Source organism: Lissotriton helveticus, chromosome 3_1, assembly GCF_964261635.1.
Source record: "Lissotriton helveticus chromosome 3_1, aLisHel1.1, whole genome shotgun sequence".
In the NCBI taxonomy this organism is placed as follows: Eukaryota; Metazoa; Chordata; class Amphibia; order Caudata; family Salamandridae; genus Lissotriton; species Lissotriton helveticus.
In genome coordinates, this window is record NC_136061.1 from 235724193 (window position 1) to 236012550 (window position 288358).

At 46.0% G+C, this 288358-nt stretch overlaps 2 protein-coding genes across 2 annotated transcripts; one reads left to right on the forward strand and one right to left on the reverse strand.

Moving 5' to 3' along the window:
- Window positions 1–120698: 120698 nt before the first annotated feature.
- MIS12 (MIS12 kinetochore complex component) lies at window positions 120699–164166 on the reverse strand. The gene is made up of 2 exons (XM_078679693.1): window positions 164038–164166; window positions 120699–121546 (listed from the first exon to the last, which is right to left on the reverse strand). The coding sequence occupies exon 2, from the start codon at window positions 121514–121516 to the stop codon at window positions 120839–120841; it is 678 nt and encodes a 225-aa protein (XP_078535819.1). The 5' UTR covers window positions 121517–121546; window positions 164038–164166; the 3' UTR covers window positions 120699–120838.
- A 541-nt stretch (window positions 164167–164707) lies between these two features.
- DERL2 (derlin 2) lies at window positions 164708–217458 on the forward strand. Its single transcript, XM_078679695.1, has 7 exons — window positions 164708–164894; window positions 168642–168707; window positions 186876–186949; window positions 195280–195373; window positions 198700–198895; window positions 205840–205930; window positions 216971–217458. Exons 1-7 carry the CDS (start codon window positions 164802–164804, stop codon window positions 217074–217076), a joined length of 720 nt encoding a protein of 239 aa, XP_078535821.1. The 5' UTR covers window positions 164708–164801; the 3' UTR covers window positions 217077–217458.
- Window positions 217459–288358: the final 70900 nt, after the last annotated feature.

The window sequence follows — 288358 nt, forward strand, 5'->3', positions numbered from 1 at the left end:
AATTTCAAGATTCGTGTAATCACAACTGTTTACAGGACAATACTTCAAACCTTTTTTCAATACAGATTCCTCATATTCATTCAACTGTCTATTGGACAAATTAATCACTTCTAGTTCTCCCCCAATAGTCTGAGCCTGATCTAATTTTTGTTTCTGTTCTGACTCCTGGTGCCCATCCTGATATTTGTTGGATTTCCTCCTCCCCCTTCTGATCCTCCTGTAAGCTTTTTCCGACCTTTTTTGATCATTTTTAGTTCCTCGCAAAAAGACGAACTGCTTTTGGGGGCACCTCCTACAGCCGCAGCTGCGGTCTCATCAATTGATGAAATACTAGAACTACTATAGTTCGTGGATGTGCTTAAATCACCTGCTTGAACTGTCCCAGATGTTTGGTTATTCTTAGTTTTGGGTCTGGCTACCTCGTCATAACCACGGGCAAACGTGAAAATCCTTCCTGCATTGTAATCCCGCTCATCTCTTTTTAATTTACTGAGCTTTTTATCCTTAATTTGCAGTTGATGTCTGTTAATGACATCCTTCAAAATTACATAGTTTTTATCAGTTAACTCTGGTAAATTCATATCTTTTATTTCTTTTTCTAGATCACTTATCTGTTGCCTCAATTTTTCTAATTTTCGGTCCGAATTCTTTATAAGGATGTTCATCATTGTGAAAGATGAGGAGTATAAATTTTCTTCCCATTCCTGTAAGTGGTCTTCTTCCAAGTCATCAAATGTTGGGAATATAAGTATGCGTAATCCCCGAGGTACCCTCTTTTGGTCCATGTAATTTTTTAGGGTTATGCCGTCCCACCATTTACTCAATTCTGACTTACGTAATCTCGCTAACTTTAAGAATTTATCCCTGAGACTTATTTTAGTCCCACCTTTGTTGTCAGTGGTACCATTAGGTTGTCTAATCTGAAAGACTTCTGCTGCTAATTCATCTCTGTTATCATCCATAATTAACCTACCCTACGCACGAGGGTAGGTTAATTATGGATGATAACAGAGATGAATTAGCAGCAGAAGTCTTTCAGAATAGACAACCTAATGGTACCACTGGCAACAAAGGTGGGACTAAAATAAGTCTCAGGGATAAATTCTTAAAGTTAGAGAGATTACGTAAGTCAGAATTGAGTAAATGGTGGGACGGAGTAACCCTAAAAAATTACATGGACCAAAAGAGGGTACCTCGGGGATTACGCATACTTATATTCCCAACATTTGATGACTTGGAAGAAGACCACTTAAAGGAATGGGAAGAAAATTTATACTCGTCATCTTTCACAATGATGAACATCCTTATAAAGAATTCGGACAGAAAAGTAGAAAAATTGAGGCAACAGATAAGTGATCTAGAAAAAGAAATAAAATATATGAATTTACCAGAGTTAACTGATAAAAACTATGTAATTTTGAAGGATGTCATTAACAGACATCAACTGCAAATTAAGGATAAAAAACTCAGTAAATCAAAAAGAGATTAGCGGGATTACAATGCAGGAAGGATTTTCACGTTTGCCCGTGGTTATGACGAGGTAGCCAGACCCAAAACTAAGAATAACCAAACATCTGGGACAGTTCAAGCAGGTGATTTAAGCACATCCACGAACTATAGTAGTTCTAGTATTTCATCAATTGATGAGACCGCAGCTGCGGCTGTAGGAGGTGCCCCCAAAAGCAGTTCGTCTTTTTGCGAGGAACTAAAAATGATCAAAAAAGGTGGGAAAAAGCTTACAGGAGGATCAGAAGGGGGAGGAGGAAATCCAACAAATATCAGGTTGGGCACCAGGAGTCAGAACAGAAACAAAAATTAGATCAGGCTCAGACTATTGGGGGAGAATTAGAAGTGATTAATTTGTCCAATAGACAGTTGAATGAATATGAGGAATCTGTATTGAAAAAAGGTTTGAAGTATTGTCCTGTAAACAGTTGTGATTACACGAATCTTGAAATTGATCTGTTTAAATTTTGTAGAAGTTTAAAATTGAAGAGCTTTTTTTCACTTTTGGATGTTAATGTGCAGAGAAAAATACTCAATAAAACCTCTGAAATGACAACAGCAGAGCTACAGAATATTCATTTACTGATCACTTTATCAGGGGAGTTAGAATTAAATTTGGATGATATCGCTAGTCTTTGTGACATAGAAACAGACTATAATTGCACTAGTGGGTTACGTTGTAAATCTAAGTTCATCCCTCATGGCAGCCAGTTCGCAGCTATAGATTTATTCATGGAAAGAACTCTAGAGGAGTTTCATAGATTACAAGACAAACCATTCAGGACAAATAACAAGAAAGACAATCTGTCCCAGTTGGAAAGAATAGCACTATCAGACCTCAGAAAGGACACATCTATAGTAATAAGGGAAGCCGACAAAGGGGGAAATATTGTGGTCATGAATAAATCAAACTATGTATCTGAAATACAGGAGCAATTGAGTGACCCTTATTGTTCTGAGAAAATAAGAGGAAACCCGATGAAAGAAGTTACTAAGAACATATCAGAACATCTTTATGTATGGAAAGAAGAGGGGCTGATAGATGCATCAGAGTATAAATATCTCAACGTGGTTCATCCAACTTTTCCATTTTTATATACACTGCCCAAAATTCACAAGTGTAGGGAGAACCCCCCGGGGAGACCAATAGTCTCTAGTATAGGTAGTGCTACTGAGCAACCTCAGAATTTGTAGACGGTTTCTTAAAACCTTTGGTGGTAAATTTACCTTCCTATGTGAGAGATACAACAGACATTCTAAACAAGCTACAGCATTTTAAGTGGGAAGAAGGCATGATTTTAGCAACGCTAGACGTAGTGGGCCTATACACTTGTATCCATACTGACAAAGGAGTAGAGGCATTGGAACATTTTCTTGGTAGCAGAAGTGCAAGTCTTAGACACCATTCAAAAATGTTGGTGGACATGAGTCGACCAATCTTGAATAATAACTATTTTCTTTTTGAAGATGAATGGTTCCACCAGATCAGGGGGACGGCGATGGGTTCCAGGTTTGCTCCCTCTTATGCCAACCTATTTATGAGTTGGTATGAGAGGGAGCATGCCTGGAGCCGCAAAGCAAGCGAGTGGATGGATCTGGTGGTATTTTGGGCCAGATTTATCGATGACATTTTGTTGATATGGAGAGGTACTACAGATGAACTAATAAATTATCTGGGATACTTAAACACAAATGATTTTAATGTAAGATTGACGATGAACTACAGTTCATCAAGTATACAATATCTAGATGTAACATTAATGGTGGAAGGAGATAATATAAAAAGTAAGTTGTTCAGAAAAGAAACGGCCACCAATTCTATCCTAAGGGCAGACAGCTTTCACCCTGGTGCCTTCATCTCAGGAATACCATATGGAGAAATGGTCCGGGTGAGAAGGAATTGTAGTCGCGAGGAAGATTACACTAATGAGCTCAACAAATTACAAGAAAGATTGGGCAGGAGAGGCTATGCTAGAAAAGAACTAATACGGGCAAGAAATAAGGTGTCAAAAATCAAGAGAGAAATAACACTTATTCAAAAGAAAAGACAGGTAACCAAAAGGGGGCCCTCTTTTGTTACTACATATTGTTTAGAGAAAGACAAAATCAGGCAAGCCCTAGGCAGAAACTGGGACTTATTAAAGGGTGTGCCAGGTTTGGCATCCGAATTGGATGAGAAACCGCGATTCATTTTTAAGAAATGCCCAACTATCAGAGACAAAATCACAAGCAATTATATTCGTACAGTGACTGTTAGGACAAAGGATTGGCTTCCGCCACAGCCAAAAGGCTTTTTTGTGTGTGGCTCATGTATAATATGCGCACACGTCATAAATAAAATCAAAAATTTTAAATACAATAGTAATAGACTATTTTGGATCAATGAATTCATAAATTGTAATAGTGTGGGAGTTATATATGCCATTATATGTAGTTGTACCAAAGTATTCATAGGCAGTACCAAGAGGCCCCTGAAAAGCAGAATACAGGAACACAGGCGGGCAATTATTAATGGAGATGTTAAATCACCTCTATATGCACACATAGAGAAAGAACACAATCACAATAGAAATTTTCAGTTTCATGGAATTCAAAAGGTACCACAGCATGTTAGAGGTGGTGATTGGGAGTTACGAATCAGACAGGAAGAGGCACGCTGGATCATTTTTTTTTTTTTTTAAAACCTTTATTCGGAGAAATAAGGAGATACATGCGCAGGCCCACAACCATCATGGCCGGCCGCAAAGACAGTCAATTAAAAACAGGAGAAATGCAAACCAATCGGCAAATAGGATATGTTAAAGTACATCAGACGCGGTAGTGGGGACTGTAACAAAGGATACGAGGTTTTCATTTTTAAATTTTGAAGAAGAGTAGGGGCTGCAGCAACAAGGACATAGCACCTCACAGAAAGACCAGAAGAGACAAGGGGGACATACCCCATTGGCAAGCGGAGGCAGGCAATGACTGTCGCAAATAAATAATCAAGGCAACCATGGAGGTAATACTAAACAACAGGCCATAATACAATAAACAACATCCCTAAATAAAACCCCAGAAATCCCACCCCAAAGAAGTGAGAAACAGGGGCTTGTGGAGACGCCCGAAAAGGAAATAAGGTGCAAGACCAAGAGACAGCCAACCCCACTAAAGAGGGAGAACCCTCCCAAAGCTAGAAAAGAGCGATAGGGACCACAGAACAAAACAAACTAAAATAACAAACCCCCCCCACACCCGCCACCCTGCACCCCTGTAATGGCTACGGCCTAACCCATTAACAGCGTGCCTGTCGCCCCGGAACTGCCCCAAAGAAGGGAAAAAGTACAAAAAGTACAAGAAGTGGAGGAGGAGAGAAATAAACAACAAAGGTGGTAAGGATCAGCAGAGGAGGAGGACAATCAACAGATATATTCCCGGCCGCCCGCTCCCGGACCCCGCAACCGATATGATACCAACGGTCGATTCAGTCAATGTCCCGCTCATCCCACACAGTCACAGCAATGCAAGGAATAGTGATCCAAAAAACGGCCTCAACCTTGCCCCCTGCGATCAAGTTGGTCGATGGAGTCCAACAGTCCGGCCGGCGCCGTGGATGAGAGAGGCGCCCGGGACGGCCAACACAGAATGGGGGGTCGTCCACAAAAGTCCACGAAAACCACTGTTGCGAGTCCGAGAGTGATACAAAAAGGATCAAGGCAGCGCAACAATCCATCGGAAGCAGCAGGCCAGAGCGACAACAACAGTTCCAGGAAGGGACGAAAAGTCACGCAACCAGAACACAAAGGAGATGGCAAACATGGCGCCCGGGGACGATACACCAACCAATGCATGAAACCACGAACTCCAGACCTCTTCCGAACCACTGCAATCAGCACCTCAGCAGAATCAGAACCGGGAGCCGCCAACACCTCCATAGGCACCTCGGCAAGGAGTTCACTGCGATCTGGTGTAGAGTGTGGCGCAGCGTGCAGCACTTGGGGGCAACTACGGCCCACAGGAGAAATAGCATCAAGCCGGCTCTCCAGATCTCGGGCGTTGACATGAAGAGCAACTCTTACAGCCCCCAGAGCGAACAAGACTGCACAGATCCCCAGCGGTGTCTCAGGAAGAGAGGATGCAGCAGTGTCCTCTACTCCAGGCTCACGGACGTGTGGCCGCTCCGGAAGCCGGTCGCCATTGTCACTCACCACCCACAGACCACTCCGCCGACGTTCCGCCAAGTACAACTGGGCCAGAGACAAGGGGGCAACTGATGGCATCGCAGTACCGGCTGATGCGCTTTCAACAAGCGTCTGGACCCACAAGTCAAACCGAGTAGAATACGGTCGACGGACCGCATTGGAAACTTGGTCAGACCTAATGTGGAATAGCAGATAGATATGGGCGGAGCGTTGATGTTGTTACGGAAATGACAAGTCGAATACCGGATTTAATACCTATGCGTTCAAAACGGAAATGGTAGGCTGAATACCGGATATAATACACAGGTCGGACCATATTGGAAGCAGGTTTAACAACACAGGTGTTGTATATTATAGGTTTACCCGGGAACGTTTTGAACTGTGATTGGATACTCAGTTCTTTAAAAGAAGGGAGGCTCATGAAGGAGTTTGCTGACGGGATTTATCGAGCCCGAGCCGAGGTGAGATGAGGAAACTGAGCTCCCAGTAGAACGGTGAGTGCTTAGGTGTTGAGGAGATCATTAAGAGATGGTCATAAGTGAAGAGTTAGTGTTATTAACAGTGGGGTGGTTTATTTTTATGTTTTAAATTAGATTTTGATTTGGACAGTGAAAAACGAAATGGTGGTGAATGCGGACAGTGGGAATTGAGTCAATCACTCTGTATACTTTTTAGGTGAGTTATGTATTTGGAATACATTATTAGTAAATGGTGCTAGGATTTACAGCCCCGAGACTTTAGGGAAGAAAGAGCCTTAAGGAAGTCTTTGTCTGTTTGAATTAGGTAGGACCCTTGGATAAATTTCCCCGCAGGACTGAAACATTAAGTAGAGAAGCACAGGGTGCTGATGAATCGGTTGATATACTGACAGGTATACCCTCATATTGATTAGAACTGAGTACTAATTAACAAAAAATAACTTTGCTTTTTAGAGGGGAGACACTGCCTCTAAATAATAATAATAATAATAAAATAAAGGAGCAAGTACTAATGACTAGTTAGCAGGGAGTAATAAATGGAGTACTAATGGATACAATATTATACTTTTAGATTAAAGACTGTTATTGATTGCCATTTGGAGCCGACCAAACTCATGAGAATTGAATAATCATAGATGTTGAAAGATTGAATTAATATTCTCGTAAGGTGAGCAAATCGAGAAGTTCTATCCACATAACAGTACTCGAAACATGGCATAACTTTATTAATGCAATTTAATGTAGTCCGAATACCCCAGTATGTCAATTTATAAATTTGATTGCACAAAATTGTACTGGTAAATTATCACATGAGAAATCTCGCTGATTCTCTAAATGTGGACTTGACAGAATTATAAATCAAGAATCTGTTGGTCAGATGGTACCAAATTGAGTTGCAATGTATTTTTACAGGAAATTAGTATTTTTCACAGGAAATCTGTGTTTCTTTAAAACTAACTTTTTTGAATTTGGTTAATATAGGGAATTGTAGAAATTGTGACTCATGTATATATACATTTTGTTCTTACATTTTACAGCCCTGATGACGTCCTATCTCCAGGACGAAACGCGTTGGCTGTGGGCAGTATAAAGAAATACATCAAGAACACAAGAATAACATTGTTTGGAGAAGTGTCTATGTGTTTATTTACGATTGTTGGCTTTAATACAGATTTGTTGTACCAAATGCCATTAAATAATTGTGCATTATAAAAAATATAGCACTCCCAGCTTATCTTTTGAGTATCTAGTTAGTTCAGTTTAGGGTTGGACGGGGCCCTAGTAGTTGGTAGAAGTGCGAAACAAGGGAAGTCATTAGAATAACCCTCACGAGTGCACCAATCCGTAGACCCTACGTCGTCCTCTGTTCTCCTTCTAAAAAACATTTGTAAAGCGCACTACATAGCCGTGAGGGTCTCAAGGTGCTGGGGGCAGGGGGGGGGAGAATGCTACTGTTCGAAGAGCCAGGTCTTGAGAAGTTTTCTGAAGGTCTGAAGGTCATCGGTCTGCCGTAGGCGGCTGGGGAGGGTGTTCCATGTCTTGGCGGCGAGGTGGGAGAATGATCTGCCGCCGCCGGTCACTCTTCGGATGTGGGGGACGGTGGCAAGGGCGTGGTCTGTGGAGCGGAGCTGGCGGGTGGGCATGTAGAGTCAGTTGTTGAGGTACACTGGTCCGGTGTTGTGGAGTGCCTTGTGTGCGTGGGTGAGGAGTTTAAAGGTTATCCTCTTGTTGACAGGGAGCCAGTGCAGGTCTCTCAGGTGGGGTGTGATGTGGCTGCGGCAAGGGATGTCATGGATCAGGCGTGTGGAGGTGTTCTGGATGCGTTGGAGCCGTCTCAGGAGTTTGGCCGAGGCTCCTGCGTAGAGGGCGTTCCCGTAGTCCAGTCTACTGCTGGCGAGGGCCTGGGTGACCGTCCTTCTTGTTTCGGTGGGTATCCACTTGAAGATTCTACGGAGCATACAGAGGGTGTTGAAGCAGGAGGAGCAGACTGCATTGACCTGCTTCATCATGGAGACGGTAGAGTTGAGGATGACCCCTAGGTTGCATGCATGGTTGGTAGGTGTTGGGGGTGTTCCTAGTGCAGTCGGTCATCCCAGGTAGAGAGGGTGGATCCGAGGATGAGGACCTCCGTCTTGTCCGAGTTCAGCTTCAGTCAGCTGCTCCTCATCCAGTCAGCGACGGCCTTCATTCCTTCGTGGAGGTTGGTTTTGGCAGTGTGGGGGTCCTTGGTGAGGGAGAGGATCAGCTGGGTGTTGTCGGCGTAGGAGATGATCATTACAATACTAAAATGCTACCCCCATACAGAAATCCAGGGTTGCTATTACCACTTTAACCAATGTCTCTGGAGACGTCTACTAAAAAGTCTATTAGGATGGCCAGCAGAGGCACCACCGCGGTGCTAGCGGTGCGATAAAATGCAATTTTCTGCCCGTGAGTAGCAGACCTTACATCCGCCACATTAGAATGGCCAAACATAGCCCATTTCCCGTCCGCCGCGGTGCAACGCGAACAGCCATCAAAGTGCGCCAGCAACCGCGGCGGTGTGAGCCAATGGAGACTCACGGATGTGCGGACTGACATCCGCTCCGCTCCACAAATTAGGATGCCCCAAACAACCACTCGCACCGCAGCAGAGAAACCGCCCAATCAGAGACGGCGGAAGCTCGACAGCGGACCGCGAAACCAGAGACCCGGTCCCTTCCACGCGGTCACGACCGCAATGGACCCAGCCCTACATGTCTTTCCGGTGCTGTACCTGATACATCACCAGCAACTCATGGACCGTCGCAGACGCCGCCGCAGGTACGCAATAACACAACCCTGCACACAACCACAACACACAACTCATGGGCTGATACAGGGTCCCTAACCACATCAGACATCCTGGTGGGGACAGGAACACATCCACAAGTCTACCTACAAGTCTACCTACACATGACCTACCTGCCACCAAGTCACCCCTCCGCATCAAGGTCACACATTTTCCTCGATCTTGCAGCAATGTCCCGGTCACATCACCGCAGCGGTGAAAACAAGGGAATACATGCGTACAATGCAGTAGTAAGGGCCAGCGCCAGGCATGGGCAGGGCACAAAGACCCCAGGGCCACCCTTCCACCCTCCACACACTAGCCCCCCTAAAGGGACATGCCATGTGCCTCTCCTGTGCACCCCATGCACAACAACAAGCCAGTTGAATCCACACCCTGGTTAGTGTTGTGTCTATTCATGTGTCATTGTTTGTGGTATATGTACACATTGGGTAGTGTATAACTCATTAGTAGCCCTGAGTAGGTAGGGGTTCAATGAGTTGGCTTATGTGGTTTCCTTTTGGGATTAATGAAGTATAATGGTATGAATTTTGTAATACTTGAATGTCAAAGCAATGGTAATCAGTAAAATGTGTGTGGTCCAAGCATTGCATAAAACATTGTAACTTATATATCTTCCTTGTGTGGGCCAGTTGTTCTTATTGTCTTTATACTTTTTTAGGTTGTGCCTTTCCCCTGGGTTGAGCAGCTCTTTTTAAGGCTCCATATCTGGCAGGTCCTGAGGAAGGTGGCCTGCCATCTTCTCTGTAGCCCCCGAAAAGCATCGACCATAGCCTGTTTAAGATCGTTTTATATGCAGTTGTTGGACTTGGTCATTGAAACTACGATGTTATTCTGTAGCTGAGCTAAGCTTCCCAGATATATGTGATGTGTGTGAAGGTTGGTCTGGATTGGTGAGAGTGTGGTATGAATGGTTGCGTGTGAATTTGGTTGTGTCTCTCTACCTGGGGATAATATTATTTATTTTTGTATATAATGCTTTATTATTCTTTCTATTGAAATAGGTGTATCTTTATTTGGAATAGTTTGTGCGGTGTTGTCTAATGTATGTTCTAAAAAATCTTTGCCAAAAAACATTTTTTGAAAAGAAAAAAGAAATGAAATAAAATAATATATTTTTGTTAATTGATTATTTGAAATTTTCTTGGTGCTCACACTTTGTAATTGAAGTAATGTAGGTAAAAGAAGATTTTAGGTCGTGAGGGAGAATTCTCTTGTTAGTTGTTTGTATTTCTTCTCTTCTCCATGACCATGTATGCTTTTTTCAGAGGGTGTCCCCTACATATTGCGTAGAATCCACAACCTGCACAACACAACAAACAATTAGGGAGACAGCCAAAGCAGGAGTGGCTGCAGAGGAACACACAGCACTGAGGCACATGGCCAGGGCAACACACACACCACAACAACACCTCATGGCAAGAAAACTGAGTACAAGCACTAAATGAACACACACACATACAAGGAACAAACATCCTACTGGACACACAGCCTGCCAAGTCACACAGATATACCCCACACTGACACACAGACACATACACAGACCACAAGCCACCAGTAATAGAGCACAGCAAATAGGAAAGCCAAAGTGAGGTGCACCCAAATGGAAGGCCAAGGAGACAACCACCAAGCATGTGTACATCACATGCAAGACAAGGATGATAGAAAAACACCCTCAGCCCATCAAAGCACACATGGCTGGCACAGTGAGTGAAGTCAAACCACAGTCAGCTCAGTGCAAGAACCCAGCGAGACAGCAAGGCAACCCATGTATAGGCACAAGGATGAAAGGAAGGCCCTGAAGTCAAACTGTGAACAGCCACACATACAACTACTTCACAGGAAGACGTCAGCAGCACAACACAGGGCCCTTTGACACACTCCATGACTGTCAAACACTAGTAGGAATCTACACACATACCCCCCTCACACCTGTAACACACAACACCAGTGTCAAACACCCAGAAGGGTGTCAATAATTTGCAGTCAATACACAGACAAACAATCACACACCCTGGAGGTAGCCACAAACATCACACACGGGGATGCCTGAACAAATGTCTGCACAAAAACAACAGGCAAACATATAACCCAACAGAAACACACAGAACCACAACAAGAACAGACATTCCCTGTGCAGCAAAACTGTGGAAAGGCAATTGGAGCACACACACAACAGGAGTAGACAACCTTATCAGTCAGGAACAATGCACACTGCAACATAGACAAGAAGTGCACCATCACAGATAAACACAGCCACATCAAATAAACAACAGATGCACAGGCAACAAAATCAAATAGCAAACACAGCAGGACATCAGTGGATGCACACCAGACAATGACAAGGCAACATACACCCACAGCACTGCATGCACAACAAGCAGTGTGTGCACACCAAGCATACCAGCCCCACACAGATATGAGTGACACAACGTGAACCCACACAACACTAATCAGCACAGAACAAAGACAACATCACACCCAGGAAATGAAGCAGAACCACAGCAAATACACATACACCAAACACAACACCAACAGATGCACAAGTCTGAGACAGAAAGGTGGAAACAACTTGACCAGAGGACTGGGCAGCACACACAGTTTAAGTGCATATAAGCAACCATGACTGCTAAACAGCACAAGACCATCACAAATAACCAATTGGGGAAATCTCCTGAGTGTCACATTGCTCCTGGAAAAAGAGCTGCACCACAAAGCACAGTGTCACAAATGAAGTAATGGGGAGGCACAGACACATGTAAACCAAGGGGAGAGCTGACATTAAAGTGAAGTGTTTTGCACATTAGTAGTGGACATGGCAGGAGTGTTCCATACACAAATAGAGGGAGTGCAGACTCACAATGGGTAGGCAACTGAAGCACAAATAGGGGATGGTATGACACCACACACAACATGCTATTCTGGAGGCAAAAAAGCACCAGGTGACAGCAATGCATGAGAAAACATAACCACAATGGCAGTGTGGATCAGCATGTCTGCACAGTCTCCACAAACAGTATTAAGACACATTGGTGATCAACAAAACACAACACTGACTTGCCAGTTACACACTCTGCATACTCACAATTGACAAACACAACAAGTACGAGTCAGCCAGAACTGCATGGACACACTGCATGGAGTAAATGAGACGCTGCACAGGCAAGGGGCACACAGCAGTGAATGACAAGGCCAGTGGGCAGGACAAAGTGCACAACATACAACTCACACATGTGCATACAACCACATCCACGGGGCTGAACAACCCAAACAACAGGCACTCTACTCCTGGGTGAAACATGTGTGTAGTTGACAATGCAGAGGCACACACACATCAACACTCCTGACAATGTCACCCCTTTCACACTGCACACTTCTTGACAACCCAAAAGCACACATTGAAAGTATGCAATGGGACTATGATGACTGGCCATCACAAGATGACTGCACACATACACTACTGGGCACACATAAAGGAAGAACACACATATATGATGACCCTGACCGGCCTGTATGCCATCCTGTGAATATAGAATCCCACTCTGTGCTGGCAGAGCCCCCCAAACTGACATGTGTACAATATATAGCCAGCATGAACAAATTATGAAAATGACAACTGCATACCATATAAAAATGACATCATTGCCCCCACAAGTATCAGGGTCAGCCTTGTAAAAAATAGAATAAGTGAGCCAAGACATTGGCAATGTTGAAGTGGCACACAGAGCATGTGGCACAGTACCATATGCACACAGCAAAACACTTTATTCAGTAAGCACACTGACAAAATAGACAACAGGAGCAACTGCCTTTATTCACATATTGCACAGGTAAGCACCAAGAGTCGAGAAGAGCAAGGCACAACATGCAGAGCATGTCCATGAGAAGATGCACAGGCAAGGTCAAAACAGCAAGGCCAGTAGCCAGTCCAAGGTGTAGAGTATGTACACGAGAAGCTGCACAGGGAATAGGTGAACACAGCAAAGAGCAACCAGGCCAGTGGCAAAAACGAAGTGCAGAGCATGTCCATGAGAAGCTGCACAGGCAAGGGCAAAACAGCAAGGCCAGTGATCAGTATAAGGTGCAGAGTATGTCCATGAGAAGCTGTACAGGCAAGGGCAAAACAGCAAGGCCTGCGGCCAGTCCAAGGTGCAGAGTATGTTCATGAGAAGCTGCACAGGGAATAGGTGAACACAGCAAAGAGCAACAAAGCCAGTGGCCAAAACGAAGTGCAGAGCATGTCTATGAGAAGGTGCACAAAGTGCAGAGTGAGTAAATGAGACTCTGCACAGGCAAGGGGCACACAGCAGTGAATGACAAGGCCAGTGGGCAGGACAAAGTGCAAAGTGAGTACATGAGAAGCTGCACGGGGAAGGGGCACACAGCAGTAAATGACAAGGCCAGTGGGCAGGACAAAGTGCAGAGTAAGTCCATGAGAAGCTGCACAGGGAATGTGTGTGACTGTACCCTTCCATGGTCAGCAACACAGTCAGGGGGTAACAATGGGCAGTACAGGCCCCCCTGTGTGAGAAACAGGTGTGTGAGGGTGACTACCACTCAGACTTGGCTGTCAGTCGGACTGGGAGCTGGCTGTGTGTCGGGGACAGTTGAAGCACTTGACCGAGGAGCGAGCGGCCCAGCTGAGGTAGAGCTATCCGTGGCTTGGCAAGCCAGAGGGCTGCTTGGACCAGGTGGTGGTGGAGGTGGAGTCATGCTGATGTGAGACACAGTGTGGCTGGGAGATTGTGGAGGTGTGCCTTTCCACTTCTTGGGGATTCTAAATGGCTTCCCTGACTTGGAATCAATTAGAAGTGGCGTGGACACAACAGTCACACTCACCACCAAAGCTGCATCAGGTGGAGACGCTGGCACTTCTTCTGGGGACATGCTGGATCTAGCCTGGCCTCGCCTTTGCCCCTCTATCCCCTGTTTACTAGGAGTTACCCCTACAGTGCCCTCCTTCCCCTGCTTCACTGGGCTTGGAATGGGAGTTGAGGTGGTGGGCGAATCTGCCTTGTAGCCCTTCTTATGTGTACCCTTGGCATGCACCACCTTCTCAGTGGGCACAGAAACGATATGCTTCTCTTTGCGAGATGCTTTTAAAACAGGAGAGTCCTTGGCTGGGGATGCCTCTGAGGCATGTGATCCTGAGGTCTGCTTCTTTGCTTTGTGGCCCCTCATGTTGCCTGACGGGCTTTTGTCTTTGTGCTCTGGGGTGGCTTTAGTCTTCTGTGGGGATGTTGTCTGCGCCCTGGACCTCTTGGGCTGCTGCTGCTGCTGTGTGCTTCGTGTGCTGTATCGTGACTTTGAGGTCTGTGGAGCGTGGCCACTATCATCAGACATGGCCACTGCCAGGGGGGTGGACAAAGGGACCAGAGCTGGACTCTGAGTTTGTGTCAGTTGAAGGGCTGTTGTCACTTTGGAGGACAAAGACTGGACAGTCCAGAGCAGCCCGCCGACGTCTGAATGTATGCCCTCCATGAAAGCAACCACCTGTGCCAATTTATTGTCGTAGTCTATGAATGCATTGAGAACTGTCTGGGCTACACACAGCTGGCGCAAAAGGTCCACAGACTCACCACTTACGGCAGCAGGGGGGACAGGGGCAGCAGTCCCAGGGTGAAGGACACTCTTCCCCTCTTACTGGGATGAACACGGGCAGCACCAGAGGAAGTGGCTGGGAGGGTGAGCACTGTTCGCTGTGTGGTGGAAGATGATGCAGAGTCCCCGTTCCCTGTGCCCGCCAACATGGATGCATCACCGGTGGCATCAGATGACGTTAAACTTTGCGTCTCCGGCTGTGATTCCACCAGCAGACTCCTGTCCCCCTCCAAGGCGCTGGTCACATCTGTATCACTGGGTTCCTGCGCAGCTGTTGTGCTTGTTTCCCCACCACTGGTGTCCGTCCCCTGTCCCTCCGTGACCCCAGGAGATGCTGCATGACAGAGAGAGATGTAGGGTTAGTTCAGTGGCAGCAACATTACAAACATATGCAAGCAAAGCATCACAGAGGACGACAAAATCTACATGTTGCACACCACCCTGTGCAATGACATTGTGCTAACTCACTTTATTGACTCAAACAGTGTGAGTAAACAGGAAAATCAGGCATAAGTGAGCCATGTGATGACTACACAGCACAACACCCTGCTGGTGTCTCAGTTCAACCAGGCACACAAATAGCTCTGAGCACACCTAGGGCCATGATGGGGGCACACAACTTGTTGCTACTGACAGATCTGGATGGAGCAGGAGGGGAAAACACAGACACAGACTACAACATGACATTCCACAATGGCCATGAACCCATGCCACCCACCATGTTGTACTTTGGGGCACAACTACTGGTGCACATTGGTGTCAGATGTCTTAGCCTCCCACATCTGAGGTCAGGCAATGGACGCATTGATGAAATCACACTCAGATTGGGCACACTGCCGCTCCCTTCCATGGGATTTCCCAGACTACCCCAATGCTGACTATACCTGAAGACCATGACTCAGAATGCAATGGGAATGCACAGTACTCAAATGACCTTAGTAAGTACAGGTAGGGCAAATGCATAACAGCTGCACCCAGCCCAGCGACCACTTACAAACCGCTGCATCACACTACCAACATAACATAGGCCAGCGCTGGCACAGGCTCTGTACACATGCAGTGACTCCCAGCCAAAGTCGCCCTTCCCATAATACTCACCCCTAGCTTGCTGCTGATGCTCCTTAAAACGTGCATCCAGCTCAGGCTGTGTCATGGCCAAGATGCGGCCCATAAGTGGTGTCATGCTTCGCCGTGTCAACCGCCCAGTGCGAGGAAGCAGCCTCAAGGTCATCTCTGCCACATTCTTTGCCAGCCGGCTGATGTTGTCCCACCTCTTGTGGCAGTGGGTGCACCATCGGTTTGAGACACCCAGAGCCCGCACCTTGGCCGCAATGGCCCTCCACACGGGAGACAAGAGGGGGAAAACATCAGTGACACAGTGTTATGTACATACATCTCTCAGTACAGTAGCATGATACAAACTCATCCCAAATCCACAGATATGTCTAACATTGACACGAATGTATCGCACATGGAACATCTGCATGGGTACAGCTGATGTAAATGCATGCAGGTATGAGGGGGAGCACAGTCCCTGCACATCTCTCACACATGCAGGATGCTAGCACTGAAAGCCCTGTGTAGCCTGCCCACATCTCCTGTCCATTTTTAGGTTGAGCAAGACATACATCACATATCAACATGTGTTTGGGGGTAGACTCACTGTGTCCAAGACTGTGCAGCCCTCAATGTCCTTGCCCTGTGAATAGATAGCTATTTTGTGGATGTCACATTGAGGGACATGATCTCACAAATAAAAAATCCTTTTCACAAGGCCGGTCGTGTGCAATCAACAGGGCTGAGATGGCTCATAGCTGGAGTGCAATGAGAAAAGACAGATGTCATACTCTGTAAGTTAAGTGATGTGTCCTTGTCTTTTTTGGGCGGTGACTGTGCAGGCCAGGTGGGCTCACACTGAGATGGACAACAGGGGCACACATAGCCATTCAGCCAAGCAATCACTGTCCTGACTCCTGCATTAACAATTTGCTGCGTCACTGTATGGCTGACAAGACAGCACAGGTCACTCAAATATTCATGTGCAGGCAGGGAAATGTGTGGAATAGGGTACACCCACCTTCCCCCTGGAGACAGCATGTTAGGCAGTGCATGATACAACACAGAAGCCATTTATCACATCGCCCGACGAGGGGGGCCGAATTCACTGCTGGAGAAGAGGAGAAGGGATGCTAATAGCTATATCTGAAGCACCTCCAGGGCAATAGCAGTTGTTACTTACCCTGCCCTCACCTGTGGCTCAGGCACATAAATGTGGGAAGGGCAATTAACAGCCGCTATTGCCAGCAGGTTCCGAGCAAAAACACCAAAACAGATTCCCTATACTTATCTTTGTTTCTACAGTACATTATGCATCTCAATTGTTTTATTGTATGTTTTGTTTAACGCTGTTAATATTTGTCATCGTTTATACTGTTTATATTTGTTATTTCTTTGTACTGCCAAGCCTCAAAGATGCCCTTTCTCAAAATTTACACAATTTTATCGCAAGGGCTTCAACATTGGCTGGGACTAGAACATTCTGCACAGCAGCACTCACACAGACACCTCTCATACAGAAAAATAAAAAGGAAGCAAACCCTAAAAGTTGCAACTCTCAATATGTAAGCAAACCAGTTTTGCTATAAAAACTGTTCATACTAAATAACACTGAGACACCATTGGATGTGCCAGCATTACCCCTACTATGGGAGTTATGCTTAAGCAAGCATCAGAATTTTCATCGACAGGTGCTAGATATGGTTGATATTTTGGTTGCCCAGATTTTGGTCTGGAGGTTGCATGAGGTTAGAAATTTAAAATAGGTCTAGATTTTCGTAACAATTTATTTGTCTTTTGGTCAATATTTTGTAGTCTTTCTTTTTCAGCCTCTTTTCACCTACAACCCGTGAATCCACTGAGTTTAAAATGAGTTTTGTATTGTTCACTGAGATACTTCTCCAACTTAATATTCGAATAAACTGAGGGTTCACGCCTACCTCCCATGTGTATATCTGGCACATTTTGTGCTTTGTATCATTTTGTCCACCTCCACCAATCTAAGCACTTGAACAGCATGGCCTCCCATACGGTCCAGATTAACAAATTTTGCAGAGCAGAATTCCTCTGAGCAGTTCCGCTCTGCTCAATTATAAGTGTCCCGATGTTCGGGCACCCTGATTTTGTGGGTGGGTGCCGCAACACCTGACACGATTTTACCAGATGGAAATTCCAACCAATAAGATCGCTTTGCGAAAGGACAACATTGCAGCCCTGACTTCGCCCATCCCTCTGACAACAAACAGGAGCATATATAATGTTCACCCGCAAACATCAGAATATTGTCTAACATAAATATTGTGTTCTAAATATTTTTGAAAAAATATTGCTCAATTTAAGTTAATATTAGAAAAGTTGCACAGAATTGGGCTGTATTTTGTAAACAATATTTTGGACATGACATTTGTTGTAGACAATATTTCTGTAGGTGATGATCAGACATACAACTCACGGCAGCGACCCACCACCTGAAGGCTACAGAAGTCTCAAACCTATCCTTCGTGATGGTTCTACTCTTCCTCTTGTAATGATATCAATGACTAACTTTTTCATTAAAATCCTGCTAGATCTTGTGAGGAGTCTGAAAAATGTTGCCATTATTACCAGTGCTCTACATTTACCTCTGTTCGCTGTTGAAATTTGCTCTTCTTCAGATGCTTCTAAACTTTTCTTATACTTATTTTTTGCATCTATTAGTAGTTTGAGTCTGGTATGCACAGAAAGAGAAAAAGTGAAGGAACCCCTGGTGAATCTATAAAAACAAAAAGTGACACAAATTACAGTTTTGCAAACACATATGGTGAGAAATTACATAGCAGATAATGAATATTCAAACACTCAGCCAGGCACACAAAATACAAGTTTAGACAACGTACGAATTTTCAGCAAATGCAAAATCTACATATTTGCACATTCTGTAACAAGTCATGTGTGTCTCTATACTTACTTGGCCTCACAAGTCAATATATAAATTAAATCTTGTGAGTTATTAGGCTGAATGGAGTAAAGGTAGGTTTATATATAGATATATTTTTTAATGTCTCTAAGGTTGGAAATGCAGGGATCATGAGGTGAATTGAGTTCCATTTGTTAAGGACAGCAGGTCCTAGAAGCTCGTCCGCTAATAATATAGTTGGCAAGGAACATCTTAAAGAACAATGGATTGTAAAATAAACTGGTAATGCACAGTGCTAACACAACTTACATATACCTTCATCTATGTACTTTTTTAAAAACTTTTTTTATTGATTATCGAATTAAAAGCATATGTTGTGATCGTTATTTCTCACTGCAAAAAATAGACATTGATAACATGGAAGCATCAGAGTGGCATACTAAACATAATTGTAACAATATCCAATCTCGTAATGATTACTAAGAAAATACACGTATTTGTAAGTAGTGGTGCGTTCAGTGCATTTCTGAATAATTCCGCCAGGGAAGGTAACAAAACAGTCCGTGGCTGTGGAGCCAGTGGTGTCCCCAACCTAAAAGCATAGTGTGAGTAAGTGGTGCAAATGTGCTGGCATTGAACCCTGTGATGTAGGACGTCACCTGCAATGACTTGTGTGGATGTGCGACAATGGGTACGATACCCGGGTTCGACTTAGAAGTGGTGCAGTTGCGGAGGGTGCCGATGTATACTTTGTATGGGCCCAAAATGTCCTTGGGGCATGCGGTACTGGGCAGCATGCTGGAGTAGATCTCACTAGTTGTGTTGCAATAGGCTAAACTGTTCAAACAGCCTTGTGATGGGAGAGAAACCTTGCTGCCCCAGGGTAGCGTGATTACTCGTTTCGCCAACAGTAGGCCAAGGGATGCAAGTTTCCGGACTGGCTTAGGGAAGTTCACTGTGTAGCCCAGAAGTGCCACTTCCGGGATAGGAACAAGAGTGAGTCCAAGAATGCCACCTACGGTTGAATGCTTCTAGTTCCCAATAGGAACGTATATAGGGGCTGGTTCAGGTCAAATGAGCAAAATCGGCATGCAGGGCACCGCATTTTTGCCATGTATGTGGTCTACTGGGGTCAATTTTATATATCTTGGCCGGAGTCATGTAAATTCTACGCAGGAACTTGTAGTGTAATAATTTATGTCGGCTATTCGAGGAGACCTCTTTTTTTTGTTTTACAGCAAATGGCCCATTGGTCTTCTGTAATCGGGTGACCCAAATCAGTCTCCTATCCCTCAAGAAGCTTGTCATCTGAGATAGGGATTGGCGCGGAGCAGGCTTTTTGAAATTTGGATACGATGTGCACTCCGTTCTCATCTTTGATGATGAGGGACAGAGGTGCAAACTAATCAGATTCTAAAGGAAAGCCATTGATCGTGGCCCGCAGTGCTAAATACAAACGATTAAGAACAAACTTGTCCATGAACGTGGCCTCCTGGAAGCGGGCTTCCTCTGTGGCCGAAACGATATGGCCGTCCGCGTACAAGTCGCCTATCGTTAAAACGTTAAATTTAGTCAATGTGCGTTGTACGAGTCTCTCGCCCGTAATGGGGAGCTAACGGGCATTGGGGAGAGGGAGGGCCGATGAATATAAAACTGAAATGCCAGTGTAGTGCTGTAGTTCGCTACATGCCCAACTAGTGGTCAAAACTGTTTGTATGTCGACAGGGTCCCTTGGTTCGCCTTTGGGCAAGCCGGCGGCAAGCCGGTCAGGGAGGACACAATCCGCCTCAGGGCGCAGAAATGGAATCCTAGCATCTGGGTGGTACCAAGCATAGGCAAAACTACATTGCGCCACTAGATAGTGCAAGTAAAAATCCGGTACCCCAAAGCCACCCCTATCATACGGTAAAGTAAGTGTCTTCCAGCTGACACGTGGCTGCTTTCTGCCCCAAACCAGCCTGACGAGAAGGGAGCACAATGAGAAGAAGAAACTATTTGTGAGGGGAATAGGTATATTATTAAAAAGATATAACATTTGGGCAAGACCACCATCTTAATTATGGCAATTCTGCCTGCAATGGACAATGGGAGATGCAGCCATTTCTCCACTTCAGTCTCTAATGACTCCACCGCTTGTCCAAAATTAATATGAATAATCTGGACCGGGTCCAGGTGCACGTAGACACCCAGGTATTTGATGGAATCAGAGCACCACGCCAAAGGGAATTCACAAGCCCAAGCGGTCGTGCAGGTGGTTAAAGGAAAAATAATGGATTTATGCCAATTAATGCATAGGCCAGAGTGCTGACCAAAACGAATGATCTCTCGGAGGAGCGGGTCTAGATTGAGGTGGGGCTCCCTGACATAGATGATCGTATCATCCCCGTAAAGTGAAACCAAAAGGGGGCCCGTTTTAAATTGTAACCCCCGTGCAGATGTCGTTCTTGGAAATGTGGTATTAATGGATCCATGTCGAGAATGAACAAAAGTGGCGACAGAGGGCACCCCTGGCGCGCGCCGCGGGATAGTGAGAATGAGCTAAAGAGTGTGCCGTTTATGCGAAGCCACACCGTTGGAAGACTATATAGTAAGGCTGTAGTAGCTACGATGCCAGCTGGCATGCCCATGCGACGCATGATGGACACAAAGAAGGACCACTCGATTGTATCAAAGGCTTTTTCCGTTTCTAGGAGTATTGCTGCCACAGTAACCTCAGGACTGATCTTATGAAGTATCGCAAACAATGTTTGCAAATTCAAGGAGGTCAAACGTTGCGGGACAAAGCCAGATTGTGCCGCGGAGATGATGAATTCCATTATTTGCGAAAGTCTATTGCCAATAATTCTTGCAAGTATTTTATAGTCTACAATAAGTAGGGAAAGCAGCCTGTATGATCCACAGGTCTTTACCTGGCTTAGGGAGGAGAATAATAACCGCTTCACTTAATGTGGGTGGCAGAATTTGTTTTTCCAGGGCTTCAGCATATACTTCAATCAGTTGTGGGGCCAACAGGTCAGAGAAGGCCTTGTAAAACTCCCCAGTAAAGCCATTGAGGCCAGGGGCGGATGAACCACAGAGCACTTTAGTGGCTCCACATACCTCATTCTCGGTGATAGGTTCCGTCAGGAAATCTTGCATATCTTTTTCTAAGTAGACCAGGACAATCTCTGAGAGATAAGCCTCCTGTGCAGAAGGGTCACGGCTCAGTCTAGAGGCACATAATGTGGTGTAGTATGATCGGAATTCGTCCCGGATGTCAGAGGGGGATGTGAGTAGAGCCCCATTGGATGAGCAGATCTCAGTGATGACTGCTTTGCTGTAGGGTGGCCTGAGTATTTGAGCCAGTGTACAACTTGGGCGGTAACCCTCTCCATAAAGTCGGGCAGTTTGATATTTGCCCAAGTATAGTATCTTGCGATCCGCTGTGTCTCTATATTCTGAGAGGAGGGCCATTCTCTTCCCCTGCAAGGAAGACATAGGGGCAAGTTGAGACTCGTTGTCCAGAGCCGTGAGTTCACGCTCCAGTCTTCTCAACGTTGTACGTAGGGTTTTGAGTACCCCAGCATGCTTAGAAATGTATAAACCGCGTATGAACAACTTGAACCCCTCCCATAGCACAGCCCAGGTGTCCACCGAGCGGGAGCAAGAGTGAAATATTCTTCTATGGCTTCCCTGACTTCATCACAGAAAAGATCGTCGAGGAGAGCGCAACTAGGAAAGCGCCACTGTCTTTCAAACCCTTCTGGTCGAGGGACATGGAGACAAAGCTGGACCGGGGAGTGGTCAGAGTACGTTCTAGGAAACGTATTCAGCGCCTGATACCAGGAGGCCACTCAGGGGAGGGGAACAAGAGATCAATTATGGTCCATTGGTGTGTTGTCCTGAATAGTGCATGAAATTGATAAATGTGGGGTTGCGGCTGCGCCATATGTCTATTAGCGAAAATTGGTCGCACAAGTCTAGGAGAGCGCGCCGTGCATGAGGTCTTGTGTCCGGTGACGTGGATGTGCTATCCAGATCAGTATTGTGGAGGAGATTTAAATCCCCACCTACCAGAATCAGGCTGGGTTCTAATTTGGAGAGCTGCGCCTGCAGTGCATGAAAAAAGTTGGGTGAATCAATTAGGGGCATAGACACACATTAATGTAACCTTGTGTCCCATCAAGGGCCTTCACCTATGTACTTACCATTTCATCCCATCAGAGGACTGCCCAATGGCAATGGAAAGTTCTATTATCTCCTTCATTGACTAAGGTAACTCGTTCTAGGTATGCCACCACCTGGAATAGCTAAACAGGAGATTATTTTTAAAACAGGGAACTTAGTTTTCGGATTAATTTACACTGGAGTAGAAGTGATTTTAAAATCTGGTTCTGGTGGGTTAGTGGACTCATGTGTCCACTGTAGGGGCATGTGTTCCACCGCATGGTCACAGGTTCAAAATCTGGCAGGTCCACTCAGCCTTTTACCCTTCTGAAGTCGATAAAATGAGTACTATTTAGTTGGGGTAACAATAAAGATCTGTTACTCAGCACCTTGGATGAACATGCGCTTTACAAAAACACATCTTGTTTGTAAAGTAACCATTTTTGGCTTAAACATAGGGTTTTTGCTACCAGAATTGTGAGTGTTGGTGTGTGTGTCATTCTTCCTTGACCTTACAAAACATGACATTTCAGTCTGCTGGCAGTCCAAGATACTGCAGCAGGACTGTTGGTAGCTTTTGCTCAGAATTCAAGTGGGGGACTTTAGATGTTTTAAGCAGAAAATGCAGTGATTAGCTTTCTCTTGCTTAGAAGTTTTTCTTATCTTATTCGAATTATCAGGCAAAATTTGTCTCCCAATTTTTTTCACAACAAATCTTCCACCTAGTTTTTCATATATTTTGCCATGTATGCATCTTTTAAAACCAGAATTCACTGTAGGGGATTAACGTTGACTTCCTTTTCACCATCTTTGCCCCACCTACCAGTGCATCAACTGGAAAATGGGGACATATCTCAGCAACCTACTATAGTGCTCGACCTGAATCCTAAGGGTGGTCCTATGGGAAACTGAACTGCCAAACACGCTGAAGAAGGAAAGGATGGCAATCCTCTCTGACCAATGGTCAGCAATGGAACAGATTCAGGGACTTTTTATCCGAGTTTGGCAGTCTTTTTCTGGGACCGCCCCCAAGGCCGTCTCAAGAAGACCGCCAAGCCCGTGGTAAACCGGCCTGCCAGATTTCAAGTTGAATCCAGGACGGGCAGGCAGTGCTACGGTGGTGTCACGACAATGGGTATATTAGGCTAATAGGAGAGCATAAACAGCATACTGCCTCTGTGACAACGCCTACAGCACAATCGTGCACAGTGTGGCATGTACCATGTTGTGCATGCCAAACAGTGCACGAACGGAGGTGCTATTCTGGGGGCCCCGTATGCACCCCCATGGGCATAATTGCTCGAGGGCCCTGTTAGGGCACCCTTACCAGCATTTCCACCACCCTTTTCTTGGGGGAATCTCCGCCATGAAATGGGCGGTGAAAATGCAGGTCGTAATATGCTCGGTGGTGCCGGCATCAACACTGCCAGCAAATACAGCCCCTCTCCACACCACCATGGGATCCTGAAATCCTGCAGAGGCAGCGGTCTTGTGGCTGTCCCACCACCAATATCGCAATAAGGCAGTCAGACCGCCGGCATGAGTACGGATGTCCAAGGACCACCGTACTGGCAAGACCCTCAGTGTAATCATCCACACAAAAGGCAACCACTTCACCTTAAAAAATCTCAATTTTTACAGAGGTCAATGTGCACCCTCCACTCTTAACCAGGAAAGCACCTTCAGGTGACCCGATGTGCAGAGCCAAGCTACACAATTAGTTTATCCATTCATTAATTGGGTTTTCTTCTTCACAATGTATCACCTTTAGGCTTAGGTCTGGGCTGCCTGTTGGAAGCCTATGATTGCCAATTCATAAAATATAAATAGAATAAGCTTTGAATCAGCCCCTTGGTCATCATTGGTTTTCTTTGGTGTCAATCTTGGGCATCTGCTCTTGATTTGGTGGCTTCCCTCACCTTTCTTGGGTTTGTCCCCCACAATGTGCATTTCAGTGCACGGTGGTTTTAAATGGATGTGTCCCTCTACTACACGATTAAGAGGGCAATGTTTCGCTTTCATGCAAACAAGCATTAGCAAAGCCAGCAGCTTTGCCTTTTATAGCCCAGACCTATTGGCTTTACCACTGTTTAGTGCCCAATTGACTGACCTCAGTAAAATTAAATATCATTTAGTTTTATTTCGCACATACCTCTCAAAAGGACATTCAAGTACGCTACGGCAACATAGCCGTTTTTTTTCATCTGGGCAGTTATTTAGTTCCTTGAACAAGAGCAATCAAACAACTCCAGAAATTGGTTCTAAATACCTTGAATAAAATAACGCGCTTCTGCTGAGAAAACCATAGGTGGCGGTTTAACGTCATCAGCATTCTTCACTGCCCAACCCTCGACCTGTGGCTCTGTCTGGCTAATGGAGCTGCCTCGTCAGTAATGAACGTCACAGCGCGCGAGCGCTGCCGCCCCTCGACCCCAAGCTTTCCCAGGCCTCATCATTTCAGAGCTCGAGCGCATGTAAAAATTGTGCCGTGCTCCAGTAATTTTCTGCCACTCCACACGAAAGGTCTAAAATCCTATTATGCTTTCCCTCCAGGCCATTCACAGTGAAAACAATGTTTGAATTACAGTCTGCACTTCCAGTGATCAAACGTTGCATTTTCCTGCTCCCTATTCTTTGTGAGAATGCAAAGTGGAAATATATGGCCTTCTCTATTGTGAATATTTCTCTGCTTATTTTGGAACATTGTATGCCAACATTAATACACAGATAAGAGAAAAATTTAGGAAAAAATAAGAGTAATTTAATTTCCCTATTAGCTTGCAGTGACGATTAAGCATGAAAATGTTTTTTTAAGCCATTATTTAACCACCTAATCTAGAATGGTGATATTCCTGTTGAGGAAATAATGTTTAAGTAAAATCCTGATTAATCCATTGTGGAAGATTTCTATGTCTACCTCCTCCCTTAGCTGAGAAAGGCGACAGGGTAGGTATTCCTTAGGAGTTGGTACAATGTGGACATCGGTAATTAGAGGAGTCATACCTCAAAGGGCAATACAAAGTTTCACAGGGTTGTGTGATAGTAATCTGCTATTAGTTTTTGGGGTATTCAGTGATTAGGCATTATATCAAAATATGTTTACTACCGTTGTGAAGCTCAACAGTTAACAGGTACCCAAGGTCTGTGTCTGAGGTGTGATCCATCCATCCATCCATCCATCCATCTATCTATCTATCTATCTATTTATTTATTTGGGAGTTTTATAATACTCCACACATCTCTGTTTTGCAACTTCAGAGCTTAAGAACATATTATCCCAGAGTGGCACTCACTCACCGACCTTGTGGTTAAACTATGAAACTGCAGATAAATCATGTGCTTATCTTGTTCTTCTCTACATGAGTTGTGAGCTGAGGTTACATTTATGATTTCAAACCCAGACCTCCCTTTTGATGGTACATCAAATTCTTAATCAGCTAAAGGTTACAGCACCTAGAGGTGATTCAGTTTTCCAAGTATGCTACACCATAAAATTAAATTGTGGTCAATTGTCAAAAGCAACTCCCCTTAATATGAAGCCTCATCTGCGCCCAGATTTTCACAAATCCAAGCACTTGTATTAAATTATATTCAATATTAGGTTTCCGAAAATTATGAAAGATATCTCGTAATAATACATGCTAATGCTTTTCTGAAATTTAAGATTCCTCAATCATAATTCAAATATTTTAACTGCAAACATTGCTTTAGGTTTGATTGTCCCTCATGCAAAACCTTTTTATAAGTTCTATCTGGGTGCCAACACCACTCTCCGACACTCAATGTGGTACCAAAATGTTGTAATTAGAAGATAGTCTTAGATAAGTGTTGTGTGTTCAATATCGTTTTTTGCCTATTTGGTGATAATAATAGAAAATCTACACCCAACTGTACGATAGGTTTGTAAAAGATGTTTAGGACACAATATTTGTGGCAGGGGATATCCATGAATGCAATATTATAACATGAAAAGTGCACCCAGCAACCACATTCAGTAGGTCACCCCAACCTGCACATGGAGCCCAAAAGTGTTACCACACTCCACTAAAAAGAGACCAAATTTAAGACAGCTCCCTGCGTAAGAGCTTCAAATAAGCATAGCAACATTCTACAAATTCTGACTCAAAAGATGTTTTTGTTTGCGTTTTTCAGCTCAGCTACTTCCTTATGAGTATTAGAGCTGATATGGTAGTTCATGCGTTTGCATACATCTGAGAAGTGTAGTTCCTATATTTGAAATACAAATTGAAGTGTGATGCGTCCCACAAACGTAGACGCTTATATTAGACACTTTTGATGCCACAAAATGATATCGCAGAGGATGTGGTTCGCACCCTCACATATTGCACCAACCCTACTTTTATTGTTTATGGTAATGTCGTTTAGTTTTCTCACACACCAGTTATTTTTGCCCTTGAACTTCAATTTCCAATATTTTATGACTCACATACTTGCCCAATGAGTACTGCAAATCTCCCAACATGTGCTCATGTTTATTGCCATTCATTAGAGTATTCCTTACATTTGGGGTGCTTACATGCTGTTTATATAGCCGTGCCTTGAAATACCAAATTGAAGGTATGGCTATGCAGGGGCGTGGCTTCGCCGAAAAGCAGGACGGCCGCTCTCTAAGAGGGTTCTGCCGCCTAGCAGTAATCCTGCAGAAATCCGTTTTATGTAGCACAATCAGGGTAATCTACCCGCTGGCTGTGCGCTCCTGATAGTCTGCAGACTTGAATGATGGGGGCCCCATTTTCCATGACCACCTGTGAGCATACAGCCCGCTCACGGCAAACAGGGCCTGCTGCACTCCAGTAGACTGCGAGCGCTGTGGCCATAATGCCAGAATTGAGCCCCCCCAGGCCAGAACCCACATTGGATCGCTAAACACACTGCCGGGAGCACCCCAAGATCCAGAGGTGGATGCCCCAGCTAAGCTTCCTGCGACCTACCTGACGAGACGAGTGCAGCTGTGCTGGACTGTGGAGATCCTATGCACAGCAGCGGGAGCTGGGCAAGGATGGCGCAAAGTTCGATCAAATGGTGAACATGTGAGTAGCCCCTCGGTGTTGTGCAGGGGGGGCGCCTTGGGCAGGCCTGCTGGCCAGCCCCTTGGCCGTAGCAGGGGCTGCCTTCGTCAGGGGTGGGCCCAGGGGCTTGAGCGGGTGCAGCCGGGCGGAGAGATCGGGCGGGTGCCACAATTGGCTGATCGCTACTGTCACGAATTGTGTGCCTCGGCGGGGCCTCAGTGGGACAGGACTGGGCAGGCCAGTGAGCAACGAGTCTGCTGTGCTTGCTGGGGCTGCTCTCTAGGACCCGCAGAAAGCTAGACACTGGGTGTGGCACAAAGGCTACTGTGGGCAAAGCGCAACACCAATTGTGTAGCCAGAGATCCTCGACCAGATCCCATCCTTGTTTCAGCGTGATAACCATGGCACTATTACTTTTGAGTCCCTGCCAAAGCTTTTCTCTTCAGTCTGGGTGTCACAGGGCAGGAAAAACTCGAATTCCAGTAGCAGTATAACTCTAAGCTCGATAACTCATCAGCATTAAAGGGCCTGGTGGTCACTGGAGACAGCGGAGGCAGATTGAACTCTGTTGCTCCTCAGTCTAAAGGCAACCAGCAAACCTCCTGGACACTGACAACACAACAAAATGGGGAAAAACACCCCAAATAATCGAGGCTGCCATTTGAAAACAAAAGAATCACTTGCCTGATGGAGGCAGGGTCAAACCAGAACATGATTCTAGTACAAGGGAAAATGGGGAGAGACAGAAGGACGACCTTTGCGCAATCCTACTGGAGGTCAGGACGATCCTTAAAAACTTTGACTCTAAACTAGATGTTCTGACCTCCAGCCTAGACCAGGTGAAAAAACAGGTAGACACTCACAAAACCCGTCTGGACTAGCTAGAAAATCGAGCATCTGACGAACACGACTATTAGTTGGAATCTAAGGAACATCTCCTTCAAATAGAAAAGGTCCTAAATGTAATCAAAGCCAAGAATGAAGACCTGGAGGCTCGCTCAAGACGGAACAACCTTTGAGTCACAGGCATTCCAGAAACAACTGCTATTTCCAAGCTGGAGCTCTATGTGGAGACACTGTTGCGTGACCTGTTTGGCCCAGAACCTTCGCCTGTGTTTATAGTGGAACTAGCAAACCGCTCACTAGGCCCCAGACCACCCGTGGGCGCCACACCGAGACCCATCATAGCACGCTTACTTGACTATTGGGACCGAAACAAAATCCTGCGCCGCGTCAGAGACCGCTGAGTCATTACTCATCAAGACAATACCATCTCGTTCTATCCGGACTTTACCCCTCTGTTAGAGGCAGCCCACCGAGACTTCATATCTGCAAAGCATATTCTCCCCCAGGCAGATATCCCCTATGCCCTTCTTTACCCAGCTAAACTGAAAGTATCTTTTGATGGTCAATCTCACTTCTTCACATATATTAAATCTGCCCTTAAATTTGCAAAACACATCAGAGAGCGAATACAAACCCATGTCTCATCCACGCGCACTGGAGCTGAACCTGGCATGAGCGACAATGATTCAAGATACTCCACCGCATTACTTACCCATCCTACTAGAGCTCCAAATGTCCGAACTGTTGGAAATATGAAACACCCAGTGGACTCTATTATATTGCTATCATTATTATAAGCCATTAGCTCATCCTCCAGCAAATGTTTTGAAACTACCTATACTCTGTATTGCCTTCTACGCATACATTGCTCGGCCACCCCGCCTTCCAGGCAGGGAAGTATGCCGGCACTGCAGTCCCCCCAGGGAGAACTCCCACTTTCATATGAGATTGGGGAAACATGTTGTTTGGCAGGTCAGCGGGAGGGGAAGAAGCCACAGCCTAGTTGGGGAGTTGGTGTGGGTAGAGGGAGGGATCAGATAGTTACTTTACTTTGTTTGGGGATGGGGATGGGGAGGGGATACACCTGGGCATTGGAGACAGATCGAACACTTTGGCACACACTCACCTTACACCCTGAGACATACAGGCAACCACTTTCCCTACTGTATCATGACTGCACATCCCAGCATAATAACACAGCATGGAACATCAAACCTGACCTCATCCAAGATCCACTCGTTCTGCAACGGCCCAAATAACTTTGATCACACTCTTAACCTGGAACATCAGAGGGCTTAACGACCACAGGAATACATGACTCACTCATTTGTATCTACTCAGGAACAAGATTGACATTTGTTTCTAGCAAAAACACATCTCAAGAATACATCTAACTCCAAATCTAATAATAATAGTCGTTGGGGGGAATAGTACTCATCCGCGTACGCTAATTATGCCCAAGGCTTGGCTATATTGATACGCCGCAGACTCAGTTGGGCCACATCTCGATCTTTCATTGACCCCGAAAGCAGATATGTCATTGTGGGCGGCACATTGGGAATGACTCGAATTGCCCTGGTGGCGATATAAGGGCTGTTGGACTTGGCCTTTTCCCCCCAAATTTTTCGCTTTTGCACCCCCAATTTGAAATGTCTCCCCCATGGGATTAAACCTGTATAGGCCATGAGTGGTGTGAGACACCTTGTTAAAAATGTAATGTCATGTAATGGTGTGAGCACTTGTAAATTTCCCCATTTTAAAAATGCACCTGACTAAAATGTACTGTGTTTAAAATGGATGCCATGGGTTTTGCCACTGTACTGCCATAGGTCAGCAGTCTAGCTATTATTACCCAGCTACCCCTAGCATTTGGAGGGAAATCCTGGCACCCAGGGTGCTCACCCCCTCCCCTTGAGCCAGTTTAGGCTAGTTATGCCAACATTCTAGAAGATTCTGGCACTGCCTGGGAGGAGGGTATAAGTAATGGGGATGTGCCACCAGAGAGTCAGTCAGCGCTGGGACAAGAAAGAGAGGGGACCACATGGGCCTGTGAGCTGGGCCCTGCACCCCTAAAACCCCCTACTCTACTGTCCCCTGGGCCCCTGACAAGGGAGGCCCCTACCCAGGTCCCGGGACTGTGGGGGACCGGGAAATACGCCAGCGCTGCGCTGAAAGAGCGCCAGGAAGGGAAGGAGCCGAGTGGATTTCCCCCCCAGGAGGTGAGGAGTGTGCCCCTGGGACCGGCTGTGGGATTGTCCGCCCCCTTGGGAAGCTGTGGCCCCCTTTGGATGCACGGGGCTGTGAGGAGCCTACTTAGAAGCCCTAGACTGCCTACCTAAGCGCTGTGAAATTCAAGACTGTGGCTGCCCAAGCCCTGTATTCTGAGCGCCTGCTGTGCTCCCCCCTCAGAAGCACTGACCTAAACTGTACTGCCTAGGAAGAGCTATAACTTGGAAGCGCTAGAGAAGGGCTGGAGTTGTGCCCCCGCTGCGTGGCCCGAGTAAGGAGCTGGGGGAGTGTAGCCTGAGGGAACTGAGGTGATTACCAAGCGCCCCGGGAGCCTGCCCCGCGTTTTGGCGCGCTTCTGTGGTGAAATAAATAATTAAATACAAGGGAGCCTACCCCTTATTGCAGCCGTAAATCACCGCCGCAGCCTGGCGCCGCCTTGAAGGGACTCCCTTCGTCGTGAATATCGTCACGGCGGCCCCCGGTGCCAGGAGAGGGCCGCCGAAGTGCAGAGAGGGCCGCGATAGGCCCTGAGGCCGTCAGGTTCCCCCATCACATGACGGGGGCCTGGCCGCGTCATCGGCCCGCCCCCTCGCCGCGCACCCATTGGCCTGCGCGACCGTGACCCAGAAAGGCCGCGCAGGGATTGGCCGCCGGCCGGACAGCCAGCGGAAGAAACAGAGCCTAAGCCCCGGGTCCCTGTGAGGTAGGAGGGGGACCCAGGTGAAGCGACGCCGCTGCGGGGCCCCCGTGGTCGAGAGGGAGCCCTGGGAGAAGCGACCGGAGCGGGAGGCCACCCCGCCGGTCTGTGCCCTGAGAGAGGGGCCGGTGAGGTAGGCGGGGCCGGGGCACACTGTCGGTGCCAGCCCCGCCGCCAAAGAAGAAGCGACCTGACGGTGCTGCGGGGCTCCCGTGAGGTCGAGGGAGCCCCGATTGAGCTGCCCAGGCTCCCGTGAGGAGGAGAGCTCTGTTTGCAAGTGCTGCGCGGCGGGGGCCCCGAGGCACATTGCCGGTGCCTGCCCCCACCGCCAAGGAGGCCCTGGACAGCCCGGTGAGTGCGGGCAACAGTATACGGTGTGGGGGGGTGGAGAGGGCAACGGGACACAGGGTCGGTGTCCGCCCCCCCCTCCTACCTCTGTTGACTAAGTGGGGCCCAAGTGCCCAGAAACCAAGTAAAGGTTGCTGGTGACTGCTGCCTCAAAGTCCCAGGATACCAGGGAGGCCTACTGAACTGCTTATAGAAGCCCCTGCTCACCCTAAGAGTCACAGGGGGGGAGGTAGAGTGTTGTCGTGGCCCCCAGGGAAAGGTTTGTCATGCATAGCCAAGTGAGAGGCTCATTGAAATGCATCTTTTTGCCTGTTGCCTAATTTTCCCTGAAGTGTTGAGGCCTGACATCCCACCTATATATGTATGCCCCGAGGAGGGTTTCCCCTAGGTTGATGGTAGAGGGAGTCTACCTGTTTTCTTACAGGTGTTCCTGGTTCAGAAGTAGGGCCCCTACCTGATGTTAGTACTGGGGGTTCTACCTAATGTTGGTCTACAGGTTGGCCTGACGTGTAATACCAGGCCACGGAGGGGCCGTGTTGGAGTTATGAGGTTACTGATGCCAATGCATATTAATGCTTTCGCCTAAATGTTTGATACCCCTATGCTGATTTATTGCAGGTGTTCCTGTATGTTACGATTTACTATGAGGCCCTGATGTTTTCTTTTACAGGGGTTGGGTTGGTGTTATTGTGCATGATGTATATCTATGCTAATGTGGTATTTTGCAATTACAGCCCTCCCCTAAGGATGAGAGTCTGAGTTGGCCCCACCAGATTGGCCCCAGATCTAATGTCATTTTGATCCCATCCTTTTTCCTTTCAGCATGGACTTATAGACTCAGCCCTTACTTCCCATATAAATAATCCCCCCTTTATACACTTGGCTCTGGCGCCAATTGGCGCTCTGTTGTGACACTACTGTTTTGCATTTTATTTTGCCTTGCAGGTTGGAAACACTACTAAACTACTTATCTTTTTCCAACTCAAACTGGTGTCCTGCCTCTTTTGTGATGTGCCTGGTGTGTCGTCTGTGGGTACTGCGTGAGTGCTTCACATGTCCTCGAAGTTTGGCGGTCCTGGATGACTTGAGAATGCGGGCCGACAGTGGTCAGGCAGCCTTTTTAGTGCTGCTTGACATGTCGGCCGCGTTCGACACAGTTAATCACCAGATCTTGATCGGGAGGCTGGAGGAATTGGGTATTGTGGGCAAGGCCCGAGATTGGATCAATTTTTACCTCTTGGATAGGCAGCAGGCAGTATTTCTGCCGCCTTTCTACTCGGAATATAGCAATGTTGAACAAGGGGTCCCTCAGGGCTCGGCTATCAGCCTGATCTTGTTTAATCTATACCTTCGCCCCCTCATTGCTCTGATAAAATTGTTTGGAATTAATGTCATCAATTATGCAGATGACACTCAGCTTATCTTCTCTTTTGAGGGCAACAATGCAGTGTCCATAGAAAAGTTTCATGACTGTTTACTCCAAAGGGCAGGTTGGTTAAAACTGAATTCTCTACAATTTAATGAGAATAAAACGGACGTTCTGTGCTGCACGACTGGCCGTATTCAGCGTCCTCTTCCTACAGATTTCTGGCCTGGCTCGACTTATAATTCTTTACTGCCTACCAAAACGGTGCGCAAACTGGGGGTCATGATGGATAGTAATCTCCAGCTAGACTCCCAGGTGAATAAAACGGTATGCACTTGTATGGCTCTACTTCGAGCTTTGCGTAAGATCCTTCCGTTTTTGCCGGTCGCCACTAGGCCCCAAGTGGTCCGTAGCATTGTGTTAAGCAGAATTGATTACTGCAATGCATTGCTCTTGGGCGCTCTAGTCTCTCTGCTCAAGAAGTTGCAGAGAGTGCAGTCAATGGCAGCAAAACTTGCATTAAACTGGCCATGGGATGCGTCATCTTCTCTAGCCCTTAGGGACCTTCATTGGCTGCCAGTTGTACAAAGGATACATTTTAAGGCATTATGCATTGTCTTTAGGGCAGTACATAAAATTGGGCCTAGGGTACTTCAGAGGAAATTCGCTTGGTATGCGCCGGTTAGATGCTTACGTTCTTCCTCTGCACATCTTATTTGTGTTCCCCATGTCTGAAAGTGCGAACAGGCGGTAGATCCTTTAGCTTCACTGCCTCCAGACTTTGGAACGCTCTTCCCCTGAGGCTTAGATAGTTGAACACCTTGTCTGGCTTCAGGAAGGAATTGAAAACCAGCTTGTTCCCTAGAGAGTAGATCTGCCTTCTCTGCTGCTCCCGCTGCTTTGTAATCTAAGCGCCAGGATCTCCTTTGGGTGATAGTTGCGCTATATAAGTGAACCGTACATTACATTACATTACATCCAGAGGATTGATCTCACTTTATGCAGACGATCTTACTCTCTACATACACAGGCCTGAGGAGAACCTAAACCCTGTGTTGAGAGAGATAATCCAGTTTGGGGGATTGTCCGGAATAAACTTTAATTGTTCCAAATCAGTTTTGTTTCCCCTAACTGATGCCACACTCCCCTTTGCACTGGACTATCCCTTAACCTGGGCAACAGACCTGGTCAAATACTTGGGAATTTGGCTCAGTCGCGACACACAGGAAATCTCGAGCATGAACTATGGCTGCGCTGTGGACTGGCTTGAGGGGACGGTCTTGGCCAGGTCCAGATTGTCATGGTCACTGGCCGGCAGAATCGCCATAGCAAAAATGGTGGTGCTCCCAAAATTCATATATTTATTTGTAAACCTACCTCTGCCGCTTAACCTCACATTCTTCAAACAGCTTTGCTCCCTGATGGTATCCTTAGCATGGGCAGGCAAACAACCTTGTATATCATGGGAATTACTGACACTGACACTTAAACAGGGAGGCCTGGGTACGCTGGACCTCACATTATATGCTTACTGTGCACAAGCCCAGTTTCTACATCATTGACTGTACCCGACTCCATTCCAACCTCATGTTGCCGTGGAAAAAGACAGGGCTGCACCCACCCCACTAGAGGTTGCTATTTATCAAGCTTACAAATGCACCAGAGGAAAAATAAACACTGTTGAAACTCTGAGATGGGCATGGGAGGGATTGTGTAGACGGGCCAATCCCCCGATACTTTATGCCCCAACTATTCCTTTGTCATATAACTCTCAGCTCCCCCCCTTGCAAGACAGTGGAACCACGGCTTCACCACCTTTGCAGATCTCTACCCTGACAACTCTTTCACTACCCCACCGGGGGCACTGGGGGAATCCTCCCGCCATGTCAGACCTGCTCTTATATCACCAAATTTGGGCAACTTGCCGGCAGTACATACTTCCTTCCCTATCGCTCCCCCCGCTCCCGAAAATCTGTTAACTGAACCCTCTCCTAGGAAACGTATTACTCGCCTCTATAACACTACTCAACATACAGCTCCCACGACAGTGGCTGGGGTACAAGCCAACTGGCACGCAGAACTAAACCCATCCCTCACTGACGAGCAGTGGACCTTTTGCTGTACCCAGCTTGAGCTCCTCTTCCAAACTACAAATTGAGATTAATCCTTTTTAAATTCCTCCATGGCATCCACCGTACCGCACTACAGATGTTTAGAATGGATCTCCGGCCAGATGCGAACTGCTGGAGATGCAAACAACTGCAGATCAAATTTCTGCACTTAGCATGGTTATGCCTCTCCATTGCCGAGTTCTTGGTCAAGGTTTACAAGATACTACATGAGGTCACACAGACTGACTTGGAATGCACATCACTGGTGGCCCTGCTAGATTATATTAAAAATGCTTCACCTGCATTGCGCTGCTTACTAGCCATGATGCTACTATTGGGCAAACGCAGAATCGCCAAGCATTGGGGCAAAATCCCGGCTCCTTTAATAGACAGATGGATACATGATATCACGTATTATCAAGAGCAACTGTTTTGGGAGTAAATGCCCCTAGCGTCCAGACCCAAACACATTTGGGCTCTCTTCATTCAATGGATGAGTGTAAGAAACACAGATACACCTGACTAACCTGACATATTCCTAACAACCTGCGCATTAGTCGTTCCCACCTTTTTAGAGGTTCAGGCAACTTTTTTAAGATTGATGGCTCATGCCAGAAACCTATCAGAGAAGGGGTGGATCAAAGTATACTATGTATGTGCATGTAAATCACACCTCGCCTGCCTGCCTTGTAATGTGCTGTTTCTTTTGCAATATGTAATGTGCAGCAGACTATTCTGTGGAAATGCCTTGTCTTCCTGCCCCCTTCCCCTAATGTTTATCGAAGTTCGACTTATTGACATATAAGCCATGTACCTATCCAACACTACCATTTCCTGGAACACTGTACGGCTAAAAAAGTGAATAAATAAATAAAAAAATTTAAAGGTACGGCTATGCACACACACCCATGGCATCACTGCACACAAAGATAGTTTATTTTATTTTTTTACACTTTTGCATAGCACAGATTCGACTCGAGGTTGTTGGAGTGCTTTGCATAAGCATTGGTTGCATTGTACAAGGACACATCAGTTTTTGTAGGCACAGGGAGATGGAGTGCTTTGCCTGAAGTCGCCGGATGTTGGGTCGGTGCCCATCCTCGAGTCTTGTTCCCTACTCCGGATTCGGCAGCTCTGACCTTTGTGTCAGACCCTCTCTATGTGTGAATGAAAGAGGGCATTACACGGTGTATTGATTTTATTTGTACAATTTTATATAACGCTAATTGGTTCAGGGGCACTGGAGCGATTTAAATCCGTATCACATTTTTTTGCAATATCTAGGGCTCTTAATAGTTAAATGAGGTCTACGATTGGAATCACTTGTCTGCCATGGATACGGAACACTATGTATAAAGTTACTCTCTACAGCTTACAATCTCTGACTACTTGTTAACTTAGAAAGCCTTCTCCCACTATGGTCCTAAACACTGCATGAAAAAATGACATTGATTTACTCTCTCTTGATTCCTCTCCTTTCTTTCTTCAGGGTGACCCTTTTCTTACCTCAGTCCCAGGGCAGCCTGCCTCAATCCTTCTTACTGTAATTCTGCAATTGGTGGGTACCTTGTTTCATAGATCACAACCTCTCCTTTTTAAATCCCTATTCCTGTAATCTAACATCAACTAATCTCCACCAGCCTATCTAGCCCACCCATTCAAGTGAAACCACAAGGCCCCCACTAATGATCACATCTAACTGGTATTAATCTATCACAAAGTAACTGGAGTACATGGATGTCATTTTTCTTGAGCGTACATTACTAATCACAATAACCACTGGACTAACCACTAAACTTGGGTTCCAGAGTAGCGTGCTACTTGCCGTAAAGCGCTTCGACAACTTATCAGGGATAGTAAGAGCTATATAAATCAATTATAAATCAATTATAATACAATACAATACAATTAGCAGTTCTCAGATCTTTCCTAATACTGGAGGGCATGCAGTGAACTCTCCTGCATAGGGACTTTCTCAAACCTCTTTGGATGAGGGCGTGGTCTGGCCACGCAGGAAGATTGCCGCTTGACAGAAGAGCTCCGCCGAGGGACGGACCCCTGACGAGCTTCCCTGGCTCACCTGGTCGTTTGGATCATCCCTTTTGTGTCCTGCAGCCGCCGAAGACTATGTGGGACACATCGGTAGTCTTCTTTCGTGGCTAGCGGCATCCACTCCTATCCCCCGGCATGACGGTGAGGTAGTCGGCTCTCGTGGTGCACGCCTCAGAATTCGCGCGCTGCCGAAGCCGCGCCTCCTCACAGCACAGGTGGCGCCCCTCGCTAATACAGGGCCGTGCTTCTCCAGGCTTTAGGCCGCACCCCCTCAGACGACGAGGTCGCGCTTCATTGCGACTGCAGAAAGCTTTTGCCTGACATTATGTGTATCCTTAGTACACGGCACCCTCTCTTGGCCCATTCAGGAGAGGTTTTTCCTCAGCGTTAGTGATGAAGTCCTTTGAAGAAATACTTCACACATGGACTTTTACTGCCTTAACAACGCATTAAGTTTCACATGCAGGAATATATGTTTTGATCTTTTTTTACTTTTTGGCTTTCTTCAATTGGATTTTGTGCATTTATTTTTGCTGCTTTACGTGACATTTGGTGCAGAATTAATTAACTCCATCATATCTATCACTTTTCCTTCACTTCTATTATCTCAGGCTGTTCTCTCATTATGACTTTATGCTACATATAATTTTAGAGAATGTCTGCAATTCATTCACCGTCACTGTTTTCTATACCAGTGCTATATGCTCATGTTGTATTCTAACTGCTTTTCTTAAGCAATTTTCTATGCAGTTGTGAGTGGACTGTGATTCTGCTCTCTCATGTACCACCCTCATATTTAGGGACGCACTTTCTCAATGTGTACAGACCTTAGTACCCTTTTTTAAAAATGTGTTCTCATGATACTGGCGGTCTGGTGCCGCTCTCATTAACTTCACTCACATGCTTTTGTTTATGAGGTATTTTTGGCGCGCAAAGTCTAATGCTCTTGTATTGCACCTGTTTTATGAAACAATGCTTGCTGTTTTGTGGCCATAATATAGTGGGTTTTTCACTTTGATGCATTGCTTGTGTGCTGCATGTATTGGTCACTAATTTGTTGCTTATGTTTCATTAATTTTTAATCTGGAACCTATTTCCTTCCTTTGTTTTGTTATTTGATGCGCCATTGGTTTAATCATTGCCTCATATTCCAATATTTCATCAGTTCGCTTTTGTAGACCACCACTACAACGGTGCGCTACAATGTCTAACAATAGAAATGGTGGTCGTGGACCTAAGCAGCCACTTTTTACTGACGTGATAAAGCAAGCTTCTAATTCGACACTGAAAGGTAACGGCTCCACACTGCCTCCTTCGTCGCAAGCTGCATCACTTTAGAGCGACAAGTCCTTGTCTGATACTATGCAACGCATTTTGCAGGGACTCTCTGGGGTTAACCGTCGACTGGAGGGCCTAGACATTACTATGACATCATTGGCTGCAGAAACTAAGTCTATTAGGGCAGAACTCACTACTTTTCATACAAGGATTGACGCTATTGATTCTAAAATATCGGATATGGAGAGTCGACTGGATACTGTTCAGGGTTCAGATCAAGACCTACTCTTTTTGCACAGTAAAATCATCGATTTGGAGGATCGCAGTCGTAGAGACAATATCCGTTTTTTTTTATTTCCGGAAAATATTGAAAAGCAAGACATGAAGCTTTTTCTCTATGAGACCCTTCCCATTCTCACTGGTATTTCTTTTGTTCCGCCTCTTGAGATCCAACGTGCTCATAGACTGGGTCCTCCACGTTCTGGTGCTTCTGCACGGCCCAGACAAATTATTGCTTGTTTTCTTCAGCATGAACAAACTCGACAGATCTTGTCAATGGCTCGTTCACATGGCTCCTTCCTATTTTAAGGTCATACTATCCATATGGTTGCAGACTTCTCTAAAGAAAAGAATGAACGACGGAAGGCGGTTCTTTCCCTGCGACCTCAGTTGCGTCAAATGGACATCAAATATGGATTATTTGAGCCTGCACGTTTTCGTATTACCAGGAATGGAGAATCCAAAGACTTCTAAGATCCTGCACTTCTCCAGCAATTTTTGAATAACATCAAGTCCAATGATATGGAAACTCAACCATCTTCCTGTGCTCAGCCTCCTCAATTCAAGACTTCGTCTACAAACCTACCAACGTCTCACTTAAACGCCTCTAATGATTCCAGGCAAAGTGATAGGGATCTCACCCGTCTGCCTCGCTCTCAGGATGATAAGGCTTCAGCTCTGCATTCCGTCTCCTCCCTCACTAACACACCGCAAAGGGACAAGTCTAGATCACCTCTTAAAAAGTCTTTGGATGCTGACTGAATCCTTTTTTCTGTTCTAATGTTTTCTTTTTGTTATTTTATAGACTATAAGAAATCCTTGTTGTTGGTGATGCTTTTGCTGTTCGCTTAGCTACCTGAGGATTTATTGCATTAGATGATATGGTCACTTCTGATTCATGTTTCATATTGTGATCTATGTCTTACTGTTGTTTTGTATTTTCAAATTTTGCACTATTTTTAGCTTTCGAAGAGTATTTATCCATTTTCAGGTCTTGCTCATCATATGCTAAATAGATATCACCTCTTACATGGTGCTTTTTCCTGTTCATTCCCCTTCCTATGGTGATGTTAATGTTGTTAAGCTTAACACTGTACATTTAATTCACTAGACATTCCGCTCTTGCATAATGTATTTTTATTTCATTGTTTCATATATTTCAAACTAAGCTTTGTTATTTTCTTCTATTTCTCTTCCCATGCATTATTATATGTGTTTACCCCACCCTCTTCTTCTACTTTCTATTTCTCTCCCTCCTTTTATATGGCATTATAGGATTTGTTCCTTCCTATATTTTATCTTTCAAATTTCTTTAACTCTATTTTTCACACTTCTTCTGTTATGTACAATGTTTTTCTTTTATTTCACCTCCCTTGGTTGTTATTTCTTGTCATCATATTATTCTCTTATCGTATGGTTATCATATCATGTTGTTTAATGTTTTCTCTATTTCCTGACTGTGTTTCACGATATTCTCTTATGGTTTCTTACGATTTTGATAATGTCATTTTATTCTATTGCGTTTCATATATTCCATATTATCCTTTGTTCCCTAGATCCCCATTCTTCTTTCCTCAGAGGGGGTCCTGCCCCCCTTGGCGCTGCTTTCAGTGCGCCCAGACCCGTAGTTAACAGTCTAGGTTCCTTTTCTCTTTTCCTATTTTCTCCTGTCTCCATCTCTAATACTTGTTTCCTTCTATTTCTACCTACTTTGTCTATTTCAGATCTTCACTCTGCTTTTCTAAACTACTTTTGTATTTTCTTTTTCTTCTCTCTTTCCTTTTCCCCTCTTATTTCTTTTTATTTCTTTTTTAGTTTATCCAACTTCTACACACTTTGTCTTCTGTTTCCCAGAGTAACATCTTTCTTCTTTTCTTTCTGTCTACTTATTTCTTTTCTTCCTTTTTATACTATTGTTGAATCCTATTATCATGTCTTCTACTCATCCGCTATCAGTGATCTCCTGGAATGTTCATGGTCTCACCCATTATATAAAACGCAAGAAAGTCCTTTCATATTTGCACTCTAAACATGTAGACGTTGCTTTATTGCAGGAAACACATTTGGATGATGTTGAATCTAGTAAACTCAGTAGAGATTGGGTTGGTAAAGTTATTCATAGTAGTGTTTCTCAGCCTGATCCCACCAACCCTAACCCTGTTCGTAAGTGTGGGGTAGCCATCCTTTTTCGGAAGTCACTCCCCTTCACAATTTCCAAGACATGGTCTGATCCGGAAGGTCGGTATGTGTTTGTTAAGCTGAAAATTGGGACCTCTTTCATTTGTCTTGGTTCTGTATATGCTCTACTAGGTCCCAAAAAACAATTTTTCCTTCGAATGAATCTCCTTTTCACAGAAATAAATGCTTCTCAATTTCTCATTGGAGGAGACTGGAATTTGGCTCCAGACCCTGCCCTTGACAGAACAGGTTGTCTTGATACCATCAATGCTTCAGATAGAGCTATTCTTGCTGACACTGGTCTTGTTGATCATTGGAGGCTCAGTCACCCACAGGATAAAGAATATACATTCTTTTCTTCTACCCACGGCACATTTTCATGTCTCGATTATTTTCTTCTCTCGCAATAAGCAGTCCAGTTGGTTACAGAGTCAAAGATCTTAGAGGCAGCCATATCTGATCATTCTCCTGTTTTCTTATCTCTCGATTTGTGTCTCTCCAGTCCGAAACACAAGCCATGGCGATTGAACATAAACAAATATAAAACACCAGCAGGTAAACTTCTTTTACAGTCGCACCTCCGAGATTACCGTATTATTAATAAGGACTCAATCTCCTCTAAGAGATGGTCTGGGCAGCTGCTAAGGCGACCATTAGAGGTCAACTCATGCGGGATGCTGCTCTTCATAATAAGAAAAACGCTGCCAAACAAGTTGATCTTGGGAAAGACATTCGCCGACTTTCTCAATCATATATTTCAAAACCAACCCTCCAGAATCGTAAATTATTGGAGCAGGCACGAATGTCTCTTAATAGTCTTTTTACTTCTAAGGCTGAATATGCCTTGCAAAGGATGAAAGGACGTCACTACGAACAGGGGGAAAAGGCTGGTCGGGTATTGGTTGCGCAACTGCGCCAGAAGGAGGCCGCTATGGCAATTCCAGCTATCAAATCAAGTTGCGGTGATGTACTTACTCGGCCACAAGAAATTGTTGAAGAATTTGCCTCATTTTACAGATCTCTTTACTCTCCAAGCACGCATATAGATACACTCGAAATGTCAAAATTTTTAGATGCGGTACACCTTCCACAACTTTCTGATGATGGTAGAGCCCTACTTGATGGTGTAATTACGAAAGATGAAATTTCTTTAGCTATAACTGCCTTGCCGTATCATAAAGCTCCGGGTGATGATGGTTTTCCTCCTGAATTTTTTTAATGGACTGGTCAGAGTATGATTGATACTTTACATGCCGCATTTGGGGAAGCAGCGGAGGAATCTTCTCTCGGATCTCTTTCCAACAAGGCCATTATAGCTGTTTTACCAAAACCCGGTAAAGATCCTTTGTTGTGCGGTAGTTATCGGCCCATGTCTCTCTTAAATTCTGTTGTTAAGATACTTGCTAGCATTCTTGCATCAAGTCTTCGTAAAGTTTTACCTTCTTTAATTCACAATTCACAAGTAGGTTTTGTTCCCGGTTGGTCGTCTCGGAATCATTTACGTACTCTATCTCATGCTTTATGGTCAGCTAAACATCTTGCTGATGATGCCCTACTTCTTTCTCTGGATGCTGAAAAAGCATTTGATCGCATTGAATGGGAGTACCTTTTTACTATTATGCAAAGGTTTGGATTAAGCGATCAATTTATAGATAAAGTACGACTGCTTTATGATAACCCATCAGCTCAAGTCAACTGCGGTGGTTTCCTATCTACTCCACTTCCAATTAGACGAGGTACTCGTCAAGGCTGTCCACTTTCCCCTCTTCTTTTCCTCCTGGCAATGGAACCACTGGCTGCTGCAATACGTCAATCTGCTGCAGTGGTAGGCGTCCCTCTTCCAATTGGTCATTCTAAAATGTATTTATATGCAGATGATATTCTTCTCACACTTACTGATCTTCCCCGTTCTCTTCCTGCTCTCCTTCACATCATTAATGATTTCTCTTCCTTCTCCGGTTACAAGATAAACTGGGATAAAAGTGAAGCATTACCCATGTCCATTGGTACTACAAAAGCAGCAATCTCTGGCTTTCCTTTTCATTGCCAATCATCCCGGCTTAAATATTTAGGAATATTAATTAATAGAGGATTGGATAATATAGTCACGGACAATTTGACTCCTTTAATTGCGCAAATGCAAAGAGACTTTGATAAATGGAAGGCTTTGGGTTTATCTCTATGGGGACGGGTTCAGGCGGTTAAGATGGTTACCCTACCACAATTTCTTTTTATGTTCTAGGTATGCTTCCTCTTCACATTCCCCTAACTACTCTTCGGTCCATTGACTCCAAAATAAAACTTTTTGTCTGGGGTACGGCTAAACCACGTCTTACTTTGGCCAAATTAAAATCTCACCAATTACAGGGGGGTTTGGGTCTTCCCTCTATCGAGCATTACTCACTTGCTCTTCATATTTCACAACTTACTTTTTTTCTGCCTAAGTCTAAGGACATACCTCAATGGGTCCCACTTGAACGTCACCTATTGGCTCCTGGTCTCGGTCTCTCCCTTCTATATGGCAAGGGTTCCAGTACTTCCGTTCCTAAAAACACTATCTTATCTGCAATGTATAAATCTTGGCAGAGAAGTCATCGTATACTTAAATCTAATTCGCCTATTGGCTCCTGGTTTCGGTCTCTACCTTCTATATGGCAAGGGTTCCAGTACTTCCGTTCCTAAAAACCCTATCTTATCTGCAATGTATAAATCTTGGCAGAGAAGTCATCGTATACTTAAATCTAATTCGCTAATTCATGTCAAAGCTCCTTAATGGCTCAATTCAGCTATTCGTGTTGGTGGTCGCACTTTGTCCTGGCCTTTGTGGCAGGAAGCTGGTGTCCATTCTATAGATCAACTGTTTCATGGTGACACTTTTAAATCCTTTTCCCAACTTAGTGAGGAATTCCATTTACCATTCACACAATCCTGTAAATATATTCAGCTTCAACAAGCTATCACGAAACATTTAGGTCCTCCACCTGGCTTGCTATCCGTATCTCCTATTTTGTCTTATCTGCAGTTGTGGGGGAATTTTAAAGGTGTGACTTCTGGTCTTTATAAGACTTTCTTGCATCCTCTATTTTCACTGCCTCTCTCACAAGCTCTCCAGTTGAAATGGCAATCTTGTTTATCAGTTGTATATTCCAATACTCAATGGGATCCAATCTTAGAAGGATTACATAAGGGAGTCCAGGAAGCCCGTCTCAAATTCTGCATTTTTAAAATTATCCATGAATGGCACTGGTCTCCAGTTAAATTGCATTATGCTAAGTTGTTATCACATACTTCTTGTTGGAGATGTTCTGCTTCCAGTTGTGCTATTAACACATATCATTTGTGAATGTCCCCGTACTAGATCCTTTTGGCTTTTTGTAAGAAAGACATTGGCTAATACGATGTCACTACCTCTACCCTTTACTTCTGCAAACATTATCTTACATGATTTTCGTGGCCTCCCGAAGCTTTCTAAACCGCAAACTCGTCTTCTTCATACTGCTTTGGCTACGGCCAAAATGTGTATACTTCGTCACTGGAAATCTCCCTTGTCTCCTTCCCAGGAAGAGTGGTTGGTGGCGATGATGCAAACAGCTTTGCATGAACGTACAATTTATAATTTGCAGGATCAGGCTTCCATTTTTCTCCAAATATGGTCCCCTTTCCTGGAAACCACTGTGGATAGTGACTCTGTCTCCACTCCTTCTTCTCCTCCAAATACTATTCCTTCTTAATTGTATTCTTTTTATGGTCCTTTTTCCTGTTACTTTGCTATTGAAATCTTTTTCCCTTCCTTGGTATCATCTCTTTTAATATCTGTTTCTGTTGCTCTGGGATTCTTTCTTTTTCTTTCTTTCTCTCTTTTTTCCTTTCCTTCATTTCTATCTTTCTTCTTTTCTTTTCTTTATTTTCTTCTCTTATACTATAATTCTCCTGTTCTCTCCCTATTATCATTACATTCAGGATTATAGAATATTTGTTATTTTTGCTTCCTCATATTTGCTATATCTTATGTAAATGTTCTTCTCACTTGTACTATTTTTCATTTACCAATATTTTATTCTTCTTTATTATTGCATTTGTATTTGTATTTTCATTTGAAAACTTTTAATAAAAAAATTCAACACAAACCTCTTTGGATCATGACCAGAACGTTGGAGAGCATAGACCATTTTCCGGTTACATGGACAGACTCGTCACTAGCGTCTTCACTAGGGAGAAAGTACTCAGAGTGCATGGTGCTGGCAGCCGCCACAGCCTGCCTGCCAGCCCGATGACATGGGTATAACAACAGTCTGGTCCTCACCTCAAGGAGAAACGCAATAAACATTTGTCTCCGCAACAGGGAAATGCCACACAGCTCCAACACTGCCACAACCTCCAGGCCTCCGTAAACTTAGTTGGCTGCCTATTGGTTCCCAATTTGAACTTACAGTCCTTACTATGGCTTTAAACCCCATTCATTAATGCCACATTTCCCAGGTCCATGAGTGATGTGCTGCTCTAGTCCACATTTTTTTTGCTTGCATCCTAGGACTTGTAGTCCTGTTTTATAATGTGATAAACAAGACTACAGATCCCAGAATTCAAAGGAAACCCCTGGACAGGAGCAGCACATCAGCATGGACCTGGGAAACTTGACAGGGCTGAAAACCTTACTCCATGGTTGTCTGGTGCATTGGGATCGACTCTTCCACTTGTACCTTTCTCCCATACCTTAATGCTAGTGTCCTGAGATCAAGGACTCACGTATGTCGATTCCACATGAAATCCCTGGGGGAGACGTCTGCTGCTGTTCGGAGCAGCGCTTTGGTATCAGCTCCCCTGTGACCTTTAACCATCTCAGAAATGGCTCTTTCAAGAAAAAACTGAAGGCCCAATTCTTCAGCGTGGCCTCAACTCATCGACGAAGAAGACCCCAAGAGCACCTGCATCCCTTTTCTTTTTGGGGCTTTATAACTGGACTGCCAGTATCTTTATGATGCCCTTTTGTCCTCTTGGAAGGACCCAGCGACCCCGCAGGAGCATCTTTAATGTGGTAGCTGAAGTCACCCGTGATGCTGCGGTGCTCTCAGCCGTATGCAGTGACTGACGTTTGGGTACCACAATGCCCGTCTTTGAGGAGACTTATCTACATAACATTAAAAACACGTTGTGAATCTTCTTTTCCGAGTAATAATCTATTTAAATTGAAAAAAGCTTCATAAAAGTCCGCTACAAATTGTTTTTTTAAATTTGTTATTATTGGTTTCCAAATAGAAAAACTATACGGTTTTAACATTCGGCAAGTCAAACTTATGAGCTAAATTCAAAAAGACTAAATTGTACATGAAAAGTGACGCATAGCCATCCACAGTGTTAATTTATTTTAACAGTACATTTCGTTTTATGATGAGAACAATGACTGATAAAAAAAAAAAAAAAAGAAAGCAAGCCAGAATAATTCAGGAGTTACATTGCCATCTAGTGGCAAGAGCCGCACTCGAGAATCTTTGTTTTTTCGTGAATATTTTGCAAAACAAGGGAGATTATTGATGTTGTTTATTGAAGCAGAAACAAATGCTTTGCCACAAGAAATGCTGAACGTAACCACTGCATGGCACAGACGCGGATCCAGCGTTTTTAAGTGCCCAAACTTTATGGTCTTTCATTTTATCTATTGCATCCACTTTGTCCTCCGATGGACCTTTCTTATTGCACTGAGGGGTGAGGGAAGTTAGAGGGACACACTTCATTCAATCAATAAACAGTGCAACCAATTTGGCTACACAATGATGAGCAGGAATCGGTAGCCAAGTTCAAGGGTGTTTATTACAGATTTGTAATTAAATTCAAGTAGATCAGTCTCAAGACCACGCAATAGAGATGCCGAATTACAACAGGGAGACTTGGGGCCAGATGTAGGTCACGAAATACCGGTCGGTAACGGCCGAATTCGGCCGTTACCGACCGGTATTTAGGATTTGGCATGTAGGGGCCAACATTTTACAGAATCGGTAAATTTACCGATTCGGTAAATTTACCGATTCTGTAAAATACAGAATCTGTATTTTTACCGATTCAGTAAATCCCAGATGTAGGTGACACTCCTAGGAGTGCCACAGGCCCTTAAGAGTCGGTATTTTACCACCCAATCCTATTGGGTGGTAAAATACCGAATTCAGGTGTGCATGCACATCTGTGCATGCACACCTGTGCCATGTGACACACAGACATGCCCTGCCACATGTCACACATGCCTGTATTTGGGGTGCTAGAGGGTGTCAAAGTGACACCCCCTGCACCCTGGCAGGATTCGGTATTTACAGATTCGGTAATTACCGAATCGGTATTTACCATTGATTCCTATGGGCTTCACAGCCCATAGGAATCAATAGGAAATACCGATTCGGTATTTACCGAATCGGTAAATACCGAATGTTACCGAATCGGTAATTGGAAATTTATTTTTACCTACATCTCCCACCTTCTATTTTACCGATTCATAAATACCGAATCGGTAAAATTCGGTATTTATGAATCGGTAAAATAGAATTACCTACATCTGGCCCTAAATCTCCTAAAGAAATGTAGGCGGACCGGTATAAAGCAAACAAGAAATTCAGATAGGGCAATACATGACAGCAGCACTAATTTCTGATGCTCAGAAAATGATCTTAAATTCTCCCTTTTAAAATTAGCATCTAAATATCCCAAGCACGGTCCAAGGGGAGAGAATGGTTCAGTTAGTTCAGAGAGTCTCAAAAATCAAAGAGTTTCATTTTAGAACCAGGTATAAGGCAAAGCAAGTACTAGCAACTCAGCTATTCTTCAATAGCGGTAGCTGCTGCTACTAGACCCTGGTGGGGAGGTGGCAGACTAAAAAAGAAAAAGAAATCCCACACTTACCGTTTACATCCAGCTGCCGTCCTCATCATCTTCCTTCTTCCATTAGCCCCGACGGGAAGCAGGAAGCACCCAGGCTCACCTGAGCCAATCACAACACTGCAATACAGCGTTGTGATTGGTCTGAGTGCCATGGTTCGGTGCTCAGATGGGGACTGGGAAGCTTTGCATGTTCCTCACCAGGCTGCATAAAGCAAACCTGGTGTAGAAGATGAAAAGTGAGCAGGGCTGTTTGGCCGGCCTAAGAGAGCCGGCAAAGCAGTAATGCGTACTTAAAGAGTGAAAACTCCTCCGCCCCCTGCTCTGGCCAGTCACCCTGAGAGCCGCTGACTGCAATTGGAAAAGTAAAATTATAATAACGATATGCTATTATCATTTTATTTTTCCTTTTGTTCAATGGGGCGACACTCCTCCGCCTTAGCCGAGGAGCCACCATGTTAAATAGGTGGAAAATAAGTGCTAGCCTAAGCCACACTAAAGACAAATTTCAAAAGGATCATTGAGGTCTAAACCTTAAAACGTCCATTCAAGGGGTAGTAAGGAATCGTGGAAGGGGTCTGCAAAAGGGTTTAAAGGGAATTCTGCACAGGGTCTGCAGAAAAGGCTCAGAAAAGCACTCCTCAAAGTTCCAGGAGAGATTTTGGAGAAAGGTTCAAGGGCGAACCTTGCTGGGAGGTTGAGCGGTGTGCTCCCACCCCTGTTCCTGTTTAAAAGTACTCCGGTGAGTCTTTGACCTGACAAGCTTGTGGTGAAGCACCCCAGTGCCAGTGAGAGGTACCGGACCTGATGTGATGTTTGGCAGCCTACTCAGCAAACCCCAAATTTGAAGCCTGTAATCTCTACTGATGACGGTTAAAGAACCAGAAACACGTGTCTAGAGATCAGCACCATCTGCACCAACTCTGGCGAAACACTTGTAAATATTTAGCAAAGCAAGTCACATTAGACTGCATTTAACATAATGCCAGGGGCGAACCTTGCTGGGAGGTTAAGCGGTGTGCTCCCACCCCTGTTCCCGTTTAAAAGGTTCTAGGGTAGTTCTGGGAAAACGTCTGAAGTCAAACAGGATTGTTGGTATGTTATAATCCATAAAGTTCATTTGTGACAGCCACTTGGTCACCTTGTCATCAAATGTCCATCGTACATTCTAAGCAAGCAATGCATGAGAATACCTGCAAGAATGTTAAGTTAGCAAAAGTGGAATTAAGTCATTTTATGAAATGCAGCATGGTGAAATATAGGCCTTTAATATAAATGTCAACTTAAGGTATTAAATCAATAGTGAACATGTAATGCATGTGCATATTTAAACATATACGCATGGAAATACTTTAGAACATCTAGTTAGCTGCAAATGACATTCAATGAATCACTTAAATAATGATAAGCATGGTTGAGAACTACATTTGAAAGTACATACGTGTAACATATATGCATACACTACAAAAGATTTATCGTTTAACTTTCAATCACTTTCAACATATGTGATGATAGTTGTAACCTAGCTTCAACTCCTTAAATGTTACTTAGACGATTTAGCACACATTTGTAAACCTTACGTTCTTTTAGTTTCAATAAAGCCTAATAGCACAATGCAATTAATAAAATTCTTATTCATTTTGTTATTACATGTCAGTCACTTTATTAATCATACACCAAATGATTATTTCTAGGTCATTTATATTAAATGCATGCCAATTAAATGAAAATGGTTCCTAATTAAAACATCAGAAACATTTCATTTAACATTAGTAAACACCCTATGAGAGTAAATAATCAAGCTGTACAATAAAGACACTCTGAAATAGTGTTGTCAGACGAAATGTTTGCGCAAGTCTTTGTGCCAGGTAAGAATCATGTGCACAGTGCATATCTGCCACATTCATTATATGTAGCAAATATCATTCTCTTTAGAGCTACTGGTGATGTGCAAAGAGCGGCCAGTTTTGCGCTGTACCACGCTATACCCAGGAAGAGAACATATAGAGTAGGTTATCGTACTGAAAAGCAGTGCAGATATGACAATGCAAACAATTCACCAATTTATAGCCACTAACAGTGATAGATTCAGCGAGAAAGAGAAGTTGCTGTGTGTATGATAATTACAGTTCACTTAACACGAGTTGATGTTTGGGCGCTCACTTGAAGGAGGGTAACTGTCACGCGAGAGTTGCTTTGCGAGGGTTCATGTAAATAGAAGGACATAAACCTGGAAGCTGAACATAGACTTTTTGGGGTGACCCGAGGATTAAATATTGGCTTAGCGTAGGTTACGAGCGGGGGCTTATCTGTGTATGACTGAAGAAAGGAAGAAGAGCTATTTAAGTCTCGGAGGACCACAAGCAGTAATTTGTAGACAATTGTGTACTTGGCAGAAGGACAGTTAGCTTGGTGAAGGTAGCAGGAGGTAGAAGTGTGACCGTATGGATATTGTATTGTATTTTATTGGTGTTTATTGAGCGCACAGTTACCCTAAGTCAGGGGACTCCAACCTTTTCTGTAGTATGAGCTACTTCTGTGCAATGAAAATCATTACAAGCTACTAATACTATTAGAGGTTTAATACTGATGATCACATCAGACAAGATTACATTAGTGGCCACCATATGCAAGATTACCAGTTGTGATTACTCCAGCGCATCAGGCACAGTTCTCAGTTGTAATGTGAATAAAATGTTTCCAATATGAAATACCTCTATATAAGTGTAATACATAGCAGCCATAGCTGCAATGTCCCTGGCACCAAGTTAATATTACGTCTCCCTAAACATCACCTAATGCATTCGGAAAATACACACATTTTCATCGGGAATATACACTTTTCAATTCTGGTATACATGAATTAATTCAGCTAAGCAAAAGCTTCTAATTTATTAGGTTGTGTTGTACACGGAAGAGCGACTTGTGAGTAGTGGGAGAGTAACGAATAGGCCATGAACTACTCGTTGGAGAAGGCTGGCGGCTGCCACAAGGTCAGTAGCAGCTGCCACCAGGGGGCGGCCAGGACATCATCCCACTGCCTCCCTCTGTCACTACTGCTGGCAGGTTACAGTTTTTACATGCAAACAAACGATCCATAAGATGGTTTGTTTTTGCTGGCATATAACCTTGCCAGCAGAAGAGGGTGCCACTAGCTGTAGTCGCATCTATCAGGCAGGGCTGTCACACATACCCTTTACATACCTGATATGCTGCATTAGCATCCCACAGTGCAACGTGTCAGATAATGGAGCTGCAGGGCTTGTCAATCACACATCCTCTTGCTGTATTAGAAGCTGAAATAGAGAATAAAGGTCTACCTGAGTACCTTCGACCCTGTTTCAGCTTCTGATTGGGTGGAAGCTTGTGGGTCTGCCTCTGGTAAGCTGCAGACGGAAGAGTGTGTCAGAAATCGTGGGATTGTGCCTCAGGTAAGTTTGTGTGATGTGTTGAAAAGCCTGAGTGTTCCTGGGAGTGCATGGTTCATACATGCCAACATTATAGAAGATGAAAGTGGGAGATTTAAATAAACATAATCGGGGGAATGTGTTTCTCCCATTAAGTTACACTGAAGCAGAGGCAACTTCAGGCGAGGGACAGACAAAATAAAGCCATTTTTTACCTCAGAAATAGGGAGTCTTCTGCCTAAATTGGGTCGACAGACATGCTCACTGAGCATGTCTGTGTCTGTCTTTGTTTTTGTGTCTGAAACTGTGTGTATGTCTACTTGTGAGCCTGAGCACATATTTAAGTGTATGTGTGCGATCTGAAAGTCTGGCTCAATGGGTGGAAAGGCCCGTGGCCGAGTGCTGGATAGTGCTTTTGGGCTTCTACGGGTGCCCCAACTTCAATAATCCACCAGCCACCACTGACTAAGGTGTCTTGGCGCTATAGAGGCAGTGGGAGTTGATGGAATTGATGGGAGTGTTGATAGGTTTTCGGCACTTTTCTGAATGGGAGCATCGGTGATATCCTGCCAAGGTAGTTTAGAAAACAATTCCAAAGTCTGAAAACCAGGACAAAACATAAGCGACCTCCTATGGCAGTTAATTTGAGCGTTTGTAGCGTGCAGCATGAGTGGGTGGGGCTGCAGTGGACTATCTAGAGATGGTGATACTCCTTGTTTATAGTTGGCCCGCTGGAGCAGGCAGAATACCTTAAAAATGACTTTTTTGTTACTGGACAGCTATTGGAGAGATTGCTGAACCTTAGATGCAGATACCATGGAGGGGAGCTGGAGAGCCAGCTTTGCTGCCATGTTTTGAACGTGCTGTATTCTATACGGCATACCTGTAGGTACACCCAGGAGTAAAGTCCTGCAGTATTCCAGATGGCTGAGAATAGTGGTCTGTATTACTGGTGCATGTTTATCTTGGGGCAGCAGAGGTAGAATCTTTCTAAGGATTCTTAATAACTTCAGACAGGTCCTAGCCAGATTACTTACATGAACATCCAAAGAAAGCTTGGAGTCCAAATTGACAGCCACATTTCGAACAGGTTCCATAGTGTAAGACTGCGGGCCAAAAACAGCTGACCACGTCAGATGGAAACGTTATACTGGGGCTCAGGCTGCATGCTATCATTACCTCTGTTTCTCTGTGTTCACTTTGATGGAATTGTTGGCTAGCTAATCAGCCACGACTTCCATACAGATGTTGCACTTTACTGCTAAGTCACTTTTTCTATCATCATAGGGGACGATAACCTGGGTGTCGTAAGCATAACACATAAACCTGAAATTAAAATATCTAATTACCAATGCAAGGGGTGAACATAAACAATAACATCTGGCTTGGAGAAGCGCCCTGTGGTACCCCCTGCCCAACAGATTGCATGTAAGACCAAAAAGGTGGAAGATGCACCACCTCTGATCTGGCTTCTAGATACGCTTTTAGCAAATTAATGACTGTTCCTCAGATCCCAAAATCATTTTATCGCTATAGCAGCCGTGAAATACGAGACTGTATCAAAGGCAGCAGACAGATCTAATAAAACCAAGGCTACAGAAGTGCCTTGGTCCACTAGCCTTCGTAAGTCATCCAGAATTGAAACCAAGGCCGTTTCTGTTCCGTGAGCAGAATGAAATCCCGATTGAGCTACATTTATATTTACATTCTTTCAAGGAATCGTTACAAATCTATGGAAATATACTTTTGCATATCAAGCATATATCCGTTCAACAAAACTGCTTCTGGGGAAAATAGAGGGAACTTCTTCCAGCCCATGACAGGCTTGGGTTATGGGATGCCATCTGAGATTGTCTTTTCTCTATATATATGAGTATCATAAGAGAATCAAAGAAGAAAACAGTTTCTAAACTTAAACTATACACTATCCGAGACTCACCACAGTAAGGATGGGGGTAGTGGCGATTTCCACTTCATCGCTACAGCCCGTTTTGCTAGGAGTAGGGCAAGGTCCACAATGCAAGTGATTGATCTTTTAGTGCTGGGGAATGGAAACAGACTGTGGAGGCATTGCTGTGTCATGTCAATCCTGCCCTGTCGCCTGGGATATATCTGGCAATACTGTGTCAAAGTAATTCCCCAGCTCTCTACACTCTAAACGTGTACCGCATCTGCTGAGCTTGTTTTACAGCGGGAGCATTCATCTGGGACTATGGGGTAGATTTGGTGCAAGCGCTGCGAGTCAAATAGGCTCTGTGCAGGATACAGACGCTTCGGACTGCGGAGCAGGGACGAGAAGGACTACCTGTCCCAGAATCAAGTGGGACCGATGAGTGTGTGCCGCAGCCCCTCCCTCCAGCCCTACATCAACGCCTCACTCCTCCCACTTCGTGGGAGGCGCTTCGGACTGCGGAGGAGGGACAAGAAGGACTACCTGTCACAGAATCAAGTGGGACCGACGAGTGTGTGCCACAGCCCCTCTTTCCAGCCCTACATCAACGCCTCGCGCCTCCCGCTTCGCGGGAGATGCTTTGGACTGCGGAGCAGGGACGAGAAGGACTACCTGTCCCAGAATCAAGTGGGACCGACGAGTGTGTGCCACAGCCCCTCCCTCCAGCCCTACATCAACGCCTCGCGCCTCCCGCTTTGCGGGAGACGCTTCGGCTGCGGAGCAGGGACGAGAAGGACTACCTGTCCCAGAATCAAGTGGGACTGACGAGTGTGTGCCACAGCCCCTCCCTCCAGCCCTACATCAACGCCTCGCGCCTCCCACTTCAAGAGACGCGCGCGGGCGAGCGCCGGGCGAAGCCCGGGCAAAGGGCGGGCCATCTGTGGCCGTCAGGGGCAGGGACAGGCCAAGGCCTGGTCCCTTGGCGCTTTCCTACGAGCTGAATTATCAAGAGGCCTGGTAAGAACTATCGTTAAACTGACCCAACGATGGTTGTTTACTCCCAATTTGATGAAGAAAGTGGCCTAGGACCTATCTGGTAAATTTGTTGTCTAAGTGAACAATTACAACTTGATTTGTAAGTCCGAGCATATAGTGTTTAATAACTATTGTGACCTTTGTGAAGATTTAACATCGATGGAGAAACGTAAAAGTACTGTGGGTACCTTGGATGCTTTCCTGATAAGAGCAGAATCTCTTCTCATCCACGAGATTCAATTAACCGAGCGCAGACTTTCACTCGACCCTTCACAATTTCCTCTGACCAGGGAGGAGGAACAGAGTAGTCCCTTACAAGCGAACTAAACCACTCCCCTAATATCTTCATCCCCTTCTGTAGATCCCCAACCACAATCTCCTAATTTACGGGATAGGGTGACTGATATCCCTACCCCAAGAGGGAAAGGCCCCCAAACTCGGGAACAAAGGAAACAAAAGAAAGGTCGAGCCATGGGAATAAAACAGAAGGGAGGCAAGCAAGGTAAAGAGGGAAAGGAAACAGCTGGCGCCGGCTCTAGTTTACGGGGCGCAGCCTCCCTACAAACAGATGAAAGCCTGAGCAATGCTGAAGTAAAGACAGGTCCCCCCATTACTAACTCCAACTTAATTTTACAAGATCTAGGGAATCAAATGGAAGGCCTTATAAAAAATATTCTTGAAGTAAAACTCGGTGAAATGACATCACACTTGACTTCCCTCTTTGATGAAAGATTTGCTTGTATTGAGAATAAGCTGGCACAATTGAAAGAGGACGCTGATTCAATCCGAACTTGACTGGAAACTCCCAAGACGACCCCTATTATTACGAACATCCCATCTTCACAAAAGAATACCTATAATTCCAATCAATCCAGTCAAGAGTTCCAGTCTGGCCTATCTAAGGCGTTGCGTTTAGAGCATAAAAAACACATAACTGAGGGCACGAAATCAAAGGTTACTGCTAGGATGGAAAAAAATACCAACATTCAGGGCTAGAAAAATATGAACCTTAATTCCACCAACTGTACGACTCAATCCAACACAGATAATTTAAACCTGCCACCTTGGTCCTAACAGGGGTTCCACCTTTAAAATAAGGAACAACAGAATCCTGGTTTTCCCTCCGTCATAAAGTGGTGGATTGGCTGGTAAAACACAATCATTTTAACCCTCTGAACATAAATCAAATACTGATGGTTAGAAGAGTAGGATGGGTGGGTTCCTCTGAAAAATCCATTCAGGGTGATTGTATTGTTATAAACTTTAAGACGCCCAAAATTGTCCGCTTTCTCCTAGCGGCCAAGGAGGAATCGCCTATAATTCCTACAGCAATCCTGTCTCTCCCACTTGGTTTTTTCAACGAGCCGCTTATCAAGTCCACTCCTAAAACAAACGGCTCTATCCTAACGCAGAATAGGTTCGAGCTTCTGTCATTATTAGAGGAGGTGGACTGACAACCAACCTCTTCTCTGGGATCTGCTCCTTTTATATCTGAGAGAGAAAGTAGTAACGGACAACTGACCTTAGTCTGTAATCCATCTCAGCAAACAGTACAACTGGAAAATCCTTTGATCCCGCTACTCAACCCTATCTCGCTCTCTTTTGAACAGAATCAAGTACTCACTGTAACTAATCAAGGCCTCAAGTTATATCAACCAAGCCCCCAAGTAGCAAATGATTTAGATTTAGTTGCGGTTTCTTTAGCAAGTAGCAGCCCAATAAAAGAACGAAGTTGCTTAAACATAACCTCCAAGAACGATGTTAACGCATTAAGAGGGGCCTCTATTAGTGTTACATTTTGGAATATTGCCGGTCTTCGATCAAAGTTCAACCAAGAAGGGTGGATAACATTTGTGCGGTCTCATGATATCCTGTGTTTTCAGGAGACATGGGCAGTACAACCAATCCATCTAAATGGCTATAAGACATTCTTCTCCCCTGCACTTAACTCAGCGTGAGGGTGCGCGAAAGGCGGGCTAGTGGCGTATATATCAAACTTAATTCAAATGAGAGAAACAAGCTCATTAAAAAACGTGGAGAATTATCAGATAATTTTAATAGCCTTAAACAAGTTAACCTACATTGTGGTAGTTAATTTCTATAATAACTTGCAGCAAACAAAACTATTGGAGATATTGAAGGAAATACTTCATCTCCTTCTAGACTTTACTAATAACCATCACGCAAAAAATTCCTTCATTATCTGGGGTGGTGATTTTAATTTATCTCTGTGTGAAAAGAATAATAACATAACATGTGGCCTTTTGGACGTCCAAGAAAGTAATATCACCCATTTTCCCCACTCTCTTGTAGGGGCGTGCATGAATGAGACGATCTCACTCCTTCAACTGGCCTTTGCTAACGAAATGTTAACACTTCTGTTTCCCTAAGTCCAACTTTTAACAGTAGAGGAGCTTCTAGCTGCATCGATTTCATTCTCATGGCCACCTTATAACTAATTTTACAACGCATGACTGCGCATTTAGCAGCCATTTTCCCATCTCCATTTCTATACAACTGGCACAAGGTAGTATAAAGCCAACGACCTTGTACCAGAATGAAAGTCTTACCATGAACAGACTAAATGGTTACGCAATAAAATGGACCCGTTCAGACCCTGAATTAATAACAGAAAAGGCTGTCAGAACCTCCATTCCAGCAATTACCTTATGTTTGGCGGAGAGTTCAACCCCCTAGGAGATCATAGACAACTTTAAAGCAGTAACTAAATCTGTAAATGACGCCCTAACTATTATACCTAAAGGGAAAAGAAAAACAAAGACTAGTTAGTTTAATTCACCCTGCACCAAAGCGTACTCCGACCTTAAAGCAGCTCTTAAAAAATCTAATACAGACAGGATTGAGGTCAGCCAACTAAGGAAAGCCTATAATAACACTCTACGGCAGAGAAAGAAGGAATTAAAAGAGGAACTATGGGTCGCCTTACATAACATTTGTAAAAATAACGACAGCACAGTGTTCTGGGAAGTTATAAACACACCTTTTCTCTCAGGTTCAAGGGAGAGTAGTAATATAGAAGTTACCATTACTGAATCTGATTGGATAAATCATTTCTCGCAGATATTTGGCCTAACAGAGGATTCCACTCAAACCCACAGTAATCCGGGGATAAGGTCCAGCAGTCCAAGCGCTTCTTCTGGTTCACTGGCCTTAGATTTTACCCTGGCCGAAGTTGAGCAAGCTTTGAATGCCAGCAGAGGAGGAAAGGCCCCGGGCCCGGACGTGGTTCCCGTGGATTTATATAAATTTAAAATGGTCTTGTGGGCCCCACTGTTACTCAGGGTCCTAGAAGCCACGGGAAAAGTTGGGTCTTTTGCCCTCCTAGTCAGAGTCTATCCTGGTCCCGGTTTTTAAAAAGGGCGACCGCAATAGTCCAATGTGCTATCGCCCTATCTCCTTACTGGACTCGTTGGGAAAGGTGGTGGGCCGTATCCTATTAGAACGCCTACAGTACTGGACGGAAGATAAGAACATCATATCTGACCTCCAGTACGGTGTTAGGGAAGGCCTTGATACCATTGAGCAGGTTCTAAACTTGTCGTTACTTATGAGTAAATATGTAGATGCGAAGGGTGGAAGACTGCACATGGCCTATGTAGACCTCACCGCAGCGTTTGACTGCGTGGGTCATGCAAAACTCTGGGACATCTTGACAGCAATGGGGGTCGATAGTCTGTTGGTTAACTATCTGCGAGAAATCTATTCAAATGCTACTGCAATAGTGAGATATGGTTTGGGGGCAGTTATCCGCACCTTTTAGGGTGGAGCGGGGAGTAAGACAGGGCTGCGTCCTGGCCCCCTTCCTTTTTACACTTTATACAAACGGCCTGGAATTAGCCAAGTTGGACGGGAGTCAGGACCTTCCCCTTGTCCAGAACAACCCAATCCCCGCTCTCCTATACGCAGATGACGCGGTTATCATTGCTCGCACTCCTCTTGAACTGCAGCGCTCTGTAAATCGATACAATCTATTTATGTCGAATTTAGATTTAAAAATCAATATAAAAAAGACCTTCATTCTGACTTCTGGCCAAAAATTAAGAAAAGGAAATGATATTTATATAAGTAATTCCAGGGTAGACCACACTCTCACTTATCCTTACCTAGGAGTTGTTATAGATGAAGAGGGTACGTGGAAAAGAGCAATTGAGGTTAGAAAACTGCAGTTTCTAAAAGCTACAATGGCCTTAGTAGCATTTACCCAGAGGCTTGGAAAACGTCCCCCGGAAGAGATGCTACTCATCTATCAGGCCAAATGCGTTAGCACAGTCATCTACGGGGCAGGGGTCTGGGGGTATGTGCAGGTTGAATCTATACAAAAAGTAGAAAACAGTTTTTTAAGATTCCTACTTGCAATACCACAAAGCACGTCCACATTCACCTGCCATTTAGAACTGGGCGTGTCATATATATCTGACATCATAGGGATCCAACCAGTTCTATTATGGCATCGTCTCTGGATGTCTAACAAGCTAAAGCTTACTCAAGCAATCGTGATTGTGTTAAGCTAGAACATGTGAAGAAGATACGGTGGTTACAATATGTTAGGAAGTTCTTATCTGACTTGGGTATGGAGAATTATTTTCACAACCCCCTTGAAATGGCCCGGATATCAGGAAAAATGTTAAAGAATCAATGTTTAACGCATTTAGCTGGTCTCCGCCTGACAACTGAAGCAAATAAAATCTCTGTTCAGCATTCACTGTCAATCCAAACAACTGTGATGATCCAGCCTTATTTAACTTGGAAACTATATAGTTTTGATAGATTCTTATTGATTCGATTCAGATTAAACATCTTTCATCGCTTTGTCACTTTTCCATCGAAAAATGATTGGTCTAACCAGTTAACCCATTGTCCATGTGATGGTATATCCCCACAATCGCTTTTTTATGTAACCCTTTTTTGCAAATTTTATATTGAACCCAGAAAACAATGGCTGATTCCGATTTTAAAAAGCATGGGTCTTCGCCAATGCCGACCTGCATTTATGATTCTTCAATTCCTGGAACCAGACCTCTTAGCTATAAATATAACAAGGTTCTTAAAATTTTGTATTCGACATAGGACTAACTTGTAACTTGAGCTTTGACGTACTTTAAAGCACCGATATATGATGTTTTTAATTTGTAAAACTTCGAACAAAATTTTTTATATGTGTAAATTATTTACTGTGATGATTTTTAACAATAATTTAATTTAATTTCTTACTATTGGAAAATGTCATGTATTTTAAGATGTGTGATACTTTTATGGTTTTTCCTGATGAAACCGAATAAAGTAAATAATGAATGAATTAATATATTTAAAAAAGGAATTTTGGTATATTTTACTGGGGTATTCTAGTATTTTAAGCCATTCTGAATAATGGAGTGCTTGTCCCAGTGAGTATAACGAGGCAGATCGTAAGTTGGTTAATTGTATTGTGCTATGCTTGGAGCGATGCATGGAATGCATGTTGGGTTCCAGTCCAGGGCATCAGTTACTACGGATGTCTTGGAGTGGAAGCCGTGCTGCCTGGCTCTCACCTGTTTCACCTTCCAGCTAATAAAGCTTAATTGGCTAATACTTCAGCGTGCCTCCATCATTACAATTGGCGACGATTTGGATCGAACTAATGCACATAGCGGCCTGAAAAGAAGATCTTTTAAAAAAAAAAATGTTTTAACTTAGAAGAGGATTTAAGCTTATTTAATTACCCTCCACTGGGTCAAATTTTCATTATATTGGATATCTACAATCTGTTACGGAAGGAATTTCTTGACCTTAACTACCAGTGGCTGGAAGTTTTGGGGTAAGAAAAGCTTACTTTGTGTTGAGGCCGTTGGGGGGAACTGCCACCGACCGCATCTTTTGAGCGGCGGCACTGGTCTCTTCTTGCGTGTCCGTTCTGGCTCTGCCGATTCTACTTGTGATAACGTCAGGGTGGGGTGGAGCGACCTTGCACAGAGCCAATTTTGGATTCTATCATCATCGGAGCTGCCTCTAAACGGTGTTGGAGCAGTTCCCGTCATTTCTTATCTTCATCTGAGGCAAATTGTGGACGATTTAAGTTGGTAAAGACTTACAAAACAGGTGGGATAGTCGGGAGATGGCTATTCATACTATTTATTCATGTATTTATTTGTGTTGCTTTATTCACAAGTAAGGTCTCCGTTTTAAATTGACATAGACTGTAATGATAACTGACTTCGACGTGTTAAGCATTTATTCCCTGGAGAGTGTTAAAAACATGTGCGTATTTTATCTTTCAAGCCTGTGCATGGAACAAGGTGATCAGATGGTTGAGAGAGTCATGGCACAGCAAAGTTTTACTATCAGCCCTTCTCATGCGTTTTGAGCAATAGGATCAAAACCGACGATGAAATGGTTAGAATGGAAAGATTATTTTGTAAATTATATTAAGGCTGTGGATGAAGCTGGTAAAATGAAGCCAGATCAGATCAAGACTTTTGTTACATTCTCTAGGGCCAGTGGATTAAAGACATATACTTGCATGGCTAAGATCACCACTAGTGAAGATGTAAATGTGTTTGAAGCAGCTCTGAAAGACCTAGACAAATACTTTGCTCCTAAAGTATGTATTGGTGTGGTATGTGACACATTTTTACAAAGGAAACAGAACAAAGGAGAACTCGTGGATGATCTTAAAAAGTTAGCTATTGATTGTAAGTTTGGAGATGTACATGATGACTTTGTACGTGATCAATTAGTCATGCACAATAATAATTCAGTTATCCAAGACCATTTATGGGTCAATGAGAATGCACCATTGGAAGATGTGTTAGCCATTGTGAGGTAAGCAGAGATGTCTGGGAGATGCGCCAATGAACTAAAAGAATCTCAAGGTGCAAAACATGAACAGAAGTCAATATCAACAAAGTATGGCCCGGGGTCAAAATCAACTACAGGGAAACATCTGGAAAGAGAAGAAACCAGAGGAAAGAAGATGTTACCGTTGTGATAGCAAGGAACATTTTTGGCTTTTAGCAAATATTGCCCGGCGGCAAAAAAAGAAATACAGCATTTGTGGTTTAATTGGTCAATTCAGTAAAATGTGTAGGAGAAGGAAAAACAATTATAAATATGTGTGGGATGAAGAGAACTGTACTGATGGGCATACCATCAAGTCATACTTAGGCCCGAGTCAAGAAAACTCAAAGCTTTTATAACGCTGTTTGGGTGTTACCAATTCAGGCGGATGCTTTTCGGCCTTGCTTCTGCGGCCACTGTATTTCAGCGGTTGATGGATAGGCTGTTTGGTAAAATGAGTAGTGTAAGTTTCTTTCAGGATGACATTTTAGACTCAGCCAGGTGCAAGGAAGAACATGATCGCATTTTGAATGATGTTTTGGATGTGTTGCAAGAGGTTGGTTTGACTGTGGAACTTAGCAAGTGTTAGTTTGCACAGAGGAATGTGTCTTATTTGGGACATGTAATAAGCCAAGAAGGTATAAAACCCAAACCTTCATTAGTCAACTCCATAGTAGGTCGGCCGGCTCCAATTACTAAAGATGAAGTGAGGTCATTTTTGGGTATGGCCGAGTATTATGCAAAGTTCATTCCAAATTTTGTCATCAAAGTTTACAACATAAGTTTACTTTTGAAGAAGAATGCAACATTTGAATGGACTGCAGAATGTGAGGCAGGCGTTTTGTCAAGTTAAATCTGATCTAGAAAAAGTGAGTGCGTTGTGTAGTTTTGACCCGAATTCAGAATGTTATTTGACGATTGATGCTAGTGACAAAGGATTGGGGGCAGTGTTATCGCAAAAAAGATATGATGGTTGTGAGAAAATTATTTTGTTTGAGTCTAGATCGTTATCGCCTACTGAGAGTACATATCTAATTATAGAGAGAGACGCGTTAGCTTGTGCTTTAGAGCACTTTCGTGCTTTTGTCTGGGGCAAACTTGTCACTATTCGCACCGATCAACGACATTTGGTGAACATTTTTACTACAGAGGGGAGTGTTGGAGCATCAGCCAGGTTGGCTAGAATTTCTATGAGAATGAAAGAGTATGTGTGCAAACTAGTTTATGTGCTGGAGAATGTTGTGGCCTATTGCTTGTCGAGGTTGCCAGTTCCTATGGAAGGATGTATGGAGGATCCTTGGGGAAATTTTAGTATTGCATTTGTTCACGATTTAGGAGTACCAGCTATTACATAAGCTGAGTGGATGGAGGAACAAATTAAAGACAATAATTTACAGGCGGTGTCAGAGCACATATGCAAGCGTTGGCCCAGAAAGGATAGTATACCTGAAGATTTAAGACCTTTTTTGGAGATTAGGATGGAGCTACCCATGGACAAAGAATTGATCATGAGAGGAGACAGGGTTATTCCACCAAAGAGTTTGAGAAATAATGTTTTGCAATTGTGTCATGAAGGACATTTAGGAGTTGTGAGGACCAAGATTGTTGTCAAAGGTATTTTTTGGTGGCCAGGAGTGGACAAGGAGGTGGAGAGATTTGTTAGAGATTGTAATGTATATTGTTCAGCAGACAAGTGTTTGAAGACTTTAAGACCTCCTATGAGCGAGGGTTTAATTCCTAATTTACCTTGGGAAGGTGTGGCGGTGGATATTTTTGGACCAGTTGTCGAAATTAAAGAATATAGTTTAGTTGCAATTGATTTATTTTCTAAATGGTCTGTTGTGGAAATTGTGGAAAAAATAGACACTAATACAGTTCATGAATTTCTTGACAGACTGTTTGTGATGGAGTGTTTACCAGTTAGCCTTTTAAGTGATAATGGGCGGCAATTTACTTCCAGAAGTGCTAAGAGCTATTTTGAGAAAATTGGTGTTAAACACAAGACTACAGCTCTTTACAATCCCAGTGGCAATGGCACTGTGGAACGGTTCAACCGTGTGTTGAAGGGTGTTATTCAAGCGGCCATGTGTAAGCAAATGGATTGGAAGTTGGAAATACAAAAAGCTGATAGTGCCACTGGTTTATCTCCTTTTGTTATGATGAGTGGTAGAAAACCTAGGTGTAAATTTAGTCTCAGTTGGCTTACTGCGGGTACGGTGGAGCAGTGGTCTGCTACTGCTGTCAAAAACAATTTGGAGGTGGTACACAATACAAATAAAGTGTATTATGATAAGAATCATGACCACCAACGCCAACAACGCAGCCCGCAACCTCGCACAGTGGATCACCAACTGCGCCGATGACCTCACACCACTGAAGAACCACCCAGGCCTGACCGGCAACAGGAAAACCCCATGGTTCACAGATGTACTCAAAGGATCCAAGAAATCCTGTCGAACCCTTGAAAAAACCTGACTCTCCAACACTGGGATCCAAGGTAAGGCCCTGGACTGGATCACCTCGTTCCTCTCCGACAGAACCCAGAGAGTCCGCCTCCCTCCCTTCCGATCAGAGGCCACCAAGATCATCTGCGGCGTTCCCCAGGGCTCCTCGCTCAGCCCAACCCTCTTCAACATCTACATGAGCCCCCTCGCCGCCATCGCACGCAAACACAACATCAACATCATCTCCTACGCCGACGACACCCAGCTGATACTCTCCCTCACCAGAGACCCAACGACCACCAAAACCAACCTCCAGGAAGGAATGAAAGACGTCGCAGAATGGATGAGACTCAGCCGCCTGATGTTGAACTCAGACAAAACGAAGGTCCTCATCCACGGACAATCCCCCTCCGCCTGGGACGAATCCTGGTGGCCCACAGCACTGGGCTCTGCCCCAGCACCAGCGGACCACGCACGCAACCTGGGATTCATCCTGGACACATCCCTCACGATGACCAAGCAAGTCAACGCCGTCTCGTCCTCCTGCTTCAACACCCTGCGCATGCTCCGAAAAATCTTCAGATGGATCCCCACCAAAACCAGAAAGACCGTCAACCAGGCCCTCGTCACCAGCCGACTGGGCTACGGAAACGCCCTATACGGAGGAACCACCGCCAACTTCAGAATCAACTACAACGCATACAAAACGCCTCCGCACGACTCATCCTCGACATCCCTCGCCACATCCACATATCAGCCCACCTGAGAAACCTGCACTGGCTCCCCGTCAACAAAAGGATCACGTTCAGGCTCCTCACCCACGCACACAAAGCACTCCACGACATAGGACCCGAATACCTCAACAACCGCTTCTCGTTCTACACTCCCACTCGCCAACTCCGCTCCTCCAGCCTCGCCCTCGCCACCATCCCACGGATTCGTAGAACCACCACCGGAGGAAGATCATTCTCCTTCCTAGCAGCCAAAACATGGAACTCCCTCCCCACACACCTACGAATGACCCAGGACCATCTCACCTTCAGGAAACACCTCAAGACCTGGCTCTTCGAGCAGTAGCAGCAGCAAGACCTGGCCCTCGATCAGTAGCACCCCCCTCCTTCAGCACCTTGAGACCCTCACGGGTGAGTAGCGCGCTCTATAAATGCTTTGATTGATTGATTGATGATGCAAAGGAAGTGCTGGTGAAGGTTGGTGATTGGGTTCGTATTAAGAGACTTGGTAAAATTCCCAAAGGCGAGAATCAGTTTGAAGCGCCACAAGAAGTGGAGAAAGTTCTGCGCAATGCAGTGAGGCTGAAAGATGGTAGGGTCTGGAATCTTAAAAGCATTGCTTTAGATTTTGGACAAAATGTTGGTGTTATGCGTTGTGACACTTCACATGGAAAAGATACGTTGGACTTTGAGTGGGTGGAAGATTACTTTGATCGGAGTGCCATTCAATCCAGGTTGGCTTCTGAAGGTGTTTATGGTAATGGATTAATTGAGGGAAGTGTGGTGGAGAGCCAGGAAACTTTGCAAACTATGCTGAAACTGTTGATGGCACGTTTGCCCCAGAGGGGGGGTGGGGGAGTGTTTTGGAAAGAGTGAGGAAGTGCATTCTGGTATAGTTGAACCTGTTGGGGGAAATGCGGATGTTAGTGACTGTGGTAAAAGGAAAAGAGTTCTTCCCGGATGGCTGAAGGAATATGTAATTTGATTTTTAATTTTTCTCATGTTTTTTTATATGCAAAATTATTAATTGACATTATATTTCTTTTATTATTGTTGTTTATTTATTGCGTTGTATGGGGGTTGTGTTTTATTGTGCTATGCTTGGAGCGTGGAGTAGAGCGAGGCATGGAATGCTTGTTGTGTTCCACTGTGGGTACCAGTCCAGGGGATCAGTTACTACGGATGACTTGGAGTGGAAGCCGTGCTGCCTGGCTCTCGCCTGTTTCACCTACCAGCTTATAAAGCATAATTGGATAATACTTCAGCGTGCCTCCATCATTACATTATTGCAGCCAAAGGGTCTCTCGCAAAGGCCCAGTATAACCACTTCACCTGGCGCCTGCCATGTCCCACTGAGCGTAGGGCATGTAACTACAAGTCTTGGGCGTCTTGTAGTCCCTGGATCTCCCAATGCCGTTGTAATGTAGCAGTAAGCACTCTGTCAGGAAGGTCACCACCAGGGAGGTAGCAAAAGGATATTAATGTCTCATTGGCGACGAGGTCGCCAAGAATGTGAATGACAGCCATCTCCAAGACCTCAAGAGTCTGGCCAGTAAAAAACTCGACCGCCTATTAATAGTCCTCTCAGCTCTACAAGCAGGGAATAAGGTCAGACAGAAGTGGTCCATGGGAAATCCCATTTTAAACATTCCAGAGCAGTCCGCAAAAAGAGTAGATGCTGGTCCCTCGGAGTGACCATGGAGTAATAAGTGATTTAGGTGACCCAAGCAGACAGTTGCATGGGGGAGGCCCGCCTTGTCTATGAGGTGGCCCATCAGCCAGAGGGCCACCCATTGAAGTTGGACAGCCAGGTACTATTGTGTGAAATCTGAGGCCCCTATTCCGCCTTGAGATGGGGGAGTTGCATAATGCATAGTACCACCCTTTTCTGTCCTGTTCTCCAGTTTACTGTAAGCAATAGTGAATCCCAAAAAGTGCTAGTGTGAATTATAAGCAGGAGGTTGGAAAAGAGGTAGATATGTTGGGGCAGCACCACCAATTTCGACAGAGCGAAGGTGCCTGCCAAGGATAGCAGTAGAGTTGTCCAGAAAGCCACTTGGGGCCTTTGGAAATGTATCATCCCACCATGGTTTCCTTCCAGGAGACCCACTTCCTTGTGGTAGATCTGTACCCCCAGGAATTTTAACGTCTGTGGGGCGCATGCCACAGCCTCGCTGCCCAGCTTCACACACCTCTTGGGGAAAGCTTCTCTAAATGGAAAGACAATGAATTTATTATAGTTAATTCAGAGGCCAGAGATATCTTCAAAGCTGTTCAGGGTAGAGTAGAGGTAAGCAAGCTCCGGTCCCCATAGATATTGCAGAGATAAATGATCATATTATCCGCAAACAATCTGGGGTCTCACTGACATACCCCAGTCTTGTCCACTGGTGCGGAGAGCGGCGCCAGTCACTTCATGGTCAAAACAAAGAGCAAAGGGGAGAGGGGGCATCCCTGTGTGGTGCCTCAAGCCACTAAGCAGGGGTCTGAAATTTAACAGCCCATCCGGACCCTGGAACTGGGGTATGGATTGAGTAATCAAATTCAGCCAAGCATTTCGGGCACAAAGCCAAACCTGCAGAGTGCCAAGACATGTATTCCCAACTTAAAGAGTCAAAAGTCTGTTCCAGGTACAAGGAAATACAGGCAGCATTGGGCCAGTCTCAAGATGCTAGTTCCTTAACTGTGTAAAGCGTTGGTTGTTCAGTGAAGTATTATGCCATGGAATAAAACGGTTTTGGACCGGGTGGACCAGTGTCAGGAGACAAGGCTGGATACGGACAGCGGTCATTTTGCTGAGGATTTTGTAATCAGTGGATAGAAGAGAGATCGGCAAGAAGACGGTTGCAACCAGGTTTTGGAATGGGCACAAGGGCCTCTCTTAGAGCGGCCAGGAGGAAGTCACATTCCTTTGCGTCATGTTAAACCAGTAGGGGGCATAGTATTAAGGATAATTGATATGTAGTATAGAATTCATAGAGTAGCCCATTCCATCCTGGGAAGCAGCCCCTCAGGAGCATTCTAATCACTTCCTTAATATTTTGCTCCGTGATCGATCATTCTAAGGTTTGTTTCTAATCACGTGGTATCTGAGGTTAGATCACAGCCTCCGGCGATCAGTATCAGGAGTTGGTTGCGCCGTGAGACCCTTTCCGGTACAGCCCTGCGTAATGTGTGTGTAAAGTGCCGCTTATTTCACTTTGAAAATTGTGTGGTTCCCCATCTGCGTCCCTGGTGATGGGAGTTAGGGTGCCCAGGCCATGTGGCTAACCAGCCTGGGTAGGAGCCTGCCTGGCTTGTCAGCTTCGGCATGTGTCCATGCCTGGTACACCATCCAGTCTAAGCATCTAAGGGGCTCTAACAGAACAGTATGTGCCTCCCTTTCTCTCTCCAAATCCTGTTTTATGGTGGGGTTTGCCATAGTCCTAGTCTCCCAACTCTGTAATGATTTTTCATCTCGGAGTAGATTGTCCATGTCCCCCATATACCGACTTTGAAGGCTTCAGGCTCCACCAAAGAGGACACGGAGCCTGCATTGTCAGTGAAGAGTGTCATGATTGCTTCTGCTAATATGGATGTAAACGCTGCATCTTTCAATCCCAGGGGTTAGAGTTTCCAAGTGGGGACCGGTGTAAGGACTGTCACCCAGTGTACATCCCCATAAAGCAGGTTGTAATCAAAAAGGTTCTTGCCCAAGATGTGGTGCATCTGGTCTGTGTGATGAGGTCAGTGGAACTTACTATGTGATCAAAGCGGACATGCAGTCCATGCAGCGGAGAGAAAGAGGAGTACTCTGTCGTGAGGGTATTGAGCTCTCCATATGTCCACTAGAGACCAGTGCTACAACCAGTCTGTGAGAGCTTTCACATTGCCAGGGAGGAAGGATGTCACCTGTCCAGTATTGGGTCTAGGACACAGTTAAAGTCGCCTCCAAATAGCCTGCAGATGCCCACTCAGTAGGCAACAAGAGTCTGTCTTAATTGGAGACATACAAGCTCCCCATCACTATTGGTTGCCCATTTTGTCCCCCCTTAAGAGAACGTATCGCCCATCCTTTTTGGAAAGGGACTCATCAGCAAAGAAGGAAATCCATGGGAGCACCAAATCACTGCTCCCAAAAAAAGAAGAGTAAAAGGGAGGAAAGAGTTGACCTTAACAGTTTCAGTGCAGGCGGAAGCCCTCCGTCTGGTTGGCATGGGTTTCCTGTACGAGAACCACATAGGTGCCAGTATGTCTAAGTTGTGAGTGGATTTTGTAAAGGTTTGCAACGGTCATCAGTCCCCTGAAGTTCCGTGGTATGAATCTAAAGGTCACCCAATGTATGTCGGATAGGTTTCAGGAGCGGCCGACATGGCTCTCGGGTGTGGGGTTCACGGGGGTCGCGGGGAGTGTCATGGGGGTCACAGGAGTGTCACACGGGGAAGGGGTTTAGAATTTTCTTTTTAAAGCTTACTTCGAGGCCGGGTCTGGAGTCTTCTTTGCTCCTGCTCTCCAGAGTCCGCATTCCAGGAACAGGAAGCAGGCAGCCAGGCTCCCACCCCATAGCCAATCACAAAGCTCCAATGGAGCCTTGTGATTGGTCTGAGCGCCGTAACACGGCAACCACCCAGGGGCTGTAGGGGTGGGCATGTTCTCCATGCAGGCTGCGCATGACTGCTTGGTGCGGCCTGAGATTAGAGCAGCCCCGCCCACCCTCCCGCCTGCAATGTTTCCTAGCACTGCTTGAAAGTAGTAAGGCGATGCGCTTCCACAATAGCAGAGGAGCCATCACTGACAGGTTTCACAACTGGATACTGGGGGAAGATAGTTCCCAAAGTTGCTGAAAAGGTGAGACGGTAGAAATCTTTGGCGCCCTGCGTCGAGTGGAAGCAGGGGTGACCCGGTTTCCCCAGGGGCGACCCGGTTTCCCCCGGGGCTCAGTCGACCCTGCCATTATTCCAAAAAAAAAAACATGCTTTTGCAGGGTCTTCGAAGAAATGAGTGCGGCTGGGCAGCGGTGAAGGGAAAAGGAGGTGTACTTGAGGCCCAGGGTACAAAGCTCCTATTTGACAATGATGATCATTTGTTTGCTTTCCAATATTTTTATAGGAAAGGCAAGCATTGAGAATTCGCTGAAATTGCTTTGATATTTAGGTTTGGCTTTAATCTTTTTGTTTTTTAACAAGGGGATTACCCTGGTGGATTTCCACTCGATTGTGGCACTACACTAGTTAATTGAGTCATTGTAGGTTTTTTGCAGAGGTTCATCTAGTGCAGATGAAGCCACTTGCCAGAATGCAACCGGTAAGGGGTCACCCTGCAAGCCAAAAAAAATAGAATTGGCTACCAATGAAAACTGCTCTAAGGAAAGAGTCCCAAAAGAGGATAAAACTGAGATATCATTGCTAAGAGAGCGTATGGGATAGTCAGTATTAGCCTGACCCATTCTCTCCCTTTCGTGAGCCCTGGTGTAATTTTTAGCACCTTACATCTGAAGAAGGTGCCTAGTTTATCACATACTTCTTGGGAGTGCTCAGTTGGTTGTGAAATGCAAGTAGGTGTGATTAGAGATTTAAGTATCACAAAAGCCTCCCTCATGAGATTCCGGACGTGAATATACATTCTGCAAAATAGTTGCATCTGGCTGCAGAAATTTTCGGCTTGTAGGCTCCTGTCTTCATTTACGCTTTTCATTTAAATCATAGTGAAGTCTCCATATGCGTTCTAGCTGTTTGCACCAAAGTTTTGCTTCCTTTAGAGTAGCGTTATACGAGGGCATGCATGTTACGTTCGGTTTTGCAATGTGAGGTAATCATGAAAGGGAACTGTACAAGCAGTGTTTTGCCCATATCCTTTGCTGGTGGGTAAATCGCCCAGGGCCCTGTTTGGGGCCCCTTCTCTCCCTTTCCGCCAACCTTTTCATGGCGGGGTGACCGCCAAAAAAAGGCTGGCAAACAGGCAGACTGCAATCTGCATGGCAGTGCCTGTCTTGGCATCGCCGTCATTCACCTTAACTCTCTTCACCAGCACACTGTCGCGATCCAGGATCCTGACGGTGTCGGCGTTCTTCTGTCGTGCTGCTGCGGTCCAACCGCTGGAAATTTAATCCGGCGGTTCGACCAAAGGGCTTGGTGGTCGGACGCAATGGACAGGATGGCGGTGGTCCGACCGCAGCAGTCGAAATCGGGCACTTATCCTGGTGTAACTCGCAGTGTGGGTAGAGCCAAGCCCTAATTGCCCGAAAGTTAAAATATCATTATCGAGGAATGTTTTACTAGAGAATGGAGCAGAAATTCAGAAAATTGTCTGCGAAGTTTCTACAAGCCCCCAGGGATGGTCTATAACAAACTACACCCAAAACGAACTATTTGGGAGTATGGGAATTATAAAGCCTAACAATTTTGCCTCACTGATATCCTTCAATTTGATTTTTGCTAAGGTCCACCATTTCCTCATATGTGATGGCAAAACCTCAACCCGATCTGAACATTCTGACAAGAGGTATAGCTTTAAAACTAGGGGGACATGCCAAACAAAGCTCTGGCCTAGGAGTTATTTGTCCAAGATTCAGTGCTGAGTAGTATTTTTATTTGATACGCTATGATCAATATTGAGAACTTCTACATCACGTTTTACCAAGAAGCGTGCATTAATCAGACCATATTTTAGAGAACCACCCTTTTGCCCTTGTGTGGGGGTAACTTTGGATCAGAGGGCCCTCCCAAATATGACTTGTCCATGTAAAATCTAATTTCCCTGAGTTCGGCAACTGAATAGTTTATGGGTTGTGTTTTCCTTAATACTTTGTAATTGTAGGAAAGTAGGATCTGCTTTCGTGCAACCGCCACTTTTTGCTGGTGTCATATTATTTTACTGACTAGTCTGACTGGGATCCTGCTAATCAGGACCCTAGTCACTGTGCTTCTTCCCTAAATTGGACATGGTGAGTATTTAGGAACACTCCAGATTGACTACTGATGTAATCTGATAAGTCCCTAGTATATGATACAAAGGTACCCAGGGCATAGGTACACTAGGGGTCTCCCATAGGCTCAAGCATGTATTATGCCACCCATGAGAGACTACTCAAATTGTGACTACAGGCCTTCCATTGCAGCCTGTGTAAGCTGGTGCTAGCACGACTTACGACAGATGTTTCCTTATATCTGAGGTCACTGCACTTAAAACCTATAAGTTACCCCGAAAACAGGCCTTTCAATCCTGAAGGCAGTTTGCTCGGGTGCCCCTGCATGAGCAGGACACCCCTGCAACCTTCGGAGTCCATTCTCCCGGGTTGTGAGTGCATCAGCCATTAAGATACATAGAGTGACCATGCATCATTATGTGATGACCATCTCTAAACTTGCTGTACCGAACCCTGTTGTGTTTGGTATCAAACATGTTGGAATCATACCCCCACAGGGTAAACGGTGTGGGAGGTATGATTCCATGCATGGCAAAGCTCCTCTGGGAGGCCCTCAGTGCTCCCGGTACCAGTTTTCTAGATCTAGATAGCAAATTATGGCTTCTGCCAACCAGACACACGATTCTGTCCTCCTGCTGAGCCAAGCTTGAGCCGAGGATGGCAAGACAATATGTATCCAGTCAGGGGAGGAGTGACCACTTCCCAGACAGGACTTAGTGTATTGGGACAGGGTGGGGGTGCTTGCCAGCACCACTCAGTTTGCTTGAAGGGCACATTTGGTGAACTCCTTGCATAATCCAGTCCAAACCAGTTCAGGGAGCCGATGGCTCCCGCTCTGGCGTGAAACTGGACAAAGGACATGGGAGTATCCTCCCCACTGTTTTAAATTGCAACTGCAACTTACCTATTGACTAACATTTAGCACGCGTTTGTGTTCCCACTCTGCACATGACCTCCGGGGGGTTCCTAGGTACTCACCTTAGGTGGTTCCTTTGATCCCCGGCCTCTAAGTCTATTCTCGACTTAGGTGATGGTTCTTGTTCCACTATTTTAGTATATGGTTTGGTCTCCCCCTGGTGACCACTGTGATGACTTGCCTCTACACGTCATCTCTGACGCTTCCTGGTTCCATATCAAATCTGTGTCCAACTCTCCGTCGTGAGCTGTGAGTTACTGATGTCTGGCGGCAATCTTTACTCACAACATAACAGCGGTTTCAATGGTAATGGTATTTCCCTTAACGTTGCCGATCTTGTGGGTTCCTCTTTTGGGATTTTTATGAAGGTGCAGCATGTATTTATTTACGGTGTGCTACACCGGTGACATGCATACCTTGCTTCAAGTGATTTCGGTCTTCACATCGTGCTACAACGGTGACACGCACACCTTGCTGCAGATTATTTCTATTTTCAAGGCGTGTTACAACGATGACACACACATCTCTTTGCAAGCAATTTTCAGGAGATTTTGTGTCGGTCTTTATAGCGTGTCAACGGTGACATGCACACCTCACTGCGCTTTCACAGCTGTTACTGTCTAGCTGTGTCTCCTCATAACGCACTGTGACAGTGACACACACATATCTAGGGCTTACCATTTTGTGTTTAAAAAAGTGTGTCCCTTCTTAGTGTATTGTCACGGTGACACGCACACCTTCACAGCTTTCAACTCTTATTTTTTTTTATTATTACAACGGTGACATACACACCTCGGGTACTCTACTTTGCACTAGATTGCTTACTTATTTTAATGTGCCAGTTTTGTAACAGATTTACTGCAACATTGACCTAGAACAGTATTAACTCTTTGTCTTTTAATGTAACAACATGCAGTTTGACCCTCCTAGTAAGTTTTTCCAGAACAAAGGTGAGCCACCTATTCCACAGACTAGGTGGAAAGAAGAGTTTATTACGTACCTTAAAGCTATTGATGGAGAAAGAATGTCAGCGGAAAGGAAAAAAACATTTTTCCCCATTGTTTGGGTTTGGAAGGGCAAGTTGTATATAGGACTTTGCCTCCTGTCAGATCTGGTGGAGATTACAATGCCTATGATGAAGATTTGTTGCGCATTGAGAATCGTTTCAAGCCAACCACCAGTGTTGCCCTTAATAGATTTAAATGTTATACTAGAGCTCAAGAAGAGGGGGAGAGCTTTGATGAGTTTCTTACTGCGTTGTCCATTAATTGTAATTTTGGTATGATCACTGATGAGATGATAAGAGACCAGATTATTGTACATGCCAAAAGCAAGAAAGTACAAGAGCAGTTATGGATAACGGGTGAGCCTAATTTGGAAGCTGCCATTAGTACTGCCAAAGCTCTTGAGCAATCAGAAAAGTGGATGAAGTCTCTTAACAAGGATGTTAAAACTCCTGTATCAGGAGATGTAAACAGTGTTACCCCAGGTACTTCTAGAAATGTTTTTGACAACAAGAATATTTCCAAGGCTTTCCATTGTTTTAGGTGTGGCAATCCAGGTCATGTTGCTTCATTGGCGATTGGCAAGGAGTGTAGTACGTGTGGACGTCTAGTACACGAATACAAAATGTGCAAGGATCCGAAAAATAATTTTTCTGGTAATTCCTCCAAAGGTAAGGTGTCATGTGTGTCTGGTGAGACTCCGGTTGAGAATGTTACACACTCGGATCCTGAAAGTGGAATAGTTTCCATTCGCAAGGTTCCTGTTGACTCACTCACATCCAAAATTGGTCCTCCCAGGTGTTTGGTGCACATTTTGGGCAAGGAATTGGAGCTCATGGCAGATGCCTTTACCGCACCGCCTCTAACCACGCTCGTATCGGAGCGCGGGGATACGCTGTTGTGCGTCACCATGCGCTTTACAAGACCCCCTATTATTATTATTATTATTATTATGCTGGATCGCCTTGGGCCATCATCACTAAAGAATATTGCATTCAACGCTTTGGTGATCTAATTGATTTAGATTCTCTCACGGAGCTCGATATTGTTGCGGAGAGTTTTGGGTCTACAATTGACATGGTTGAGTTTCAAGAGCTTGATATTAAATGTAAGGAACGGTCAGCACGCATCAAATTGTAGGTAGCTGTTAAAGGTGTCAATGTGTTGGGATGGCGAGATCAAGCCAAACTGAGTATCATTTTGAACCCCAGGAGTAAAGAGCCTGTGTCTGTTGTTACAGATTGTTTTCTCAATGTTGATTTTCCCAAGCTTTATCCTAACATTTTTTTCAGAAAAGCTTGGAAAGTTGGTTGGTTTCAGCTATAAAATTAAAGCCAAAGAAGGTTGTGTGCCGGTCAAACAAAAGATTAGAGGGGTACCCATTATCACACAAGAAGAAATTAAGAACATGTTAGATGAGATGATTCAAGTGGGTATCATTGAAGAGGTTGAGTCCTCAGAGTGGGTTGTCCCAATTGTTTTACCCCGGAAACCTGACAAAAGCTTGTGTGGACTTTAGAGCACTTAATGCAAACTTAGTCATTGATTGTCATCCTATTCCTAACATCAATGAGATGGTATGCATGTTAGAAAGGCTCGTATTTTCTCATTGCTGGATCTCCTTTCAGCGTATCATCAAATTAAACTTACAGAAGATTTCAGAAAGTTCACGGCCTTCATAACACCACATGGTCTGTTCCAGTTAAACGGATGCCGTTTAGTTTGGCTTCTGCGGCCTCAGTGTTTCAGACAGCAATGTGCCATATATTTAAAGGTCTGTGTGTTTTTGTTAAATGCTTTCAAGATGATTCTTATTTTTTCTAAGAACAATGAAGAGTATTTAATTCATGTCAAAATTGTGATAGTGTAATCTTCCCAAGTTCTCGGGATCGGGGAGACACAAATGACCACACAACAACAGTGTTTAGGTGTGCTTCCCTGCAACCTTTAATAAGGAAAGTATAGCGGACAAAGGAAAATAGCGATAAGTAGTCTCGCGGTGTGTGGAAACCCCACTATCTGTAGTCAACCAAGACTACCAACAATATGCATAACGATACCCATTAGCCGCCCTGTTCCTTCAGCAGGGCTTCGATCCAACCGTCCTCCGCATGAATACCGGTCCCGGTATTCCCCAGCAGAGGGCACTGTGCAGAACAACGGCCGACAATACCGTTCGAAATAGGCTAATGGGGTTGACTCGTTCCGCTGAACAGCAGCGCTGGTTATATCTGTCTTGTGCACGTTGCTGGAACACCCCCTCGGGAATGCCCAGCCGGGCACTCGACCGTAGGGTACTGAAAGCAAGGAAGAGAACAGCCGCTCCACCTTCAATCACTACTCACTGTGGGCTAGCGTGCACTTGTCTTTCCGGTGGGGAGTACCTCTCGGATGTACACCGGAATCCGAAAACCCCAGCAGAGACGCGGCAAACACCTCCGTGGTGTGCGTCTCTGCTCAATCCTGTCATGGGAGCGTAGAAACCAACACTCTACCAAGACTCCTCTCGAATGTCGGGAAGACGTGCAGCCGCGCAGTCTTACCTCCGTCGCGGAACTGTTGCCTCGGAAAATCAGGTTCTTTGGTATCACAAACAGTGCCGGTCCGGCGTCCACAAACAGCAAGGTCTAAACAGGAAACAAGGAGGCCGGCAAGGATCTCAATATCCGGCACCTTCCCTTGCTCCTGTGCGCATTATGTAGGCGTTTCTGGTTCGCGCGCTGATCGCGCTAAGCATGCTGGTACTGGTGGTTCTGGATCCGCTAGCTACCTCCGGACTTCTCTGCCACTCTGTGTGGCAGTACCACATTGCGCCACCGGAGACCGGGAGTTCCTTGACAGATAGACTAGAAAATGTTGGTTTAACACTCATGGCTGGAAAGTGCAAATTCTTCTGTGAATCTGTTGAGTATCTTGGTCATACTCTGTCAGGTAATGGAGTTGTGCCCAATAAATCACTGGTTGATGCTATTGTCAAGGTACCATCACCGGACAATAAAGAAAAGCATTTGTCTTTTACAGGCCTGTGCGAATACTACAGCAAATGTATACCTAATTTTGCAACAAAAATGGAGCCTCTCAGGGAGTTGACGAGGATAGGTTATGGTTTTTGCTGGACTGAAAGACAAGAATCATCTTTTCAGATGATTAAAGGGGGGGATCGTGGAGGCCCCCACTCTAAAAAATGTTTGTCTTAACAAGTTGTGTGTGATTATGGTTGATGCGAGTTTATACGGTTTGGGTGCTGTGTTGAGTCAAAGGTGTGCTAAAGATGAGTGGTGTGTACCATTTGCTTCCAGAACTCTGCCAAAAACTGAAAGAAGGTATGCCGTTACTGAGAGAGAATGTTTGGCGTGCATTTGGGCTATCAAACACTTCAGAAATTATGTTGGGGTTAGCAGGTTCTTACTTAGAACTTATCACAAACCTCTTGTTGGGATTTTGTCCCCTGGGGTAGGCTGGAATTCCACTGCACGTATTGCTTGTCGTACTTCTAGGCTTCAGGAATACAACTTTGAGGTTGAGTTTGTTCCTGTTAAGAGTAATGTTACAGCTGATTGCTTGTCGAGGTTGCCCTGCTCCGATAGCCCCATCGTTCACACTGAACATGATTTTGATATGATTGCTTCTGTCAAGGATTTTGTATCCTCTGAGTTTTCAGGCGTATCTGAAGTTGAATAGAGAAAATAAATGGATAATGATCCTGTTTGCCGATCCATTTTGCAATATTTGAGATTGGGTTGGCCCAAGCCCGGATGTGCCTCACCGGACTTGAGTCTTTTCTGTCAGGTTGCTGAGGAAACTGAGGAAGAGGGTGGTTTACTGTTTAAGGGAGGTAAGATTATTCCCCCCATAGTCCTGCAGAATAAGATTTTACAGCTTGCCCATGATGGGCATTTTGGCATGGCTTCTATGAAGCACTTCATCAGGGCCTATTTTTGGTGGCCTGGTCTTGATAAGATGGTGGATATAACTGCCGGAGAGTGTTCTGTGTGTATTAACAATGACAAGATGCTTAGGGTTTTTCTGCTCCTCTCAAACCTGTAACTTGGCCTGAAACCCCTTGGCAAAAAGTAGCTTTTGATATTTCTGGTCCCTTCAAATGTTTACCTTTCTGATGCTCGTTTTGCTCCTGTTATGGTGGATTACCACTCTAAGTGGCCTGAGGTCAAGTTTGTTGCCAATGTCACATCCTTAGTAGTCATTTCCTTTTTCAAAGAGGTTTTTGCCAGGGAAGGATGTCCGGAAATTTTTGTTTCTGACAATGGAGTGCAACTTGTTGCTCAAGATATGGAGGAATTTTTCACCAAATGTGGGATCAGACATATCACCACTTCTCTTTATGAACCTAGGGAAAATGGTCAAGTTGAAAGATTTAATCAGGTTCTTAAAGAAGAGATTGAGTCGGTCAGTAAATCCAGTGAGCCTCGGAGAGATATTTTGAGGAGGAGATTATGGATGTGACGTATTATTCCTCACTCGGTGACGGGTGCGAGTCCTTTTAGGCTTCTGAAAGGGAGAGATCCTGTCTCTGATATTTGTCCCAGGATAAAGAAATCCAGCAAGCAGGTTGATGATATTGATTTGCATATCATTGTTGGTAGTGAGAGAGAAGCAGAATAAAATGAAGGAGGTTTTTGATGGGAAATAGAAGTCAAGAGTTCCTGATTTTGTTGATGGAGATTTTGTTAGGATCAAGAAACCCGGTTTCTTGGTCAAAGGTAGTTCTAGATTTGGCCATCCCGTTTAGGTATCGAAGGTTTGCAAGAACAGTATGGTTACCCAGAATGGTAAAGTGTGGAATGTAAGAGTTGTCAAATGCAGGTCCTGTGAAGATTCCAAGTTTACTGTACAGATCTTAGGTGGGGCATTTTTGTTTTGTTCTTTTATTGTATTGTTAATTTTGTTTTATTTTGTATTATGGGGTGAGATGTGTAACATCCTTATCTCACCCGAGTTTTGCCTTCCTATGTCACACATGCAATTTATGGAGTGTGCTTGTTTTTCCTGCCGTTCTTTGTTCTGTGTTCACTGAACTGCAGTTATCCGTTAGCGGTTTCCTTGGTTGGACGTTCTGTGCTCCACCACAATAAATCTTTACATCAAACTACTTACCAGCTTCGCTTCGTCTTTACATGTGTCTTGACATGATAATGTTCTCCAACATAAGGGGTGGGATAGAGGAAAAGAACGGAGGCAGTAATGTCCAATTACTTCAGGTAATGCACGATTTTCGGTTGTGCGTTCTAGGCCTTGCTCCTTCCCACCCTACCTACTTTGAACAGCTTTGTCCTTAGGCATAGGCAGTTGTCCCAGGATGTGGAATAGAATATGGGCCTTTAAGTAGGGCAGTGTATAAGAGGGATTATAGATGTTTTCTTTAGGTGGTACTGCTTTAAAGGTGTCTGGAGACAGGCGAGCCTTCTTTACAAGGAAATTGCAAAAAACACAGTTGATGGACAGAATGTAGAACAATGTCATACATTCACCCCAGTACAAGGATCTGGGCCTAAATCCATCGTTTTTTTGCACTCCACACCACCCTGGGTTAGACACTGGCTATATGCAAATCAGCTCTGACCCTGTGCCTCATGGGAACAGTCCAGTCCGAACTACCAAGCCATGTCTTTCCCAGACCGGTATCAAGCATCCAAGGACCGGTTTCTGGCTATCAGCCTTCATCAGCCTGGATAGCTTGACTCCAGTGGTGTGGAGAGCCTGGGACTCACGTCCGACCATACCCAGCCCACTCGGCGTGAAAATTGCAAAAAACACAGTAGATGGACAGAATGTAGAACAATGTCATACATTCACCCCATTACAAGGATCTGGGCCTAAATCCATCGTTTTTTTGCACTCCACACCACCCTGGGTTAGACACTGGCTATATGCAAATCAGCTCTGACCCTGTGCCTCATGGGAACAGTCCAGTCCGAACTACCAAGCCATGTCTTTCCCAGACCGGAATCAAGCATCCAAGGACCGGTTTCTGGCTGTCAGCCTTCATCAGCCTGGATAGCTTGACTCCAGTGGTGTGGAGAGCCGGGGACTCACGTCTGAGCATACCCAGCCCACTCGGGGTGAAAATTGCAAAAAACAAAGTTGATGGACAGCATGTAGAAAGAACAATGTAATACATTCACCCCAGTGGATCTGGCCTAAAACCATCGTTTTTTTGCACTCCACACCACCCTGGGTTAGACACTGGCTATATGCAAATCAGCTCTGACCCTGTGCCTCATGGGAATAGTCCAGTCCGAACTACCAAGCCATGTCTTTCCCAGACCGGAATCAAGCATCCAATGACCGGTTTCTGGCTATCAGCCTTCACCAGCCTGGTTAGCTTGACTCCAGTGGTGTGGAGAGCCTGGGACTCACGTCTGAGCATACCCAGCCCACTCGGGGTGAAAATTGCAACAAACACAGTTGATGGACAGAATGTAGAAAGAACAATGTCATACATTCACCCCAGTACAAGGATCTGGCCTAAAACCATCGTTTTTTTGCACTCCACACCACCCTGGGTTAGACACTGGCTATATGCAAATCAGCTCTGACCCTGTGCCTCATGGGAACAGTCCAGTCCGAACTACCAAGCCATGTCTATCCCAGACCGGAATCAAGCATCCAAGGACCGGTTTATGGCTATCAGCCTTCATCAGCCTGGATAGCTTGACTCCAGTGGTGTGGAGAGCCTGGGACTCACGTCTGAGCATACCCAGCCCACTCGGGGTGAAAATTGCAAAAAACACAGTTGATGGACAGAATGTAGAACAATGTCATACATTCACCCCAGTACAAGGATCTGGCCTAAAACCATCGTTTTTTTGCACTCCACACCACCCTGGGTTAGACACTGGCTATATGCAAATCAGCTCTGACCCTGTGCCTCATGGGAACAGTCCAGTCCGAACTACCAAACCATGTCTTTCCCAGACCGGAATCAAGCATCCAAGGACCGGTTTCTGGCTATCAGCCTTCATCAGCCTGGATAGCTTGACTCCAGTGGTGTGGAGAGCCTGGGACTCACGTCTGAGCATACCCAGCCCACTCGGGGTGAAAATTGCAACAAACACAGTTGATGGACAGAATGTCATACATTCACCCCAGTACAAGGATCTGGCCTAAAACCATCGTTTTTTTTGCACTCCACACCACCCTGGGTTAGACACTGGCTATATGCAAATCAGCTCTGACCCTGTGCCTCATGGGAACAGTCCAGTCCGAACTACCAAGCCATGTCTTTCCCAGACCGGAATCAAGCATCCAAGGACCGGTTTATGGCTATCAGCCTTCATCAGCCTGGATAGCTTGACTCCAGTGGTGTGGAGAGCCTGGGACTCACGTCTGAGCATACCCAGCCCACTCGGGGTGAAAATTGCAAAAAACACAGTTGATGGACAGAATGTAGAACAATGTCATACATTCACCCCAGTACAAGGATCTGGGCCTAAATCCATCGTTTTTTTGCACTCCACACCACCCAGGGTTAGACACTGGCTATATGCAAATCAGCTCTGACCCTGTGCCTCATGGGAACAGTCCAGTCCGAACTACCAAGCCATGTCTTTCCCAGACCGGAATAAAGTATCCAAGGACCGGTTTCTGGCTATCAGCCTTCATCAGCCTGGATAGCTTGACTCCAGTGGTGTGGAGAGCCTGGGACTCACGTCTGAGCATACCCAGCCCACTCGGGGTGAAAATTGCAAAAAACACAGTTGATGGACAGAATGTAGAACAATGTCATACATTCACCCCAGTACAAGGATCTGGGCCTAAATCCATCGTTTTTTTGCACTCCACACCACCCTGGGTTAGACACTGGCTATATGCAAATCAACCTGACGTCGCAGCCCCCACCCACAACACTTCTAACATAGCTCAGCGTCGGATCCACACGCACCTCACCTCTACCCCCAGCACCCTAGTCAATAGCCCACCTGCTGTTACCGCCCCACACTCCCCAAGCGCAGTCACCAATCTCTCCCCCTCATACACTAGCCGCCCCTCTAACAATACCCCTTTGACCCCCACTCATACCTCCCCCATCCCTCTCTCCCCTGACACAACAACCCCCACCCACAACACCTCCTACCTAGATCAGCACCAGAACAGCACGCGCAATGACAAATCCCACCCTTTGTTCCCCCCCACTCTCAGTCCCCACGTAAGTACACCCTCCCCCATACATCCTCGATACACCCACATCCTCGATACCCCCACGCCCCCTTCCCACCACGCTACACCCCTCATGAACGCTTCTGAACACACCACCGTCCGGAGTATATCTCCCCCCCTTTCCCTCCCCCCCTCGGCAGATCCATCTCCTTCCCCAGCTCCCTCCCCACGCTCACTCACGACACCCCCACCCTCCCAACCAGTCCCACAGAACATACCGCCTCCCTTACCTTAGCATCCCCCCTCTCTCCCCTCCCATTCTCAGCCCCCACTACCTTCCTGCCACCCCCACTGTCTTCAGCCTTCACTCACTCTTCAACTCACCGGCACCGTCTCCCACTGACGACACTACCTATGCCTCCCACCCTCCCCCTACTTCACCCACACCCCTCGCCCACAAACTTGCCCCTACTTCACCCACACCCCTCGCCCACAATCCCGCCCACACTCCGAATGCCATCCCACTCATTATCACCGTAGAACCTTCCAACAACGCTAGTATATCCCCCCCCCTCGATACCCTGCCCGCTTTCCAGCTCACTACTCAACCATTCACCAATGGCTCTCGCCACCAACGCCATCTCCAACCCTCCTCCTGACCTGACTTTATCCACCCTCCAACAAGTCAAAGGGGATCTCCTACAAGTCAAAAAAGATCCCAGCGCAATCAAAGACCTTCTCTTCTCACAGCCCAGTCTACCTCCCACCATCCCACTACCCTACAAACGACGCACCCTCCCTACATACCCTCGCCTCCAACGACCCCCACGCTGGCCGACTATCCCCGTTCGCAATAACTCCCACCGCCCCTGCCGTGTCCTCAACTCACTGTCTGACTGCGACCTATGCTCTCTCCTACGCTCTTATGGCCCAGGTCCGGAAAAACACATATCCAACCCGCACATCCCCATACCCACAATTCTCTCAAACCCTCTGAGGCTCCAAACCCATAGCAACAGAGGTTCCATCCCTAACAACCTCAGAAAAGTCCCCCTCTCTTTAGAAGGCTCGACCACCCTTTTCACTCCCAAACTCAAATGCATCCTACTCAATTGCAGATCGGCCCAGAAACACTCCTCCGACATCGCTGATCTCGTCTCAGCAATGGATCTGGACATTGCCATCCTGACTGAAACGTGGCTTACTGAAGCCTCTACCCCGATAATGGACATATTAGTCCCCCCCCAATTATCACATCATTAGACTGGACAGGCCTGGCAAGACGGGCGGGGGAATTGCATGCATTTTTAGGAGCAACCTCTCCGTTACTAAAGTCACCTCCCCCTCCCCTACTTCCTGTGAACTCCTCTGCCTCGATATCACCAGCGAGGGCAAACAAGTTTGTGCTTTACATCTCATCTATCACCCGCCTGGTGACAACCTCATATTCACCCAACAACTCATGGACACGATCACATCCAATTCCGGTCGGCAGATCACCCAAGTCTACCTGGGTGACTTTAACCTCCACTGGAATGATCAGAAAGACACAGCGGTGAATAGTCTCAAAACTTTCCTTGATGCGCTTGACCTCACCCAAATATGCGATAGACCAACACACGACAAAGGCTCGATACTCGATCTCATCATCGCCAAAGAGGACTCTACCCAACTGGAGGCAATCCAACCCTGCGACTGGTCAGATCACCACATTATCACCTTCTTTATCAATGAAAAAGTTAAACCTAACCCGGCTCAACCCACCAAATCCAAAACCTGGAAAAGGGACATGAAGAATCTTAACCCCACTACCCTGCCTCCCCACATCGGCAGTCTCCTCCTTCCCCCTTCAGGTGCCTCGGATGTTCAATCACTGACCAACCACTACCTTGACTCTATGAATTCAATAGTCAATGAAGTCGCTCCATTGCAACTGAAGAGAGTCTCCACCAAAATTTCTAACCCCTGGTATGACGGCAGACTCAATGACGATAGGCGTACTATGCGAATGGCAGAACGTACCTGGAGATCTGACCCCTCACCACTGCATCTAAAAACGCTTAAAAACAAGAGAAATGCCTACTTTAGGAAAATAAAGCGCACAAAGTCGGACTTCTTTAGCCGCCAGCTGGACCAAGCAAAAAACAGGCCAAGAAAACTGTTCGAACTAATCAAGACTCAAACAAAGACACAACCCTTACAATCAAACAGCGCAACAAGAGACACTCCACACTGTGAAGCCTGCTCTGCCTTCTTTAAGCTTAAGACCGACAACATAAGAAATGACCTCATCATGGATGTAAACCGATTCCCCAACCACACTAGAATGTCTAACATTCAACCTAAAAACAAGGCATCCTGGATGTACTTCGACACCTACTCGGAAGAAGCAATACACAAACTGCTCTGCACCTTGAAGCCCTCTAATCATCTCACAGACCCCCTACCTGCTAATGCAGTAAAAGACTTCATCCCCTTGCTCCTCCCTCTTTGGACCAAAATCATCAACAGCTCCCTTCAACAAGGTCTCATTCCAGACTCCCTCAAGGTGGGGCAAGTCACGCCTATACTCAAGAAACCCACAGCTGACCCGTCTGACCTGAATAATTACCGGCCTATCACCAATATCCCCACCCTGGCCAAACTGCTGGAGAAATGTGTCCAACTCCAACTAACAAAACACATTGACCAATTTGACCTCCTCAACCCTCACCAATCAGGCTTCCGAGCGAAACATAGCACGGAAACAGCTATGACACACATAATTGATGCCGCCCTCCAAATCCTTGATCGCAATGAGTCCTGCCTCCTCATCCTTCTTGACCTCTCTTCAGCATTTGACACGGTCAAACATGAGAACTTACTGGAGCTGCTAAGCACTAGAATGGGTCTATCGGGAAATGTTCTCAAATGGTTTTCTTCCTTCCTCCATAACCGGTCTCAGAAGTTCAAGATCGACAATGTGCTATCTACATCGGTGCCTGCAGATCTTGGTGTTCCACAAGGATCCTCCCTCTCCCCCACACTGTTCAACCTCGTCATGGAACCGCTCTCGCCTCCTTGCTCCAAGCATCCAATGTTCAATTCCATATGTACGCCGATGACACACAACTTTACCTAAAGCTACAATCCCCGGAAGACATCAAACTTCTGAATTCCACACTTAGTAACACTCAATCTTGGTTGGCTGATAATCACCTCAAACTAAATGCGCTGAAAACTGAGTTCCTACTCATCTCACCCCCGGCGAAAATTTCCACCACCCAAACATGGCTCAATTACCTAACAGCATTCAATGTCCAACCTACCATCGTGGACTCGGCGAAATCCCTAGGCATCACACTCGATGCCAAGCTCAACATGCAACAGCACATTAGCAAAGCCACAAAAGGAGCTAATTTCCAAATCAACACACTGAGGAAACTTAAGCCCTTCCTCCCTGCCAAAGACTTCCAAACTGCTGTACAAGCTTTAGTCATCCCTCGCATAGACTACGGAATTGTGGCCCTCAGCGGACTCCCGCTATCCACAACAGCACCCCTAAGGGCCTCCCTGAACGCTGCCGCAAGACTCATTACTGGCTCAAGAAAACATTCGCATATATCCCCAGACTTAAAATCTCTAAAATGGCTGCCTTTTGAAGCCAGAATACAGCTAAAAATTGCAGTTATGACACCCTCGGCCGTGCACCACAATGCACCCAACTACATCGCTCAAAAGTTGACTATATCAGGAGGGTCGAGATCCAATAGAAGTACAAAAAACCTACTCCTGAAACCTCGTAGATTCCGGAAAGAGAAATCATACAAGCGCTCCTTCTCAGGAATGGCACCCAGGATCTGGAATGCGCTCCCTCCGGAAATCAGGCTTATCTCCTCTACTGCACTCTTCAAGAAAGAGGTGAAAACAATCCTTCTGGCCAAGATCTCCTGAACTTTATAGGTACTGGATCTGAGATTCTGCATCGCTTTGTATCGCTGATCACCTTGCTCTTTGGCACTATACTTCTACTTGATGGTACACTACCCAATATATGATACACTCTGGTTCATTGAATCACCCTCCCGTTGCCCCCACCCAGTGCTTTCTTATCCTAAGAAATTGGTATAAGCCATCCACACATCCAAGGTTTTACCTGAACCCTTCTGTAGTGGGATCAATGACTTGTGCCGTCTTATATTACTTGTTTACCTGTTTGTAAATTGATATGTTTCTGTATATTATTGTTATCCTAGTATGTTATTGATTACTATACTGCTCCCATTATCTTGTTCATTCCTGTTGCCCCTACCCCTGTCTCTGTGAAGCGCTCTGATATCTGTAAGGATCTTGTTCGCGCTATATAAAACTTTGAATAAATAAATATAAGCTCTGACCCTGTGCCTCATGGGAACAGTCCAGTCCGAACTACCAAGCCATTTCTTTCCTAGACCGGTATCAAGCATCCAAGGACCGGTTTCTGGCTATCAGCCTTCATCAGCCTGGATAGCTTGACTCCAGTGGTGTGGAGAGCCTGGGACTCACGTCCGAGCATACCCAGCCCACTCGGGGTGAAAATTGCAAAAAACACAGTTGATGGACAGAATGTAGAACAATGTCATACATTCACCCCAGTACAAGGATCTGGGCCTAAATCCATCGTTTTTTGCACTCCACACCACCCTGGGTTAGACACTGGCTATATGCAAATCAGCTCTGACCCTGTGCCTCATGGGAACAGTCCAGTCCGAACTACCAAGCCATGTCTTTCCCAGACCGGAATCAAGCATCCAAGGACCGGTTTCTGGCTGTCAGCCTTCATCAGCCTGGACAGCTTGACTCCAGTGGTGTGGAGAGCCGGGGACTCACGTCTGAGCATACCCAGCCCACTCGGGGTGAAAATTGCAAAAAACACAGTTGATGGACAGAATGTAGAACAATGTCATACATTCACCCCAGTACAAGGATCTGGGCGTAAATCCATCGTTTTTTTGCACTCCACACCACCCTGGGTTAGATACTGGCTATATGCAAATCAGCTCTGACCCTGTGCCTCATGGGAACAGTCCAGTCCGAACTACCAAGCCATGTCTTTCCCAGACCGGAATCAAGCATCCAAGGACCGGTTTCTGGCTATCAGCCTTCATCAGCCTGGATAGCTTGACTCCAGTGGTGTGGAGAGCCTGGGACTCACGTCTGAGCATACCCAGCCCACTCGGGGTGAAAATTGCAAAAAACACAGTTGATGGACAGAATGTAGAACAATGTCATACATTCACCCCAGTACAAGGATCTGGGCCTAAATCCATCGTTTTTTTGCACTCCACACCACCCTGGGTTAGACACTGGCTATATGCAAATCAGCTCTGACCCTGTGCCTCATGGGAACAGTCCAGTCCGAACTACCAAGCCATGTCTTTCCCAGACCGGAATCAAGCATCCAAGGACCGGTTTATGGCTATCAACCTTCATCAGCCTGGATAGCTTGACTCCAGTGGTGTGGAGAGCCTGGGACTCACGTCCAAGCATACCCAGCCCACTCGGGGTGAAAATTGCAAAAAACACAGTAGATGGACAGAATGTAGAACAATGTCATACATTCACCCCAGTACAAGGATCTGGGCCTAAATCCATCGTTTTTTTGCACTCCACACCACCCTGGGTTAGACACTGGCTATATGCAAATCAGCTCTGACCCTGTGCCTCATGGGAACAGTCCAGTCCGAACTACCAAGCCATGTCTTTCCCAGACCGGAATCAAGCATCCAAGGACCGGTTTCTGGCTGTCAGCCTTCATCAGCCTGGATAGCTTGACTCCAGTGGTGTGGAGAGCCGGGGACTCACGTCTGAACATACCCAGCCCACTCAGGGTGAAAATTGCAAAAAACACAGTTGATGGACAGAATGTAGAACAATGTCATACATTCACCCCAGTACAAGGATCTGGGCCTAAATCCATCGTTTTTGTGCACTCCACACCACCCTGGGTTAGACACTGGCTATATGCAAATCAGCTCTGACCCTGAGCCTCATGGGAACAGTCCAGTCCGAACTACCAAGCCATGTCTTTCCCAGACCGGAATCAAGTATCCAAGGACCGATTTCTGGCTATCAGCCTTCATCAGCCTGGATAGCTTGACTCCAGTGGTGTGGAGAGCCTGGGACTCACGTCTGAGCATACCCAGCCCACTCGGGGTGAAAATTGCAAAAAACACAGTTGATGGACAGAATGTAGAACAATGTCATACATTCACCCCAGTACAAGGATCTGGGCCTAAATCCATTGTTTTTTTGCACTCCACACCACCCTGGGTTAGACACTGGCTATATGCAAATCAGCTCTGACCCTGTGCCTCATGGGAACAGTCCAGTCCGAACTACCAAGCCATGTCTTTCCCAGACCGGAATCAAGCATCCAAGGACCGGTTTCTGGCTGTCAGCCTTCATCAGCCTGGATAGCTTGACTCCAGTGGTGTGGAGAGCCGGGGACTCACGTCTGAGCATACCCAGCCCACTCGGGGTGAAAATTGCAAAAAACACAGTTGATGGACAGCATGTAGAAAGAACAATGTAATACATTCACCCCAGTACAAGGATCTGGCCTAAAACCATCGTTTTTTTGCACTCCACACCACCCTGGGTTAGACACTGGCTATATGCAAATCAGCTCTGACCCTGTGCCTCATGGTAACAGTCCAGTCCGAACTACCAAGCCATGTCTTTCCCAGACCGGAATCAAGCATCCAAGGACCGGTTTCTGGCTATCAGCCTTCATCAGCCTGGATAGCTTGACTCCAGTGGTGTGGAGAGCCTGGGACTCACGTCTGAGCATACCCAGCCCACTCGGGGTGAAAATTGCAAAAAACACAGTTGATGGACAGAATGTAGAACAATGTCATACATTCACCCCAGTACAAGGATCTGGGCCTAAATCCATCGTTTTTTTGCACTCCACACCACCCTGGGTTAGACACTGGCTATATGCAAATCAGCTCTGACCCTGAGCCTCATGGGAACAGTCCAGTCCGAACTACCAAGCCATGTCTTTCCCAGACCGGAATCAAGTATCCAAGGACCGATTTCTGGCTATCAGCCTTCATCAGCCTGGATAGCTTGACTCCAGTGGTGTGGAGAGCCTGGGACTCACGTCTGAGCATACCCAGCCCACTCGGGGTGAAAATTGCAAAAAACACAGTTGATGGACAGAATGTAGAACAATGTCATACATTCACCCCAGTACAAGGATCTGGGCCTAAATCCATTGTTTTTTTGCACTCCACACCACCCTGGGTTAGACACTGGCTATATGCAAATCAGCTCTGACCCTGTGCCTCATGGGAACAGTCCAGTCCGAACTACCAAGCCATGTCTTTCCCAGACCGGAATCAAGCATCCAAGGACCGGTTTCTGGCTGTCAGCCTTCATCAGCCTGGATAGCTTGAATCCAGTGGTGTGGAGAGCCGGGGACTCACGTCTGAGCATACCCAGCCCACTCGGGGTGAAAATTGCAAAAAACACAGTTGATGGACAGCATGTAGAAAGAACAATGTAATACATTCACCCCAGTACAAGGATCTGGCCTAAAACCATCGTTTTTTTGCACTCCACACCACCCTGGGTTAGACACTGGCTATATGCAAATCAGCTCTGACCCTGTGCCTCATGGGAACAGTCCAGTCCGAACTACCAAGCCATGTCTTTCCCAGACCGGAATCAAGCATCCAAGGACCGATTTCTGGCTATCAGCCTTCATCAGCCTGGATAGCTTGACTCCAGTGGTGTGGAGAGCCTGGGACTCACGTCTGAGCATACCCAGCCCACTCGGGGTGAAAATTGCAAAAAACACAGTTGATGGACAGAATGTAGAACAATGTCATACATTCACCCCAGTACAAGGATCTGGGCCTAAATCCATCGTTTTTTTGCACTCCACACCACCCTGGGTTAGACACTGGCTATATGCAAATCAGCTCTGACCCTGTGCCTCATGGGAACAGTCCAGTCCGAACTACCAAGCCATGTCTTTCCCAGACCGGAATCAAGCATCCAAGGACCGGTTTATGGCTATCAACCTTCATCAGCCTGGATAGCTTGACTCCAGTGGTGTGGAGAGCCTGGGACTCACGTCCAAGCATACCCAGCCCACTCGGGGTGAAAATTGCAAAAAACACAGTAGATGGACAGAATGTAGAACAATGTCATACATTCACCCCAGTACAAGGATCTGGGCCTAAATCCATTGTTTTTTTGCACTCCACACCACCCTGGGTTAGACACTGGCTATATGCAAATCAGCTCTGACCCTGTGCCTCATGGGAACAGTCCAGTCCGAACTACCAAGCCATGTCTTTCCCAGACCGGAATCAAGCATCCAAGGACCGGTTTCTGGCTGTCAGCCTTCATCAGCCTGGATAGCTTGAATCCAGTGGTGTGGAGAGCCGGGGACTCACGTCTGAGCATACCCAGCCCACTCGGGGTGAAAATTGCAAAAAACACAGTTGATGGACAGCATGTAGAAAGAACAATGTAATACATTCACCCCAGTACAAGGATCTGGCCTAAAACCATCGTTTTTTTGCACTCCACACCACCCTGGGTTAGACACTGGCTATATGCAAATCAGCTCTGACCCTGTGCCTCATGGGAACAGTCCAGTCCGAACTACCAAGCCATGTCTTTCCCAGACCGGAATCAAGCATCCAAGGACCGATTTCTGGCTATCAGCCTTCATCAGCCTGGATAGCTTGACTCCAGTGGTGTGGAGAGCCTGGGACTCACGTCTGAGCATACCCAGCCCACTCGGGGTGAAAATTGCAAAAAACACAGTTGATGGACAGAATGTAGAACAATGTCATACATTCACCCCAGTACAAGGATCTGGGCCTAAATCCATCGTTTTTTTGCACTCCACACCACCCTGGGTTAGACACTGGCTATATGCAAATCAGCTCTGACCCTGTGCCTCATGGGAACAGTCCAGTCCGAACTACCAAGCCATGTCTTTCCCAGACCGGAATCAAGCATCCAAGGACCGGTTTATGGCTATCAACCTTCATCAGCCTGGATAGCTTGACTCCAGTGGTGTGGAGAGCCTGGGACTCACGTCCAAGCATACCCAGCCCACTCGGGGTGAAAATTGCAAAAAACACAGTAGATGGACAGAATGTAGAACAATGTCATACATTCACCCCAGTACAAGGATCTGGGCCTAAATCCATCGTTTTTTTGCACTCCACACCACCCTGGGTTAGACACTGGCTATATGCAAATCAGCTCTGACCCTGTGCCTCATGGGAACAGTCCAGTCCGAACTACCAAGCCATGTCTTTCCCAGACCGGAATCAAGCATCCAAGGACCGGTTTCTGGCTGTCAGCCTTCATCAGCCTGGATAGCTTGACTCCAGTGGTGTGGAGAGCCGGGGACTCACGTCTGAACATACCCAGCCCACTCAGGGTGAAAATTGCAAAAAACACAGTTGATTGACAGAATGTAGAACAATGTCATACATTCACCCCAGTACAAGGATCTGGGCCTAAATCCATCGTTTTTGTGCACTCCACACCACCCTGGGTTATACACTGGCTATATGCAAATCAGCTCTGACCCTGAGCCTCATGGGAACAGTCCAGTCCGAACTACCAAGCCATGTCTTTCCCAGACCGGAATCAAGTATCCAAGGACCGATTTCTGGCTATCAGCCTTCATCAGCCTGGATAGCTTGACTCCAGTGGTGTGGAGAGCCTGGGACTCACGTCTGAGCATACCCAGCCCACTCGGGGTGAAAATTGCAAAAAACACAGTTGATGGACAGAATGTAGAACAATGTCATACATTCACCCCAGTACAAGGATCTGGGCCTAAATCCATCGTTTTTGTGCACTCCACACCACCCTGGGTTATACACTGGCTATATGCAAATCAGCTCTGACCCTGTGCCTCATGGGAACAGTCCAGTCCGAACTACCAAGCCATGTCTTTCCCAGACCGGAATCAAGCATCCAAGGACCGGTTTCTGGCTGTCAGCCTTCATCAGCCTGGATAGCTTGACTCCAGTGGTGTGGAGAGCCGGGGACTCACGTCTGAGCATACCCAGCCCACTCGGGGTGAAAATTGCAAAAAACACAGTTGATGGACAGAATGTAGAACAATGTCATACATTCACCCCAGTACAAGGATCTGGGCCTAAATCCATCGTTTTTTTGCACTCCACACCACCCTGGGTTAGACACTGGCTATATGCAAATCAGCTCTGACCCTGTGCCTCATGGGAACAGTCCAGTCCGAACTACCAAGCCATGTCTTTCCCAGACCGGAATCAAGCATCCAAGGACCGGTTTCTGGCTATCAGCCTTCATCAGCCTGGATAGCTTGACTCCAGTGGTGTGGAGAGCCTGGGACTCACGTCTCGGCATACCCAGCCCACTCGGAGTGAAAATTGCAACAAACACAGTTGATGGACAGAATGTAGAAAGAACAATGTAATACATTCACCCCAGTACAAGGATCTGGCCTAAAACCATCGTTTTTTTGCACTCCACACCACCCTGGGTTAGACACTGGCTATATGCAAATCAGCTCTGACCCTGTGCCTCATGGGAACAGTCCAGTCCGAACTACCAAGCCATGTCTTTCCCAGACCGGAATCAAGCATCCAAGGACCGGTTTCTGGCTATCAGCCTTCATCAGCCTGGATAGCTTGACTCCAGTGGTGTGGAGAGCCTGGGACTCACGTCTGAGCATACCCAGCCCACTCGGGGTGAAAATTGCAACAAACACAGTTGATGGACAGAATGTAGAAAGAACAATGTCATACATTCACCCCAGTACAAGGATCTGGCCTAAAACCATCGTTTTTTTGCACTCCACACCACCCTGGGTTAGACACTGGCTATATGCATATCAGCTCTGACCCTGTGCCTCATGGGAACAGTCCAGTCCGAACTACCAAGCCATGTCTTTCCCAGACCGGAATCAAGCATCCAAGGACCGGTTTATGGCTATCAGCCTTCATCAGCCTGGATAGCTTGACTCCAGTGGTGTGGAGAGCCTGGGACTCACGTCTGAGCATACCCAGCCCACTCAGGGTGAAAATTGCAAAAAACACAGTTGATGGACAGAATGTAGAACAATGTCATACATTCACCCCAGTACAAGGATCTGGGCCTAAATCCATCGTTTTTCCGCACTCCACACCACCCTGGGTTAGACACTGGCTATATGCAAATCAGCTCTGACCCTGTGCCTCATGGGAACAGTCCAGTCCGAACTACCAAGCCATGTCTTTCCCAGACCGGAATAAAGTATCCAAGGACCGGTTTCTGGCTATCAGCCTTCATCAGCCTGGATAGCTTGACTCCAGTGGTGTGGAGAGCCTGGGACTCACGTCTGAGCATACCCAGCCCACTCGGGGTGAAAATTGCAAAAAACACAGTTGATGGACAGAATGTAGACCAATGTCATACATTCACCCCAGTACAAGGATCTGGGCCTAAATCCATCGTTTTTTTGCACTCCACACCACCCTGGGTTAGACACTGGCTATATGCAAATCAGCTCTGACCCTGTGCCTCATGGGAACAGTCCAGTCCGAACTACCAAGCCATGTCTTTCCCAGACCGGAATCAAGCATCCAAGGACCGGTTTCTGGCTATCAGCCTTCATCAGCCTGGATAGCTTGACTCCAGTGGTGTGGAGAGCCTGGGACTCACGTCTGAGCATACCCAGCCCACTCGGGGTGAAAATTGCAACAAACACAGTTGATGGACAGAATGTAGAAAGAACAATGTAATACATTCACCCCAGTACAAGGATCTGGCCTAAAACCATCGTTTTTTTGCACTCCACACCACCCTGGGTTAGACACTGGCTATATGCAAATCAGCTCTGACCCTGTGCCTCATGGGAACAGTCCAGTCCGAACTACCAAGCCATGTCTTTCCCAGACCGGAATCAAGCATCCAAGGACCGGTTTATGGCTATCAGCCTTCATCAGCCTGGATAGCTTGACTCCAGTGGTGTGGAGAGCCTGGGACTCACGTCTGAGCATACCCAGCCCACTCGGGGTGAAAATTGCAAAAAACACAGTTGATGGACAGAATGTAGAACAATGTCATACATTCACCCCAGTACAAGGATCTGGGCCTAAATCCATCGTTTTTTTGCACTCCACACCACCCTGGGTTAGACACTGGCTATATGCAAATCAGCTCTGACCCTGTGCCTCATGGGAACAGTCCAGTCCGAACTACCAAGCCATGTCTTTCCCAGACCGGAATAAAGTATCCAAGGACCGGTTTCTGGCTATCAGCCTTCATCAGCCTGGATAGCTTGACTCCAGTGGTGTGGAGAGCCTGGGACTCACGTCTGAGCATACCCAGCCCACTCGGGGTGAAAATTGCAAAAAACACAGTTGATGGACAGAATGTAGAACAATGTCATACATTCACCCCAGTACAAGGATCTGGGCCTAAATCCATCGTTTTTTTGCACTCCACACCACCCTGGGTTAGACACTGGCTATATGCAAATCAGCTCTGACCCTGTGCCTCATGGGAACAGTCCAGTCCGAACTACCAAGCCATGTCTTTCCCAGACCGGAATCAAGCATCCAAGGACCGGTTTCTGGCTATCAGCCTTCATCAGCCTGGATAGCTTGACTCCAGTGGTGTGGAGAGCCTGGGACTCACGTCTCGGCATACCCAGCCCACTCGGAGTGAAAATTGCAACAAACACAGTTGATGGACAGAATGTAGAAAGAACAATGTAATACATTCACCCCAGTACAAGGATCTGGCCTAAAACCATCGTTTTTTTGCACTCCACACCACCCTGGGTTAGACACTGGCTATATGCAAATCAGCTCTGACCCTGTGCCTCATGGGAACAGTCCAGTCCGAACTACCAAGCCATGTCTTTCCCAGACCGGAATCAAGCATCCAAGGACCGGTTTCTGGCTATCAGCCTTCATCAGCCTGGATAGCTTGACTCCAGTGGTGTGGAGAGCCTGGGACTCACGTCTGAGCATACCCAGCCCACTCGGGGTGAAAATTGCAACAAACACAGTTGATGGACAGAATGTAGAAAGAACAATGTCATACATTCACCCCAGTACAAGGATCTGGCCTAAAACCATCGTTTTTTTGCACTCCACACCACCCTGGGTTAGACACTGGCTATATGCAAATCAGCTCTGACCCTGTGCCTCATGTGAACAGTCCAGTCCGAACTACCAAGCCATGTCTTTCCCAGACCGGAATCAAGCATCCAAGGACCGGTTTCTGGCTATCAGCCTTCATCAGCCTGGATAGCTTGACTCCAGTGGTGTGGAGAGCCTGGGACTCACGTCTGAGCATACCCAGCCCACTCGGGGTGAAAATTGCAACAAACACAGTTGATGGACAGAATGTAGAAAGAACAATGTCATACATTCACCCCAGTACAAGGATCTGGCCTAAAACCATCGTTTTTTTGCACTCCACACCACCCTGGGTTAGACACTGGCTATATGCATATCAGCTCTGACCCTGTGCCTCATGGGAACAGTCCAGTCCGAACTACCAAGCCATGTCTTTCCCAGACCGGAATCAAGCATCCAAGGACCGGTTTATGGCTATCAGCCTTCATCAGCCTGGATAGCTTGACTCCAGTGGTGTGGAGAGCCTGGGACTCACGTCTGAGCATACCCAGCCCACTCGGGGTGAAAATTGCAAAAAACACAGTTGATGGACAGAATGTAGAACAATGTCATACATTCACCCCAGTACAAGGATCTGGGCCTAAATCCATCGTTTTTCCGCACTCCACACCACCCTGGGTTAGACACTGGCTATATGCAAATCAGCTCTGACCCTGTGCCTCATGGGAACAGTCCAGTCCGAACTACCAAGCCATGTCTTTCCCAGACCGGAATAAAGTATCCAAGGACCGGTTTCTGGCTATCAGCCTTCATCAGCCTGGATAGCTTGACTCCAGTGGTGTGGAGAGCCTGGGACTCACGTCTGAGCATACCCAGCCCACTCGGGGTGAAAATTGCAAAAAACACAGTTGATGGACAGAATGTAGAACAATGTCATACATTCACCCCAGTACAAGGATCTGGCCTAAAACCATCATTTTTTTGCACTCCACACCACCCTGGGTTAGACACTGGCTATATGCAAATCAGCTCTGACCCTGTGCCTCATGGGAACAGTCCAGTCCGAACTACCAAGCCATGTCTTTCCCAGACCGGAATCAAGCATCCAAGGACCGGTTTCTGGCTGTCAGCCTTCATCAGCCTGGATAGCTTGAATCCAGTGGTGTGGAGAGCCGGGGACTCACGTCTGAGCATACCCAGCCCACTCGGGGTGAAAATTGCAAAAAACACAGTTGATGGACAGCATGTAGAAAGAACAATGTAATACATTCACCCCAGTACAAGGATCTGGCCTAAAACCATCGTTTTTTTGCACTCCACACCACCCTGGGTTAGACACTGGCTATATGCAAATCAGCTCTGACCCTGTGCCTCATGGGAACAGTCCAGTCCGAACTACCAAGCCATGTCTTTCCCAGACCGGAATCAAGCATCCAAGGACCGATTTCTGGCTATCAGCCTTCATCAGCCTGGATAGCTTGACTCCAGTGGTGTGGAGAGCCTGGGACTCACGTCTGAGCATACCCAGCCCACTCGGGGTGAAAATTGCAAAAAACACAGTTGATGGACAGAATGTAGAACAATGTCATACATTCACCCCAGTACAAGGATCTGGGCCTAAATCCATCGTTTTTTTGCACTCCACACCACCCTGGGTTAGACACTGGCTATATGCAAATCAGCTCTGACCCTGTGCCTCATGGGAACAGTCCAGTCCGAACTACCAAGCCATGTCTTTCCCAGACCGGAATCAAGCATCCAAGGACCGGTTTATGGCTATCAACCTTCATCAGCCTGGATAGCTTGACTCCAGTGGTGTGGAGAGCCTGGGACTCACGTCCAAGCATACCCAGCCCACTCGGGGTGAAAATTGCAAAAAACACAGTAGATGGACAGAATGTAGAACAATGTCATACATTCACCCCAGTACAAGGATCTGGGCCTAAATCCATTGTTTTTTTGCACTCCACACCACCCTGGGTTAGACACTGGCTATATGCAAATCAGCTCTGACCCTGTGCCTCATGGGAACAGTCCAGTCCGAACTACCAAGCCATGTCTTTCCCAGACCGGAATCAAGCATCCAAGGACCGGTTTCTGGCTGTCAGCCTTCATCAGCCTGGATAGCTTGAATCCAGTGGTGTGGAGAGCCGGGGACTCACGTCTGAGCATACCCAGCCCACTCGGGGTGAAAATTGCAAAAAACACAGTTGATGGACAGCATGTAGAAAGAACAATGTAATACATTCACCCCAGTACAAGGATCTGGCCTAAAACCATCGTTTTTTTGCACTCCACACCACCCTGGGTTAGACACTGGCTATATGCAAATCAGCTCTGACCCTGTGCCTCATGGGAACAGTCCAGTCCGAACTACCAAGCCATGTCTTTCCCAGACCGGAATCAAGCATCCAAGGACCGATTTCTGGCTATCAGCCTTCATCAGCCTGGATAGCTTGACTCCAGTGGTGTGGAGAGCCTGGGACTCACGTCTGAGCATACCCAGCCCACTCGGGGTGAAAATTGCAAAAAACACAGTTGATGGACAGAATGTAGAACAATGTCATACATTCACCCCAGTACAAGGATCTGGGCCTAAATCCATCGTTTTTTTGCACTCCACACCACCCTGGGTTAGACACTGGCTATATGCAAATCAGCTCTGACCCTGTGCCTCATGGGAACAGTCCAGTCCGAACTACCAAGCCATGTCTTTCCCAGACCGGAATCAAGCATCCAAGGACCGGTTTATGGCTATCAACCTTCATCAGCCTGGATAGCTTGACTCCAGTGGTGTGGAGAGCCTGGGACTCACGTCCAAGCATACCCAGCCCACTCGGGGTGAAAATTGCAAAAAACACAGTAGATGGACAGAATGTAGAACAATGTCATACATTCACCCCAGTACAAGGATCTGGGCCTAAATCCATCGTTTTTTTGCACTCCACACCACCCTGGGTTAGACACTGGCTATATGCAAATCAGCTCTGACCCTGTGCCTCATGGGAACAGTCCAGTCCGAACTACCAAGCCATGTCTTTCCCAGACCGGAATCAAGCATCCAAGGACCGGTTTCTGGCTGTCAGCCTTCATCAGCCTGGATAGCTTGACTCCAGTGGTGTGGAGAGCCGGGGACTCACGTCTGAACATACCCAGCCCACTCAGGGTGAAAATTGCAAAAAACACAGTTGATTGACAGAATGTAGAACAATGTCATACATTCACCCCAGTACAAGGATCTGGGCCTAAATCCATCGTTTTTGTGCACTCCACACCACCCTGGGTTATACACTGGCTATATGCAAATCAGCTCTGACCCTGAGCCTCATGGGAACAGTCCAGTCCGAACTACCAAGCCATGTCTTTCCCAGACCGGAATCAAGTATCCAAGGACCGATTTCTGGCTATCAGCCTTCATCAGCCTGGATAGCTTGACTCCAGTGGTGTGGAGAGCCTGGGACTCACGTCTGAGCATACCCAGCCCACTCGGGGTGAAAATTGCAAAAAACACAGTTGATGGACAGAATGTAGAACAATGTCATACATTCACCCCAGTACAAGGATCTGGGCCTAAATCCATCGTTTTTGTGCACTCCACACCACCCTGGGTTATACACTGGCTATATGCAAATCAGCTCTGACCCTGTGCCTCATGGGAACAGTCCAGTCCGAACTACCAAGCCATGTCTTTCCCAGACCGGAATCAAGCATCCAAGGACCGGTTTCTGGCTGTCAGCCTTCATCAGCCTGGATAGCTTGACTCCAGTGGTGTGGAGAGCCGGGGACTCACGTCTGAGCATACCCAGCCCACTCGGGGTGAAAATTGCAAAAAACACAGTTGATGGACAGAATGTAGAACAATGTCATACATTCACCCCAGTACAAGGATCTGGGCCTAAATCCATCGTTTTTTTGCACTCCACACCACCCTGGGTTAGACACTGGCTATATGCAAATCAGCTCTGACCCTGTGCCTCATGGGAACAGTCCAGTCCGAACTACCAAGCCATGTCTTTCCCAGACCGGAATCAAGCATCCAAGGACCGGTTTCTGGCTATCAGCCTTCATCAGCCTGGATAGCTTGACTCCAGTGGTGTGGAGAGCCTGGGACTCACGTCTCGGCATACCCAGCCCACTCGGAGTGAAAATTGCAACAAACACAGTTGATGGACAGAATGTAGAAAGAACAATGTAATACATTCACCCCAGTACAAGGATCTGGCCTAAAACCATCGTTTTTTTGCACTCCACACCACCCTGGGTTAGACACTGGCTATATGCAAATCAGCTCTGACCCTGTGCCTCATGGGAACAGTCCAGTCCGAACTACCAAGCCATGTCTTTCCCAGACCGGAATCAAGCATCCAAGGACCGGTTTCTGGCTATCAGCCTTCATCAGCCTGGATAGCTTGACTCCAGTGGTGTGGAGAGCCTGGGACTCACGTCTGAGCATACCCAGCCCACTCGGGGTGAAAATTGCAACAAACACAGTTGATGGACAGAATGTAGAAAGAACAATGTCATACATTCACCCCAGTACAAGGATCTGGCCTAAAACCATCGTTTTTTTGCACTCCACACCACCCTGGGTTAGACACTGGCTATATGCATATCAGCTCTGACCCTGTGCCTCATGGGAACAGTCCAGTCCGAACTACCAAGCCATGTCTTTCCCAGACCGGAATCAAGCATCCAAGGACCGGTTTATGGCTATCAGCCTTCATCAGCCTGGATAGCTTGACTCCAGTGGTGTGGAGAGCCTGGGACTCACGTCTGAGCATACCCAGCCCACTCGGGGTGAAAATTGCAAAAAACACAGTTGATGGACAGAATGTAGAACAATGTCATACATTCACCCCAGTACAAGGATCTGGGCCTAAATCCATCGTTTTTCCGCACTCCACACCACCCTGGGTTAGACACTGGCTATATGCAAATCAGCTCTGACCCTGTGCCTCATGGGAACAGTCCAGTCCGAACTACCAAGCCATGTCTTTCCCAGACCGGAATAAAGTATCCAAGGACCGGTTTCTGGCTATCAGCCTTCATCAGCCTGGATAGCTTGACTCCAGTGGTGTGGAGAGCCTGGGACTCACGTCTGAGCATACCCAGCCCACTCGGGGTGAAAATTGCAAAAAACACAGTTGATGGACAGAATGTAGAACAATGTCATACATTCACCCCAGTACAAGGATCTGGGCCTAAATCCATCGTTTTTTTGCACTCCACACCACCCTGGGTTAGACACTGGCTATATGCAAATCAGCTCTGACCCTGTGCCTCATGGGAACAGTCCAGTCCGAACTACCAAGCCATGTCTTTCCCAGACCGGAATCAAGCATCCAAGGACCGGTTTCTGGCTATCAGCCTTCATCAGCCTGGATAGCTTGACTCCAGTGGTGTGGAGAGCCTGGGACTCACGTCTCGGCATACCCAGCCCACTCGGAGTGAAAATTGCAACAAACACAGTTGATGGACAGAATGTAGAAAGAACAATGTAATACATTCACCCCAGTACAAGGATCTGGCCTAAAACCATCGTTTTTTTGCACTCCACACCACCCTGGGTTAGACACTGGCTATATGCAAATCAGCTCTGACCCTGTGCCTCATGGGAACAGTCCAGTCCGAACTACCAAGCCATGTCTTTCCCAGACCGGAATCAAGCATCCAAGGACCGGTTTCTGGCTATCAGCCTTCATCAGCCTGGATAGCTTGACTCCAGTGGTGTGGAGAGCCTGGAACTCACGTCTGAGCATACCCAGCCCACTCGGGGTGAAAATTGCAACAAACACAGATGATGGACAGAATGTAGAAAGAACAATGTCATACATTCACCCCAGTACAAGGATCTGGCCTAAAACCATCGTTTTTTTGCACTCCACACCACCCTGGGTTAGACACTGGCTATATGCAAATCAGCTCTGACCCTGTGCCTCATGGGAACAGTCCAGTCCGAACTACCAAGCCATGTCTTTCCCAGACCGGAATCAAGCATCCAAGGACCGGTTTCTGGCTATCAGCCTTCATCAGCCTGGATAGCTTGACTCCAGTGGTGTGGAGAGCCTGGGACTCACGTCTGAGCATACCCAGCCCACTCGGGGTGAAAATTGCAACAAACACAGTTGATGGACAGAATGTAGAAAGAACAATGTCATACATTCACCCCAGTACAAGGATCTGGCCTAAAACCATCGTTTTTTTGCACTCCACACCACCCTGGGTTAGACACTGGCTATATGCATATCAGCTCTGACCCTGTGCCTCATGGGAACAGTCCAGTCCGAACTACCAAGCCATGTCTTTCCCAGACCGGAATCAAGCATCCAAGGACCGGTTTATGGCTATCAGCCTTCATCAGCCTGGATAGCTTGACTCCAGTGGTGTGGAGAGCCTGGGACTCACGTCTGAGCATACCCAGCCCACTCGGGGTGAAAATTGCAAAAAACACAGTTGATGGACAGAATGTAGAACAATGTCATACATTCACCCCAGTACAAGGATCTGGGCCTAAATCCATCGTTTTTCCGCACTCCACACCACCCTGGGTTAGACACTGGCTATATGCAAATCAGCTCTGACCCTGTGCCTCATGGGAACAGTCCAGTCCGAACTACCAAGCCATGTCTTTCCCAGACCGGAATAAAGTATCCAAGGACCGGTTTCTGGCTATCAGCCTTCATCAGCCTTGATAGCTTGACTCCAGTGGTGTGGAGAGCCTGGGACTCACGTCTGAGCATACCCAGCCCACTCGGGGTGAAAATTGCAAAAAACACAGTTGATGGACAGAATGTAGAACAATGTCATACATTCACCCCAGTACAAGGATCTGGCCTAAAACCATCATTTTTTTGCACTCCACACCACCCTGGGTTAGACACTGGCTATATGCAAATCAGCTCTGACCCTGTGCCTCATGGGAACAGTCCAGTCCGAACTACCAAGCCATGTCTTTCCCAGACCGGAATCAAGCATCCAAGGACCGGTTTATGGCTATCAGCCTTCATCAGCCTGGATAGCTTGACTCCAGTGGTGTGGAGAGCCTGGGACTCACGTCTGAGCATACCCAGCCCACTCGGGGTGAAAATTGCAAAAAACACAGTTGATGGACAGAATGTAGAACAATGTCATACATTCACCCCAGTACAAGGATCTGGGCCTAAATCCATCGTTTTTTTGCACTCCACACCACCCAGGGTTAGACACTGGCTATATGCAAATCAGCTCTGACCCTGTGCCTCATGGGAACAGTCCAGTCCGAACTACCAAGCCATGTCTTTCCCAGACCGGAATAAAGTATCCAAGGACCGGTTTCTGGCTATCAGCCTTCATCAGCCTGGATAGCTTGACTCCAGTGGTGTGGAGAGCCTGGGACTCACGTCTGAGCATACCCAGCCCACTCGGGGTGAAAATTGCAAAAAACACAGTTGATGGACAGAATGTAGAACAATGTCATACATTCACCCCAGTACAAGGATCTGGGCCTAAATCCATCGTTTTTTTGCACTCCACACCACCCAGGGTTAGACACTGGCTATATGCAAATCAGCTCTGACCCTGTGCCTCATGGGAACAGTCCAGTCCGAACTACCAAGCCATGTCTTTCCCAGACCGGAATAAAGTATCCAAGGACCGGTTTCTGGCTATCAGCCTTCATCAGCCTGGATAGCTTGACTCCAGTGGTGTGGAGAGCCTGGGACTCACGTCTGAGCATACCCAGCCCACTCGGGGTGAAAATTGCAAAAAACACAGTTGATGGACAGAATGTAGAACAATGTCATACATTCACCCCAGTACAAGGATCTGGGCCTAAATCCATCGTTTTTTTGCACTCCACACCACCCTGGGTTAGACACTGGCTATATGCAAATCAACCTGACGTCGCAGCCCCCACCCACAACACTTCTAACATAGCTCAGCGTCGGATCCACACGCACCTCACCTCTACCCCCAGCACCCTAGTCAATAGCCCACCTGCTGTTACCGCCCCACACTCCCCAAGCGCAGTCACCAATCTCTCCCCCTCATACACTAGCCGCCCCTCTAACAATACCCCTTTGACCCCCACTCATACCTCCCCCATCCCTCTCTCCCCTGACACAACAACCCCCACCCACAACACCTCCTACCTAGATCAGCACCAGAACAGCACGCGCAATGACAAATCCCACCCTTTGTTCCCCCCACTCTCAGTCCCCACGTAAGTACACCCTCCCCCATAAATCCTCGATACACTCACACCCTCGATACCCCCACGCCCCCTTCCCACCACGCTACACCCCTCATGAACGCTTCTGAACACACCACCGTCCGGAGTATATCTCCCCCCCGTCCCTCCCCCCCTCGGCAGATCCATCTCCCTCCCCAGCTCCCTCCCCACGCTCACTCACGACACCCCCACCCTCCCAACCAGTCCCACAGAACATACCGCCTCCCTTACCTTAGCATCCCCCCTCTGTCCCCTCCCATTCTCAGCCCTCACTACCTTCCTGCCACCCCCACGGTCTTCAGCCTTCACTCACTCTTCAACTCACCGGCACCGTCTCCCACTGACGACACTACCTATGCCTCCCACCCTCCCCCTACTTCACCCACACCCCTCGCCCACAAACTTGCCCCTACTTCACCCACACCCCTTGCCCACAATCCCGCCCACACTCCGAATGCCATCCCACTCATTATCACCGTAGAACCTTCCAACAACGCTAGTATATCCCCCCCCTCAATACCCTGCCCGCTTTCCAGCTCACTACTCAACCATTCACCAATGGCTCTCGCCACCAACGCCATCTCCAACCCTCCTCCTGACCTGACTTTATCCACCCTCCAACAAGTCAAAGGGGATCTCCTACAAGTCAAAAAAGATCCCCGCGCAATCAAAGACCTTCTCTTCTCACAGCCCAGTCTACCTCCCACCATCCCACTACCCTACAAACGACGCACCCTCCCTATATACCCTCGCCTCCAACGACCCCCACGCTGGCCGACTATCCCCGTTCGCAATAACTCCCACCGCCCCCGCCGTGTCCTCAACTCACTGTCTGACTGCGACCTATGCTCTCTCCTACGCTCTTATGGCCCAGGTCCGGAAAAACACATATCCAACCCGCACATCCCCATACCCACAATTCTCTCAAACCCTCTGAGGCTCCCAACCCATAGCAACAGAGGTTCCATCCCTAACAACCTCAGAAAAGTCCCCCTCTCTTTAAAAGGCTCGACCACCCTTTTCACTCCCAAACTCAAATGCATCCTACTCAATTGCAGATCGGCCCAGAAACACTCCTCCGACATCGCTGATCTCGTCTCAGCAATGGATCTGGACCTTGCCATCCTGACTGAAACGTGGCTTACTGAAGCCTCTACCCCGATAATGGACATATTAGTCCCCCCCAATTATCACATCATTAGACTGGACAGGCCTGGCAAGACGGGCGGGGGAATTGCATGCATTTTTAGGAGCAACCTCTCCGTTACTAAAGTCACCTCCCCCTCCCCTACTTCCTGTGAACTCCTCTGCCTCGATATCACCAGCGAGGGCAAACAAGTTTGTGCTTTACATCTCATCTATCACCCGCCTGGTGACAACCTCATATTCACCCAACAACTCATGGACACGATCACATCCAATGCCGGTCGGCAGATCACCCAAGTCTACCTGGGTGACTTTAACCTCCACTGGAATGATCAGAAAGACACAGCGGTGAATAGTCTCAAAACTTTCCTTGATGCGCTTGACCTCACCCAAATATGCGATAGACCAACACACGACAAAGGCTCGATACTCGATCTCATCATCGCCAAAGAGGACTCTACCCAACTGGAGGCAATCCAACCCTGCGACTGGTCAGATCACCACATTATCACCTTCTTTATCAATGAAAAAGTTAAACCTAACCCGGCTCAACCCACCAAATCCAAAACCTGGAAAAGGGACATGAAGAATCTTAACCCCACTACCCTGCCTCCCCACATCGGCAGTCTCCTCCTTCCCCCTTCAGGTGCCTCGGATGTTCAATCACTGACCGACCACTACCTTGACTCTATGAATTCAATAGTCAATGAAGTCGCTCCATTGCAACTGAAGAGAGTCTCCACCAAAATTTCTAACCCCTGGTATGACGGCAGACTCAATGACGATAGGCGTACTATGCGAATGGCAGAACGTACCTGGAGATCTGACCCCTCACCACTGCATCTAAAAACGCTTAAAAACAAGAGAAATGCCTACTTTAGGAAAATAAAGCGCACAAAGTCGGACTTCTTTAGCCGCCAGCTGGACCAAGCAAAAAACAGGCCAAGAAAACTGTTCGAACTAATCAAGACTCAAACAAAGACACAACCCTTACAATCAAACAGCGCAACAAGCGACACTCCACACTGTGAAGCCTGCTCTGCCTTCTTTAAGCTTAAGACCGACAACATAAGAAATGACCTCATCATGGATGTAAACCGATTCCCCAACCACACTAGAATGTCTAACATTCAACCTAAAAACAAGGCATCCTGGCTGTACTTTGACACCTACTCGGAAGAAGCAATACACAAACTGCTCTGCACCTTGAAGCCCTCTAATCATCTCACAGACCCCCTACCTGCTAATGCAGTAAAAGACTTCATCCCCTTGCTCCTCCCTCTTTGGACCAAAATCATCAACAGCTCCCTTCAACAAGGTCTCCTTCCAGACTCCCTCAAGGTGGGGCAAGTCACGCCTATACTCAAGAAACCCACAGCTGACCCGTCTGACCTGAATAATTACCGGCCTATCACCAATATCCCCACCCTGGCCAAACTGCTGGAGAAATATGTCCAACTCCAACTAACAAAACACATTGACCAATTTGACCTCCTCAACCCTCACCAATCAGGCTTCCGAGCGAAACATAGCACGGAAACAGCTATGACACACATAATTGATGCTGCCCTCCAAATCCTTGATCGCAATGAGTCCTGCCTCCTCATCCTTCTTGACCTCTCTTCAGCATTTGACACGGTCAAACATGAGAACTTACTGGAGCTGCTAAGCACTAGAATGGGTCTATCGGGAACTGTTCTCAAATGGTTTTCTTCCTTCCTCCATAACCGGTCTCAGAAGTTCAAGATCGACAATGTGCTATCTACATCGGTGCCTGCAGATCTTGGTGTTCCACAAGGATCCTCCCTCTCCCCCACACTGTTCAACCTCGTCATGGAACCGCTCTCGCCTCCTTGCTCCAAGCATCCAATGTTCAATTCCATATGTACGCCGATGACACACAACTTTACCTAAAGCTACAATCCCCGGAAGACATCAAACTTCTGAATTCCACACTTAGTAACACTCAATCTTGGTTGGCTGATAATCACCTCAAACTAAATGCGCTGAAAACTGAGTTCCTACTCATCTCACCCCCGGCGAAAATTTCCACCACCCAAACTTGGCTCAATTACCTAACAGCATTCAATGTCCAACCTACCATCGTGGACTCGGCGAAATCCCTAGGCATCACACTCGACGCCAGCTCAACATGCAACAGCACATTAGCAAAGCCACAAAAGGAGCTAATTTCCAAATCAACACACTGAGGAAACTTAAGCCCTTCCTCCCTGCCAAAGACTTCCAAACTGCTGTACAAGTTTTAGTCATCCCTCGCATAGACTACGGAATTGTGGCCCTCAGCGGACTCCCGCTATCCACAACAGCACCCCTAAGGGCCTCCCTGAACGCTGCCGCGAGACTCATTACTGGCTCAAGAAAACATTCGCATATATCCCCAGACTTAAAATCTCTAAAATGGCTGCCTTTTGAAGCCAGAATACAGCTAAAAATTGCAGTTATGACACACTCGGCCGTGCACCACAATGCACCCAACTACATCGCTCAAAAGTTGACTATATCAGGAGGGTCGAGATCCAATAGAAGTACAAAAAACCCTACTCCTGAAACCTCGTAGATTCCGGAAAGAGAAATCATACAAGCGCTCCTTCTCAGGAATGGCACCCAGGATCTGGAATGCGCTCCCTCCGGAAATCAGGCTTATCTCCTCTACTGCACTCTTCAAGAAAGAGGGGAAAACAATCCTTCTGGCCAAGATCTCCTGAACTTTATAGGTACTGGATCTGAGATTCTGCATCGCTTTGTATCACTGATCACCTTGCTCTTTGGCACTATACTTCTACTTGATGGTACACTACCCAATATATGATACACTCTGGTTCATTGAATCACCCTCCCGTTGCCCCCACCCAGTGCTTTCTTATCCTAAGAAATTGGTATAAGCCATCCACACATCCAAGGTTTTACCTGAACCCTTCTGTAGTGGGATCAATGACTTGTGCCGTCTTATATTACTTGTTTACCTGTTTGTAAATTGATATGTTTCTGTATATTATTGTTATCCTAGTATGTTATTGATTACTATACTGCTCCCATTATCTTGTTCATTCCTGTTGCCCCTACCCCTGTCTCTGTGAAGCGCTCTGATATCTGTAAGGATCTTGTTCGCGATATATAAAACTTTGAATAAATAAATAAATAAATATAAGCTCTGACCCTGTGCCTCATGGGAACAGTCCAGTCCGAACTACCAAGCCATTTCTTTCCTAGACCGGTATCAAGCATCCAAGGACCGGTTTCTGGCTATCAGCCTTCATCAGCCTGGATAGCTTGACTCCAGTGGTGTGGAGAGCCTGGGACTCACGTCCGAGCATACCCAGCCCACTCGGGGTGAAAATTGCAAAAAACACAGTTGATGGACAGAATGTAGAACAATGTCATACATTCACCCCAGTACAAGGATCTGGGCCTAAATCCATCGTTTTTTTGCACTCCACACCACCCTGGGTTAGACACTGGCTATATGCAAATCAGCTCTGACCCTGTGCCTCATGGGAACAGTCCAGTCCGAACTACCAAGCCATGTCTTTCCCAGACCGGAATCAAGCATCCAAGGACCGGTTTCTGGCTGTCAGCCTTCATCAGCCTGGACAGCTTGACTCCAGTGGTGTGGAGAGCCGGGGACTCACGTCTGAGCATACCCAGCCCACTCGGGGTGAAAATTGCAAAAAACACAGTTGATGGACAGAATGTAGAACAATGTCATACATTCACCCCAGTACAAGGATCTGGGCGTAAATCCATCGTTTTTTTGCACTCCACACCACCCTGGGTTAGATACTGGCTATATGCAAATCAGCTCTGACCCTGTGCCTCATGGGAACAGTCCAGTCCGAACTACCAAGCCATGTCTTTCCCAGACCGGAATCAAGCATCCAAGGACCGGTTTCTGGCTATCAGCCTTCATCAGCCTGGATAGCTTGACTCCAGTGGTGTGGAGAGCCTGGGACTCACGTCTGAGCATACCCAGCCCACTCGGGGTGAAAATTGCAAAAAACACAGTTGATGGACAGAATGTAGAACAATGTCATACATTCACCCCAGTACAAGGATCTGGGCCTAAATCCATCGTTTTTTTGCACTCCACACCACCCTGGGTTAGACACTGGCTATATGCAAATCAGCTCTGACCCTGTGCCTCATGGGAACAGTCCAGTCCGAACTACCAAGCCATGTCTTTCCCAGACCGGAATCAAGCATCCAAGGACCGGTTTATGGCTATCAACCTTCATCAGCCTGGATAGCTTGACTCCAGTGGTGTGGAGAGCCTGGGACTCACGTCCGAGCATACCCAGCCCACTCGGGGTGAAAATTGCAAAAAACACAGTAGATGGACAGAATGTAGAACAATGTCATACATTCACCCCAGTACAAGGATCTGGGCCTAAATCCATCGTTTTTTTGCACTCCACACCACCCTGGGTTAGACACTGGCTATATGCAAATCAGCTCTGACCCTGTGCCTCATGGGAACAGTCCAGTCCAAACTACCAAGCCATGTCTTTCCCAGACCGGAATCAAGCATCCAAGGACCGGTTTCTGGCTGTCAGCCTTCATCAGCCTGGATAGCTTGACTCCAGTGGTGTGGAGAGCCGGGGACTCACGTCTGAACATACCCAGCCCACTCAGGGTGAAAATTGCAAAAAACACAGTTGATGGACAGAATGTAGAACAATGTCATACATTCACCCCAGTACAAGGATCTGGGCCTAAATCCATCGTTTTTTTGCACTCCACACCACCCTGGGTTAGACACTGGCTATATGCAAATCAGCTCTGACCCTGAGCCTCATGGGAACAGTCCAGTCCGAACTACCAAGCCATGTCTTTCCCAGACCGGAATCAAGTATCCAAGGACCGGTTTCTGGCTATCAGCCTTCATCAGCCTGGATAGCTTGACTCCAGTGGTGTGGAGAGCCTGGGACTCACGTCTGAGCATACCCAGCCCACTCGGGGTGAAAATTGCAAAAAACACAGTTGATGGACAGAATGTAGAACAATGTCATACATTCACCCCAGTACAAGGATCTGGGCTTAAATCCATTGTTTTTTTGCACTCCACACCACCCTGGGTTAGACACTGGCTATATGCAAATCAGCTCTGACCCTGTGCCTCATGGGAACAGTCCAGTCCGAACTACCAAGCCATGTCTTTCCCAGACCGGAATCAAGCATCCAAGGACCGGTTTCTGGCTATCAGCCTTCATCAGCCTGGATAGCTTGACTCCAGTGGTGTGGAGAGCCTGGGACTCACGTCTCGGCATACCCAGCCCACTCGGAGTGAAAATTGCAACAAACACAGTTGATGGACAGAATGTAGAAAGAACAATGTAATACATTCACCCCAGTACAAGGATCTGGCCTAAAACCATCGTTTTTTTGCACTCCACACCACCCTGGGTTAGACACTGGCTATATGCAAATCAGCTCTGACCCTGTGCCTCATGGGAACAGTCCAGTCCGAACTACCAAGCCATGTCTTTCCCAGACCGGAATCAAGCATCCAAGGACCGGTTTCTGGCTATCAGCCTTCATCAGCCTGGATAGCTTGACTCCAGTGGTGTGGAGAGCCTGGGACTCACGTCTGAGCATACCCAGCCCACTCGGGGTGAAAATTGCAAAAAACACAGTTGATGGACAGAATGTAGAACAATGTCATACATTCACCCCAGTACAAGGATCTGGGCCTAAATCCATCGTTTTTTTGCACTCCACACCACCCTGGGTTAGACACTGGCTATATGCAAATCAGCTCTGACCCTGTGCCTCATGGGAACAGTCCAGTCCGAACTACCAAGCCATGTCTTTCCCAGACCGGAATCAAGCATCCAAGGACCGGTTTCTGGCTATCAGCCTTCATCAGCCTGGATAGCTTGACTCCAGTGGTGTGGAGAGCCTGGGACTCACGTCTCGGCATACCCAGCCCACTCGGAGTGAAAATTGCAACAAACACAGTTGATGGACAGAATGTAGAAAGAACAATGTAATACATTCACCCCAGTACAAGGATCTGGCCTAAAACCATCGTTTTTTTGCACTCCACACCACCCTGGGTTAGACACTGGCTATATGCAAATCAGCTCTGACCCTGTGCCTCATGGGAACAGTCCAGTCCGAACTACCAAGCCATGTCTTTCCCAGACCGGAATCAAGCATCCAAGGACCGGTTTCTGGCTATCAGCCTTCATCAGCCTGGATAGCTTGACTCCAGTGGTGTGGAGAGCCTGGGACTCACGTCTGAGCATACCCAGCCCACTCGGGGTGAAAATTGCAACAAACACAGTTGATGGACAGAATGTAGAAAGAACAATGTCATACATTCACCCCAGTACAAGGATCTGGCCTAAAACCATCGTTTTTTTGCACTCCACACCACCCTGGGTTAGACACTGGCTATATGCAAATCAGCTCTGACCCTGTGCCTCATGGGAACAGTCCAGTCCGAACTACCAAGCCATGTCTTTCCCAGACCGGAATCAAGCATCCAAGGACCGGTTTCTGGCTATCAGCCTTCATCAGCCTGGATAGCTTGACTCCAGTGGTGTGGAGAGCCTGGGACTCACGTCTGAGCATACCCAGCCCACTCGGGGTGAAAATTGCAACAAACACAGTTGATGGACAGAATGTAGAAAGAACAATGTCATACATTCACCCCAGTACAAGGATCTGGCCTAAAACCATCGTTTTTTTGCACTCCACACCACCCTGGGTTAGACACTGGCTATATGCATATCAGCTCTGACCCTGTGCCTCATGGGAACAGTCCAGTCCGAACTACCAAGCCATGTCTTTCCCAGACCGGAATCAAGCATCCAAGGACCGGTTTATGGCTATCAGCCTTCATCAGCCTGGATAGCTTGACTCCAGTGGTGTGGAGAGCCTGGGACTCACGTCTGAGCATACCCAGCCCACTCGGGGTGAAAATTGCAAAAAACACAGTTGATGGACAGAATGTAGAACAATGTCATACATTCACCCCAGTACAAGGATCTGGGCCTAAATCCATCGTTTTTCCGCACTCCACACCACCCTGGGTTAGACACTGGCTATATGCAAATCAGCTCTGACCCTGTGCCTCATGGGAACAGTCCAGTCCGAACTACCAAGCCATGTCTTTCCCAGACCGGAATAAAGTATCCAAGGACCGGTTTCTGGCTATCAGCCTTCATCAGCCTGGATAGCTTGACTCCAGTGGTGTGGAGAGCCTGGGACTCACGTCTGAGCATACCCAGCCCACTCGGGGTGAAAATTGCAAAAAACACAGTTGATGGACAGAATGTAGAACAATGTCATACATTCACCCCAGTACAAGGATCTGGCCTAAAACCATCATTTTTTTGCACTCCACACCACCCTGGGTTAGACACTGGCTATATGCAAATCAGCTCTGACCCTGTGCCTCATGGGAACAGTCCAGTCCGAACTACCAAGCCATGTCTTTCCCAGACCGGAATCAAGCATCCAAGGACCGCTTTATGGCTATCAGCCTTCATCAGCCTGGATAGCTTGACTCCAGTGGTGTGGAGAGCCTGGGACTCACGTCTGAGCATACCCAGCCCACTCGGGGTGAAAATTGCAAAAAACACAGTTGATGGACAGAATGTAGAACAATGTCATACATTCACCCCAGTACAAGGATCTGGGCCTAAATCCATCGTTTTTTTGCACTCCACACCACCCAGGGTTAGACACTGGCTATATGCAAATCAGCTCTGACCCTGTGCCTCATGGGAACAGTCCAGTCCGAACTACCAAGCCATGTCTTTCCCAGACCGGAATAAAGTATCCAAGGACCGGTTTCTGGCTATCAGCCTTCATCAGCCTGGATAGCTTGACTCCAGTGGTGTGGAGAGCCTGGGACTCACGTCTGAGCATACCCAGCCCACTCGGGGTGAAAATTGCAAAAAACACAGTTGATGGACAGAATGTAGAACAATGTCATACATTCACCCCAGTACAAGGATCTGGGCCTAAATCCATCGTTTTTTTGCACTCCACACCACCCAGGGTTAGACACTGGCTATATGCAAATCAGCTCTGACCCTGTGCCTCATGGGAACAGTCCAGTCCGAACTACCAAGCCATGTCTTTCCCAGACCGGAATAAAGTATCCAAGGACCGGTTTCTGGCTATCAGCCTTCATCAGCCTGGATAGCTTGACTCCAGTGGTGTGGAGAGCCTGGGACTCACGTCTGAGCATACCCAGCCCACTCGGGGTGAAAATTGCAAAAAACACAGTTGATGGACAGAATGTAGAACAATGTCATACATTCACCCCAGTACAAGGATCTGGGCCTAAATCCATCGTTTTTTTGCACTCCACACCACCCTGGGTTAGACACTGGCTATATGCAAATCAACCTGACGTCGCAGCCCCCACCCACAACACTTCTAACATAGCTCAGCGTCGGATCCACACGCACCTCACCTCTACCCCCAGCACCCTAGTCAATAGCCCACCTGCTGTTACCGCCCCACACTCCCCAAGCGCAGTCACCAATCTCTCCCCCTCATACACTAGCCGCCCCTCTAACAATACCCCTTTGACCCCCACTCATACCTCCCCCATCCCTCTCTCCCCTGACACAACAACCCCCACCCACAACACCTCCTACCTAGATCAGCACCAGAACAGCACGCGCAATGACAAATCCCACCCTTTGTTCCCCCCACTCTCAGTCCCCACGTAAGTACACCCTCCCCCATAAATCCTCGATACACTCACACCCTCGATACCCCCACGCCCCCTTCCCACCACGCTACACCCCTCATGAACGCTTCTGAACACACCACCGTCCGGAGTATATCTCCCCCCCTCGGCAGATCCATCTCCCTCCCCAGCTCCCTCCCCACGCTCACTCACGACACCCCCACCCTCCCAACCAGTCCCACAGAACATACCGCCTCCCTTACCTTAGCATCCCCCCTCTGTCCCCTCCCATTCTCAGCCCTCACTACCTTCCTGCCACCCCCACGGTCTTCAGCCTTCACTCACTCTTCAACTCACCGGCACCGTCTCCCACTGACGACACTACCTATGCCTCCCACCCTCCCCCTACTTCACCCACACCCCTCGCCCACAAACGTGCCCCTACTTCACCCACACCCCTTGCCCACAATCCCGCCCACACTCCGAATGCCATCCCACTCATTATCACCGTAGAACCTTCCAACAACGCTAGTATATCCCCCCCCTCAATACCCTGCCCGCTTTCCAGCTCACTACTCAACCATTCACCAATGGCTCTCGCCACCAACGCCATCTCCAACCCTCCTCCTGACCTGACTTTATCCACCCTCCAACAAGTCAAAGGGGATCTCCTACAAGTCAAAAAAGATCCCCGCGCAATCAAAGACCTTCTCTTCTCACAGCCCAGTCTACCTCCCACCATCCCACTACCCTACAAACGACGCACCCTCCCTATATACCCTCGCCTCCAACGACCCCCACGCTGGCCGACTATCCCCGTTCGCAATAACTCCCACCGCCCCCGCCGTGTCCTCAACTCACTGTCTGACTGCGACCTATGCTCTCTCCTACGCTCTTATGGCCCAGGTCCGGAAAAACACATATCCAACCCGCACATCCCCATACCCACAATTCTCTCAAACCCTCTGAGGCTCCCAACCCATAGCAACAGAGGTTCCATCCCTAACAACCTCAGAAAAGTCCCCCTCTCTTTAAAAGGCTCGACCACCCTTTTCACTCCCAAACTCAAATGCATCCTACTCAATTGCAGATCGGCCCAGAAACACTCCTCCGACATCGCTGATCTCGTCTCAGCAATGGATCTGGACCTTGCCATCCTGACTGAAACGTGGCTTACTGAAGCCTCTACCCCGATAATGGACATATTAGTCCCCCCCAATTATCACATCATTAGACTGGACAGGCCTGGCAAGACGGGCGGGGGAATTGCATGCATTTTTAGGAGCAACCTCTCCGTTACTAAAGTCACCTCCCCCTCCCCTACTTCCTGTGAACTCCTCTGCCTCGATATCACCAGCGAGGGCAAACAAGTTTGTGCTTTACATCTCATCTATCACCCGCCTGGTGACAACCTCATATTCACCCAACAACTCATGGACACGATCACATCCAATGCCGGTCGGCAGATCACCCAAGTCTACCTGGGTGACTTTAACCTCCACTGGAATGATCAGAAAGACACAGCGGTGAATAGTCTCAAAACTTTCCTTGATGCGCTTGACCTCACCCAAATATGCGATAGACCAACACACGACAAAGGCTCGATACTCGATCTCATCATCGCCAAAGAGGACTCTACCCAACTGGAGGCAATCCAACCCTGCGACTGGTCAGATCACCACATTATCACCTTCTTTATCAATGAAAAAGTTAAACCTAACCCGGCTCAACCCACCAAATCCAAAACCTGGAAAAGGGACATGAAGAATCTTAACCCCACTACCCTGCCTCCCCACATCGGCAGTCTCCTCCTTCCCCCTTCAGGTGCCTCGGATGTTCAATCACTGACCGACCACTACCTTGACTCTATGAATTCAATAGTCAATGAAGTCGCTCCATTGCAACTGAAGAGAGTCTCCACCAAAATTTCTAACCCCTGGTATGACGGCAGACTCAATGACGATAGGCGTACTATGCGAATGGCAGAACGTACCTGGAGATCTGACCCCTCACCACTGCATCTAAAAACGCTTAAAAACAAGAGAAATGCCTACTTTAGGAAAATAAAGCGCACAAAGTCGGACTTCTTTAGCCGCCAGCTGGACCAAGCAAAAAACAGGCCAAGAAAACTGTTCGAACTAATCAAGACTCAAACAAAGACACAACCCTTACAATCAAACAGCGCAACAAGCGACACTCCACACTGTGAAGCCTGCTCTGCCTTCTTTAAGCTTAAGACCGACAACATAAGAAATGACCTCATCATGGATGTAAACCGATTCCCCAACCACACTAGAATGTCTAACATTCAACCTAAAAACAAGGCATCCTGGCTGTACTTTGACACCTACTCGGAAGAAGCAATACACAAACTGCTCTGCACCTTGAAGCCCTCTAATCATCTCACAGACCCCCTACCTGCTAATGCAGTAAAAGACTTCATCCCCTTGCTCCTCCCTCTTTGGACCAAAATCATCAACAGCTCCCTTCAACAAGGTCTCATTCCAGACTCCCTCAAGGTGGGGCAAGTCACGCCTATACTCAAGAAACCCACAGCTGACCCGTCTGACCTGAATAATTACCGGCCTATCACCAATATCCCCACCCTGGCCAAACTGCTGGAGAAATATGTCCAACTCCAACTAACAAAACACATTGACCAATTTGACCTCCTCAACCCTCACCAATCAGGCTTCCGAGCGAAACATAGCACGGAAACAGCTATGACACACATAATTGATGCTGCCCTCCAAATCCTTGATCGCAATGAGTCCTGCCTCCTCATCCTTCTTGACCTCTCTTCAGCATTTGACACGGTCAAACATGAGAACTTACTGGAGCTGCTAAGCACTAGAATGGGTCTATCGGGAACTGTTCTCAAATGGTTTTCTTCCTTCCTCCATAACCGGTCTCAGAAGTTCAAGATCGACAATGTGCTATCTACATCGGTGCCTGCAGATCTTGGTGTTCCACAAGGATCCTCCCTCTCCCCCACACTGTTCAACCTCGTCATGGAACCGCTCTCGCCTCCTTGCTCCAAGCATCCAATGTTCAATTCCATATGTACGCCGATGACACACAACTTTACCTAAAGCTACAATCCCCGGAAGACATCAAACTTCTGAATTCCACACTTAGTAACACTCAATCTTGGTTGGCTGATAATCACCTCAAACTAAATGCGCTGAAAACTGAGTTCCTACTCATCTCACCCCCGGCGAAAATTTCCACCACCCAAACTTGGCTCAATTACCTAACAGCATTCAATGTCCAACCTACCATCGTGGACTCGGCGAAATCCCTAGGCATCACACTCGACGCCAGCTCAACATGCAACAGCACATTAGCAAAGCCACAAAAGGAGCTAATTTCCAAATCAACACACTGAGGAAACTTAAGCCCTTCCTCCCTGCCAAAGACTTCCAAACTGCTGTACAAGTTTTAGTCATCCCTCGCATAGACTACGGAATTGTGGCCCTCAGCGGACTCCCGCTATCCACAACAGCACCCCTAAGGGCCTCCCTGAACGCTGCCGCGAGACTCATTACTGGCTCAAGAAAACATTCGCATATATCCCCAGACTTAAAATCTCTAAAATGGCTGCCTTTTGAAGCCAGAATACAGCTAAAAATTGCAGTTATGACACACTCGGCCGTGCACCACAATGCACCCAACTACATCGCTCAAAAGTTGACTATATCAGGAGGGTCGAGATCCAATAGAAGTACAAAAAACCTACTCCTGAAACCTCGTAGATTCCGGAAAGAGAAATCATACAAGCGCTCCTTCTCAGGAATGGCACCCAGGATCTGGAATGCGCTCCCTCCGGAAATCAGGCTTATCTCCTCTACTGCACTCTTCAAGAAAGAGGGGAAAACAATCCTTCTGGCCAAGATCTCCTGAACTTTATAGGTACTGGATCTGAGATTCTGCATCGCTTTGTATCACTGATCACCTTGCTCTTTGGCACTATACTTCTACTTGATGGTACACTACCCAATATATGATACACTCTGGTTCATTGAATCACCCTCCCGTTGCCCCCACCCAGTGCTTTCTTATCCTAAGAAATTGGTATAAGCCATCCACACATCCAAGGTTTTACCTGAACCCTTCTGTAGTGGGATCAATGACTTGTGCCGTCTTATATTACTTGTTTACCTGTTTGTAAATTGATATGTTTCTGTATATTATTGTTATCCTAGTATGTTATTGATTACTATACTGCTCCCATTATCTTGTTCATTCCTGTTGCCCCTACCCCTGTCTCTGTGAAGCGCTCTGATATCTGTAAGGATCTTGTTCGCGATATATAAAACTTTGAATAAATAAATAAATAAATATAAGCTCTGACCCTGTGCCTCATGGGAACAGTCCAGTCCGAACTACCAAGCCATTTCTTTCCTAGACCGGTATCAAGCATCCAAGGACCGGTTTCTGGCTATCAGCCTTCATCAGCCTGGATAGCTTGACTCCAGTGGTGTGGAGAGCCTGGGACTCACGTCCGAGCATACCCAGCCCACTCGGGGTGAAAATTGCAAAAAACACAGTTGATGGACAGAATGTAGAACAATGTCATACATTCACCCCAGTACAAGGATCTGGGCCTAAATCCATCGTTTTTTTGCACTCCACACCACCCTGGGTTAGACACTGGCTATATGCAAATCAGCTCTGACCCTGTGCCTCATGGGAACAGTCCAGTCCGAACTACCAAGCCATGTCTTTCCCAGACCGGAATCAAGCATCCAAGGACCGGTTTCTGGCTGTCAGCCTTCATCAGCCTGGACAGCTTGACTCCAGTGGTGTGGAGAGCCGGGGACTCACGTCTGAGCATACCCAGCCCACTCGGGGTGAAAATTGCAAAAAACACAGTTGATGGACAGAATGTAGAACAATGTCATACATTCACCCCAGTACAAGGATCTGGGCGTAAATCCATCGTTTTTTTGCACTCCACACCACCCTGGGTTAGATACTGGCTATATGCAAATCAGCTCTGACCCTGTGCCTCATGGGAACAGTCCAGTCCGAACTACCAAGCCATGTCTTTCCCAGACCGGAATCAAGCATCCAAGGACCGGTTTCTGGCTATCAGCCTTCATCAGCCTGGATAGCTTGACTCCAGTGGTGTGGAGAGCCTGGGACTCACGTCTGAGCATACCCAGCCCACTCGGGGTGAAAATTGCAAAAAACACAGTTGATGGACAGAATGTAGAACAATGTCATACATTCACCCCAGTACAAGGATCTGGGCTTAAATCCATTGTTTTTTTGCACTCCACACCACCCTGGGTTAGACACTGGCTATATGCAAATCAGCTCTGACCCTGTGCCTCATGGGAACAGTCCAGTCCGAACTACCAAGCCATGTCTTTCCCAGACCGGAATCAAGCATCCAAGGACCGGTTTCTGGCTATCAGCCTTCATCAGCTTGGATAGCTTGACTCCAGTGGTGTGGAGAGCCTGGGACTCACGTCTGAGCATACCCAGCCCACTCGGGGTGAAAATTGCAAAAAACACAGTTGATGGACAGAATGTAGAACAATGTCATACATTCACCCCAGTACAAGGATCTGGGCCTAAATCCATCGTTTTTTTGCACTCCACACCACCCTGGGTTAGACACTGGCTATATGCAAAACAGCTCTGACCCTGTGCCTCATGGGAACAGTCCAGTCCGAACTACCAAGCCATGTCTTTCCCAGACCGGAATCAAGCATCCAAGGTCCGGTTTCTGGCTATCAGCCTTCATCAGCCTGGATAGCTTGACTCCAGTGGTGTGGAGAGCCTGGGACTCATGTCTGAGCATACCCAGCCCACTCGGGGTGAAAATTGTAAAAAACACAGTTGATGGGCAGAATGTAGAACAATGTCATACATTCACCCCAGTACAAGGATCTGGGCCTAAATCCATCGTTTTTTTGCACTCCACACCACCCTGGGTTAGACACTGGCTATATGCAAAATACAGATGCTCTGTCCATCACCACCCCCTTTTGTACCACTTCTTTACAAGGAGGCCTGGGATATGGAAGAAAAAATAGTAGTAGTGACTTTACCTCAAGTGAACTGGACAATACAAATTGGTACAAGGCCAACTTGGAAAATTGCAAATATTCACTTGCAGTAATCTGTGCCTTCTTAAGGGTTTATGGTATTAGTGAATGTCCATGTGCAATTTCTTAGCAGAAAATAAAGTGAAAGTTGTCCTCATCATTGGGTTAAATAAAAAACACAGATACAAAAGCGCGGAATGCATTAGGATGCACAATGAGTACATAGTAAATTGTTATGACAATGTAAAGTCAATAATCAATAACTGGGCAACGATGTGTACTATGACTACAAAAGAAGAAGAATAAATGTTACTGTGTTTCAAAACAGCCTCTTAAGAACTACACTCCTACACTACAGAAAATATAAGCATGTGAGCACTTATGTGTACGTACTGTAATCCTGATGCAAAGTCTATATTTTAAAAGTAAACTGCAAACATCTCAATAAGCTGCCTGCATGTGTGCCCAAGCTAAGGAATTTGTGAACACAGAAAGGAAACTATAGGTGTCCTTTAATTCAGCAGGCGATATGAGGCTTAGTGGAAAGACTCACTCTGCAAGTCTAGCCTACATTGCACAAAGGCTTTAGTTAATAAAACATTCAAAATCACTTGAACAAAGTTCATTACATTTATTAACATAAATACTGTATGCAGCTTTGCATTGTTAAGCATTATAAAGGCAGTCTATATGACAGACATATATATGGAAGTCCTATTTTATATCCACTAACATTAATAACGTTCTTGAGATGCCACAAATAACTCAAGTTTCACTAAAGTGGTTAAAAATGAGCATAACTCACCTTAAAAAGAAAAGAGAGGAGGCAAATAAAAAGTGTACTTGTTGCTCCTGTAAATTAATTCTGGGATAAATGAACTTGATAAAATAGGTAGTAGCATTAATCATCATCACTGTGCTTTGAAACAACTGCTCAAGTGAATGTTGCTTTGGAAGAAAGTATTGGTTGTACAGCCATGGGCAAGGAAATAGTGCCTGGCTGCATAAGTGGTACCATAACACTGTTCTGAAGCAGGAGAAAATACATGTTGGGAGAGCAGTATGCGGCACATGAGGTACGATGCTTGTCTTGAACAGCAAAACTCCACATACATGCAATGAAAAAAGATGGCTCCATGGGTAGAGATCTGCTGCACAGACGTGCATGTACCCTAAAGCTCATAAGTGCAATGCCACCAGAGGTGACTGAGCCACCTCACCAACATCAGAAAACGTGTTGAAATTGTGTGGAGTACTAATAAAACCTATTATTTAAGCAGCAAGAGAAATCATTTTATGGAGCGCCTAAGATGTCATTATGATTTACAATTTTAAAAAAGGTTGTTTTGAAATGCTTTACCTTTCCTACAATGTTTACCAACTATCATTTTTTATCAAAACTCGAGTTAAACATATGAAAACTTTAAAAAATGCTGAAAATGTATTTGGGTAATCGACATTAAATTTTGTAATTATTACTTAAAGGTCACTACCAATGTAACCAGTTACGTACTACCTGTGGTCACATTATGAATGGAATTGATGTATGCCTGTCTTTCTAACATAAATAATCACTGTTCATGATAGCAAACATTGCTCCTACATTCGACAATCCAAAACCTAAAAACAAGAACGAGAGAAAAATATGTACAGCCCAACTGATATAGCAGTGTTTTCTATGAACCGGGTGTACACTCAGGATAACACAATTCCATCATTTATTTTCTTTTGGACATTTGAAAAAATTCCTGTATCCGTACATTCAGGATACTAATCATAAAATATACAAAAAGTGTCCATCAAAATGTGTACAAATTGTTTTTTAAAAAAGAGCTTTTATAACAATGTAGTTAAACATTTTCTGGATCGTACAACCAAATATAAATGTGAAAACATTTTTGTATTGGATTCTTACAAAAAACGCCTTTCTTGAAACAAATTTCACATTAACTAAAACTTTGTTTTTTGGACGTCCATCATCGTACAATGAGGCACTGTGGCTGAAAATGATTTTCAATGCATGTTATTTTCATGACTTTGTTCCACTGTAAAGAGTGATTCTCTCTCATCACATGCCAGCGCACATATGTATTACATCTTGAAAATGTTATTAATCAACAGTAGTCTCCAGGTCCCAAACACTAAAATTCACTGTGCAGGAGGGAACAATACAAATGTTCTTCTCATGATCTTTATTTGTTGTGTGGTCTGTAAGTCAAGAAAGCACTAGGTCATCAGTGCATCACTCAAACTGTACGCAGAAGCAAGACGACTGACAAGCAATGGTTTACTCCATTTCTTTTCCGCTCTTGCCAGGGCCTGGCTGGTGATGTACCACCTTCAAAATAAAAAGGATACATTTATTGTAACTCAAACACCAAAGTTCACTTTTTGCAATCGTGTCTCATATGCCTTGTTTGTATGCTCATTTGGCTGGAGGACGATTCATTACTTTTTTGTCTCTTGTTTTTAATGTCAACCTCTTCTCGTTTTTGTTTAAGGCTCTTAGAGGTTTCAGCCATTAGGAGTAAGCTTTCTTTCAAACTGCTCACGCCATGCTCCCTGCAAACAGTGCCGAGTCCATCCATCCATTGCACCATCTTTTCTAGTTCTGCCTGGACCACCCTCTGCTCTTCCAATTCAGCCAGAAGGGCCTGTTTTGCCAGCATTTCGTTCCTGCATTGCTGCTGCAGTTCCTCGGTCTCCTTTTGGAGAACCTCTACCTGCTTCTTGGTATAAGGATAGCGCTCATGAACCTTGTCACCAGGAAGGAGAGCATTTGAAGGGAAGCTAAGCAGGTTCAACAGCGCATTTTCCAACTTCCCAAATAAGTGATTAAAACAGTCGTTCATGAAGCAAAGATACTTCTCTGTGCTTTCTCGAACCTGGAAAGGGCTAATTTTGCAGCTCGGTAAACCTTCCAATTTCTTTAGGATCACTTTTTCAACCACCAACATTGTTTCAAAAAGGTAGCCCTCCAAGGCAATGTAGATTCGATAAACACATGTTTGAGGTGTGAATCCAAAAAACTGAGCCTCATAACACATCGGATTCACAGACATTGTGCTCGAAAATGAAATCAAATACGAGACCTGTAAAGAAACAAGGAATATTCGCAGTAAGCAAACAATTTCACAGTGTACAAGTTTTAGTCTATTCGACAGTTTATAAAAAGCTTAACATGGAAACAGAAATAGCTCATTACTACTCAGGAATAGAGACGCAATAGTACTACAGAAGGACTCCAGGCCAGTGGTCAAAATTTAAAAGTGAAAGTTTAGAGAGAAGCATCAGCATCTATGTTTTCTTCAATGGCTCTGGTCAGATTGAGTAACAGCAGTAGGGCAATTTACACTTACTGGATAAGCTGTAACAAGGAAGCTCTAAGGAGGAGATGCCTCCGGACACTGCTTGACATGCAACTTATTCCAATGCCTATAAAGTGGTGGTTGCCAATAAAGTGTATTGCAAAGGGAGCGCCTTTTGAATGCATGTGAACATATCCCGTAGAATCATAAATTATTGCAAACTTTTGCTATTGGTCCTTAAACAAGCTGTAATCAAAACTTTAGCATGTAGCGTTCTTACATTCTAGAACCATGGTCAGTCTTGGCATCCTAACAAAACTGAGGATGTTAGTGGTGCCAACACACTGCTTGGTCTTCTTTGATGAAAATACTTTTGGCGTACAGATTCAACTCTCTTAAATGTGTTTCACCTCACATGTGTATGCCACTCATCCAAAACCTGGATGTTTTTTTTCTATTTGGAGGCGTGACACTCAATGTGGGTTCTCTGGGTGTTCAGCTGGGTAGAGCTCAAAATAAAGTAAAATCGATTTTTGAAGGAAAGATCCAAACAGTCAGCAAAAGTGACTTCAGCAGTGACAAAGTCATGGTTTATGATACAATTTAAGGGAGGAAACCCAGCATGGCTGTCTCCGTATTTTTTTTAATTTAAAGTTAATAAACAGGCTTTGGAAAGGCCAATAGGTCTGGGATTGACTTTTGTCAATGCTTGTTGGCTGCTGCTTTAGCAAACCGTGCTGGCCCTCACCAATACTAAAAAAGTTCAAAGGACAAAATATCCTTTTGGTCTCAAAAAGCACACATTTCCCTAGCACTCCTAGTATTACGGGTAGTAGTTTGTGTGTGGATGTGTTCCTTGTGAAACTGAACTGGGCAGACCAAGAGCCCCAACAACAGACCAACGGATTGAAGTGAATGATTAGCTCACAATAAAAAACAAAATTAATACACGCATCATGGTGCATCATTAAGGCCAGCTCAATTAAGTACCGTAGAACACTAACATCACATGTAAAACAGATAAAGGCAAGCATGCAGATGTGTTAATACCATAATAATTTGTGTAATCAAACTTGAAACAATCAAACCACTCAAAATGATTCAACGCTTCTGACCCTCTAAAGTCGTCGACTTTTCAGCTCGCCCAGTCAAAGAACAAAGGAGAAAAAAACAGCTAAATAACACAAGGGTTATAGGTTTCTTCTCTCCTTGGACTCAATGGACATTTGCTGTGCAGTTTTTAATTTTAGAGGAGTGTTTGCCATAATAATGAAATAAAGCTAACAGGATGATTGTTGCATCCTGTATAAGTCTGGGTGGTGAACTCCACTCCATTCGCTGAGTTTCTGCACTCAGCGGAGCACGCAGAGTTCCCAAAATCTCAGCTCTGCATAGCCGGGTGGAGATTTTTCCTCACTTGCGCTCCCCAACGTCAAGTTGGCGAGCGCAAGTGAGGAAAATCCACCTCCCAGCAAGATTTCTCAACACGGGCGGTCGGATTTCTCAATGCGAGTGGTCGCAACCGCTCACGTAGAGAAACCTTCCGTTCTGGTTGAGAAAGTTGCCGCTCAAGTGGAAAATCTACTTGAGCGGCAGAAAAGAAGCAGTGCCCTCTTGCACTGCTCAAACATCCGGCACTTGAAATCAACGCAAACAGGCGAGACCAAGATCACTCTGTTTTTTGGTCACTTCACGGAGTTCCGCCCAGGATTAATTGTTTATAGGTTCGTTCAAAATCTTTAACATTTTTTATTTGATTTATTACAGAAATTTAAAGTTGTATTAAACAAACTGGGAGGCTACTATTTTTTTCTATTTTCATTGTGACGAATTCTGTTCTCTTTTTATAGGCATTTAAAATATATTTTACGATAAATTTTTGTATCATGTGCTTTTATGATTTCTTTTAAATCGAATAAAGATTGTTAAACTAACTTACATGAAAACCATGAAAAAATAATCATATGTGTTCAAAACATAGGCCCTCATTATGATATCGGTGGGACCGCCACCGACAGGCCATCGGTGACGATCCCACCGACAGCTAGGGCCGCGGTCCGACAGCCAGATTACACTACCGGAGGTCAGAGCGCATTGGTTGGGGGGGAAAGACTGCCATCTTTGACCGACTCAAGGAGCCCGTTGGGGCGGTGGTGGGACAATAATCCTTACAAATGAGGCGGTGCCTGCACAGGCACCGCCGTAGGAATTAGGATGTTACTTTCCGACCGCCATGAAAAGGCACCCGGAAAAGGACTTTGGGGCCCCAAGCAGGGCCAACTGATAAATGGCCACAAGAGTACATGTGGTGCTCCCCCAAACATCCACGCACTGGGTGCCAGGCCCCACATGGTGCCTGGACCAAGGTGCATGGATTTTTAAAAAGTGCCTTTTTCTATTGCCGCCCTTTTCCGGGTCGCAGCATTTGCCGCAGTAGAAAAAGGCATTTTACGACTGCCTGCATGAGAGTCAATCAATCAATCAATCAATACATTTGTAGAGGGCGCTCAAGGCGCTGAAGGGAGGGGGGGCGCTACTGCTCGAATAACCAGGTCTTGAGGTGTGTCCTGAAGGTGAGATGGTCCTGGGTCAGTCGTAGGTGTGCGGGGAGGGAGTTCCATGTCTTGGCTGCCAGGTAGGAGAACGATCTCCCTCCCGCGGTGGCTCTGCGAATCCGTGGGATGGTGGCGAGGGCGAGACTGGCAGAGCGGGGCTGGCGGGAGGGGGTGTAGAACGAGAGGCGGTTGCTGAGTGCTTTGTGTGCATGGGTGAGCAGTCTGGACGTGATCCTCTTGCTGACGGGGAGCCAGTGCAGGTTTCTCAGGTGGGCGGATATGTGGTTGTGGCGAGGGAGGTTGAGGATGAGTCGTGCGGAGGCGTTCTGTATGCGCTGAAGCCGTTTCTGAAGTTTGGCTGTGGTTCCTGCGTATAGGGCGTTCCCGTAGTCCAGTCGGCTGGTGACGAGGGCCTGGGTGACCGTCTTTCTAGTTTCAGTGGGCCGTGCTCGAAAAATCAAAAAAATGGTACTAGTCCTGCAGGACTAGTACCTTAAAAAATGTCCTCGACCTAACTGCAACCCACTTGACCTCTGTCTGTGAAAGCGGAGGAAATGTGACAAGATAACAAGATTTAAAGGCATCTTTATTGCTCATTAACTTTGTGAGCAATAAAATGCCTTTAAATCTTGTTATCTTGCCACATTTTCTCCGTTTTCACAGACAGAGGACAAAAGTTGGTTTGTTTTCCTACTCGCCAGACAGGGCGAGTAGGACCTAAAAATAGCTCGCCCTTGTTAAATTTAGCCCGACTATGCGAGCGGTCGAGTGGAATTTTCGAGCCCTGCTGGGGATCCACCGGAAGATCTTTCAGAGCATGCGCAGGGTGTTGAAGCATGAGGACGAGACTGCGTTGACTTGCTTGTTCATCGTGAGGGAGGAGTCCAGGATGAATCCCAGGTTGCGTGCGTGGTCCGTGGGTGTCGGTGCGGTGCCCAGCGTCGTGGGCCACCAGGAGTTGTCCCAGGCGGATGGGGATTGTCCTAGGATGAGAACCTCCGTCTTGTCCGAGTTGAGCTTCAGACGGCTGTGCTTCATCCATTCTGCGACATCTTTCATTCCGTCCTGGAAGTTGGCTTTGGCGGTGAGAGGATCTTTGGTGAGGGAGAGTATCTGTTGGGTGTCGTCGGCATAGGAGATGATGTTGATGTGTTTGCGTGCGATGGTGGCAAGGGGGCTCATGTAGATATTGAAGAGAGTTGGGCTGAGTGAGGAGCCCTGGGGTACGCTGCAGATGATCTTGGTGGCCTCGGAGCGGAAGGGAGGGAGGCGGACTTTCTGGGTTCTGTCGGAGAGGAACGATGTGATCCATTCCAGGGCCTTTCCTTGGATCCCAGTGTTGTAGAGGCAGGTTATTAGGGTGCAGTGGCAGACGGTATCAAAGGCTGCCGAGAGGTCCAGGAAGATGAGGGCAGCTGTCTCTCCGTTGTCCATCAGAGTCCTGATGTCATCGGTGGCTGCGATGAGGGCGGTCTCGGTGCTGAGGTTGGTTCGGAAGCCGGACTGGGATGGGTCGAGCGAGTTGTTGGCTTCGAGGAATGCAGTCAGCTGTTTATTGACGGTCTTCTCGATGACTTTAGCCGGAAAGGGGAGAACAGAGATGGGGCGAATGTTCTTGAGGTCTTTGGGGTCCGCTGTTGGTTTCTTCAGAAGGGCGTTGATTTCCGCGTGTTTCCAGCTTCCAGGGAAGGTGGATGACGTGAAGGAGCTGTTAATGATGTTCCGGAGGTGGGGTGCGATGATGGTGTCGGCTTTGTTGAAGATATGATGAGGGCATGGGTCGGAGGGGGAGCCGGAGTGGATGGTGTTCATGACGCAAGTGGTGTCTTCAGTGCTGATGGGCGTCCATGTGCTGAGGCTGGGGGTGGGGGTTGTTGGTTTGGTGGCTGGAGGCAGAGTCTGGGGTCCGAAGCTGTCATGTATATCTGTGATCTTGCGGTGGAAGAATGCGGCGAGGGAGTTGCAGAGGTCTTGCGATGGTGTGATGCCGTTGTTGCTGGCGCTGGGGTTGAAGAGCTCTTTGACGATGCTGAAGAGTTCCTTGCTGTTGTGGGAGTTGTTGTCCAGCTGCTCTTTGAACGAAGTCCTTTTGGTGGTGCGGATCATCTGGTGTATTCGCGGGTGGCGCTCTTGAGGCTGTCATGTTTTCTGATGTCCGTTTGTGGCACCAGGCTTTTTCGAGGGTTCGGCATGATTTCTTTGCGGTTTTGAGGGTGTCTGTGAACCATGAGGTTTTTCTGTTGCTAGTCTTGCCTGGGGGTTTCTTCAGTGGAGCGAGGTCGTCGGCGCAGTTGGTGATCCACTGTGCGAGATTGTCTGCTGCTGCTTTGGTGTCAGGGGTGTCGACAGGTGGGTTCTGGCTCAGCGATGTGGTCAGCTGGTCTGTGGTGATTTTGTTACAGCATCTGTGGGGGATCTGTAGCATATGGTGGTGGGATGTGGTCTTCTTGAAGGTGAAGTGAATGCAGCTGTGGTCAGTCCAGTGTAGACTGGTGGAGTGGCTGAAGGAGACGTGGTTGCTGGCGGAGAAGACGGGGTAGAGCGTGTGGCCAGCGAGGTGGGAGGGCGTGTCCACCAGTTACTTGAGTCCGAGGTTGGCGAGGTTGTCAAGCAGGGTGGTGGTGTTGTTGTCGTTGTTTTTCTCCAGGTGGAAGTTCAGGTCCCCTAGGAGGATGTCCTCTGGTGAAGCTAGGGCGTGCGGGCTGATGAAGTCGGCGATGGTTTCGCTGAATTGTGTCCGTGGGCCCGGGGGTCTGTAGATGAGCGTTCCTCTGAGGGTGGTCTGGGGGTCGGTGTGGATCTGGAAGTGTAGGTGTTCGGCGGCAGTGAGTGTGTCTTCGGTGTTGGTCGTGACTATGATGGTGTTCCTGTATATGATGGCGATTCCTCGGTTTGGTTGGCGCGGTCCTTCCGCGTGATTTTGTAGCCGTCCGCGATGGCTATGGCGATGTCGGGGGCCGGGGAGGCGTTCATCCAGGTTTCCGTTAGGAAGGCGACGTCTGGTGCTGTTCTATCAAGGAGTTCCCAGAGTTCGATGGCGTGTTTGTGGACGGAGCGGGTGTTGAGGAGGATGCACTTGAGGTGGTTGTTGTTGTCATTGCTGTGTTCGGTGGGCGGGGTGCAGGTTCGGAGGCAGGTGAATTTGCATGCTTGGCAGGTGAAGGGTCCGTGGGTGCGCCTCGGGGTGGCTTGGTGGCAGGCGGTCCTGTGTTGAGTGCGATGAGGGTGGCGGTGTTGTATCTTAGTCGGGAGCCCTGGCAGTGGCTGGAGCCAGGGGTTCTTGCGCTGGGCGCAGTCCAGGCGCGGACGGGCGCAGACGGGCTTGCCTTTGACGCGCCAGCGGCGCGGCCGCCGCGCTGCCTCCATAAGAGGCAAAGTGGGAGGGAGGAGCAGCTGGGAGGCGGGAGCGGGCGGCCAATGGGCGAGGGCAGGAGGTACAAAAGGAAAAAGGGGGCGGGGCTGTGGGCGAGCAGCTGCAGGAAGCGGGGGGTGGGGGGGCCACAGAGGGCTGGGGCGCAAAAAGAGCGCCTCCAAAAACAGTACAGCCACAAAGGAAAACAGTGGCGTATACAGCAGACAGAGGGGGAAAAAGAAAACAGTTAGCAAAAACAGTTAGCAGCCACCAGGGGCGAACCCTCGACAGCGGCGGAGCAGAGGGGCAGAGACTCGGCGATCAGCTGGAGCCGTGCGGCGTGGGGAGTAACCTGGGGTCAGGTCACACTCACGTGCGCCGCGCTGCCTCCATAAGAGGCCAAGTGGGAGGGAGGAGCAGCTGGGAGGCGGGAGCGGGCGGCAAATGGGCGAGGGCAGGGGGTACAAAAGGAAAAAGGGGGCGGGGCCGCGGGGGAGCAGCGGCGGGGTCACAGAGGGCTGGGGCGCAAAAGGAGCGCCTCCAAAAACAGTACAGCCACAAAGGAAAACAGTGGACTATACAGCAGCCAAAATGTTTCTATGTCTCAGGATATGTTAGGAGGAGTACACTTTGACATGGCCACGGGTCCCAGGACCTCTTAGAACAGCACTTGAGGGTCAAGACTCACGCCAGCAGTAGCCACCAACAGGGTCCAGAGAAGGTCCAGTGGAACTGGTCAGCTGGACAGTTGCAGGAAAGACTTCTTGTAGATTGTGTGTTCCAGTAGCTTGAAAAGGAGGTAAGTGTAATGACCCCTGGAGTCCACTTCTAGTTTTGGATGCAGCTTCTCTTCCATTGGGATTGGTGCTTGCCTGACTAGGGGAACAAAGAATGGCCCTGCACAGGTTTCAACCTACATTAGCATGTGACAGGGTAGGCTTCATTGAAGTAAATCAAGTTCCTAGTTGCCACTAAACAAAGAACCACATTTCAGTGTTTGACTGATTAAGTATAGGAACCCAAAACTGAAGTTGGTTGCACTTCTAGAGATGCGGCGGAATACCTAGAAGACATAAATGAGTTCCTGCATAGATAAAATTAGATCCTGCACATGCAGGTAGAATGGGGCTCTGTCATAAACAGACCCCATCTGCCTGTAGAGTAGAGCTCATTCACAGATCGAGTTAAAACAAATATTTCTCAAAGTTTTATGTAGCACAAACTTGACCTGGAGGTAATTGGGTGCCTTAAATGGGCACCAGTTACATTCACATGGTCACATTACTTTTTTAGGCATGGGGAGATTATGAGGCATATTTATCATGGTTTTACATCTCCCATGCATCATGCAAGGGGGCACAAGGGCGATGCAAAATCTAGAATTACAATTACCAAGCCACGCAAGACTACTTTACCTGGCCTTGCATGGCTCGGTAAATGTGGAGCAACGCAAGTAGCTCAAGTCACTGCATTGTGTTACTCTGTTCTAGGGGAAGTGTTCCATGGATGGAGAGTGGGTACTCTCACTTCATTTTCTCCTCAGTAAAAATTCTGCGTCTCTCAGACACAATGTCTCTTGCCACGGTGACACGCACGCCATTATAAATAACCTGTTCGTGGATTTCTTAAATTATCCATACGTTACAACTTATACATATGGTCAGAGGTTTTTCTGGGAATTATATTTGGTCTTCAGTCATCTTAGGTGTTATTTTTGAGGTTTAACAAGGGCAGCAAGGAAGGCTCAACGGCACCTTTTCTGAATGAGTTAGGGGAACCTAACATTCCATGGAAGGATTGGGTAAAATGTTTTTGAATCCTATCTGATAGCCATTGGATGAGAAAAGTTCAGTCCCATAAGGAAACAACGTATATTATTACATAACGTGGGCACACATGACAGGAACATTTTTGATACGCTACCTGATCCCTATCAGGGTCAAAATGTAGATGGCGAGGAAGGTGATCTATACGAAGTTTCCCTACCTACTTTAAAAAAACTTTGCTGATAAAATTAACATAGTCCTGGAACGCTATAGATTTTTCAGTCGGTCCCAAGGAAAACAAGAAAGTATTGCTAGTAATGTAGCAATCCTAAGAGTCTTAAGTGAGTTGTGTAAATTCGGAGAACTCAACAATTCTCTCAAAAGAGTACAATTGGTCCGATGCATGAACAATTCCAAGATACAAGAAAAGCTATTACAAAAACAGCCTGACCTTCGCGATACTACAGAAATAGCAAGATCCATTGAGCATACCACCATGTGTATCAAAGAAATGCAAGCCCCCTCCAATACTGAGCACATTTCGGAGATTACTAACCAATCAGCTGACAACACCATATGTAAAATAAAATCTGACAACTATGCCGTCAAACCCATGATCCGAAAAGCAATAGCCTCAAATGTTACAGCTGTGGTAGCAGTAACCACTTAGATAACCATCCTAGTTACCAAGCCAAATCAAGTATGTGCAGGAAATGCAACAAGAAAGGAAATCTAACGAGGATATGCCGGAGCCTCTCCAAGAAGCCCAGTGGTGAAGATAATTCTTCCAATGAAAAAACACTAACTATTTCAAATACCAAAGCATAACGCCAATAACCAATTAAAACACCCTAAATGCGAAGTGTGTTTAGATAGGAAGCAGATTAAAATGTTTGCTGATTCTTGCTCCCCATTCACCTTAATTAATGCTAGTGATTTTACTTCCATCAATATCTGTAAAGAGAAAAAATTAATGACAGCAGATATTGCACCAAGCGGATATACAAGGGACCCAATTTTCCTTAGAGGCATTGTTAGAAATTGGATTTTTGGTAGGTAAGGGCATGTGCCAAAACCAGGCAGAAACCACCACTCTGGTCAGGATAAGGGAGTTACACTCCTAAAATAACCCATGCTCACCCCCTTGGTAGCTTGGCACGAGAAGTCAGGTTTTTTTTAGAGGCAGTGTGTAAAGCTTTTGCACATAACCAACAGTAATACAGGGTAAGCACTAAAAAAAGACACCACATCAGTTTAGAAAAAAATCCAATATTTTTATATACTTAAGACCAAGACCAAAAACAATACAAAATCCACAATACAGTACTTAAAAGTCTTCAGTTATCCTAATATGCTTGAAAAACAGATCCTTGATATCGGTGCAGGAAGGGGGCGGTGCTTCATGTAACTTCATGAGCGGTGCCCTCGAACCACGGTGCGAGCAGCGGCGTCGATTTCAGCGTGGAACGTCGTCGTCAGGGATACCAAGGCGTTGTCGTGAAGCAAGGCGGTGCAGAGTCCGGTGCCCACAGGTCGCGGTGCGAGCAGCGGCTCTGTGGTGGCGTCAGCAGGCGTCGCCGATGAGACCAGGGTCGCAGTGCGGCGTTGCAGCAGTGCCCTCAGCAGCGGTGCCGTAGACTGCATTGGGTTGCTTTTTCTTCTGTTGCAGCACAAAACACACAGTCCACAGTGCTGAGGGCAGAAGAGCTTGAAGTCTTTGCTGTTCCTGAGCGCTACCTCAAGCCCTTGGAGAAACTCACAAAAGTAGATTGCAGAAAGTTCAGTCCTGTCCTTTCACTGCCCAAGACAGAAGCAACCACTGCAGGCCAACACAGCAAAGCCCACATCAAAGTGGTAGTTCCTCCTCACAGCTTCTCCAGCTCTTCTTCTTGGCAGTCTTCTTGATCCAAAAGAGTTCTAAAAGTCAGGGGTCTGGGCCCCAATATTTATATGCCAAAATCCTTTGATCTATTAGGCAGAGAGTGTCTGTGCCCAGAGCCTTCTGTCATCCAAAACCCAGACAGGCAATCCACATTCCAGCAGAGGCACACGGGATGACTGAGCAAGAAAATACGCACTTTCTAAAAGTGGTATTTTCAAACATAGAATGTAACAAGCATTTACAATGCAACGGTCTCGCCTTTGCAAAAGTTAGTAAGAGCTATTGGCATTGTAAATGACAAAATGTTTATTTGTGTTGGTGTTGAAAACAGATAAATAAATGGCATTGTCATTTACAATCCCAATTGCTTAATCTCTCGCAAATGCGAGACCTATTGAATTTGCAATGCAAGAGGTCGCTTATTTACGCGAGTTTGAGCTATTCAAATTGTGAATAACAATGCGCACACACAGAGAGCCACACACACATACACACATAGCCACACACACAGAGCCACACATACACACACGCACTGAAAATGCAATGGGTCTCGTCTTTAGTAAATTTAAGCAATTCTGTTTGTAATTAGGTGGGTTTTTAGTTTTGCTTTTATTAGTGTTTTTTAAGGTTCCATGGACATAACATGCATATGTGTGCATCTATGTATATGTAAGCATGCATTAATATTGTTATTCATATAGATATGCAGATATTTATATGTGTATATATATATATATATATATATATACACACACACACATACATATCTACGCATATATAGGCATGTTATGTCCATGAACGTTTGGAAAACAGTAATAAAGCTAAAGCTAAAAAGCCACCTGATTACAAACAGAATTGCTTTATGTGTAATAGAGATGAGACCTATGGCATTTTGTTCACTAGTGCCTTTAAGAAAAAAGTAAAGGGTTGGAGTAAGGTCAGGCTTTTTTTGCAGAATGAGTAGTAGAGAGTGATTAGAGAGTGAGTCGTACAGAGTGAGTAGAGAGTAGCAGAGAGTGAGTACTAGGGAGTTAGTAGTGTGATTAGTACAGTGAGTAGTAGAGAGTGAGCAGTAGTAGTAGTGAGTAGTAGCTAGTAGAGAGTGAGTAGTGGACTAATAGAGAGTAGAGTAGTAGTGAGTTGTAGGCAGTAATGAGTAGTATAAAGTAGCAGAGAGTATTATAGAGTGAGTAGGAGATAGTGTGTAAGAGATAGCGAGTAGTGGAGAGTGAGTAGTAGATTAATGAAGAGTACTAGATAGTAGCAGAGGGCAGTAGAGAGTGAGTATTAGATAGTAGAGTGAGTAGTAGATATTAGATTTAGTAGAGCGAGCAGTAGGGAATGAGTAGTATAGATTGAGTAGAGATTAGAGAGCAGTAGTTAGTGAGTACTAGAGAGTACCTGAGTGTAGTAGATAGTAGTAGAGTGAGTAGGACTTCTTTTCTAGCGAACTTTGATAAAACCTACCTGCATTCCTGGGGGCTGCTATTGAGGCGGGACCTGCTGCCCTACACTGCCGTGCCCGCTCAACCCCCGCCGCCACATCTTCACATCGTAGTGCGGCCGCTGACTGGGGGAGAGCCAGAGGGGCTGCAAACTACGATGGCCGGAAGCCGCATACCGGGGTTTCGCGCGAGGAGGCGCTTAAATATCTGCGGCACCCCCCGCGTCGCGGGAGCGCGCGGGAGCGCGCGGGCAGCGCCGGGCTAAGCCCGGGACAAGACCGGGACAAGGGCGGGACCGTTTGCGACCGTACGGGACTAGACTGGGCTACATTATTAACGTCTCCCAGAGCGTATGTGACACTTATTATATTTATTATTATATTTATTATTGTTGTATTGTTCTTTAAGGTTATGACTGCATGGTAATGATATAGTAAGAAAGGGTGGGGTAGGAGACAGCGTTCTGGGAACACTAGACAACTTTATTATCAGAGCTGCTAGTGTCATTGTAACCATTGTATCACAGGCGCTCATCTAAGGGGCAATAGCAAATTCCAGTACACCGTACCAAGTAAGACCACAAGCGGGGGGAAATAACTTGGCAATTAATAACGAGGGATTCCAAACCCATATTCCCATGCCTACCATATCATTAACACAGAGCTGTGGCTCTGTTGAAGAGCCGGCTGTGATGATGTCAGCGTAGTTAGTAATAATACTTCACTCCCCAGGACTAGGTCCAAAACCAAAAATACCTCGAAGAAGGGAGGGAGTACTAATACTAATATAAGTAAAGAAACCCCAAGCAGCAATAAGCATAAAATATATAGGAAACGCAGGGTGGACAGGGCGAAACCTGTCAGCGAAAGAGGGGGAAATAAGATTAAAGCATCCAGGAGCGCCCGTACAGGAGCGCACACCACAGTAACTACAACCACAGATCTTACCCTGCCAATAACTACCCAGGGAACTATAGTGCCCGATACTATCACGATAGAACATGCATGCCAGGTATCAGAAAATACAGAATGTGTAGAGGGTTTGTTGCAAAAAATGGAACAATTGGTTAAGTCGCTAATATTACCCCTCCTTGAAAGGGTGAAGGGAATAGGGGAGAAATGAATGAAAATAGAAGAAGTTACCCTGTTAAATAACGAGTTGCTGGAAAAATATGTAGGTCCAACAATGACCACAAATCCCATTACACAAGCAAATCCCCCCGAAAATATTGATAACTCAAAAATGGCATGGCGTATTAATAAGCCCGTAAAAGATATGTAATTACCTATAATACCTGCCAATGGACATATTAATTCAATAAATGAGCCACCAGTAACTTCAGGGGATAAGAGAATGGAGATAGTTAATGATGTCCAGATAGGGGGAACCGAAATTAGCACTACCCTTGGGAATATTGGGGGCAAGCGGGCAGATGAAGGTACGGGTGGGAACAAAATGGACAGAGTAAGTTCAATGAACAAATGCACACGCATCGACCTGCCGCCTGAATCATTCCCTTACACAGTGGTCTTAATAGGGGTACCGGTCTTACAAGAGTGCAAGATAGAAAGCTACTCTGATTTAAAAAACAAAGTTAGTTATTGGCTAAATAGGTATAGGCCAATCCCTCCGTCTCTCTGTGGTGAAATTCTACATGTCCGTAGACTAAGTTGGCTGGGACATAGGCAAAAAGATCTAGAAGGGGATTGCATTGCAGTAGATTTCAGAGACAGGCGCGTGGTTAAACACATTTGTGGCTGGAGGGCGGGAAATATTGAGAGTATGATTGAAACAGCAGATCTGAGGTACTTTTACCCACCACCAACCTTGGAACAACGTAATTTGAATTTAGAGAGGGCACAGGGAATGTGGCACGGGGATTACTATAACAATCATTTCAAAGTCCCCATCCATAACCGCTTCGATGCTCTGTACGTACAAGAAGGTCTGGAGGGAGTAGACTGACGGTGTGAGGGTAGATTTATTCCTACCACCCAGAATCCCATTAACTCATATAAGGGTGTAGTGACTACGGGAAAGGGCGGCGAAGAACTACCCGCAATAACAGCAATAACCGATTTAGAAGATAATTCAGAACTCTCCATGTCAAATAAAGATTTGGACAATTGGGAGACCATGAATCCCCTAGGGCAATCTGAGGCAGATATCGGGATAAATAACCAAAGTAGTGTAGTTGGGCTAGCTGTAGAACCAAATTCAATAACTCATGCATCAAAAGGAAATAATCCAAATCGGCGCAGCTATGGTTACCATCTCAAAATACTTAGCTGGAATATTGCCGGCCTTGAGGCTAGATTAGCGGATAAAGACTGGCTACATCTAATTTCTAGGTACGATATTATAATGCTCCAAGAAAAATGGGCACCATATGAATTACATATAGACGGGTTCCACTGCGTTAGCATATTAGCCTCTAAGTCACATTTTGGTCGGGCAGTAGGAGGCTTGTTTATTGGGATTAATATAAAAGCTGGAGGGAGGTTTAAGAATATTAATACTAACAATCCCAACATACAAGCCATAGAATATAACCGTCAAGTCCCCTTGTTTCTAATACATTTTTATAATAACGATTTTATTACTACCCCAAACAAGAATTTTGTAGCACTTTTTTAATTTATTTCCGTATTAGAGGACACCCGGGATAAAGGCGAAGGCCTAGGAATCATATTGGGCGGGGATTTCCATGCTAAACTCCCAAAGGATATCAGGGACAAGGGAACGAGACAGGGGGACCCAGCTGGGAGGAGGGGATTTGAATTTAGGGCCCTGCTCAATGAACACATTCTGAGCAACATAATGGATCATGGCCCCCAAACGACCACTCAGCAGCCCCAAACCCATAGAGGAAGAGTCAGTAACTCAACCATTGACTTTATTTTTGTTTCCCCTTGTTTGGAAGACCGTATATTGGCAACTGAGGTTGTGGCTACCGATTTTGGTGACCACAACCCAGTGACAGTTGCCCTGCGATTAGCTCAACGGCATGCATATGCTATTATGCAGGGGGCAAGGGACATAAGTGTGTCCACGGATAGGCTGAGGCTGAAATGGAGAGGAATAGATAAAGATGAGATCACTAAATCTCTATTAAAGCTGGACCAGACGCCAATTAATTCATGCTTAAGTACAACAATTACAGCATATGAAGTGATTACCTATTTTACTAAAATATGCTCTACGGTCAGAACGCTATTATCTGTGCCAGTCACTCAGGGCCTAAAAGATCCGAAGTGGTTTGACTACAATTGCTCTGAGGCGAATAGGAAATTGCGCAGGGCCCTCACAGAGATCCCCCGTAATAGGGCAAACGTTATTATGGCAAGGAAAATTTACAAACTAGCATTAGATAAGCGCAGAAGCGCACTTCTTGGAGAACGCTGGGACGCATTAGCAGAAACTGCAGTGGAGAAATGCGGTAATTTATTTTGGTCTGCGGTAAAAGATCTCCGTAATATGGGGTTACAACTAACACCGGCTAGTTGTACCATTGCCAGTAGTGCATGGGAATCACATTTCTCCAAAATCTATGCTGCACCCCCACGCAGTTGTTACTATCTTGCACCAGAACAGATGGGCAAACAACAGATAACCCTCGGGGAAGGGGAAGAGGCATTTTCTCAGAGTTTTGGTAACAAGGCACCCGGACCTGACGGGCTACCCATAGACCTTATTAAATGGAAACCTGATCTATGGGCCCCAATCCTTACGAATGTTTTTAATAATTTACCTGAAGCACCGATGCCAGAAACTTGGGGAACTAGTATAATTGTCCCCATATATAAGAAGGGAGACAGGTCTGATCCCGTGAATTACAGACCGATCTCTCTATTGGACAACACCCTAAAGATTTTAGGCCGTGTAATTTATAATAGGATAATTGTCTGGGCAGAGGAAAGTGCCATTCTATCTTATTGACAATTAGGATTCAGAAGCAGAGTTGGCACGATTGAACAATGTCTAAATCTTAAACTAATCATTGACAAATATAACATTGCCCGCTCTGCCCCAATTTATTTAGCATTTATGGACCTGTCATCCGCTTTTGATTTAGTTAACAGGTCCAGGCCTTGGTCTATTTTAATGAGTTATTGATTGGACCACATATTAGTCCATTTTTTAGCGTTTTTACATACAGACCTGAAATCGAGAGTCAGGATTGGAACGGGAGGGAAATTATCCGGGCCAATCAATATAGGAAGGGGAGTCAGGCAGGGGTGTGTTTTAGCACCTCTGCTTTTTATCATTTATATAAATGGTTTGAGTACATATCTTGATAATACTACCCCAGACGTGCCAATCATAAATGGTAAACCCCTACCCGCACTCCTTTACGCGGTTGATGCGGTCCTAATGGGCCGCACTCCCAACTTCCAGAGTATTTTAGTAAAAGGTTTTACAAATTTTATGACTGATTTAGAACTGCGAGTCAATTTTAAAAAATCTTTCATAATGTCATGTGGCCGAGGGGAACGACAGCTGAACTCCATACAGGTTGGGGATGAAAGTCTTATTGCTACACATATCTTCCCCTATTTGGGTATGGCCTTTGCTGCGAATGGCTCGTGGACTGGGCATTTGGCGCAGGCCACGAGCAAATTCTCAAAGGCCATTAACTCAATCTTAAGCATCCCCAGACCGAGGAAATTGGGTGCAATTAAAGCTATTGTTAACATTTTTTGTCTCCAATGTGTTCCCGTAGCTACCTACGGGGCCGAAGTATGGGGTATTGGAAATAACCAGTATATACAGCAGGAAGAAAACCGGTTTTGTTGAAAGTTGTTAAGTGTACCAATTTCTACTTCTAATTTTATTCTACACAAAGAACTGAATCTACGCTTTGTAGCGGACTATATCAGTGTACGGCCAGTGCTATTTTGGCACTCGATTTGGAGAAATAATTTTGCCACACTGACACAAAAAATTATATCTGACTGTTTAAAATGCGAAAGAGGAATGGAGATACCATGGTTGCTGTTTGTCTATAAAAGCTTGTGTAAGATAGGCAAAGATAGTCTTTTTAGCTGCCCAAGCAAAAATACCACGGTGAATAAAATTGATATGAAAAAAGCACTCCACGCACTTTACGCAACGGACAGATTCAGTAAAGAAATAGAGAAACCTACAGTCGTCAGGTGTATGGATACGGATCTATAAGATATCCCCTAGCACTATATTTAATCTTACCGATGACACACTGGGAAAGAAGCTTGCTGTTTCGATTTAGGGCTGGGTCTATTAGATTTTTGTTAAACTTTCCTCTGGGCTATCATTCACGAATAGGTAAAATAAGTTGCCCCTGTGATGGGCAAAGTAACCAAAATGATTTACATTTTATATTTTCATGTAAATTTTATCTGACTTACATAAAATGGTTTTTAATCCCACTTTTTAAAAAATTTAGACCAATTACTTTAGAAGAATCCTATCAATTGCTGCTTGATCTGGGTAATGAGGAGATAATTTGTCGAACTTGTACTTTTTAGGTCTCGCCTGTCGATGCGCATGCGCATCGAGCAAGCGAGACTATAGGGGCTCATCCAGACTTTATCTAACTTGCAAGGAATCGTGGCGATTCCTTGCAGTGCCCGTGACTTTTAAGCTCAATGCGCATGTGCATTGAGCTTAAAAGCGCGTGCACATGCCCCCAGCCGCCTGCCTTGCCTACTCTCTCTCACAGCCTCCCCCAGCTCCGCCCCCTCACTACTTGATTGCACGGCCGCTAGGCCGTGCCTCCCCTACTCTCCTCCCCCCTCCTCCTCTCCTCCCCTGCCTGCCTGCCGCTAGGCCGTGCCTCCCCTACTCTCCTCCCCCCTCCTCCTCCTACTGCCGTGTCGCACCTCTCCCCTCTCCGCCCCCTCCCCTGCCAGCCGTGTTTGTTTATTTTACCCGCCGTGTCTCTGCTGCTTCCCCCTGTCCTGTCTCTCCTCCTCTCCCTCTCTATACCCTCCCCCTCCCCCCCACCACTCCCATCAAGTCCCTCTGGCCCTTCCCTCCTCCCCGGACCCCTCCTCCCCTGCCCCCTCCACCCTTTTTGTTTTGTGCATGAAGACGCACACAGATTTATCATCGCCTCCTGTGGAGGAGAAGTTGCTGAACCTTTATTACTCCGCGGCTCTCCCGCCTCCTTTACAGTGCATGATGGGCTTCATGGGACACTAAACAGTGTGGCTGTAATCTCTCTCTGACACAGGTAACCTTTCCTTATCACTTGTAATTGTTTTTTTCCGCCTATGTCTTTCTGCCCGTGTTTTTAAATGTCGGGTTCACCCTACGGGAGTTCGTTAGTGCGGTTAATTATCTAAATTCCATCGGCACATCCACCCCGTCTGCACTCACTTTTATCAGCACGTCCTCCACTTCTGCACTCGACCCTTCAGGTAGGAGCCTCTTTAAACGTGTGCACGACATTGTTGTCATTTTATTAAATAAAAAATAAATGCCTGCATTGCATGTTTACTTTTTCAGAAACTGACTGGGGTCACCTACTGATATGGCAGGGATCTTACATTCCAACCCTCCAGAATTGGGTGGGAGGTTCAGGGCGCTTGCTTTTATTTCCTCCAACTTCGTCGTTTTACCCTGCTGCACCGAAAGAGGCATTCCTGGCCTTGTTATACCGGCCATCAATCACAGTGAGCCCCCACAATGCATTTCTTGCATTCAATGTGCTTTATAAACACAGCGCGTTCACCTGACGGTTTTTAAAATAAACTAACAGTTTAGATTTCTGTTTTGCTTTTCTTTTTTTCCCAACATGGAATGCATTTTTAGGACGCATTTTCCTTGGTACTTAAAAACCGAAACATAAATCATTCCTGTTAGTTTATATACAAAAATAAACTCCCATCAAGTGACAGCATTCTGTTCAAATGCATCTGTAACAACATTAGCTATAAAGTGCCCGTCCTATATCTCGCCTCCTTATACCGGCCATCAATCACAGTGAGCCCCTGCAAATGCATTCCATGAGTTTTCTAAACACAATTTGGAATGCAACAGGTATCGCATTTGTGAGTGTTTAGCTATTGGCATTCTAAATGACAATGCCTTTTATTTATGTTTTAAAAACCAAAACATAAATAAAAAGGCATTATCATTTACAAAGCCAACAGCTCAAACTCTGGTAAATGCGAGACCTATTGCATTGCAAATGCTTGTTTAAAAATTGCTGTTCGTGCTCGTAAAATGATGGACTATGCTTAAGTGCTATTTAAATCCCGCCTGATGTTTATTAATTATGGATTTTAATGACAAATGTGTATTGCATATGTGCTTTTATGAATTCTTGGTAATTCGAATAAAGATTTTGAACTTGAGTAGTAGATAGTGGAGAGAGTAATAGAGTTGTGAGTAGAGTGAGTAGTAGATAGTAGATAGTAGTTAGGGTGTGTAGTAGAGAGTGAACAGAGAGTACAAGAGAGTAGTAGAGAGTGAGTAGAGAGGAGTAGAAGAGAGCAGTAGTAGTAAGAAGTAAAGAGTTAGTAAAGTGTACTATATAGTAGTAAAGAATGAGTAATAGAGAGTATTAGAGTGAGTAGAGAGTAGTATAGAGTGAGTAGTAAAGAGTTGTAGTAGAGTTAGTAGATAGAGAGTGAGTAGTATAGTGATTTGAGAGTAGAGTGAGTAGTAGTGAGCAGAGTAGTAGAGAGTAGTAGCGCGGGTATTATAGAGTTATTAGATTTGTAAAGAGTGAGTAGTAGATAGTAGAGAGTGATTAGTAGAGTGTTATTAGAGTGGAGAGTAGTAGAAAGTGAGTAGTAGAGAGAAAGTAGTCGAGAGTGAGTAGTAGAGTGAGTAATAGTGAGTAGTAGAGTGATTAATAGAGAGTGAGTAGTAGAGAGTACTAGAGTGAGTAGTAGTGAGTATAGTGAGTAGTACAGAGTAGTAGATTGAGTAGTAGAGCGTAGTAGAGAGTGAGTAGGGAGTATTAGAGAGGTGTAGAGTAAGTAGTAGAGTGAGTAGTAGAGTGAGTAGTGAGAGTATTATAGAGTGAGTAGTAAAGAGTGAGTAGTAAAGCGTGAGTAGTGGAGTAGTAGAGTGTTAGTTGAGTGTGAGTAGTAGAGTGAGTTGTACAGTGAGTAGTAGTGAGTTGTAGAGAGTACTAGCGAGAGTAGTAGTGAGTATAGTGAGTAGTAGAGAATCAAACCCTCATGCCGCTCTGGCGCCTCGGTCCTCGCTTCTCCTCCAAGCCACTGTACAAAATGCCACTACACTCTATTCTGCTGCATGACACTCTAGTCTATCCCACGCCACTCTGTTGTGCAACATGCACAAAAGACATTGTTACAGATGGAGTTCGAGAATCAAATCTTCATAATTAATGATTTGTAAGTTATTAATGAGAACGTGTAAACCGGTGTTACCATCTCTTAAATGACAATCTATGCCGGGAATCACTGTTCCCACTAAGCTGCGCACGTGGCCGCGCGCCCACGATGGTCACCCGGAGCGCGCAGTGTCGGGGATTTAGCTCGCACACCCCTACCAGACCGTTCGCGCCGCCGCTTTTAAAACGCGAGTGACGCAAAATTCAGGTGGAAGGCAGAGGAAGAACCTATTAAATTTAAGGCGCTCTGTCTGACATTCAAGATCCTGAAATTCTCGTCACCTCCTGCCTTGACGGGTCTTGTTTCCCCGTATGTCCCCAGGCGGTCTCTCAGGTCGGAATCTCTCTATTTAGCGAACACGCCTAGATTCAGACTGAGTAGAATGGGCGGCCGTTCATTTCGAGTTATGGCGGCCGGATTATGGAATTCCCTTCCTGTCCATATCCGTGCCCTTGATAGCCTGACTCTCTTCAGACGTGCGATCAAAACCTATCTGTTCACCTCTACTGACTGATCCTCCTTCTTTTCAGCGGTGCTTTGTTGTGTTGTGATACTGGATCAGGCGCCAGGACGCCCCTTCGCTGGGGCAGCTGTGCGCTGAATAAAAGTTATTAACATAACGTAACATAACATTGTGCTCAAAGTGCTTCAGACTTCTGCTTCGGCCCCCCCCCAAGCCCCTCTCCTCCCCTTCCCCTCCCCTCAAGTGTGGACCCCTAGGCTGAGACAGCTGCCCGGCACCCTACAGTCGCACCCAAGTACTTCGCGGGTCTTTAAACACATTAATGAGGTTTGTCGTTTTTTTCACACCTTCTTAGCCCCTGCATCTGCAAGACCGTATTCATGTTAAGTGCGGCGCCCGTTTGCGCTGCAATTAACGAGAATACTACCTCAAAGGGTTCACAATCAGCCCCGCAGCTTGCACTGTTAAGAAAGGAAAAACAGTGTCTCCAACACAGCGTGTGCTTTAGCACACGCTGTGTTGTAGACTCTGCTTTTCTTTTCTTAATTGTACAGCTACGGGGCCGATTGTGACCCTTTGTGTTAGTATTCATGTTAATTTAGGCGCCCCTGTGCGCTGCAATTAACAAGGATTCTACCTCAAAGGGTTCACAATCAGCCCCGCAGCTTGCTCTGTTAAGACAAGGATGCCAAAATTCTTTCTGACACTAATCTCAGAAGGCGATCATCAGTAGACACAAGAAATAGCCCCAAGCGGATGTAAATAAGCAAATCTGTGCCAGCGCTCCCTCTGACTCACTGGGACTGTGTGTAAATGAAATACCTTTCACAACAAACAAGCATTGGCACAGAAAATAGGTGTTGCCTTGTTTGTCAACTGACTTTTTCCAAAGCTTTTTGCCGAAGGTGAGGAGCATTTAAAAAAAAAATATGAAACATGAAAGATGCGATAATATAGCGACATCATTCCAAACCCACCCACATCTTTGATGACGTTCCTACAGAATGAAACGCCATTTTATTATTTTTATTTAGTAACCTAAAATAGTAAACACTACTTGGACTGGTAACTACCGTAATACATTTAATTAGGGTTAAAGTGCTTTTTGGAATACAGCGTGGCACAACAGTATATTGCAGTTGCTGCCCCCCGACCTCTCCCCAACCCCCCAAAAGAAAAATGAGAAAATTGTTGGGCAGGTTCTCAGGGAAGAAGCAACAATGTGTGGGCGAGAAATAACAGAGGTGCATAAAAACGCCTTTTGGAACGCAAAGTCGCCCCCCAGCAAAGAGTAGCTGCACAACTCTAAAAAAAAACAATGAAAGTTAAACAATTTTATTTAAAGTGCCATCAGCGGTAGGAGAGCAATTGAGGAACAGATGGGGTCATTCTAAAGGGAAGCATCAAAAGGGTAGGAATATGAAAGGGGGAATCAGCACATGAGACAAAGCAAGAAAGAAAATACAAGCACCCTCATAGAGTGCTTAATGAAAAAGAAGACCCATTATTTTGAGCAGTGGAAGGATATAAGTCATCCAGTCAAAATAATGAAAAAGAGGCTATACACCAAGAAAGGTACAAACACAAGAAGAGGAAAGCAAATAATATCCAGGATAAGTAACAGACAGTTTGTTAAGGAGTTGAAGTACCCAAAGTTCTAAGTTACATTTCAAAATCATCGCTTTTCATTCGTGAATAGGCTTAGTAGTCCCTCCTTGGTACCGCCTTGTCTGCATTTGTATCCTCCCATAATGACTGAACTTTTTACTTGTGTTGTTACATGGTCTGCTTTATCTAGTGGGTGAGCACTGTTTTCTTTAATGATCTTCCCTATTCCACCCACGATGTCGCAGCGCGCCGCCACCTTTTATATCATGTCATTTACTCATGTATTTTTTTATTTCCAGTGCAGCCCGTTTTAACTATAGCAGCTGCGCTTATTTATTTAATTTACGGCGTGGTCCGCTTTCACCTTAGCAGCTGTGCTTATTTATTTATTTAATTTACAACGTAGGCCAATTTCACTTTTAGTTGCTGCACTTATTTATTTATTTAATTCACAGCATAAACACTTTTACTTCAGCGGGCGCACTACAAAAGTTTTCTTTCTTTCTTTATTTTTATTACACTTTGTGTAAAAGCGCCCCATAGGCATTTAAGGTTGGCCATGCCCATTTCTTTAGATGCTTCACCCACACACGAGGACTGGTTCCGGGCACATATCCTTGGCTGCAGTGCACAAAGACCTTACAGTGCCGCACACAGAGGAAAAAAATTAGAGGGAAAATTGCCTGGAATGCAAATAAATGTTACTCAATTTGAACTGCAGTATAGTTCGCCGAGTGCCCGAAGAGATTGTGTTTAGCACTCATTACAGGGCAAAGAACAGTGTGGGCATATCAAGTGCTGAGTGAGCTTGTATCACCGAAACCCTGCTGCTGAGGAATGCGTGAGATGTGACCGTCTGCAGCCAAAGGGGAGGGGGGAAGGGAGTGAAACCGGAGCAGCCACTGCAGGAGTGCACTAACGCCCACCGTGCATCCCTTTCAAGGAGCACAAGAGCCCATGATTTCACATAAATAACTATCTACATACCAATTCAACCAATGTTTTGTGTAATTTTATAGAGCTCGAACATGACCCGAAGGTACTGGAGCGTTTTCCATGAGCAATGGTTACATCAAATAAGGTCACTTTCTTTTCTACTTTTGGGAGTGGGGGTATAGTTGGGGGATGCACAGTTTTAAGTGATTTGCCCAAAACCAGAGGACGCCAATACTCTAACCTGGTTAGCCAGTTCCAAAGTTAGTGGGGGGAGGGGATGATATGTTCCTTCATAGGGGACGGGATGGATGAGAGCATGGAAGAGGCAAAGAAGGGGAGGAAGAGATCGCGCCGGAGCTTGTTCTGTAGGTTGCCTCTGCCTCGTTCTTCCCATGTCCCTGAGATGCGGCTGCCGAGATGGTCGGCGGCGTGGTACGGTGGACAGAAGACCGTGGATGGGGATGAAAAGAAGAGGCTAGCGCTGAGGCAACATGAGTCTGCAGCCTTATATGTGCACGTGAGTGAGTCAAACAGAGATAACTTTGTGACTGCGGGAGGGGCATGCGAAGAAGCGGCGGAGAAAGGGGGCAGGGGCATGGGCAAAGCGCAGGTGCAAATATGTGTGGAGGGAGTTGTAAATACGGCCTTTTATGAGCTAGGGTTGTGTGGTGCGCGGAGAGAGGGTACTAACAGCATAACTAGTGCAGAGTCGCATCAGGGGCAAGTAAGTAAGTTTAAGGAAGTGAACCTCGTTGTGCCACGAAGGAAGGTATCTTCTACATAGTGTTTACCTGCACACATGGGAGTAGGAAATACAAGCTCAACTTGCACAGTCGTACAATTGTCCCCTAACAACGAATTGATGGCTCAACTTTGACTTCTATTTGAATGCAATGCATGAATATTTTGCGCGTTTGATGCGGAAACAGACTGTTTTGAGCGAACATGAGTTTAAATCAGTACTTTAAATAGCATGAAAAAGGTGGGGTGGGCTCTAAACGAGGGGGGAGGCTGTGGGGGGAGAGGGGACGTGATGGAGGTGCGAGTAGAAGAGGCAAAGAATGGGAGCGAGTGATCGCGCCGGAGCTTGTCTTTATGAGGCCATGTGTTTAAAACACATGGCCTCATAAAGATAAGGATGTGTCTGACGTAGACTTTTCTCTTCGTCGGACTTCCTTCTGCTGTAAAAGGTTTCTAATCTTTATGGGGCAGGCCCCATAAAGATAACAAATCTTTTACAGGAGAAGGAAGTCAAGGAACCCAGTCTGAAAAGGACGGGGCTAAAAGAGAAAGAAGTACGTCACTAACACCTCTTTTCCAATGGCTGGCCACTGTTAAGCATGAACGGTGACGCCAGCCAATGGAAAAGAGGGACGGGGCTTAACCTCGCTAGTGAAACTCACTCTAAGTCATTAAGTCTCGCCAGCAAGACTACGCATGTCTGCGCAGCCATCGCAGGCCGAGACCTAAAAATCACCTTCACTAAAAGATGCATCTTTAGATTCTGAGTTCAGGCATACTAAACATTATTTTCCTAACTAACTCCCCGGGTCAGTTATATTTATAAGATAGTATAACAAACGCCTCATTCTGTCCTACGGGGAACAGGTAGCCCTGCAATAGCGAAAAACGAAATTGGCCGTAATTCACTATCAGGACATGCCACACACACACCAGTGCATGTCCTCCCTTTCACATACACTGCATCGGACCCACAAGGGTCCCTTTGAGCCTACCTTAGTGGTGGCTGACATGTAAGAAAAGGTGAGGGACTGGCACGTGTGTGTGCTGGCCAAGTCGACATGGCAGTTACAAACTGCACGCAGACTCTGCAATGGCGGGTCTGTGTTACCTTTTCAGGGCTACTCACGTGGGTGGCACAATCAGTGCTGTAGGCCCGCTAGTAGCATTTGATTCACAGGCCCTGGCACACTCAGTGCACTATATTAGGGAATAACAAGTAAATCAAATATTCAATCATGGAAACACCAATCCATAACACAATTAACCACAGGGGCACTTGTACGAGTCAAACCCGGGAGGTCAGACAGCAAAAACTCAGGGGAAACACGCCAAAAGATGCCAAGTCTAACAGGCATGATCAGTAGCTGCATCACATTTAAAGGCCGTTCTACCCTTGGTAAGGTGTATGTAGTAGGGGAAGATTCGAACCTTCTAGGGTGGCAACATCAAAGAGTAGAAATTAAACTAGGTCCTAATAACCCTGAACTGGTACTAACCATAGACTGCTCTATAACAGGTAAATCCGTATGTAATCAGTTCCCTGAAGTTTTCACAAACAAACTGGAACTCCTTAAAAAACTCAATACAAAATAAAACTTAGACCAAATGTCTAGCCAGTAGTTCACAAAGCATGGCCCATACCTCATCTCATGTGGGAACCGCTTAAAAAAAACTTGCTATAGGACATGGGTGTCATCCATCCTATAGATTGCTCTGATTGAGTTGCTCCAGTGGTTATCGGTAAAAAAAGCCCATGGGGATGACATTAGATTATTCATTGGCCTTAGGAACCTCAACAATAATATTTTAGTTGAAAAGCACCCATTAACTGGCATTCATGAGATTCTACGCACGATGGGGAGAGGCGACCTGCTTTAGTGTCCTAGACCTTTCCATAGTGTATCAAATGGAACTACACCAGGATTCCAGTGCAGGGAATTAACTGCACTTACTACTCCTATGGGTTCATTCCTGTCCCGCAGGATGCCGATCGGGGTAGCGTCAGCAGCTGCAGTTTTCCACAAAATAATGCAACAAATATTAGAGGGAACACCTAAAACATTATGTTTCCAAGATGACGTAATAATATATGGTGCCACAACTGAGCAGCACAACATATTATTAATGCGGCTACTCGCCAAATTCAAAGAGGCTGGTCTAACATTAAAAGAAGATAAATGTCAGATAGGAGTTGGAGCTGGAGAATACACCATCTCCAAGGATGGCTTTAAACCTAAAATGTTTTTATTTGAAGCAGTCAAGAAAGCACATGAGTACATGGCAAAATACGTAAAGAATTATGTGGACTTAACAAGTAGCCTTAGAGAACTTACCAAAAGTCATACACTATACGAGAGACAAAAGGATCACAAATCCTCATTCGAAAAGACAAAGGATGCTATGGTCTCTGCTCCACATCTATATAATTTTGATCCCTGCAGGAGAACAGTTCTTACTACTGATGCCAGCAACAAGGGACTTGGGGCCACGTTATCTCAAAGTATTAATAGTAAAGAATGCTTCATGGCTTTCGCCTGTCACACGCTCAATACATCTGAAAAAAAACTACTCGGTGGTGGAGAAAGAAGCCCTGGCATGTTTTTGGGCCATCAAACACTTTAAAAAAAATGTTTTTATGGGGTGATCCAATTTACTGTTTGCACAGACCACAAACCACTTACATACATGTTCAGTCCCAAGGGAACTCCTAACAGCAAACCACATATTGCCAGATGGGTACTAGGGTTGGAGAGTTTTTGCTTTAAGTTAGAATCCGACACAGGTAACCACAATACATCAGCGGACTTCCTATCCAGATTACCTTTAAACAAAGAGGAAGGTGGGTTGTTTCTCTGTTACCTGTTTTGCTGGAGCGGACACTGGTGAGTCTGGGGGCAATCCACCTCAGCTGAGGAACGCTGAAGTAATTTCGTGGACTCCTGCTGCGGTTCCCCATAGCGGCCACACTCTGGTGGGACTCGGAGTCCCAGAGTGCAACACCGCCAATGCTGCCAATTACCAAACCACCCGCAACTGCTGAGGGCGGAGGCATCCCCATTGCGCTAAAAAGCGCTGCCTCGCAGAGCGGGGGTTGTTTCTCTGTTACGTATTTTGCTGATAAGTCTGGGGGCAATGAGCCTCCGTTGAGGAACCCTGAAGTAATTTGTGGACTCCTGCTGCTGTTCCCCATAGCGGCCACACTCTGGTGGGACTCGGAGTCCCAGAGTGCAACACCGCCAACGCTGCCAATTGCCAATCCACCCGCAGCTGCTGAGGTGTCCCCATTGCGCTATAAAGCGCGGCCTCGCAGCCCGCTGAGCAGGAGGCACACGGGCCGGGCCGTGCGAAGCCCGGGCCAAGGGTGGGTCCGTCTGAGCCCGTCCGAGTTCGATCGAGGCTGGGCCCACCACTCTTTATTTAGTTACATGTGAGCCTTAATTATTGTGTACTTGCTCCCACAGAGCACTGTTGTATTAGGGACAGCATTTGGGGGCTAGATTCTTAACTATTTGTGGAGTGAATGCTTGTCCTACTCAATTGATTGACAATAGTTAGTCTTGTTGTGGATTGGGGAGGCCTAGATAGCAAACAACTATGGGGAAAAGCACCCCCCCGCTCAGAAGGCCAACTACTAGGCAGAAAGCTCCTATGCGAACCCCCATTGCCCAACCAACTGCTATCGACAAAATGTTGCAACAGCCAATAGGAGCTGCCTCCAGTGAAATAGAACGAACTGAGAGACGACTCTCTCTAACACCAATGTTTCCAAACACCTCACCAACTATGGAGCCAGAAGCACTTTACTCTCCCCAGCCACAAGCTTTCCCCACCACTCTAGAATTGTCATCTGTACAAGAAACCATAGTTTTGGAAAATATTAGTAAGACCGACATGGGTGGGGGGGGGGGCGAAAGGAAAGGAGCATCTCGAAAGCAAAAAGATCACAAGGGAGGGAAATATGTGAAACATACTCCCGGGGTGGTGTCAAACCAACTGCCAGGGGGAGATGTTACTGACGAAAGTAGCAACATAACCTCGGAGCCTCGGGTATGGGTATCACATTTGGCAACGGAGCTCAAAGTATACTTCGAACAGCTCATAAAATCTGAACTTGAAGCTGTAATGAGTCGTATTGACGAGCTGACCAGATTGATAGATTAGTGGGGGAGTAAAATCGATGCCACTCTGCACACTACTGTATCTATTAAATCCCCAAACCGGAACACTGCCTCCCAATGAAACCAGGTAACTCCACCGGTTTGCTTTCCGCAACCCCCCACTGAAGAGCAAAAACAAATTGTGCCAATGAACGTGCCTACTGGGACTAATCGTCGAGCTCAACAAAATCAGGCCCTAGCTATTCCCCAACACAGGGCGTCCCATTTCTCAGACAATGCTCACGGGTCTCGTGCTATGGCAACTACCTCAGGTCCGCTAATCGAACAACAGCCACAAAGACCTTGCGAAGCAGACACCAGGAATACACTTCAATCTAAGTCAAAGGGAACACATTCTACATTGCCCAGTATAGCTTTGCCCCCAGCTTCCACCCCTTATGTTGTCATTGTAGCTGGAGTACCAGAGCTAGAAATAGGCCGAGGGGAGTCATATCTTGAATTGAAAAATAAAATCACTTATTGGTTAAACAAACACAGACCACTCCCCTACTTAATTCATAGCGAAATCCTATTTACACGCAGAGTTAGCTGGTTGGGGCAGAGGCAAAAAGAAATCCCGTGGAATTGTGTCCTGATTAACTTTAGAGACAGAAAGGTAGTCCAATATATCCTAGGTTGGGGATCCTCCAGGGAGACACGTGGCATTCAGACACTCCCCCTGGACTACTTCTACCCCCCTAGTCCCTTGCTAGACAAATAAGCAGTGTTTACAAAATGTGGGAATCGAGATCTCAGAGTGAAAATTTGCTAAGTATGGGCCGGGTTGTGAAAACATCATGTCATTTAATATCCCCGTCAACAACAGATTTAGTCCCCTGGATCTGGTTAATTGACTAAATACTACCCGTAATAATCTGAACTACACTAACAATCAGCCAATTGCGCCCCAAAATCGTGAAAGATCTGAAAATTATGAACAACTCCTTCAGACAATCTTTGAGGTTAGACCAGCAGTTAGCACTCCTAGTGCTTTAGATAGGATGTCTGGGGACTCTGACTGCACCCCACAGGATGAGGCAGGGACTCACGATCAGGCTAAAACTCTGTACCACGCAATACAACAGGATGGGCGTATTTTGCATACTCAGACTGTAATCTTAGAAGAAACCAAGATTCTATCCTGGAATATAGCAGGTCTTAGCTCAAAAATGGCACACCCAGATTAAGGAGACTATATAGACACCCATAAGCTATGCCTCTTCCAGGAAACATGGTCACGGTCAGATTTGCACAGAGTGGGAAATGTTGCATATTGCATCCCAGCCGCCCAGGGGTGTAGGGGGGAGACCATCAGGGGGCCTTTGTATATGGGTCGGCATACACCTGTGTTGCAATATTAAAATGATTGACACTCTTTCCCCTGCCATTCTGTGTATCATCCTTTCTTTCCATAACACTCTGAAGATTGCTATCATTAATATTTACTCTCGTCCAGTGAGGCAGGGTCAAACCTCACAGACCTACGATTGCCAGGCCACCTTTCTACACATTCTACGCGAGTCTACACATGTAATCATTGGAGGGAATTTCAATTGTTATTTTGAACCCCTAAATGGCATAACTACTAGCATTACAAGGAAGATTCGGTTTGGGCATTTCCAGATTGTAACATCTATCCAATAAGGGGTTTGACCCCTGTAGTTCTGCAGATGAACTCATTTACACTTAGCCACTCACTTAGGGCTTGCAATGGTCGATTCTCCTCTGACAGTCTGGGTAATTTCACTTTTAATAAGCTGGGACAGGCATCTACAATTGATTACATCTTGGTAGATTCTGGGTTATGGCATAGAACTATAGATTTCTCTGTTAAACTCCGATGTGAAAGTGACCATAACCCATTGGTATTAGAAGTAGTTCTTCTGCAGCCCAAGGATGATCTGAGTACAACCTGTTCCAAATTTAATCGCAACTGAAGGAGGTAGTAGAGTACGCTGGGGAACATTTGCACAATCGACGGAAAAAGTGGCCACTCTGTATAAACGAATGATTCCCTTCTTAGAAACCGCATTCCGTGTCTCTGAAAACATTCGAGATTCTGAATCTCTGCTGGCACTAGGCAAGAACCACCAGGATATGTCTTTAAATTTGGCAGAGTTTTTTACAATGGCGAAAATAACAATAGCTCTGACCCTAAACCTAAAAACCCCATGTATAATAAAACGTGCAGGGAAGCCAAGCAAGCTTTAATACTGGGGATTAAGGTGAATGACAGCCTACTTGGGGGAGATAGACAAATGGGAAGCAATTAAGAAAGCTTTAGACAACAGAGACATGAGAGACTTTTGGAATCTAGTGAAAACCGGAAAATCAGAAGGCAACTCAGCAATCGAACCAAACTTGGGGGAAGGAGTCTGGAGATCCCATTTTAAAACTTTATATTCAAAGGCCCTAGATGGAGATGTAGCTGCCAGGGAACCAGCCTGGGATAATACCCCCCCAAATATTAGCGCACCTCCTTGTACTATGAAAGAGGTTACTGTGGCATTGGGTAAATTGCTTCCAAGTAAGGCACCAGGGCTGAATAGAATTCCTGGTGACCTATTTCAGGGGTGTGGAAATTTGTCAAAAATCTACTTGGCCAATGGACAAAATTTTACAGAAATCTACTTGCCCCACTTATTGCATAAATCACTACGGTGGGTCTGCACGGCGAGAACTGCACTGTAATCAGTGCAACAAACTGTGCAACATTATTTCAAGCACAAGTCCAATTATACAGTGCATGGACATGCATCCTTAAATGCAACTGTTGTACAGTATGTGCAGGGATGTGTCAGTTTGCACTGCACCCAATTATCAACCAGTATGCATGTGACAAAATTTCGATTGTAGAGACTGGTGTGCCATCCTAGGGCCAACTCAGAGCTGTCCAGCTTTAAAAATACTCACATGTGAACATGATATGATAAACGTGTGGATGGGAATAACTGCACTTTTTGGCAGAGCTTATGAACGATTCATGGGGCAGGACAACATTGTGTGGCAGAGGTGCTGTGGTCCACTGAGGCAGTATCCACAACTACAAATACACAAGAGGCAGTAATGGGCAGTTAAATCAATCTCACCATTTACATTCCTGGGCAGGTGAGGTGTGATTATACTATTGTGCACTCACTGCTAAATCTCCAAATTCTTCTCCCACACAAGGAGCATTTGCAGCACAGGCAGTAGCAACAGGGTTTTCTTGTGCACAGTAGTGCTATAGTAATGGCACCAGGGGCTAGATGTAGGTAATAGCAAATTACCGAATGGTAAATACCGAATTTTACCGATTCAGTATTTACTAATCGGTAATTGCTATGTAGGAAAAAAAATCGGTAAAAATACCGAATCTGTAAGATTCGGTAATTACCGATTCGGTAATTACCGAATCAGTATTTGCCATTGATTCCTATGGGCCTTGAAGCCCATAGGAATCAATAGCAAATACCGATTCGGTAATTACCGAATCGGTAAAAATACCGAATTTCCAAGGGGGACAGGGTGTCACTTTGACACCCTGTAGCACCCCTGTTTCTGGCTTGTGTGCCATGTGACACACATACATGCCCTTAGGGCATGTATTTGTGCCACATGGCACAGGTGTACATGCACAGATGTGTATGTACACAGAAATTCGTAATTTACCACCCAATTGTATTGGGTGGTAAATAACGAATTTCTAAGGGCTTGTGGCACTGTAAACTGTGCCACCTACATATTGAATTACAGAACCGGTAAATTTACCGAATCGGTAAATATACCGATTCTGTAATTTTCTAGCCCCCTACATTACAAAACCCAAATACCGGTCGGTAACAGCCGAAATCGGCCGTTACCGACCGGTATTTGGGCTCCTACATCTGGCCCCAGACGAGTAAGCTCCCTAAACATGAGTAAGTGCAGCTCCGCAATAGATGTGCAAGTTTGTCTCACTTAGATTTGTGAAGTCGTCACTTTTTTCTTTCAAATCCGAGTCTCTGCCACTGGTTTCTCTCCTTCCAATTTCCCCAACACCCCCCCTACCCACCCAGGTGTGCCTGTTATCTTATGGGAACATCCTGTAATTCTGTTGCCGGATGCTGACATACGAGTATTGGGAGGCCTGCTGAAAGAGAAGGTTTTAACGTTGCAGCAACGTGTGCAATCAGTGTGTTTTTTTCAGAAGCTGAGCGTTCTGATGGTCTATGGGATGATGCGTGGATATTTCGAAATGGGCACATGCATAAAGAAGGCACAAAGTCAGGCACACAAGAAAAACACTTCTTGTCAAATCATGTAGAGACAGAAAAACAGCCTTTATATCTACATAGGACGAATGCTAACACAGGTGGCAGTGTCACTTTTCCTTGGATCTGGGTATGGGTTCACTTTTACTGCTGACGTAACTATTCAACAAAAATGCAACAATACAGCGGTTGCATAAAATTAAGGTGGGAATATTGTACAATGTCACGCAGTTGTCAATAAAACGTAATTGTGAGACCTACAAATGTACATTCTGATAATTTCTACTTTATATTGAATTTGGTTCGGCAATTTTTGTCATTTTTAATCGTTGTAAATGACAGATGGTCCCCCACAGATGGCAGGTCCTATGTACATCATGCGTGATTTATAACAGAGCCACTCTAATAATGAGATTCTACAGCTGAGACGTTTTCCTCATAATTTGCCACATAATGATGCTCTACTGCATATTTTAACAAAAATGTTGATTCTAGCTCAACCAGATCAAAAGTTTCTAAAAAGAGGATAACCCATCCTGCCACACAGTGAAAAGCTCATCACAAGTAGTGACTGGTCACTTTTTCATTGCTATTGCTGTATTTGGGTGTTAATCTGAAAGTAATAAGGCAAAACATTTATACTGACAGGGTTAACATATACTAATGTAAAAAAAAATATGAAGTAATACGATAAACAAAAATGTGCTGCCTTCTGCTACATAATTCTTATTTTTTGTGACCACATAATTCAGTCAACCCTGCTGCATAAGTAAGACCTTCACTGCTGCTTCATCACAGCGGCTCTGTTTATTTAGCACAAACTGCCAGAGCACTTTGCATTGTGGGTGGTGGTTTACAGTAGGTGCATGAGACGAGAAATGCAACCAAATAGAAGTACAGGCTAACAGTAAGGTGCCCAAAATGTGGAGTATAACCTGTTTCTTGCCAGATTAAGCCTGTAAAATTGACACTGAAGTGAGACTTTTCCTCTGCTGCAGTAGCAAGATTAGGAAATAAAGTGGGTGCGCTGATTAAGCGAGAAGCAGTGGAGGGAAGGTGGAGGCAATGGAATAAGGAAAAGGCAAGCAAGTCTGTGGGGGATGGTATTAGGAACGGAGACCCCAGGCAAAAATATGGACATTACGATGTTTCAGACGCCATGAGTGGCCCACGTTTTAGTGAGCTGTGTGAAATAACGCTGCACACATAACATTGCCTGGAACACGAAGATACTTTCTGCCTGCTTCATTATGGGCCGTTTCTTTTATTCAAATTTAGCTTTATTGTTTAACCCCAGGAAAAAGATGCAGTTTAAAAAAATGTAAAGCTGCCTTTTCTATAAGACTGCCAGGTGTTAAAGTTTGCTCCGAGCCCCCGAATGTGGCCTCGTCCATAAAAGCAGACTGACAAAGTAAAGGTCCACTAAATAGAGACTCCATTAGTTGTGTTTTCACTCGCTATCAACGCTGGTGGCATTGTTACATTGCAATTGGCGCCTCATTGATCAGCCGATGGCAGTGGAGAAGTTCCTGCCTTACTGTAAATTAACATGCCACACATTTGACCCTGCCCCCACGCCCACTGATACCAGACCATTCCATGCAGCATCACAGTTAGCATAATTTTCCTAAGGCTCTGAACGCTGCAACACCCATTATCAGATTGACTCGCCTGTTGGTGAAGCTTTCACTGTGTCAGAGATGACGACTTCCCGCTCTTGATTCCAGGAAGTGCCCTGCAGCGCACCAAAGATGAGTGGACTGCCCTGGACGGTTCCCAATGGACAGGGCGATCGAGTGGTGCAGCAATCAGTGACAGAGACCTGCCTCCAGCGCTGGGACCCCAGACAGCCGCAAAAGTGTTTCCTGCCTCGGTGCCCGCCCTTGCACTTCAGCAGCTGGGCTCCAAGAGCAGGTGGGCTGCACCAGTGGTGAACTCACGCTAGAACACTTACGTCTAGCGTAAGACTCCTCCAGCCAATTTATTTATTTATTTATTTATTTATTTATGTAATTTTTAAAGCGCTACAATTACCCGAGGGTGTCTCGGCGCTAAGAGCTATGTATGATACCAGTATCCTAAGGACAAGTAAATTCTGGGTCTAAAGGACTGAGGGCTCATTGAGAAAACAACCAAGTCTTAAGTTGCTTTCGGAAAGTGAGCAATGTGGGGCTAGATTTTATAATAAAAGGAAGGGTGTTCCATAATCTTGCTGCTGCAACACTGAAGCGTCTGTCTCCCCAGTTTACTTTCCTTGTTCTGGGGGTTTGAAGCAAGTGGGTCGTGTTGGAACGAAGCGTTCTGCGAATTGGGAGGGGCTTTAAGGAATTTCTGAGAAATTTGGGTCCCATGTTGTGTAATGCCTTGTACACAATACACAAGGACTTAAACTTAGTACGGCTTCTGACCGGGAGCCAGTGTAGTTGGGCCAAATGTTTAGTAACAGAGGTAAATTTTGGAATGCCAAGTAGAACTCTGGCAGAGGCGTTCTGGATCATTTGTAATTTGGAAATGACTTTTTCCTGCGCATTGAGGAAGAGGGCGTTACAATAATCGGTGCGAGAAAACACCAAAGTTGAAATAAGAGTTTTGCCTGTTGTGGTAGGGAGGTATGGCAAAAGCTTCTTAATTTTTCGCAGGATGTTAAATGACGATGAAACAACAGAATTCACATGGTGATGAAAAAGAAGTTTATCATCGAATGTAACTCCCAAGTTCCTCACTTTGCCCACCGGTTCAGGTGGAGTGCCCATCTCTTCCGGCCACCACAGTGGGGACCAGGCAGGCTGGACCTTGCCGAACAGCATTACTTCGGTCTTAGAAGAGTTAAGTTTTAAGCAGTTGGAAGCCATCCAACTGCTAATGGCTCGCATACCGTCCTTAAAATTGGCCGCTATCGTCGGTCCGTTTTTGTGAATAGATAATACCAACTGAGTATCATCGGCGTATGTAGTCAGGTTGATGTTATGCGCTTTTATTACTCTCGCCAAGTCCGACACATAAATGTTGAAAAGGGTCGGACTTAGCGAGGAGCCCTGAGGGACACCGCAAGGGAGCTTGAATGTTGGTGAGGTAAATGGACCCATCTTCACTGCCTGTTTGCGGTCAGCCAGGAAGGAAGCTATGAGGTCCTTCGCCTTGTGTTTGATACCGATGGCCTCGACACGGCCGATCAAAGTAGAGTGATCGACCGTGTCGAAAGCCGCTGATAGATCTAACAGTATCAAAATAGCCTGACCATCGTTGTCCATTGTAGTTCTGATTTCATCAGCGGCCTTGATCAGAGCCGTTTCTGTCCCATGACCTTGTCGAAAACCGAACTGAGTGTCATCTAGTAGGTCATTGGCTTGAATGTAGTCAGATAGTTGTTCATTCATGACAGATTCGAAGATCTTAGCTGGGAAAGGCAATGAAGCGATGGGACGGTAGCTGGAGGACTCAGATGGATCAAGTGATGGCTTTTTGAGTAACGGTTTTATTATAGTATTTTTCCAGATATTAGGATATGTGCCAGATGAGAACATAGTATTACAGATGTGAGTCAATGGTGAAACAATAGTGTCTGGAATGGAATGAAGTACGGAGGGATGACAAGGATCCAGAGGGGAACCTGATTTGGTAGACAAGATAAGTTTGTGAATACGGTATGAATGTACCTGAGTGAATTCCATGAAATTATCTGAGTTCAGCTCTGGTTGAGTGTTCATGGGCACCATAATGTTTGAATTGGGAGTGAAGTCCTTAAATATAGAGGTGACCTTATCTGAGAAATAGTCAGCCAATTTATTACATAAGCTTTGTGAAGTTTCAGTAGAAGGGTGAGCTGGTTCTGCAAGGTGGTTCACTACATCAAAGAGCTTTTTCATGCTGCATTTCGCCTGGTCTATTTGGGTGGTGTAGTAGATGTTTTTTTCCCTGGCTATTTTCTGCTTATAATCAAGGAGTGCAGCTTTATAGGTTGTTTTATCTGGTGTGTTGTAATGTTTGCGCCAGTTACGCTCTAAATTGCGGCAATATTGACGTTGTAGCCTAAGTTGTTCTGTGAACCATGGAGCCGAAGGAATTTTTCTGTTACGTTTAGAGATTCTGGGCGGAGCTAGAGTTTGAAACGTCCTTTCCAGAATGGAAGTGTAAGTGGCGGCCGCAATATTTGGGTCTGTTTCCCCCTATGCGTGTACAAACGCATCGGTGAGAATCAGATCAAGATGGTTGTAATCTAAGTTTCGCCAATCTCTGGTGGTTAAAAGAGAATCATGTGAAGCATTTTTACCTGACTTTGATTTGATTTTGATATCGAAAAATATAACGGAGTGGTCAGACCAAATAAGAGGTAGTACTTTGTTCACGGTAATAAAAGGATTGTTGGAGAAAATACCGTCAAGCGTGTGTCCTGCCTTATGTGTGGGAGTCATTATCAGTTGTTCTAATTCTACAGCAGATAGGTCCACGATGAGCTGGGCCGTGTCTTTGTCCGTCTGAGATTCTAAATGAAAGTTAAAATCACCCAATATAGTGAAGTATTTATGTTCGGCAGCTAGTTCACTTATTTGATGAAGTTGGGACAAAAAAGCGTTACGAGAACCTGGGGGACGGTAGAGTAGTGTGCCCGTGAATGATTGATTGGTATTAAGCAAAACGGTAAATACCAGAGCCTCACATGTCGCATGTTTAAGGTCAATAGCTTTTACTCGTAGAGTGTTGCGATAAATTATGGCGATACCACCACCTTTTTTTGGTGCCTTGCGGTCTTGTCTATAGACACAGTAATCCTCTGGCATAGCGGCTTTAAAATCTGGACCTGAGGCTTCATCTCCCCAAGTTTCGGTCAGAAACAAGAGGTCGATAGCATGACTAGCAAGCAGTTCCAGTATTTCAATCTTGTGGCAAGGTAGTGAGCGCGCGTTCACTAGTGCTGCCTGTATTGGTTTGGAAAATGTCTGTGTGTCTTGTATGGTATTTTTACAGAAGGTGCACATGAAAGGACCTCCAATAGGATCTACGTAGATACACACCGGTGGGTCATGTGTGTTATGGAAGGTGTTGTTCAGTGCATGTAAGTCGTGTGAGGAATAAACCAACCTTGGTGCTCCTGGTGAGGCAGGGGGGGTGGCCCTGGGCTCGGTCCAGGCTTGGACGGGCGCAGACGGGCGCAGACGGGCTTGGCTTTGGCGCGGCTTCGGCGCGCCCGCTGCGCCAGCCCGCTGCGCCGTCTGGCTATTTGTTATGTTATGTTATGTTATTTATGTTTTTAATATAGCGCAACGGATACTCAAAAAGAGTGTCCCGGCGCTTTGGGTAAGGGGAACAGATTCAGAATAACATAACGCAATTAAAAAGAACACAAAAAGACAACGCACACACAAGGAAACAAAAAAGAGCAGCTAGTGAGGCCTACTGGGTGAACAACCAGGTTTTAAGACCTCTCCTGAAGTCCAAAAGACTAGTCGCTCCCCGAAGTGAGAGTGGAAGCGCGTTCCACATCTGTGGGGCTAGCAGACTGAAAGAACGGCCGCCCCGGGCTATAACACACATATTATAGTATGAGGAGGGTGGGAGTCCTGCGCGACTAGAGCGCTGACCCCGCTACTCCTAAGATGGCGCCCACCGCCGGCCGACGCCTGAAATCGTCTGCGTCGGTGGTGGCTAGAAGAGGGAACGTGATAAGAGTGTCAGTGTACCTCAAGTAATTTTCCCACTTAATTCTAGTTGGAAGCCCCCCAAAGTACAATTTAAAATTGCGCTCGAACAATTTTACTGTCAGTAATAAAAACTATTAAAAGATGCAAATTCCTTGTCCTAAAATACTAATAAAGCAGCATTAGCTCGCAGCCCCTGCAGCTGTCTCGGGGAGAGCTTCTAAGGCAGTGCGGCCTCAAAGACAATCAGATTAAATATCACGGGAGGGGTGGAGTCCTGCGCGACTAGAGCGCTGACCCCGCTACTCCTAAGATGGCGCCCACCGCCGGCCGACGCCTGAAATCGTCTGCGTCGGTGGTGGCTAGAAGAGGGAACGTGATAAGAGTGTCAGTGTACCTCAAGTAATTTTCCCACTTAATTCTAGTTGGAAGCCCCCCAAAGTACAATTTAAAATTGCGCTCGAACAATTTTACTGTCAGTAATAAAAACGATTAAAAGATGCAAATTCCTTGTCCTAAAATACTAATAAAGCAGCATTAGCTTGCAAGCCCCTGCAGCTGTCTCGGGGAGAGCTTCTAAGGCACTCACTGCCAATCACTGGCTAGATAGAGCCCAGTCATGGGCTTCCAGCCAGTCATAGGTCTCCAAAGTCTTTCTGACAGCATTTCAATTGCCCGTGAGCCCCAGCGTGCTAACAGCTCATTTCTTGTTTTGTGATTTTATGTCTACTTGTCCGTCGGACAAAATAGACAATAAATCTTCTTGCCCTTCATAAAATTCTAGTTGGTTCGGGCGTCGGGCGATATGATTCCCCCACCCCTGCCTATTTAGAAATGAACAAGTAGTGTGAGTACCTTATTTAAGGACATTATTTAACACTTTCCTTCAAGGTATGGCATTGCCCCCGACCTGGGCAGGAGCAGAAATGATTCCTATCTATAAACAAGGCTCCCTGCTTAATCCGGCAAATTATCGCCCAATAAATCTTATTGATGTCACTCAAAAGATATTCGACCGTGTTCTCCTGGGCCGATTGAAATCATGGATGGATGAAAATAACATACTAACACATTTGCAAGCTGGTTTTAGGTCTAAAACCTCAACTATTGATCAGCTCTTCAGATTGCAATTGATCCATTGGAAAACTGTAATCTTGGAGGGTGGCAGTCTTTATCTAACCTTCGTGCATCTTAAATCCGCATTCGATATGGTGCAGCGTGATCAGCTATGGGGCGTACTCCACGACATGGGAGTACCAGCAGCATACCTTTGCCACCAGCTGAAAAGCTTACACCAGGATACGTATGCGAGAATAAGATATTTTAAGAAAGGGGAATTGACAGCTCCCTTCCCTGTAGAGAAAGGAGTGAGACAGGGATGTGAGCTAGCCCCGACTCTGTTCTCCCTCTTTTTAAATGGTTTAATTGAAACTCTACTGGCAGTAAAAGATATAGATTCACCAAGGTTAGCGAATCGCAAAATACCAGCTTTAATGTTCGCTGATGATACGCTGCTACTGTCCAAGTCCTCTATGTGTATGCAGTGGGTACTGGAGTTCTGTTCATTCTGCAGGAAGAGGGATTTGGGGATAAACCTCCAAAAAACAAAATATATGGTCTTCCATGGTAATAATAGCAACTGCCCACACCCCAAATGAAAGGCAGGCCCCTAGAGAGGGTGTCCATCTTCGATTACTTGGGTCTCACACTTAATGACAAGATGGACTGGGGGACCCAAGTAAAGAAAGCTAATTTAAAATTGACACAGTCCATAGGGGGCATTCTAAACGTACATAAAAATTGCACTCAAAAAGTGGTAGGCCCACCTGCAAAAATATATAAAATCCAGGCAAGGGGAACATCATTATATGGAGCAGAACTCTGGGGCCATTGCCTGTCCATTACATTATCTTTAACAGAGAATATCTTCCTTAGGCAGCTGTTGGGTCTTCCAAAGAGCAACCCCCTAACACCTTTAAGGATGGATTTGGGTATTAGCCCCATAGCTGATAGAATTGCTTCACGACCACTTCTATTCTGGCGCCGGCTATGGAGCACGCCTGAGCTAGAAAACTATAGGGAGGAATTGAAGGATGTTATGTCCATTTTGGGTGCAGGGAATATCCCATGGCTGTCCCATATTAGGAACACGTACGCATTGGGGAGGGCAAATATGTGGCTAACACCTGAAGCGACTTGCCCCTCCATTCCCAAAAAGTACCCATTCCTCGCCTATAAAGAACATAAATTTGCCCAACTGTCGCAGAGCGTCACCTCATGTAGACTGCTCTCCAGGTTTCTGGATCTCAAACAGCAATACAAGCTAGAGTTGGCCCTGGATAGCATTCAACCTCTTATAGCAAAGAAAATATTTCTGCAATTTAGACATGGGGTGCTCCCGCTCCGAGTATTCACAAATAAATGGAAGGGAGCCACTAAACTAAACTGCCCTGGGTACACTCTGACTGAAGAAACAGAACTCCATGTTCTACTCTTCTGTCCTGCCTACAGATGGTCACGGTCTAAGTGGGTGCTCCAGCTTTGCAGAAATGAGGGGATTAGAGACCACACTGAGGCCTTTAGGCTATTAAACTATGAGACACCCCCACTATTTGTACTTACCACTTCTAGATTTTTATTTGCGATGTGGTGTATACGTAGTTGTATTATAAAGAAAAAAGGAGCTTGGAAATAATCCAACTGTGCCCTCCTATTAACTATGGTGCTGAGTTAATGTTTGCACACTCTCCCAACTAGAAAAATTGCTCTGACTTTTCTTGCCAAGCTATTTTATAATTTTAATTATTTTTAAAATGTATATATTGTAAATGTTTTTAAATTGTGTACTTAGAATACCTGGTAATGGCTGATACCTAAAGTTATTAATTATGGGGTGATGAGTAGTGGTGGTGTCAGAAAACAGTCTAAAAATCTGTAATATACCATCTCTCCCAGTTTTTTATGATACTTTGTATTATTTTTAAGTGTGTAATTGTCGTGTATTATTAGTTTTTGTAATACATGTAATGCTATAATCATTTGTGCTTTTATGGCTGATAGCCGAAATAAAGTTTTCTTGACTGACTGACTGACAAAGAGGAAGAGTATAAGACACCTAAGTACTCCATATTGGAAATCCATTCTTGAGCCATAAACTCTACAGAGTGTTCGGAGAGTTCTGCCCATGATGCTACCTTAGTTCAACTCAATGCATACATGTTACAAGGTTGTCTAAAAACACACAGTAACGTCAATGAAAATTCATCATGAAATAAACTTGAACCAGGACCTTATATAAAGGAACGATAAGTTAATACACCCAGAGGAATTGAAAGACAAAGTTGTGGATCTGGTACACAAAGGTCACGTGGGGAGGAGTTTCACAAATCTAGACTCCAGGAACGATATTGGTTTCCCAACATGGATTCATTAGTGGAAGCAAAAGTAAAAAATTGCATTATATTTGCCAATAGCGATGGGCCTAAATTATCCGTAAGGTTCTGTTATCTCCATTTTCCATACCTGATAACCCTTGGAGAAACTCACACTAGACTTTATAGGTCCTACCTACAAAAAAGGCGTTATTAAATGATTTGTATTTGTGTTAATCAATTACCAATCCCATTGGCTTGTTACAAGAATGGTAAACCAGATCACCACTGAGACCCTAATGGACTTTCTGAGAGAGACTTTCGCCACAGAAGGCTTTCCATCCACCATAGTTACAGATAATAGAGTGCAATTCACCTCTTCAGCCATAACAGACTTCTTATCCAAATTAGCCATAACACATCTCAGGACTGCTCTATATTGTCCACGTGCCAATGGCTAGGTTGAAAGAATCAATAGAATGGTTAACCCCTTCCATGCTGATGACGGCCGGGAGCCGTCATGGCACACAGTGCTCGTGTGCTGATGACGGCTCCCGGCCGTCATGACCGCAATTGCGATCGGAATGTGCCGCACAGGCGCAGAATCGCGGCCGCGCCCAATGGGTTAAAGGAAACATTGAACTTGTGTTTGCCAATCGCTTACCTGTAGATCGGACAATGCAAAAGATGTTGCATACCATACAAACCCTAACCAAGTCAACGGAATTTCCTCCGTTTCTTCCCTAAAAAGGAGGAAACCAAGTACCAAAATCTTCCCTAATTGAATAGGAGGAGGCGAGAGTGTGGAACATGATTTAACTATGGCTAAAGACAAGATTGCCTCTCACCGAACCAAGTACAAGACTTTCTATGACCGCAAACATGGTGTCAAGCCTCAGAAATGGGCAACATTCCGTTTCTCCCCAGCTAAATCTGTGCTATAACAATGTAAACACATGCCAATTATCTTTTTACATTAAGTTATCCGGTTTATTCCAGTCTGTGAATGCCCCTTCCTTTTGCACTCTTTGTGAACCCCCTCATTTTCTGACATTCACACTGAATCGCCATATCATTTTCTCTATCCCGGTACATGTGCCACATCTTTAATAGGGTTCACACAAGTCTACTTCTCGATGCCTGTGTAGGGAACTTTCTTGTGTTTACTGGACGATCCCCCCATATACATCCTCTAGATCCCTGAAGCATTTATTATCGGGCTTATGTTGCTTTTTGTAAGAAAATACACTTTTACAAAAAGGCTTTCTTTTCTGTGTGCAAGACGTGCATACAGGGACATGATTCAATGGGTATGAAACATCCTGCAGACGTCTAATGTACGCAGGCCTGCTGGATACTCTCGACGCTCCAGTGTTGCTCAATGGCAATGAAATTATTGGCAAAGCCAATACAATAGATCTAGCGTTAACGTGCTGAATCATGAAAATACGGGTATGCACAAATGCTGTTCGGATAGCTTAGCCAGACTTATTAGCAATGTGCGCTCTCATACTGGTTCTGAGAATGTTCTGTACCCATTTCGTGAAGTGGTAGCCCCACCACAACCTCAAAGTACAACCCCCAAAGTTCAGATCTAGTTGCGCCCCCCACACCACGTTGGTGCAACCTGAAATGACAAACACGCTGTCTCTTTTAACAGAAAGGAGAGTCGCAAATATAAAACATAATTGTAAAATGACCAACACAGCCGTAGCCTAACACTGAACTACAATATCTGCCATCGCCCTACGATCGTCTGTTACTTATTAGACCTTACCTTTGCGAGTTTAATGGTCGAAACTCATTTAAAGGCAACTTCCGACGTCTGACCTGAGCGGCACTGCGTATTACGTCCAAGGAAAGCGCGCGGAATAGTCCGTCGTCTTCGGAGTATACGTGGCGTCCATGTTAAAATGAAACACAACTGGGGAGATCCGTGAACCTGACTACATTTTATAAAACAAAGCACATTGCTTCTGCTAATAGCTGTTTCTAACTATAACCCCCAAAATATTTATTTTGTCATTGTAATTAAAATAAAAAGAACAACGTTTTGTCTACTCATTTTTCAAACGTAAATGTTTTCAAACATTTTTCGGATAATCTATGTAATAAAATAAGTGGAGAGCTTTAGGATCTTTGAAATTTTAAATCGGGTTCACAGCATTATATGTTAGTCCTATCTCCGGATCATTGCGGCCGAGGCCATTTTAGATTGGGGGTGTTGTCTAATGAAGCTGACAACGTTGATCCATTTAGTCCTTTACTTTTGTGAACTACGGCAAACCCTTTTATTGACTGTGACATTCTCCAATCAACAGCCAGCAAAGTGGTTCGTTTACAAATTTTCCTGTCGAATTAAAACCCGCCTTGAGGAACACGCGGACCAATCGCTAATCTCCAACATGTCCTTTTCGCATGGCTTAATCACACAGGCTGCTTTATGTGAGACCACGCCCTTTGTCTCAGACTGTCAGTGAGAAAACGTTGCCCCTAGAACTTTGAGGATGGAGCGCCGGAAGTAAAGGTGACGTGCCCAAGATGGCGTATCAATCGCTGCGGCAGGAGTACCTGGACATCCCTGTGGTGACAAGAGCCTACACCACAGCCTGTGTGCTCACCACGGCGGCCGTGGTAAGAAGCGTAAGATGGGTAAAACCTTGTGCAGCTGAAAGTATTGTTGATTTTGTACCTTGGCCACTTGTGGCGTTGTGGAGAGCACTGATTTCCTCATCCAAAAGAAAGGGAACTGTTCGATCTGACGCTACACCCTGAGAATCGCGTATGACCTATTCGGCTATTGATCGAGGGATGCCAAATTGCATCCCGTATGGCTGTCTGCTTTCTGGGCAACCAGGCACCTCTTACAGATGTGCACTACCTAAGTGCCGCCTAGGGTATGTAAGAGAGAAGCTTCAAGGGTTGGAATTAAGATAACCCCCTGATTGCTCCTGTGTGAAGGGTTAGAGTTGTCATAGAACAGCCCAGTCCTATTGGGATGTGACGTCCTGTGCTTAGTGTGGCATTGCTGTCTGTCTGAAGGGCTTCCTGCTGTGGTATGTTATGACACCATGTAATGGAATTCGATCCGTAGAGGGTAGTGTGTAGTGGGACGCAGAAAATACATTGACACGTGTGATAGTGATGGAGGAAACAATGCAAATAAAATGTGCCTTTTCTTTTATGTTTATCTGTTTTGTAGTAGAATGTTTAAGATTGCCCTTAGCATTAGACTACATTATAGTTTTCTGTAGTGGAGACATTATTTTAGATATTTAGATACCACGTTTTGTCGAGGCATTAAGGTGTGGTGGTCTTGCAGCATTTTACTGTCCATGGCGTACTTGCAGGAAGTCCCTGTAAGACTGGACTGGCTTGCCATTCAGCAAAGCAGGCAATTCTAGGCAAGAGCCCTATGAAGAGCCTGGCCACGAGTTGCCAATCACCGACGGATAAGCAGCATATGCAAGAGCTGTATGTTTATGTTCATGAAATAAGTGGGGCAAGACGCAGGCACATTTGCAAGAGTGCATGGCATGTTGAGGAAGGAGGGTGTACTGAATCGAATTATCCATGCTGGAGACTAAAGGAGAGATGCAAGAGTGTTGAGCAAGCCGCGGATGATGATCACCCAACCAAAAGACAGAAGTAGGATGAGAGTGGTGGGGAGGACGACTGTCAAAGTAGCATAAACAGGGAAAGAGTAGTCGTTCTTCTTTCTGTCTTAAAAAAAAAACGTATGCTCTGTGCAAACAATGCAGGTGCAATGGCATTTGCAGATAAGGAATAAGTGGGGGGTTGAGAGCAGGTTGTCACTGTGTGTGTGGCAACAAAGGACTGCTAGCGTAGCAGGTGCATTGATTCATTTGGCATAACCACGGTCAGCAGGCATCAGGCAGTGAATTGATCGGCCATTTGCAGATGATGGATCAAATGCAGAGTGAAGAAGCTCAGGTGGTTCTCGTAACAGTATTCAATAACATGTCACTGGAGCGCGCCAGTAGGCTTTCCATTTTCTTAGGTGCTCCCCTTTAAATGGAAATGTATGCTTTATATTTGGGAGCAGAGTAAAACAGTCTGGTGTGGCATCCCAGAAGAGGAACTGTGTTCCAATAGCAAGTTAATACAAGTTTGTCGTAAGAGGTGTTGAAAAAAATGCGTCTATATGTCGAAACGGAGAGCAGTGGTTGTATCAGGGAGGTTGTTTAAAGAGCTGAAGTCAGTTGTTATTTTTAGCAATTCAAAAGGCAATCTAGGACCCAAGAACTGTTAGCTAATTAAGATGACTGACTCGTACCATTGTTTTGATGGGCAAGGATTTTTTATGAAAGCTGGATGCCTTAACGGGTGTTGTGAATGTGATTGGACACACTATTGGGCTGCTAGTCATTCAGTTTTGCAGCAGGGTAGGAGAGACTATGGTTGTGAGGTGCTATACCATGTCTCCTTCAGCTGCTGATATATGCATTTTTCACCAGGCCACGTTTGTTTTTTAGGTCAAGCATTCGAGACCTCTTGTATATACTTGTGTGTATGTACTATGTGGGCCGTGGAGATCAGCCCTAGGACTTGTCTGCTTCCGCTTAGGACTTTTTTTCTGTTCAACTGTCTCTATTTAATTGTCTTAATAGAAAACGACCACTAGAGGTAGGTAAAATACCAGAATTGCTTTCTGATTGTTCAACTACCTCTATTTAACTGTCTTGGTAAAAAGCGACCAGTAGAGGTCAGTAAAATATCAGAATTGCTTTTTGCTGAGGGACTTTATTGTTTTTATTTTTCTACACAACCGCCTCTATTTAACTTTCTTTATAGAAAACGACCAGCAGAGATCAGAATCACTTTAGCATTCTCTAGATTCCAGTCCATAGATATTGTCTTCCAGGAGCACCCATAGACAATAATATTTTTTTCAAATCTTGTATTTTCAGTGATACGACCACCAAAGGCCCTGATTTTATATTAAAAACAGAGTGATTTGGACTATACCATTTCCAGCTGAAAGGCAATATTTCTCTCAATGTACGTGTCAGGCAGTTTGGTCCTTTCTTTCCCTCCATGTTAAAGAACAGTAGATGCTTCGGCACCCAGGTTAATGTGCTAAATAGCTATATACATATAAGATCCCAAAGGCGAGACCGATTGCATTGTTCCGCAGCGCCATTTCAGTCCTGTGCCTTTCAGAAATCCGCTTTATTTCCTTCTACGCTCTTTCTCGTATGGTGCTTCTTGTCTGGTAATGTGTGCATTTTCAGACTTCATAAAACTGTGTGCTTTGCAAAACTACCTTGTTAAATGTATGGCAGTACTGCTGAAAAGTATGAATAATGACCTATGAAGTGTGTTTCATCTCAACCCACACATTTGATAGGTCACAAACTGAATTACTTCCATGTAGAAAGGGGATGGAGAGCTAATAAAGAGGGTTCATGTAATTATTTCAATTTCCAATAAAAAAAAAAGAAAATGTATAGAAAAGAAACATACAGCTCTTCCGAGAAGCTCATACTCTCTCGCTACAAGTTTGTGTCTGCTGAGAAGAGCCAAAACTAGCTCGTTAAACGTTTGGAAACTGCTGAGCTGCCCACACGTTGACTCCTTTAAAGCATAGCAGCATTGTGAGAAGTGCTCGTAGTGCTGAGACGCTCATTGCTGTCCCATTTAAAGTATAACATTTGTGCAAAAAAATTTACAGTTGACAACCACTGTTCACTTTTGGCTGTATGAACACGGTTCTGTCTATGTGCTTAAAATGTACAAAATGTTAATAAAAAAAAGATTTAAACAAAAACATTTGTGCTAAGAAATGCATGTATTGGCCACTAATGTATTTTTGTTTGCATCACTACATTGTAGCAGCACTGCTGAGAAATGCCAGTAGTTTCCATTACATTATTGCGGCTCTGGTGAGTGGTACTCGAAGTGTACAATAAACTGTAACAGACCTGCTAAGACATTTCACCAGCTTCCCAACCCACCCCTATCTTCTGTGTGTCGTATGGCACCTGCTGATTAAAGAGAAAAGGACAGTTTAGACTGAGATAGCATTTTTCTTTACGTTGCAGAATGTACTTCTATAAATGGATGTTTCCTGTATGGGTGATATGCTGGAAATAATCCAAGCACTTAATTTCTTTCCTGCCCTAGCTGTGTTTTGAGCTAGACCCGTACCTTCCTGTCACATGGCAAATGTTTGGCTTCTTTCTAGAAACAGAATTTGAGGATTGTTTCTTTGGATTTTGTGTTTAGCTAGTGGTAAAGTGAACTGTTCTTTCTTTGGAGGTCAAGCAAGCTATGTAGAGAAAATGCACTCCACTATGCTGTTATAACAAAATTATTTTAAAGCCAAGGTATTAATCGTATTTTATTTTTTGATTACAGCAGTTGGAGTTAATCACACCTTTCCAACTCTACTTCAATCCTGAATTAATATTCAGGAATTATCAAGTAAGTTAGGTTTGCATGTTTTCTCCATCTATAGAAACAGGAAAATCTACTTTGTTTGTAATATTTCTGTATTTAAGTCGATTTTGTGCAAATATCCTTGTGACCATCAAGTTTCCACATGTTTCAGTCTGGTTAACGTTTTACTCCTAATTGTTGTTGCTTTGACGTTGTGTATGTGCACATTAACAATGATGGATGGCCGCTCATTTATATGCTTTTCAGTATATACTAGTTTGCTAACGTCTGCTTTCTTAAATCTTTTACTGGTACATACAGTCTGCTTCACTTGCACAGGTGCAGCAAAGGCATGTTGTATCAGTCCAGCATACTCTTCTAGGGATTTCTTCCTTTAGTGGAGTGAGATGAGTAGTAAAAGTAAGGAGAGAGGAAATCTTCATGGGTAAACTGGTCTCAGGCTCTCTTCTGCTAGCAGAAATAATAAAGCTTGGCGGAAAAACTGGCCAAGGGCCAGCTTTGTTACCTCAGTTTGCAGAGCTAGATTTTCTTTTGTAACATCTCTACCCCTGCTGTTACCATTGAGTACCACCCAACTTGTTATATACCTGTAATATGGTCCTATAGGTTAATTTTGGGAGATTGCCGTAATGTGAGTTTTGGTTCAGAAAAATGTGTGATATCAGAACTTGTATCTAAAGGAGCAGGGATTGGTAAAGTGAAGAGGTCTGGTTTTATTGTGCTAACACATGCAAACCTATAATTACTCAAATGTGCTCAGACTATTTGTCCCATGCTGGTGTATACTCTGCAGTCAACTCTGAAGAAACCTTCTTTGCCTTAGAAATAAGTAATTGTTTTTATCCTGAAACCTCAGTTCAACATGGTAATGTAGGTACAAATCAAACAAGCTTCTTAGATGCTTTGTCTACAAACTTATAAGCATAAGAGCATAAGAAGGCAACAAAAATGGTTTAAACAACTGTCACGACGAGCCCAACACAGCAGCCCAAACCCTGCACAGATGGATCTCCGACTGCACCAACACCATAGCCCCCCTCAAGCAAACCCAACAACACCCACGTCAAGAAAGCCAGATGGTTCACCTCCGAAATCCGAGAGTCCAGATGCACCTGCCGCCGCCTCGAAAAATCCTAGAGAAACACCAAATCTGCAGAATCTCACAACAACTTCAAAGCTGCCACCAACGCCCACCACTAACTAATCAGGAAAACGGGGAAAAAAGTGATTGGAGACAGAATCTTCACACATGCACACAATAGCAAAGAACCTTTCAACATCATCAAGGAGTTCGTCAAACCCACCATGGATTCTACTGACATCCCCCATCACAAGAACTCTGTGACAAACTCCGCACCTTCTTCCACCACAAAATCAAGAGCATCTACGACAACTTCGACGTAGACAACCAACACACAGAACCCACACCAACCACCCCGGGAAACCAACGATAGACAGCTGGACAGCCCACACCACGATGACACTATGAAAACAATCAACTCAATCCACTCCGGGGCCCCCTCGGACCGTTTCCCCCACCACATCTTCAACAGAGCTGCCGACACCATTGCACCCATACTCCGTCACACTATCAGCAGCTCCCTGGTGACCGCCTCCTTCCCCGACGACTGGAAACACGCCGAGGTCAACCCCCTTCTGAAGAAACCCTTGGCGGAACCCACTGACCTAAAAAACTACAGACCCTGCTCTCGTTCCCTGAGAAAGCCATCAACAGCCAACTCGCCACTTTCATCGAATAGCACAACATCCTCGACTCCTCCCAATCAATCTTCAGTAAAAACCACAGCACGGAAACCGCCCTCCTCCACCCCAACAGACGACATCCGCACCCTACTGGACAAAGGGGAAACAGCAGCCCTCATCCTCCTCGACCTCACAGCGGCCTTTGACACAGTCTCCCACTGCACCCTAATACGCAGACTTGACGACGCAGGGATCCAGGGCAACACCCTCGACTGGATCAACTCCTTCCTCTCTGCCCAACACCAACAAGACGGAAGTACTCATCATGAGACCAAAACCCAATGCCTGGAACGACACCTGGTGGCCTCGGGCCTTTTGAAACCCTCTCACCCCCACGTACTACGCACGCAAACTGGGAATCATCCTGGACTCCGAGCTCAAAATGGACCGCCATATCAACTTAGTCACTTCCTCCTGCTTCCACACCCTCCGCTTCCTACCCAAGACCTTCAAATGGATCCCCCCTGAACACAGGAAAACTGTCACACCCGCCTTGGTCACCAGCAGACTAAACTACGGCAGCGCACTCTACTCCGACATAAACAAAAACCTCACTCACAAGCTACAGAACGTCCAGAACGCCACCGCAAGACTGGTTCTCAACCTGCCAAAACACAGCCACATCTCCCAGCACCTTCGCACACTGCACTGGCTCCCCGTCAAAGCAAGAGTCACCTTCAAGATGCTCACCCACGCACACAAGGCCCTCCATAACACCGGACCAGCATACATGAACAGCAGACTCGAATTCCACGCACCCCAAAGAGCCCTGCGAACAGCCCAGCTCCACTATGCCGTAGTTCCACGCACCAGAAAAACCGGATCGGGAGGCCGTTCCTTCTCCTTCCTCGCAGCCAAGGCCTGTAACGCCCTTCCGCTCCACCTCAGACAGACAGCAGCGCTCCCCACCTTCGTAAGAAACCTAAAAACCTGGCTCTCCGAACCCCCCTCCCCAGCACTGGAGCCTGCTACCCTGCACCCTCAGCGCCTTGAGACCCTCACGGATGAGTAGTCGCGCTTAATAAACGCCTGATTCATTCATTGATTGATCACACCATGTGGGGTCTTACACCTATACCACCACAGACACCGCATGTCAATTGAAGCATCAGAATGTGTGCATAACAATGTGCTAATTAAACACATAAAACCCACAAATTGCAACACACAGTACATGGTGTATTTCTTTACTGTGTATCACATTGGTCAACAATCAGCATTTTCATTTAACTAGTTATCCAGTATTACCTTATCCGGAGTTCATTTTTCTGGCCCATCCTGCATCATATCCCATTCTGCTCCCCCACTTTGGGCATTTTCAAGATGGCAGAAGTCTTCAGCCACTCTAAACCTAGGCTCTGAGGGCTGTGGGTTGTTTGTCAGGGGGCGGGGGGGTGTTTGTCTGGGGAGTGTACTATAATAAACCTAGTGTCTTCCTACAGCCATCATCACAAATCCAGTTTGAAACAATCACTGTACCCTCAGTAATCCCAGCGATGAAAATCTGGTGGAACAAAGCAGTGTTTTCCAGCAACCAGATAGTGGTAACACAAGAATTGCTTTGGTGTCATGCCTCCCATCCCTTTAGGTGCGCCCCAAGTGTTATATTAAAAATCTTAGCAGGCCTGTCAAGCAGGATTCGACATTCAATCAGGGGTTGAAGCTGTAATATCAAAGGATGCTTACAGCCACACAATGCATACTCCGTCTGGTTCAGAGGGGTCATCTGTACCGATTCAGGTCAGCCTGTTGCTTGCCTCTAGGAGACATTTCTCACCTATGCTAAACAGTGAATGGCAGAAGCGGGAGTACGATTGTAAACGGTCCTCCATAGGCTTTTTAACCAGGGAAAATGTAACATTCTGAAAATATCTTTTCCTTAATATTTATTTTTAAAAAGTGATGCTCACATTGAATTGGATTTTTAATACCAAAATAATTGTATACTTATATTTCTACTAGTTTTCTAACCAAAAATTTGCATTATTAGATGTAATATAACGCAGCGTTTTTCTATGGAACAGTCAGCCTTGCTACATTGAAAATAGCTTTTGGGCCTTTCACTCTAAAGACTTGTTTAACATTACATTCCAAAATGTCCTACTTTTAAATACCGTACATGGTGCCTTTTGGACTATGAGGCCTACATGGGGGTGAGTTATAATTACTTAACAGAATATATTGCCCTGTCAAAAAGTGTTATTTTGACAAGTGGAATTTGCTGTTTATAACTGCAACAGCCAGGCTACAAATGGCAAGCATGTAGTCATGCTTCCAATGTCACTGTAGCGGATGGCACAATGAATGCTGCAGTCCAGTAGTGACATTTAACTTGGAAGCCCTGGATGCCCTTTGTACTATATACTATGGACTTACAGGTAAGCTAAATGTGCCACTCAGGTGTGTGCCAATTTCACCATGTTGAAAGAGGGAGCACTAGAACTTTATCACTGGACAGCGGGGGGTAAAGTTCACAGAGTTCTACAGCCAAAAAAAATAAAGGATACAGCAAGAGGTGAAAAATCTCAGCTGACCCTGCAGAAAGGATTATATATCCGCTTATAAAAACAAAGGTTAAAAATGTTTGCATTGAGGAGTAACCCTGTGTGCAGGTGACAGTTGAAAACTTGTGTTCAGCATGTTCCACACAAATTTAGGCTCTGTTGAAAAGTTTGCCAGACATTTAAAAACATAGGTCACAAAAAAGAAGACTGTAGTGAGGGCAGGAGAGCCTTTAATACGTGCAGTCTTTTGCTTCTGTGCAAGTTCTGGTGGCACTTAGTAGCCACCGGAAGGGAAAGGGAAGTCAGTGGAACACCGAGATAAAAGGGAGGAAGAATGAGAGGTGATGTCAGGCAGAGGGAACAAGGCACACACAGGGAAAAGAAGGATAAACAAGTGGTTGTGGCAGGCGGACAAAACAGAAGAGCGAGACAAAACCATAGAGGGAGGGCAGAGGGGTGCCAGCAGGAGGAAACGCCACTGTGGAAAGTGAAAGGGGCAGGAATGAGCGCCAAGAAGCTAGCAGAGAATAGATGTAAAGCAGCCCCTTGTGCAATTCAATGCAAATCCCCTATCCAATGCGAGAGAAAGGCTCCTTTGGGCCGAGCCAAGAAGTGATTGACAAAGTGGTAAGCCATTGGCTGAGTGAGGCGTGTCAAAATAAGCCACTGGTTAAAAGGCGCAAACTCCATGCTCACTCTGCCCAAATTACAATAGATCTAATTGGCAGATGTAATGTCAAAACCTAGATCTAACGAATAGTTAGTGTCTTAGGATACCGGAGCAAAGAAACAAATAACTATTAACAAGATGTGTGCCGCATGCTTTCCATAAAGTTCTAGGTTTTATTTCCACTGCCGGTGCTTGCTCATTTATAATTTGCCAAAACATGTTTTTCTGTTCCGTGTATCTACCTGTTGAGTCCTCCCCTTAACCCCTTCTTTGCTCATGACGAGCTCAGCTAGTCATGACGAGCTCAGCTCGTCATGAGGCACAGTGCTCGTGTGCTCATGACGAGCTCAGCTCGTCATGGCCACACCCATTTCTATTATGGTCCAGCACAGCAGGCAAATATCTCAAGCAACTGGTTTGGAAGATGGCCGCCGGGTAGGAGCTCTTGGTAAGAGCTCCGAGTGCTTGGGATCCCATTTCTGGATTTTATCCATGTTAGCACCCAGCAGCATCTCCAGCATCTCGAGCAACGCCACATGTAACTGGATTCGAACCTCAACTACCTCAAGTAACTGGATTTGAACAATAACATCCCTACCTGTTTGTTGGCGGAGGCTGGAACTTTCTGAGGGTCCACGATCTGACCGGAGGCTGCGGACGTCGCAGAAGAGGACCGAGTCACCCCCACCTTCTTCTGCGGACCCTGGGCTGCCCCTGACCATCTGTTGGGCACGGCACGGATGCTTGTTGCCGGGAGGGACGACTGGTGCACGTTGTGGTCGCCTGTGACTTGGGCGGTTGCGGTGCTCCGGAGGTGTCCGACTCGCCTGGGGTCGCCGTCAATAGTGCCGGACTTTGTGGGTGTGGACCCGAGCCTGGACCCTTGCTGCGGCCACCTGATGGGCCGACGTCGAGAGGCTCCGGACGGACGACTGGAGCCCGCTGCGGAGGTGTCCTGCCCGCCGGCATTCACCACCTTGATCGCCCCCGTCCTGCCTGTGGTCCCCGGACGGGACGCGGCGAGGGACTGCGGAGGTGTCCTGCCCGCCTGCATTCACCGCCTTGATTTTCCCCCCCCCCCCCCTCCCCGTCCCCGTCCTGCCTGTGGTCCCCGGACTGGATGCGGCGGGGGACTGCAGAGGTGTCCTGCCCGCCTGCATTTTCCACCTTGTTCGCCCCCGTCCTGCCCGAGGACCCCGGACTGGACGCAGCGTGGGAGATCTGTTGTCGAGCCAATGGGAGCACTGGTGTCCTGCTGCCGAGGTAGGCTCGGCGTCTCTCCCCAGACAACATCGTCGGAGCGGCCGGGCGGGAGCGAAGCAGAAGAGACCCCCCCCCCCCCCCGTGGAGACTCTCTTGGGATCGCGGAGCATACCTTTTGGTTCAGCCGGATGCCCCCCTACCCCTCCCCCCCCCCCCCCCCCCAAGGATCAGCGAAAATAGAGACTGGCCCCCAACTGCCCGCCGCTACACTGTCGAGTCGGGCATTGCAGGGCGTCTCCGGTGTGCACTGCCTGCGTGATCGGGCAGTTACAGCACAAATCTGCTTTATTGTGCCTGATTTAAACAGCCTCAGTGCAGACTGACGACCAGGATGACCACGATGTACTGAAGGTATTTGCACGCATAATTATTATTGTAAACAATCATGCTGGCTTTGCATTCTTTGCCCGGAATCCTATAGTAATATTTGCGTGCAAGTTATCTTCGCGGCTTGGCGGTCTTTTCACTCTTCTCACTCTCCATTGTCTAAAATGGCAGGGGCCATAAACTGGAGCCATAAATCGCCTCCACTGCCCACTAGATGACCATGAGGCTACATACCAACGCGGTCAGGCAGGGGCCATAAACTGGAGCCATAAATCGCCTCCACTGCCCACTAGATGACCATGAGGCTACATACCAACGCGGTCAGGGATCACCAAAACAGAGATAAGGCTCTCTCCTCGCAACCTAAAAGCTAAACTCTCTCCTCCCCAAAAAGCAACACAGAAGATGGACTAACTCGAGTTGCCCCAGAGTAGAAAGGGAAACTAAACTCTCTAAGGCACATCAACAACAGAGAAAGGACTACCACTCTTGTCTCTCTATATGCTATTCTGGTGGCCATCTTTGACTAGTCCTCCACTGTGGTGGCCATCTTAGTCTAGTCATCCTCACCAACTGCCCATACCGAAGACTATTCTGGCTTGCAGCCCTGTAACCTCACACACTCACCCACGTACACCCCCCCCCTCTTCTACCTACACTTCTTCCACCATGGAACGCATGGGCGAGCACACATACAAAATTAACTACCCACCCGAGCTCTCCAAAAAAAACGCCAAACGCTTCAAACACAACTTCCTAAAGGCCCACCCTGAAACCCCGTTTGTGGACACCTACTTTTCACTGATCAATGGAGCCACGAGCACCGATATCATCTTCTACACTCTAGGTAGAGCACAGTGGAGGAAAGCGCTCCTCTCCATTCTCACTATCTCCACCACCAGAATATCCGCTCATGGCCTAACGCTATCTATCACACCATCCCAAGTCTTCCCAGGCAGAGCCACCATCACCATCTACAACAACGGGACCATCCTATTCCAATCCACTGATAAGTACCTCGACCGACTCGACAACCTGTTCCCCACCTTCTTCGAACACATCGCCAAGCGGCGGACCTCCATTCCGAACACCGCTGGCTACACAACACCCTCCACTTCCAATCCTCAATCTAACTGGCCTAACCCACCACAACAGCGGAATGACACACACCTCTCCCATCCCCCCCAGCGCTGTTGTCAGTCACACACCCGATGTAACTCCTCCTCACCCCTCATTCACTGGCGAAGATCACTCCCCCCTCATACATCCTCCATACCCCCACCTTCCCTTCCCCCCACCTCACACCTCCTACGAGTCTCGCAGAACCCACCACCGCCCGGAACATATCTCCCCCGCCCTGCGGCAGATCCATCTCCCACCCTAGCTCCCCCCCCACTTTCACTCCCCACTTCCCCACTCTCCCAACTAGACTCACAGAGCACAACACTTCCCTTACCTTAACACCTCCTCCACTCTCACCCCCATTCTAAGCCCCCACTACCCTCCGTGCACCCCTACCGTCTTCAGCCTTCACTCATCCCTCAACTCACCTGCGCTGCCTCCCACCAGCGCTCCCACCTATACCTCCGCCCACACACTCTCTCACCCATCGAATGCCACCCCACTCACTCACTATTACCGCAGAGCCCTGCACGAACGCTAGCATATCCCCCCCCCCCTCCCTACCCAGTTCCCTTTCCAGCTCCCTACTCAACCACTTGCCTCTCATCCCCAACACCATCCCCAATCCACCTCTGGACATGATTTTATCCACCCTCCTACAAGTCAAAGAAGATCTCCACACCATCAAAGAACTTCTTTACACACACCCCAGACAACCCCGACCTACCACCACTTCCTCACACAACAAGCCCTCCACCCTCCCCAAAGACCCACGCATTCAATTCTCCCCGCGTTGGCCCTCTATCCCCGCTCGCAATCACACCACTGCCCCCGGCGCGCCCTCAAATCCCTTTCGGACCACGACTTATGCACCCTCCTCCGCTCTTTTGGCCCAGGCCCCTTAAAACACACAACCACCACACACCTCCCCATACCCACAATTCTCACAAATCCCCTCAGGCCCCCCACGCTAAGCAACAGAACCTCCGTCCCCAATAATCTCAGAAAAGTCCCCCTAGAACACTCGACCACCCTTCTCACCCCCAGACTTAAATGCATCCTACTCAACTGCAGATCGGCCCCGAGACACTCCTCCGACATCGCGGATCTCATCATAACAATGGATCTTGACCTAGCCATTCTGACTGAAACGTGGCTAACTGAAGCTTCTACACCTATAATGGACATACTAGTTCCCCCCAACTACCACATCATTAGACTCGACAGGACCGGCAAGACGGGTGGGGGAATCGCATGCATTTATAGGAGCAACCTCTCCGTTGCTAAAGTCACCTCCCCTTCCATCACTTCATGTGAACTCTTCTGCCTCGCTATCTCCAGCGAGGGCAAACCAGTATGCGCTTTACATCTCATCTACCACCCGCCTGGTGACAACCTCACCTTCACCCAACAACTCATGGACACGATCTCATCCAACGCCGGTCGGCAGATCACTCAAATCTACCTGGGTGACTTCAATCTCCACTGGAACGATCAGAAAGACGCAGTGGTGAATAGTCTCAAAACCTTCCTTAATGCGCTTGACCTCACCCAAATATGCAACAGCCCTACACACGACAAAGGCTCGATACTCGACCTTATCATCGCCAAAGAGGACTCTACCCAACTGGGGGCGATCCAACCCTGTGACTGGTCAGACCACCACATTATCACTTTCTTTATCAACGAAAAAGTTAAACTTAACCCGGCTCAACCCACCAAATCCATGATCTGGAAAAGGGACATGAAGAATCTTAACCCCAACTCCTTGCCTCCTCACACCTGCAGTCTCCTCCTTCCCCCTTCGGGCGCCTCTGATGTTCAATCACTGACCGACCTCTACCTCGATTCTATGAGCTCAATAATCAACGAAGCCGCCCCACTGCAACTGAAGAGAGTCTCCACCAAGAACTCGAACCCTTGGTATGACGGTAGACTCAATGAAGACAGGCGTGCTATGCGAATGGCAGAGCGCACCTGGAGATCTGACCCCTCAGCACGGCACCTTAAAACGCTTAAGAACAAGAGAAATGCCTACTTTAGGAAAATCAAGTGCTCAATCTGACTTTTTCAGCCTCCAGCTAGACCAAGCAAAAAACCGACCAAGAAAACTGTTCGAACTAGTCAAAACTCAAACCAAGATGCAACCCTTACAATCAAACAGCACAACAAGCGATATTCCACACTGTGAAGACTTTTCTGCTTTCTTTAAGCTAAAGACCGACAACATAAGAAGTGATCTCCTCAATGATGTAAGCCGATACTACAGCCCCATCAGCATGAATACCACTCAACCTAAAAACAACGCATCATGGACGTCCTTTGATACCTACTCTGAAGAAGCAATTCACAAACTGCTCGGCACCTTAAAGCCCTCTAATCACTTCACAGACCCCCTACCTGCTAATGCTGTAAAAGACTTCACCCCCCTGCTCCTCCCACTCTGGACTAAAATCATTAACAGCTCCCTTCAACAAGGACTCATCCCAGACTCCCTCAAGGTGGGGCAAGTCACGCCGATACTCAAGAAACCTACAGCTGACCCGTCTGACCTAAACAATTACAGCCCTATCACCAATATCCCCACCTTGGCCAAATTGCTGGAAAAATGTGTACAACTGACAAAACACACTGATCAGTTTGACCTCCTCAACCCGCATCAATCAGGCTTCCGAGCGAAACACAGCACGGAAACGGCTATGACGCACATAATTGATGACGCCCTCCAAATCTTAGATCGCAATGATTCCTGCCTCCTCGTCCTTCTTGATCTCTCCTCAGCATTTGATACGGTCAAACATGAGAACCTACTGGAGCTGCTAAGTACCAGAATGGGTTTATCCGGGACTGTTCTCAAATGGTTCACCTCCTTCCTACATAACCGGTCTCAGAGGTTCAAGATCAACGACGTACTGTCCTCACCTGTGCCTGTAACTTTAGGCGTCCCACAAGGATCTTCCCTTTCCCCCACATTGTTCAACCTCGTCATGGAACCACTCACCACCCTGCTCCAAGCATCTAATGTACACTTCCATATGTATGCCGATGACACTCAACTTTACCTCAAGCTACAATCCCCGGAAGACATCGAACTTCTGAACTCCACACTTAGAAACACCCAATCATGGTTGGCCGATAATCACCTCAAACTAAATGCTCTGAAAACTGAGTTTCTTCTGATCTCACCTCCTGCGAAAATTGCCATCACTCAAGTCTGGCTCAATCACCTAACTGCGCTCAATGTCCAACCCATCATCGTGGAATCTGCGAAATCCTTAGGCATCACACTTGACGCCAAGCTCAACATGCAGCAGCACATTAGCAAAGCAACGAAAGGAGCTAATTTCCAAATCAACACCTTGAGGAAACTTAAACCCTTCTTCCCAGCCAAGGACTTCCAAACTGCTGTACAAGCCCTAGTCATCCCCCGCATAGACTATGGAATTGTGGCCCTCAGCAGACTCCCCCTATCAACAACCGCACCCCCTAAGAGCCTCCTTGAATGCTGCCGCGCGACTCATTACTGGTTCAAGAAAACATTCACACATATCCCCTGACTTAAAATCCCTGGAACGGCTGCCTTTTGAAGCAAGAATACAGCTGAAAATTGCCGTTATGACACACTCGGCCGTACACCACAAGTCACCCAACTACCTCAATCAGAAGCTGACTATATCAGGAGGTTCGAGATCCAATAGAAGTACAAAAAATCTACTCCTGAAACCTCGTAGATTCCGGAAGGAAAAAACATACAAACGCTCCTTCTCAGGAATGGCACCCAGGATCTGGAATGCACTCCCTCCTGAAACCAGGCTTATCTCCTCCACTGCATTTTTCAAGAAAGAGGTAAAAGCCATCCTTATGGCCAAGTTCACCTGAACTCTTTTGTTGCTGGATCAGAGACTTTGCACCGCTTTTGTATCAATTGGATACCTGATTGTTTATTGTTATTATATTTTTACATGATTGCGATCCTATTATGCTACTCACTTCTACTGACTACTATATTGTACCCAATAGCTTGTTTAACCACCCTCTTGATGCCCCTACCCCGTGTTTTTCTGTAATTTTTAAGAAAGAGGTATAGCCATCCTTATAGCCAAAGCTCACCTGAACTCTATTGTTGCTGGATCAAAGACTTTGCACTGTTTTTGTATTATTGGTTACCTGATTGTTTTTTTTTTACATGACTGCTATCCTATTATGCTATTCACTTATTACTGACCACTATATTGTACCCAATAATCTGCTTAATCACCCTCCTGTTGCCCCTACCCCCTGTTTCTGTAAAGCGCTCTGATATCTGCAAAGATCTTGTTCGCGCTATATAAAACTTTAAAAATAAATAAATAAAGCAGCCAAGGTGTTAAGAAAATTACTCAGACTGGCCCCGAAGCATTTCCCTAGCAGTAACTCATCACCGCTAGGTGGCGCATGCGTATCCAAGCAAGACATTGCTAATTAGATATCACTGTGTGGCCATATAATAAGCACAGACCTCTGCACTGATGTCAGTTCTTGTTTTTCCAGACACAGTCCAGAGCTATCGCTCAGTGATTTACTGATGAAATTCTCTGCGTCAACAGCAACTAGGTCAAATGTACCCTCTGAACGATTCAGGGTTAAAGCCCTGTCATGAGTCACAATATCTGAATATGGTGTCTAACAAGTCCCAGTATGATCTGTGTCTACGGATGTGCTGCTGTGTGTATACTTCCGTATTCAATGAAGTCTTTTTGGATACATTAAATTTAATGAAACCAAACAGATCAGCATACATTTATTTTTTCATTCCAACTGTTTAATGTTGTGGGACGATTGGTAGTTTCAAAGTACACAATAATGCATATTTTCATTATTGGCCCTAATGCATGTCCGAGTTAATCTATTGTCTGGGGGAGAAGGGGTCTCAACATTCTCATATGTGTGGTAAATGCTTCTCTTTTCATTGTGTCCTTGAAAACACACGAAGGTAGGGAAGCAGGTGCTTGTCTGTAGCTACAGAGCTCTGGATTTGCCCATTGCAACTAAGGTGTAAGTGGTTCTCGCTGGTTACAGGGTGCACTCATGCAAAAACAGTTGATGGACAGAATGCTGAACAATGCCATACATGCACCCCAGTACAGAGATGTGAGCCTAAATCCATCGTTTTTTTGCTCACCATGCCTTTCCAGTTTGAACCCAGCCATATGCAAATCAGTCTTGACCCTGTGCCCCACGGGAACAGTCCAGCCCGAATCGCCAAGCCAGGTCCTCCCTGGACTGGAATCAAGCATCCTAGGACTGGTTTTGGACTTTCATCCCTCATCAGCCGGGATAGCTTGATTCCAGTGGCATGGAGAGCTCGGGACTCACGTCTGAGCATACCCGTCCCACTCGGGGTGACAAATGCAAACACAACAGGATGCACTCATCAGTACAACGTCCTCACTCAGTGGCCAATCAAGTGGCTCCTACTGTCCAAGGCAATAACCGACATGCTTGAGCCATGACTCTGCGACCTGTGATTTGTGTTCCCTGATGCAGCCTAAGGAAAACTGGGAGCGTGGGATTCCAATTTATTTTTGACCAAGGCCTGTAGGGAAATGACACTTTCTCTGCAGACAAGTCTCCTGTAAAGGAACGATCTCCCCAAAGCTCTTCTCACAAAAAGTGCCATAAACGAGAGAAATCTTCTCATTCCTCTATGGAAACAATCCCGTTCCTGAAACCGTTTGGGGCAATGTTGCTGTTCCATCATTCCTCAACATGGAGCTGATTCTAAATCTAAAGAAGATCTATCTGGAATTGCCAGCCCCATTTGACGGTCTTGTTGGACAGTTTTAGGATGGCACTGGTACGCTCTGATCCACTGTTTTAGAGATGACTCGCTCCTTTGGGCTAGGAGACTCTGGCATCTCTGCCCCTGATACCGCCCAGCTCCACATCTCCATGGGCTACAGCAACTAGAAAGAAGTCACATTCCACTGATTTGCTCTCTGAGGGTTTTCTCTGCGCAGAGTTCAGATTAATTGCTGACCCCACCCTTAGAGTTTGCTGAAATTACATAGCTGGCACAAAAGAAGGCCAGATCTTGCCATAATGAACCGCTTCTTCCTAGGGTACAGAAATTCTCCAGGTTGGAGGAGGTTTTTTGATCCAATTCCGAGATTATACCCATGGCTGATGGTCATTGTCCTCTGTGTGACTTAAATGTCTAAGGGGGATAATCTACTAACTCCATTTTGCGCTGATGCTGGCCTTTACCTTGTATTACAGAACACCAGAGGTCTGACTACAGCTCCAGAAGTAGATATTCCTTACCCCTCAGTGGCCGCAACAAAATAATTCTCATCATTTACCGTTGTAGTGCATATAGCTGCATAGTCTCTAGAGTTAACTTTGCCTTTTTAAACACGTAAGTCTAATATTTTGACTGACCTCTTGTAACCTTCTTCCTGAGTTGCCAAGCCTTTGCTTCCATTTAACGAGGATCTACTTGCACCTGTTCTGGCTGCCTCGGAAAGGTCCTCTGACCACAGATAAATTACCAGATTATATAGCCCTGCTCTGGGTGATCCGACGCTCTTGACCTCCTATCCTATGCTAGCGAGCCTTGTGGTGCAGGTGTCATCTTTGCAGCTGAATCGCAATGCCTTTCTTACCCTCCCTCCGAACAGGGAGTCAAAACAGCTGGTTGCCATGGGCTGGAAGGTTTTTGCATCTGGTAGTCTTACTATCCACATGGCAAATGCCACATTGCTACTAAGCCATTATGCCCATGCGTTGTGGAATTTAACCAAATTAGCAAGGGTGAGCCTACTGGATAACATGAAGAATCCATTGTCGGATTTGAACAATAATTGAATGTTTCAAAGAAAATCCTGAATTGCAGTTTGAATTCTGCAAAGAGTCAGCCAGTCACTGGGCACTACTATGGGAATTTTCAGATCGTACTAATGGACAAGCCCTTCAGGGGGGGGGGCTGTTTGGTAAAAAAAAGGTTGATTCCTCACTAAAATGCTTCAAGAATAGTAAAACTACAGTTTGCGGCTGGGCCTGGCCTAACTAATGAGGTTGTTCCATCAGTAAAACCGAAAAAATAGGTGCTGCTCCAGACATTTGCAGTCCCTGCAGAGATTACCTTTTTAACTGGTCCAGATGCCCCTGAAAATGTATGGCTCCTTTCGAGGCAGGGGGAGAGTAGCTGTGAGCATCCACTGTGGATCCAGCCCATTCGGCTCACTGCTAGCTCTACTGCCTCAAAACCTATCTCTTGCCTGACTTCATCCCCCCCCCCACCCTCTCACCCTCCGCATTGACATCCCCATTGGAAGTGGATGGTCTTCCACTTTTTCACCATTTGGAGATGATCGTGATGGATTGCTGGTTGTCTAGCTGACCATAAGGACTACACCCAACACTTTGTGTCCTTCCCTTTTGACCTGCTTTACTTTGGCCAGAAAGTGTCATCAAGCACACACTTCGCCTCTGTAGGCAGAAGTCCTTGCCCTCTTGGACAAAAGGGTCATGGAGTGGTACCTGTGGAAGAAAGAGGCACAGGATTCTACTACTTTTACTTGTTGGTCCTTTAAAAAAAAAAGCTAGAGATCTGAGGCCCATTTTCTATCATCGCATTCACTGGACATGTTCAAGATGCTCACCTTGAAGGGATAATGATTGGCATCCCTATATCTCCAGGGCATCTATTTCCACCTTTTAATTTTTCCCATTAACAAGAATTACTTGAGTTTCAACATGTCACAACACTATCAGTTCAGTTTTGTTATTTGGCCTGAAATTTCACCGTGTGTTTTCATGTGTATTTTCATGTGAGTTGGCTGTTGTGGTGACTTAATAGATGGTGGGAGTCCATGTATTTCCATACCTGGGTGACTGACAGGTGAAAGCAGAACCCCAGGTGCTGGTCAAGGGACATCTCCGTCATACAATCACTGATCTCTGCAATTTGGACTTTTCCATCAACTCCCACAGTTTTGCCTCGCTTCAAAGCAGTGGTTGACATTTGTAGGTGCAGTGCTGGACGCAACCCGCATGAAGGATTTTTCATGGAGGAGGAAGACCATGGATGTTCAACAGAGGATTCCAAGTTATTATACTGAAATGTAACTCCTTTTCTGCTTGGCTTCATGGACTTGTGCATCCTGTTGGTTCCACCTGCCAGATGGTGGATGAGGGAGTTTCAGTGGCTCTGACATCAGGGGGACCTCCTGGCTCAACTGCAGATCTTCTGTTTGGTCTGCTTGGATCTGCACTGGTAGATGGTGCTCACCAAGCTGGAGGTGGGTTATGCATTTAGCCCTCTGCATGTGCAGGCTCCAGAGGTCATAGATGGTTCCTCTCTGGGCTAGGGCACCCGCTTGGGCAGCATGAAGGTGTGGGCCTTTGGTCCCTGTCTGAGTATTGTTGTCACATACATATGTTAAAGTGTCGGTTGGTTACCCTTGCCATGTAGGCATTCCTCCCTTCAATATTAGGAAACACCATTCACATCCTGTGAGGAAACTCACAGAACCATCCATAATATATACAGACAAGGCAGTGCTGGGGGTGATTTACCTGTTACAGTGGACTCAGCGACAGGGACGTTTCCCAGTTTCTGCCTATTTGCCAGGGTCCCTCAACATGAGGGAGGACACATTTGCTCATCTCTAATTGGAGGACCATGAGTCGGAACTACACGACAAATTAACAGAAGTGATCATTTCTATATTGGAGTGTCCATATGTGGATCTTTTTGCATCGACGCAGAGCAAGATGTGCCCTTGGTTTTATTCCATACATTTCCACTGAAGGGTTCCCTGGGGGACAACTTCAGGGTCAACTGGTCTCTTTTGGCTTATGCCAAAAATTGTGCCAGAGTATTGGGCACAGCTGATCCTGACTGCCCAAGATGGGTCCAGGAGAATATGTAATGCAGATCTGTTAGCACTTGGCATTCATTCAGCTACTTAGTCCACACTAGAATGATCATTCCCTAAATGCTGTGACTGCACGCAGGGAGATTGCGAGGTGCCTGCTAGTCATTTTGCCTCCCAGTTGAAGTTGCAGATGCTATCTTGGCTACCCAAAAAAAAAGCTACAAAGTCCATTTATGTGGGTCACTGGAACAAATTGGTGCAATGGTGAACCAGATAGCTAAGAGTGCACCTTTCTGGCGCCCTGTTTTTCCCACAGCAGGGTCTAGCAATTGCACATTCAATCGTTACTTAGCTCCTTTGTTGTGTTTTCATGTGTCTCCCTGATGAGTTGTTGTTTAATCACCGTTTGTGGAACGTTAAGAAAAAGTTTTGTTTACTTGCTTCCTACCACTCAGTCTATTGCTCTTCAGTAGAATCTGACCCTTGTGCTGACTTTTTTGATGGCTTCCCCAGTCGAGCTTATGCTCTATTGTCCTGGTTGACTTCTTAACTTGAACACTTTTGGTGCTAGTAACAATAACTACAGCTCATAAAATCAAGCCCTCCTGTTCGTCCCCTCTTCTACAGTTTTCTACCTGGGCACATTTGTCCTGCATACCTGCTCAAACTTCCTGCCCAAGGAGGTTTCAGCCTTTCATATGGTGGAGTCGATCACTCTGCCATCTTTCTCCCCCTCGCTCATCCCACCACGGAGGAAGGGCAACTCCATAGACTGAATACCTACATCAACCATATTCAACACGACAAAGTGGATGATAAGCTCTTCGTGGGGTTTGCCAAAGGCAAGAAAGGCAAGGCAGTGACCAACTATACTATTTGGTGATGGGCCACCAAGAAAGACCCACCAGAGGGCATTTGTGCCCCCTCCAATCGAGCCACTGCTTATTCTACTACTCTCACCAAAGGGCTTCTGATATCTGACGAGGCCTGGGCGGCTGTGTTCATCCCTGCATACCTTTGCTAAATGTCATTTCATCACATCGCAAGCTTGCAGTGATGTATACTTTATCAGGGTTGTGCTGCTTGACTACCTCGGTTAATTGGCAGTATTCGTACCGACCTCCCAAATGCTGTAGCTGTCGGCTTCATTATTCAGGTGACGAATTTGCATAAAGAAGTATTCATCAGAAGTAAAAATCTTATTTTCTGTAACACTATTCTGGAGATACTTAATCTTCCTGCAGATACCCAAGTTACATACCCATCCCCTTAAGAGCCTTAAGGTATATATATATGGTATATTCTATCACTGTTTCTTTTGAAAATACTGTCTCGGTTTTTTCTCTATGCCTCACTGTAGCAGAGACGATGATTCAGGAACTGTCGTCAGTATGCGGGTTGGTGCCTCTTACACACTGGTTATGTCTTGTTTCACAGTTGGAGACTTGACTGGAGCCGTATAGTTCTAACTGAAAACCTGCTGCTGGGGGAAAGGTTTTCCAAACTAGTCTGTTGCTTGGGAAATATTCTTAAGGGAAGAATCGGCAGGAAGATTATGTAGCCATTAAAATATTGTTACTGAAAGTGAGTACGTTTTACAGTAGTAGCTCAAGCTTTCCTTTTCAGGGTTGACTGCGTTAATAAATGTATTTTAATGAATTTTGTCTTTCTCTTTTTGTAGGTATGGCGGTTAATTACAAACTTTTTATTCTTTGGCCCTATTGGATTCAACTTTTTTTTTAATATGATTTTCTTGTATCCTTTGTGCAATCAGTATATCTTCTATGGGGGGTGAGCTGTTTTTATCAGCCTCTCCTATTTTGCCCATTGTTTATCTTATCTTCTGTATAGGACTACTGTGTATTTTAGGATGAAGTATAACATGCATTGTATTGATACTAATTATGAAAACTTGTAGCTCCTGTTTCTTTTGTACACGTGACCTCAGAACGTGCTGAACTATTCTCACATCACAGTGTTCACACATAGCAGCACTGTTGATATCCTGGAGGGGCATAGATGTCAATACTACTAACTAGGTAGTATGAAGCCATGCAATTAATGCATTTTAAAGATCTTGCAGCCCAGTTTAAACCAGATTCTCATCTGTGAGCCGGTGCAGGGCTTTCCTGGCTACCTTAACGTGATTCCTATTTATGAGATCTTTATCTCAAACTAGGTGGGCCTCCTCATTCTGCAACCACTGCATTAAAATTGAATAATTTTCAAGATGCAATTGCATTTGTTGACACACCGCATACTCCAACACTTTGACCAGGACCAGAAGTTGGAAAGTGACCTGAAAATGGACTAGATTGTTAGATCTAGATTGGACTATTTTCCAGAGGGCAACAACTCTGCCTCTTTTGATTTGCAATCAGAAATGGACCTCCAGGAAAGAAAGCTTAATGATTTTAAGAGAATTGAAACAAACTGAGACAAGCTCTCAATAGTCATTGTGTTGCAGGACCCTCATTGGAGTCCGTGAACTTGATTGACCTAAGCAACCTTTCAGTCATCCTCATTGTGATCGTATGCAATTAGAAGACCAGTGTATTTTCTACCAAGGGATCTGAATTCCAGTCAGTCAATCTTTATTCGGTCACCAATATGACCATAAAAGCACATATTAAAATCAAATAAAAATGTACATACATCTGAACTCCCTAACCTAGACAATTTGGGGGCAGGGGTGAAAGAGGGTAGTGAGATCTCAACAGTCACTGTCCAATAAATTCCTGCCATTATGTTTAGCTTTCTTTATGTAATAATTGGTAAGCAAATCACTTGAGGCCTGAAAGGGAAGAAAATGAATACCCCTGAAGGTGGCATTTGCAGGCAAACCCAAAAATGATTATGAGTAAGCTACGTACCTCTAACTCTAGAATTGTATTTTTCATGAATGATGGCGAGCTGGCTTATTTGTTTAATTTTAAGCATTAGAAAATAGACCTTTTTATCCTGTCTTTTTTGGTGTTTACACTGTTTGATTTCAGATCGCTTATCCTTCCATTTCATGCCAAGAGATCAGGATTATAACATGTTAGGATACCCACAAATGTTAGTGAATTTTTGGAAGTTGACAAAGACTTGTAAAAAGAGTCATGAAAGTTGAGACGGTATGAACGTTTTAACAAGGAAATCTTTGTGTGTTCTTGCTACTACGTTCGCTAGTTTGAATGATAAACTGGAGATGGCAACGATCAGACCATAGAGTAGATGGTATCAGTGAAACAAGTTTACATTTCATGGCCCCTGATGTTAGCAGACTGGTTACTAGTTGTTATGAATTCATTCACTTTAAGAGTGGCGAGAAAGTAATGTGAATTTTCTTGTAATGCAAGACTAAAGTTATCCATTAGTATTGTTTAATATCCAAAAGAGCTTAAGTATAGTTTTGCTTACTCAAGATACACAATTCCAAAATACCCAGATTATGATGGAATTTGGGGTACGTGGGAATGGTAAATACTAATGCTTCTGCCTGAGTACATAATAAGGAGCCGGTAATGCAGCGACATTTACAATTCCCTGAAAATGACAGATATGCCTTCACTACGTCTTCCCTGAGATCTATGGTGTAGCCCCTGTCTGGAAGGACAAGGTTTATTATATTGGCTCAGGAAAAATCTGCCTGCCATGTTTATGTTGGCCAGTGCTGCTGTAAATGGTCAGTTGTCAAGAGGACTGAAATTACTAGGTAATGTTTAACTGCTCATCTTTTGAGCTGTAGGTTGACATTTTATCCTAGAAGAATCAATGGCTTAGTTGTGGAGTGAGAGTTAAGGATATTCAGTGACCGCAATAGAGCGCTTGTAACGTATTGTAGAACCGAGCCCTTTGTGGTACATACATGAAGGAGAAGATAATGAGTATCAATGAGCAAAGTAGATGGCAGGTGCAGGAAAGTTCCGGCTGTAAATGGCAGCAAACCGTTCAGTGTTTGCCCTTCGCTGCTGCCGTTTACAGCGTGGTCAGCTCCGCTTGCTTGGGAATCAATGTTTAATACATTGAATGTTCGGAATTAGGGCCCAAGAAATGAATGTTCGGAATTAGGGCCCAAGAAATGTACATCTCCATCCTGTTGTCATTCTGTGCTTTAAACTAGTATTGTACAGGCGGCAGTCTTCTCCATTCAGCGTTCAAATCACTGAAACTCTGGAACTTGCTTTCTCTTTATCTACGTGATCTAGTTCCATGATGTCCTCTAGACAAAAATGGAATGACCCACTTTTTGTAGCTGTTGTCCAGCCTACTTCATTTAAGACCGACGCCAAGAGACCCACAAGGTAAAAAAACAATCTCAAGTGGTAGGAAGAGCGGTTTAAGAAGAGTGGGTTGAGGTACACTTTCTTCTGTGTGGCAGAAGGATCCTGGTGTTAATGTTAGTGGAGTGTATTTGTAATTGGATGTGCCGGGAGTTTGCAGAGATGTGGTCTAGGTGCTGAAGGTCCTTGTCCAAGGAATAGTAGCTCTTTATTCCAGAGGCGGGGGCAAAGATGGTGTTAACAATCTGCTATCTATTTGTTTTATTTCTTCCATGTGCCCTATATATCTTCATGTCTGCAGTATTCTTAGCATTTACTTATGTGTCCTTTTCTAAACATGTTGCCGACCTGGACCCTTCCTTGTCGTGCTGGTAAATGCTATGCAGTCTTTGGCGTGTTAGTATAGATCATGGTAAAGAACAGCTGCCTCTTGAAGTGGAAAACACTGAAGACAAAACATTAGGTGGTATGACCGAGTGAGTAGGTAGAAAGATCGGTAGTAACTGAGTAGCAGAGTGCTAGAATGAGAGAACAGCAGCTAGTTGGGGTTAGCAGAGAAGAGTAGAATGTACTGTGTTGTCACTTTGTGTGTGGTGCAGAGAGATGACGAAGTCAGGGCTGGACTGGGATCTCAAATCCACTATGGGATTTTTTAAATACGAGCCCCAAATTACAGCGAGCGCCTTTAACGCTCTCCAGATGTATTAATACTGTTTCTCAGTCCAGTGCATTTTAGTAGAAATGAAATGAAGCCCTGCATTATGCAGCACCATTTCCCAAATATTGGCTAAAGAGCTATCAATTTTATGGGCGGTTTAAAGGGGGGTAGCTAATGAAATATTCCTTGACTTGAGAAAACCATTTATGTGTTTATAAAGACATTGCGTGCAATATACAAAACACTGGTTGCACACCAGGAACATACTTGTGCTGTGGGGAAAGCAGTTCTGTTCGACGTAGTGTAACCCATTGAAAAACAAGCTGCTTGAAAATCTTCAGAAAAGACAAGTCCCCTTTGTAAATATCGTGCCAGAGCATGATTCCCAATGTTTCCTGTAACTATTATCAGTTAGGATTGTGCATGTTGCCGTTGTTTGTGTTACAACGTTCACAAAGACCTGTGTAAAATGTTGCATTTTCATATAGTTTGCAAAGTTTTCTTTGCTTCCTGTGAGCCGTGACAAGCTTAACTTTTGCTTCAATTTCCTCCTTTTAATGATTTGGCATAGAATGAGGCACAGATGTGCAAGCAATATAAATCTCCCTTAATGGGCCACGCTTGGTTCAGTTCTAAAGCATGAAAATTATCGTTTGTGAAAAATAATTGCTTGGGTGAAGGAAAATTACACTGCTTTATTCTTAGCCTCTATTCATTCCTGGAGTAATCTACTCTTTCCTCCTCCCACACTTTCTCTTTTTAATTTGTTTTGTCTCTATAATTCCTTCTCCTTTTCCTCTCCATTTCCTCTTCATTCCCTCTCATGCTCCTGTTCATTCCATCCCTTTTGTCACTTTTCTCTTGCATTTATACATCTCTCAAGCTTGGACCGCTGCACTGTCTATCTTCCCAGCAACCATTTTCTTCTCTCGGTAATGCCTAGTGTGCATCTAGTTTTTCTTTCCACATCCTCTCCACTGTCCACACTCTCCCTTCCATCAAAGAGCATAAAGGGGAGATGACGGCCACCATCATGAGGGTAAGGAGGGAGTCCACCCCTCATATGATCTGCTATTTCCACCTACTATTATACCCTAAATTCTACTTTTCTACATCACCATTCCGGTGACTCTCCCTCTGTTATTTAATATTACTCAATCAATTTGTTTTTCTCACTCTGTTGTTCATCCTTCCTCCTCCACAACGGTTTTGCCGAGTACCCTGCAATAGTTGCAGCCCGATGTTTGCTCTAATGGGAAGATGTTATCGCACTGACTATCTTTCGTCCTAGTGTGTGCTCCCCGGCTCCTCAGAAGGGCTGAATTGGTCTGATGTTGCCCAGCACCCACTTCTGGACCACCTCGGAGTAGACTGGTGTGCAATGGAGCAGAGCAGGTTGAGGTCAGCTGGTGTCTAAGCACCCTTCAGGTGCTACTCCTTGGGAACGGAGTAAGCAGTCAGACCGGCCTGCTGGGTGCCTATCCTGGTGTTACTATGCAGGGCCACGCAGGGTTTAGGATGCTTATCTGCAACTGTAGAAAAACATTCCTCCCAGACCAGTGCAGGGCAACATCTCTGGGTCCTGGTCTCCTCTTGTCCTAACCCTGAGCCCCCTCCCTACCAACTCCCCAAAAATCAGTGCTGAAGTGTCTCCTTTTTCTCTGATGATCTTATTGGTACCACCACAGGTTGATCCAACCTGCATCTGTTGGTGAACTTCTTATCTGTGACCATACTGAAACATCTTGGGGTCCATCTTGGGGAGTAGCTGCATGGCATCTCCATAGATATCCCTCACCAAATCAGCTGTTTAAAAATAGTCCGGTTCAGAAGGGTAACTGTACCACTCAGGTGTGCAGTCTCAGCTGAGGAAATTAAAGGAGCGGTGTGGGAGAGCTATCCAAAAGTGAGTGTAATGTGTGCACTCTTCACTTATCTAAGGGAGCAGCTTGGAGGTTGTTGGTCCTGGTTAGAGATCCGGAACCGAAGTCCCTGAACAATAACATACAGAGCTGACCACTAACCTGTGAAAGAAATAGATTAAAGGAGGCTGATGTTCAAGGGCTGCATTTACATGTATAAAAAAAGTTACATCTTAAATGACTCAAACAGTTTGCCTAAAGAAAGCAATGAAAAAAGACATAACTTGTTCTCCTTTAAGCGATATCGGTTTTCAGAGCTTTTACAGCTTTATTGGTCTATGATGCCTCTGGAGATGAGGACTGCTCGCTGGAAGAAGTACATTCTGATACAGACTTGTGATGCCGAAGAGCATTTTGACACACATATCTCCATTTACGTGTCATTCTCACGTGTTCCAAATGTCATGTAACTGTTATGGGGTACGTGTTCGCAAACCCAGATTAACAACCGCTCCAGGTCCAGTCACACTGAACTCCACATTCCAAACCAGAGAATGATGATAATATCGTAACCAGTTATTTCAGCATTCGAGAGATCATAATTATTCTCCTCCCCCCACTCTTAGTGTCCCTGTTCTCTTCCCCTTCCCCTCATAAGGCCACCCTCAATTTCCATCCTGGTTGGTAAATTATTGTATTTCTTGTTTTTTACAGCGCAGCAAATGGTCAAAGTGTGGCACGAAGTGCTACATAAGCGCCCTATGTATAGCATATTCAGCATATACTGACTGTTTAACCGCGTTGCAAACTTCAGGTGTCACTATTATATCTTATAATCGATAAACAAACACCTGACACAAACCCCACATGTAAAAGACACTACTTACTAAAGAGGAACAGTGGTGGGATTCTTTGTTAAACTGCTCTTTCACTGAACTGCTGTGTACACGCAGAAGTGTGTAGTGTGGCATTACTCTAACATTATAAGAGGAGGGCAGGGCGCTCTGGGAAGGCAAACAATTTGAGGAGACTGTCTCAGATGCAATAACCAGGAAGCTATTTATCGCAGTATGTATGCAAAAATGACACTACTGAAGTATGTATTGTTTTCATTCCATACCTCCAGACTGACCAGGTTCATCTTGCTCTTTTGATCAGTGAAGAACTCAAATAATAAAGACAGTCCTGTGCACAAAGAGGAAAGTGTTTGCTAGCGCTGAGGCAGCAATCTAACATGGTGCAGTGGCGCTACAATTCCTCATCCACAACATTTCCCACAAGTGAGGGGCAAGGCATTAAGAACAGCAACATGGTCCCTCTGCAACATGCCTCGGAGTGCTCTCTCACAATGAACTGTGGTGCACAGCATGGACGGTGGGGCTCAAATGCAAATCCATTAGCCTTTATGTTGCTTTGTGGAAGACACGTGTGATTGGCCTTTGTGTTTCAGACTCGTACACCCAATGAAACTGACATGGGAGATTATGAAACCTAAATTGAGAGTGCATGTGTATATTTGTGCACGTAGCTGAGACTGATCATTCGCAGTTCATGCCCCAATATTTACAAGTCTGGTATGAGGGAAGCACTGACTGCTTCGTCACAATGATGGACGCTTTGATGGCTGCTTGATCAGAGCTGGGAAGAACCCTCCAACAATGGACACTTTGGCTGCTTGATAAGAGCTGGGAAGACGCCTCCAATGATGTGCACTTTGATGGCTTAAGAGCTGGGAAGAAGCCTCCAGTGTCCCAGCCTACTGGGGAACTCCCTTATTATTCCAACGGGCCATTCCAATGCTGTAGACAGTTAAGAGATGAGGAGAGTTGGTGCAGTGTGTCGTGGCAGAAAGAACTGCTGAATTCCAGAATTAGTTTGTTGAAAATTAGAATCTTTGGCCAGCCGAAGTCGAGATGAAGTTCTAGTAAAAAGCTGTAGTATTTATATTTGAGTGGATGTCCTGTAAGAGGAAATATCTAGTAGCCAGCTGGGCTCTGAAGGTTCAACTGTGCCCCCTTCTCATTGTTGATTAGCAGTTCTCTCTGAATGTCAGTTTGTAAACTGGATTAAAGCAAGCAAATATCTGTCTTAATCAAACGTAATTGTGTCTGTTACAGTGAGGAAAAAACATGTTTGTTTGAGACCCTTGCTTATCCAAATTCAACCACAACCCTGGGGTAGAAACATTTTCTTGCAGTTGTAGAATCATATCAAATAATTTAGCATGAAACATGAAAACATAGTTTTCAGTATTTTGTGACAAACGTCAGTTTGTCTTGGAACATTGCTGTGGCAGTTCTATTAACTGAAATGGGAGTTTTGTTGTAGTTGTGTTTAGTTCGTTACATCCTATACGTTTGAAGTGAAATACCAGTGTCATTTTGTCGTCCTTATTTGTTGCTTAAAACATAGTCTAACCAGTAATGAAAAACTGTTGATCAACACGTCCTAACTGGCTATTGCGCTGTATTTCAGGTGTTCAAACATTGCTGCTCTGTGGAGTGCACGTGTTAGTTCTACTTAGGATTTGTGGACACCAAACACCATGTCAGAAGGTGCATGGCCGCAAAATGAACCCTGTGAATACAATACATTGTAACATGTTAATAGAACATTAGGGCCGTGATTTGAAGTTTAACGAAACACTTAAATAGCGTTAAAATGTTGTTGCTCTCCCTTTTCTGTTCAGTAAACTGCATGACTAACTCGTGAGATTTTCTTTTTTACACCTCCTTTGATTTTCTTTGTTCCAAAATCTATGCTTTATTCCTTTTCAAAGGCCAGGGCATTTCATCAGTGTGACTGTGGTGTCCATTTCTCTGAACAATTTGCCCTTTCTGCCTCTAAAACATAACATACAGTGTGGCACCACACACTCTCAAGCTGTGGTGAAAAGCTATACATACTGCTGATGAATAAATACAAAGACATGTACTTGTGATACTGCTGCTGTCAGTGTATGCATTACCTGCTCTAATAAAAAGTGAAGTTTAAAATAGTCTACTATCCCACTCCTTCAGAGTGAGAGGGACCCAAGCACTACTTCTGTCTGGCATTTAAAGCCCTTTTGATTTTGACCTGCTTGCCAAAGTGCGCATGATATTCTTCTCCAGTTGCTGTGGAGAATAGAGAGGAATTTAATTATCTACATATAAGCTACAAAGCCAGCAACTTCAACCATCTGCGCTGTACAAAATGCGATATACGGAGTACTACGAGTATTTGCTCTTCATGAAACGTGATTGTGAACTTCCTGTTAAAAAGTATTGATTGTTTCCTGAACTAGTTTTCCTTCAGATATCGATACTGTCGAATGCTGGAAGAAGGCTCTTTCCGAAGTCGGACAGCAGATTTTGTATTTATGTTTCTTTTTGGTGGACTTTTAATGACTGTATCCTTTTGGAATGTTTTCCTAAAATCGGAATGCCTACAGAGCAAAAAATGTCTTTAAAATGTTTGTATTGCATGGGTTGTATGTATTTTTGTTTTACAGAAAAAGCCTACAAGCATTGCATAACAATTCAGAAAGAAATGCTTTCTATGGTAATTGCATTTATATAGCGCTTACTACCCACAACAAGGCGTCAAAGTGCTTTTAGGCGGGTAGCACGTGCCTCCGGAACTCGAAAAGGATTAGTGGTGAATTAGTATAGGGAAACAAATTAATTTTGAGCAGTGGACATTTGAGTCTTAGTTGGACTGAAAAGGATAATGGATGGAAAGAAGAGGGAAGAGTCTAGAAAATGTTTATTGGGAGATCATAGTAGTAGGAGGGTTTGGGATAAGTAAAGGAGAGAGGGAGGAAGGAAGAGTCTCTAGAAATGGATTTGGGAGATTATAGTAGTAAACTGAGGTCTCTGATGAGTCTTAAGTAGGGAAAATGATGTTTGGGGTGATGCAAGGAGGGATAGACGAGGGAAGAGCCTAAAAAGAGTTATTTTGGAGATCACAGCGGTAGAATTAGTTTTGGGATGAGTAATAGAGTGGAGGAAGAGGATATATTGAGAGGTATAGGGTGAAACAGGGTAGTGCATTTGAGAGACACAATTTTAGTATTTTTTTTTTCTTTTACAGTATGAGTAAAGTCACAAACCATTTACATGTTGTGATAGAAAAACTAAACCGAGAACCATAAACATCCAATCAAATAACCTGCATGAAAACTATGCAGTGACCTATATACATGTTGCGCATAGAACAATATAACCATTAAGTAATAGATACATTTGTTAAGCAGGCCTAAATATCTTTAAATTTCTAAACATAATTATTATGCATATTTATACACAGAAATAAACTTATTTAGATACATGCATGTAATCAAATCAAATGTTTATATGCACGTTTGTACACATATACTGAATGTTTGTGTTCGAGTATGGTAGTTATGTAGGGAAGAGCCAACTCTTGAATAGTCTTCTGGAGATAAGATAGTTGTCCGTTGATCGTATGCTTGGAGGTAGTGAGTTCCATAGTTTGGCTGCCTATGTCTTTTTTCTTGTATATAAAAAATCTGTGTGGCCTGGGCTGGAGACTTAGGACTTTCCCCAACAGATTTGTGTTAATGTCATTGATTCCTATGATATTAGGCCTTTTTTTAACTAAGAAAAGAAAGTCGGACTCCAATAAAGTTGCACTTTTTCATATACCTTGGTAGTGTGGTCAGACTTTGGACTGCTGGAGGATGTACTTTTCTGAGCTTCTTGATTGATACACTTAAGGATCTCTCTTATTGGCTCAGTTACATTACTGAGAAGCTTTTACTTCGCTGTGATCACATGAATTCACATTTGCTTTTGTTCATTAGTTATTGTCAAAAAATCTATATTATTTTTTGGGAAAACTAGGCACTGCCCATGAGTAGAAACTTGGTTGTTACCCAAAAGTACTTATCTGCCCCCACTAATCCGTGATTGAAATTAGCACATGTTCAGGGTAGACATTCAGCTTGAAACCATACTAATTTCATGACAAAAATAGTTCCAAGGGTCATCAATTAGGATTATTTTATGTACTTTAAGAGATTTTCTTTTGTTTCTCGTGCCACAGTACTCCAGCACACACAAACTGTAACAATATGGGGCCAATTGCAAGCTCGGTCGGAAAGCCTCCGACCGAGATCATCTGTTTCACTTCCAACCGCCTTATTATAATTTAGGCGGTCGGGAGTGAAACCGTACAGTCATTCCGGCTTGATTCCAACAGGCTCAAGGAGCCCGTCGACCAGTCGGAGACTGGCCCGTAATCCATATGAACGGTGTTTTAGGCCGCCTGGATTACGATGCTCGGTTTCCGACAGGCTTTCCGTGCTGGGATTTCTGACATGGAAAGCCTGTCGGAAAAGCGAGTTTGGGGGCCCCTAGCAGGGCCCCCTTAAAACCAGAGGCCTACAGTTGGTGGCCAAGGGGTTACCCATGTTGCCCCCTGTTGATCCCTGCACCGTGTGGCAGGCACCTACTGGTGCCTGTCACACGGTGCTGGGATGAACACAAACTTCCTTTTCTGTATGAGAGCTTGTGCTGCAGCCAACCGCAGCACAAGATCCCATACAGAAAAGGAAGCTTGTAACCGCTCCATGTATGGTCGCCTTGTAATTCAGCGGTCTGGACCCGTATCAGCGACAGCATCCGCCCAACATCGTAATAAGCCTCTAAATATTGACACTCAGCCATGATTTATTCACTAGATTGGTAATAATTTAGCTTACAACAAAAAATAATAACACTTTCAAACTTAGTCCCAGGTGGCACTTTACCCAAGTATTTATATAATATGCTTCGGTCTCTGGGTTGAACCAAATATTGCCATTGTAAAGTTTATTAATTGCCATAATTCTATCTCCTGCTCAGACAGTTATTATTCTTCGTAATGCAATCACTTTTTTCTTGCATACCCAAAGTGTGTGTAGCCAAGTCTGAAAACAGCATAAACACATTAATAAATAATTTGGGGAGGAGCATTTTTAAATCTTTTGGACTGCGTTTTAGGAAGATTTCCTTTTTTACCAGTTGTAGGTTAACAGCGTAGTTCTCTGCCAGAGCTATTGCTTCCAGGATATAAAGAGTGGGATTTTAGTCAGCCCTAGTCAGTCGTTGACTTATTCTGACCAGCCTCGTTCAGCCATTCGTTTGAGACCTTGTCAATCACATCTTCGATCAGCCCAGAGGAATATTCTTCTCTTTTCTTCACGCGTTACCTATTTCGTACATCATTCTGCCTGATCGCAGTCTTGTATTGATGTTGGGACCTTTTAAGTTTTAAAAAATATAAGTTAGTTTTCTCATCAATGCATTGCATACAGGAAGCAGTCATTTTTATTTAATTTACTGCAGGAGACATTTTTTTAATGTTTTTTGTTATGGCGTCAGTGCAAACTCAACCTCACATGGCCCCCAAAGTTTCTCACATCAGGCGGTCAATAAAAGGCAACGAATAGAGATTTTTTACAAGATGTTCACATGTTAGTACACTTGTTAATATGTGGTCACTGAAGTGGGAGGTACTATCCTAAAGACCGATATGACTCTGAGGACAGCCACCATAAAGAAGATGAAGCGTTCTTGTAATCTCTTGGACTAATTGTGTTGCAGAGAATTGCATTGCCTGTTCCATGGAGAACTTACCGTAAATCGTATTATTGCAAGATTCATGCCACTGTAATTAAAATTTGTAAACTTTTGTTATTGTCATGAAATATTCTTTAACTGTTTGCATCAGATTTTTGGTTTGTTTGTTAGTTTAGTTTTCTTGGGCCAAGCTTTTACAATAATGCTTGTCTATGTTTGGAGCCGAAGGAATCCTTACGTTCGTATGAACTTCTTTGGCCTCCTCAACTTCCAGGCCCCGTTCCTGCCTTGGGTGCTTATGGGCTTTTCCTTGCTACTGGGAAATTCTGTAATTGTGGATCTTTTGGGTAAGAAATGAAATTTGTTTTGCCATTACATTTGTTAATTCCATATAAAAACTGTGTATATTGAGTTGTGTTTATGATTTATACTTTAACACTTGAACGTCTTCCTCAAATCACCTGAGGAAAAATACCATTGAAAACTGTATTTTTAATCTTTCGCAAATGTAAGACGTTACTGAATTGCATTTCCAGTATTTAAGCATTTCATCTGTTAGTTTGTTATTGTATATTATGTTACAAACTGATTATTTGCATCTTTTTTTATATGCTTTTATTTTTACTTTACATAAATCTGTGCAGATCCAATTCTAAACTGTGGCTGTGACTTACTCTTCACTGTCAGCAGCTCATCTCTGTGTCCTGATTTGCCCATCCCTCTTTGTCTAGATAAAGGGCTCTGTAAAGATAGATCATCATTTTTCTCCCCTGGACCACACCAAGCAACACTTTCATAGCGTGTGAGGGTTCTTGGGAAATGTTTTCCCAGATTCCCTGATCCAGATGAGCAAATTGTAAATGTATTTTGCTCTTCTTCAGATGTGATGAAAGTCCCCCACTTTCGGACATCTGCCCTCCCTCAACAGGTCTTCCCACGTACCCGGTCTTTTTAATGAACCTTATGCTCCAAAAGGGCATTTTTGCCTCTTCTGTCTTCCAGCATGTACCTCCCCATCATTAATAAATCTTACAGCAAGTTCTGGCCATTTAATTCTTGCAGAAAACTCCTTTCCCAATTGCCATCTTTCCCAAACCTTTGGACCGCGTCTTATGTCATCACTTAGTATAATTCTGTGTCATGGTAAACCAATTCACCCTTGTCCCTTGGCAGCTTCAGTGTATCGAGCTTAACTCTGCTCTGTTTTCCCAGCCCAAGCAGCGACACCATAAGCTTTTCAGTCTCTTAAATGTATGCAGCGTCATGGACGTAATTGATCTCTGTGAACCGTGGAGACAGAACAGGAGAAACACAGTCTTCACCAGTATGACAGTAACAGATATTGTCAATGGTAACTTATTTAATAAGTCCCCCTACGTCCTCAACCCCTCCACTATTTGTCCAATATTTAGGCAAAAGCTTACATCCCTATATATAGTTTTTTTTAAACGTTTACTAATTTTAACTAACATTCAGGTATAACTTCAACAGGAGTGTGATACATCTCAATGTAATATGCTTCTACTTGTTTACATAACATGCACCGATGTCCTCCCTCCAGTCTGTCCCTTAATCACAAGTAAGACACTTAGTTGTTTGGATTCCTTTCCAATATGTAGCCCTAATGAGAGGATTGCGCCTGCTGTTTGTACATAGTCTTGCATCATAAACGTATCAATATATCATTAGTTCAATCTCATCTGGTACACCAGAAAGACTTCATGCTTGCATCCATGTAACCTGAGCCCCCAGGTATTAACACCTTCAGCGCGGCGTGAATTTTCGCGCTGTGCTGAAGGTTCTAAAAAACGGGCGTGGCCGTGACGGAACGGTTCCGTCATAAGCACAGCCCAACCGGCGATCGTGACGGAACCGTTCCGTCACAAGCATCGAAGGGGTTAACGTGTTTCAATTACCCTATGAAACTCCACCTCAATGAGGTACACCCTGTCAATCGATGCCAGGCGTGCTAGATGGGGATCAACTTGATTTCTCCCAGTTAGTGCAAAGTCCCAATATTTCCTCAAAGGCATCAAACTTTGTTTTTAGGATGTACACCAATTTGGCACGGTCTCAGATAGAGCAGTCTGTCATCTGCATACAGTCAAACAATTTGTGCTATTCATCCGACCTTGATGCTCCAGTCGATGAACATGGTTCTCTACCCATATACCATAAGGCCTGCTGTCAGTGAAATACGCATCTGCAACCAGGGACATCCTGGTCTAATTTCCCTTTGGATTTTTCAGCTGTCCCATACTATGCCGCCTGTTTTAACTTTTGTATTTGGAAAAGAGTATAATAATTTCCCCTAGTTACCCTAAATGGGTTACAATCCTATTTTAAGCCCCAACAGATGCCTATTCCACTGAGTCAAAGGCCTCTCAAGGCCAACGCACTGTTCCCCCTGATCTCAACTGTGGGACAAACCCACACTGATCATCATGAATCAAAGTCCTGATGACTGTCACCAGCTGAAAAAATTCAATATTTATAATGGAATCGGGGCAATGAAACTAGATAGCATTGAGTCTCTGTCAGGATTCAGGAACAATTGTCTCCCTCATTCTAGGTGATAGGTTCCCCACCTCGTTTGCCTCCTGATACACTTTCAGAAGTTGATCCAATAGTCTCCTGCCAGATTCCTGGTACCGTTTAGTTGGAAAGCAGCTGCATTCTGGCGACCAACTAAATATCCACAAACGTCTGTTTGCCTTATGCTACTGAGTCTATACCGGCTCAAAGTACATCCTACATAGCTTATTTGTTTCCTCCTGAGTGACAGTCATCTCACCCAATGCATCTTTCACCTACAAAATGAATTTGTATAACTTTTCCCTGTTGATCAGCCCAGGCAAGAGTCTCCTTGGTTTGTTTCTGTCCCCTTGGAATCCCTGCTGATACTGCTTCTTGTGAATTTGTCTGACGTGTCCCATGTGTCTCCCGCATCCTACTGGGGGACCTGAACTTCCACCTGGAGAACAACAATGACAACACCACCACCACCACCCTACTCGACAACCTCGCCAACCTCGGACACGAGCAACTGGTGAACACCCCCACCCACTACGCTGACCACACGCTCGACCCCATCTTCTCTGCCAGCAGCCACGTTGCCTTCAGCCACTCCACCGGACTACACTGGACAGACCACAGCTGCATCCACTTCACCTTTAAGAAGACCACATCCCACCATTGCCCGCAACAGATCCCCCGTAGATGCTGGCGCAAAGTCACCGCTGACCAGCTAACCACATCACTGAGCCAGAACCCACCTATCACCACCACTGACACCAACAACGCAGCCCGCAACCTCACACAGTGGATCGTGAACTGCGCTGATGCCCTTGCACCACTGAAGAACCCCCCAGGCAAGCCCGGCAACAGGAAAACAACATGGTTCACCGATGACCCCAAAGAATCGAAGAAATCCTGCCGAGCCCTCGAGAAAACCTGGCACCGCGAACAGACGACAGAAAACATGACAGCCCTCAAGAACGCCACCCGCAAACACCACAAGCTGATCCGCACCCCCAAATAGACATTGTTCAAGGAACGGCTGGGCAACAACGCACACAACAGCAAGGAACTCTTCAGCATCGTAAAAGAGCTCTCCAACCCCAACATCAACGACATCACACCGTCGCAAGATCTCTGCAACTCCCTCGCCACGTTCTTTCACCGCAAGATCGCCGATCTCCACAACTGCTTCGGTGCCCAGATCCCCCCCCCCCCCCCCCCCCAGCCACCGAACCAACGCCCCCTACTACCACCCTCAGCGCTTGGACTCCCATCAGCACCGAAGACACCGCCCACGCTATGAACACCATCCACTCCGGCTCTCCGTCAGACCCATGCCCTCACCACATCTTCAACAAAGCCGACACCATCATCGGTCCCCACCTACGGAATGTCATTAACCACTCCCTCGCGTCCGCCACCTTCCCAGAGAGCTGGAAGCACGCAGAGATCAACGCCCTACTGAAGAAACCCACAGCGGACCCTAAAGAACTCAAACTTCCGCCCCATCTCTCTTCTTCCCTTCCCGGTGAAAGTGATCGAGAAGATCGTCAATAAACAGCTGACCGCATTCCTCGAGGCCAATGGATCCCTCGACCCATCCCAGTCCAGATTTCGAGCCAACCACAACAGCGAGACCGCCCTCATCGCAGCCACCGACGATATCAGGACCCTAATCGACAACGGGGAAACCACCGCCCTCATCCTCCTAGACCTCTCAGCCGCCTTTGATACAGTCTGCCATCGCACCCTAATAACCCGCCTCCACAACGCCAGGATCCAAGTTAAAGCCCTGGACTGGATCACCTCGTTCCTCTTCGACAGAACCCAGAGAGTCCGCCTCCCTCCCTTCCGCTCCGTGCCCACCGAGATAATCTGCGGCGTACCCCACGGCTCATCACTCAGCCCAACCCTCTTCAATATCTACATGAGCCCCCTCGCCACCATCGCACGCAAACACAAGCTCATCATCTCGTACGCCGACAACACCCAGCTGATACTCTCCCTCACCAAAGGCCCAGCCACCGCCAAACTTAACCTCCAGGAAGGAATGAAAAACGTCGCCGAATGGATGAAACTCAACCGTCTGAAACTGAACTCAGACAAGACGGAGGTCCTCATCCTCGGACCATCCCTATCCGCCTGGGACGACTCCTGGTGAGCCACAGAACTGGGCACCGCACCGACACACACTGACCATGGACGCAACGAGGAATTCATCCTGGACTCCTCTCTCAAGATGACCAAGCAAGTCAATGCCATCTCATCTTCATGCTTCAACACCCTGTGCATGCTCCGTAAGATCTTCCAATGTATCCCTACCGGAACTAGAAAGACGGTCACCCAGGCCCTCGTCACCAGCCGACTAAACTACGGGAACGCCCTATATGCAGGAACCACAGTCAAACTTCAGAAAAGACTCCAACGCATACAGAACGCATCCGCACAACTCATCCTCGACATCCCCCGCCACAGCCATATATCAGCCCATCTGAGAGACCTGCACTGGCTCCCCGTCAACAAAAGGATCACGTTCAGGCTCCTCACCCACGCCCACAGGGCGCTACACTACATAGGCCCTGAATACCTCAACAACCGCCTCACGTTCTACACTCCAACACGCAAACTCCGCTCCGCCAGCCTCGCCCTCGCCACCGTCCCACGGATCTTCAGAACCACCGCCGGAGAAAGATCATTCTCCCACCTGGCGGCCAAAACGTGGAACTCCATCCCCGCCTACCTACGACTGACCCAGGACCACCTCACATTCAGGAAACACCTCAAGACCTGGCTCTTCGAGCAGTAGCGGCACTCCCCTCACCCCCCCCCCCCAGCACCTTGAGACCCCCATGGGTGAGTAGTGTGCTCTACAAGTCACTTCTGCTTCCGGTTGCTGCAAATACGTCTCCTGCTTAGTAAAACTGTTGTGGCAGAAGCCTATTACCATGCCCATTAGTCACGCATTCACCTCTGAGCACCACTTTGAATGCCTCCTATTCATTAGTCCTGACACTTGAGGTTCATGGCAAAGTGCCAGTCTATAACTCCTATAACTCTCCCACAAAGACTGGATCTAACAGCAATTCCACCTTAACTCGCCAGATAGGTATTCTCAGCCTACAATATGCCATTGTGTTCTGTACCTACAAGGAAGAGTGATCCTACAAACATCTTAGCAGGTACATGGCCACTATGAAAGAAGATACACACAAAAGGGGGCTGGGGGGAGGTTTAAGGACCTGCGTGGGCGAACTCCCCACTCGTAATACCTATCACTAAAAGAACTCACGGGTCCAGAACGTCAGTCTGAGGGGCATGTGAAATGTGACAGCCAAACTAAAGGACGGTGTTCCCTTTTAAGGACGGTTCCCCTAACACACCAAGGGTGTCATGCTTCATCATAGGGGTGCCTCCTCACGTTGAAAGCTTAGTCTCAACGCGGGCTAAAACCCCCTCGTTGCGAGGGAGGACCACAGGGATGTTTTATGGAAGAGCGGGTTACTTTAAAACCCTATGTGAGCGTGGTGTGTAGTGGAAGGAGAGCAGTGCTGGAGGGAACTGTTAAAACTGGCTACTAGGCTAACCTCGTTAGTCATTCAATCCACATTTTCACCAGCGCACAGCTACAGTATATCCCTATGTTTTGATGTTATGTTATCCCTATACTTCTGTGTCAGGCATTCTTAGCCACCTTAGACTGTGTTGGGACCACATGTCTCTCAGGATCCCACCAAGCCAAAATATTTTCCGTGGTCTTCCCTCACTCTCTGTCTTGGGATAGAACGTTCAGTCCCACACGGTTGAACGGCTAATTTCTGTAGTTTGCCTGTGAGACGAACTAGTACTCTCCACTCCAATGCTTCACAAGTTCAGACCTCTACACTGCTGCAGACAGTTATCCCAACACAGTGGCAGTCTTTCACCATTCTGCTGTTTGAGACATTCTGCTCCTTAACACTCCAGTGCCTTACTCATGTAGGCCTTTAGTTTGTTGCAGATGATTACCCCAGCCCAGCGGTTGTCTAATCCTTTCAAGAAGGTTGAAAGCACGTCGTAATTTCGTTTTGCAGTGGATTGTGCCTCTGCTGGCAACTTGTTTAATGAGGCAGAGAATCCTTTTACTGATTTTCTCCTGCCAGTGTTCTGCAGCTCTGCACCAGAATCTCAGCCTCTACACCGGGGCGTGGGATTGGAGAGCAGCAGCCTCTTCTCTAGATGCAATCTACGGCATTTTGTGGCCCTCTCAATGTGGCGTGGACCACATCGGACTCGCAGGCCTTGCCTAGGCCAAGGTCTTCGTCTTAGCTGCTGCAACCAAATGCCTTTCCCATAGCACTGCTCTCTATACCCATTGACCACCTCATCCTTCCTGCTAGCAGAGATCTGTCCGCCCTCCGATGATGCTCAGCTGGCTCGTTTTCTGGCTGAATATTTAAGGTATCATATCACCACACTGAAACAATACAGTGTTCTGTGCAGCAGCGGGTCCAGCAGATTCAAGGCAGGGTTTGAGAAGCCACAGCGGTTTGCATTTGAGTAGACCACCATCTTGCTCAACCGCGCTTGTTTTTTTTCTTCCAATTATTAAACAAATCAGCCAATTTTTTTTTCCCTTTGAGGGTGGTTCTGTTTGTGTTTTTAAGAGGTATCCTTTATGTTTTAGCATCTTTGGTTCAAGTCTTCCTAGCTGAAATGTGTTAGTGGTTTATGTGTACCAAATGAATGTTTTTCACACACCTATGTTAATGGCAACATAATTTTTTATTTTTAGGAATTGCAGTTGGTCACATCTATTATTTCCTGGAGGACGTGTTTCCCTTTCAGCCTGGTGGAGGAAGAATCCTGAAAACGCCAAGTTTTTTGTGAGGACGTTATTTTTATTTTGGATGATAAATATCATAAGGCTCTCAGATTCACATATTGTCACCCACAAATATTTAATCTTTAAAACCAAAATGGAAATGTAATGGAAAAAGTTATAATTAAGACTCCTGTTTCAGACGTTCATATCAGTATTATCCCACTGATGGTGCGCAGACCACCCATTGGCAATGAGTGGATTATGGCTATCCGCTTTCTGAAGTAGGCAATATTTCTGCCCTTTATTGCAGAATGTCAGTGGCCATTGGCACTATTGACTATGTAATGTAGTGTAGTGTCTGCTGAAACTGGCTAAGTTTGTGATGGAGGGGCCTTCTCTTTCTTTACATAACCCTGTAACTGGCTGTGAATTCCTATGCCACTTTCCCAGTTAGACTGCAATATTGTTTATCCTCCAATGCTGAATAAACATCTGTTATTCAGCTCCTTGATACATTTGGGTGATAAGTGCGCTAGACAAATACACGTTATGTTATAATGCCACTGTGAGGGGTAAGTAGTGAGTATTCAGGTGAATATTTTGGGTCAGCTTTTATGCTTACAGTCTGCATATTTAAGCTTCTTTTTCAGACACACTTTCTTTTCTACTGGAATTGGGATCCAAGGTCCAACTAATACAAAATGCCGTGCTTCAATCATCAATGTGCAGTCCTTACTGACGTACACAATTGGTATCAACCCATTGTGACCTACATAGGTGCTGAGTTTATTGGGCCCCGGTATTTGCAGAGAGATTTGTTCTGCAGTGATTGGCAAGTGTCTTCCATCTTCAAGAGTGCCTGCGGGCTCTGAACAGATTCTATCTTACAGCCCTAGTGGTGGCAGTGGTGGAGGTGTGGAGTAATTGAAGTAAACGTAGTCCCTCTTAAAAGCAGTAACATGATTTTGACACTTCTTCTGTGGGGAATCACAGATTCTCAGTTATGAAAGCTATGCAAGACTCACTTCTTTCGGCTCTCCCTGTGCCTGCATGTTTTAAATTATACAATTGTTCATAGATGCCACTCGAGCATGACTCTTGCCCACCCAAAGCTCTCAGGCACAATGTTTCAGGTCCAGTTTTTAGGTTTAAAGGATGATCCTTTTTGACAATTGCATTAGTGATGCTATATATGCAACACACAATTGTGATATTGCGTGCATCAGACCTGATGTATAGAAGGTGACCATATACAGAAGTGCATAATTTATATAAAATTGTATTTGTATTATTATACAACATGTGTAACTGCTATCTTGACTCAATGATTCTGTGGTGTTTTCTTGAGCCCCACTTCTTCTTAATTTCACACCTCTCCCATTCAAATAAGCCATGGCTCCCTAGTCCTCACTACATAGTCACCACTGATTCAAACAGCCAGTCACCCCCATCCTAGCCCAACCCAAAACAGACACCCCCTCCTAAAACAAAGGCTTGGATCACAAATCCGGCAAAGAAAACTTGGTGTGTGAGTTCTATGTTTGCACTATATCAGTCAAGGTAACCTTTCACACAGAGTGAATTGTGCCTCAAATTTGGCTCAGCCTGCACAGAACTGCGGTGTCACATTAAGGGCAGTAAAAAGCAATAACAATTCCTAGACCATACCAAACATCGTAGCATACATAATCGCATTGTTTCAGACCAAAGCAAACTCAACCACCCTGCCGCACAGACCATTATCATTGTAACCAAAGTCACCCCAACAGTTGATAACACTCCGCTGAAGGTGATTTACCCCACACCTCACCATTGCAATGTTCAAATACAAAGCTCCTGCCACCAGCAAAACATCAATCAATCAATCAATCAATCATTAACATATATAGAGCGCGCTACTCACCCGTGAGGGTCTCAAGGCACTGGAGGGAGGGAGGAGGGGGGGGGGCTGCTACTGCTCGAAGAGCCAGGTCTTGAGGAGTTTTCTGAAGGTGAGATGGTCCTGGGTCAGACGTAGGTGGGCAGGGAGGGAGTTCCATGTCTTGACCGCCAGGTAGGAGAATGATCTTCCTCCGGTGGTGGTTCTTCGGATATGAGGGACGGTGGCGAGGGCTGGCGGATCGGAGCTGGCGGGTGGGGGTGTAGAATGAGAGGTGGTTGTTGAGGTATTCGGGGCTGCTGTTGTGGAGAGCTTTGTGTGCGTGGGTGAGCATCCTGAACGTGATCCTCTTGTTGACGGGGAGCCAGTGCAGGTTTCTCAGGTGGGCGGATATGTGGCTCTGGCGGGGGATGTTGAGGATGAGTCGAGCGGAGGCTTTCTGTATTCGCTGTAGGCGGTTCTGCAGTGTGGCTGTGGTTCCAGCGTAAAGGGCGTTCCCGTAGTCCAGTCGTCTGGTGACGAGGGCCTGGGTGACCGTCTTTCTGGTTTCGGTGGGGATCCACCGGAAGATCTTTCGGAGCATGCGTAGGGTGTTGAAGCATGAGGACGAGACAGCGTTGACTTGCTTGGTCATCGTGAGGGAGGAGTCCAGGATGAATCCCAGGTTATGTGCGTGGTTCGTGGGTGTCGGAGCGGTGCCCAGCGCCGTGGGCCACCAGGAGTCGTCCCAGGCGGATGGGAATTGTCAGAGGATGAGGACCTCCGTCTTGTCAAAGTTGAGCTTCAGACGGCTGTGCTTCATCCATTCTGCGATGTCTTTCATTCCTTCCTGGAGGTTGGTTTTGGCGGTGGCTGGGTCTCTGGTGAGGGAGAGTATCAGTTGTGTGTCGTCGGCGTAGGAGATGATGTTGATATAGTGTTTGCGTGCGATGGCGGCGAGGGTGCTCATGTAGATATTGAAGAGGGTTGGGCTGAGCGAGGATCCTTTGGGTATGCCGCAGATGATCTCGGTAGCCGCCGAGCAGAAGGGGGGAGGCTGACTCGTTGGGTTCTGTTGCAGAGGAACGAAGTGATCCAGCCCAGGGCCTTTCCTTGGATCCCAGTGTTGTGGAGGCGGGTTATTAGGGTGTGGTGGCAGACGGTATCAAAGGCTGCCGAGAGGTCCAGGAGGATGAGAGCGGCTGTTTCTCCATTGTCCATCTCTGTCCTGATGTCATCGGTGGCTGCGATGAGGGCGGTTGGCTCGAAATCCGGACTGGGATGGGTCGAGCGAGTTGTAAGCCTCGAGAAATGCAGGCAGCTGTTTGTTGACGATTTTCTCAATGACTTTAGCCGGGAAGGGGAGAAGGGAGATGGGGCGGAAGTTCTTGAGGTCTGTGTGGTCTGCTATGGGTTTCTTCAGAAGGGCTTTGATCTCTGCGTGTTTCCAGCTTTCAGGGAAGGTGGCTGATGTGAAGGAGCTGTTTGATGTTCCGGAGGTGGGGTGCGATGATGGTGTCGGCTTTGTTGAAGATATGAGGGCACGGGTCAGAGGGGGGAGCCAGAGTGGATGGTATTCATGACGTGGGTGGTGTCTCCAGTGCTGGTGGCGGTCCATGCGTCGAGGATGGTGGTGGGGGTCATAGGTTTGGTGGCTGTAGGCGTAGACTGGGGTCCGAAACTGTCGTGTATGTCTGTGATCTTGCGGTGGAAGAACGTGGCGAGGGAGGAGCAGAGATCCTGTGAAGGTGTGATGTCGTTGCTGGGGTTGGAGAGCTCTTTGACGATGGTGAAGAGTTCCTTGCTGCTGTGGGTGTTGCTGTCCAGCCGCTCTTTGTACGCTGTCCTTTTGATTGTGCGGATCATCTGGTGGTATTCGCAGATGACGTTCTTGAGGGCTGTCATGTTTTCTGAGGTTCGTTCATGGCGCCAGGTTTTTTCGAGGGTTCGGCAGGATTTCTTTACGACTTTAAGGGTGTCGTGAACCATAAGGTTTTTCTGTTGCCGGTCAGGATAGGGGGGTTCTTCAGTGGATCGAGGTCGTCGGCGCAGTTGGTGATCCACTGTGCAAGGTTGTGGGCGGTGTCGTTGGTTTCAGTTGTGCTGGCGGGTGGGTTTTGGCTCAGTGATGTGGTTAGCTGGTCTGCGGTGACTTTGCACCAGCATCTGCGGGGGATCCTTTGCATGTGGTGGTGGGATGTAGTCTTCTTGAAGGTGAAGTGGATGCAGCTGTGGTCAGTCCAGTGTAGTCCGGTGGAGTGGTTGGAGGAGATGTGGTTGCTGGCGGAGAAGATGGGGTAGAGCATGTGGCCAGCGCGGTGGGTGGGTGTGTCCACCAGTTGCTTGAGTCCGAGGTTAGCGAGGTTGTCGAGTAGGATGGTGGTGTTGTCGTTGATGTTCTCCATGTGGAAGTTCAGATCCCCTAGGAGGATGTATTCAGGTAAGGTTAGGGCGTGCGGGCTGATGAAGTCGGCGATGGTTTCGCTGAATCGCGGGGGTCTTTAGATGAGAGTTCCTCTGAGAGTGGTTTGAGGGTCGGTGTGGATCTGGAAGTGTAGGTGTTCGGCGGAGGAGAGTGTGTCTTCAGCGTTGGTCGTGATGCTGACTGGATGGCAATGGCGATGTCGGGGGCTAAGGAGGCGTTCATCCAGGTTTCCGTGAGGAAGGCAACGTTTGGTGGTGTTGTGTCGAGGAGGTCCCAGAGTTCGATGGCGTGTTTGTGGACGGAGCGGGTGTTGAGGAGGATGCATTTGAGGTGGTGGTTGTTCTTGTTGTTGTTGCTGAGTACGGTGGGTGGGGTGCAGGTTCGGTGGCAGGAAAATTTGCAGGCTTGGCAGGAGAAGGGTCCGTGAGTTCTCTTCGGGGTGGCTTGGTAGCAGGCGGGTGGTCGTCCGTTGTTGAGTGCGTTGAGGGTGGCGGGGTCGTATCTCAGTCGGGTAGCTTGGATCCGGCGGGCGCCAGAGGTTCTGGCGCTGGGCGCTGTCCAGGCGCGGATGGGCGCAGACGGGCTTGCCTTAGGTGCGTCAGCGGCGCGCCCGCTGCGCAGCTAGGGAGGAGCAGCTGGGAGGTGGGAGCGGGGTGGCCAATAGGACAGAGGGGGGCGGAGCCGCAGGGAGGCAGCGATTGGAAGGTGGCACCAGGGAGGAGTACACAGAAGGCAAAAAAGGTGGTGGGGAGGGGGTACAGAGGTCAGAAGGGCACAGAGGGCTAAAACGGAGGGACAAAGGGGCACAGAAGTATGAAGACACAGAGGCAGGAGAAAGGGGGCACAAGGGGCACAGAAGGGGCACAGATGTACCAAAACGGGTCGCAGAAAGGAAAACGGGGTCACCGGGCCACAGGCAAAACCGGGGGGCACGAGGGCACACTCACCAAAGCAAAGAGGCAAATGAAGCAGGGGGAAAGATCAGGGCGCAGAGGCAAAGCTGGGAGCACGAAGGGCAGCGATCAGCAGAAGTAGACAGGCAGGGGAGACAAGGGTAGAGCCCAGAGGAGAGAAGGAACGGCAGGCTCATGCGAAGTGAGCAGGGGCGGCGGAAGCGGGCGGCAAGCAGGCGGTAGCACTACACAGGGGCAGCGACACGGGAGGACCGTGTAGCGGCAGGGGGGCAACCTACCTGCAGGCAGGGATAAAGGTCACATATCAAACAATCCATACAAAAGCAGCACAGTCACCATGTAGTTAAAAAATTGTGACACTTTTCAATACCACCTCGCCCTAACTTCCAAACCCAACTTCCACCTCCCATCAAGTAGGCCAAGGACATGTGAATACAACATACAGATTCCTCCTAAACCGTCCCATATCCATCTATAAAGGACACCACTCCCAACAATCTTTTCACATCATTCTACATATGCAACACTACTCTGTGGCATTTCACACTGCAGCGTTACACAGTACATTTAAACCACAAGTGAGGCACATAGCAAGGTTTATGTATGATGAGGAACATGGCCCTTAGTCACAGCAGTATAAAGGGGAGAAGGAGGGATGTGTGGGTGCAGATACTCCAACCATGGGGTTTGGGGGTCAAATGGCAGGCCATGTTAATATATTAAAAGTGAACTTTATTTTACCCAATGAAACATTTTGAAAACAGAGTAGCAAATGTTGTGCTTCAAGCATGCTACGTCTAGCAAATTGTATAAAACTGTAGAAATCATTGTATGGGAGTAGACTCCTCTCAACTGAAATCCAAATGAGACCTTTTACACCGTGATGAATCAGTAACTTTGGTAAAAACTGGATGTGGCTTGAAGAAAGAAAGACTTTAAATATTATCTCAAGAATTATGCTGTCATAATCCAAGCATATGTATCTCTTGACTGGAGAAACCGAGACTGATCTGTACCTTGCCCTCTTTCAAAAGGATCTTAAATCGGATCACTTCAAGCCCATCCTGACTCCTAGCAATTAATTCCATCTTTTCTAAATAGTGCACACTATCTTTAGATACTTAATTTTTTTTAATGCATTTTACTTTGTTGCAGTGGTTGATGCCTCCAGGCTTCACAATTTTTAGATGCATATATAAATTAATAAAATTAACTTACTAGACTATTTGGTGCTTCCCTCCTCTCACCATTCCATCCCCATCCCCTACGACCTTTGGAGAATGAGTGTCAAATGGTTGGTCAAGCAACCGAGTTTAGATTGAATAAAGTTAAAGTATGACATTTTGTGGATAAAACCCCAAGAACATTTAGCTAAAATAAGCAGTAGATTGTCTTTTAAAGCACACTGGATAATTACCCAAGGTAAACACTAAACTGACTGTACAAGGATCTTTTTGGGAGATCTAAAGCCGGAAGAACTCATCCCAAATTATTTTTTGGGGGAAAAATGAGTAGCAAATGGTATGCTTGGAAGAATATATTTTACCAGGGCCACACTACACTGCAAATTGAAATCAGTTCTGAGTAAATGTTAAATGGATGAGGGCTCTTCACAAGAAACATCTGGAAAACATGAAGCCTGAAGCTGCGTTTCACTACACATTTAAATGTAATGGCTAAATAACTGGGTATTGCAACCTGTTCTAAAGGGGAACTGATGACATTTTCCACCACTGCCACAGCACTTACGAGAACGATTTCATACTTCTAGTATTTTATGCAAGTGCCTGTGAGAAGCATGCACCCAATAAAAAAACACAACTCCAAAGCATAATTATTTTATTTGTGCCACAGGAGAAACAATGCCTATCTGAAAAGCTGCCAACTGTATTGAAAAAAGAACGCACATTTTAAACACTGTACCAGGCCACAGGACTCTGTTCCTTTAGCAATTAATAGCCCATAGACCTTTCCACAACAAAAATTAAAATACCATTGTCATTTATGCAACTAAGCAATCGAGTGCTACCATCATATGCCTGTGTTGCTGAAATATTTAAAGGTTCTGTTAATAATCAGATGTATGTCAACCTAACATGAATGCTGCTCAAGTATGTCAGAAGTGTGCCAGCCTTGGTCACTAATGCTCAAATATTGTAGAGGTGCTTAAAGTAAAAGGCACCTGCTCCGTATGTAGTGGAAGTGAGGGGGGCATGGATCAGTGCTCAGAGGCCATGTGTGGTGCTCAGAGTTCCTGGGCAGGTGCAAATTATATATTACCATCAGGTTACTGATCATACAGGCTTGATTCAGTAGAATTACTTCTTAGGATTCGTTTACTGCCAGGATGCCTAATTATGTCAACCAGATTGAGACAATGGCCTACCTGCCTGTAGTGCACACATTGCCTTGTCTTTAGTTAGATTTCCCCACTATATGTAAAACTTATGCTGTCGTGTAGGTTTCATTTCTACTTTGACATTGCATTTAAAAGCGTAATTTCCATGTAGGTTTCCAAAGGCTGTGAGTATTTAAGTTTCCCAACATGTAAAAACTGCAATCTAGTTTTTACAACGACCCTAGTGTGTAAAACACTTCTGTTATAGTTATACTCCTTCTTATTATTTTCCTCATCCTTCTCTACCTTTCACCCTCACCACTTTCTCCGACCGAAACAGGTGCCCACTTTTGCCTGAATTTGGGATTTAATGGACAGAGCACTGTCCATTTTAATTCCCAGATTTTTTTTTACCGAGCTCTGAAGTGTGTTCAGGGGGGTCAAGGGGGACATCTTGGGGCCACCTCGATCTTCAGACTGTGAAGTACGAAAGAAAGCAATCTCCAATTTGTCTGGGTTACATTTATGTTGGTTTATGGTCCGCCAGTTGAACATCTTAGAGAGGCATGTTTTGATGATTTCACCTTCAAAAATAGCCCCTTTATTGCAAGTGAAGAGCAGCTGAGTGTCGTCCGCATATGATATCACTTTGGCTCCACATGATGCAGCAAGAGGAGTCAGATGAGCATTGACTAGCATGGGGCTCAATGCTGAACCCTGAGGGATGCCCACCTTCAGGTTCTGTATAAGGGATGCAAAAGGGGAAATACTTACTTCTTGGCTTCTATTGTCCAGAAAGGAAGTCAGCCACTTTAGGGTCAGGCCACCAATTTCGATATTCTGTAGCAGATCCAGAAGTCAATCATTTTTTTTTTAAACAAATTTTATTGGGTTTTATTCGCACAGCATATAGCAACAATTACATGACCCACACTGTCTAAATCCCTAGAAGAAACCCCCTTGGTAACAGGTTCAGGGAAAGGGTCGGGATAAAACTAGTGCAAGTCCATGAGTCCTAATAAAAATGACTCTCCGTGTATCCCCGATTAATAACCCAATGCATCCCCCAGCTACCCACCCTCCTCCCCGGATCCCCATCATCGATGTCCGCATTCGGTTACAGTCGTGATAATTTGTGTGTACAGGAGCCGTTAATAAGTGTTCAATGTAGTATGCCTGTCATCTAGAGTGTCGCTGCTCCGCTGGTTCATCATGTGTGCCATAGTCGCGCAGTGATTGTACTAAAGCATCCCATGCCTGTGCTGCTTCTAACGCCTTGTCATTGCTCTGTCTTCGCGCATTTTGAAATCTCAGCACACTTTCACCATTAGCCCACTTATGAAACTCGTTCCTCCACCTGGCGCTAGTAGGTCCTACCGCTGCTTTGCAGTGCTGTGTGATTTCTCGCTTTGCTAATATGAGCCCCATATCTACAAACTTGCTTGTGATCTTGTTTCTGGGGGTATGGGGGAAACCAGTGTAGGACAGCCATATCAAATACCAAACCCATCTCTGTTATCGCGTTAAGAGTGTCACCCACCTCCTTCCAATAGAGCGTCAGACTGGGCACGACCAGATCATATGATCCAACTCCACTCCTATCTCTGTAAAGCGAGGGCATGCTGCAGTGTCCACATTGAAGTATTTTTTTATCTTTCCTGGCGTTAAATACGCCCGGTGGAGGATATAAAAATGTACCAGTTGGAATCTGGCGTTGCGCGTGCTCTTCCAGGCCCTCCGCAGTATCTGAGCCCACACTGTTTCGGGGATATCCTTCCCTATATCAGTTTCCCACTTTAGCTTCAGCGCCTCTAGATCCAGTAGTCAATCATGAGGGATGGTGTTGAAAGCCGCCGAAAGATTTAACATAAAAAAGACGGCCTTGCCCCCACAATCCAACTTATCTTTAAAGTAATCTGTCACCTCTAGTAAGGCTGTTTCCGTGCTACAGCTTGCACTGAAACTCGATTGACTGGGGTACCACAGATTGTTACTTTCAAGGTAACCTGAGATAATTGAATTAACATGTTTTTCCAGCACTTTTGAGAAAGTAGGGATTGGAGAAATAGGTCTGTAATTGGCCAGGACTTTGTGGTCGGCCAACAGCTTCTTAAGTAGAAGAAGGATTTTAGCATGTTTCCATATAAGAGGCATTATTCCAGATGCTAGAGATGCATTTAAAACTTTGGCCAGAAGCTGGGACGACAAGGGTCGGCGGGAGAGCCCAAATTCAGACATTTAATGGCAGATAGGGGCTCCGCCATGAGGATTCTCAGAGTGTAGTTCCTATAGTGAACAACGTAAAGAAACTATCGGCCAATACAACAATATTGTCTGGCACCCATGCGGTATCTCATGGACTGGTGCTGCCACTGCCTGACGTGGTGTACCCTGTTAGAAGTCTTTGAAGACCTCACCCTATAGGCTACAACTGCTGAAGATGAGCACCCATATACACCCGGACGAGAGACCCGACTCTTCTGCACTTTGCTTGAAGGATACAACTGTTGATGATGAGGACCTGTCTGCACTCCACCCGGAGTCTGCAACAGTTAAAGATGAATGACCATCTATACCTGGCCTGGAGGCTGCAACTGACTAAGATAAGTACCTGTCAAGCAGGGCCACAGTGACCAAGTGAAAAGTGAGACCACCGCCCATCTGCCCACATCACCACAGTCTTTGCCAAACATATGACTTCACAGATCTCACCACCCAGCGCTGTCCGAAATGCATCTCGATTTAGCTGCCGGAACCATGTCTCTATTGAGCAGATAACGCTGGGCCTGAACCCGGAATAATTCTTAATCCTGCAAAGTTGAACCAGCTGTCACAGTGCTTACTATGCCTAATGCCAAATCTTGGCTTAATGATCTATCGAACTGAAGTACAAACTATCCAGAGAGAGAGCAACTAGTGATCTGTACATGTGCCTAATCAATGCTCGTCCCAGTACATTTGCATAAGTTACCATAAAACTGAGAACTTCCTAGAGTGGGGAAAGTGCACTGCAGTGGTTATGGCACGCACTAGAACTCTAGGTGAGGTCACTGTCCAGTAACTGTAACTCCACTGAAATGTGTAGTATTTTGCTCCGCTGGGAGATGTATGTACTTTTATTTTAACTAAAAGAGAAGCACCGGGCTGGACAATATGTTATTTTGTCTGTTGATTGACTGTTCAATTCAGAGTTCTTGTCGCCTATGTTGTGTTCCTTTTGAATGCTCACCCTCACTACCCCAATTGTCCAGTCCAAAACGAATGTACTTGGCCCAGTTTGGATAACCATAGTAAGAATGACCTGAGAACACCAGAGACAAACTACCCCAATCCCCAAGATGGGAAACCAATAGCTCCGTCTACCATGTGCTTCTGTTCCTCCTGGACCCCGAAAGGGGTCTGACATGCATGCACTACTTACTGGTAAAAATGTAACTAATTTCTCAAAGGCAAAGTTATCAAAATGAGTAATACATTCAATTCAGGGTAATGATCAGAAAAATATAATCTTATAGAAATATGTTTTGAAATGATAAATTAATACATGTTAATTTTTTGGCTTTCAGGAAAGCAATTTTTGATGCTCAAGAAGAAGATCACAATTATGATCCATTGCCTGAAGAGCGTCCTGGAGGTTTCGCCTGGGGTGAGGGTCAACAGCTTGGAGGATAGCACAGTGCAGACTCTCAAACTCAACCAGGAGGGACTAAATGGAATATGCCCTGTTGGATTCACAAGCCCTTTTTTGCAGGATTTGTGAGAGCTTTACATCTGTCATTCCAGAAAGCACTTTATGGAAACTGTTCACTTACTGAACCAAGAAAACATTTCCAGCAGGCCAACAGTGCCTCTTCTGTGAGCTTATTCTCCTGGAGCCAAAAACTGGACGACAAAAACTTGATTTACTTTCAAGTCCTGTAAACAAGATCACAAGCGCTTCTTTACTGTCTTCAGGTTTTTGGTGTGTGTATGTTTTTAAGTCCTTTGGTAGAGGACATAATGTACGTTTGGATTTCTTTAGAAAAGAAACAAAAATAAAACATTTTCCATCTTAGTTGTTGAAACAATGATAATTTAGGGGAACCGACTCATTATGGTGTTTTTTCTCTAGTTTTTGTAAGAATCTGCACAGGCATTACCAGCATCTTTTTAAAATATTATGCACAATGGTAGATCTGAGTCAGTCTGTGTTCACAGCAGGGCCCTGCTAAACATTCAATTTTATTAAAAGAATATCTCGGCAAAGAAAACCATGTGACCAGCATTGTTTAAAGAAAAAAAATTGAGCTTCAACTTCAAGATGATCTGGATGTGGAGCTTTCACAAAGGCGTAATTTCATACTAAAGTAGAACCAATCTCAATCTTGGTTTGCATTTCACGGTGCGCTCTGTGTGTGTCTCACGTTGGAAAAAGGGCGCAAGATGATACATTTAAACCTCGAAGGCATTCCATTACTTCCTTTTGAATCAAGAGAATATGATTTGTAGGATTTATTTGTTCCTGCACGATTTGGTAAATTATACCTCTGGAACAATTCTTAATGATGAATGTAACACATGACCTTGTAGTTGGCTTAAGTTCAGCTGTAATGATAATCTTTGTTTACTGCCTAGTTCTAAGGGATATCCTATTTGGAGGCCTCAATTGCGGTGGAACAGAAACCTATGTACAACTCGTGTGATCAGTTTTGTCAGACCCAAAATACCTCTGTAATCATGTCCATAAATGTTCCAGAGGAAACAAGAACAGATATCCTCAACCATACGTTAGAATCTTCTGAAACAATGTTTGTCCTTGCTGGGCTGTGGATCAAGTAGCAACATTTATTAGATACGTAACCAAAATCTTTTAGAATTCAAGGAGTTTGTGACTAAATTTGGAACACTATCAACTCTGCAAGTCTGTACATTATTCTAACGACCATAAATGCTCATTTGTAAAGTTGTTTTAAACTTGGTGGTTGAACCAAGGGCCGCTAGAAATGGGGTTGGATTTGGATTATAACAGCACATTCTGCAATTGTATTGATTTCTATAATTTTGGCAAAGCAAAAAGGTGAACCTCATTGTGGATATTAGTTGACGAATCATGTTTCATTGCATATATCTGAAATCGGAGAATCTGACAGGTAAATTGGAAGAATCTTTGGTTAGGTAACCTGTACCTGTTAGAGGTTACTGTGCAACCGCGTTATATTCGACTTTGCAACTAATTCCATTTTATGAATCTCGTACATCTGATCTCGCACAGGGATGTGCTTTAGGGTTCGAGATGTTTGAAAGGAACTGGTAAAAATGATAGAATTATAATTTTCTTTCACTTTTTATAGTCGTTGCTTATTGTTTCAGCAACTCTTTGGAGTTAATAGCTCAGATAATGCAATTCAGTAAATGGTTTTGGAGACTAAGCCATCCATCATCTTGATTTCTGAGCTTGTTGTTCAGTTCATGGCACCATTGTGAACAAACGTGACAGTTATATAATGGCCTCTCCCGGCTAACTTCACCCTGTTTGTGCTGCCTGTATCCAAAAACCTGGCTTGATTGTGAAGCCGTTGATGCATGTAGACTACTGCTTGAAGCAGAGTACACCTTCTTTGACTTTACAGTTTAAGTGGTTTACAAGAAAGAGATAGTTTTGTGGGTGTAGTTTGTAGTGAATTTTTGCTTCTTTTAGAGCAAGGGGCTGTTTTAAACCATAGAGCGTTTGCATTTCTGAAAAAGCTTACTAAATTATTATTTTTAAATTTTATTTATTGAGTTTCTAAACTTACATGAATGTGAACGCATATTTCAATGCAACGTTTAAATGCACAGCAAGCTTACCAAAATGTGACAATTAGTTTATTAATAACACTACATTATGACTGTGAGAAAGTTGCATTCCACATGTTAGATAAGGACTTTTTAGACATAGTGTGAGCTGTGCATGATTAGTCGTTCAGCTTTGGGACAAGAATAAGAGGGATTAGTGATTCCTTCTAAGGTAACGTTTTCACAGGTGTAAGTAACAAAGAATGCATCCATCTATTGGTTGCATGTCTATTTTACTTATTTAATGTTCCATCGGTGTATATTGTGTGGTAAATGAATGGCCGTTTAGATGCCAGCTGAAAAGCAGTTAGGGTTGTGGACTTTCAGGCAGCAAACGTGTAAATGACTAGGTGGAACTCTATCTGCATTTTGGAGGCCATTTTAACAATTTGCTCTATGCCATTTAGTTTTGGTGAAATTGTAATTGCGTTCTAAAAGGCATGTGGATTTGAAAGTGTCAAATGGATGCCTGCTGTAAGGCTCTGAAGCAGTCAGACTATCGACTTAAAACACGACCATGCAAACACATTTATTACAGAGGCACAATCGTGCTTCTGTCCTGAATTTTGCCACAATGATAGCACAGTGTATAGGAACTCTGATGTATTAGTATATTTGAATATTTTGAACCTACTTAACCAATCGGGACCAAAAACAGCGCAATGGAGGATACCTTGCAGTGTGCCAAATGTATTGCAGATCAGTCAAACAGTTCAAAAGTTAAAGGGGAGCTGGTGTCCCACAACTTTTCACTTTTTTTTGTACACATCTGTATTTGTTATAGAAGTGTTTTTCTCTGTACTTAAGTCGAAAAAGGCTTAACTGATGGTCACCAAATTGAAATGTCATTTTCAGTTATTCAGTGAATTTTTCTCACTTGGTAACAATCTAGTAAGCTGTTTTGGAGACATAAGGCAAAACGTGAGCTACTGTGCATGTCAAAGTATCTCTGTTTTTCCGAAAGTTTGCAAATGCTGGTCCGAACATGCATAGTATTATAGATCATGGTGTAAGTTTACAAACAATGTGAACATTGAGGAAAACATCAGCTGGGGTTGGCATGGGGAAAGCCCGAGCCATGGCAGACATAAGTATATGTTTCCTGACTCACATATCAACGGGACTTGTGGAGCTTTCGTTTGTACCAAACCACTTTGCACCATTTTTTTGTTGGCTTACAAGAAACAAACACACACAAGGGATAAACAATGCACTCTTTGAGGTTGATGTGGGCTAAGCCCAGGCATTAGTGGATCATAATTACATATCTCAGAAACACACAACACTTTTGTTGGACATGTGGTGTTTTACTTTGCGCCATTTGTTTTTGTTGCTTGCGAACAATGGACCTGCTGCGTAGACAAGTGGCTAAACGCACAGCTAAGTGTTAGTGTGGGCTTCGTTCATTCTTTAGCGGACCCTTATCACACGTCCCCTGACACACACAACACCTCACTGGGACATACGAACTTTCATTTCTCACCAAGCAAATTTTTAGTATATGCTAATGAAAAAATATGCAATAAACTGTAGACTCGCAATACACACCGCACTGTATTTCCCACCAAAACCGTAGAGTTTTGGTGAACTTTCAAATAAAACTCACAGTAAAACGATTTAGCTCAGGCTTCTCAGACGAGCAACTGACGAGCTACTGTTAGGTCTCCATCTACTTATATGTAGCTCTCCTGCTGCAACCCATGCTACTGAATTAAAAGCTTTTGCTTTGCTGAATTAATATATGTATTCTAAGGTTGAAACACCTGTATTTTTAGATGTAAATGTGTGCATTTTCAGAACTCATAAACTGATGTTTGGAGAAATATTGTTCAATGTACCAAATAATTTTAAAGTTCAATGTTTGAGTGATAAACGTATTACTAATATTACCTTGCTACCAGGGGGCTTGCTACTATTTTGGTCATATATTAGCCATGTAAAGGCATTTTAAATTGATATTTTTTATTTTAATATTAGTGCTGTCAGCCCTGCCTGATGCTCTGAGAAGATTGCTGACTGTAAATTGCGTGTGTGGCCGCTAATGGGATTTTATTTGATTTGCTCGGTATTACAACACTAATAATATTAGTAGCTTGGGGGGATTTTCATTTACCATAATTAGCTCCTATTACAGAAAAGGTTGGAGACCACTGATTTGGCTAGTTTTCTACGAACATCTTGGTTCACAAGGATCTTTTGGTGCTAAAGAAGAAGCTGTGCTGCGAAAAGAGGACTTAAAGATCTCGTTCAGTGTTTTGTCACTACTGTTGGGACATAAAAGATGATGGTTGAAGATTCTCTCCTACTCATCCTCCTCTCTCACAGCAGTGCTCGGATAGAAAAATACTACAGACACAATAACATTAAATTCTTCTGTCAGTTGATGCAGAAGATTCTTCACCTTGTGTGCAGTTGTACCCGTGGGGGCTGCAACATTAGTGGAAGGTACACTTCCACTCTCTTTCTTTACTCTGGGGTGGTTGTTTGAAAAGCAATCTTGACTGACCACCTCCATAATTATTGTGAATTCTTTCTCCATGTGTCAAGATATACTACATAAAATGCCCTCCCAGTGCTGCGAATGCATGCGTTGCAGCATATGTTTTGTGTTTATATGGTATTCGCACATTGTTGCATATATTGCCAGCATGGTATACTGCCAGTCAGTGTTCCACAATTGCACTTGATGTGAAGTAAGGGCACACCCAGGAGTTTGATGGGCTTCTTCGTTCATCCGTGGCAGCAACATCAGCAACTCTTTCTGCTGCCAGGCGAGCACGTGATCCATCTTACTCTCCTTTCCTGTTTCCATCAGCCACTTTTCCCTTGGGTGAAACGTACACGCACACTCTCATACAATGCTTCTGCAGCATTGGATGGTCATTTTCAGTTCAATCATGGCAGCAATTTAAAATCATTATCAACAATAGAGGGTTCTGGCCCATAATCGGTAAGGTTTTTTAAAATACGCATATATGTACATTCTTAAGCAAAGCACATTGTTAAATACCAATGATGTTACACATTTGACAAAGGGCTAAAAACTTGCATTATAAGTTGACTCGAACTTGAACACTGAATCAAAAAATGTTTCATATTCAGAGAGGTATCCACGCACAAAAAGCGAAGATGCAAATGTACTTTATCTTTAATAGCCATGTTCTTAAATAAACATATGGCGCATATTTAAATCGTGCATACCAATCTATGAAATGTAAAGATTGTTTTATGTCATTAAGTAAGTAAAAAGCAGCAGTAAGTTAATTAATTAAGACTTTTTCTAACATGCACTATTAAAGAACACTCCACTTCAGCTTCAAAACAATGTTCCTGTTCTTCAGAGACTAAATACAGTGGTAGCATCACCTAGCAGGAATCAGTTATTTTACTTTCATGGAAAGTAAACCGTTTATATTTTGTAACATCTTCAGTTACATCATTCGATATTTGGAAAGCCAACTTTCATTAAGAATTAATCGGATATTGCACAACTGCTAATGCAAGCGAGGGTGCACGGGGCAGGCAACCAGAAGAACCGAGGATAATTGTTACCTTTTGGTACAGATCCACACAAGTAGTGATGGTTGGTCACTGGACTGTCTGCGTCCTGAGAATGACACTATTTTTAATCTTTGGGCGGGCCTGATTGCACCCATGCAGAAGGGCTAATCTGATGAGAACATTTCAAAGTTTGTGAGTTGAACTTAGGCACAGCACAGTAAGACATCTCCAAAGATTCCACCATGACCACATTTCTTGTGAAATATCCCTGCAGCTAACTTTAGGAAATAGAGATCACAATCTTGAGGATAGAAAGCAGTTAAGTTACCTCCACCGCAGTGGTCACAGCAGCTGCATAGGATGAAAACTAAAGTGTTGAAAGTTGGGCGCATCTACAACAGCTACATCATCAGTAGTACAGTCCTCGTAAGCTGGTCTTTCTGCTGCAGTTGAAGTCGATGCAAGAGTCACTGTCACTCTTACTCTATTCGTTATGATTGCTGTGGCAAGTGCATTTTGATTGAACTATTAGCCAGGTTTTGGCAGCTAGTAGCAGCTCTTGCGCAGCGTGGTGAGCGCGTTCTGTTTTTAAAACCCCTTTTGATATTTTTGTTCGTATTTTTTTCTTCTACCCTGATTTTAATAGGCAGCATTCTCGGGGCTCCCCCCTTACCTGCACTATAATAGGTATAACACCGCCGCTTGAGCGGGCCCGGTTTCGGGGTGGCTGAAGGTTTTTCTCGCTCCCCTAGCGGGCGCCATCTTGGGAAGGGCTCTGACGCTCTTCCAGCGCCATCTTGAGTGTACTGGAGGGTCGTTTTGCTCCCCACCTGGAGGGACTATTTAAACCAGTCCTCCGAGCGCAGCGGGATCGCGCAGCGGGTCGGCCTCCGCTTTGCCGGAGTCTTGCCAGAGTCCTGCCCGTCTGCGCCCGTCAGCGTCTCGGCAGCGGACGGAGCTGGACGGCTGGGTGGGTTAATTTTAGCTGAACCTCTGTGTCGTTTCACAGATATGCTTTGCTATATCTCGGCAGATTTACTTGCCTTACGCCCCCCTCGTGGCCATTGTCATTCTATCTTCCCTGGTGGTCGAGCCTCAAGGAAAGGCTGTCCGACTTGTGGCTGGCGTCTCCTGATGTCTACTGGAACTGCGCGGGACAATACTCCGGCTCCTTTTCAATGTTTTCTTCTGAATACCAGATCCCTGAACTGTCATTCTCTTGACATCTGGAATTTACTACAGAATTCCAATACATCATGCTTATTTCTCACAGAAACTTGGCTGAGTGAGTGCTCCGCACCCGATTTAGCCAACGCTATCCCTCCGGAATATAACATCTTTAGGAGGGATAGAATATCGGGCAGAGGAGGAGGTGTAGCACTTGTTGTAAATAAAAACATTCCCTGCTCAACCTTTCTGGTAGAGAATATTCAGGGATGTGAAGCCCTTGGTTTCACCCTTCATTTCTCTCCCCTCCAGGCTTGCACCGGGATTCTTTTGTATAGAACCCCGGGACCTGCAGGGCTGTTCTTTGATGAACTACAAGTAGCTCTCTCAGTCCCTTGTCTTAGATCTGAGCATTGTATTCTTCTTGGGGATCCTAATGTTCACATGGATAATATACTTGACCTTGATGCAATGAAACTTAATGACATCACAGCCCCTTTTGGATTGTCTCCGTTTTTGCAAGAACCGACACACAATAAAGGCCATACCTTGGACCAGATTTTTTCAACAAAATCTATTACTATAACGTCTATACAACCAGTACTGTGGTCTGATCATTTCCTGATCTCCTTTTCCGTGCCTGCCACCGCTCTTACTCGGGTGAGAGAATCAATGGAGACCACGCGAACTTCGCGCCCTTTCCATCTACTTTCGGTGGATATGCTATCTGAGGCTCTTACCGCCTTTCCATGTCCTCTTCTGGGCAACTTGGAAGAGAATCTTGGCCTCTTCCACAAATGGCTGATAGCCAGATTCGAGACCTTAATCCCCGAAAAAAAGTTTAAATCAGGTGTACGTAGAGCGTCGGCCCCATGGTTCACTCCCCAGTTAAAGATGCAGCGGCAGGGTTGTAAAAGGGCCGAGAGAGTTTGGAGACGGGCCTATGATCCGACTGAAAAACTGAAATTTCGAGCAATAACTAAAGCCTACCATCAGTCGATCTGGAATGAAAAAAATGCCTATTTCGAGCGCCGAATTGACGAGGCTGAAAATGGCTGTAAAGAAATTTTTAAAGTTGTCTTGGATTTTACCTCTCCAGCCATCTGTACTGCATCTCATACTCATTCAGAAGTATGGATAAAACAGCTTGCAACTTTCTTCGTCAGTAAAATCACAACCATTCAAGCCTCTCTTTTCCATTCCAGCTCCCAGTCTGTTTCGGGTCCTTCATCCCCCCCTCCATTTATGGAGGGTCTAGGCCCTTCTCTCTCAGAATTTCCACATCTGGGCCTTGATATCTCTCTCGAGCTTATGTTAAGTTTAAAATCAGGTTCTCCACTTGATCCGTGTCCGGCTAAACATCTGGGGAAGGTGGCACCTGCCTTAAATGCCCTGCTGAACCCCCTTCTGAATTCTTCGTTGTCAACTGGTGTGGTTCCGCAGGCATGGAAGCATGCTTTGATTTTACCACTGATTAAGAAGCCCACCCTGGACCCCCTCATCCATGCCAACTATAGCCCTATTTCCCTTCTCCCTGCTCTGGCGAAAGTGACCGAGAGATTTGTACATCGGTCGATTTCCGATTTCATCGAAGGAAACGATCTGTTGCATGCCACGCAATCTGGGTTCCGTGCAAATTATAGCACGGAGTCGGCTCTTCTCGAGGTCACGGATGCCATCAGGGAAGTACTTGACTCTGGGGGAAGAGCCATGTTGGTAATGCTTGATTTGTCGGCGGCTTTCGACACCGTTCCTCACGATCGCCTCCTTGTAAGACTCTGGGAGAGCGGCCTTCGGGGAACGGTGTGGAATTGGCTTAAATCCTTTCTGGCTGACCGCCGGCAAACGATCTGGGCGCCCCCTTTCTCCGCAGATATGGCTCTGCTAGAGGTGGGGGTTCCGCAAGGTTCCATTCTCAGCCCCATGCTGTTTAACATCTTTATGGCCCCTCTGGCAGCAGTCGCGGAGTCCTTTGGTGCCCAGATCGTATCTTATGCCGATGATACCCAGCTCCTATTCACTTGTGATAGGGGCGGGTCATTCGACGGCATACAGATCAGGGACTGCCTTGGTGCGGTCTTTGAGTGGTTCAGGTGTAATGGCTTAAAGTGCAATTCCAATAAGTCGGAACTGCTCTTTTTTGGATGCTCCTGCGAACCAGATTGGAAAGGTTGGTGGCCACAAGATATGTTTCCTCCTGACAATGTGTCTCTCAAGGCTAAAAACTTGGGAGTGATTGAGGACAGTGAACTGTCCTTTGGGCCACATATTGCGTGCCTTTCAGGTAAATGCTTCGGCATTTTGCGGATGCTGAGGAAATTTCTTCCTTTAGTGTCCTTCCAGCATAGGAAGATTATTGTTCAGGCCTTGATTGGATCTCGACTGGACTATGCAAACGTTCTTTTTTTGGGTCTACCAAAATATCTTCTGACCCGTTTGCAAGTAGTCCAGAACTCGGCAGCCCGTGCTATCTACGGGCTCCCGAGAAGAGCAGGTGCCACTGTTCTATTGAACACCTTACACTGGTTACCGATCGCAAAGAGAATTCTTTTCAAGAGCCTGACTTTTGCCTTCAAAGCTCTACAAGGCACCGGCCCTAAGTACATTAGGAATTGTCTCTCCCGATATGTACCTAGCAGGTCTTTGAGATCATCTTGTTTATCCAAGATGACAGTCCCGGCTATCAGGCGTGCAAGGATGGGAGGTCGATCATTCCGCTATCTAGCCCCGTAGGCTTGGAATGTACTACCCCTTTCCCTTAGACAGGCTCCCAGTCTCCTTGCTTTTAGAAAAGAGCTTAAAACGTGGCTTTTTACTAAATAAACTTTTTTCCTCTCCTTTGTCTGCATTTTAGTTGTTATGTTGTTGTCTTGCTTGCTGATACTCTTCGCCAAAGCGCCGGGATGCTCCTCGGAGTAGCCGAGCGCTATAGAAGAAATAAATTAACATAACATAACATATATTGTGATGGTCTAAGCAGTGAGGATTTGTTTAATCATTCTAGAATGTTGTTCTGATTGCCCATAAACCCTAGTAACTTGGCATTCCTTATTATTTTTATTATCTCTTCTGAATGAATACACACTTATATAGCGCATGGCTACCCATAGGGCATCCCAGCGCATAAGGTAACCCCAATCATTCAACAGTGATCAGGCAAAAAGAAAGGTCTTCAACTGTTTCCTGAACCTAAGATGATCAACTTCAAAACGGATGGATTCAGGAAGCTGATTCCAAAGCCTGGCCGCATTATAGGAGAACAACCGTCCTCCGGTCCGGACCCGTTTGACATTCGGGACCCGCAGCAGTTGTTTATTGCTAGATCTCAGAGTCCTCTTGGTGTCATACAAATGCACCAGGGGCTGCAGCAAGGCTGGACCTTTCCCCGATATGCACTTATGGACAATGCACATTGCCTTAAACCTGACCCTTTCTGCAACAGGAAGCCAATGCAGTTGTCTAAGTGCCAGCTTAACTGACTTATGCCTAGGGATACCCATCAAGAGACGAGCGGCACAATTCTGTGCTATCTGAGGTTTCCCAATGGGGCACCCAGGTAGACTACATTAGCGTTGTCCAATCGTGATAAAACCAGGGATTGGACCACCATGCGCATAGCGTCAAAAGGGGAAGAATCTTCCGCATCATCCTTAGTAGGCCTTAGCAATTTGTGGCTACCTTGTCTGCCTGGGCTTTAAGATTCAGTTTACAATCCAGCCAGACCCCAAGACTCTTAATTTGTGTCTTAGGAACAGGCGACGCACCAAGGCAGGTTGGCCACAAAGAGTCTAGATTGTGCGGAGCCTCATGACCAAGAATTATAATCTGTCTTTGTACCATTAAGTTTGAGAAAGGATGCATCCATCCATTCAGAGACCTTCGCAAGGCACGCCCCTGAGGCCTGAGTTTGAGTTATCTTGCCGATTAAGACCCACCACTAACTGTGTGTCATCCGCATATGTAACATTGTGAATCCCCCAGGGGAGTACCACCTCAGCCAATGGCCTCGTGTAGATATTAAATAAAGTGGAACTTAATGAAGACCCCTGAGGGACTCCACACTGTAATGGCCTCTGGTCGGAGAGAACACCGTCCTCAAAGACCACAAAGGACCTGTCAGAAAGAAAGGACTGTAACCATTCTAGTACAGTACCTCCAACACCCACCTCCCTGAGTCTTTGGATCATTATATGATGGTTCACAGTATCAAAGGCTGCGCTGAGATCTAATAAAATAATTGCAGCGCAGCCTCCGCTATCCAAGATCTTCCTTGACTCTTCAAGAACCGAAAGAAGAGCAGTCTCCGGGCCTTGGCACCGCCTAAAGCCAGTCTGGGTCGGGTGGAGGTGATTATAACTTGACAATACTGAATTAACGTGTCTTTCTGCCAGTTTACTCAATCCGGGCAACAGAGAGATGGGCCGATAATTAGACCAGATTACTTTTCTTAAGCAAGGCTTTAACTCTAGCTTGTTTCCAAGGACCAGGAACCTGTCCCATTGAAAGGGATGCGTTTATCACGTCCAGTATCACTGGGCAGACTATCTCTGATACTGAGTTAAAATAGCCGGAGGAGCTTGGTCTGCTGGTGATCCAGATTTTAACTGGTGCAAAAAATCCTGCAGTGACGGCAAAGTAAGGGGGGGAAAGATATCTAGCATAACTTGTCATACAGGTAATGTGGCGATGCTGTCCATAGCCCTATGCTGAAAACTAGCATTAATAACATGAATTTTGGTAAAGAAAAAGCTATCATTAATAGGAACAGGGGGAGTAAGGAGCGATTTCATAATATTAAAAATGTCAAAAGGGGAGTTAGAGGCTGAAGTTATTTTTTTCCTGATAATACCTAATTTGGGCAATTTTTATTTCATTTTTATAGAGATTCATAGCTTTCCTATAATTGCCCTTACTGGATTCTGAGAAGTCCTTCCTCCATTCCCTCTCAGCTTGCTTACAGGACTGTTTTAACTGTCTCAGAGTGTGTGTGTACCATGCTTTCTTATTAGGGCCTATTTGATGACAGACCTCTTTTTTCGGGGGAACAGTATCCAAAGAGTCCTCCAACCAGTTGTTAAAATTCTCATTTGCTACCCCCTGGTCCAGATAGGAGGCTGGATTCGTATTTCTGAGATTGGACACCCACTCCTTGACCGGAAGTTTGGACCATGTACGACCACATTTTTTAGTTTTAACAGAAGGTTGAGGGGCCTCTTGGGGAGTCCAACTAAAAGATAGTAATAAATGGTCAGACCTTGGAACCGCAATGGGTTCCACAAAGACAATGTCTGAAAGATTATTAGAACATTGGAATGTTGGAAGCTCCATTGAAAACAATGGAGTGCTCTGGGCTTATAATGGCTGGTATAAGCCTGGAGCTCCAACATTCCAATGTTTCTTTGTTCACAGCTCTGGCTGTGAACAAAGGCTTTAAGGACCCTGAGGGGATTCCAATCCCCTCCCGCTCCCATAAGGCTTTGTTCTTTTTTGTTAGAACATTTTGCCCTCTCGTGTCAGAATGTTCTAATAGCCTTATAGCCCTTCGTAGAGGGCTATACCGGCTATTAAAGTCCCTCTCCCTTGTTAAAGGCCCTCGCCTTCGGCTCGGGGCCTTTAACGCTGGAGAGGGCCTTTAATAGCCGGTATAGCCCTCTACGGCGGGCTAAAAGGCTATAGTAAACAAAGGGTCAAGCAGATGTCCTAGATTATGCGTGGGGCCAGTCACTATTTGCTTGATTTGAAAAGTTTCCAGACAGTCTACGAGATCCTGCACTACAACCAGATCAGGATCGTCAAAGTGCAAATTCAGGTCGCCCAAGATGGAAAAGTTAGAGGAAAGGCTGGCCTCGTGAGTGACTACCTCTGGCAGATCTTTGCAAAAATTGGTCCAGGAGGATGGTAGATTAACATGCCTGAGAAAGTACAAATAGGAGAAAAACTTATACCAAATACTAAATTCTCACAGTCAGCTAATTGACCAGTAGTAATTCTACATTTATACACATCTTTATAGATAACGGCGATTCCCCCACCCCTCCTGCCAACTCGATCTAGTCTGAGTATGGCATAATTAGAAGGTAGGGCCTGAACAATATCCGGATCGGAGTCCTTATTAGTCCAGGTTTCTTTGAGAAAAAGCACATCTGGATTCCTTTCCTCCAAAAGTAGATGAATTTCCCTGGCATGTTTTGAAAGGGAACGGCAATTAAGTACAAGCAGGGAGAGAGTTTTTTCTTTCCCCCTGCTAGAATCCCCAGATGGAGCAGCTTGTTAGGACTTCCAGTTAAAGGTACACTTTGGACAGACAGAGTTCTCCTCTTTTAGTGGTAGGACATGCATACAGTCCAGTCTGCTCTCACCTCTAAATTTATGGAGTTGCTCCCTGCTGTATACCTGCACATTGGAGAGAGAACGGGCAGGGGTTCCAGCCCCTGGTCCCGTCCTGGCGCAGACGGGTTTGCCTTTGGCGCGCTGCCGGTGCGCCACCTGCGTGTCCACTGCGCGGCCACGACATCGGCAGTGTTTATAGCCAAGTCTGCGTGTCAGCGTGCGTCGGGCGTGTGTGCGGGAAAGCTGGAATGCTAACTCTACTTCCTCCCCACACCTCAGCAAGCCCACGAGTCCCCGAAGGTGCGTGCGGTATGATCAATTCCCCATGAGTAAAAATAGAGCAACCAATACAATCTATCCATTTTAAAAACATTTTTGCAGGCTTTGACTAATTTAATTTCCAGTCCCAACCATATGCAAACGATCGTGAGTTACTGAGCGGCCACGACATCGGCAGTGTTTATAGCCGAGTCAGTGTGTCAGCGTGTGTCGGGGCGTGTGCGCGGGGAAGCTGGAATGCTAACTCCACTTCCTCCCTACACCGATCTTCCCTGTAGCCCTCAGCAAGCCCACGAGTCCCCGAAGGTGCATGCGGTATGATCAATTCCCTTTGAGTAAAAACAGAGCAACCAATGTAAAAAGGTCAGGCTACCAATCAGTATAAAAGATCCTTAAGTATTGCCCGGCGGTATCGCCTCTTAAACCCACAAGATATTAACCAATGAAGAGGCAGGCGCTGGAGACTGGAAGGCAGGAAACAAGGGTTTATTCTCTCCGGAGGAGAACACATCAGTTCGGACAGCAAGTATCGTCACGAGGTGCTCTAACCGCATCTCTGAGGCCTGGCCTCTTATACACAGTTTTATGATCTTTATTGCAGGTAACACATTCTTGCAATGCTTTGAAGTATGAAAGGACATCCTCGGAATCTCCCCTTCAGGCCCGTTCCCACACACATTTACAGTTGAAGTCCCCACCCCGGTCACAATAGGTGATGATTATCGCGCAGCTGGACATTCCGCCGATTCACGGAATGTGCGGGGTTGATCGGATATCATAGGGTGGGGGCTTTGATCAATTTGAGGGCCCTTTAATGGGGAAAGCTTCCTACTGTACGGGGGGGCAATAAACAGTATCCGCAGGGCCAGGTGGTGGCCTGAGAACGAGGAAGACAAATGGGCGCGCAGGAAAGGGGGTTTGTATCAAAGGGCCTGGGACCATGAAAGGAGTGAAGGGAGGTGTCGCGCTGGGAACAGGATGGGATTCCGGGACAGAGCTGCGCTGAAGAGGGGTTTACGACTCAAGGCATGTGAGAGCGGGGGGGGGTGCCGGCGAGGTTGAGGGAGAGAGAGAGACGCGCTGGCTATCAGCGAGGGGCAGGGAGGCCATGGTGCTCAAAATGGCTGCCGCTTACGTGCACGAATGGGTTCAAGAAGAGCAAGATGGCGCCGATAATGTTGACGTTTGCAGCCTACCTTTTAACAGTCCTCCCTTTTCAACATATCTAGCCAACTTGCCTACTCAATGTCAATCTTCATCAAATTCCTAACCTCGGCATCATATAATGCTCCCATGCGTTCGTTTCCAAAGGCCACAGTCTTAGGGCAAATACAATTTGTACATAGTGAACACAGAGGTGGCAGACATTGAATTCCTAAGCATAGACCGCATATTACAACTACAGGAATCAGGATAATGGTGAACAGTCTCCAGCCCCAGTTCTTAACGGTGTTCCGGAACCAACCACCAAGCGACCATTCTTCCTGATCCTGGTGGACTTCTGAAGAGAGTCTGTGAAGATGTTCGATGGCTTTGTACACTGAGGGTGAGTTGTCCGGTATGTATGTACAGCAGCTGGACCCAATAATGCGGCATGCTCCACCACGGTCCGCAAGAACCACATCTAGGACAAGGCGGTTCTGGAGGGCCACCAAGCGGACCGCTTGAAGCTCGGCGGTGTTGTTAGCAAAGATACCAGCTGTGATGTTCATTGTTGTCTCAACTGCCTGAGTCAGATGTCGGATGGCACGGCTGTTTGCCATCGGGCCCCAGAGGGGAACAAGTCCCTTCATAGCATCGAGGAACTGTGCTCCTGTTGAGTCGGCTTGCTCAATGTCCTTGGCTCGTTTCTGTCTATGATGGTTGGATTGTTGAACACCTGCATTTCAATTCGTTCTTTAGCAGGGATGTCCAGGTGGATTGAGTCGTTGGAGGTCTGCGGGCAGAAGTGTGCCTTTGTTTTGTTTCGCCAGACCCCGTGGAAGAAATGCGTTACGGTTTTGCTGGAGGTGGCATTGTCCTTATAGCTTTCTTGCAGGAGGATCAGCCAAGCAAGGCAGGCAGGAGCCATGAACTGAGAAGGGTGAAGGGATGAATGGTATCGAGTGTCCAGTGGCGTGGGGTAGCAACCCACAGATCCAACAGTTGGTGGCATTGGTGGCGAGATTGTGCTGGTGAAGTAGCTGTACGAAAGAGTTATTCCAAAACTCCTTTCGCCTCTCTCTGAGTTGAGGAGAGAGCGAAATCAGATAATGTTCCTTCATGGTGGTAGGCTGAGCAGTGGTCAGGAATGTTTCGTGAGCAGGTGCATTTTCTTCCACAATCCAGAGTGTGGTCATGAGGAGAAAGCAGAAAAGGATTGTGATGAAGAGTCCAATTGTCTTTGAGCTGTGGAGTCTGTCTGTTCTTGGGTTTCTGTAGTGGGTATTTCCTGTTGCCTCCATCATCTTCTTATTTGGCGCTTCCATCATCTTCTTATCTGGCGCTTCCATCATCTTCATCTTCAAGGTGCTCGGTAGTGGGCAGAACCACAGACTTAGTTTAGCTTCTCTCCAGGTAACCCTTGGTTGCTTTGGGTCACCGTTCTGAGATTTAACTTAGTTCGTGGTCTACTTAGCCGAAGCTCCCTCCTTTCGACGCAGGAAATACCCTTCTCTGGATGGCACAGTGGGATCAGAGAATTTTGAAAGTTCAAGTGCTTCGGTATCAGGATAGCAGGTTAGCGACGGTCGGTCCTTGTTCAGGAGCTCTTCTTGGTTGCTGATGTTTTCTGTCGTGGCCAGGGTCGAGGAGACCTTCTTACAGTGGTGTGCGTGCAGCCAGTGCCGTTTCCCCTCCACACGAAGAGCCGTCCGGGTGGTGATTAACACTTGCCAGGGGCCCGTCCACCGGGGTTCCAAACTCTTCGACCGCTGAAAGTTCCGGATCAGCACGAAATCTCCAGGTTGGATGGCGTGACCCGGACCCCTGGAAGCATCGGGGATGGCCTGCTGCACCTGCTGATGAATGACAGACAGAGTTTCAGTCAATTTATACAGATAATCAGACATTAGGACGTCCGGGACGTCATGAATGGAAGTTGGTTTCGGTGCAGACCAGACACTCATGGGTCGACCGAAAACAACTTCATAAGGTGTTAAGTGATGTCTGGTGGGGGTGGAACGCATCGATAGCAATGCCAGTGGGAGGGCGTCTGGCCATTTCAGACCCGTGGTAGCCACTATCTTGGCCAGTTTAAGCTTTAGTGTGGCATTGTGTCGCTCAACAAGTCCAGCAGACTGGGGGTGGAAGACTGCGTGGAATTTCTGCTTGATGCCCAACCCCTTTAAGATGAACTGGATGACTTCGGCTATGAAGTGGGGGCCATTATCGCTCCATAAAATACGACAAAGGCCGTAACGGGGGAAAAACTCCTTTAACAGTACTTTTGCAGTGGCCATAGCAGTGTTGTCACGGGTTGGGTATGCTTCCACCCATTTGCTAAATGCGCACACCACGACAAGTACATATTTCAGGCCTTGGCACCTGTCTAGCTGGATGTAGTCCATCTGCAGGACTTCAAATGGGTGATTTGGGACCCCAAATCCTCCCCGGGGTACTACAGTTCCTTTCCCGGGGTTGTGTTGCAGGCATATCAAGCATTGTTGGACCAGGCGTTTGGCGGAGTCTGTGATTTTATCATTGCGCCAAACTCTGGAGACAAGTTCAATCATGGGGGCTGATCCTATGTGGGCAGGGGAGTGTGCCATAGCCAGTATGGGAATCAGGTACGAGTCAGGTAGCAACCATTTGTTTGTGTCTCTTGTCCGCCAGGAGCCTTCGTCATCTTTTAATCCCACCCGTGTCCATTCAGTCAGTTCGTGCTGTGTGCTAGCCGTTTGAATGTCTTTAATAGTGTCCCTAGCGTCAGTCCATTTTTCTGCTTGTGACCTGGTCACATACATACGTGTTGTCGTCCTATTTTCAGCTGTCGTTCGGGCAGTGATGTCGGCTAGCGCATTTCCCTGCCCAATGATGTCTGTCACCTTTTTGTGTGCCTGGCATTTGACGACTGCAAGCTTTCTGGGGAGAAGGACAGCTTCGATCAAGGCGGAGACTAGATCCCCGTGCAAAATGGGGGTGCCGTGTGAGGTCAAGAATCCCCTTTCCCTCCAAAGGAGCCCAAAATGGTGAACCACCCCGAAGGCATACTGGCTGTCGGTGTAAATGTTCGCTGTGGTTCCTGCTGCCAGAATGCAGGCTCGTGTCAGGGCAATCAGTTCCGCTGCCTGGGCAGATCGTTGCGTGATGCGGGCTGTCTCGACTACAGTTCGAGCCGTGGTGACTGCATAGGCAGCGGAAGTGGTGCCATCGGGGAGTTTGATGCAAGAACCGTCCACCCACAGCTCCCCGTCAGGGTCAGGGAAAGCCGTGTCTCTGAGGTCAACCCTACTTCTAGTCTGTTCGTCCGTAAGAGTCACGCAGTCATGTACAGGGTGCACATTGGGATCGTTCTCTGGTAAGGGTAACAGAGTTGCCGGGTTCAGTGTGGTGCATCTTTTCAGGGCGATATGGGGTGCAAGCAAAGTCAGTTCGTATCCAGTCAGTCGTGCACTCGTCAGGTGTTGCGTCTTGGTTTGGTTCAGGAGGGTGTCAACTGCATGGGGTACCAGTACCGTGAGGGAATTCGAGAGTACGATCCCCTCACTCTGTCTGATAGAGATTGCAGCAGCAGCTACAGCTCGAAGGCAGGCAGGCAAGGCTCTGGCTACAGGGTCAAGAGTGGCAGAGAAGTAAGCACACGGTCGTTGCTTTGGGCCGATGGCCTGGGTCAGGACAGATAAAGCGCACCCCTCCCTTTCGTGAGTGTAAAGGGAGAAGGGCTTTTTGTAATCAGGGGTACCTAGGACAGGGGCCGAACAAAGGGCATCTCGTAGTTCCGTGAAGGAGGTTTGACACTCAGGGGTCCAAGGGAGTGGGAAGGGGACGTCTTTACCTAGCAGAGAAAGCAGCGCTTTTACGATGAGGCTAAAGTTTGGTAACCACTGTCGGCAGAAGGAGGTGAGGCCTAGTAGGGAGCGAACCTGTTTCTGGGTCTTAGGGACAGGAGTTTCGAGAATGGTTTGGATCCGGTCAGGAGTGAGTTTCCTTCCTTCTTTGGACAAAAGGTGGCCTAGGTAAGTGACCTGGGGTTGGCAGAATTGCAACTTCTTCTTGGAGACCTTGTGGCCATTTTCCGCAAGGAAGTGCAGGAGTTGAATGGTGGCTGTGACTGCTAATGGAGTGGTGTCGGCTGCCAAAAGGATGTCATCGACATATTGCACTAGCACCACTCCATCGGGTAACTGGACTTGATCCAGTTGTCTCTTGAGGGCCTGGCTGTAGATGCTAGGGCTTTCTGTGTAGCCCTGGGGTGCTCGGCAGAACCAATATATGCGGGCTTTTAGGGTGAAGCCGAAGAGATATCGGCTGTCTGGGTGGATGGGGATGGAAAAGAATGCGTTTTTGAGGTCAATGACAGTGAAGGTGGTGGCAGTAGAAGGAATCAAAGTCAGGATGGTGGTGATGTCTGAGACCACAGGGTACTGGGGTACCACCACTTTGTTGATCTCTCGAAGGTCAATGATAAAACGGTATGCTTTCTCATCTCCCTCTCCCTGTTTCTTGATGATGGGCAAGATAGGGCTGTTGCAAACGTTGCTAACCACTTCCTCTACCACTCCTGCGTCTATCAGTGACTGAATAATCTTTACCAATGCCTTCTCGCCCTCGGGCGATATCCGATATTGTGGAAGTTTTGGGAGTGTTGCGTCTGGTCGGACAGTAATGTGCACTGGGTCAATCAACATGCGCCCTACGTCCGAATCTGTCTTGGCCCACAGATACGGAGGCAGAGTGTCAAGCAGGGATGTGTCAGAGTCGGTGATGGAAAACATGCGTCGGGGAGGGCAATGTCTAAGCAGAACGGGGTTGTCGTAAAGGAAAACTCGAACTCCGTCTTGAGAACATCTGATCGTCGCTCGGAAGTGTTTCAATAAGTCAAGTCCCATAATGGCGTCAGGGCTATTGGAGGAAAGCAAAAACGTGGTGTCAGTGGTGTTGTTTTCTACGTCAAAGAGGATCGGGGCGGACAAGGGGTTAGTGGAGGGCGTTCCATCGAAACCTGTCGATGTTATAAGTGAGCCAGACAAGGGTGCCCTTGGAATCAGTCGTTTAGATAACGCACTACGTGTTGCGCCAGTGTCCACCAGAAATGGAGACTTGGTACCCAGGACCTTAGCAGTGACGTAAGGGCCTTGCTGGTCAACATAGAGCTCGACTGGATCCCTCCCTTGCCCTTGGCAGTCCTATGCAAAGTTGTGGGCGTCATCGTAGTCAGATTGCTGGTATTGGTTCTGTCTGGGTCGATCAAATGTATTTGGTCTGCCCGATCTGTCGTTAGTCGTGTCATTTGGGGGCCCTCGCTGTTGTCCCTTATTTCTCGGTCCACTTGCTATGTCCTTGGGGTCTTTGTTTCTGATTATTTCCAGAAGAACTGGGCACTGGGATTTCCAATGGCCAGTTCCTTTGCAGAAAGCACACTGGTCCTCTCTAAGGTCTGTACGTCCACTGTGGGGAGTCAAAGTGCGGTCCTGGGGAAATGCAGCCTTAGGGACGTTCGTCTGATAGTTTCCCCGGTATTGGTCTCGTCCTATAGTCACCCCTTGCAGTTGGGCAATCATCACCCTCTCTTTCAAGTCCTTCTTCTTTTTCTCTGTTGCCCTATCGTTTTCATTTTTCTGATGTTCATAATATTGGGCCATCTGGAGGATAGCCGTAGGTTTGGAGGCTGCCCAACTACTCTCGCTAGCCTGCAGTTTCTGGGAGACCTCCGATGACAGACCCTTAACATAATTCTGGACAAACAGATGGTGTCCGGTTGCAGTGGTCATGTCCTGGCCGCTGTAATCGGAGAACACCGTTTCAAACCGGGAGAAGTATTCCGATACATCCTCCTGGGGTTTCTGGCGACAGGCCGTTACTATCGACCAGTCCACTTTCTTTTCTGGAATCAGGGTTTTTAATTTCTGTACGATTTTATCTGGAAGGTCTAGAATGGATTTCAAAGGCTTTTGTCCAGGTCCTCGTTGTTTATCAATGTTATCGAGTTGTGACCAGGTATGTCCAAACAGCTCAAGGTGGTCGACTTTCCGGATTTGCTTCCACACATCAGCTGGTAGACATAACCCGAAAAACAAGTCGATGTCAGCCAGGGTCATAATCGTTAAACCTAGGGCTGTACCCAATTCAGTATAGAAGGCAGTGGGGTTTTTACGTAGGTCAGGCAGAGATTTCCGGAATGTCAGAATCTCTTGCCGGTCCCATGGCTGGTAGACCCAGTTGTACACTACCCTTCCTTTTGCATCTTGGTGGTTTGCATCATCGTTAGTCCCTGCACCTCGTGGAGGAACCCAGTAAGGGGCAGCCTCTCGTATCGGCATCATGGTGTTAGGTTGCTCAGTTTGTGGTTCGGTCGCTACGGATGTCGTGGGTTTAGTTCCCGATTTTCGTTCAGTGAGGTGGCGGAAAACCTCAAGCGTACGCGTAAGGAGGTCCGTCACATCACACTCGCCCTCATCCCCGATATCGACCTTCCGGTACAGAGTCGTTAGGCTCTCGGGACCTTTGTCTCGATATCGGTCCTCGTATGCGTTCAAGACATGGTAACACAGTCGTACGGTAAAATGTCGTCTGTGACTCCCTGTATACGAGTTAAACATATCCGTGATGTACTCTACATCTTCCTTCCTTTCTACCAGTGTCCTTGCTATCTTGTCGATCCCTGTTCGCTCATCTTTGCTTAGTCTGTTTGTTCTTGCAGAACCAGCCCTTCGGGTCTCAGGGTCGCCTAACGTTGTCGTTTACGTAGTATTTAATACAAGGGGTTCGGCCGGCACAGAGGCCATGGGGGCCGAAGCTGTGGCGCTACCTTCGTTTGTACCTGGGGGTGGTGAGTGCTGTGCTAAGGGTTGGGAAGGGGCATATGGAGGGGGCATGTAGATGGTCGGAGGACCTAACAGCAGATCATCGTTGGCTCGTTGTTTCGAGGGTAAATCAGGGTAGAGCATGGAGGACGTTCTAACCGGACACTGGCTTGATGTTTCCATTTCTAGTTTCTGTTTGGCTTTCGCTCTTTCCTTTATCTCTCCTTCTAGTTTCTGAGCAGCTAGGTGGGCTGCTTTTCGCAGCTCTTTTCCCAACCTACTCTCAGTTTTCTTTTTACGTTGTTCAGTTTCTTTGCGCCACATGCCGAAACTATCAAGCATAGTGGGCGTTGTCTTGTTTTTACCGAGGGCTGCTTCTAGCGCGTTTATTTTGTCATCATCAAAGGATCCTATCAGTGGCCACTGACTTTCTCGATCCTTTTTCGTATATTTATGCCACAGCTGGTTATAGGCTATAGCGATCAATCCATGCTTCATGAACATGTCCTTATTAGGGGTGCCTTCCAGTGGAGCCGGATGGTTCATCTCTAATAAGCGGTCCGGGCTAAACAGGCTACCAATCAGTGGGGAGAAGACAGACATGACGGATCACAACGGGGACAAAAGTCAGCACTGCCTATCTTATCACTGCGTGCAAAGACTAGACAGAATATTCCTATTCTACGTTGTTTGCAGGCAGTGAATACCTCATGAACCAATATCAAATAGTCAACGTTCGGTCAATCAAAACAATTCAGTGGGGAGAATAAGTAGGCCCGCAAAGGTCTGCGTTACCTACCCTTTCACTATCTGCAAAAAGGGGGGGGGGTGCCTTCCAGTTTGCAGACAGAGAATCTCCAGAAAACAGTCTGGGAACAATAGTTCAGGTTCAAATAATTAATCAGTGGGGGAGAAAGATAGGCACGACGGCTGCGTTACCTATCCTTCACTGCTTGCAAAGAGAAAGCCTGTTGTTTCTCCGTTTGCAGACAGCGAATCTCCAAATAAATCAACAAAGAGTAATACTAGTATTTTCTAAACAATTGAACAATCATTTCGCAATCCGTCGTGTTTACACGACCTTACCCGGACCGCATGGACAGTTTCTTGTCTTCCGAATCCAGCGCCCGATCGTCCTCTTTTCTTCGTAATCCTCGCGGCACTCCTGATGGTTCCCAGTCAGGACCGTAGATCACTCGAGAGAGGTCTGTTCGGAACCAGTGAAGTTCGGATGATCGGCTGTCAGACGAGGGTCTATCGGACAGGTGCACTCCCGATCGTTGCAGTCATTCACTCTGTCGTCAGGACCTCTCCCACTGGATCCACGTGTCGCTGATGGGCCCCACGCTTGGGACGCCAATTGTAAAAAGGTCAGGCTACCAATCAGTATAAAAGATCCTTAAGTATTGCCCGGCGGTGTCGCCTCTTAAACCCACAAGATATTAACCAATGAAGAGGCAGGCGCTGGAGACTGGAAGGCAGGAAACAAGGGTTTATTCTCTCCGGAGGAGAACACATCAGTTCGGACAGCAAGTATCGTCACGAGGTGCTCTAACCGCATCTCTGAGGCCTGGCCTCTTATACACAGTTTTATGATCTTTATTGCAGGTAACACATTCTTGCAATGCTTTGAAGTATGAAAGGACATCCTCGGAATCTCCCCTTCAGGCCCGTTCCCACAGACATTTACAGTTGAAGTCCCCACCCCGGTCACAATAGGTGATGATTATCGCGCAGCTGGACATTCCGCCGATTCACGGAATGTGTGGGGTTGATCGGATATCATAGGGTGGGGGCTTTGATCAATTTGAGGGCCCTTTAATGGGGGAAGCTTCCTACTGTACGGGGGGGCAATAAACAGTATCCGCCAGGTGGCGGCCTGAGAACGAGGAAGACAAACGGGCGCGCAGGAAAGGGGGTTTGTATCAAAGGGCCTGGGACCATGAAAGGAGTGAAGGGAGGTGTCGCGCTGGGAACAGGATGGGATTCCGGGACAGAGCTGCGCTGAAGAGGGGTTTACGACTCAAGGCATGTGAGAGCGGGGGGGGGGTGCCGGCGAGGTTGAGGGAGAGAGAGAGACGCGCTGGCTATCAGCGAGGGGCAGGGAGGCCATGGTGCTCAAAATGGCTGCCGCTTACGTGCACGAATGGGTTCAAGAAGAGCAAGATGGCGCCGATAATGTTGACGTTTGCAGCCTAACTTTTAACACCAATACAATTTATAAATATTAAAAACAATTTTAGCAGGCTTCGACCAATTTAATTTCTAGTCCCAACCATATGCAAACCATTGTGAGTTATACTCTCTACCTTTCTTTACCTCACCATTTCCTTAGGTCCTCTCAGCGTCAGAGGAGCATCACCTCACTGCTCTCTGAGCAGTTCAAGAAGGAACAATAAAATGATAACGCAGCGTAATTATCATTTTATTTTTCCTACTGCAGTGGTTTAGTTGGTTTTGTGCATGTAGAGTTTGGCTCAATGACTCCAGAGCACTGCAGTGGGAGGAGTGGTGGGCACACTCTAAGTGCGCATGGCGCTTTGGCAGGTCGTCTTGGGCTGGCCAAAGTGTCATGTGCACTTTGCATGTTCGCCACCCAGGCTGTAAGACAACCTGGGTGGAGAATATGCCCAGGCTCCCACCACCTGTCTGAGCACTGAACCTCCGCTCTCAAACCAATCACAACACGGCATTGCAGCGTTGTGATTGGCAGTGGGCAGCCCGGGTGCCTCCTGTTGCCGGACTCGAGATGAAGAGAACAGAGGAGAGGCAGTAGACAGCTGGAGATGAAGAAGGCAAAGGAGAGGCAGTGGCAGGCTGTAGCCAATAACAACGTTTTTTATTGCCCCCCTCCCCGCCCACCCCTCCCGTCCGGTAGCAGCCACTACTGGGTCCTCTCCTGGGTTACCAATGGTTTTACCTTGTTTTTATAGAATTATTTTTCTACGTGTTTAATGTTTCCAAACCTTTCAAAGATTTTACAAAAACATAAGTAATAACAAATTAAAACTACATGAAATGGTAGGTCTTAGAAGATTATTTGGGCTTGGTGAACAGATGTAAGTGGAGGTGACTAAGAAGCATGATACACTGCAGTTTGCAAATTACGTAAAAAGACCAGCATTGCCAACATCAGTAAGATAGATAACTTCTCTTTGAAAATATTTAAATGTTCTTGTCTTACACTGCTGTGATAAATAATGTCAAATTGGTAATCATAGAACATTTGAAATTACAACAAACACTTAAGGTTAAAGCCATTAGTGAAGAGCCAATGTGGGCAATCCACTAGAAAATTAAATATGTATTGTGATACATCACCTGTATATCCAACATCATTACCCCCTACTGCTTTGCCCAACAGAACAAGTAACCTCCTACAATACAGACTTTGAAAATTGCCATAAGCCATCTTCACTGCTTCAGAAATAAAGGGAAATGTATTTAATCACATGCTCACCAAAAAGGCAAATCACCCCCAGCTGAGATATCAAACATTTATTGGATAAGAACAGTTATGTCACAAGGGATATCCCTGGTGTATTGTACAATTATGAATAACACCCAGAGCCCTTGTCAGTTCTCCGTACTCTCTGGGAGAGGTACATGGGTTCCTTCAAAGATGAGGAATGGTTGGAAGCAATGGCCTCCCCAACAGAGGTGGCCATACGCTTGTATTTCAGGTTGGTGAAGCTAAAGATCCTACACAGAGCCAACTTCACATGTACCACGCTGGTGAGGATGGGGATAACCGATTCATCACTCTGCCCAAAGGGGTAAGGACAGGATGGCACTTTCTTCCAAATAATGGGTTGGCAACCCCTCCAAAAGTACCGGGAGACGATATTGGAAAATATGAGAGAAGTATATATGGTTGACGGGACCAAGTCGCCAAGATTGTGTCTGTTCAATATATGGGGGGACTCAGACCTTACCAATAGAGAGCGTCTATGGGTAGCGCTAGGATTGATGGTAGCAAAGCACAATATCGCACAAATGTAGAGCGCAGTGTCTGCCCTGACGCTGAATGAATGGAAGCCTGATATGTATTGGTGTATGCTTGCCGAGAGAGCAGTTTACGAGAGCAGAGGCTGCCCACACAAATGGACAAAAGTTTGGGGGAAGTGGAATGATTATCGAGGGACGATCTGCAGCCAGTTGAGAGACTTAAGAAAAGATCGAGAAACAACAATGTCTAGATGAATGAAACGAAAGAGTGGAGAGGGGATGGAGTGGGGTAAATCAATTACTGTATGGTAATTGCACATTACCTACCGGTGTAATGATATGTCATTGTATTGTTGTGTTGTAAAATTATATCATTGTGAAGGCAAAGTTGTTGTCACAATAAAAAGAATAATACCAAAAAAAGAACAGTTATGTCTCAATAAAAACGTATCCAATTCAAAAACAGGACTTATTTTGCTATTAAACTTTTTTCCCGTAGGGTTGTTTCCAAGTGTTGAGACCTCACTGAAAAATTAGCCAACAATAACTGATCAATGTACTGTGTTTGATTGGTCACTGTTTGCGAACTTTAAAAAGGAATAAAAAAAGTTAATAATTTGCTCAATATAAAAGATTCACACTTATGAATCAAACAGCAATACTTTGCTTTTCAGAATGTATTACAGTGGCTTAAGTTCACAAATATTAATAAACCAGAAAACTCCAATAATTTTAATTTGTTTGAATTATAAAACCAATATGAAAATACATATTTTACAAACTTCTGCTGCAAAAGACAACCAATTATAATGCATATTTATTTTAAACCTAAAAATTCGACCATAAAAAAACTCCTGGAGTGTATTGTGTAACCTGTAAGTCTATATGACCAAATTATTTGAAATAAAAAAATATATTTGGCAGCATTGCTCAGAAGTTCTATAATAATCGATCCTTTCTATTAAACACACTTTGATTGCTGCATTCACACTTAAATGGCAAAACAAAAGTTCACATTTCTTTGCAACCTCTATAAATAGGTGTGTGTAGTGAGTGATGCTTGCGGGTATATATATATGCAAGTGAGATTTAAACTCTCATAGCATGGCACCAATTTCATGTTTATATACAATTAACTCTGATTGCAGGGCCTTATTCTTAGCCCTTACCAAATTAACTTCCTGTTGTTCCACTAAATCAAAATTTTAGCTTTGGTAGTTCCAGGATTCAACGTTCCGGCTGGATAATAATGTGAGCTAGGCAATCTTTTGAGTGCACTAATTGTGTGGATGAAATGAAAGCAGTGCACTCTTCCATCTTAGACCAAATCAACTTCTGACCACACAACAAAATATGCGAGGAATATGGTAGAAGGGAAAAGAATGGGTTAAGGGAGAAAACAGATACATTGGATATCACGCTTTGCCTTGTCATTCTAATGGACACATATGTTTGCAGATTTGAAACCATATCTAAAGGCAAATAAGTATTTAGTAAATAGTTATCAACCTCCAGCATCATCTTCGACAGTGAAAGGATATACCTGTTAAATGTCTCTGCCTAATCAAACTCTCTGACTCTGAATAGCCCATAACCCGGCCACTCTTCTTATCACTCATTGACTGTAAGTAAAGTAAAGTCCACATTTGTAAAGCGCACAATCACCCGTAAGGGTCTCTAGGCGCTGGGGGCCGTCGGGAAGATTAAGCGAGCTATTGCCCAGAGTCACATGGTGCTGGGCTAACCTGCCGCCGGAGCCGGGGATCGAACCGTGGTCCCCAGATTCCAGCGTCAGTCGCCCTGGCCGCGGCGCCACACCTCTTCCTGCACTGTATGCTTAACTTTGACACTGTGCAGTGCTCCTGTGCCTTTTCGCTAGGTCAGTGCTATAGAAATACCACTTGCATACATAGTTCTCTTGAAACTGAATGTTGATTTAGAATCAACCATATCAGGAAGATAACTACCTCTTAATTCATACATATATGCCTCCAGGAATAAGTGGTTCCTTTCTGATGCTGCAGTTGTTTAGTAGAAATGTTCCAAATACTAATAAAATGGTAAATCTAAAACAGGACCGTGAAGGTTTCCTGAGCTACATTACCAAATTTAGTAGTTGAGAATGGTTGGCCTGAATAGAAAAGAGTTAATCACTTTATCGTGAGGTTACAAACTAAATTAAAAGATGTTCTAGCATAGTCCCCCACCTAAGTGTGCAGAACTTATAGACATAGTTAGATCATTGCCATACTTAACGCCATTAAGACAAAATAAAATCAGAAGCAAACATATTTGTTTTAAGCCTTCAGAAGAAAGTAAAGCTTTTGAATCTCCTACGTCTGTGCAAGTAGAGGCAACATAAGTGCCCCTACGAGAAAAGGATAGAGAAAAAAACACTGAAATTGTCTATGTCATATGGTACGTCCAGTCATTTAATGAAAGACTGTTGAAGTAAACCTACAACATAAGCATCAGTAACATCACATACATAAAAGCAACAGTTGACGAAAAGAGTTCATGACGATGGAAGGAGATGTTTTGTTAAGTTAAAGCAATAACATCTCCAAAGTATGTAATCAATGCTATCCGTTTAGCCGTGGCTTCTATGATTGTTTCAATGAAAATGATTTTGTCAGATGGTCAGTAAAAGTTTATTTCAGAACTTTTAGTTTCAGTAGTCTGAAGGAACTCCATGGACTGTAAGTTTGCTTAGTATGAAGATGTTAAGAAAGCTAATGGTTCAGTTTTGCCTTCAGGAACCAGTTCAAATTCATACACATATTATTAGGATTTGTTTTGGAACTCCTGGATAAAAGATTAGTTAAGTCTGAATATACTTTGGTTGACTTTACCTAACCCTGCATTGATTGAACAGCTAGCTCGTCAGAGGCAAAACACACTTTTGAATTATTTATAGATATCAGTAATTTGCAGTTCATAAACTCAGCTAGAACACTAACTCCTCAGTTACTCATGTGAAATGTGTTCTTTTTTCACTGATTTTGGGATAAACTACTGACCAGGCCCTAACAATGGTAATGCTGATACTTCATCCCAACAGAATATACCATGAAAGAAGGAGTCAATTGGTTGAAAATCCACCATTATTCTTACCCTGAACGTTTTGTTTGATTTTTGTGGAATTATTTTTGGCAAAAATACATAAAGAACGTCCGTCTTTTAATAGAGAAAATTGGAAAAAGAAGACATATGTGAAAAATGGTTCATTTTTTCAAGCAAAAAAATACATATTTGCCAACAGTGTAGCTGAGAGAATGCTATAAACTTGTTGTATTACTCCATAGTTGATGGATGTCTTCGGTTAGCTAACACAGTAGCAGCTGTCAGAGGTATTTTTGGTTTTCAAGCTTATTCAGATAGTAAGAATTATCTACAAATGTGCTCCACCTATGCACAGTTTAAAAGTAACCACAATACACCTGTGGAGGTAGTGAACCCTTTGCATGTTCATCTAGAACTTGACATACGTTTTCAGTGGATTTTATTGTGTAATTACTTGAAAGGCAATGTTGTATTATAGTTGTAGTAGTTTTAGATCATTTGCCTAAAATCCTAGCTATACTCTTTCAAAAAATTAGCACAGATTTTGCACATATGGTTCAAATGCATAGCATGACAGAGGTTTTTATCACTGATACAGGTTCTCAGCTTATTTTAAGATTTTTGTCTTCGTCTGCAACAAGTTGGATATGAACATGTCTGTCCACAAGTTATTACCCTCAAACTGATGAGAATATGAACTGGATAGGCGCAAGTTCAGGCAGTGATTTGTGGACACAAATGATGCTGGTGAGAGCGGTGTTTAAAAAGAGTCAGGCTGATCGATGATCCTTGATTAACATCGCCGATGAAGTTGAGGTTGTCCAAGCAGAAAGGGATTAATCTGATCAATGATTGTGGCCTGTCAGGACAGGAGCAGATCCATCGAAGTGCTAGTTCTTGGATGCCAGCTTCGTGTCGTTTTTTAATGCGGATGGGGTGGGAGACCGTGTTGAAGGCCGCAGAGGGGTCCAGCAGTATGAGTGCAGATCAGGGTAATCGGAAAAACCCACTGATTCATAAATGCACTTATGTAAGAAGTCAAAGATAGTTATCTTACTGATAAGAGAGACACTGTCTGCATTACATTAGCCATTTACATCTTGTATTTCAGATTCAGGAAATGTCATCTTCTTATAAGTTAGATTCCTGGTTACACATAGCTATTTCAAAGACATATCCTTTCCCTGTAAAGTAGATGGTAGAGCAGTGATGCTCAAAGTATGGGTTCCGTGGTCTGCAGTAGCACTCGACTGCTGTTTCCTCGTCTCAGCACAATCATTAAAAATATGTATCTGATAGAGACAGTTAGTCGTAGATTCCTTACCTTAGAATTTCCCCCAGGCGTCAGTCTGGACCCAGAGATTTTTTCTTCAGTAGTACCCCTGCACATCGCCAGGTGACGTCAGTCAGCTCCGCGTCTGTTGTAGGCTCTGGGATGAGGTCGCGGGACCTACATAGACGCCGCCCATGCACGCTGATATCAGTTCTTAACATGACTTTCCACATCAGAAGCGCAGAGCCATTAAAGACATTGACCACTGGTGCATCAAAACTAGGGCCCTTTAGGGGAGTCCCTAGCCCTAGAAATCAGTTTGCAGAGCAGGAAGGATGGGTGGGACGGTAAGGAATTTACAACTAACAATTGTCTCTGCCAGATACATTGTTACCGAAGGTAAGTAACATATTCATCTGATAGGGTCAGTTAGTTCTAGATTCCTTTCTTTAGAACAGATACCCCAGCAATACCATCCCCGGAGGAGGGACTGCGAACCAAGATCATACCAGAAAGCCCTGGAGGTCCAAACAGGCAAAGAACCCATCCCTCAGACTTTGCTGTTCGGGCAGTAGTGTCTGGTAAACGTGTCTAAGGATGCCCAATTTGTGGCCTGACATTAGTCAGGGACTGAAACTCCACATGCTAATGCAGTGGTTGCTGCCGTTGCTTTTGTGGAATGGCCACGCAACCCCACAGGAGGGTCCTTCTTCGCCAAAGCATAGCATATTTTGATGCAAAGGAAAACCCATCAGCAGGCCAGGACTGGCCGTTGCGGGCACCGGGCAATCCCCCGGTGCGCCGCAAGGGTGGGGGCCGGTTTTGGGCCCTGGGTGCCGGTTTTTGTTACAGGGCCGTTTTTGCAGCATAGCTGCAAAATCGCCCCTGTAACAAAATCGGCCGAAAACCGGCCCCGGCAAAGAGCTCGGTCGCACCCCCTGGGGGCCGGCCGAGCACTTTGCCACTTTTGGTTCTCAGTCCGGCCCTGCCCTTCAGGAAATACTCTGTTTTAGACCAGCTCGACCTTTCTTGGCACCCACACAGCCAACAGCGATCAAGATAAAAAGGCCCAGGTGATGGAGTCTCTCATCCTCCTTGGAGGGATGCAGGGGTGGATGAAAGGTGGGCAGAGTGATAGATTGTCCCACAGGCAAAGGCGTGCAAACCTCAGGAAGGAATGAAGGTTTGATATGAAGCTCCACTTTATGCGGATAGACAGATAGAAAAGGGGGCTTAGAAGACAAAGCTTGCAACTTGCTCACACTTCAAGCAGAGGTGATGGCAACAAGTCTCTTGTGATAATGTAGGAAGCCAAAATGAATCCTAGGTTTTCTGGTTTCACACTGTGAAGTTCAGCCACTAGCTATATATTCTTCACTTCCCCTACAGCCACCTTAATGCCACCGCCTCTCACCCCCTTCCTGTATGCCCCTCCTCCTGCCCGCCACCCTGCTGACATCAATGCTACCCTCAGTCACATCACCGACCAAACTTTTAGCCACTGGGGAAATGTTTGTGAGTAACCAGGTTCTAGAAATTAATGACAGATTACTAAGTATTTTGGTTTTACCTTTGACTATCCATTTCACTCTGCAGCTGCCTGTGCCCAACAGACTGATGACCTATTCCCCTTCCTGATTCAACTTATTTTCTCCTTTATTTTATTGGGGGGTCAGTAGTAATTTTGGAAGAGTTTATTTCTTACGTTGTATACAAGGTGCAAGGTTGGTGCTCTCTGTCAGAAATTAATAAATATTTAATTTCTTTTTTGGAGTTTCAAAGAGATTTATTCATATCTTGTCAACAGTCTTTTTTTATCAGCTTTAAATCCAAATGAGAAGCCTAACTGAATATTTAACACTAAAGACCAATATATGGTACCACTTACCTGTGTATCGTGCAGCCAAAGTTAATCAGCTTCACGAAACCCCCAAAAACCCACACTTGTATTACAATATTATTAATACAAACCGTTCATCCATTTCAAACAGTTACCCATTAACAAAGTAAAAGATTTTCTGTGCCATCTAAAGAACTACATAAGTTATTACATGGGAAAACTATTTTTATTTACCATTGAATATTGCAGGAAATAAAACATTGGGACTTTAAAATATTTTAAATGGCAAACTTCCTGTACTAATAAACGGAGGTTCCATTAATGACGGCAACATCTGGCAACAATTTGTGGATGTAAAAAACTAGAAAATCGTTTATATACCTAATATCACATATCTGCAAAATAAAACTATCAATATAATATTCAAGAAGCAAATATATACTATACAACAAAAAATGTGTAAAAGGCATCTAGAAATTAACTTAGCAGTAAAACCTGGAACATATTTGTGAACATTACTTAATACAACCATTGCATTCAGAAAATGATGAAAAAGAATGTAAAGATATACAAGCAACGCTACTTACGGAGACCCAATCAACATTTGAGAGAAAACTTTAGAAGCATGCTATGTCTCTCTGCTCTTACTAGCCAGATAAGAAGTATGACCATAAGAAAGACCTTCAAAAATAAGTGCATCAGAATTTTATACCTCTAGTAAGTATATGAAGAGCCACGATTTAGAAAATATTATGGCTAAATATCTATTTCCTTTAAGAATCAGAAATATCTGTTCTTTCTTAACTTTAACATTTAGCACCACATGCCGTCCCGCAACTCACAAAAATCACTGGAAAATAAACACCATTGACTGGAAGGTGACATTACAAGTTAGGCCTAAAAAAATCATACAATTTTTACCAGCCCTGCAGATCTAGTGACTTGAATAGTCTACTCGACCTAACTGCAATGCGCGTATCTCGTAAACTGATCTCAAATTGTGTGATCCTAGGTATTTTATTTCATCGGGTCACCTATTTCCTCATTCTTACCTAAGAGAGCACCTTTGAGTATGGGAGTATGGGAGTATGCTGTACAAAAAAAACTTTTGTCTGATTTAATAGATTCAAACTTTTGCACCATATACGATCAGAATCCAGCCCACACATCGGGTACACACGAACCCTAACTTGAATTTTACTTCACTAATAGTGGTCATCAGGGTGCAAGCAGACATTTTTCTCAATTCATGTTTAAAAACTCTCACTTTTAATGAATATATTATTAAAGCATTACTTTATGGTAGGATAAAGAAATGTAAACCCCAATTTCCAGTATAAAATAAGCAATTTGTAGTAACGCATAAGCTGACGCTTGACTTCTGTGTTTAAACACAGCAAATGTAACCAGATAAAAATGAGGTTTAAAGCCATTCACTTTCTCAATGAACAGAACACCTGTTCTTTGTCAGCTCGAGCTCTCTTGCCATAGCGTGCCAGTAGGCCCTTAAAAAAGCTCACCCTACCTAATAAAATCTGACTCACCATAGCGAGTGAGCGAGTAGACTTCTTGAGGCCTGCATGTGCTTCAGCTAATGATCCTATATCAAATAAAGATTGGTATTACAATGACCAGATGTTAGTTGTATTCTAAAACATTTGTAAGCTTCAACATGATTTCTGACGTTAAACTGTAGAATGTGCATGGGATGATCTCCATATTGTTATGCAAGAAGGCAATACAACTTTCAAATTATTACACCTGAGTAGGTATTTTTGGTTGACCCTAAATTGTTTGCTCGACATTTGTCCTGGCATTATATACAATGTTAAACTGCATTTGCAACAAAAAATAGCGATCCCACAGCTTGGAGAAATGATACACTACTTTGGAAAAAGTATATCAAGGAAGATACATATCAAAGGTTGAAGATGCACCTACATTTGGTGTGCACTCTGGTTGAACCATTTTACTTTTAATTTAAAAGTATCTTACTGGAAAAATTTACAAACCACAGTTCTACAGTAATAACACCACAAATGCACTCCTAGCTGCAGAAGGAGTTGGAAGCAAAACAATTAAAACGGCAGAAGGTGCACATATGATTTCCCGAGGTCTGCATGTGGAAAGGGTCATGTAAATAGACTGTTAGCTGAATGCCACACAGTTATTCGACAATCACAGCCTATAATTTACAACAGAAGCATTCAAAATCCAAGAATGACTAAAATCCAAGAAATATTATGAAATGCCTATGCTGATTTACAATTTGTTTCTGACAGCTGCACAGCTATTGCTCAATATGTTACATCCTACATCACTCAGTCAGAAAGAACAGAACTTCCATATTTATGGAATGTGTTATCAAGGAGAAAACCCTAGAACAATAACTATATAGTTTATGATCAAAGCTGCTCAGTCACCGAGAATGTGGAGCACATACATCTCATCTACTTGAAAGTGGTTCATATGGGGAAAATGAAAAATGTCTCCACAGTATGGCTGTCTCTCAGAAGCTATTATCATCACAGTAGTATCCTTAACACTTGCTGAAATGAAAAAGTTGTCTATAGAAAATCCATGAAGAGATCTGTTTAACTGCAACAATCTCACGCATACAAATGCTTTAGGAGAACTGTTCCTAATTACACTACATACAAGTTTGCCTATAGATCAATTGGCACAACAAATAAAAACATTCTTATATATTGTTTAAATATGATGTTGTGTGTTAAGCTAACAAAATCAAACTTAACCACTGTAAATTACGCTGTTGAGATACCAGAAAATAGGAACATGTCAAACCATGGAATTCAAGCAACTGTCCTCCAGCTCCTTTAGCTGTATCTGGGGGGTAGCATCGAGATTTAACGTTACCCCCGGTAGTTTATGATGAGGCCATCACATTATGCAAAATACACTTTTATATTCATGCTTCTACTCCTAAACTTTAGACAAGCCCCAAAAAAACGTTCAGCTTGATGGTCCTGCCTCCAGCCCTAACTAACATCAAGATTTCAACTGTATGCTGTTAGCAACTTTTTCTTCATATATATTCAAAGGGTTATCAAATAGGGTTAACGGTGTCCGAATAAAACAGCATTTGAATTTTCTCACCATTAACCTCCACCCAATATTTAGGCTTCTCACATGCATTAACATCCACCTGGAGAATGATTATCTCCACATATGCTGAAATATCACTTTCCTTTCTGATTGCACACTACCACAACATTTTGCAAAATGCTCCTTGTTGTTACTTGCATACTACTTTGCTTGTTAGTCATGTATTCTTTCCTTTCTTCCATAATCTCAACAAATGTACATGTTGAGGCCATTGCATAGAGGCATGACATAGTTTTACATGCACGCGCCTCCTTTGCGGTCTCATCCTAAAATGATGTCTCTCCAAAGTAGTACTCATTTTGGGAAGAAAGCTTTATCCAACTTTAACATACAATTCTTTTAAATGATCTCCTGTACCTCTACTCCTAAACAATGCATGCTCAAGGAGGTCTGCCTTTCTGCCGATAAACTGGTTCCACACACCCTTGCATAAAGCACAAAGACCTATGTACTCCACCCAATGTTTGGTTCACCTGGTGTGGAGTTTGAAAAATGGTGGTGCTGGTATGTTTTGCATTTTGACAATTAAGTTAAACTTCACAATCCATAAAATCCCTTTCCTCCTCCAAACTCATTCACACTAGATGGATGCAACACTTCCACTGTCCAATGTAATATGCTGAGTACCAACACATGATCCGCTTGTCTAGTTCATCAGTATCAAATCAGATACTTGAAATCCAGTTCCTGGGTCTTCGTCCCCTGGAAAGTAACAGGAAGTTCAAATGTATTGCTTTGCAGTCAATGTGTGGTAGACCACTGTTCAACTGTATGTTCGCCTGCTGCTCTAATCTTCTTCTTTAGTGACTTTACTTATCAGTCCATTGTCACGTGAAGAAAGTGAAATCCCTTCTTGAAGGTGGGAAGTGCTCCGCCCCTTTCCCTTACAAGTACACATGGTTCCAGGTAACTTCTCTGTCAATCTGCAGTGACCTCAAATGCATTTGACTGACCGCTTGCAAAAGTTCCTAAATGTACACTAGTGCATCTTGGCGGCAGACATGCATCTGCTTGACCATGCTTATCTCACACACGGCAAATAGCCGCATGTCTCTAAGGCAACACGTGCTGTCCAATTGCTTGATGGACTGCTTGCGTGTTGAATACACGGTGCTGTATAAAAGCAGCCGTTGACGTGGGCAGGTGTTCATACGAGGCCCAGACGCAAAAGCAATTGTCCAGGTAGGGGCATATGCTGTCCACAATCACTTGAAGAAACTATCAGAGTTTCTCCGCCAGAAGGTGCAGGGGAGTGGAGGTGGACCACGCTTACATCGCTCAACATAGGGTGGGAGCTCTGGGGAGGTCTCATGTCATACATGCAGGGGTGAAACTGTAAGATAAACGTACCACTAAACCACACTACCTTTTCTAAGGGAGTTTGGAAGTTTTTTTTCCTCTTTTAAGAGAATTAAAATAAGTATTGGCTAGACTATAAGTCTCACCTTGTTGATGATCTTCTGGGTTTGCCAATTTTGTAGTTCAGCAGCGACAAAAAGTTGATCAACAAAAAAAATATAAAAAGAAAAGTCATGATGATGTGGCTGCGTATATGCGTCACCACATAAGTGTGTGCCTACGGAATAACGTGGGTGCTATTTTTATTATATTTAACAATCTAAAATGGCATATGCCCCTTAGATAAGTAAATTAAATTAAATTAAATTATCTTAGCTCAAAAGCACTTTTCTCAATGCGGAGCAGTTTAGCAACAAATGGAAGCTGCCGAACCCTTTAAAAAAACAAATGTAATACATTATTTGAAGCGACTGTGTAGGTAGGCCAGGGGGAGATCAGAAGCAGGTGGGGAAAACAATAGGGAGTGGGAGGGTGGTTATGTGAGCAATGGAGGTAAAAACTGAGCAGTGATCCAGCAGAAAATAGCAGCTGCTGCACCGTCCAAAAACTATAATGTATGTTTTAAGGATCGTGATGGGTAGAAGAGCGGTGGAGGAGCAGGTGGGGCATCACTCACCACTGCCCTGAGAGCAGTCAACTTTGAAGTATGCGCTTTACCACATGAACGGAAAATATTTTTTCTCAGTTGCTATTTTAGGAGTTTCAAGATAGATGAAAAAACATTTTCAGCCCTAATCCAGCCAATCTTATGTATAAAGTAATCAAAATGATTGACGTGAGAGATATACAAAACAGTTAACCCTTTAATACCCATCAGACACCTTTTTAAAACTTGAGTATCTCAAAAAGTACTGAACAGATTCACACCAAAAAAAAAAAAAAAAAAACATTTTTTTCGAAGTAGAGTTGCACTTTTAGCGCCAAGACGCCGCGGCATTCGAGCGCTTTATAAGTACTTCTTCAGTCAGTCAGTCTTTCATGCCAACTACCCATACTTAATAATACTAAGAGTGAATCTATTTACACCTGATTACTCCAGTTTGGTAACTCAATATCGCCATAGGGTGAACATTACTCTGGCTATTTGGCCAAATAGGCAGTAAATGTGAAATGGCAGAGTGCAATATAGTGCAGAATCTAGGGCTTGCTATCCAGCTATGGCCTTCTCGAGCAATACTGTTTAAAAGAATAATATTTTTTTAATAGTGAAAAGGAGAATTTTTTTATTCATGAATTAGGATCATGTACCTTATGAATGACTGTTGTTCATCTAAATACGTTTGAGTTGTTGGGATAACTATTGTGAGAATAGATGAGCAGTCTTAAATAAAATAGAAGAAATCCAATATGCTTACAGGTTTCCCTGCGTCGTGTTCCTCTAGGCGCGAGAACTGTATTGCCTATAAATAGGATTTCAAAATGGTGCCGCAATGCTACAGGGCTATCCCAACACATGGCAAAGTACTGGGCACACTCCGTTTCTTGGCCACTGGATCTCTCCAGTCAGCTCACAGACAAGCCAATCAAGAAGGTTGCGACAGGTGCTGAGAGCCATCACTAGCTGGGGGCACCTGTTTATCGTCCTGTCACAGTCACTGGCAAAAAAGCAATAGATGACAAGGGAATGTTATGCCATTGCCCACCATACTCGGTATTAGGTCTCATTCAATGAACCCACGTGGCACTGCAGCCAACCAGCCACTAAAAACATATTTTCCATAACAGGCACTGTTGGCACTCCATCAAGGTGCAAGCTGTCTTCAGTGCCAGAGGCTGTTTCACAGATGTATACACTGCCTTACCTGGATGCGCACACAACAGCTACTAGCACTATGTTGGTTGCTGGGGATTTTAGTGATGAATGGCTACTAAGAAATGTTAACAAACTCACACTAGGGTTGAATGTACACCTAGGGGATGGCATCACCCACATACTCACTCATTCCTTCACCACATCACAGTACACACCCATACCAAAAATATTGAATGCATGCATAAATTGTTTATCACAATCTAAAAGGCACCATATTATGACAATTACAGGTCTTTCTTGCAGGTAGTGCAGGGCATGCCCTTGCTCCCCATCTCCTTTACTCCTTCCAACCCCACAGCCTCAACAATGGTATAATTGGGCACACTAACGTTAATGAGCCATCATTGAGCACACTTTAAGTGTCCTTAAATCTCACTTCAGATGTCTTGACCATACAGGGAAGTGTCCCAGTAGCTCACAGACGTTGTGTGCACAATTATTGCAGATCGTTGCACAACATTGCCACATAACTGGACTTACATCAAGACCTTACTCCTGAACTATTGCCCCAACAGGTTCCCAGCGTGGGACACACAAAATGTCAAGCTCTGCAGGTGCATGACAAACTAGTGACCTCAGTTTTCACCTGAGCTGCTAGTTTGGTTTCTACATCACAGTGGTTGAACAGTGTCAAATCAATTTTGAATGTTGGATGATAATACATATACTATTTTAAGACACCAGTGCTGTACTGCCATGATGTTGCATCCAGACTAGTAAGACTCCATGTAATATGCATCTACTAACACATCAATCACTGATTTATTCGACCTATATGCATCATTCACACAATTACTTTTCAAGTCACATTCTAACACCCCACTTGTAGTGTATGTATGTATAAGTAAAGTTGGATTCCATACACACATCTTCATACACAAATACATGTACTTCTAATGTATCTACAACTTCCTTTTTAGGTTTCGCCAGCACAGCGCTTGGGAAACCTATCGTATTTAATATATCTTAAAAGGGTGCTTTCCCACCCCCCCCCCCCCCCTGCCAAAGTACTGTGTCCATCCGCTTTTGTGTGGAACTTTTTTAATGCATTTTAAGAAATCACTAAGGGCCATATGTATCAAAGCAAAATGGGTTCGCAAACGCCGAAATTCGCAGAATTCCGGCATTTGCGAACCCATTTTCGCTAAATGGTATGTATGAAACATTTTTGGTGCAAAATAAGAAATCGCTAAATTTGCCATTCCTTATTTTGCGATTGCATTTAAGGAATTGCACATTTTGCGATTCCTTAAATGCAATGTATCAAGGAAAAAAACATTCCAAAATGCCATTAAGGAATCGCAAATTACCACCAACTTCTAGTTGGTGGTAAGTTGCGATTTCTTTTAAAAAAAAAAAATTTTTAAACATCAAAAGGTGCCATGTGACGCTTATACATGCCCTTAGGGCATGTATGTGCGCCATATGCGCACACATGTCATTTTCAGGGGTGCAGCAGGGTGTTCTTGAGACACCCCTGCACCCTTGAAAATAATCACAATTTGCGATTAGCAAATTTCCCCTTCATTCCTATGGGCCTCCTGGCCCATAGAAATGAATGGGAAATTATTCCTTAATTACGATTAGCAATTTGCTAATCGCAATTAAGGAATTATAAGGAATCGCTAAAAAGAAGCGATTTCCTACATACATACCATTTTGCGATTTCTAAATAGCGATTCCTTAAAAATCGCTATTTAGGAATCGCAAAACGGAATGTTGATACATATGGCCCTTGGCACCCAACACAGCTACATTCTTATTATTTCATCCCACATAACCCCCTCCAGCCTTTTATGACTCTGTTTTGCTTGGATTCAAGGCACATGCGTGATTTTTCAACCAAGAACTCCGCGGATGCTAGAATGTGGCTAAAATTAGTCTGCAGCATTAGCAGTCCCCTGATGGCTCATTTGATCTGAGTAACAGTGATTGTCGCAAAATAACCTTGTCCACAAGATGGCAGTATATACAATGAAATGGCTATAGGAGCGCATAGTAACCACATTCTTTTCGCTTTTTTGTTTGCTCTGGGCAGGCCCTCATTCAACTTCAATCTAAATTCCGCCTTGTGAGAGGACCGATAAATAATCAATGCTCTAATCTGAATAAAACGAGTGTCAGAGTACTGTGCACATTGGCACTAGGACGCTGCACAGGACAAAAGGAGGAGTAGCAACCGGACAACACTTCTGGGGCCATATTATCAAGAAAGGGCGACGCATTATCGCTGCTTTTATCAGCAGGAAACTGCCGCTAAAGCGGCGATAATGGGCTTGATAATATGCCCTTGTGAATTCCCATAGAAGCCCAGGTTCTGGTGTTAACCTGGGCTTCTATGGGAATTCACAAGGGCATATTATCAAGCCCATTATCACCGCTTTAGCGGTAGTTTCGTGCTGATAAAAGCGGAGATAATGTATCGCCCTTTCTTGATAATTTGGCCCCTGGTGATGGAAGTGGGAGAGAAGCATGATGAGAGGAGTGGGGAGAGAAGCAGAGGTGTCTGCATGCGGAACCAACAATCAAGAACACGTCCACCTACCTGCAGCCGTGTGCAGTCCTTGGGGTCCAGGGGCGGAGCAGGGGGATACGACAACTAGTGACACAAAGGTGGGATCTGCAAAACGCCACCAGACGTGCATGCATGTGTCCCTGCGATAAAGAAAAATAAACTGAACCAGGAGCCCAACCTGGTCCACCAGCAACAAGAAGTGACGTCGGGAGCCCACCAAGGTCGCACGAAGAAATACAGAGCCACCATGGTCCGCAGGAAGAAAGGAGCGATGTCGGGAGCCCACCCAAATCACACTACGTGAAGGCGGTAAGAAAAAAAGGCCTGCAACCGCCCACCAACAAGTGATGCACCACGTTGTGATTGCAGCCACCTGACAAGTTTTCAAGTAGAGAGCGAAAGCGCACGAGACCTCGGCGGCCATCTTAGAGTCAGGTGTGCCAGCCATTACTGAGGCTATAAGCACCGGCGGCCATCTTTAAGTCAGGTATCAAAGAAAAAAGCAAATCTTGCTCTCGGTGTCTATCTTGGAGTCATGAGGAGCCAATAAGGGACAAGGGAACAACAGCGGCCATTTAGAAATCAGGCAGTGCAGTATAAGGCACAATAAAGGAGTGAAATTGGGAAAAAAGGGGCAAAGAGGAATTACAACAAACATCCATAAATAAAGGTAAGTCCACACAGCGGAGTGGTGCCACCACCACAATGACGGAGGAGCGAAACAAAAGTACAGCTGCAAGTGTAGTCTTCTGTAGGTCTCTGCCTTTCGACCTCTCTGATCCTCAGACGAAAGGCGTTTGTTGGGAGAGAACGGTACATGCGCGCCACATGCAAAGACAACACTGACTAACAAAACATGGATCTGTTTTAAAATCTCGTAGGCGATGAGGTTGAGGACCTGCATGTAACATTCCTGCCAGAAGACACAACATATAAAGGCCTATTGAAATGTATCACTGATAAATTTGACCCCCAGAGGAACGTAGACTGCGAAAGATACACGTCCAACACAACATGCCAACTGGCAGAAGAGTCCCTTGACGACTTTGCAACCAGTTTGCGCAAACTGGTCACATACTGCAAATTTGATAAATTCAACAATGAGGCAGCAATAAGACTGCGCTTTATCAAAGAATGTCAGTCAGTTGACTTTCACAGCAGAATTCTCAAAGAGCCATGTACATTGGAGAAGATACTGACTATGGCTCACGCAGAGGCAATAGCAACAGCAAATGCCAGACAAGTGAAGAATGGGAGAACGCAGACGATGGAGCAAGTTAATCGCATGGCTGGGAATGTCAGAAGACATGACAAAACACCGCCACCATGAAAGCAGAAGCAAGAAAGAAACTGCTATCGCTGTGGACTCTAATTGCCACACAAAACACCGCCACCATGAAAGCAGAAGCAAGAAAGAAACTGCTATCGCTGTGGACTCGAATTGCCACATGCTGGTACCTGCCCTGCCATGGGTCGCAAGTGCCGGAAATGCAACCGGGAAAATCATTTTGCATGTATCTGCATGAGCGGACAATTGAAAACAGAGCGAGGGTAACCGGCAAGACAACAACAAGCAGGTACGCACAGCACATGAACACTCAAAACCGCAGCCCCTCAGCTGACTCGGAGGGAGGGAATGCACACAAGGTCTCAGAACGGCTATACCTCATGTCAGACGTCCCAACACAGGGTCGTATTCCCAGACACATCCAACTTATGGACAAATGGCAGATAAAGAAAACAGCGATGGTCGACATTAGAGTAGGAAACCATATCACAAGCTTCTTGCTCGACAGTGGTGCCACATGCAACATTATGTGCATGTCAGAATATGCGGAGATGAGACAAAAGCCTCTGCTGTTGCCATCCACAGTCGATGTGTTCACATGGGGCTCAAGGAAACCAGTAGTAAACATAGGGAAGTTTATAGAGACACTAACATACAAAGAAATGTCAGTAAAAGAAGAAGTGAATGTCCTACGCGGAGACATCTCAGCACCGTGTCTGCTAAGCAATGTCACTGCTCAGGTGATGGGGCTCCTAGCAATGACATATCACATGTCAGAGCATCATCCATGCCACAACATTCTGAGAGAATACCCCGCAATACTGCAAGGATTAGGGAATCTGAAAGACACGCAAATAACACTGCACATCAATAAAGCAGTCAAGCCAGTGGCTCAGCACCACAGGAGAGTGTCCGTACACCTACAACCACAAGTGGAAGAAGAATTAAATAGTCTACTGGTGCAAGACATCATAGAGCTGGCAGATGGACCAACTCTATGGGCATCTCCGATAGTGGCGGTGCCCGAGAAAAACATCTTGAAAAATAGCATCTGCATCGACATGCGCATCCCAAACACCGCAATTGGAAGAGAAAGACGTCCAGGCCCTCATCTGAACAATATGATCAGCTGTCTCACTAGTGCATGCATATTTTCAAAGCTACATCTATGCAAAGGGTACCATCAACTGGAGCTTGATCCGCAACCATGCTACATCACAACATTCTCCACTCACATGGGTCTGTTTTGCCACAAGAGACTCCGCTTTGGAATCTCATCAACAGCATAAATCTTCCAAAAGACCGTGAGGCAGGTGATAAGGCCAGTAAAGAACTTCTTAAATTACAGCAGTAATATTTTGGTTTTCGGCCGCTCAGATGAAGAGCACGACAAGGCTCTTCGAGAAGTCGGCAGCCAGCTGGAACTCACCGGCCTGACCCTGAACGAGGACAAGTGTGAGCTGGAGAAGGGAGAACTGGTGTTCTTTGGGCAAAACTTCTCAAAGAAAGGAATGAGACCTGATCCCAGCATAGTAGAAACACTGCAGAAAGCAAGGCCTCCAGCAGACGTAGCAGAAGTGAGGTCATTTCTTGGGATGGCCAGCTACTGTGCTCGCTACATCAAGGATTTTGAAACAGTGAGCTTCGCACTTTGTGAAGAAAACGGGGCCAGACATTTCTCAGGACCACAGAATGTGACTGGACATTTGAAGCCATCTGACATGCAGTCACGAGCAGTGGACCACCTCGCCTACTTCAACTCTTCGCTATGCACCAAGCTCACTGATGACTCACAACACATGCCAAGAAGAGACTCACCTAAACAGATTGTCCCCTTATCAGACATACGAAGGGCATACTCGCAACCAGAGAAGGAAAGTCCTGCTGTGGTATGGGCGTGCAAGCACTACCACATGTTCTTATATGAGAAGCCATTTGCTATTATGAGAGACCACTAGGCACTGGGGATGATATATGGAAACCCCAATGCAAACATTCCACCGTGGATCGAAAGGTGGGGGATACGCCTCATGAACTATGATTTGAAAATAGTGCACAAACCAGAAAAGGAACACAACCCTGCTGATTGCATGTCAAGGCATCCCCTACCACAGGCACAAGTAATCCCGTCCATGGCAGAGGAGTACCTCGGGGGCGTGGCTAGCAGCCGATGAGGAGAGTCGCAGCCTAGCGAGGCTCCCGACCCTCCGCCCGGCGATCCGTCATTAATCCTACCTGTGACCCGGGATCCCCGCGCAAATCGGGTGGATCCCGAGTGCGACTCCCGGGCCTGCTCCGGTGCGAGTGTCGAGCTGGTGGGTCTGCTGCAGCGGGTGCCGCGCACTGCGGAGTGCCCGGGCCGCCGAAGCACAAGATGGCGGCTCCCGAGTCATAGGACGCCGTGCGATCACAGGGGTTCCTTCCCCGGCGCCTGGCTGAACTGCGCGAGGCCGGCGAGTTCCTGCTACGCAGACCGGAACCTTCTGGCGAGCTACCGGCCCCTGCTTGTGGTGAGACCGGTGAGGAGAGCTGCCTGCAGGGAGACCCAACGAGGCCCCGCCCCACCCGGAAAGCCATAAATCCACGCCCCGGCTTTGGGGCCTACAGTCCCGGAGCCCGGCCGGACAAGGGGGGTGACTTTGTGGAGGACACGGGGACGAGAAGCGGCTAGCCACCGGAATCCCGCCGGCCCGACTGCTGTGAACGAGAGGAGGCAGCAGAGCTCCGCCACCGCAAGGAGTGGGGATCGGTGCCCCGGCTCGGGGGCCTGCCTTGTTGACGCCTGCGGCCCCATCTCCGTCTTCGACCGCTTCCTCAGGCGGCGCCGGGGGAGACCGGACTACAGACTGGGGCCAGTCGGCGCTCCGATGATCCGGCGCGCCTAACGCGGCGCCCTGCGTGGCAACGACCCTGCGAAGGCCCTGCCCCACCGGACACCTGCAACCGACTCCCCGGCCTTGGGGTCGAGCGCCCCTGCGAGACCTGGAAGGCGGCTGGGGCCCTGGCTGCCTGCTTGGGAGGTGCGTTTCCCCTGTCTCTGGCCCCGGATGAGAGGCGCAGCTCTCTACGCGCCGTACCAGACGTTGGGAGCTCAACGACTATTGCCGAGTACGACCAGATAGCGACTGGGCCTGTGCTGCGCCTGCGGCGGGGATCAGGGTACTAACTTGTTCGGGGACGCACAGCGACCTTCACGGGGGTGACTGGGGACCCACCTGACCTGCCGACCTGCATAGGACGAGCACCCCGGGGAGAGACCGGCTTGTGAGTGCGCTCCGACTATTTACCAGTGCCCAGCTTTAAACGGGGAGCCCGGCTGTTCTCGTTACGGCAGTCCCAGGGTTGCAATTGAGGCCCGGGAAAGAAAAAAAAAAGACTTTTGAGCCTAGGGGGGCCCCACGGTCAGACTACCGGAGAGGGGAGAGGAGGAGGCCCCAGGCTGACACACGGAGGACAGCCCGTTGCGGGAGGCGTCGACCACCGCTGCGTATCCCTGGGGCTCAGCTCAACGACGCAGGCGTGACATGGGAAAGACCAGAGGCCCCAAAGGGGAAGGGAGTCCTGCCTCGGAAACGCCCGAAGACTCCATGCAGCCTGCAACGGACCTGCAACAAATGCAGGACAGGATCCTGGAGGCTATAGCTGCTACGAAGGATGCCTTGCACCACGACATTGCGCAGGTATCGGCTGGGCTGGGGCTCCTGCGAGCTGATCACGCGAAACTATCGGACAGAGTCAAGGAAGCGGAGACCACCCTAAAGGAAATTGTACCAGCACAAAAGTCGATGGACGGGAAGCTCGCGGAGGCGCTGGACCGGATTCACACCCTGGAAAGAAGAGCTGAAGACGCTGAAAATCGCAGTCGACGGAACAACGTGCGCCTCGTGGGCCTTCCGGTAAAAAAAAGAGGGAACGGACATGGTGAGCTACCTGCACGAATGGCTGCAGTCGGTGGTGGCCCCAGAGGGCCTTTCCCCCTTCTTCACTCTGGAGCGGGCGCACCGAGTGCCGTCGAGACCTCCGAAACCGGGCCTCCCGCCTCGCCCAGTGGTCATTAAACTACTACACTACAAGGACAGGGACTGGCTGTTGCAGCGAGCCAGGGAAGCGGGTCCTTTCCAGGTGGACAACAGTAAGGTGACGCTGTTCCCGGACTACACGTTCGAGACCCAAAAACTGTGCGCCTCCTTCCTTTCTATCAAAAAAGAGCTCCGCACGGAAGGCATACAATACTCGCTGCTGTTCCCGGCCAGACTCCGGGTAGTGGTGGACGACAAACCCTGTTCTTCCCAACGTCAGTAGAAGCATGGACCTGGTGGGATACCTACAAAGCGGGCTCGGTTTAGGGCTGAGGAGGAGCGTCAGGAACATTCACTCAGGCGATCGAGACGACACCGAGGGCGCGGACAGGGCTCCAGAAGGCCGACGGACTTCCAAACAGCGGATGAACGTAGAGCAGCACTGCAGGCGGTAATAGAAGTATCGGGGTCGGCACTGACCCAGTCGGAGAAGGAATCGGGCTCGGAGGGCCAGGGTACGGGCTCGGACACTGAACTATCGGAGCTGGGCGGAGCCAGAGGCCCTAAGGTCACGCCACAGACATCGGGGGAAATCATCGAGAGTTGAACCCTTGACAAGGTACTTGGTTGAGATGCGGGGGTATACAGCAGCTACTGAGAACTCTGGAGCAGGCCGCTGTAAGAATGGACTGTTGTAAGACATGAAGTATATTGTGGGGCGGGGGTTAGGAGACAGCATTTGGAGGTCCCAGAGGCTAGCGTGCACACCCCGAGGCCCATAAGGCCAACGTAGTATTGACTACGGATTAGAGGATCTGTGAGCGCGTTGCTCAATTGTTTGGATGGGTGCGACTCTTTTGAAGTTAAGTCCTGTTCTGGGGGAGGGAGGGCCTAGAGGGGTTGGGGAGACTCTAGAAGCAGTTCGGGAGGAGGGGTCGTGAGACTGTTGGGGAAGGGAGGGCTCAGGTTCAAGTCTGTGGTCTGGATGCATACTACTGGAGGTCCACTCTACGTCCAATGGGACAATGGCTAATGTGGGTCCATTGAAATGTGTGTCCTGGAATGTGCGGGGCTTAAATACAATGGCGAGGAAACATAAAATCCACTCTTACCTAGTTTGCAGAGGAGTGCATATAGCATTTCTACAAGAGACCCATTTAACCAAGAAGGAAGGAATTGCGCTCCAGCGTAGGTGGAGGGGCCATTTATTCTATACTACGTACTCTGCATTTGCTAGGGGAGTGTTGATTTGGGTGAGGGCGGGAATCCCCCTTCAGGTGGCAAGGCACACAGAGGACCCGGAGGGGAGGTATGTTGCAGTCGAGGGACTACTTAGAGGCCGACACATAGTGCTCAGTAGCATTTACGCGCCGAATATGGATCAAGCAACATACTTTTCAAGACTCTCCAGGGTGCTTGCCAGCTATTTCACAGGTCCTGTGCTGATGGGAGGGGACTTCAACTCCATAGAGGATGTTATACTAGATAGATCACACCCACCACTGCGCACTTCCCCAGTACACCGGTTGGCGAAGTGCAGGTCTGAATGGCAGGGTACCTGGGACCTCACCGACAGCTGGCGCGCACAGCACCCCACTGAGCGGGATTACTCATTCTACTCTAGTCTACACGACCTACACGTACGCCTTGATTCCTTTCTTTGCTCCCCTGCGGTACTTGCCGCGGTGGCCCGGACTGAATACTTAGCACGTACGTTATCTGACCATAATCCGCTCCTCCTGACGCTGGATTGGATGACTGAACCACCTAAAATCCCAACATGGCGACTGCGGCCGGACACATTGGATGACCCGCCCTTCCGCGTTGAGCTGGGAGATCGGATCACCCAATATTTTGTGGAGAACGAGGGTACCACCTCATCCAGGGCTATAGAGTGGGATGCATTTAAAGTAGTAGTGAGAGGACACAGCATTGGGAAATATGCGGGAGCACGCAAGACATTGGTAGAAGACCTAGAAAAGGCTGAGCGCACACTAAGAGAAGTGGAACTAGACCGACCTAACCACCCTGAATTACAGGAGAAAGTAAGTGGGGCGCGGGAGGCGGTAGCAGTAGAGGTGGAGCGCCTTCGTAGCTTCGATTATAAGACGTACTTAACGAAGACTCTTGCTGAAGGGGACAAAACAGGAACACTCTTGGCCTGGCTAGCGAACCCCAATAGGAATAGCCAACCGATTCTAGCCTTACAGGGGAATGGAGGCCATACCCATACCACACAATCCGCAATACTGGACTGCTTCAGGTCCTACTACGAGAGGTTGTATAGAACTGAGCTGGGTGACCACACTGAAGCGCTGGACGCCTTTCTGAGCGACCTGCAGCTCCCGCACCTAGAGCCAGAACAAGATGACACCCTGGGAGGCCCAATTGACTTGGCCGAAATAAGGGGAGCGGTGAAGCGGATGGCGCGCAATAAAACGCCGGGGATGGATGGGCTGCCCATTGAGTTCTACGGGAGATACTTAGACCAACTAGCCCCGAGACTCCAGGTGATTTATAACGAGGCCAAGGAGGAGGGCAGACTCCCCCGGTCAATGCGCGAAGCCATAATGATCCCTTTATTGAAACCGCGAAGAGAGAGCACAGACCCTGCATCCTATAGGCCGTTGTCCATGCTAACGACTGACTACAAAATATTGAGTACGGTGCTGGCCACCAGGCTGTTGACCCATATGCAGGATCTGGTCCAAAAAGACCAATCAGGTTTTATACCCACAAGAAACACTACACACAACATTCGTAGACTGCTCAGGCTAGTGGATACTCCGCCACTGGAGGCGAGAGCCCCCCTGGTATTGGCAGTCGACATAGAAAAGGCCTTTGACAGCCTAGAGTGGGACTACCTATACAGAGTGATGCAAAGATTTGGCCTAGGAGAGGGATATATACAGTGGACGAAGGTGCTCTACTCATCAGCGAAAGCCAGAGTGAGGGTCGGGTCATTAGTATCGGACCAATACGAGGTGACTCGGGGAACCAGACAGGGGTGTGCACTTTCCCCCCTATTGTTTGCGCTTGCGGTGGAACCTCTTGCAGCTATGGCTAGAAGGGGTGAATATTACGACGGGCTAGCCTTCAGAGGAGAACTCCATTACATCTCCTTATATGCGCATGACCTCCTCCTCTTTTTAGACAACGCGGAAGAGGCTGTGAAGGGTGCCGAGAAGTTACTAGAGCGCTTTGGCGATATATCGGGACTGCGGGTAAACTGGACAAAAACCTGTCTCTTCCCGCTACGGAGGGGGGAGGAAAGCCCTTCACTCCACCCGAACCTCCGATGGGAACCCCACTGCCTGAGTTACCTGGGGGTGCACATATACCATGCACCGACGGATCTCCTGGACGGTAACGTAGGCCGCTGCATCCGTGCCCTGAGGGGTTGTATGTCCTTCTGGGCCACCCTGCCCCTTTCGACGGCGGGCCGAGTTGCACTTCTGAAAATGGTGGCCCTGCCGCGTCTATTATATTTCTTACGGACCCTCCCCGTGTGGATACCCGGAGCAACCTTCAAACAATTGAGATCAATGTTGGTGTCCTTTTTATGGGGAACGGGCAGACGCAGGATTGCACTGGCGACGCTAACCCGCCCTAAGGATGAGGGGGGCCTGGCTGTCCCGGATTTTGAGCTCTACTACTTAGCAGCTCAGTTGCAATTCTTCACACAGGAGGTAGCGAGAGTGTCCCGTGGCCCGGAACGGGAGAGGGAGAACGGCACCCCCCGCCATGTCCTGGCGTATATCACCCTGCAACAAAAATTACTGCTACGGGGACTATCCCAAGAGGAACGGACCCTTCGATTGTGCTGGAACCGCTCGCAAAAGAGAGCTGGACCCGATCACCCATATGCGCCCGAGATCCCACTGGGCATGGTGACGGCACTCCCACATGGCGGGGACTGGTCGGGACTACGTCTCTGGGAAGAGGCGGGGTTGCAGATGATAGGAGACCTATACGAGGATGGGGTGTTATCCCCATACCAGGCCTTGCAGGAGCGGTACGACCTTCCGAGGGGAGACTACTTACTGCATGCGGCGGTGGTGAGAGCCATACAGGCGCACTGGGGGGGGGGGGCCTGGTAGAGCCCACAACAACACTAGCGTGCAAATATACAATGATGGCGGCGGGAACATTTAAAGCTGTTACATGCCTCTATCGCAGAATGCACACGGAAACCCTACTACCACTTACACCACTAAAGAATAAATGGGATCTGGGTTTAATCCATCACCATCACCAGATCTTTTGACTGGGTGTGAGTGTTTGATTGATTCAGATGCTCAGTCCATCACCACCCCCTTTTGTACCGCTTTTGGCCGCCATAAGTGTGGCAGGGTATGCTCAGACGTGAGTCCCTTGCTCACTTTGCCACTGGATTCAAGCAAGCCGGGCTGAAGACGGCTGGACTGCCAGAAACCGGTCCTCGGAAGCTTGTTTCCAGTCCAGGGAAGTCATGGCTTGGCAGTTCGGGCTGGACTGTTCCCATGAGGCACAGGGTCAGACTGATTTGTATATAGCCATGTCTGAACTGGGGTGGCAGAGTGGGCTAAAGAAGGGTGATGGATTAAACCCAGATCTTTTGACTGGGTGTGAGTGTTTGATTGATTCAGATGCTCCGTCCATCACCACCCCCTTTTGTACTGCTTTTGGCCGCCATAAGTGTGGCAGGGTATGCTCAGACGTGAGTCCCTTGCTCACTTTGCCACTGGATTCAAGCAAGCCGGGCTGAAGACGGCTGGAATGCCAGAAACCGGTCCTCGGAAGCTTGTTTCCAGTTCAGGGAAGTCATGGCTTGGCAGTTCGGGCTGGACTGTTCCCATGAGGCACAGGGTCAGACTGATTTGTATATAGCCATGTCTGAACTGGGGTGGCAGAGTGGGCTAAAGAACGGTGATGGATTAAACCCAGATCTTTTGACTGGGTGTGAGTGTTTGATTGATTCAGATGCTCCATCCATCACCACCCCCTTTTGTACCGCTTTTGGCCGCCATAAGTGTGGCAGGGTATGCTCAGACGCGAGTCCCTTGCTCACTTTGCCACTGGATTCAAGCAAGCCGGGCTGAAGATGGCTGGAATGCCAGAAACCGGTCCTCGGAAGCTTGTTTCCAGTCCAGGGAAGTCATGGCTTGGCAGTTCGGGCTGGACTGTTCCCATGAGGCACAGGGTCAGACTGATTTGTATATAGCCATGTCTGAACTTGGGTGGCAGAGTGGGCTAAAGAACGGTGATGGATTAAACCCAGATCTTTTGACTGGGTGTGAGTGTTTGACTGATTCAGATGCTCCGTCCATCACCACCCCCTTTTGTACCGCTTTTGGCCGCCATAAGTGTGGCAGGGTATGCTCAGACGTGAGTCCCTTGCTCACTTTGCCACTGGATTCAAGCAAGCCGGGCTGAAGACGGCTGGACTGCCAGAAACCGGTCCTCGGAAGCTTGTTTCCAGTCCAGGGAAGTCATGGCTTGGCAGTTCGGGCTGGACTGTTCCCATTGAGGTAACGGGTTTTTAGGAACCCGTTTGGTGCCAGGGGATAACACCCGAAGACCTCTGAGTTCTCCCTGTTCCGGACCACAGAAACACGGAGTCTTCTAGTCGAGTCAGAGATCAAGTTTTATTGATAGCTACCAAGTAACAGGTGTCCTAGAAGCACGACAAACACGGGTCATGTGTTCTCAGGAGACTGTTCGTTTTTACAGAACCAGCCTTCTCCTTATATACAGAAATAATAGCTGCAAGCAAGAATTCTTGAGTTTATGATATGGCTATACACATATTTCTACAATAATACAAAAGAGCGAAGTCATGTAGGCAAGCCCGTATTTTAGATGTCCAATTCGTGATAGATTACCTAGCCAGGCCCGGAACTCCCATCAGATATCGGTGAAGCCCCAATAAAAGAAGGCACCTCCTAGTCATAAAACTGGCCATAAACAGGGAGCGTGGACAGGTGTGTATGTGTGTAGAAAACATGATCTGTACGCGGTGAATGGTTTGTGGTATGTTGTGCATTGATGCTATCGTGTTTGGCCACTGGGCGAGGAGCTGCCCAAACAGGTTCGGCTGGAGGCGATGGAGTCAGTTGGGACAGGTCAGGGGGGAGTCAGGGAAGGTGGATGTGTCCTTTTAGATCAAGCTCGACCTTTAATTGACTTATCATGAGGGCAAGACACAAGATGGATACCGTTTACAAAATGGAGTCTGAGGGGTCGGGACGGAAACTACGATTCAGGGGTGTTAGCATGTCTCGATCATGACGCAAATGCATAGGAATGATGCCCTAATCATTATCGGTTCGTCGACACCAAATTCGTCATGGTACGTTGATGTTTCGGGACACGGGTATCGGACCTCGATACCGGGACAACAGTAGGGTCCAGAATTTCAGGACCACAGACCCTCCTTTTGCCCTCATATAAGGCAATAATTCATGTTAATCCGAGTCTAAGTCTGTATAAAGGAATTCGTGGAGATGCTGCTGTAGCATCATTCTGTTGCTCAGTTCGTCCCTTGACACAGGCTTCCGTACACATGAGGTAGCACAGAGGCCACATAGTGCAGGAGCGCACTGTACACACAGGCAGAACATAAACAGAAGTGCTAAGATCATCCCAATGAAGATCAGTGTTTTCCATCCCCAGGTAGCGATAAGTTCCCAGAACCACCAAAGTAAGGACCAGTCCCCTTTTTCTACGTGAAGGGAACCAGATATCTCGTGTAGCTTAGAGATGGCCTGGTACACTGTCGGTGCGTTATCAGGGATGAAAATGCAACAACTGGATTGGATCACTCTACACACACCACCACGATCGGCGAGTATGATATCTAGGGCAACTCGGTTCTGAAGGGTCATAAGTCGATCCGACTGAAGTTCGGTCGTCAAATTGCCAAGGGCTCCGGCCGTTGTAATCACGGCGGATTCAACTATCCTCGATAACTGGCGAATATTCCTGCTGTTCACCATAGGCCCCCAAAATGGCAGAAAACCCTTTGCGAAGTCAGCGAATACCTGACCCGCGGTGTCGTCTTTACTCACGACACCTCTAGCTGTCCTTGTCCGATGGTAATCTGCTCTGGCCGTGTAGGTGGGAGGCAGCAGAAATGATATAAAACATGTACCTGAGAAGTCAGGGGGCAACCAGGTGTAGGCTTGGTCATGGCAGACGAAATACGTGCCTTTGGCTGCTAATAGTATAGGGGAAGTTCGGGAAGCGAACACATAGGTTTCCGTGCATATACTCTTTCCTAATTGTGCTTTGGGATCCCTGCCGATACCTTGTAAACATAAGTGACCTCGGTTGGGTACTATCCAAACTGGGCGGGATTTCTTTGCTGTCTGGCTCATACTCATGTAAACCCCATATTTAGTTACGTTCCAACGAGTGTACGGAGTGAGTTCATCTTTGGGAATCGTAAGATAGGTGTCGAACTCTCTACTCATATTTCTTATCCCTGCTACTAGTGCCTTGTTACTGGAATCACTCTCAGTAGAACGGGTCGGGTATGGTTCTAGGGCGAATAGGAACATGGTCTGGAAAGCCCACAGAGAACCATAATAACTGAATGGCAGGATGAAGTATGGGATACCCTTATCAGTCGTGTGCGGCATGAGTCCACATACCCAACAGTTCGATGTGTTCATTATGGACTGGTGTTGGTGTAGAAGTTGAATGAATGAGTTATTTACAAATTCGAGTCTTCTGGCAGACTCGTGTTCAGGTAGAGGGTGAAAGTAGTGTGGAGAGATAGTAGGAGGAGGCGGTGGCCGGGTGTCATTTGAAAAAGTAACTTGGAATACAAATAGAGTATAACCAGTCAAAAACATCGTTATGCTACATAACATTAAAATACACGTTATCAAAAACCTTCTTTTGGCCAGTACAGTGCATAATTGGCTTTCAAAGTTCGTGAGTCTGGTAGGTCTCTTTACCCTAGGAAACTCCATCGTCTAGTTGCTGCCCGCGGTGGTAGGTTGGTTCTGCCAGGGAGTGCGCTCTGTTCAGTCCGGGGTAACTCCCTTGGACCAACCAGAACCGTTGACCTAAACGTTCCCAGTTGCACTCCCCAGACTTCAACTGCGACCCTAGCAGCAGAACCGGATGGCGGTTCGAAAATCAAAAATGAGCAAGTTTCCTGAGAGTGAGAGAGCTGAAAAAATCAAAAAAATAGTTCTTGGGGGAAGGGAAATCACATTAGTTTGCTTTTTAGTAGTCTCTTTGTCTTGACCTTAGATTATATTGTTGTTTCCCAGGTACGGTGTGGTCTTCAAACAATGTCTCAGGTTCGGTAGTGTCCAACTGCATTGACGGTGGCACAAGTCCTTGTAAAATATGATCACTCTCCTTTTCGGTACCAGTTTCTTTTAAACGTGCATCGCTGAAAGGGATGAAGCGAGGTATGGATTCTGTCTCGGAGTCGGCAATTCCTTCGTTGACCCACCGGTCGTATGGAAGGGGCAGGGGGACCCGTTTACAATGGGTCCCGTGCACCCAGTTCTTTTTGCCTTCGACCCGAAGAGCTGATCTCGTGGAAAGAAGTACCAGGTACGGTCCGGTCCACCTCGGCTGTCCGTTGTTTGTGCGCTGGAAATTCCGCACCAAGACCCACGTGCCGGGTTCGATGGAGTGACCTGGATCGTCAGAGGCTGGCGGAGAGGAACTGTGAACCTGTTGGTGTAAAACACGCAATTTAGTTGTTAATTCGCACAAATAGTCAAGCAGTACGGGGTGCTCTATTTCGCTGAGTTTCTTTGGCCTTGGCACGCCCCAGACGTTGGCTGGGCGGCCAAACACTATCTCATGGGGGCTAAGTCCTAACCTGGAATGGACGGTCATTCTGGTTGACAAAAGTGCTAGGGGCAAGGCGTCAGGCCATTTAAGACCTGTACAGGCTTGGATCTTGGCTAATTTGAGCTTTAAAGTGCCATTGTAGCATTCTACTAATCCAGCTGATTGGGGGTGATTCGCAGAGTGAAACTTTTGTTGTATGCCTAAACACTCACACACTCTCTTCATCACGCGTCCTACGAATTCACTTCCATTATCACTCCAGACGATTCTAGGCATGCCGAATCTCGGGAAGAACTCTTTGACAAGGACTTTGGCAGTTGACAAGGCAGTATTGTCCTTAAGGGGGTATGCTTCCACTCACCTGGAGAAAGCGCAAACAACAACGAGCACATACTTCAGATTGTTGCATCTCTCCATGTGAATGAAATCGAGCTGCAAAACCTCGAACGGATACGTTGGAGGCGCAAAATGACCAGCTGGAGTTGGGGTTCCCCTACCGGGATTGTACTTCAAACACACCATACAGTTTCTGACCACATTCTCTGCATATTTCGGGATATTGCTATTTTGCCATACTGGGGCCAATACTTTACAGATTCCTTTCGAACTGATGTGCGCAAATCCATGAGCCATTGTTACTACTGCAAGTACATAGGCGTTAGGTAATAGCCATCGCTGGTGTTCTGACAATTCGACCCAACAACCATTCGCATCTAACCTACCCTTACTTTCTCTCCATTCATTCACCTCTTTCTCAGTTGCCTCGGCTTGTATAGATTTCACGCTTTCGATGGTGTCCTCACACATTCCCACATCAGTAATCCATCTAGCGGGACCTACAACATACATCCGACTCATTGTGTTCCTTGCAGTCTCTTTCGCAACCTCGTCTGCAAATGCATTCCCGCGGCCAACATCATCCTGAATCTTTTTGTGTGCACTGCATTTTACAATTGCAACTTGTAGTGGCAAGGTCAGTGACTCGAGGAGTTCATTAACTAACTGACCATGTTGTATCTTTGCACCATGTGACGTAAGAAACCCACGTTCACGCCACAATCTCCCAAAACTGTGAGCCACACCAAAGGCGTATTGACTGTCAGTGTACACATTCACTCGCTTTCCTTTCGCTAACACACATGCTCTGGTAAACGCAATTAGCTCTGCAGCTTGTGCAGAATTATGGGAAATGCGCGCGGTCTCTATAATGGTGTGTAATGTCGTTACGGCATATGCTGCAGTCGTATCACCATTCGGCAGCTTGAAACATGAACCATCAACCCATAAAGTATCGTTGCATTCAGGAAGGGGAGTGTCCTGTAAGTCTACTCTCCCTTTTGTCTCTTCTTCTGTCCTAAAACAGCAGTCATGGTTATCAATCTTGTCTGTTTCTGTCGGAATGGGTAATAACGTTGCGGGATTCAGTGCATCGCACCTCTTTATGTGGATGTGACTTGCTAGCAGTGTAAGTTTGTAACTGGATAGTCGAGCGCTAGTAAGGTGTTATGTTTTCGTCCTGTTTAGTAAAATGTCTACTGCATGCGGAACCATAACGATCAGAGTATTGTTCATGACTAATCCAGCGGATTGTCGGATGCAGACAGCTGCTGCGGCGGTAGCCCTCAGACAACTTGGTAGGGCTTTAGCCACAGGGTCTAGAGTTGCCGAAAAATACGCGCATGGGCGCTGTTTGTCCCCAAAATGTTGTGTTAAAACTGATAATGCACAACCTTCCTTCTTATGGACATATAATGTAAAAGGCTTACTGTAGTTGGGGTTTCCCAACACAGGAGCCGAACATAATGCATCACGCAACTTGTGGAAACTCGTCTGGCAATCTTCAGACCAAGGCATAGGATTTGGCGTGTCTTTGCAGAGTAGTGCCAGCAAGGGTTTAGCTAGTAGTGAGAAATTCGGTATCCATTGTCTACAGTACGATGTAATGCCCAAGAAGGCTCGAACCTCTCTCTGTGTCCTTGGGGCACTCAGTTCTGCAATTGCCTGTATTCTTTCTGGTGTCAGTCTCCTTCCCTCCTTCGACAAGATGTGACCTAAGTAGGTTACTTCTTGTCGGCTAAATTGTAGTTTGGAAAGAGAGACTTTGTGCTTCATGTCACATAAGTTACGTAATAATGATAACGTAGCTTTCTTGCAAATCTCTTCAGTGTCTGCAGCGATCAGCAGATCGTCTACGTACTGAATCAGAGTTGAACCATTCGGTAGAATAATCGTGTCTAGTTGTGTTTTCAGGGCCTGACTGAATATTGATGGGCTTTCGCAGTAGCCTTGAGGAGCGCACTTGAAGCGGAAGCTTCGTCCTCCTAAATTGAATCCAAAAATATCTCTACTCTCCTCGGCAATCGGGATGCTGAAGAAAGCGTTCTTCAGGTCGATCACCGAGAACCAATTTGCTGAAGCTGGAACCATCGTCAATAAAGCAGTAATGTCGGGGACAACTGGAAACTGTGGGATAACTATCTTGTTCACTTCTCTGAGGTCGATCACGAACCTGTACACAGGCGGTTGTAAAGGATCAGTACGCTTTAAGACGGGTAGAACTGGACTGTTACAAACATTTCCTGTTGTTTCTTCGATGACGTCTTTATCAATCAGGTCATAAACAATCGTCAATAATGCATTTTCGCATTCGCTAGATATTTTGTATTGGGGAATACGTGGCAACCTGACGTTGGCTTTCAATGTTATGACATACGGTGCTATCTCCAAACGACCTACATCATTAGAGCCATTAGCCCAAAGTATATCAGGAAGTGATGACAATTCAGTCGGAATATTGTCCTTTGACAAATACATTGGAGAAATGACTTTCTTACCTAAAGTAAGTTGTACTCCCAAGGGGGAACAGTACAAAGTCGCATATAACCTTTTTAGCAAATCCAAACCTAACAAATTTTCACCGCAACCTGTTGTAAGAATGAGGGGTGCTTCTAATTCGCACGGGCCAATAGAAAGAGATATAGGACTGGAGATCGGGTTTCTAACAGGGGCGCCAGAGAAACCTACTGAAACATTCATTTCGCCAGACAAAGGTGCGCCAGGAAGTTTCGAGTGCATGATAGAACTTTTTGTAGCACCAGTATCCAGCAGAAATGGCTCTGACACTCCTGAGGTAATTACCTTGACATAAGGTCCATTCTGATCTACTGGAACTGAAATAACTCCCTCTCTTTGTCCATGGCTGTCCTAGCAATCGTTACCCTCATTTTCGTGTTCGGTGTAATAGTCGTCAGCATAGTACTGAGCTGACCTAGATGACGCATTATTCTGTTGGTCAAAGCTGTTCATCGAATTCTGAGGCGGAAAAGAAGTTGTATTCTGGGTGAAATTTCCACGGCCCCTACCTCTAGGGGCATGTTGAACACCTCTTCCCCTTACACCTGAAGCACCGCTCGAACGTCGCGCAAGAGCCGGACAATTACCTTTAAAGTGACCCTCGTCTTTGCAATACGCACATTGATTCGGGCCATAAGCAATACGCTGATGGGAAAACTCGTTTCCTTGCGCGTTTCTCGAATACTGCTGTTGTTGTTGGTAATTGGGCTGACTAGTCGTACGAGGCGGATAGGCTTGCTGGAGAAGAACTTTAGTTTTTAAATCTTTTGTCTTTTTGTCGACTTTATCTAGCTCGTCTTTGCGCCTATTTTCATAGTACTGGGCTGTAGCTAAAATTTGCGCTGACGTAGAGACAGCCCAAGCACTCTCTGAATCTTTCAGTTTATTACACAGTTCAGGGATTAAATTATGTACGAATTTGTCTACAAACAATCTTTGACCACCCTCGGTAGCCATATCCTGACCACTATGATCGGTGAAAGTCTCCTCAAATCTTGTGAAAAAGTCAGACACATTCTCATCTTTCTTCTGCTTGCACGCAGATAGCTTGTCCCAGTTTACGCGTACTTCAGGCATTATCGTTTTCATGTACGCGATAATTCTACCGGGAAGTTCAGCTATTAACGGCTCAGGTTTAGAACCACCAATTTGTCTAGCATCTATAGCGGCAATGTTCGCCCATGAGTCACCTAGTTCTTGGTCATGGTTCGTATGACGTATTTTGCTCCATAGAGGATGTGGAACAACGTTCCCAAACAACATGTCGATATCCGCTAAATTCATTATACATGAGCTTGCAGTTTGTGATAACTCCTTATAATACCCAGTCGGGTTTTTACGAGGATCAGGCAGTGTCTGCTTGAGTGCTAAGACATCGGATCTTTTCCAGGGGACATGTACCCATACACGCTGGAAATGAGGCAGAATTGGTGGATTCGCATTCGCATCACCTTCCCTCCAAACCGGAGGAACCTCTCTCATGGGGTACTGTCTCGCTCTTTTTCCACCTGGTGCATCGTCTTCGTGACATGATCTAGAGACGTTTCCCTTACTCCTATAAGAGAGTAATAACTCTATCGCTTTCTCAACATCTGCACCTATAATCATACCTTCATAGAACTTAAAGCGTGTACGCCATAGTTCGTTCATTGTGTATTTGGGATCATTTGTCTTCACATCTTCGCCCAGATATACACACATTTCTTCAAATACGTATCTCTGAGTGGGTGCATTCCATTGACGGAAAACTTCCATAACAGACTGAACATCATATCTAACAGTATCCGTAATCCATTTACGGGCTAGTTCATTCAGCACTTTTCTTTCCTCGTAATCAGGCAGTTGACTACGTAACTGTCTATCTTCTGTTTTAGGGGTCGTTTTAGGTGACCCGAAGAAAGGTGAAAGCAGACCAGTGACGGTACCTGTCACTCTTTGTCTAATAGAAGGAGAACCTTGCGGAGGAGCAAGTGCATCGGAAAAAACAGGCTGAGGCAAAGAAGAAGTAGAGGCAATAGCAGAGGAAGTTGAAGTAGTAGCAGACGTAGTATCATAGACAATAGCTGGAGCTGTAGGCAAAGTCGTAGAAGTAGATGGAGTAGGTAGCAAAGATGGCGGCCCTTGAGAGGGCTGCGCCGGAGAAGTAGAAACCAGCTGAAGAGGAGCTGGCGTTCGTGCAAGAGCTGGGTTACGTGCGCCGGGGCGCGGTATAGTAAGATGCTTTGGCGTTGTAGTAGCGTCTAACGCATACGGTGGAGGTGAGCTTAATAAGTGGGACATTAATGGATCTTTCTCGGATCTCTCCTCTTGACCTTGTCCCTTATTTGGTAACATCGGGTAGCATTTATCTACTGCTAGTTTCTTGCTCCTAAGTATTTGTTCGCTTTCTTGCTCTTCCTCGTTATCCCTGTATGCAACGGCAGCTTGCACCATTGACATACCTCTTTTATTCCTTTTTGCTAATTTTATTTCTTTCTGTTTGGCTTCTTTGCGCCATAAGCGGAAAGAGTCAAACATCGCCGGCCGGGCTTTTCTCTTAAATAATTTGACCTCTAGGTTATCTAATCGTCGAAACTACCATATTGGGGCCATTTTAAAACACCATCCTTGCGGGTGTATTTTATCCACACTTCATTATATGTGATAGGACCTACGCCGTGCTTTACATAGAGCTCATATGTTGGAGTTCCAATCGGAGGAACCGGACAGGAATCCTCTAATCGGGAGTCCTTACTATAACCAAGACAAAACAAGTTTCCAAGTCTGCTAAAACCAGGCATCTTTGCTCACTAGTCTAGCTTCAAACTTCAAAGGATTATCTGTTACGATATTTCTCGTGAATACACAAGTCCTTCGGCTTTGGGGCTTGCAAGTACCAAATCAAAGCGTATCTCAAGGATACCAAAAACTAAGGACAAACTAAGGACTGGGAGACGCTCCACTTATACTTAACTGAAGTATTTGAAGATCGGTGACGTCGCTAGAAGACTCGTCTATCGTTTCGCTCTACCAAGGATCACTGGGTCCAAAACAAGGCGATAGTCAGGGCAGCAGTCCTTCGTCGCCGTCGGGACGCGGGGAACCTCGCAGCAAAGACCTTCGGAACCACGTCGACATACAGGGGTCGCTGAAGTGGCTGGCCGTCCTCTGGAATTTTCACACGAAGCTCCTCACGAACATCTGGCTTGGACCGTCGCCGCTTGATACCGCCCCGAGTTGGGCGCCAACTGAAGTATCGGGTTTTTAGGAACCCGTTTGGTGCCAGGGGATAACACCCGAAGACCTCTGAGTTCTCCCTGTTCCGGACCACAGAAACACGGAGTCTTCTAGTCGAGTCAGAGATCAAGTTTTATTGATAGCTACCAAGTAACAGGTGTCCTAGAAGTACGACAAACACGGGTCATGTGTTCTCAGGAGACTGTTAGTTTTTACAGAACCAGCCTTCTCCTTATATACAGAAATAATAGCTGCAAGCAAGAATTCTTGAGTTTATGATATGGCTATACACATATTTCTACAATAATACAAAAGAGCGAAGTCATGTAGGCAAGCCCGTATTTTAGATGTCCAATTCGTGATAGATTACCTAGCCAGGCCCGGAACTCCCATCAGATATCGGTGAAGCCCCAATAAAAGAAGGCACCTCCTAGTCATAAAACTGGCCATAAACAGGGAGCGTGGACAGGTGTGTATGTGTGTAGAAAACATGATCTGTACGCGGTGAATGGTTTGTGGTATGTTGTGCATTGATGCTATCGTGTTTGGCCACTGGGCGAGGAGCTGCCCAAACAGGTTCGGCTGGAGGCGATGGAGTCAGTTGGGACAGGTCAGGGAGGAGTCAGGGAAGGTGGACGTGTCCTTTTAGATCAAGCTCGACCTTTAATTGACTTATCATGAGGGCAAGACACAAGATGGATACCGTTTACAAAATGGAGTCTGAGGGGTCGGGACGGAAACTACGATTCAGGGGTGTTAGCATGTCTCGATCATGACGCAAATGCATAGGAATGATGCCCTAATCATTATCGGTTCGTCGACACCAAATTCGTCATGGTACGTTGATGTTTCGGGACACGGGTATCGGACCTCGATACCGGGACAACAGTAGGGTCCAGAATTTCAGAACCACACCATGAGGCACAGGGTCAGACTGATTTGTATATAGCCATGTCTGAACTGGGGTGGCAGAGTGGGCTAAAGAACGGTAGTGGATTAAACCCAGATCTTTTGACTGGGTGTGAGTGTTTGATTGATCCAGATGCTCCGTCCATCACCACCCCCTTTTGTACCGCTTTTGGCCGCCATAAGTGTGGCAGGGTATGCTCAGACGTGAGTCCCTTGCTCACTTTGCCACTGGATTCAAGCAAGCCGGGCTGAAGACGGCTGGAATGCCAGAAACCGGTCCTCGGAAGCTTGTTTCCAGTCCAGGGATGTCATGGCTTGGCAGTTCGGGCTGGACTGTTCTCATGAGGCACAGGGTCAGACTGATTTGTTTATAGCCATGTCTGAACCGGGGTGGCAGAGTGGGCTAAAGAACGGTGATGGATTAAACCCAGATCTTTTGACTGGGTGTGAGTGTTTGATTGATTCATATGCTCCGTCCATCACCACCCCCTTTTGTACCACTGAATGACATGGCAGCCATCGACATGACAACTCTAACACACGTACAAAGAACATCTCTGATGGCAGCCCTTTGCGTAAGTGGGTTCAATCGAAGGGGGAAGTGAAAACCTTGAAATCTCAGCTTTCAAACTCGGGAATGGGATGTAACTCAGACTCAGCGCTCGTAGCCAGCCCCAGCTTGGACACACCTGCTTTGCCTGCCCCTCAGGTACAAAGCCCTGATTTACAGGGCCTCCAGACAACACCTGCTCCTTCCCATTGGGGGAGGGAACGTTACTGAGAAACAGCTGGTAAAGGGCATATTGAGCACTAAAGAGCTATCACTCTCCTTAATCCTACAGGCCCTGCAGGATTAAAGATTGGAGGCGCAAGATCACTATGCGCAGGCCAGGGCAGACAACCTTTGCATCCAGGAGTCTCTGACCGAGGTGACAAGCAAGTGGGTTCACTAACAAAGAATATAGCCGCGCAGCAACAATGGGTTGTGGACACGGAGGAGACAACTACCTTAACAACCAGATCAGTACAAATGCATGATGACCAGATACATATCATGCAGACCAAAATAGAGGACTTGGAGAATCGACAATGCCGCAATAACAAGATTGTTCGAGGTCCCTGAAGGAAAGGAAGGATCTGTCTCTCGAGCCTTTGTGGTCCAGCTATTTCTGAAGGCCTTCCCTGACCTTGCAGATTGGGACTGGGATTGCCAAATTCAGCTCGCACACAGACTACCAATCTCTCTGCACAAATTGAGCCCTCGCTATCCTAGACCAATGCTGATCTTCTTTGGCAACTTTTTTTAGGACTAGAAATATCTGTCAAAGCTCGCCCTGGCACTCCAGTATTGGTCGATTCTCTCTTTATATTCCTTAGATCATATCTATGCAAAGCTACCATGGATAGACGATTGAAACTGAGACAGCTTATTGACCCGTTAAAGGCGGAAGGCGCACAGGTTTTCTTACAGGAGCACGCTCGATTAAAGGTTATCAAAGGATGATACTCGTAGTTTTTTTTCTCTTAATCACTCTCTTTCTCTTCTCACACTCTGGGCATGGGTGGACACGAGGGGACCCTGGGTGCACTGCCTCCTGATAGCTGGCAACCTAATGGCAGCTGGTAGGGGGGATGATTTCTTCTTCTTGATACGGGGAGCGGGAAGTGGGAAGGGCGGGCTAGGGGGCCTCGGGGGGTCCGAGAATTTTTTTTCAAAAAGGGGTCACCCAAGGGAGTAGTTATGGTGGCAGTGAGTCGCATTAGAGGATATAGGAGCATAGTTAAGCTAGGTAGGCATCGTAGCAAAGGTAGTTGGAGGATGGAAAGCGAGCTAGTCCTTAAAGCCTATGGTAACAGCATAAGGTGCCAATCCCCATGGGACTGAATAGATGCATGGCCTGGAATGTTGCAGGCCTAAAAAATGGAGTTAAACGTCAACTAGTACGGGAGTAATAGAAATTGTATAGACCTCACTTTGTCCTCCTGACAGAGATACATTTCACTCATAAGGATCGAGGATTTCTTAAACACCTTGGGTATCAAACAATCGTATGTACATCCCGGAGTGCTTCTATAAGGGGAACAGCCATACTAGTGGATAAGACAATTGAATTTCAGAATTCTTAAGGCCTTGGCAGATCAGCAGGGAAGATGGCCATTGGCGCAGCTCAACATAAACGGCACAAAATATGTGCTCTTCTCAATATATGGTCAAATGTTGACAATCCCACTGCCTTTGATTTTTTAAATTTAGAGTTATTAGACTGGCAGGAGGTGCTCCTAATCATGGGGGATTTTAATTGCACGCTAAATTATGCTATTGACTCTACAAATCAAGTAGCCAGTTCTAGAATGCGGAAAGTGAGGGCTTCAATCCTCAAATTGGGGCGGCTTCACTACCTAAGGGACGCAAGGCAGGTACTTTACCCATCATACCCCAGGGTATACAAATTGTTCCGCCCTCATAAACAGTATTCTAGAATCAATATGGCTTGGGTCTCTGACAACAGACTGTCATCTGCGGACATGGAAGTATGCGCTAGGATTACTTCTGATCATAACCCCATCTTACTGTCTTTTCAGGCTAAGGCTACAATTAAAGTGGCCCAGTCTTTTTCATTCCCACGCTATTTACTCACAGATAATGATTGCTTAGCTTTTATACATAAAGACCAAGATGACTTCCTTAAAGACAATGTGGGGATAGCCTCCCCTTGGGAAGTGTGGGATACGATGAAGGCGGTCATAAGGGGGATAACCCAGCAGTACATCTGGCAGCAAAATAAAGATCAGGAGGTTGTGGCCAGGGTTGTTGTTCAAACACTCTCAACTATCGAACTACATCACGCAGAGGCAGTCCGGCGAGGTACCTAAGACCAGGCTCAGCTGTATACCTTCCTAATAAGTGAACGGCTCTCCATGAGCAGGACGTTAAGGGAGAAAGTAGCCATGAGCTATAATAAGCATCGGACCTTACAATATGAATACAGCGATCGGATCAGGAAGGTGCTTTCCCATCAGCTAGCAGACAACAGAGCTAAAACTCAGATAAAGGTTATAAAAGGGGAGAACAGTTTTCTGCATATGCACCCGGAAGCAATAGTCGAGGAATTTTCCAAGTTTTACCAATAGCTTTACACACAATCTTTATCACTAGACGAGGATGGCCTTCAGAAGCATCTCAAGGGGAGCAACCAGCGGTTCATGAGTGAGGAAGATTCGTCCTCACTTGAACAAGAAATTTTCTAGGATGTTATGGTATGTTAAAAGCACTTATTAAGCGCGCGTACAACAATGGTTTGTTAACGCTCATGTGAGGATCGGGGCCATGACAAGAGGGAAGCTCAATCAGAGTATGCTTGGGTAAACAGACAGGTCTTTAGCTGCCTCCTGAATTGGCCAAGAGAGGACAAAGACCTTAGCGCCACAGGAAGGGAATTCCAAAGTTGCAGTGCAAGGACAGAGAACCGAAGTCCGTCATACTTCTTCCGTTTGGCTAGGGGAATTTCCAGCAGGTTGAGATGAGAGGATCTGAGGTTACGAGAATGAGTGTAACAGTGGAGCCGAGATGAAAGCCAGACCATTGCCATGTAGTGCTTTAAAAATAGTACAGGCCATCTTAAAAATGCACCGCTTACTCACTGGGAGCCAATGTAAGCTTTTCATTAGTGGGCTGACATGATGCCATTTAGGCTAATGAAAAATCAGCCTGGCCGCCTGATTTTGAACTAGCTGAAGACGCCGAAGCTGGTATGCTGGAATGCCCACGTACAATGAGTTGGCATAATCCAGATGAGAGATCACTAAAGCCAGAGTGACCAAGATCATGGCTTCCCTGCTCAGAAATCTGCTGATCCTCTTTATTTTTTAGCAACTGAAAGAAGCCATCAGAAACTACCGAGCTGATTTGCGATTTCATAGACAAATCATTGCTAATAATAATCCCCAGACTCTTCGAAGAGACAGCTGGCGAAGGGGGATTACCAAGTTTAGGGGGCCAAAAATTGGAGTGCCAAGGGTTAGCCAACCCACCTGTGAGGATTAGCTCCGTTTTCTCCGGATTCAACTTCAGCTGGTTGTTATTCATCCAGTCACTTATAAAAACCATCGTATCTTGGACATTGGACTCGAATGATGGGGATGAATCAACATTAAACACCAGTTGAAGATCGTCAGCATAGTTACAAATACTGACATTCCTTTCCCTCAGAGAATGAATTAGGGGGAGAAGATAACGATTGAAAAAAAGTGGAGAAAGAGAGGATCCCTGGGGAACCCCACAGGTAATGTCTCTTTTGTTAGAAGAGAAATTGGCAAGGCGATTGTGTCTGATTACTCAAGAAGGAGGAAAGCCACTTAAGGGCCAGCCCCTGGAAACCAGCATTCCTGACACGGTCGATCAAAATACCATGGTCGACCGTGTCAAAAGCCGCCGATAGATCCAGCAGAATCAGGGCCTGGGTAGTGCCTAGATCCGCCCCCCGAGTACATTCATAACAGCGAGGATGACAGATTCCGTCGAGTATGCGGGTCTGAAACAAGCCTGGTGAATGTCCAAAACCTGGAAGTGTTCCACAACAGAGCTGAGACAATTAGTTGCATGGGCCTCTAAAACTTTACCCAGATAAGGCAACAGTGAAATGGGCCGATAGTTACTGAGAGACGACGGGTTGGCGCCCGGCTTCTTCAAGATTGTAATAATCTCTGCTCTTTTAAAGAAGTCCGGGACAACGCCAAGTTCAAGAGAATTATTTAACAATAGCCGGGGAGGATCAGGACAAGTAGTAAATGCTTCTCAAAGGATATACGGGGGACAGCAATCCAGGGGAAGGCCAGAACTGACCTATTTTAATAGGTTCAGGAAAGTTTCTTCCGAGATCGGAGGGATTCTGTCAAGATGATGAGGACAGAGATCAATATTGAGAGCAGGTGGGCAACATGCCACCGAAGAGATACTAACCTTGATGGTGGCTATCTTCTCTAACAAATAAGAATTCAGAGAGACACATAAAAACTGCGAGGGAACCGGCCCAGGCGTGACTCTATCGGGTTTGAAAAGTTGGTCAACTATAGCGAAGATCTCTTTAGATTTGTTAGATGCATCATTTTTTTTTAGAGAAGTAGCTAGCCTTTGTTTGGGTAATCAGATTTTTATATTCTGTCATCATGGCTAAAAAAAAAACTTTTTTTCTGGAAGGTAGTGGCGACGCCATTGGCATTCTGCTTGTCTAAGTGCTAATTTCTTTGATTTAAGATCGCCCGAAAACCAACGTTGAGCGTCGTGAGGTCTCATAATCTTGTTTTTTTTTAGGGGGCGACACAGTCACTGACTGACTCCAACCATAGGTTGATATTCTCTGCCTGGATTTGAGGATCTTCTATTGGGGGAGGAGAAGCAGTCTTTAAACATAGTCGAAAGAGGTCCATATCTGCTCTATTACAATTTCTGGACATTTGATTCTCTACTAATTGTGATTTAGGTGGGAGAATACATCGAAGAGTGAATCTAATCAGATGGTGGTCCGACCAGGCGCACGGAGTTATCAAGGGATTGGAAATCTCCAAATTAGAGGTCCACACTTGATCTAGGGTGTGCCCTTTTATGTGGGTGGCATCCCTCACATGCGAAGAGCAATTCATCCCCACGAGCAGATCGACAAATTCCCTTGAGCTGGGGCTTTCCTGAATATCTCCAGGCCAATAGTTAAAATCCCCAATTATAATTATCCTGGCGTGGTTAATTACGAAGTGAGATATATGTTATGTTATGTTATGTTATATATGGGTCTTGTATAGCGCAACGGCTACTCCAAAGGAGTGTCCCGGCGCTTTTATGCTCCAGACCCAGAAAAGGAAGCTAAAAAACATAACAACAGACAGGAAGCACAGAGGAAGGAGACAGAAGAAATCTAGTTCGAGAATAACCAGGTCTTAAGATCCTTTCTAAAGGCCAACAGATTGGACGTGGACCGCAACGACAAGGGAAGGGAGTTCCACAACTGAGGGGCCAGGTATCTAAAAGATCGCCCTCCCAGGCGTGCCCTCTTTATACGCGGGATCGCGGCCAGGGCCAAAGACTCCGATCTTAAAGATCGCGTCGGCCGGTAAAAAGCCAACCTTTTCTGTAGGTATTTAGCACCCGTGGCATGCAGTGCCTTGTGAGCTAATGTCAGAGCCTTAAACTTTATCCTCTTCCGTATGGGAAGCCAATGGAGGGATTGCAGCAGGTTTGAGGCACTGGCGCGACGATGCAATCCAAAAATTGCTCGTGCTGCCGCGTTCTGGGTCACCTGCAGGCGCTGTAAAAGGTATTCTGGGAGGCCCAAGTACAGAATGTTGGCGTAATCCAATCTGGATCCGATGAGGGCCTGTACAATTATTCTCCGGTGTTCCTGGGACAAAAGAGGAAAAAACTTTCGAAGCATCCGAAGGATGCCGAAACAGGTTCTAGTAAGGGTAGCCACCTGGGAATTAAGCGTTAGCCCATTATCAATTTTAATTCCCAGGTTCTTAGCCCAGATGGACGCCTGAGCCGGAGGGAACATGTCAACAGGCCACCAATCATGCCAGTTCGGTTCCAGAGGACATCCAAAGAAAAGTATCTCAGATTTATCCGAGTTACACTTGAGGCTGTTCAGATGGAACCAGTTAAAAACAGCCCCAAGGCACTCACGGATACTTTCCCCATCGAATTCTTCGCTCTTACGGCAGGTGAAAAGAAGCTGGGTGTCGTCAGCATATGAGACGATCTGGGCCCCGAAGGACTCCACCAAAGTCGCCAGAGGGGTCATGAGGATGTTAAATAGAGTTGGGCTCAGCACTGAGCCCTGGGGAACTCCGACTCCCAATGGCGGCATTTCGGCAGATCCAGGAGGGACCCAGACCGTTTGCCGGCGGTTGGCTAAGAAGGAACAAAACCAGTTCAGCACCGTCCCCCCAAGACCGATGTCATGAAGTCTTATGAGGAGATCCTCATGGGGGACGGTGTCGAAAGCCGCCGACAAGTCTAACATGACTAACATCACCCTGCCTCCGTCATCCAGCACCTCCTTTATAATCTCTGACACTTCCAGAAGCGCCGTCTCAGTGCTTAGGTTGGATCGAAAGCCCGATTGAGACGCATGAAGAAGCTCATAAGATTCCAGGAAGTTGGAAAGCACGCTATGAACGTGCTTCTCCAGGATTTTAGTCAGTGCTGGAAGGAGCGAAATAGGCCGATAGTTGGATGGAACCTCTGGGGCAAGATTGGGCTTTTTAAGAAGGGGAATCACCATAGCCTGTTTCCAGGAAGGTGGCAGAAATCCCTGACTCAAAGAAAGATTCAGAATAGGATTGGCTAATGGATTAACAACATCAGCCATTCTGGCTAAAAATTTTGCCGGGCAAGGATCACAAGGTGAGCCAGATTTCAGGTTCCTCATCAGAGCTAGAGATGAAGCCATTGTGAGGGGCGGAAAGTCCAGAAGGGCCGGGCCAGAGATAGGCTGGTGTGCTATCTCATTAGACAGAGTCAAATGTTCCCCTGCCAGTCTCGGAGAGAAGGACTCCTGAATCTGTCTAATTTTAGTTGTAAAAAAATTAGCAATGGTATTCGCCCAGCTCTCATCTGGAGCCTCCTGGTCCGAGATCGAGCGGGAAGTAGTGAATTTGCGTACGATCTGAAAGATTTCCTTGCAGGAGTTGGCTGCTTCCTCAATTTTCCTAGCAAAGTAACACTTCTTAGCCTGTAAGATTAAAGCATGATATGATTTCATCATGGCCTTATAGGTCTCTTTAGCCTCCCCGTCATAAAAGGCCCTCCATGCACGTTCAGCGGCTTTACACTGTCTGCGGGATTGAGCGACCTCTGCCGTGAACCACGGGGCCGAAGATCGTTTGGTGTCTGATCTAGGGGGCTGTGCAGGCGCTAGTTCATTCACTCTAGCTAAGAGCCAGGACTGCAGGGTCTCTAGATCGAGCTCCAGATCCCCCGTGACGGAGAAAGGACGATTCACCAGGGCCTGAGATAACATGTCAGGGGAGACCTGATGATACGCCCTGTAGTTCCTTCCCAGTTGCCTGGGGGCTCTGATAGATGGTTTCTCAGTGCCAGATATTTGGAAATGAGCGAGATGATGATCAGACCACAATACAGGCACGAGTGCAGTGACCGTAATTGGTGAGGTAGAAAAGACCTGGTCTAATGTGTGGCCTTTGTCATGGGTCGGGCCGGAAAGATAGGGGAGCAGCCCCAGGGCAGATGTGATATCTAATAGCTTCACAACATCCTTAGCCTGCCGATCTTCCATATGGAAGTTAAAATCTCCCGCCAAGAGACAATGTTCTGATCTAAGAACAAGTGTGGCTAGGACCTGCTGGAGGTCCTCAAAAAAGGACCCCACAGGGCCCGGAGGCCGATATACTAGAAGGCCCTTCACAGCTTGCTGAGGTGATAGGGAGAGGGTAAAAGCGAGAGATTCGGAACCCGTGATAATCTGCGTGGGCACAACAGCACACGTAGAGGATTTCTTTACAACAAGGGCAACGCCTCCCCCTCTTCCCTTAGCTCTATCTTGTCGATATATGATGTATTCAGGTGGAATAGCAGCCGCAATATCCGGTTGCGATGATTCATATAACCAAGTCTCAGTGAGCATAAGGCAGGTAGGGTTGTTAGTTGAGAGGACATCATAAATCTCCTGAGTATGTCTGGGCAGCGACCTGGTATTAAGGAGTAAGCAAGGGTGAATAATGCTACAATCCTTCGTGAGGGGGGTAGTAGGGAGAACCCTAGTAGGATGCCACTTACAGCCTGGACATTTATATTTACCCCTGTAGCGCCCCGGGAAGACTGAGAAGCAAGAGGCTTCCACAGAGCGCAAAGAGTGGAGCTCCTTGGATGTATACGACAACATAATAATGCTGGGAGAAGAAAGGAGATAAACCAAGGGGTCCTGCCACGCCTCACGCCTCCGGGACGCTGACGGGCGCAGACGGGCAGGACTCTGGCGCGACTCAGGCGCAGATCAGGCGCGTCCGCAGTACGCGTCCGCTGCGCGGAGGGAAAGAGGAGCTTTATGTAGCGCTACTAGAGCGCGAGGGCGGAGAGTCCTACCCCCAAGATGGCGGCCCCAAACAGATCCCAGCCCTCGGCGTCAATACTCGGCCGAGGGCGGTCTGAAATCCCTGGTAAGGAGAAGGGAGCAGGCGAAGCGCTTAGCAGCGCTAGGAAGTCTCAGTCTGAGCAGCACGCTCGTGAATCAGGCGCGCTCACGTAATTGCACACAATGTTTTAATTTCTCCAACGCCTGAGGAAAAATAGGCATGTTCCCTGGCGGTCTATAAAAGAGGGCACAAATAAAAGATAGCTGAGGGGATTCAAATCTTAAAATCAGAAAGTCCGTAGCGGACAAAGTAGTAGTTTCTAAGCGTGTAAATTGATGATCCTTACGGATGGTTGCAGCAACCCCACCCCCAACTTTCCCCGAAGACCGATTGGCTTGAAGGATGTAGTAGCCATCTGGAATTGCCGCTAGGATGTCTGGGGCGCAATCATCGGTCAACCAAGTTTCAGTTAGAAGGAGAATGTCAGGATTTTCTGTTTGTAGAAGTAGTGAAATTTCTACTTGGTGTTTCACCAAGGATCGAGTATTTAAATAGTAGACTGTAAGTCCTGAGGGTTGCTGAACCCTAGAGGGAGGGGGAAGGGGCAGAGGTAGGTTCCTGGGGGGAGGAATCTAAAATTAGTTCAGGAAAATCATGTCTTTGTATAAAAATTTCCGCCTGTTCAAGGTTCAATTTTGTAGGTGTGTCGATTTGAGGCTTACCTTGCCACAATTTTAGCTCACTAGGAGAGTATCTGTGAAAATGGACATAAGGGGTAGCCCCTCGCCCCGGCCGGCCGCGGACAGGCGCAG

Bases quoted from the DNA above. Each gene is read 5' to 3' on its own strand.
- DERL2 (XM_078679695.1), top strand. From the start codon at position 164,802: ATGGCGTATCAATCGCTGCGGCAGGAGTACCTGGACATCCCTGTGGTG. The intron at 164,895-168,641 runs GTAAGAAGCGTA...TTTTGATTACAG, and splicing joins TGCTCACCACGGCGGCCGTG to CAGTTGGAGTTAATCACACC. The intron at 168,708-186,875 runs GTAAGTTAGGTT...CTCTTTTTGTAG, and splicing joins TAATATTCAGGAATTATCAA to GTATGGCGGTTAATTACAAA.
- MIS12 (XM_078679693.1), bottom strand. From the start codon at position 121,516: ATGTCTGTGAATCCGATGTGTTATGAGGCTCAGTTTTTTGGATTCACA.